At 35.7% G+C, this 288,358-nt stretch overlaps 2 long non-coding RNA genes and 1 other non-coding gene across 3 annotated transcripts; 1 reads left to right on the forward strand and 2 right to left on the reverse strand.

Annotated features, from left to right (window-relative positions):
• Window positions 1-28,810: 28,810 nt before the first annotated feature.
• LOC119518781 lies at window positions 28,811-189,969 on the reverse strand. Its single transcript, XR_005213846.1, has 4 exons — window positions 189,890-189,969; window positions 81,635-81,814; window positions 57,819-57,861; window positions 28,811-29,199 (listed from the first exon to the last, which is right to left on the reverse strand). It is a non-coding gene; the product is annotated as an uncharacterized LOC119518781 (long non-coding RNA).
• Window positions 72,291-72,399, reverse strand: LOC119528303. The gene has a single exon (XR_005215616.1). It is a non-coding gene; the product is annotated as a U6 spliceosomal RNA (small nuclear RNA).
• Window positions 152,421-207,037, forward strand: LOC119518778. The gene is made up of 5 exons (XR_005213844.1): window positions 152,421-152,669; window positions 159,690-159,776; window positions 182,292-182,491; window positions 197,293-197,411; window positions 206,952-207,037. It is a non-coding gene; the product is annotated as an uncharacterized LOC119518778 (long non-coding RNA).
• The last annotated feature ends 81,321 nt before the right edge of the window (window positions 207,038-288,358 follow it).

Genomic DNA, 288,358 nt, shown 5'->3' on the forward strand with positions numbered 1-288,358 from the left:
GACAAACTGTGGCAGGACTGAACTGAAGGATTAGACTATTGCAGCAGCTTTAAAACTCTAGGATCACCAGGGAGATTTGATTGTTAGAGCCACCCCCCCTCCCTGACTGCCCAGAAACACGCCCCATATACAGGGCAGGCAACACCAACTACACACGCAAGCTTGGTACACCAATTGGACCCCACAAGACTCACTCCCCCACTCACCAAAAAGGCTGAGCAGGGGAGAACTGGCTTGTGGAGAGCAGGTGGCTCGTGGACGCCACCTGCTGTTTAGTTAGAGAAAGTGTACTCCACGAAGCTGTAGATCTGATAAATTAGAGATAAGGACTTCAATTGGTCTACAAATCCTAAAAGAACCCTATCAAGTTCAACAAATGCCAAGAGGCCAAAAACAACAGAAAATTATAAAGCATATGAAAAAACCAGACGATATGGATAACCCAAGCACAAGCACCCAAATCAAAAGATCAGAAGAGACATAGCACCTAGAGTAGCTACTCAAAGAACTAAAGATGAACAATGAGACCATAGTATGGGATACAAAGGATATCAAGAAGACCCTAGAAGAGCATAAAGAAGACATTGAAAGACTAAATAAAAAAATGGATGATCTTATGGAAATTAAAGAAACTGTTGACCAAATTAAAAAGATTCTGGACACTCATAGTACAAGACTAGAGGAAGGTGAACAACGAATCAGTGACCTGGAAGATGACAGAATGGAAAATGAAAGCATAAAAGAAAGAATGGGGAAAAAAATTGAAAAAATCGAAATGGATCTCAGGGATATGATAGATAATATGAAACGTCCGAATATAAGACTCTTTGGTGTTCCAGAAGGGGAAGAAAAGGGTAAAGGTCTAGGAAGAGTATTCAAAGAAATTGTTGGGGAAAACTTCCCAAATTTTCTAAACAACGTAAATACACAAATCATAAATGCTCAGCGAACTCCAAATATAATAAATCCAAATAAACCCACTCCGAGACATATTCTGATCACACTGTCAAACACAGAAGAGAAGAAGCAAGTTCTGAAAGCAGCAAGAGAAAAGCAACTCACCACATACAAAGGAAACAGCAGAAGACTAAGTAGTGACTACTCAGCAGCCACCATGGAGGAAAGAAGGCAGTGGCACAATATATTTAAAATTCTGAGTGAGAAAAATTTCCAACCAAGAATACTTTATCCAGCAAAGCTCTCCTTCAAATTTGAGGGAGAGCTTAAATTTTTCACAAACAAACAATTGCTAAGAGAATTTGCTAACAAGAGACCTGCCCTACTGGAGATACTAAAGGGAGCCCTACAGACAGAGAAACAAAGGAAGGACAGAGAGACTTGGAGAAAGGTTCAGTACTAAAGAGATTCAGTATGGGTACAATAAAGGATATTAATAGAGAGTTGGAAAAATATGACAAACATAAAGCAAAGGATAAGATGGCTGATTCAAGAAATGCCTTCACGGTTATAACGTTGTATGTAAATGGATTAAACTTCCCAATTAAAAGATATAGATTCACAGAATGGATCAAAAAAAATGAACCATCAATATGTTGCATACAAGAGACTCATCTTAGACACAGGGACACAAAGAAACTGAAAGTGAAAGGATGGAAAAAAATATTTCATGCAAGCTACAGCCAAAAGAAAGCAGGTGTAACAATATTAATCTCAGATAAAATAGGCTTTAAATGCAGGGATGTTTTGAGAGACAAAGAAGGCCACTACATACTAATAAAAGGGGCAATTCAACAAGGAGAAATAACAATCGTAAATGTCTAAGCACCCAATCAAGGTGCCACAAAATACATGAGAGAAACACTGGCAAAACTAAAGGAAGCAATTGATGTTTCCACAATAATTGTGGGAGACTTCAACACATCACTCTCTCCTATAGATAGATCAACCAGACAGAAGACCAATAAGGAAATTGTAAACCTAAACAATCTGATAAATGAATTAGATTTAACAGACATATACAGGACATTACATCCCAAATCACCAGGATACACATACTTTTCTAGTGCTCATGGAACTTTCTCCAGAATAGATCATATGCTGGGACATAAAAGAAGCCTCAATACATTTAAAAAGATTGAAATTATTCAAAGCACGTTCTCTGACCACAATGGAATACAATTAGAAGTCAATAACCATCAGAGACTTAGAAAATTCACAAATACCTGGAGGTTCAACAACACACTCCTAAACAATCAGTGGGTTAAAGAAGAAATAGCAAGAGAAATTGCTAAATATATAGAGATGAATGAAAATGAGAACACAACATACCAAAACCTATGGGATGCAGCAAAAGCAGTGCTGAGGGGGAAATTTATAGCACTAAACGCATATATTAAAAAGGAAGAAAGAGCCAAAATCAAAGAACTAATGGATCTACTGAAGAAGCTAGAAAATGAACAGCAAACCAATCCTAAACCAAGTAGAAGAAAAGAAATAACAAGGATTAAAGCAGAGATAAATGACATAGAGAACAAAAAAACAACAGAGAGTATAAATATCACCAAAAGTTGGTTCTTTGAGAAGATCAACAAGATTGACAAGCCCCTAGCTAGACTGACAAAATCAAAAAGAGAGAAGACCCATATAAACAAAATAATGAATGAAAAAGGTGACATAACTGCAGATCCTGAAGAAATTAAAAAAATTATAAGAGGATATTATGAACAACTGTATGGCAACAAACTGGATAATGTAGAAGAAATGGACAATTTCCTGGAAACATATGAACAACCTAGACTGGCCAGAGAAGAAATAGAAGACCTCAACCAACCCATCACAAGCAAAGAGATCCAATCAGTCATCAAAAATCTTCCCACAAATAAATGCCCAGGGCCAGATGGCTTCACAGGGGAATTCTACCAAACTTTCCAGAAAGAACTGACACCAATCTTACTCAAACTCTTTCAAAACATTGAAGAAAATGGAACACTACCTAACTCATTTTATGAAGCTAACATCAATCTAATACCAAAACCAGGCAAAGATGCTACAAAAAAGGAAAACTACCAGCCAATCTCTCTAATGAATATAGATGCAAAAATCCTCAACAAAATACTTGCAAATCGAATCCAAAGACACATTAAAAAAATCATACACCATGGCCAAGTGGGGTTCATTCCAGGCATGCAAGGATGGTTCAACATAAGAAAATCAATCAATGTATTACAACACATTAACAAGTCAAAAGGGAAAAATCAATTGATCATCTCAATAGATGCTGAAAAAGCATTTGACAAAATCCAACATCCATTTTTGATAAAAACACTTCGAAAGGTAGGAATTGAAGGAAACTTCCTCAACATGATAAAAAGCATATATGAAAAACCCACAGCCAGCATAGTACTCAATGGTGAGAGACTGAAAGCCTGCCCTCTAAGATCAGGAACAAGACAAGGATGCCCGCTGTCACCACTGTTATTCAACATTGTGCTGGAAGTGCTAGCCAGGGCAATCCAGCAAGACAAAGAAATAAAAGGCATCCAAATTGGAAAGGAAGAAGTAAAACTGTCATTGTTTGCAGATGATATGATCTTATATCTAGAAAACCCTGAGAAATCGACGATACAGCTACTAGAGCTTATAAACAAATTTAGCAAAGTAGCGGGATACAAGGTTAATGCACATAAGTCAGTAATGTTTCTATATGCTAGAAATGAACAAACTGAAGAAACAAACTCAAGAAAAAGATACCATTTTCAATAGCAACTAAAAAAATCAAGTACCTAGGAATAAACTTAACCAAAGATGTAAAAGACCTATACAAAGAAAACTACATAACTCTACTAAAAGAAGTAGAAGAGGACCTTAAAAGATGGAAAAATATTCCATGTTCATGGATAGGAAGACTAAATGTCATTAAGATGTCAATTCTACACAACTCATTACAGATTCAATGCAATCCCAATCAAAATTCCAACAACCTACTTTGCAGACTTGGAAAAGCTAGTTATCAAATTTATTTGGAAAGGGAAGATGCCTCGAATTGCTAAAGACACTCTAAAAAAGAAAAACGAAGTGGGAGGACTTACACTCCCTGACTTTGAAGCTTATTATAAAGCCACAGTTGCCAAAACAGCATGGTACTGGCACAAAGATAGACATATAGATCAATGGAATCGAATTGAGAATTCAGAGATAGACCCTCAGATCTATGGCCAACTGATCTTTGATAAGGCCCCCAAAGTCACTGAACTGAGTCATAATGCTCTTTTCAACAAATGGGGCTGGGAGAGTTGGATATCCATATCCAAAAGAATGAAAGAGGACCCCTACCTCACCCCCTACACAAAAATTAACTCAAAATGGATGAAAGATCTCAATATAAAAGAAAGTACCATAAAACTCCTAGAAGATAATGTAGGAAAACATCTTCAAGACCTTGTATTAGGTGGACACTTCCTAGACTTTACACCCAAAGCACAAGCAACAAAAGAGAAAATAGATAAATGGGAACTCCTCAAGCTTAGAAGTTTCTGCACCTCAAAGGAATTTCTCAAAAAGGTAAAGAGGCAGCCAACTCAATGGGAAAAAATTTTTGGAAACCATGTATCTGACAAAAGACTGAAATCATGCATATATAAAGAAATCCTACAACTCAATGACAATAGTACAGACAGCCCAATTATAAAATGGGCAAAAGATATGAAAAGACAATTCTCTGAAGAGGAAATACAAATGGCCAAGAAACACATGAAAAAATGTTCAGCTTCACTAGCTATTAGAGAGATGCAAATTAAGACCACAATGAGATACCATCTAACACCGATTAGAATGGCTGTCATTAAACAAACAGGAAACTACAAATGCTGGAGGGGATGTGGAGAAATTGGAACTCTTATTCATTGTTGGTGGGACTGTATAATGGTTCAGCCACTCTGGAAGTCAGTCTGGCAGTTCCTTAGAAAACTAGATATAGAGTTACCATTCGATCCAGCGATTGCACTTCTCGGTATATACCCGGAAGGTCGGAAAGCAGTGACACGAATAGATATCTGCACGCCAATGTTCATAGCAGCATTATTCACAATTGCCAAGAGATGGAAACAACCCAAATGTCCTTCAACAGATGAGTGGATAAATAAAATGTGGTATATACACACGATGGAATACTATGTGGCAGTAAGAAGGAACGATCTCGTGAAACATATGACAACATGGATGATCCTTGAAGACATAATGCTGAGCGAAATAAGCCGGGCACAAAAAGAGAAATATTATATGCTACCACTAATGTGAACTTTGAAAAATGTAAAAGAAATGGTTTATAATGTAGAATGTAGGGGAACTAGCTATAGAGAGCAATTAAGGAAGGAGGAACAATAATCCAAGAAGATCAGATAAGCTATTTAACGTTCTGGGGATGCCCAGGAATGACTATGGTCTGTTAATTTCTGATGGATATAGTAGGAACAAGTTCACAGAAATGTTGCTATATTAGGTAACTTTCTTGGGGTAAAGTAGGAACATGTTGGAAGTAAAGCAGTTATCTTAGGTTAGTTGTCTTTTTCTTACTCCCTTGTTATGGTCTCTTTGAAATGTTCTTTTACTGTATGTTTGTTTTCTTTTTAACTTTTTTTTCATACAGTTGATTTAAAAAAGAAGGGAAAGTTAAAAAAAAAAAAAAAAAACAAGGAAAAAAAGATGTAGTGCCCCCTTTATGAGCCTGTGGAGAATGCAGGGGTATTCACCTACCCCACCTCGATGGTTGCTAACACAACCACAGACATAGGGGACTGGTGGTTTGATGGGTTGAGCCCTCTACCATAGGTTTTACCCTTGGGAAGACAGTTGCTGCAAAGGAGAGGCTAGGACTCCCTATGGTTGTGTCTAAGAGCCTCCTCCCGAATGCCTCTTTGTTGCTCAGATGTGGCTCTCGCTCTCTGGCTAAGCCAACCTGAAAGGTGAAATCACTGCCCTCCCCCCTACGTGGGATCAGACACCCAGGGGAGTGAATCTCCCTGGCAACGTGGAATATGACTCACGGGGAGGAATGTAGACCTGGCATCGTGGGACGGAGAACATCTTCTTGACAAAAAGGGGGATGTGAAAGGAAATGAAATAAGCTTCAGTAGCAGAGAGATTCCAAAAGGAGCCGAGAGGTCACTCTGGTGGGCACTCTTACGCATACTTTAGACAACCCTTTTTAGGTTCTAAAGAATTGGGGTAGCTGGTGGTGTATACCTGAAACTATCAAACTACAACCCAGAACCCATGAATCTCGAAGACAGTTGTATAAAAATGTAGCTTATGAGGGGTGACAATGGGATTGGGAAAGCCATAAGGACCATACTCCACTTTGTCTAGTTTATGGATGAATGAGCAGAAAAATAGGGGAAGGAAACAAACAGACAAAGGTACCCAGTGTTCTTTTTTACTTCAATTGCTCTTTTTCACTCTAATTATTATTCTTGTTATTTTTGTGTGTGTGCTAATGAAGGTGTCAGGGATTGATTTAGGTGATGAATGTACAACTATGTAATGGTACTGTGAACAATCGAAAGTACGATTTGTTTTGTATGACTGCGTGGTATGTGAATATATCTCAATAAAATGAAGATTAAAAAAAAATGGATGATGATGATAAAATGTCCATGGTGGACAATTTCAGGTCTGTGGCTACCATTGGGAACTAGACTATGATTCTCAGACCTGGTTTTGGGGCACTCAGCTTTTTTGTTTTGTCTTTTCTCTTCCTCCAGGAAGCTACTGTCCTGCATAGGGGTATTTCTGACCTACGAAGACCCAAAGGTAGAAGAAATGAACAAGACAATATGAAAATCCAAGGAGAAAATCAATTTTAAAAAGTTTAATGGCAAATTTAAAAAATTAAAGTTCAAAACTGTCTCATATAGAATTTAATGTAGACAAGTTTTCTATTTGATAGTAAACTAATTATCTATTCACTGGAGTAACACTGAAAACATGAGGCTCAGTTGATGATATAAGGGATAATTTGTGGGGCTCCATGCGAAGTGAAAATACAGGACCCTTTTTCATAAATTATAAATAAGTTTAAAATGAAGACACAGAGTATTAAGTCAAGTATGGGCACAGTGTTTTTTGCAAATGCAGAGGTAGCAAACCCATGAAGCTGGCCATATATACCTTATAAACTCATAATTTTCTACTTTGATTAATTAGAAAAAAAGTATGTAAAGGAGTATAACACAGTGCTTAAAATAATATTTCTGCCTTAACTCTAGTAGCTAATAACTTGAAAACAAAATAATACTGTTTGATTTTTCTCCTCCAAAACCTCCCAGAGAAACCCATTTTATTCTTAAACATTGGGTTTTTGCCCACAAATTTTCTCCATGGACTAAATCTATTTTTGCCTTTTCTTTTGTGGAACAGATACCTTTTCTTATCTATTTCTCTACACATGGAGGAACTCCTTTGGCTTCAATGAGGAGTATAAAAAGCCTAAAATAACTTTGGCTACTTCCAGGAAAAATGTGATGCCTTTTTAGTGCTTAATTTAGAAAGCTATGCTTTTATATCTCAACATCATGCATGAAAATTTGATTTTTTTTAGCCTCAAACATTAGAATTAAAAAGTTTATATAAACTTTCTTACTATTCTAAGTAATGAATGAATTATCTTTTAATTTAAACTAGGGAACATTTTTAAAATCTTCGTGCTCTGAAATAATTTAAGAAAAAAAAATCCAACTGAGATTTGTAATTAATTAAAGAAAAAAATATTTTAAATTCCTGCAAACTATAAGATTTTATATAGATTTGTTTTATGAATACATTTGTCTTAAAAACTATTTAGAGAATTTAAAGTGCTAGATCTTTCTGCCTGAATTTAAAGTTTTTCATTTATCGAAATGACATACTCTTGTTTACAAAATTTATTTTGGAAGACAGCCCCCAATAATCATTAAAGTGTATTCTTTACTGAGACTCAATAAATTTAAAATTTTTAGGATTAAGATAATAATTTTATTTTTATTATTTTAATCATTGTTGGTTTTTTTAAAGACAAGATCTATGTGATATAAGATATCACCAGTTTAAACACAAATCTTTTCTGTAACTTGAGAACAATGGTTTAAAGTTAGCAATCATTTATTTTCTTAGGAAAACAGAACTCTAAAATACCACTATTGAACACTTTTTATCATGATATCAAATATACAGAAAATTTACAAGAATAGTAAATAGAACTCCTGTAAATTTTACATTCTTTCACCATAATACAATGGTTCTAATCAGGAAACTTAACATTGATAAATTACTACTTTCTAATCTACCAGTCCATATTCCAGTTTCATCCAATATTCCAATATCATTTATATTTATTTTCGTTTCTAAGATCCAATCCAGGATCAGGAATTGCATTTCATTCTCATGTGCATTTAATTCTTTTGATCTGAAACAATTCCTCAGTGTTTCTTTATCTTTCTTGACTTTGACTTTTTTGAATTGTGCAGGACATACATTTTGTGGAATGGCCTCATTTTGAGTTTCCATGAAGCTTTTTCATGAATAGATTCAGATAAAATATTTTTGTGAGGAATGCTATAGAAGTGGTGATGTGTCTTTCTCAAATCATTATATTAGAAGTGACAGAATGTTGGTTTGTCCCAAAGTTGGTTATGACAATCTTGATCACTTGGTTAAGGTAACAATAGCTAGGTATCTCCACTATAGATTTACAGTTTCTTCCTGTGCAATCAATAAATAACTTGGAAGCTATGTTAATTGCATGTTCCTAATCAATCATTTACTTGCCAGTTTTAATTCCCATTGATGCTTTTCAAATTCCATCATTCATTCAGTATTTATTTGACATGTTATCATAAGAAGAGGTTTTCTTTCCCCTCCTTGTATGTATGTATGTATGTGTATAGGACTATGGACACATCAATTTATTTTTATTAAAGGGTAATAATCCATTGCTATCATTATATGCAGTGATGCACAAATTATCCCCTTTTTAGCCAGTGGGAACCCTTAAAGTAGCTTCTATATCCTTTAGGGCACTTCATTACTGCTGACCCAAGAAGATATTTTTGGCTTATCTTTAATCAGACCTGGAATCAGATATTTCTCCAGGTACTCTTAGTGGAAATGACGTTTAGAAACAAAGGTCTGAATGCTTGCTATGTTCATTGTTACTGGTGTATAGTTGCTTTAAAACTCGTCTCAGCAAACAGAACTATGGAGTTTATGTACATGTATATACATGTGTATGTGTGGGTGTGTGCACAGATGTATGTATATAGATAGATTTATCTCTATATCCATATTCATATCCATATCTATAAAGCCATGAATACATATAAATACCAGCAATTGTAATCCAATGTTTCAGAATATATTCTACTATTCCCTTTTTTCCATTTTTGCCACTACCTTTCCCAGCAGCGAGAAATGTGCCTCTGATAATACAAAATCTATTTACTCAGTTGCTCAAGCCTAGAAAAAGCAAAAGAAAGATTAAGAATTGCTAACCGTAACACATTGAAAAGCAGTCCTTCTAACTAGAGTTTATGTTTTTTGCTGTTATTTTTTAGATAAATTTTACACATAGTGAAAATTTACAAATTTACAAATTTTTCAGAGTCCACTGACTGTGAATGTATGCAACAGTGTAGCACACACTCATTTCAAAATACAGCAGATTCCATCATCAGAGAAATATCTCTCATTCACCTGGCAAGTCAACCGCAGCAACTCCTCTAATTCTTTTCAATATTGATTAGTCTTTTTTATGGAAATTCACAAAAATGGAATTAAACAGTATGTATTCTTTGGTGTCTGCTTCCTTTTGAGCTGCATAATATATTTAGGATTAATCCATGTTGTCATATATCAGGAGTTTATATTAATTACAAAGTAGTATTTCATTGTATAAATACAAAATAATTTGTTTACCCATTCTCATGTTGATGGACATTTGTGCTGGTTTTTCCAATTAATGAATAAGACTGCAATAAACATTCTTGTACTGGCTGTTTGTGAAACTATGTTATTTTTCTTTGCTAAATACCTACACATTGAATCTATGGTAATGAGGTAGGGTAGGTTTAACTTTACAAAAGCTGCCAAATATATCCCCAAAGTGCTGTAACATTGTATACTCCCACCAGAATTATGTGAACATTAGGCACCCCATACTTAATGTTGTCAGTGTTTTTATTTTAACCATTCTAAGGATGCATAGTGTTATCTCTTTCTAGTGTTTTGTATTTTCCTGAAGACTTACTATGGTAAACAGGTGTGCATGTACTTACTGGTCTTCATATATTTTCTTTGGTTAGGTTTCTGTTCAAGGCTTTTGTTCATTTGTATTGAATTCATTTTTTCCTTTATTATTAAGTTGTAAGACTTTGTGATATAGTCTTGATAGAAGGCATTGGCAGAGATAAATGTTTTGCAAACATTTTTACCAGTCTGTTACTTTTGAAGAGCTGGTATATTAACTATAATGAGATACAAGTTATTAATTTATTTTATGTTGTTGCTCTCCAAATCTTGTATAAGAAAATATTGCTTACCCTCAGCTTGTGAAAGTATTTCCTAAGTTGTGTTCCAGAAACTTTATAAGTTTAGCTTTTACGTTTAAGTTATCATGGATCTTGGATTAATTTTTGTGTGCTGTGTGAGGTAGGTGCTCAGGTTAACATTTTCTATGTGGGTACACTGTTATTGCAGCATCATTTGTTGAAAAGAATTTCCTGTCCTCATTGAGTTGAATTATGTTGGTGTCTTTCTCAAAATCAATTCACCTTGTAAGTGGTTCAATTTCCAATTTCTCTTCTCAGCATGGGCTGTATTATGCTGCTTCTTTGAATGTCAGGTAATTTTTACTGGCTGTCAGATGTTGTATATTTTATGTTTTTAGGTGCAGAGTATTTTTGTATTCCTATAAATATTTTTGAACTTTGCTTGGGGTATAGCTAATTTACTTGGAAATAATTTGGTTCTTGCTTTTAAGTTTGTTTTGTTTTGTTTTAAGTGCGGCCAGATCAGTGCTTAATCTATGCCTAAACTTGTTCCATATTGAGATAAGCTCCTTCTGAATACTCTACCTGATGCCCCTTGAATTTTAAGGTTTGCCACTTTGGCTGGTAAAAACGAGAGCTATTCCCAGCTATACCCATTCCAGTGTCACCTCTGGGGATTATGCACTCTAATTCTTCACATGGTTCTTTTCGTTGCTATGGGCAGTTTCCTTGAATGCATATGCAAATCAGTACAGCTGAAATCTTCAGGAGAACCCTCTGGAGATCTCACAAGTTATCTCTGAGAATAGGTACTCTGCCCTAAGAACCCAAGATGCCTTGGTCTCTCTCCAGATCCCAGTTCTGTCTCTTCAACTTAAAGAAACCACCTGAGTCTGCTTGGGTTTCCTCCCACTACATCACAGCCCAGAAATGATCCAGGGAGTAAGTCGGGGTCTTGCAGTTACTGCTGTCTCTCAAGGATTGCTGTTTCTCATTGTCTGAAGACCAATATCTTGCAAACTGTTGTTTCATATATTTTGTCCCAATTTTTAAGTTGATTCAGGTGGGAAGATACATTCAGTTCCTATTACTGCACCTTGACACAAAATAAAGCCAACCCATTTACATTTAATAAAATTATTTCTATATTTAAATTTAGGTCTTTCATTTTCCAATAGCTTTTATAGATTTTTATCTGCATTTTCTCCTTTTTTAGTGCATTCTTTTGGTCTTTTGGTGTCATTGAGTATTTTTTGTACTCTATTTTAATTCATCTGTTTCAACTTCTATTTTTCCATTATTACTCTAGTGTTTGCATTGTTTTACAGAATTACTTCTTAGCTTACCACATTTTACTTACATATGTAATTTTATCACTTTAGGTAAATTGTAAGAAACTTGCTATAATATAGTTATATTTACCTGTGTGTGGCATTTTTGTTTTGTTGTCATATACATTACATCAAAATGAGTTATGAATATAATAATATAGTTTCATTAATTTTGCTTTAATAGAGTTTTGTATTTTAAAGAAAGTAAAATAAGAAAAAAAAATATTGTCCTGTAAATTTTGCAAGATGTTACTGGGTAAAGAGTATGTGAGTCCTCACTGTATTATTTCTTACAGTGAGTCTATAATTATCTTAAAATAAAATGTTTAAAGAAAAGAAAAAAAAACAGTGCTATATATTTATTCAAATGTTTATTGTTTTCAATGTTATTCTGAATTTACAACTGATATTATTTCCTTCAGCCTGAGGACCTAACTTTAGGATTTCTTACAGTGAAAATCTGCAGTCTTGAAGTCTTTCAATGTTCTTTACCTCAAAATGCCATCATTTCAACTCATTGTAAGTCATCTTTTTGCTGACATTGACAGATTTTTTTTTCCCCTAGAACTTTTAAGTTATGTTTCCATAGGTCTCAGGATTCCATTGTTTCTGTTTGTTTTGTTGATCTCCTTCATGTAATATAGTGTTTGTTTCTGTTTTGCTGATCCCCTCCATGTAGTATATTGTTTTTCCTGACTTCTTTCAAGATTTTTTTTTTTTAATTTATTTTTGGTTTCCAGAAGTTTGACATACCTAGGTGCTTTTCACTTTAAAGTTTTCTGGATTTGGGTACACTGAGAATCTTGAGTTTTTCTCTTATTATCTTTCACCATATTTGGTAAATTTTCAGACAGTATTTATTGAATATTTTTTTCAGTCCAGTTATTCTCTCCTCCCCATCCAGGACCTCAATTATACATATGTTAGATCAATTGATATTGTTCCATAGAACACAGAAGTTTTATTCATTGTTTTTCCTACCTTTTTTTGTTTTTCCCACCTTTTTTTGTTTTTCCTACTTCTCACATGGGATGATTCTTACTGATCTATCCTTATGTTTGTTAATCCTTTTTTCTGACATCTGTCCTCTGTTGTTTAAGCCCATAAACTCAATTTTCAATTTCAGACATTGTAATTTTTTGTCCTAGAATTACTATTTGGTACTCTTTTAGTAGTTTTTATTTCTCTGCTGAAATTCACCATCTTTTCATTATTATCACCATATGTTTTAAGTCCCTGAATATATTCATAGTAGTTCCTTGAAAGTGCTTTTCTTTTACTTCTGTCTGGGATGTCTTCAGGTCCATTTCCATAGAGTGTTTTTTTTTTTTTTTTAACTACTTTTATATTTCATTTTCTTTATTTATATTTTTTTAACTATGTAGTACATGTAGTACAGCATGTAGATTCTACACTGTTGGGAGTCTAAATGCTATTTTCCTCTTTAAAGAGTGTTGAGGTTTGTTCTGATGGAAGTTAATTTACTCAGCAATCTGCTTGGTGCTCCCAAGGCTTGTTTTTCAGCTTTTTGAGAATGAATCTAGACTAAAATTTATTTGGAGATAGAAATAGTCCAACTTATAAAATGTGGAACTTTTGGGATCTCAATTGAATGCCCAGGATGTTCAGTGAGTAGCCAGTCAAAGCTGCCCACCTCCATGAGACCTCCAGAAGTTTTATTGAGCCCACATCTCTCCAGTAGCTCTTCTCTGCTGGGCCTTGCAAAGTCTTCATTTGTGTATGTGCAACTTAGTATTCTGCCAAAGACTTAAGGGGACCCTATGCATATTTCTGGCACTCCTGATTTTTGCAGTTCTTTCTCCCCAAAAACCAGACCCAAAATATCCATCCAATTCAGTAGCACTGAACTTTGATGTCTACATGGTGTTATAGAAATTTCCCTAATACACAAAGCTATGGCAGTCATGAAGTTCACCTCATATCTTACTCTTCTCTCAGAGAGCACAACCCTGTGCTCTCTATTTTTCAGCATCTGAAAATAGTTATCTCCTATATCGTCCTATTTAATAATTTTTTTTTTTTACATCGGAAGAAAAAGCTAACTGAGCTATTCCAGTGCCAGTTAGTCTCTCATGACACAAAGCACCAGTCCCCAAATTCAATTCTTTTAATTAGATTTTTTTTTCCACTAAGAGTATTTTGACTCTTTGAATTGTCTCTGGAAAATATTAATCACATTTTAGAACTAAAAACAATAGTCAGATATCTCCAAACTCCTGTAAATTTTCAAGCAAAGAACAACAAAAACAAACAAACAAAAATTCCTCTTAAAATATAGTTCTTTTTTATTTTTATTTTTTTTCCATTTTGGTAATAGTTTTTGTAACACCACTGTTATAAAGAAATTAAACTATATTTGACCAAATATATTCTTAAAAATCTAAAACACAGCTTATATTTTTCATACATAAAATTCATAAAGCTTGCTATTAATGTACTCTTGTATTTATGTATCTAATAATACAAAAAAGAGAACATTGATAAGACAATGAAATAATAATTAAAATTGGCTCCCTCGAAAAGAATTTATTTAATTTTTTACCCTAATTTAGCAAACAATGTTAACAACATTATATTCTTTTTAAAATTTAAAAACTTTAGTGCATCATAATCAGAAACCTACGGCCATGGGCAACACCAAAGAATGAGGTGGGAGAAGAAGTGAAGGAAGAATAAGATAGAGGGAGAAGGGGAGGAAAGGAGAGAGTGAGAGTAGAGCAGATGGAGAAGAAGACAAAGGGAGATCAAGGGAAGGGGTAGAAAAAAAGAGGTAAGAAAGGAAGAAAAAAGGTGGTGAGAGAGACAACCGTTTTTGATGATATCTTTCAATTATATCACTACAATATCTTATTGCTCTGTGGTAAATTTTAATATTTTAGATATACAAAATTCTTCCTTCTACTTTGGTACACTAATCTTTGAGAAGGCTGCCTCTATCCCTTGCCACAATTTGGATCAGACTATGTGTCTGGAGACAACAAAGGATGAAATATATTTAAAGGGTAGTTGATGAGAATTAATTCCTTTTTTTTTTTTTTTTTGTCAAGATAAAAGCTATCCTTCGTCAAATGTTTTTCACTGGGTGACAATTATTTTTAATGGTACAGAAATTGAGAACACACTGAGTAAAGCATCTAATTAAGAGTTAGTTAACATTTTAGCGTATGGTTGAAAGATGTGTGAAAATTACAAGTTAATTAAATAAGTTATGGGTCATTCTAATATTTGCACTCAATTGATATGACTTTTCAAAGTGGGATAAATCAAGTAGTATTTTCACACATTCCATACCACCTAAGGAGCATGAAAACAGGCCATCTGTTTAGCTGTCTATTTTCTTTTTCTTTAACATCATTTATAATTTTTAATATAGAAATACTTATAAAATGGAATTTGTATAATATTAAAATACGAAAGTAAGCTGTGTCCATGATTTTAATAAATTTGAAAGAGTACAGTAAAAAACAAACTGAAAATTATCCTTTTCAACTTTTGCCCCTCAAAAACCTCCAATCCACCTCCCCAGTGATAATTACATTTGAAAGTTCCTTGGGCATATAGCTATCACAAAGTTTTATTCACATACAAGCAATTAATATACATTTAGTTTTCCAGACACTTACATCATTATTGCATCTTATGCTAATTTATTTCTTTGTCTCATTAAAAAGTAATATCTATTCATTGTAAAGAAAATGAAGCACAAATCAAATGGAAATTATAAATAATCCAATCAGTATTTATATTAACCATATTCAGATTAATTTACCATATTAATTTTATTGTATAGGTTTCCTTTAGTTCCATCTTTTCATGCATATTTTCTTTCTTATTTTCAACATTCTTGTAAAATTTTCTCTTATTATTATCTATCTATATATTGATCATTCTATATATTTACTCTACTTTTTTAAAATTTCAATATTGAGACTATACTATATATAGTATATATTTATATATAATATATAATAAACACTTTATATTTTTCTCTTTAAATTGAATTTTTGCAATTAGTAATATACCATTGTTAATATTTCCCTAGATAATAAATTGTGTGATATTTTAGTGACTTCATCATATTTTTCTATGAAACTATCTTAGTTTATTTAAACATTTTGTTGTATATTTATATTGGGTATGTTGTCATTTTCAATAATGTAAGTGAGGATAGACTTAATTGTACAAAATTCCTCTGTATATATATATATATTTTAAATCCCTCAAAATTAATACTTACAAATTGTAAAAATTAATTGTAAAATATTTCTTTTACACTTTTTGCTTTCAAATTTCCTTTCAGACAAGGGAATTGACAATGATTGGTAGATATAGTTTGGAACATATGAAATTTTCAGTAGCCAAAAAATATTTGACTCACAAAAATGCTATTTTTATATGGCTCAACTTAATGTCATCATATGATTTTCTAACTTTACAAAACACAATACATATAACACATCACATTTCTTTGATGGCCAGTGAGGTTGAATATGTTCTCATTTATCTGCAGTTAATTTCTTTTATGTCTTTACACAGTTAGTATTTCTAGTTTCATTAATTTATTTCTTATTAATTAGCCCTCATGATAACTTGCTACTAATTTTCTTTACTAACAAATGTTCTACAGCTATTTTACCAAGCTAACCTTTCTTTTTAATTTTTCATTGACTTTATATATATATATATATATATATATATATATATATATATGTGTGTGTATAATATTTTTGGCAATCAAATCTGTCAGTCACTTACTTCATATTATTATTCTTTTGTATTGAGAACCTCTTTGGTTCCATGAGATCAAATGATAATCAGTCTATGTTTCCTTCTGTTTCTTTTATGATTTTACTTTCATAATACTTTTTTTAGTTTTTTTTTTTATTGTGAACTTTAATATATATACATAACAGTGATAACTTTTGAAGTGCAATTTCACAAGTAGTTAGCAAATTTCAAAGAATGTCATGGGTCCCAGTTCCACAACTTCAGTCATTTCCATTATTGTAAAATATAACATACATACAAAAAGGTGTAATCTCTTGATGTACAGCTCAACAAGCAGTCATATAGGTAATTTCAACAATTATTATGGATTACAGTCCCACAGTTTCAGTTCTTTACTTATCATGCAATACTTTTGAATATAAAAAAACTGAGATTCCTTTTTTTTAAAAAAATTGTCAGATTGTTGTATCACCACAATTTGGAATCCCTCTTTCATCAAAATAATTTATATATATATTTGGTTCCTTTAGCCTTCTATTCTATTTATTTATCTATTTTAGTTCAAGAAGTACATTATTTTGATTACTATTGTTACTAGAATAATATAATGGGCCAAAGTGAAAGCTATTGTTTTATTATTCTTTTTCATGAATTTAGTTACTATTCCCCAATTATCTATGTTTCACTATAAATGAATTAAATCTATAAATTCATATGAGAGTAACTTTCCACTCAGAAACTTTCCACTCAGAAAGTTTATAATTATCTCCATTTTTTCTGTTATTGTTATGATAACTTATGGACCATTTATAGGTACAAGATATGTGCTAAGTAGTTTACAAATATTGTCCATTGCTTCCAAAAATATTTATTTATTAATTTATTTAATTTATTTATAGCTTCTCATGTGCTAGGTATTGTTGTAGGGGAATGATGATACATTGTTAACAAAAGAGTTATGCTCTCTACTCTCACATGTTCATCTGAAGAGACTATGCTGCTGCTAGTCAACTGGGGAGAGACTGACCATAAACAATTGTATAAGTAAGATAATTCTAGAATGAGACAAACCTGGTAGAAGAATGGAGGGGGCAATCTCTAGCATTTTGGAGAATGACAGTGTGGGAGAGTGAATTCTTTCAACAGGGATGCCTCTTTAAGGAGATGTATGCCAGGTTCCCAGAAATGACAACTTGCTTTGGAAAACTTTACTAGAAAAAGAAATTTGTTTGGTTAGCTAACAGAATGGATAGAATTCTGGAGAACCAGTCTTGGTGAGTGTTAAAATGAAAAGAGACTATGAAGAAAGGAGCATTGCTTCAGTCACACCAAAGGACTGGTTGTGCTGGGAGGTCACTATGTGTAGCATTGCTGCTAGATACTTGATTCCACCTTTATTCCATCAATGGCATTGTAGCAAATGATCTCCAATTATTCTTGCAATTTTGCATAACTTCATATGCAAAGTCTTAGAGGGAAGCATCTTATTTCTGCAATCTAAATCTAGTGACACTACACTGGCTACCGTAGAGCAAGGAGGAATATTTTGTCTCTTTCATGCTCTCCACAACTGTATGTGTTTGAGCTATAACTTGGATGAAGAAATGCTTGGTCAGATAGAGATCAGAAAGAAGTGTTCCAAGTGGAAGAAACAACAACTATAAAGGCTTTGAGACAGGGATGAGCTTGAAGTATTAAATAAGTAAGACAGGAGGCCAGGGTTGCTTGAGCTCTGTATGATATACCCTCTTCTTGAATTGTTCTTATTCAGATTTCAGGGAATTCTTTATCTGACACTGATGTAGAATCAGTAAAACAGATAAAAAAATCCTAATATATCTGATATAATTAAAAGTTATTTTAAGGAAGAATTACTTGAAAGCTTGGATTAGCTTAAAGAATTGCATTTAAAGCTTTCAAATTTTTTATCAATCAAAATCACCAAAATTTTCACCATTTTTCAATAAATATATTGATATCCATTTTTAAGATCCCTAATATTAAATCAGTTCATTTTAATACAATCCTGGATTTGTTTCCCCATTAGTTTATTCATAGATTAAAAATCTATGCCAAAAAGAGACTGAACACTAATTATGCTAGTGCTTATCACTTGTTAAATAATCTGAATTAGTCTATATTCATAAAATCTTTTGAAAATATTTCCTTTATATTATCTAGAACAAATTATATAGTATAAGATTTAACTTTTTTTTTTTTTTTTTTTTTTTTGTAAATTTGAAATCACTAACTCGTAAAACTATTTGCACATAGCTTCCATATTGTTAATTCACATGTCTGAGGACTGTGAATAATTGACAGGTATGGGTTCAGCTGGCACATTCCTACATCCCCCCAGGCAGAGCTTAAGGGAGCTTCAGGTGCCTGTGGGAGTCACAGAGTAAGTTTGGGAACCTCCAGACTCTCTTCCTTCACTAGTGCAGTTGTTGCTTTTGTGTCAGCATTTGAGTTTTCAAAATTGACTGTTTAAATTACTTAACCTTGATCTGTTGATTTATTTAACTTAGGTCCTTGGGAGGATTACTGACAGCTAGCTAGATGAAAATGCTGGTGATGGATCCAAAATAATAGGACTTGTGATTCATTGCTTTCTTCATTGACTGATGCACTAATTCAACAATAATTTATGAAACTTTTTTCTGCTACATGAGTATAAGGCATGGAGTCTGACTGTCTCAGACTGATTCCTAACTCACACTTACTGCCTCTGTGACCTCGGGAAAATTGCTTAACATCACTGTGCCTCAGTTTCTTCATGATAAAATGAGGATAAAACTCATAGACTTTATTTTATTTGTAAACCAGTATGACTTTTTTGGTGTAAAGTTCTAGGACTTTTAACACATTTATAACCATCACCAAAACCAGGTATGATGGTTAACTTCATGGGTCAACTGGGCTAGATTATTCTACCTAGTTGTTTGGACAAGCACTGCCCTTGTTATTACTATGAGGTATTTTCTAGATGAAATTTACACCTTAATCAGTTGATTGCATCTCCAGTCAACAAGGAGATTCCCCTCAGCAATGTAGGGAGTTATCTCATCCAATCTGTTGAAAATCTTAAAAGCCATAACTGAGGATTTTAGAGGTCAGAAGAATTTCTGCCTCAACTTCAGCATTGGCTCTTGTTGGAATTTCTAGCCAGCCAGTTTCCCCTCCTGGGAAATTAGGGCTTGGGACATCAACATCACCTTTATCAGAGTTTCCAGCTTGAGGTCTACCCTGCAGAGTTTGGACTTCCCATCCCTCCATGGTAGCATGAGACCATTCCATATAATAAATGACCTATATACATATGGCATTTATATTTTAATGTAAATATACAATATATTATATAAAATATATTATGCATATATATATATTATATATAAATATATATTTATCTGGAGAACCCCAACTATTACATCAAAATATATAGCTTCCCCAAATTTCCTGTCATCTTTTTGTATTCATACTCTCCTTCTAAAACCAACTCTACAAAATGACTGATCTGTTTTCTAACCCTATAGTTTTACAAGTTTGATTATGTAATATAAATAGAATTGAACAGTATAAAAACATTTGAGATTGGCATTTTTCACTCATATTGCCATTGGCCTTTATACAAGTTTTTGTGTGTATCAATAGTTCATTCTTTTTTAGAGATGAGTAATAGGGCATTGTACAGATATACAGATTTTCCATTTGCTCCTTGAAGAACATTTCAGTTTTTTCTATTTTAGGCTTAGATTATGAATACAGGTGCTATATTTAAATGTCTTGCACAGGTTTCTCTGTGAGCATAAGTTTTCATTTTCCCAGGGTAAATACCTAAGAGTGGAATTGCTGAGTCATATGGTATGTGTATTTTTACAAGAAACTGCCAAGCTGTTTTCCAGAGTTGCTGTACCATTTTGCATTCCCATCAGCAATATATGAGAGAGTTGTTTTACATTCTAGTTGGCTTTTGGTATTGTCAGCATTTTTAATTTTAGTCATTCTAATAGGTGTATAGTGGTATCTAACCGTGGTTTTAATTTGCATTGACCTAATAGATAATGATATCAAACATCTTTTCATACCCCTATTCATCATCCATATATCCTCATTGGTTAAGTATCTGTTAAAGTGTTCTGTCCATTTTTTATTTGGATTGTTTACTTATTTACTGTTCAATTGTGAAAGTTTATCATGTATCTGAATACAAATCTAATATGATTATGTATTTGCAAATATTGTCTCCCAGTCTGTACTTTGTTTTGTTTTGTTTTTTTTTTCATTCTTTTAACAGTACATTTCTCAGAAGAAGTTTTTAGTTTTGATGAAATCAAGTATATCAATATTTTCTTTTATAGATCATGCTTTTAGTGTCATGTTGGTAATGTTTTGTCTAATCACAAGTCATGAAGATTTCTACTAAAATTTTAGAATTTAGATCTATGATCAATTTAGATTTAACCTTGATAGCATGCATGTATTAGGTTGTGGTTCATCATTTTTCACATCAATGTTCAGTTTCTCCCATTTTTGTTGCAAAGGCTATCCTTTCTCCATTGACTTGCATTGGAACTTTTGTTAAAATATCAGTTGAATATATTTGGTGGTTCTATTTCTGGACTCTATTCTGTTCCACTGATCTAAACATCTATCCTTTTGTCAACACCACACTGCCTTATTAAATACAGCTTTGTAATATATTATAAAATCATTGTTATGAATCCTCTCACTTCATTTTTGTTTCTCATTTTTTTAGCTATTCTAGTTTATATACTTTTCCATATACATTTTGGAATGAGCTTGCTTCTATAGACAACAAATCTGCTGGGATTTTTTTTAGAATTGTATTAAATATATAGATCAATTTGCAGATAAATTAATATTTTTACTATATTGAGTCTTCTAATTCATTAATAAAATATCTCTTCATTTATTTCAGTCTTTTTATTTCTTTCATCAGTATTTTTACTTTACAGAATAGAGATTCTGTACACACTTTGCTATATTTATACCTAAGCATTTCATTTTTACAGCTTTGTAAATAGTATTATTTATTGATTTCAGTTTCTAATTGTCCATTGCTAATGCATAAAAATATTATTCATTGCTGTGTGTTGGCTCTTGTATCATACAACCTTGCTAAACTCATTTATTAATTTGAGGAGGTTTAGCTTTATTTTGTTTTGTTGGTACATTAATTGATATTTTATATATGGTCAATCATGTCCTTTGTGAATAGGGCCACTAATTTGTATGACTTTTACTTGATTTTCTTGCTTTATTGCACTGGCTAGGGCTACTGGTACCACTACTTGTGCCACTCCTGAGTAGGAGTCGTACAAGTGAACATTCTTAGACCATTCTTGATTTCCTAGAGAAAGCAGTCAGTCTTTTCCCATTAAGTATTATGTTAGCTGCAGGGGTTTTTGTAGATATACGTTATTAGATTGAAAACATTCCCTTCTATTCCTAGCTTACTGAGAGTTTTCTTTTTATGGATAGATGTTGAATTTTCTGAAATGCTTTTTCTGCATCAGTTGAAATGATCATGTGATTATTCTTCCTTAGAATATTATTGTGATGGATTATATTGATTGATTTTCTGAATACTGAACCTAGCTTGCAGTCCTGGGCTAAACCCCTCTTGGTCTTGGTGTGTTATTCTTTTTATATATTTCTGGATTCGACTTTCTAAAATTTTATTAAAATTTTCATTTCTCTTTTCATGAGAGATATTGGTCTATGGGTGTCTTTTCTCTCACTGCCTTTGTTAGATTTTGGTATCAGGATTATAATAGCCTCATAAAATGAGTTTCAAGTATTGCTTCCTAGTCTATTTTCTGGAAGGGATTTATAATTATTTCAATGTTTAATAAAATTTACCAGTGAACAATTGGTCTGCAGATTTTTTTTAGAAGGTTTTAAACTATGAATCCATGCTCTTTAATAGTTAGAGGAGTATAGACTTCTCCTGCAGTCCCTTTTGTATACATCAGTAAGCACATCTGGGTTTGGAACTACATTGAATCCAAGCCACAGGATACCAGAGGAAAAAAAAATATGGCAAACTCCCCACAAGGTCAGTGGTACTTTATATTCTGGCCTTCTTCCCTACTCTGCCTGCTACTGTCACCTTTTCTGACTCCTCAGTTAGCTGTTTCATGTATTCTCTCCAGGTTTTATAGCTGCATTTATCAGGAAAAACAGAGTAGAATGTGCTTACTCCTTCTTTCCTGGGTCTAGAATCAAACTTACAGTGCTTTAAGGAAGAAAATTCTTAGACTAGTACCTGAAAAGTTACTCAATAAATGGTAGTTACTATTACATTATTACCATTATCAGCACTGAGTTAAGTATAAGGTTAGAGTTCTCTGACTACATGGAGCTTATAGGTTTTAGATGAAGAGATGGATATGTGAAAATACAAATCTTATTTGTGATTTTGAGAAATGTGATAAAGAAAATTATTCAGTGATAGGACAGCCACAATATTATTTTGAGTGAATTCATTTCATGAATATGCAAGCATTCATGTGCACTGTCAATTACTAGAGAACATAGAATATATTTTGGTTATAAAAGGAGCTATACACTAAGTATATTATCAGTGCATTATGGACTTACAAAACAAGTTACAGAGCAACTATATTTTATAAGATTTGTTCCTCTTTCATTTAATAAAAAAAACTAAAGATTTTATTTTAATGTTCACTCTTTGTCAGGCAATGTATTACTTTTTCACGCAGGTTATCTTACACTTTAATAGTATCACCTGATTCTCATCTTTTATCATTCTACTGATCAAATGGCAAGACAAGCTCCTGGAATGTAGCCAGTCCACCAATAATAAACAATGCTTCCTGATTTGCAGAGTGCTGGGCTGGGTATGTGTGGAGGAAAGATAACAGATGGACTCCAAAGCAGCTGCTCTGTGGTGACCTGAGAAGAAAGGGCCCCATGCAAGTTGAGCAGAAGGAATGCTGTTAGGACACACAGGAGAGAAACATCAGGTTAGATTCTGACTATTGGACAGAGACAACAGCAGGCAGCTGGCCTCTCAGATGTGAGTGAACCTACCCAATCTGCCTACATGTGCCCTTTGGAAGCCAAAATAGCTTTAAGAGCCCAAAAAGAAACTACTTATATATGCATTACAAAAGCTACTAAGGATTTTCAGTAGTACAAAATTCTAGAGTAGAGACTTTATACTGAATTAATCTATTGAAATGCTCATATGGTAGATGGATTTAAAAAATAATAATTTTAAATGTGCTAAAGACATAGCTTCTCAAAGAAACCATGTTTCTTTCCACTCAATGCCTTTGGACATACTCCAACACCTTTTACCTAATTAATTTTTACATAAAATCCATTTTTTCTGTTCAAACCTCACTTTCTCAGGAAAGACATACCTGGATGACTGCTAGAATCAGATGTTTTGCTTTCATGGATTTCTATACTCTTTAATTGCACTTAAGCCATGACTATTTTGCACACCATTGTATTTCCAGTGCCTTACTCAGCATCTGACACTTAGTAGGTTCTTACTAAATATTTGATGAATAAATAGTGTAATTAGCCACAGACATTTTTTTATCAAGTTTTATGTGCTAAACACTCTTTTGAAATAATTAATGAATAAGTTTATGCTCTAGAGATGTTTCCAGTCTAATATGCATTTTAGAATATAAAGAAGCTCATCTCAAGTTTCATATTTCTCATTATTCAAAAACGTTTATTGGAAGCCATATTATTATCAAGTAAACAGTGGGAAACTCTTCTGGGTGGGTGAATGAAAGAGGTTGACAGGAAAGGTGTTGGAGATTGAATCAATTCCTCCAAAAATGACAACCCCCAGTCCTGTGGGTGTGAACCCATCTGTAAATAAGACTTTGAAGATGTTATTAGTTAAGATGTTACTTAACCGAATGTGACCTAACCAAATAAGAGGGGCCTTAATCCAATATGACTAAAGTCCTTCTAAGCAAAGGAAATTGGTCATGGAAGAAGAAGGTAGAAGTGGAAGCCAGAGAAGGACACAGATACTACCATGTGACAGAGGCAGAGATCAAGTAAGCACCAGAGTGCTACAGACCCTGGGAGAAAGCATAGCTGTGTGGCCTCCAAAACTGTGAAACAATAAAATCCTGCTTGTTTGTTTTTTAAAGTTAAGTCCATCGTGTGGAATTTGTCATAGCAGCCCTGGCAAACTAAGACAGCTTTTGGTGCCACAAAGTGGGGTGGTGCTATTACAAATACATAAAAATGTGGAAGTGCCTTTGGAAGTAGTTAATGGGTAGAGGCTGGCAGAATTTTGAGGTACTCGATAGAAAAAGCATAGATGGCCTTGTGGAAATTGTTGGTAGAAATATGGACATTAAAGGTGATTTTGGTGAGAGCTTAGAATAAAGTGAGCAGAGATGTAGAGAAAGTTTCGTCATCTTAGAAAATACATATATCACCATGAACAGAATGTTTTTAGAAATTAAATGTGCTTCTGGTGAACCCTTAGAAGGAAATGATGAATGTGTTATTGGAAACTGGAAGAAAGGTGATCTTTGCCATAAAAACAACAACAACAACAACAAAACAAACTTTGTGAAATTGTCTTTTGATGTCTGTTGGAAGGCAGAACTTGTAATTGATGACCTTGGATCTTTAGCTGAGGAGACTTCCAAGCCAAGTATAGAAGGTGCAGCCCAATTTCTCATTGCTTCTTGTAATAAAATGCGATGGAAGGAGTTAAATTGAGGACTGAATGTTAAGCACAAAGCCACCAGTCATTGATGATTTGGAAAATTCTCAGCCTATCCAAACAGTATGTTCTGAGGCTTGGGCCAGAAATATCTCTAACAGGGCTCTTCCTGAGCTCAGGGAGGTGAGTCCCCAGGGAATGGGTATGGCTGAACTGTGTGGTTAGGATATGAGATTTGACTCATGGATCTAATCAACAATCTCAGGGAAATTCAGGATTGGATTGCAGTTATCCAGGAAATATCTGTGGATGATCCTTTTCTCTGATTGCTCCTTGAATTGCACAGAAAACTGACAAGGTTTTTTGAGTATTTTATATGAGGAGAAGCATTGCCAGCCAGGATGGGTGGCGATAGAGATGGGATGAAGACATGGAAAAAATGTCTTCAAAGCAGAACCACAGAAGCAGAAGTCTAGGCAGAACTCTTGGGCCAAGAGAGAAGGGCTGCCACCCCAGCATCTACAGGGCAGGACTGCTTCTTCAGCATTTGGAAGGGATAGGCCATATGTCACGGCAGTGACAGTGTGGCTGCCACCCATTGTTGGGAGAGAGTGGGGCCTATGGCTCAGCATTGGGGCAGAGCATAACCTCCACCCAGGTTCTTTGAAAGGACAGGACTGCCTCCCCAGTGGGCCCGGAGGACAAAGCATCAATCCACAGATGATTCTCAGACCATGGAATCTAATGGATTTTACCATGCTGGATTTCAGACTTTCTTGGAAAACATGACCCCTTTGTCCTTCCAGTTTCTCTTTTCTGGTATGGGAATGTCTATCTTATGCCTGCCCCAACACTGTATTTTGGAATCAGATAATTTGTTTCCTGGATTTCATAGGACCACAGATGGTGAGGAATTTTGCCTAAGGACAGACCACATCCATAACTAACTTTGACGGCACTTCAGACTTTGGTGGCACTTTTTACTGAAATGGCTTAAAGCTTTGGGAGAGTTAGGGTGGGTGAATGTATTTTGCATGTGGGAAGAACATGTCTTTTGGGAGACCAGAGGTTGGACTATTTGGACTATTGGGAATTAAATCATGTCCTTCACAAGAAATATATTCAAGTCCTAACCTCTGGTCCTGTAGATGTAAACCCATATGTAAGTAGGACCTTTGAAGATGTCGTTCATTAAGGTGTGACTTAACTGAATGTGAGGAACACTAATCCAATATGACTGAAGTGCTTATAACCAAAGGAAATTGGACATGAATTAGAAGTCTAACATGGAAGTCAGAGAAGGAGACAGGTATCTCCATGTGATGGAGACAAAGATCATGTCCACACCAGACACTACAGACTCAGAGAAAGCATGCCTGTTGATACCTTTGTTTCAGACAAAACTATGAGACAATAAAATTGTTTTTTTAAGTCAGCCCATTGTGTGGTATTTACCATAGCAACCCTGGCAAACTAAGACAAAAGGCATCCAGAAAAATTGCCCCTTTGAATCATGATGAAAGAATTCCCATATTTCCTGGAAGTAAGCATGTTTTTCTGCATATTAATTATATATAACACATTTATGTAAAAGTTCTTATATATGTTATACACATTTTTTATGACTATGTACATAATATATATATATAGTAAATTAGTGTTTATATGTATTTTAAAATACACTTATAAAATGTTAACCCCCTGGCCTAGCGAGGTATAATCTAACAACTGCCACCCACACATAATATTTTTGCAGGCCAATTATGACATCTTCAAAATGTGGTTTCAATATGATAGTTAGAGAAATACCTATGTATCATTTTTATTTGAAGTTTAATTTAAACATGATATAATAAGGATTCCAATTCATACAGGTAAAAATATGTTGTGAGTTCTACAACTGAGAAAGTTTCTGTAAAATAAAAAATTTTGGCATATCTTTAGTGTTTGTAGATTTCCTTTTTATCCTGAACAAAGAAAACAGAATATCACAGTATGTTATTCATAATGATTATTTAGAGAAATGGCCTTGGTATTAACAGAATGTATATTATCTTAGACTTAAATTGACTCTCAGTCTCTCATGACCTTTATCACCACTCTTAATGTCATAGTGTCTCAATAATAATCTCATAGTTCTTCACTGTAATTCCATTCTCTTGCATAATGATCAAATTTATTCACCCACTTTGTAGCTGAATAAATCTGCAAAGCACCCACTGAGAATAGTTTTGACTCAACTGGATATCACAGAATTGGGGTGACAGCACTGTGATTGAAAAATAATATATCTTCACTCAACTTGGCCATTTGTCCCCCCATCCATGAGCACTTGGTTATTGTTATGGTCAAGTAAGGGCACCCATGAGTCCAAACGTTTCACATTTTCTTGTATATTGACAACAGAAGAAGATAATTTTTGACATGAAAAAGAAAAAGTCCGCTTTTCAGGATCAGAAAGTCCCAGAGGCTTTTCTTTTTTACCTCATTAAGCCTGAATAAATTGCAACATCTTCAAGTAAAACTGTGGGGAAAGCATTTTTGTTATTGGCCTGATGGTGATCCACAGGTGCACGTAATTGCAGACACATTTAGATGGGCTCTAGCATCACACCTGTGCTGACAGAAAACGTGTTAACAGAATGGTGAAGAGGAAAATGAAAGCTTTGTCCACTCTATGAACTTTCTAAATTCATAAGTTAAATTTCTGCTTTTCCTTCTCTCTCCCCAACTCCAACTGATGGTTTACATAAAATCCTGGATGATTAAATACATATATTCCTTTATCTTTGATTTCATAAGAAGTATTTTAAAGATAAGGCTCTTTATCTTGAAGAAAAGCTTATAAAACTATGTTGTTAAAATTACCTTTTTTTAATATTGGAAAACAATGTTGGTGGATGACTTAAGAATTCTTTCATCTTTTCTTTCAGTCACAGATGGTGTCCCAATGGTTTCCTTATCAAGTGTGATAAATAAGACAATGAGACTTTATTATGATGTGTGGATACTTCAATATGTTTCCCTTTTAAGCTCTTAATATTTGAATAAATTATCACCACACTGACATTTCAAACAACTTTATAATAAGCCATCAATAGTTACATATTGGAGGAGGAATCAAGAGAGGAGAATATTTCTGTTTTCTCTAAAATGTCTATAAATTCACATAAGTGAATGCCCAGATGATTTTATTGAGTGATTACCTTAGTTTACAAATTCGTCTCTCTTTTCAGAGATTATCTCTTTAAATCCATTTGTTGGCTGTTAAACCACTTTTCATTGAACAAGATGTAAACAAATTGAATACAACACAAAAGAATAGTTTTGTATAAATGGAACATTTTCCCACTACTTATTCTATAAAAATCCCTTAACGTTTCTTTGTCACTGTCCAGTTTGCAATGTCTTCATCAGAAAGGAGTAAACTTTATGAAGGCAATATTTGCAAACAATTCTCTAATCTAGAAATAAACAGGTTAACCAGAATACAAAGTTCCCTTGGTCTAGATCTAATTTTTTTTAAACTCACAATTTTAAAAAGAAAACATGGATTATTCAGAAGACTTAATATATACAGTGAAATTCAAAACGTAAAATAATAACTAATATTTCATGTGCCATTGTAGATTACACACAGAATTTTGGGGTTCACTATCAAATCTTCCTTCTAAAAAAATTTTTATAACTTTTTTTCAACTAAAATATCACAGTTACAATCTTGACCCAAGTTATTTCTTAATAATCCTTTTGCTGCCTATCTTCTTTATCCTAATCTGTGTCCCACCCTTTTCTCACCTTACTACTTTTTTTATTACAGAGACATTTTGGAGTAACATAGAAGGTCTAGTTTACTTGACAACAGTTGCTCCAAGTTCAAGTATAAGCCCATTTCTTTTTCTTCTTATGGTCTTTCTGCTGCATCTTAATGTCTTTAGTCATTCCCCTGTAAAATACAGATACAATAAAGTTATATATACTCTATGGTGCAGACTTCTGTAAATATTTTAAATGCATGCAATTATATGGAAAATAACAGATTATAATGAAAAAACGACTTGTTTTTTTATCATAAAAGATATCTAAGATATGGACAACAAAAATAATAAGATCCATATCTGTTTTACATGCACAACCAGATATTAACCGGTAAATTCTTTTAAAGGTATACAGTTCGTTCTGTTTGGCAGAAATTTCCAATATCCAAAAACATTCAGGACATCCACCTACTGTTTCACATACATATGTTTTAATCCTAGACCAATTTTCCATTTTGAAGCCTTTGCTTTTTCCTTCTTGTTTGAAATTACACAATCTATTTAGTATCAATTTCCTTTTCTTTTCAACATAGAAACCAAAGACAGATTTTGCTGCATATAACTCCCCTGACAACAATTCTCCATGACAGAGACCTGTGTCACCTTTCTTATTTCAATACAGGAACTTTTCTGAATACAGACAGCAAATTAGGGCAGTTGTGATGAATGATCCAAATTTGAGATGACATAAGGGAAGAGTTACAAGAAGTTTCCCTTTTTCTTTCTTTCTTTCTGTTTTTCCCCCAACTAATAGCAGAGCTGCTATACTAATGAAATGTTAATATACAATGCTCTACCTTGTGTATAATATAGTTATAGAGTTTACAATTTACATAATCCTTAGGATAAACACTATACACACACACACACACACACACACGTGTGTATATGTATGGGCAGGTAGATAGATAGATAGATAGATAAATAGATAATCTCAGCAATTTTTTATTGCACCCTGTATTATATTTAGTAAACTTCTAAAGAAACCAGCTTGACTTTGGTCACCTGCCCAAACAAATTATATACCATTTTCAAGATTTCTATTCATACTCATTTAAGAATTCCCAAACATTCACTGCAACCCCTGAATGCACCTCATAAGTACTTATATTCTGATGATCTTTCTCACCCTTATCTCTTTTCTGAAGATGCTGAATGTTTGCCTCATAAGCATATTATATTATCTATCAGGACTCTGATTTTCAAAGTTAAAAATTCTTAAGAATCCCATGGGGCCTATTTAAATCCAATTCCCAGGATATATGTCCTTAGAAATTCAGCTTCATATGCCTGGGTTGTAGCACAAGATCTGATTCTGATGCACTAAGATTAGACTATAGGCTCTTTGAGGGAAGGAATAGATCTTATGATTTTCTGTACCTGGCATAGAGCAGACATAATTGATTGTTGACTGAATTAAGGGGATTAATTGGAAATATTTAACTCCTAGATTATTTGTTAATGTTCCCTTTTGGCACAATTTGTTATTCCAATTAGAAAGTGTTAAACCTTTGAGGCTGGGAACTGGTGAAAATGTGGAATCAGGGCATATTCTTTTCCCTAATCCTCGTGTATATGTTTATTACTTCAACTAACATTTATTGTACACCCTTTAAGTCCCAGGCTCTAGATGGTGGATTGTTTAAGGTTAATTCTTCTCCCTGGAGGAATCTGCAAGTTAACAGAGAAGTGTGTAGATAAATAACTCAAAATAATTTTATGGTTTATAACAGAGACATAAAGTATTTTGGGAGTATTGAGAAATGAAGGATGTGTGCAGTTAAAGGCTTTTTCAAAATTAAAATCTCAAGAATCAGCATACTTTCATACTGTCAATAATAATAATACCAATCATTCTCCTTGCCAATTCTTCAAACCATTTGATGGCATTAGAAATTGTCAGTGTAATAACACTGTTTCTCACTAACACTGTTTGTCATTAAAAATGTAAGCAATAAGAGCAACCATAATATGTTGCTGTCTCTTCCTCATTTACTTTCTCATCTACTTGTTATCAGAGAGCGAATGCACTCATATAAATCATGCCTTTGCTTTTAACTTCCTCTCACTCTTCTGTCAGAATTCATGTTTTCAACTTTTTTTAAAATATGTAGACAACCATCTATCCTTTACCCCAGGCTTCATTATATTAATTTCTCATCAGCACCTCCTCCCCCCATCCCGCCCCAGAATTTTCCTTTTAAAATCAAGCTATTGTCTCTTTTTGTTAGAGTGTACATTCACTTTCTTATTATTGCAGTTGCTACACCGTGGATACTTTCTCTCTCCTGTGCTACAGTTGTCTTTCATCACTTCAATAATATTCAAATATATCCTAAGGCCCTTACGACTGACATTTATAACCACATATTCTACTTTGACAAATCCTCACTGTGCCTAGTTTTGTGGAAGGCATCCTTCTGCCTCCCATGGGGGGACCTGAGAGGACAGATCCTTCTTTTTCCCATCCTCTGACATCAAAGGATAGCTTGTGACCTAATTCCAGTCAGTTGAATTATTTCACTTAAGGCCTTGAATCTTGAGCAAGTACTGTAAAGATGACTGTATTGTACACTGCCCAGCAACAAGACAGCATTCTGGTCAGATTGCCTGCTGAGCAGGAACTTCTAGTGGATCATCTTTTGTCCTTGCATTTTTTTTTTTGTTCCTGCTCAGCCCCCAAAATTAAATTTAGCTTAAAACAGCTGAGCTAGATTCTATTATTTACAACCAAGAATTCTGACTAAATTGGATTTCTTGTTAGTGAAAACAGAACTAAATCTGGATATTTTTTCTCAGTGTTGGGTATTCCTTAGTAAAACAGTAGTAATCTCATTGCAGCTTAGAAATGCTTTTATGGGACAGTTGAGGATACTACTGTATTGCACTATGCTAAAGTTTTAAAATAATTACATATATTATGTCAAGCATGCTATAAAAAGGTAAGGTAGATGAATGTTGATAAGGTAGGTCTAAAGACATGTGAATTCAACATTTGCCTATGGGAGATAATATGTATTTACATAACTTGTATTTTTGTCCATTTTAATAGTATTTCATTTTGACTGTCTTATAGCAGGTTGAACTATTTGCTGCAGTCAGTATTTAAGTTTCCCATTGCTTTAAGTCATGTTTTAATGTGTCGTTATACAAATCCTATCAATTTAAATGATAATATTACATCTGGACTATTTTCAGAGACCAGTTTTCCCTTAAAAAAAAAACAACAAACATTGCATTTGACAAGGCTGGTTCAGAGTCTAATAAAATAATTATCTACAATCTCTAGAAATTTCATTAGTTATTAAATACTAAAGACTTCATTCAGGAATATAATTTATTTTCTTAAAGTAGGCCATAGCAGCAATTTTCTTACTACTGGGTCTTCTCATATTGTTGTACCCTGAGAACCATGCATAGATTTTTGTGAAATATAGCTCAGTAGTGTGCAATGCAGTCTAAAGTCTATACCCAAATCCAAATCAGTCAACCTCTATAAATTTGGCATTTATAAAGCTTTTTATATTCTTATCTGAGATAACTGCACTGAAGATTGAGGAAGGAGAAAATGAAATATATTATATCCTGTCTCCTATCCATGTATTTATATGGGTTTACCACTTTTATCATTTTTAAATGTGTTTCATAATTTTCTCTCTATTCCTAACCTCCTGCTTTTGCTTTGTTATATCTATGGGATCTTTTGGGGTTGGTTGTAGGGAATAAAGTACAAAATGGGGACTAAAATATTGCTGTAGTGGTTTGAAACTGTATATGCCCAAGAAAAACATGTTCCTATATCAAATCCATTCCTGTGGGTTCATCCCCATTGTAAATAGGACTTTTTGATGAGATTACTTCAGTTAAGGTATGTCCCACCTCAATCAGGATATATCTTAATCCTATTATTGGAGTCCATTATAAGAGAATGAAATTCAAGAGAGAGAAAGCCAGTGCTGAAATCAACATAATTCAGAAGAGAAGGGAGAGACCAGCAGATGCCGCCATGTGCCTTGCCATGTGATAGAGGAGCCAGCAGCTGGTCTTTGGGGAGAAATTATCACTTTGATGATGCCTTAATTTGGACATTTTCCTGGCCTCAAAAATGTGAACAAATAAATTCTTATTGTTCAAACTGACCCATGTCATGGCATTTGCTTTGAGCTGCCTAGGAAACTAAAACAATTGCACAGGTTGAAGGCAAGAAATCATGTGTTATTCTCCTACCTAGAAATCTAATAAAGTGTCAGCTTTGAAAGGACAGCATTTATAGTTTTCCTAGCAGAGAAACTGGCATACTGTAAACACTCATGAAATGTTAATCCCTTTCCATCAGTTTATATTAAGGAAAATAAATAAATAAATAAATAAATACAACTTTAATACTCTTCAAAAGAAGTAGGAGTAAAAGTTTAGACATGTGGGTTGATAGTCAATATCTACATGTCTACTAAGAAGTTCTCTTATTTGTTGTGACAGTTAATGTACCTTCCTTGATTCTGTTTCTTTGCTACTAATCTTGAATTTTCTGTGATATTTGAAGAAAAAAATGTCTTTTATGAATAGATAGAACTAAGTTTTTAATGTGTGTCCATTTAAATCTGACAATTTAAAGAATATGATTTTACAAACATTTTCTTATACTATTTTATAAAATTTTCTGATGAAATTGGCAAAACTGTCCATAACTACAATGATGAAATACCATACTCAATTGATCAAAATAATTATATGAAAACAAGCCATTTATATTGGAAAATATTTCAAGCACTGTTTTCAAAAATATTATCTTATGGAAAAATCAGTATTCTTTCCAATATGTCTCGTTAAAATCTTAAAAACATGAGATGACTAAATATTTGAATAACCATAGATCATGCAATGTTCGGCAGAATTCAGTGCACAGAGGATAACATGTTCATTTGCACATAAAAACTTGTTGGTGATATGTTAGAAGGCTATGAAGTAGCATATCAGTTTCAAACTAACTCTAGTATTCCAAAAATAACATAAAGGGGGATAATCTCTTACTGATATCATTTTGATTTTTAAATTCACATACTTTGATCATCACTTTTAAACAAAACATTGTGCTAGGTCCTGTGGATATAAAGATAAGTAGGACAAGATCTCTGTTCTCAAGAACTTTAAAATGTACTTGGGAGACAAAAGTATAATAAGCTTTCCATAAGGCAAGTCAAATGGAATATGCAGGAGCTGCCTAAGTAACATGTGTGGGATGAAGAGAATGAAGAAATTTCTGACAGGAGGAATCAAAGAAGCTTTTTTTTTTTTTTTTTTTTTAAATTCCAGAACAAGAGTATCTGACAAGGACTTAAAAAAAAAATAGAGTAGGGAAGGAAAAGTAGTACACTTGGGGAAGCTTGAAAATCATGAGGAAAGGCACAGAACTGGAACATGTCTGCTAGAAATCTGAGGTGACAGGATGTGTGGAGGAAATGTCTTGAATGAACTCTAATTTAAAGGGAGAGTACGCAAATATTTGAGGGTCATTTCAGGAAAATATGCCATGGGGACCCTTTGCAGATTTTTGAGGATGGATGACATGATACAATCTGGGTTTTGGAAAGACAACTCTGCTCTGCATGTGGAAAAAAAAAAAGCCAGAAAATTTTAGAGATGCTTGGTACTGAGGATAAAAGAGATTCAAATGTGAAGAAACAGTGTGGTCACTGGAGCAAATGATTTTCACATACTGAATGGCCCTTCTGGAATAATTGATGTCTGCTCAGCAAGAAACACATGAGTGATCTTTTATGCTGATAAATGTGCTGGTAAACTATGAATGATACCATTACCAAGATGGCCCTAAATTTAAAGCCATTTTCTCTAACTTATCCCTGGATTTGTCAGGGGTCAACTCCTTAATCAGCACACATATAGATCATTCATAAAAGTCTTTGATTTGAAGTATAAATATGAGAAGATGATAGATTATATTTTTAGGAGAAAATGATGTCATGATGGGAATACAGGAAAATGGAATTCAGAGTAATCATTAGTGGGCAGCAAAAAGATAGAGAAGGTTTTCTCCTTGCCTTGTAGTACTTTGTGCCACCCTTTAAGCACATAGGCCTCTAAGCCACTTTCCAGACAGCAGAGCACATTAAATGCATTCATGATTTATAATTTAAAACTACAGTTGTGCGAAATTGCAGTTTAAGCTTGTATGGATTCATACTCATTGAGTTTGAATTAAGATTTACAAATATGTATTAAGTTTGATAAGATAGTCATTGAATAAAAAAATACAATTTATGGCACTGAAATGCAGCAAAAATATTAAAATTTAAAATATGTATGAAATGTTTCCAACAATATGCTGATTAGATCTTAGGCAATGCATATAGCACATTTCAGTAATCAATCAGTAGTATATATTCTGAATGTCATAATTCTATGTTTCTTAATTTAAAAATAAATTGGAGTAACTCATTATAGGAGCAATTATTCAGAAAAAAACATGATGTCCTACAAAACTCATTCATAATCAAGACATTAATAAAGCAAATCAATCTTTTAAATTCTTAGTTTTAAATGGATATGGATGAAAATCTAAGGTTACAGCAACACAATTGTGCCATAGTTCTACATCTCTTTAAGCAAAAGATAGTTCTTAAATTACTCTAGTGTCCATGCAAATAATGGAGGCATATTCTATTAGGGAAAGAAAATAGCCTGTTCCAAACCCACATCCAGTACAGGAATTAGTTCTGTGACATCATTTCTCAACCTTGGATACACATTACAATAGATACACATGGGTATTATCCCCAGATTATTGCATTTAATAGCTGTACTTTAAAAAAAACAAATCCCTTGATCATTTTAATGTGCAGTCAGGTTTCAAAACCATTGCATTCCCACAAACTAGTAACCAAGAAGAACACATTTTTCCCAATTTTTTATAGTTCTGATTCTGGTAAACATCTTTATATTAAAATGTGATCTGAGTTCTTACAAATTTCATCCATTGAAATTACACTGGTAATTTGTATTTCTTAGAATGTACTTCCTTGTTTTGATTTATTTTATTCCATAATAAAGATAGGCTTTATATCAGCAGGACCATTTAACATAGTTTTTTCTTTTTAATTGTTATGATATATTTGTCACAATTCATGAAAATACATTTCAATAATTGTACTATTAACTATGGTCCATGATTTAACTTAGGGTTCACTGTATTGTGCAGTTCCATGGATTTTTTTTTTTTTTATTTTTTATCCTAGTAACATATATACAACCTAAAATTTCTTCTTGTAACCACATTTAAATAGATAAACCAGTGCCATTAATTACATTCACAACGTTGTGGTACCATCACCACCATCCATTACCAAAAATTTTCCATCTCCCAAATAGAAACTGTATTTTAAGCCTTAACTCCCTATTCCCTACCCCACACCATCCCCTGTTAACCTATATTCTAGATTCTAGCTCTGTGAGTTTGCTTATTCTAATTATTTCATATTGGTGATAGTATTTATCACCATCAATGATGGCTAATATTTATTATGAGTTTGATATGAAGCTGGCACGCTCTTAGATTTTCTACCTGCATTAAATGTTTAACCCTTCCATCAGTTATAGACGGTAGACACTATTATTATCACCACTTAAAACACAATAAAGTTGACGTAGAACATATTTTAAAACGTACTTTAAGTTACATGGCTAGTGAGGTGAACCTAATCAGTTTGTTGGAGGCAAATGTGATACCTGCTGTTCAGGTTTGCTAATGCTCCTGTTATGCAAAATACCAGTAATGTATTGGCTTTTATAAAGGGGTTTATTTGGTTACAAAGTTACAGTCTGAAGGCCATGAAAATGTCCAAATTAAGTCATCAACACAAGTATACCTTCACTGAAGGATGGCCAATGGCATCTGGAAAACCTCTGTTAGCTGGGAAAGCCATGGCTGGCATCTGCTTAATCCTAGGTTGCATTTCAAAATGGCTTTCTCCCAGGACCTTTCTCTCTAGGCATCTGGGGTGTTCTCTTTGTTTCTCCCAGGCAAACTTTGGACTAGCAAAAGTCTACTTTCAATGGCCATCTCCAAAATGCCTCTCTTAGCTGCTGCTCTAGCATTTCCTTTTGTCTGTGCACACTTCTATTTGCCTCCAGTGATTCAATTAAGAACTACCCTGACTGGGTGGGGTAAGACCTCCATGGAAATTATCCAATCAAAAGTCTCACCCACAGCTGGTTGAGTCACATCTCCATGGAAACAATCAAAGGCAACCTAATCAACACTAATGTGTCTGCTTCCAGAAGATTGTATCAAAGAACATGACATTTTAGGGGACATAATACATCCAGACTGGCACACCTGCCAAAATATTTAAGTTCTGAATTACTACATTTCATTTATTAGAGTGCTCCATGCAGATACATTTAATTAACTGACTTGCACATACCAAATATATTAGTATTTATAGAAAACTGTTATCCTTTCCTATCATTTTTAACATCCTGAGAAAGTTGACTTATTTTTACATAGCTCTGTTATCTGCTAGGGTTTGTTTATCACTGGGAAATCTAGACAAATTACTTAAGCACCCATCCAGCCTTGCCAATTCCATTGCTTGTGAAATACAAAAGCATATCTCAAGATTTTTAAGAATTCTTTGGAACTTATGCCAATATGGATCTCATTGTCTCCAAAACCCAAATTGTCATCAGATGATTTATTATGCCCTGAAATTAAAACTCCTCTCCTTCATAGGTCTATATATACACATCAAGCCACTCATTCATTTATACCCTGCATTTTATGAATTCAGTTTGATTTGCAAAAGATTTTTAAGTCAAAGGAAGGATTAACTCAAGTAGAGCAAAGTCTTCTGACATCTTGTGGTCCTACTTTTCATCTCTGGATCTCATAGTTTCCCTCAAAACCCAAACTCCAAATCTGACAAAGTGCTCATCAGAAAACAACTGGCCTTTCATAAACCAGGATGTTCTTCCTAAAAAACAGTTGAAGTTATAAATAATATTTTTTTTAAATTTTAATTAGGCATCAAACCTCCTGTCTACTCATGAGTTTCTGAAAATCATTCAATTAATTTTTCAGCTTATTCTGTAATTTTCCAGCTAGTTTTTCATTACCATGTTTTCAATGAAAATATCATTGAATCTTTCTTCAACTTCTCTAGCTGTTTTAGTGATAGTTATAATATGAAAAAGTCCATTATTCTTACTGTTTGCTACAGAAAGGGATTATGGTTTCCTGTTTATCTCATTATTAAAGTCCCCACACCTGAAGTCCATTCCATATGCTCAGAAGTGTCCATCCAGCAAAGGTTTTTAGGAAAGTAGAAGCCCAAGTTTTATAATGTGTATCTTCCACTGGAAAAAAAAAATGTTCTTACATTTGACACCTTGGGGAAAACAATAATTTAAAAGCTTTACTGGATTTTGTTTGTTTTTGCTTTTTAATATTTTGCTACATGGGGTACTTAAGGAGACTTTTAAGTTCAACTGAAGAAATATTTTAGATATGCAAAAGAAAAGCAATGATCTTTATGGTGGGATACAGTGTTCAGCAACATGTAACAAATGAGCTAAGCTACTCTACACAGTGTTATACAAAGAAGGTGAAGAATATCTCAGCAGTTTATATATTCTTTAAGAAAATGTTTTTTAAGCACTTATTGTTTTTTCTTCCTGGTGCAAGGTGTGTGTGAATTTGTGTATATGTATATTTTTCCTAAAGCCATTACCCACAGGCATGCCAATATGTACCTGTGTGTCTTGGCGTATACAGTTATCCACAATTATACAGACAGTTGGAAATTCATGTTGGTCATGTCACTTATGGAATTTGCAGTCTAAGAGCAGAGTTGGACAAATAAAAGGCACTCTGGGAAATCTCAAAAAGGTATTGAATAAATTGGGGAAGGGGTGTCACCCAACAAGCTCTACCTTGGGATACATCCTCTTCTCTTGGCTCATTGCCTGGATTTTCACTTCTCTCTCCTTCTCTGTCTCTATTACAGCAATTTCCCCTCTGTTAAATTTCTTGGAATAATTCAAAGTCTTGTCCTATATTGCTATGCTCTTTCATCTACTTTTCTCCTTAGGAATTCTCATCCAATCCTGTGACATCAAATTTGCCTTTATGTTTTATACTACCAATGATTCTAAAATTTATATCTTCAGTGCTAACCTTTCCTCTGAACTCAAAGCATGTGTCCAAATGCCTATATCAGAATCCCTGTGTGCCAGTTTGAATGTATTATGTCCCCCCAAATGCCATCATCTTTGATGTAATCTTGTGTGGGCAGGCCTATCAGTGTTAATTAGATTGTAATTCTTTGAGTGTTTCCATGGAGATGTGCCCCACCCAACTGTGGGTGATGATTCTGATTGGATAATTTCTCTGGAGGTATTGGCCTGCATATTCAGGGTGGATCTAAATTAAATCACTGGAGCCATATAAATGAACTGACAAACAGAAGGAACTCAGTGCAGCTGTGAGTGACATTTTGAAAAGGAGCTACAGCCAAGAGGACACTTTGGAGAATGCACAGAAGATGAGAGAGTAACTGCAGATGAGAGACAGTTTGAAGACAACCATTGAAATCATACTCTTGCTCCAGAGAAGCTAAGAGAGGACAAACACCCCAACAGCAACTGAGAATGACATTTTTGAAACCAGGACTTTGGAGCAGACACCAGCCACATGCCTTCCCAGCTAACAGAGATTTTCCAGACACCATTGGCCATCCTCCAGTGAAGGCACCCTTTATTGATGAAACTTTATGGCCTTAAGACTGTAACTTTGTAACCAAATAAACCCCCTTTTATAAAAGCCAATCCATCTCTGGTGTTTTGCATTCTGGCAGCAATAGCAAACTAGAACAGATTTTGGTACCGGAAGTGGAGTGCTGGTGCTGCTGAGTTTGCAAATACCAAACATGTTGGAATGGTTGTTTAAACGGATAAGGGGAAGATTCTGGAAGAATTTTGTGAGGAGCTTGATAGAAAAGGCCAAACTGCTTTGAAGAGACTGTTTGTGGAAATATGGACTCTAAAGATACTTCTGACAAGGCCTTGAACAGAAGTGATGAATGAGTTGTTGCAAACTGGAAGAAAGGTGATCCTTGTTTTAAAGTGGCAAGAGAATTTGGCAAAATTGAGTCCTGGTGTCAGATGGAAGGAAGAATTTGAAAGTGACAACCTGGAATACTTAGCTGAGGGGTTCTACAGACTAAGTGTGGAGGATGTACCCTGGCTTATAGTAAAATGTGATTGGATAGAGATAAACTAAGAACTGAACTCTTGGGTTCAAAGAAACCAGAAGCTGATGGCTTGGAAAATTATGGGTTTCCAGGGGGTGGAATCCCAGAAGCTACAACCCAACGTGAGGATGTAACCAAACATGGAACCCAGCCGCCTTTTCAATACAAGCCAAGATTGGAAAAGGAGTTAAGCAGAAAGGATTTCTGGGAAGACCTATTGTCTGATGTCTTTGACCCCCGTGTGCTTCATGCAAAGCCAACAGAATTTTTGTGAGATCTTTATAGACAGAGCCGCTGCCGGTCAGGACTGGAGGAGAAAGGCAAGGAACAAATTGAAGGAAAAAATTCTTCAAAGACAGAGCCATGGAGGTTGAGGTCTGGAGTCAAGAGGTCTCAGGCTGGGAGAGCAGAGTGGCCCACACACATGGAAGGGGTAAGTTTGCGCTGGAGGTTGAGGGTGGGCCTTCCACTTTGATGTTCAGGCAAGGTGTTACCACCTCAGGCCCCAAAGAGGGTGGAGCTCATTCCCAGGGGACTGGGGAGAGCCTGGCCTCCACCCCACTGTTCTGAAGGGGTTGAGTGTGTACCCTGGAGATGGAAGAGAATCTGGGTGCTGCCCCAATGTTTGAGGAGGGAGGAGCTGAGAAGGTGGTCTCCCCAATATGTGGATATGTTGGAGCACTCACCCCAGTGTTTGGAGTGGAAAGGGCTGCCACAAAGGCCCTTAGGAAGGGTTAGACTCCTGCTCTCTCAAGCCCCAAGGATAAAATGTTATTCTGTAAATGACTCTCAGACTTTGAAATCTAATGGAGTTTGCCCTGTGGGTTTTAGAAACTGTTTTGTTCCCTTAAACCCTGTTTTCCTTTCAGTTTCTCCTTATGGCAATAGGAATGTTTACCTTATGACTGTCCCTCCTTTGTATGTTGGAAGCAAATAACTTAGAACGTTCTAAGTCTCACAGGTACAGAGCTAGAGGGAATTTTGCTTTTGGACACACCATGCTTGTAACCAATTTTGATGGGATCTTGTACTTAACTATTGTTATTGAAATGCTTTAAGTTTTTGTGATATTGTGATGGGATGAATGCATTTTGTATTTGAGAAGAATAGGTTTTTCTGGTGTCCATGGGGTGGAATGTGCTGGTTTGTATATTTATGTTCCCCAGAAAAAGCCATATTCTTTAATGCATTCTTTTGGGGACAGATTTATTAGTGTGGATTGGGTTGGAACCTATTGGTTCAGTGTCCATGGAGATCTGATCCACCCAACTGTAGGTGATAAATCTGATTGGATAATTTCCATGAGGCATGGCCCCACCCGTTCAGCATGGACCTTGTTTAGTTTACTGGAGCACTATATAAGCTCAGACAGAAGGAGCTCATAGTGAGCTGGAGCTGAGACAGACATTTTAAAGACAGCTGTTGGAAGCTGATACAGACATTTTGGAGAATGTCATTTTGAAACGCAACCTAGAAGCAAGCAGATGCCAGCCACATGCCTTCCCAGCTAACAGAGGTTTTCTGGATGCCAATGACTTTTCACCAGTGAAGGTACCCTTTGTTGGTGGACACTTTATGGCCTTAAGACTGTAACTGTGTAACCAAATAAACCCCCTTTTATAAGAGCCAATCCATTTCCAGTGTTTTGCATTCCGGCAGCATTAACAAACTAGAACAACCCCCTTCAACCTTTCACCAGTGCTCCCTATTAGCTGAAGTAAGAGAAGTTGTGAATGTAGCTCTTTGAATCAGCCTTCCTGGGGGCACAAAGCAGGATGGAGAAGGGCAAGCTTAAGAGTGAACAAATTCTATATATGTGGAATGATAGCATAGGGAAGGGCCGTGACAAGAAAGCCTTCAGACTAGCAAGTAGTTCAATATATTGGGAACAAAAAAGTCAGAGAGACAATTTATGAGGTTGAAGTGATAATGGACCAGATTGCAAAGGCTTTACAATCATATTAAAGTATTTGAATTAAAAAATTTAAAGCAGAGAAGGGACCAGGTAACATTTATGTTCTAGAAACAATATTTTGGCTGCTGATCAGAGATTGGATTAGACCGAGAGTTGAATTATAGCTGAAGGACCAGTTAAAAGTTGGAAATGGAATCCTGCAGACAGTAATTAGAGTATGACAAGGGTATATCTGTGCCAGGACAGAAAGAAGCAGATAGACTGAAGAGAGATGTAAAAGAACAGATAGGACTTCATTATTATTTAGATGCTAGAGGTGAGGAAAAAGAAGAAATCAAGGAAGATGTGTCAATTTCTGGAATGTATTACTTGGAGGATGGCAGTTCCATTCCCAGTGACAGAAAAGAGAGTAAGAAGAATTGGGAAGGAAAATGAAGAGTGTGGTTTTGCATTTTTTTACATAGATTATATTCATGTTGTCTGTACAACATTTTAGTTGAAAGATCCAATTAAGAGACGGATATGTAGATTAGAAACCCAGAGGAGAGAATATGAATAATAGATGTATTTTTGGAAATTATTGGCAACTTAATAATTATTAAAGATAGAAAGAAGATGAGTAATTAGGCATCATACTAAAGAATTAAACTTTCTTCTGACTGACCGAACACTTACACTGTTTTCAATACACCCAACTAAGAATAAGTTTAAGAATGTATTAGAAGAAAAGATATTCAATGTCCACAGCAAAAGAAAGTTGATTTCTAAAACTTATCCTTTCAATTCTAATTCTTTTCCATGGATAATCCTTTATTGTTGTTTGCTGATTTTTTTTTTTATGGAGTTAAATCTTGTTAGCTAAGTTGTAGAGTAAAAATTCTTAAAATACCATCATGAAAGAAAATTCCAGGTATCCAAGGGGTAGAGAAGACATTAGTTTTAGAATTTGAAGGCATCCTCATTCAAAGATATCAGAAGTTGCACATCTTAGGTAAGAAAGTAAATTGCCATATAATTATGCCAAAGGGTGAATGATTCAGAAGTAAATTTTAAAGAGAGTTAGTTATAATTTATAACTAAATTACAAATAATTAGTTAAGGAAAATAGTGGAGCATGCATGGGCTAATTAACCATAGCCATATCAAACAATTTTTATGTTATAAGGCCGGGGAGCAAGAAAGGAGAAACTAAACAATAGAAAGCAGAGTCTATATATTAGATTCTAATTAATATCACACTGATAATACGAGCCTCAAAAGATCAATTTCATGACTCCCAGGGAACACAATAAAATGCAAAATTATTTACATTTAAAGGCTGAAATATGGGAAGCTGCTAAAAACACAGACACTGAAATTGCTAACATTTCATAAAAGACAAAAAAGCTTACCTCAATGGAAACTAAACTGAACTCATAGCAAAACAGATGTTTCCCTTTAGCAAACTTTCAAAGCAGCAGGAACTCGTATTCAGTCAGGAAACTGGCAGAGCTGCTGGAGCCATTTCTAAGTGGCTATGAGAGTTGAGAGAACGTCCTTGAAGACCTGTGCTCTGGTTAAAATGGAAGTGAAGGTTTTGGCAGACTGTGCTTTCGGCTGCCTGCCAGCGACTTTGAAAAGTATGACAACTAATGTGGCAGCCCAGATAGCTCTTTGGCTGCACCTCTGGTTGGAAGACATGATTTTGAAAGAACTCCACACAGGAATTCCATTTGGCAATGGCTTGCTTTTTGGCAAGGACATGGAAAGTCTTCTCAAATAAGCATTGAAGAATAAATTATGTCTGCTACAGGATAAAACTTTTGGGGGATAGGGAAAGAATTAGGCAGCAGATTATACAGAGGCAGAAAGTTTTCAGACTGTCAAGAGAAACTAGAAATTTGCAATAAGTAAAAATGACCCAACTGCAGAAAAAAAAAAAAAGAAAAAATGGAAGGTTCTTCAAAGGATCCAGGCAAAAAGGGAACTGGCCTGCTTCATTGTTCTGGATGAGGGAACCAAATAATAAAAATTATGTGAGTTAGAAATGGGAAAATACATTTGGTTCAAGAAAGCTTTTATTTAAAATATTAAAAATGTTTTGAATTATGGAAAACATATTTCACAATGTAGAAACCTGGCACTATACTAATCATGAATTCATAAAACGCTGCCCAAATTTGCAGTTCTGAGTCCCTCTGTTATCCCCTGTCTGAAATCTCTTGGAGACCAGTTACATTTGGGTTGTTAGTATCAACTGTGACATGTAAGAATGGTGTGGAGATTTCAGTGCTAGTATACCAGGGTGTAACAGTGTCCACACACCTCTCTCACTGGTAAAATGTCATCAGGTCCCTTACTTCATCTGTTTATGCTCTGCTTCTGATGTGTGAAAGCAGCAAAGTGTTTTGCCACTGATTGATATTAAAAGGTCATATTGACTTTTTTTTATTTGCCTCTCTCTTAAAATATGTAGTCATGGCCACTTGAGTTTTGTGAGAGGAAGATGTTTTCCCTAGGGTTGCGAGGTAAAATACAGGATGCTCAGTTGAATTCAAATTTCAGACAAATGGTGACTAATTTGTTTTTGTATACTATTCAAATTTAACTAGGTGTCCTATATTTTTATTTGCTAAATCTGACAGCAAATTTTAGGGACAGCTTTATGAGTGAGGGAGATCTCGTCATGAGTTTCTATTGTATTAAATATATAAATTCACTTGGATAGAGTCCAATATTGGTGAACTAAATAACAAATTTTACTCCCTATAAAACATTGATAATGAAGTTCTTGTTCAATTCTTCACCTGACTAGTGAGCTTGTTTCTTTTTAAAGAAATGTCTTTCATGATTTCACTTGCAGTAGGGTTGCTGAAGAGATGGCCAAAAGACATGCTTAATGGAGATGAGGAGACAAAGAGAAGGGGCAGAAGGAGAAGAAGAGGGAGAAGAAGGAAAAGAAGGAGCTGAATGTATGTTTTTCGTGATTAAGAGCTTCGACTTTAGGAAAACTATGAGTTGAATACCAGTTCAGCCACTTTACTATTGAAACCTTGATTAATTATGTTTTGAAAAAAAAATGACACATGAAATTACTGAGTAATGTGTTTGGCACAAAAGAGGTGAGCTAATTTTTAAAATATTGTCTTCGTGTCCTGTCAAAGATTTTACAACTATTGATATGAAAACCTGAGACTTGAATCCAGATCTTCTTGCTCCAAGAGCAGTGCCAAAGAAAAATTTTAGTGGCAGCTTAAACTGGTAACAGGAAAAGGAGACAGTTAACAGTAATTCAATGAAGGAAACAAGGTACAAACTGCAATTATAATTTCAATATTAAATAAATTGGTGTTGTTCTGTCTTTTTAGCAAATGCTTAATCAAAAGGCAATTTCCCCCAGTTACCTGAGGATATTTGACTTCCATGGATAATTGCTAATGTAAACTTTGAGATATGTATTTACAGTCAGCAGTTTTGAGAAACAGTACCATAGAGTATTAAAGTCTTGTGTATTATATCCAACCACTTCAAGTTTAGAGTAGTAAGTATAGAAGGTCCTTTGGCTCACAAGAGTAAATCTCTGAGGTTATCAATCAGAAACACTTAAATGTCATAATATGAGAAAAGATTTCCTGATGTGATAAGTATGTTATTGAAAAAATCTATATTAAGCATCATGTTTTAGTAGAGCCTAAAAATATTTCCTGAGAAATGCCTTTATTTTTTGGTTGTCTCTACTAGATTATGAACATTTTAAAGTTAGGGTCTGTGGATGTGATATCTATAGATTCTCAGTACCATCTACAATGGATACTGGGCAAATAATGGAAAAATAGTTTTGGAGCTATGTACCTCAGACAAACATGTTCTTAAACTTAATCGGTTCCTGTGGGTGTCAAATTTTGTAAATAGAAACTTTCAATGAGATTACTTTCGGATAAGGTGTGGCTCACCTGACTCAGGCTAGGTCTTAATCCTGTTACCGAAGATCTTAATAGAGAAGTTCACAAATAGAGAAAACCAGAGGGAGCAGCAAGAAACTGAAAGTTAATGGAACCTGGAAGGGAAAGGATAAGCCAGGAGAGGCCACTGTGTACTTTGCCATGTGACAAAAAAGCCGGGATAAAGGACCACCGGCAGCCAGCTCCAGAGTGCCACAGAAAACATTGCCTTGATGAGGATTTTAGTTTGGACTTCTCCTAGCCTCAAAAACATGAGCAATAAATTTCCATCATTTACAACAACAGATTGCAAGGTATTCACTTTGACAATAAGGAAACTAAAACAGGAACAATAAAGGAAGGTCAGATTTCAGGAACTCAAGTGAAATTGTGTGCAATAGCTCAGCTGAAATCACTGAGGTGTCTCTTTCTTCTACTTGCCCTGAAAAATGTTAGACACAATTTTCCCCAAAATTCCAAAAGAGGTGATGATCATTTTGTCCAATCACTTCTCTGTCAAAAATTATTATATAAATATGAGACTAAATATATTGAATAAAGAAAAACTGGATTTTCAGTTAGTCATTAATTTATATTTGAACATCAGGTTTAATAAGCACCAACTTTTCTCAAATAAGGAGCAAATTTGTAATAGCAAAAAAATATATTTTTAGGAGTAAAGAGCTTCTAACATTTCTCACATTGATAAAATACTTGTCCTAAATTAAAAGGTTGTGGGTAAATGAGCATACTGTTTTCCACTCTGTATGGTGAACATAATAACAATATCTACTTTGTAGAATGAAAGGAATTAATATATAAAGCATTTATAATAGGTCTGCCACATAGTAAGCACAGTGTTACTGTTGGCTTTTATTATCATGTTAAACAAATCAGGTCTCTAACCAAATATATATGAAGAACGATGAGTGTTGTAATCAGGAAAAGAAAAACTTTTCAGTTACTGTAGAAGATAGGCATAAATGAAAATTGCTATTGAGTTCCATAATAATTCCTTAATAGGATTTTTTGTTTGTTTTGAATCAAACATTTGTTGGGAGAGTCAAGAAAAGGAAAATGGAAGCAACGTAAAACAAGATATTGTCTTTAAGCCATACCCAAAGGAAAAGGCTTTAGAATTTTCCAGGTAACAGTAGGTTTCCTTTTGCCAGGATATATTTGGAAGTCCTTAGGTATACTTGACTGATTGGAGTCTAAATTTTCCTACATTTAGCAATATTTAATGTGAGCTTAAAGTAAGAATCTAGTAGGAAAGTGGCAAGACAGTGCCCAATCCTTCCAGATCTCTCTCTTAGAAATAATTATAGTAAATGTACTCTTTTTCCTAAGCCCATTAGGCCAATATCTCTACCTCTTATTTCAGAATTGCCAAATACAGTAGCCACTAGCCATATATGGCCATTTAAATCTAAATAAATAAAAATTAAATGAAATTAAAAGTTCAGTTCTTTGGTTGCAATAGTCACATTTTAAGTGCTCATATGACTGAGAATATTTAAAAGGGCCTGAGATTAGTTTCCTTCATATTGGTTTTGTAATCAAGAATTGGGATTTAGGGGATGATTGTGATTACTGAATCATTATATAGAGACTCCTTTTTACTTTCTGGTATATTAAAATAGACAGAGGGAAATACCTGAAATCTCTGAACTGTAATCCATTGCTTGATCTCTAATAATGATTATATAACTATTTAGCCTTTATCTTGTGCCCTTGTGATTGTAAAAACCTTGTGACTGATTCTCACTTTTACCCTCTTTATCCAGTTTTTCCACTTTAGAGTCTTATGATCACTAAAGACAGTCCCAAATGTTTATTAATGAAGGACATTGAGTCAGCCCAGAAACAACCCACCCCAATTCCAAGGCTATCTTAATAGACAAAGCTGTTTCTAACCAAGCTTGGCCTGTCTGACATGTGCAGTAGCTTAAACTTTAACCTGTAAATGACCAATACCTTATTATAATACTAAAAATCATGCCCATTATCTTATTAAGTCTGCCATTTTCTTACATACATTCTATGACTAAGCCTGTAGTAAATCTGTGCATGCTCAATAATTAGATCAACTCTAACCTCATCATCTCCAACCTTGGACTCATTATCATAAAACCTGCCCTTGTTTTAATTCTATAAAACCATTAGAGTTACTGCAGTTCAGGGAGACAGATTTTTAGGCCGATAGGCATCTGACTCCTGCTTTGTGCCTAGCAATATGCAGTGTCTCTCTTTGAAACCCGTGTCTCCAGATTGGTCATTTGAGTGCATCAAGCAGAGAACCCACCACTTTTGTTCAGTATCAGTTTCTCCCTCTAATAAGTAAAAACAAAACAAAACAAAACAAAACAAAAATTGCTCCATGAGAAGGCGGGGCAAGATGGCAGACTGGTGAGCTGTATGTTTTAGTTACTCCTCCAGGAAAGTAGGTAAAAAGCCAGGAACTGCGTGGACTGGACACCACAGAGCAATCTGTCTTTGGGCGTACTTCATACAACACTCATGAAAACGTGGAACTGCTGAGATCAGCGAAATCTCTCAATACAGAAAGCTTCAAAGAATTGAAATTTGGGCACGTCAAGTCAAGAGCAGAACTAAGAGAGCTCTGAGACAAAAGGCAATAATCCAGTGGCTGAGAAAATTCACTAAACAACACAACTTCCCAAGAAAAGGGGGGTGTCCGCTCACAGCCACCATCCTGGTGGACAGGAAACACTCCTGCCCATCGCCAGCCCCATAGCCCAGAGCTGCCCCAGACAACCCAGTGTGACGGAAGTGCCTCAAATAACAGGCACACACCACAAAACTGGGCGTGGACATTAGCCTTCCCTGCAACCTCAGCTGAATGTCCCAGAGCTGGGAAGGGGGAGCAGTGTGAATTAACAGAGCCCCATTCAGCCATCATTTGAGCAGACTGGGAGCCTCCCAACACAGCCCAGAAGCCCAGAACTGCCCTGGGGGGACGGCACTCACCTGCGACATAGCACAGTCATCCCTCAACAGAGGACCCGGGGTGCACAGCCTGGAAGAGGGGCCCACTTGCAAGTCTCAGGAGCCATACGCCAATACCAAAGACTTGTGGGTCAGTGGCAGAGACAAACTGTGGCAGGACTGAACTGAAGGATTAGACTATTGCAGTAGCTTTAAAACTCTAGGATCATCAGGGAGATTTGATTGTTAGGGCCACCCCCCCTCCCCGACTGCCCAGAAACACGCCCCACATACAGGGCAGACAACACCAACTACACACGCAAGCTTGGGACACCAATTGGGCCCCACAAGACTCACTCCCCCACTCACCAAAAAGGCTAAGCAGGGGAGATCTGGCTTGTGGAGAACAGGTGTCTCGTGGACGCCACCTGCTGGTTAGTTAGAGAAAGTGTACTCCACGAAGCTGTAGATCTGATAAATTAGAGATAAGGACTTCAACTGGTCTACAAACCCTAAAAGAACCCTATCAAGGTCAGCAAATGCCACGAGGCCAAAAACAACAGAAAATTATAAAGCATATGAAAAAACCAGACGATATGGATAACCCAAGCCCAAGCACCCAAATCAAAAGACCAGAAGAGACACACCTAGAGCAGCTACTCAAAGAACTAAAGATGAACAATGAGACCATAGTACGGGATATGAAGGAAATCAAGAAGACCCTAGAAGATCATAAAGAAGACATTGCAAGACTAAATAAAAAAATGGATGATCTTATGGAAATTAAAGAAACTGTTGACCAAATTAAAAAGATTCTGGACACTCATAGTACAAGACTAGAGGAAGTTGAACAACGAATCAGTGACCTGGAAGATGACAGAATGGAAAATGAAAACATAAAAGAAAGAATGGGGAAAAAAATTGAAAAACTCGAAATGGACCTCAGGGATATGATAGATAATATGAAACGTCCGAATATAAGACTCATCGGTGTCCCAGAAGGGGAAGAAAAGGGTAAAGGTCTAGGAAGAGTATTCAAAGAAATTGTTGGGGAAAACTTCCCAAATCTTCTAAACAACATAAATACACAAATCATAAATGCTCAGCGAACTCCAAATAGAATAAATCCAAAAAAACCCACTCCGAGACATATACTGATCACACTGTCAAACATAGAAGAGAAGGAGCAAGTTCTGAAAGCAGCAAGAGAAAAGCAATTCACCACATACAAAGGAAACAGCATAAGACTAAGTAGTGACTACTCAGCAGCCACCATGGAGGCGAGAAGGCAGTGGCACGATATATTTAAAATTCTGAGTGAGAGGAATTTCCAGCCAAGAATACTTTATCCAGCAAAGCTCTCCTTCAAATTTGAGGGAGAGCTTAAATTTTTCACAGACAAAGAAATGCTGAGAGAATTTGCTAACAAGAGACCTGCCCTACTGGAGATACTAAAGGGAGCCCTACAGACAGAGAAACAAAGACAGGACAGAGAGACTTGGAGAAAGGTTCAGTACTAAAGAGATTCGGTATGGGTACAATAAAGGATATTAATAGAGAGAGGGAAAAATATGGCAAACATAATCCAAAGGATAAGATGGCCGATTCAAGAAATGCCTTCACGGTTTTAACGTTGAATGTAAATGGATTAAACTCCCCAATTAAAAGATATAGATTCGCAGAATGGATCAAAAAAAATGAACCATCAATATGTTGCATACAAGAGACTCATCTTAGACACAGGGACACAAAGAAACTGAAAGTGAAAGGATGGAAAAAAATATTTCATGCAAGCTACAGCCAAAAGAAAGCAGGTGTAGCAATATTAATCTCAGATAAAATAGACTTCAAATGCAGGGATGTTTTGAGAGACAAAGAAGGCCACTACATACTAATAAAAGGGGCAATTCAGCAAGAAGAAATAACAATCGTAAATGTCTATGCACCCAATCAAGGTGCCACAAAATACATGAGAGAAACATTGGCAAAACTAAAGGAAGCAATTGATGTTTCCACAATAATTGTGGGAGACTTCAACACATCACTCTCTCCTATAGATAGATCAACCAGACAGAAGACCAATAAGGATATTGAAAACCTAAACAATCTGATAAATGAATTAGATCTAACAGACATCTACAGGACATTACATCCCAAATCAACAGGATACACATACTTTTCTAGTGCTCACGGAACTTTCTCCAGAATAGATCATATGCTGGGACATAAAACAAGCCTCAATAAATTTAAAAAGATTGAAATTATTCAAAGCACATTCTCTGACCACAATGGAATACAATTAGAAGTCAATAACCATCAGAGACTTAGAAAATTCACAAATACCTGGAGGTTAAACAACACACTCCTAAACAATCAGTGGGTTAAAGAAGAAATAGCAAGAGAAATTGCTAAATATATAGAGACGAATGAAAATGAGAACACAACATACCAAAACCTATGGGATGCAGCAAAAGCAGTGCTAAGGGGGAAATTTATAGCACTAAACGCATATATTAAAAAGGAAGAAAGAGCCAAAATCAAAGAACTAATGGATCAACTGAAGAAGCTAGAAAATGAACAGCAAACCAATCCTAAACCAAGTACAAGAAAAGAAATAACAAGGATTAAAGCAGAAATAAATGACATAGAGAACAAAAAAACAATAGAAAGGATAAATATCACCAAAAGTTGGTTCTTTGAGAAGATCAACAAGATTGACAAGCCCCTAGCTAGACTGACAAAATCAAAAAGAGAGAAGACCCATATAAACAAAATAATGAATGAAAAAGGTGACATAACTGCAGATCCTGAAGAAATTAAAAAAATTATAAGAGGATATTATGAACAACTGTATGGCAACAAACTGGATAATGTAGAAGAAATGGACAATTTCCTGGAAACATATGAACAACCTAGACTGACCAGAGAAGAAATAGAAGACCTCAACCAACCCATCACAAGCAAAGAGATCCAATCAGTCATCAAAAATCTTCCCACAAATAAATGCCCAGGGCCAGATGGCTTCACAGGGGAATTCTACCAAACTTTCCAGAAAGAACTGACACCAATCTTACTCAAACTCTTTCAAAACATTGAAAAAAATGGAACACTACCTAATTCATTTTATGAAGCTAACATCAATCTAATACCAAAACCAGGCAAAGATGCTACAAAAAAGGAAAACTACCGGCCAATCTCCCTAATGAATATAGATGCAAAAATCCTCAACAAAATACTTGCAAATCGAATCCAAAGACACATTAAAAAAATCATACACCATGACCAAGTGGGGTTCATTCCAGGCATGCAAGGATGGTTCAACATAAGAAAAACAATCAATGTATTACAACACATTAAAAACTCGAAAGGGAAAAATCAATTGATCATCTCAATAGATGCTGAAAAAGCATTTGACAAAATCCAACATCCGTTTTTGATAAAAACACTTCAAAAGGTAGGAATTGAAGGAAACTTCCTCAACATGATAAAGAGCATATATGAAAAACCCACAGCCAGCATAGTACTCAATGGTGAGAGACTGAAAGCCTTCCCTCTAAGATCAGGAACAAGACAAGGATGCCCGCTGTCACCACTGTTATTCAACATTGTGCTGGAAGTGCTAGCCAGGGCAATCCGGCAAGACAAAGAAATAAAAGGCATCCAAATTGGAAAAGAAGAAGTAAAACTGTCATTGTTTGCAGATGATATGATCTTATATCTAGAAAACCCTGAGAAATCAACGATACACCTACTAGAGCTAATAAACAAATTTAGCAAAGTAGCGGGATACAAGATTAATGCACATAAGTCAGTAATGTTTCTATATGCTAGAAATGAACAAACTGAAGAGACACTCAAGAAAAAGATACCATTTTCAATAGCAACTAAAAAAATCAAGTACCTAGGAATAAACTTAACCAAAGATGTAAAGACCTATACAAAGAAAACTACATAACTCTACTAAAAGAAATAGAAGGGGACCTTAAAAGATGGAAAAATATTCCATGTTCATGGATAGGAAGGCTAAATGTCATTAAGATGTCAATTCTACCCAAACTCATCTACAGATTCAATGCAATCCCAATCAAAATTCCAACAACCTACTTTGCAGACTTGGAAAAGCTAGTTATCAAATTTATTTGGAAAGGGAAGATGCCTCGAATTGCTAAAGACACTTTAAAAAAGAAAAACGAAGTGGGAGGACTTACACTCCCTGACTTTGAAGCTTATTATAAAGCCACAGTTGCCAAAACAGCATGGTACTGGCACAAAGATAGACATATAGATCAATGGAATCGAATTGAGAATTCAGAGATAGACCCTCAGATCTATGGCCGACTGATCTTTGATAAGGCCCCCAAAGTCACCGAACTGAGCCATAATGGTCTTTTCAACAAATGGGGCTGGGAGAGTTGGATATCCATATCCAAAAGAATGAAAGAGGACCCCTACCTCACCCCCTACACAAAAATTAACTCAAAATGGACCAAAGATCTCAATATAAAAGAAAGTACCATTAAACTCCTAGAAGATAATGTAGGAAAACATCTTCAAGACCTTGTATTAGGAGGCCACTTCCTAGACTTTACACCCAAAGCACAAGCAACAAAAGAGAAAATAGATAAATGGGAACTCCTCAAGCTTAGAAGTTTCTGCACCTCAAAGGAATTTCTCAAAAAGGTAAAGAGGCAGCCAACTCAATGGGAAAAAATTTTTGGAAACCATGTATCTGACAAAAGACTGATATCTTGCATATACAAAGAAATCCTACAACTCAATGACAATAGTACAGACAGCCCAATTATAAAATGGGCAAAAGATATGAAAAGACAGTTCTCTGAAGAGGAAATACAAATGGCCAAGAAACACATGAAAAAATGTTCAGCTTCACTAGCTATTAGAGAGATGCAAATTAAGACCACAATGAGATACCATCTAACACCGGTTAGAATGGCTGCCATTAAACAAACAGGAAACTACAAATGCTGGAGGGGATGTGGAGAAATTGGAACTCTTATTCATTGTTGGTGGGACTGTATAATGGTTCAGCCACTCTGGAAGTCAGTCTGGCAGTTCCTTAGAAAACTAGAGATAGAGCTACCATTCGATCCAGCGATTGCACTTCTCGGGATATACCCGGAAGATCGGAAAGCAGTGACACGAACAGATATCTGCACGCCAATGTTCATAGCAGCATTATTCACAATTGCCAAGAGATGGAAACAACCCAAATGTCCATCAACAGATGAGTGGACAAATAAAATGTGGTATATACACACGATGGAATACTACGCGGCAGTAAGAAGGAACGATCTGGTGAAACATATGGCAACATGGATGAACCTTGAAGACATAATGCTGAGCGAAATAAGCCAGGCACAAAAAGAGAAATATTATATGCTACCACTAATGTGAACTTTGAAAAATGTAAAACAAATGGTTTATAATGTAGAATGTAGGGGAACTAGCAGTAGAGAGCAATTAAGGAAGGGGGAACAATAATCCAAGAAGAACAGATAAACTATTTAACGTTCTGGGGATGCCCAGAAATGACTATGGTCTGTTAATTTCTGATGGATGTAGTAGGAACAAGTTCACTGAAATGTTGCTATAGTATGTAACTTTCTTGGGGTAAACTAGGAACATGTTGGAAGTTAAGCAGTTATCTTAGGTTAGTTGTCTTTTTCTTACTCCCTTGCTATGGTCTCTTTGAAATGTTCTTTTATTGTATGTTTGTTTTCTTTTTAACTTTTTTTTTCATACAGTTGATTTGAAAAAAGAAGGGAAAGTTAAAAAAAAAAAAAAAAAGAAAAAAGACAAACAAGGAAAAAAAAAACAAAAAAAACGATGTAGTGCCCCCTTGAGGAGCCTGTGGAGAATGCAGGGGTATTCGCCTACCCCACCTCCATGGTTGCTAACATGACCACAGACATAGGGGACTGGTGGTTTGATGGGTTGAGCCCTCTACCATAAGTTTTACCCTTGGGAAGACGGTTGCTGCAAAGGAGAGGCTAGGCCTCCCTGTATTTGTGCCTAAGAGTCTCCTCCTGAATGCCTCTTTGTTGCTCAGATGTGGCCCTCTCTCTCTGGCTAAGCCAACTTGAAAGGTGAAATCACTGCCCTCCCCCCTACGTGGGATCAGACACCCAGGGAAGTGAATCTCCCTGGCAACGTGGAATATGACTCCCGGGGAAGAATGTAGACCCGGCATCGTGGGATGGAGAACATCTTCTTGACCAAAAGGGGGATGTGAAAGGAAATGAAATAAGCTTCAGTGGCAGAGAGATTCCAAAACGAGCCGAGAGATCACTCTGGTGGGCACTCTTACGCACACTTTAGACAACCTTTTTTAGGTTCTAAAGAATTGGGGTAGCTGGTGGTGGATACCTGAAACTATTAAACTACAACCCAGAACCCATGAATCTCGAAGACAGTTGTATAAAAATGTAGCTTATGAGGGGTGACAGTGGGATTGGGAATGCCATAAGGACCAAACTCCACTTTGTCTAGTTTATGGATCGATGTGTAGAAAAGTAGGGGAAGCAAACAAACAGACAAAGGTACCTAGTGTTCTTTTTTACTTCAATTGCTCTTTTTCACTCTAATTATTATTCTTGTTATTTTTGTGTGTGTGCTAATGAAGGTGTCAGGGATTGATTTAGGTGATGAATGTACAACTATGTAATGGTACTGTAAACAATCGAAAGTACAATTTGTTTTGTATGACTGCGTGGTATGTGAATGTATCTCAATAAAATGATGATTAAAAAAAAAAAAAAAAAAAAAAAAAAATTGCTCCATGAGCGTGGCCAGACAGATTCTCCTCCATGCTATCTCTCCTCTTGTCCCTTAAAGATTGTACTTTATGCCAAACTGGTGCAAACCTAAAGCTAAACTCATCACATTATCTGAAACCAAATTCGTATCAATGTGCAAATGACCTTGGAAAGGTAAAAATGAATGCACATGTTATGAGGGAGTTGGAGGTAGGGTTGATTTGTATATAAATCAACTTGGTGTATGACTTGGTATAAATCCATTTATTTAGATTGTTTTCTGCCTAATGCATCAGAAACTAAAATTAATATAATAAAGGAATGGGAGTTGATATTGGAGGTGGTCTAGAAGAGAAGTAGGCTTATTATGAAAAGAGAAGGAAGGTAAATTTTTTATGCTTTTTTATTTTTCATACAGTAGGTTTAAAAAAACAGTTTAAAAAAAAAAACAAGGAAAAAAATATGCAGATCCCCCTTGAGGAACTGGTGGAGAATGCAGGGGTATTGGCCTGCCCCACCGCGATGGTTGCTAACATGCCCACAGACATAGGGAACTGGTGGTTTGATGGATTGAGCCTTCTACCACAGGATTTGCCCTTGGGAGGACTGTTGCTGCAAAGGAGAGGCTAGGCCTCCCTATGGTTGTGCCTAAGAGCCTCCTCCCGAATGCCTCTTTGTGGCTCATATGTGGCCCTCTCTCTCTAGCTAAGCCAACTTGAAAGGTGAAATCACTGCCCTCCTCCCTACATGGAATCTGACACCCAGGGGAGTGAATCTCCCTGGCAGCGTGGAATATGACTCCCGGGGAGGAATATAGACCCAGCATCGTGGGATGGAGAACATCTTCTTGACCAAAAGGGGGATGTGAATGGAAATTAAATAAACTTCAGTGGCAGAGAGATTCCAAAAGGAGCCGAGAGTTCACTCTGGTGGGCACTCTTACACACAATATAGACAATCCTTTTTGGGTTCTAATGAATTGGGGTAGCTGGTGGTGGATACCTGAAACTATCAAACTACAACTCAGAACCCATGAATCTTGAAGACAATTGTATAAAAATGTAGCTTATGAGGGGTGACAATGGGATTGGAAAACCCATAAGGACCACACTCCCCTTTGTCTAGTTTATGGATGAATGAGTAGAAAAACAGGGGAAGGAAACAAACAAAGAGAAAAAGGCACCCAGTGTTCTTTTTTACTTTAATTTCTCTTTTTTCACTTTAATTTTTATTCTTGTTATTTTTGTGTATGTGGTAATGACGGTGTCAGGGATTGATTTTGGTGATGAATGTATAGCTATGTAATGGTACTGTGAACAATCGAATGTACGATTTGTTTTGTATGACTGCGTGGTATGTGAATATATCTCAATAAAATGAATATTTAAAAAAAAAAAAAAAGAAGGAAGGTGAAAGAAGCCAGGAAATATAATGGGAATTGAGAAAGGAAAGAGAAACAGCAAATGCTTTACAATTTTGACAAAAGTAGGTTGTTTGGTTGATAATAATAAGCAGGAGAAAAGCAAATTTTCAACAAAAGTGCTTTATGTGGACAAAATCTACTGAGCTAAGTGCACCTCAAATCCCCCTAGCATAGAAGCTCAAAGAGCATACATTTTAATACCAACTCCTCAAGGGTATACAATGCTCTCCTTCATGCAAAAGCCAAGCACAATTGTAATAATTTACCCCTTGTCAATCTGCTTCATTCTTTGCATCATTATGCCGAGAATAGCAAGGTGAGATCCAGGCAAATTGGGTTGGGAACAGGGAGCTGACTGTACAAATGTATACTGAAATACAGACACTTGAAGGGTATTTATCTCAGGGTCTAACTGTGCCAAAAAGTAAGTTTATGCAAGACAGACACTTTCCCTCTCTTGAAATTTGGAAATTGAGTGATTAGATGGTAATACTCACCAGGATGTGATTGCATTTATCGGTGCCATATGACGATCAGCACCTAAGGAAATGTGGAATGATTCAAAGTTAGTAAATGCAAAAATGATATGATGTTTTAGAAAGTGGCATTTGGTTTTGACATTGGGGAACAAAACATATTCTCAAGGAATAGGTGAGATCCACAACATAAAACAAATAAATACTTAATATATTTAAGGTAATGATATTATATGCTATGTTGAAAAGTTAAAGTGGAATGAGGACTAGAGAATGGTGGTGGCTACTATTTTAGATAGGATGGAGAGGGAAGGCCTTCATCAGGTGGACATTTGAGCAAGGATCTGAACAGAGCAAGAGAACCAGCCATGAGACTCCCTGGGAGTGTTACAGAGTGTTTCAGAAAGTAAAAGATCAAGTTTAAAGGGCTCATGCATCCAAGTCTATAAAAAGTTCAAGCAATAGCAAAGAGTCTGGTGTGAATGGATCAAACCAAGTAAGAGAAAGAGTATGACAGAAAATGAATTGAAGTGCACCAATAACATAAGGTATAAATTTCAAGTATGTAATAAGTTTCTGATCACTTCTCAGCACCATCACTGCTTCCACACTGATTCAAGAGACCACCATCCTTTGCCTGGATTACTTCAACAACCAACTAATTACTTCTAACTTGCTGCTTTCAAGCTTCTCACCACCTCTTCCCAAATCTATAGAGAGTGACCCTTTCTAAAAATAAGTCAAATCAAGACACAGCATCACTTATGACATCCAGTCAGAATAAAACATTAAGTTCTTATTTCATAAATTCCATTTCATTATTTCAATAAAGTTCACAGTCTGCAAGGTTGTGGCTATCTGTCTTTCCTCACCTCCTGTTCTTCTTCATTCACTCTGGTCCACACTCCCTGGCTTCCTTGCTATTTTGCAAAAATGCCAAATATGGTTCACCTCAAGGTGTTCGCACTTAGCAATGGCATAAGCTTTCTTTAGATATCCCAAAGAGCCTCTTTTGCCATTTCATTCATGTCTCTACCCTCATTTAATTTCATCAGATAAAGCGATTTCTACCAAACTACCACTCCCACCAGTCAATTTCCAGCTACCTACACTTTTTATTTTTCTTCACAAATTTTGTTACCATGTGGCATACTATTAACTGGTGTTTGGTTTGTTTTTTTGTTTGTTTTCTGTCTCCCTATATTAGAACTGAAGTTCTCTGGGAGAAAGGATTTTGTTTTATTCACTGCTTACTCATAAAACCTAGAACAGTACCTGGCACATAATAATAGTTGACCAGTAAATAATTTTTGAATCAATGAATAAGAAAATAAAGATGCCAGCAGTGCAACTTGCTAATATGTAAAACTCCAAGGTTTTTATCCTCACAAACAGAGTGAATGGCGGTTCTGTTGATTGAGATGCGGATCAGGGGAGAGGAGGAGGTTTGGAGGAAATGTGAGATGTTCTGTTTGGAAAATGTTAATTTTCATTGTTTTTATTTAGTGTGGACTAATAAGGGCAATTAAAGCAGAAGAGGGAATCATAAGTACTTTACCTTGGAAGTGACTTGAAATATGTTTTTTAGTATAGCATCAAAGTGTGCAATTATTTAGAACAAACATATTTGATCACCGAACATAATATTAAGAAAAAGTTTAGAACTTAGAGGTTCCTTAGAGCATCCTAAAGGGCACTAGAATAGCACACATATAAGAAGCAACTCCCCACCCCTTCCACATTCCACTTAACAAAAATAGTTCTGCTTTTAACAGGAAAAAGTAGTCTTTAAAGGCTGTAAATAAAAACAGTTTTCCATGGCTATGAACATTTGAGATTTCAACTTCCTTGTTGAGCAGACAGAAACTGAAGCCAAAGAGGTGACTTAATTTGCTCTTGGTCACAAAGTTGGCTGGTGGTGCAGCCAGGTTTAAGTCAGGTCTGCTAACCCCAGCGTTTTTTCTCTACATTATGCGCTAACATGATACATCTATACTGAAGCCACCTATCATGTCATAAAAAGAGTTGGGATCTGGAAAAAGACCTGGGCATAATGATCAGCTGGAGCCAGCTCATACCAGTTCATGGGAGCTGACTGATAAATTTTCAGGATTTTTTCTAGCCAGCTGTTAAGTGAATATATAATTAAAAATTAAATTGTATAAACTTCCATTTAAATTATATTAAAAACAAAGGTAACAAATACTCAAAACTCATCACTTTTTAAAAAATTACCTTTTACTATTTTCTAGGCTTTTAATGTTGTTTATGTCTATTTTATATTTATGGTTACAAATACCATATAACAGTGTGCTACTGTGCATCTCTTCCCAACTCCCCATTCAGCAATGTCACATTGGCAACTTGAAATCTGCCATAGTCAGAGTATTCACAAAATGCCACAAACTAGCACTCTTCCCCATTCCTCTGAATCCTTATGGCCAAAAACCTGGTTGATAAATATATATCAACACACCATTGTCTGAACACAAATATTACACCGTCCTTATAAATTTTCTGGGACCTTGGTAAATCATGTAAATTCACTCTGATCTTGGCCTGTAAATGGGTATAATGAAACCTCCTTCATATGACAATTGTAGTGATCACATAAATTAATATATATGAAATATCACAGAAGATTGTCTTACACCTAGGGCTACTACTAGCCCATATGGAATTCTTATGTACATTGGGGAAAAAGCTCAACTTTCTCAAGACATTTCTGTTTCTCATAATATTTTTAAAGTATACTAATTTTTACTACAGTAAAATATAACTTCCATCTTCCAGAAAATTTATCAGAATAGCTTTCACCTAGCACTCTCCTGGAAATACTAAGTAAATTCTTTGTACATTCAAACAACCTACAAGGCAAAAATTGTTTAATTTAATTTAATATATAAAGCATCTGCCTAAATGTAAATCATTCTTCAATAGCTTCCTTTTTGTTTAATAACAGTCCTCAAAGTCCATTTCATTTAATATCTTTGATGGCGGATAATAAGTGACATAGAAAATTTACCAAGGTGTCGTGTGTTTTTTTTATGTACAGCAGTATTGAAGGAAGTCCTCCAGAAAATTCCTTATCTGAACTGACACTTCCTAGTGACATGCAGTAATGCCTTTTTCTTCTCATGAAAAACAGATGGAATTAATAGAATATGTTTATTGTTCTTACATAGAATGTACTAATGCACTATTTTCTTTTACTTTATTAGAGAAGCATCTACAAAATAATCATGCATAAAATACAGGATTCCCATATACCACCCTATCATTAACACCTTATTTTGATATGGAACATTTGTTACTGTTCTGGTTTGTGAATGCTGCCAGAATGCAAAATACCAGAAATGGATTGGCTTTTATAAAAGGGGTTTATTTGGTTGCAAAGTTACAGTCTTAAGGACATAAAGTGTCCATCAACAAAGGGCACCTTCACCGGAGAAAGGCCATTGGTATCCAAAAAATCTGTTATCTGGGAAGACACGTGGCTGGCATCTGCTCGCTCCCAGGTTGCATTTCAAAATGACATTCTCAAAAATGTCTGTATCAGCTTCCAATGGCCATCTTCAAAATGTCTGTCTCAGCTCCAGCTAGCTATGCTCCTTCTGTCCGAGCTTATATAGTGCTCCAGTAAACTAAACAAGGCCCATGCTGAATGGGCAGTGCCATGCCTCCATGGAAATTATCCAGTCAGAGTTATCACCTAAGTTGGGTGGGTCATATCTCCATGGACACTGAACCAATAGGTTCCAAGCCAATCTACACTAATACATCTGCCCCTACAAGAATGCATTAAAGGGTATGGCTTTTTGTGGGGGACATAAATATACAAACCAGCACAGTTATTATTGATGATAGCATATCTTTATAATTGTACTATTAACTATAGTCCATTAACAGGTTAATGGACACTTGGGTTGCTTCCATCTTTTGGCAATTGTGAATAATACCACTAAGAACATCTGTGTACAAATATCTGTTCAAATCCATGTTTTCAATTTTTTGGAGTATATACTGAGTAGTGGGATTTCTGGGTCATATGGTAGTTCTATACTTAGCTTTCTGCAGAACTACCAAAGTGGCTTCCTCAGCAGCTGCATCATTTTACATTGCCAACAGCAAAGAATGTGTGTTCTATTTCTATGCATCTTCTCAAACACTTGTTATTTTCCACTTTTTTAGAGGCATCCATTCTAATGAGTTTGAAATGGTATCTCCCTGTGGTTTTGATTTGCACTTAACTGATGGCTTAAGATTTTGAACATCTTTTCATATGCTTTCTGGCCATTTGTACATCTTCTTTGGAGAGATGTCTATTGAAGTCTTTTACCCTTGTTTTAATTGGGTTGTTTTTTTTTTTTTTGTTGTTGTTGTTGTTGTTAGGTGGAAGGGTTTAATTACATAGTCTGGATATTAAACCTTTATGAGAGAGGCAGGGTGAGATGGCCAAGTAGGGATGTGTAGAATTTAGTTTGTCTACTAGGGCAGGTAGCAAATGGCCAGCAACTGTCTGGAACAACTGTTTGGAGGACTTCTGTGAGCAGACACATATCAAAAGCCAATCTGGATGGTTGGAAGAGCTGAGATCACAGTGCAGAACTGTAGGTAATGTCTCCCAAGCTGTGGAGACTGGCAACCCTCTCCCACTATCACAGCAGGCTGTTTTGGAGTCACTTCCCCATGGGCAAGAACCAGAAAAACAAGAGATGAAAAATTCTGATCAGAAGCTATGTTAGAGGTCTAAAATAAGTTGAACTGAATGTCAAAGAACAGATAAAGAACAAAGACAACTAACAAGAAAACCCTAGGGAAAATAGAGAAAACAACCTTCAGAATAAACTAATCAAGAAAATAAGATGCCTAGACATCAGAAAAATCATGAGTTATACTAAGAAGCATGAGGATATGGCTCAGCCAGAGCAATGAACTAATGCTCCAAATGAGATACAGGAGTTGTAACAATTAATTAAAGAAGTTCAATCAAATCTTCTAAATCGAATCAATGAGTTTAAGGAAAATATGGCAAAATAGATGAAGGATATAAAGAAGACACTAAGTGATATAGAGAAGAACTTGAAAGCTTGAAATAAACAAACAGAAGAACTTATGGGAATGAAAGGCACAATAGAAGAGATGAAAAACACAGTGGAGACATACAGCAGCAGATTTGAAGAGTCAGAAGAAGGCAGTAATGAACTAGAGGACAGGACATATGAAACACTACAAACATAAAAAAAAACAGCTAGGTTAAAAAAAATTGAAAAATATGAACAGGTCTCAGGGAATTGAATGAAGACATGAAACATCTGAATATATGGGTTATGGGTTTCCCAGAAGAGAAGGGAAAAGGGACAGAAAGAATAATAGAGGATATAATCACTGAAAATATCCCAACTCTTATGAAAGACATAAAATTAGAGGTCCAAGAATCGCAGTGTATATCAAACAAATAGATCCAAATAGACTTACTTTAAGACATAATAATCAGATTGTCAAATGTCAAAGACAAAAAGGGAATTCTGAAGGCAGCAAGAGAAAAGCAATCCATCACATGCAAGGGAAACTCAATAAGACTATATACTGTTATCTCAGCAGAAACTATGGAGGTAAGAAGGCAGTGGTATGATATATTTAAGATACTGAAAGAGAAAAACTGCCAACTAAAAATTCTATATCTGGTAAAACTGCCTTCAAAAAATATGGGAGTGTTTAAGATATTTTCAGATGAACAGGCATGGAGAGTTTGTGAACAAAAGACCTGCTTTACAGAAAATACCAATCAGAGTGCTGTAGGCAAATAGGAAAAGACAGGAGAGAGAGGTTTGAAAAATAGTGTAGAAATGAAGATTATCAGTAAGGGTAAAAAAAGAAAAAAAAGTAAGATATGACATATAGAATCCAACAGAAAAAAAATGGGAGAAGAAAGTATTCACAGTATTAACATTAAATGTTAGTGGATTAAAATCCCTAATCAAAAGAATAGACTGGCAGAATAGATTAAAAAAATATGATCCATCTATATGCTGTCTACAAGAGACCAGCTTTATACCCAAGGACAAAAATAGGTTGAAAGTGAAAGTCTGGAAAAATATAATTCATGCAGACAACAACAGAAAAGAGTGAGGGTAGCTATACTAATATCAGACAAATTGGAATTCAAATGTAAACCAATTAAAGGAGACAAATGAGGACATATGTATTAACAAAAGGAGCTATTCATCAAGAAGACATAAAACTTATAAATATTTATACACTGAGCCAGAGTACTCCAAAGTAAATGAGGCAAACAAAGACAACACTGAAGGGAGAAGTATACGCTTCTACAATAATAGATGGAGACTTCAATACACCAATCTCATCAATAGATAGAGCATCTAGACAGAGGATCAGTAAGGAAACAGAGATTTTGCGTAATAGGATAAATGAGCTATACCTAGATATTTACAGAACATTGCAACCCACAGCAGCAATATACACATTTTTTCCCAAGTGCTCATGCACCATTCTCCAGGATAGAGCACATGTTAGGTCACAAAGCAAGTCTCAATAAATTTTACAAGATCAAAATTATACAAAACACTTACTCACATCATAATGGAATGAAGTTGGAAATCATTAACAGGTGGAAGGCTGGCAAACTCACAAATATATGGGGCTAAACAACAAACTTTTAAAAACCAGGGGGTTAAGGAAGAAATTACAAGAGAAATCAGTAAATATCTCAAGGCAAATGAAAATGAGAACACAACATATCTAAATATGGGATGCAACAAAGGCAGTACTAAGAGGGAGTTTTATTGCCTAAATGCATGTATTAAAAAAAAATAAAAAAACCAAAAATCAAGGAATTATCACTCATCTGTAGGAACTAGATAAAGAACAGTAAACTAACCCAAAAGCAAACAGGAGGAAAGAAATAATGAAAGTTAGAGCAGGTATAAATGAAATTGTGAACATGAAATGATAGAGAGAATAAACAAAACCAAAAGCTGGTTCTTTGAGAAAATCAATAAAATTGATGGACCTTAGCCAGAATGACAAAGAAAAAAAGAGAGAGGATGCAAATAAATAAAATCAGAAGTATAACTATTGATTCCACAGAAATAAAGGAGATTATGAGGGATACTATGAACAACTGTGCTAACACTCTAGAAAACTTAGATGGAATGGACAACTTCTTAGAAAAGCATGAACAACCAACAGTGACTCAAGAAAAAATAGAAGACTGCAACAAACCAGTCATAAGTAAAGAGATTGAATCAGTTATTAAAAAGCTCTCAAAAAGAAAAGTCCAAGACCAGATGGGTTCACGTGTGATTTCTACCGAACATTCAAGAAAAAATTAATGCTAATCCTGCTAAAACTCTTCAAAAAAACTGAAGAACAGGGGAAGCTACCTAACTAATTCTATAAAGCCAACATCATCTTAGTACCAAGCCAGATGAATTATCTTTGGTATTAAGAAAATTAAAGACCAATCTCTTTAATGAATATAGATGTAAAAATCCTTAACAAAATAATTGCAATTGAACCCAGCAGCATGTTTAAAGAATTATACACCACCACCAAGTGGGTTTTATTCCAGGTATGCAAGGAGATGATGCAACACAAGAAAACCAATTAACATAATAAACTACATCAATAAATTAAAGAGAAAAACCACATGATCTCCTCAATTGATGCAGAAAAGGCATTTGACAAATTTCAACATTCTTTCAGGATGAAACCCTTCAAAGGATAGGAATAGAAGGAAACTCTCCAGCATGATAAAAAGAATACACAAAAATCCCACAGTTAACATCATACTCAATGGGGAAAGACTGAAATCCTTTCCTCTAAGATCAGGAAGAAGACAAGATCACCCACTGTTACCATTGTTATTCAACAACTTGCTGGAAGTTCTAGCTAGAAACAATAGGCAAGAAAAAGTAATAAAACACATTCAAATTGGAAAGGAAGAAGCAAAATTTTCCGTTTGCAGATGACATGATCCTATCTGTAGAAAATCCTGAAAAATCTACAGCAAACTACTAATAAATGAGTAGTTTATCTAATAAATAGGTACATCAAAGTGGCAAGATACAAGACCAATATGCAAAATCAGTACTGTTTCCATACACTAGTAAAGAAATGTCACAGGAGGAAATCAAGAAAAAATTTTATTTAAAATAATAACCAAAAGGGTCCAATAATTAGGAAGAAATTTAACCAAGGGCATAAAAGACATAAACAGAAAACTACAAAACATTGCTAAACAATATCAAGGAAGGCCTAAACAAACTCAATGACATGCTGTTTACATGGATTGGAAGACTAAATGTGGTTAAGATTTCAATTATACCCAATTGATTTATAGATCCAATGCAATACCAATTAAAATTCCAACTTCCTTTGCAGAAATAGAAAATCCAATAATAAACTTTATTTAGAAGGGCATGGTGCCCAAAAGAGTTAAAAATATCTTGAGAGAGAAAAATGAAATGGGTGGTCTTACACTACTTGAGTTTAAAGACTTTTACACAGCTACAGTGGTCAAAACAGCATGGTACTAGCAGAAAGATTTAGTGACCAATGGAATCAAATTGAGTATTCAGAATTAGACTCTCTCATCTATGGACAGTTAATCTTTAGTAAGGTGGTCTAGTCCACTCAACTGGGACAGAGCAGCCTCTTCAACAAATAGTGCTTGGGGAACAGGATATACATAACCAGAATAATGAAAGAGGACCTCTATGTCACATCTTATACAAAAATTAAAAGTGGATCAAAAACCCAAACATTAGAGCTAAGACAATAAAACTTTTAGAAGAAAATGTAGAGAAAGATATTAAAGATCTGGTGATAAGAGGTGGTTTCCTGGAACTTACACCCAAAGTGTAAGAAATGAAAGAAAAATAGATTAATGGGTTCTTCTCAAAACTGTGTACTTTTGCATATCAAAGACTGTCAAGAAAGTAAAAAGGCAGCTTATGCAATGGGAGACAATATTTGGAAACCACATTTAAGAAAAGGGTTTAATGTCAAGTATATATAAAGAATACCTATAACTCAACAACAAAAAGACAAAAAAACCATCTGAGATGCTGATCCCTTTCTGTATAACCTGATTGATCTCTGGAACATTGGGTATCTATGTGACACCTGAAACTCAGAGCTAGAGCTCGGCAGATATGAATGCCAGTATTAGTGCATACAGCAACTTAAAAAAAAAAAAAAAAAAAGGCTGAAAAAGAGCCCAGACTTCAAGTACAGATATGAATGAAGCGGATCTGGTTAAGACTAGGACATCGGGCCAAAGGATAAAGGTCAAGACTGACTGTATTTTAAAACTTCAGCTTCCATGTGAGAACAAGGGGAAAGATGTTTATTTGGTGCAGGATCTGTATTTTGTAAACAATATAACTTGTACAGTCAGTTTGTTCAAACAACATAATTACATGGAACTTTGAATAGGAAGTGAGACCTGGTAGGTTTGTATAGATTAGAGTGAAATAGCGACAAAGCCCAAAGTAATTTTGGCAGAGAATAAAAATAAATATGTGCCTCTCACCCCCCTCCCCCTTCAAGGTGGGGGAAAATGCTGAAGTGTTAGGCTTCCTCACCTGGATTGTTGCTGATGTTCTCACAAACATTGAGGACTGATGGCTTGGTATACTGAGCCCTCTATCTTGGGGGTTGCCCTTATGAAGTTCATTACTACAAAGGAGAGGCTAAACCTGCTTATAATTATGCCTAAGGGTCTCCCCCTGAGTACCTCTTTGTTGCTCAGATGTGGCCCTCTCTCTCTAGCTAAGCCAATCAGGCAGGTGAACTCACTGCCCTCCCCCCTATGTGGGACCTGAATCCCAGGGGTGTAAATCTCCCTGGCAATGCAGGATATGACTCCCGGAGATGAATCTGGACCTGACATCATGGGATTGAGAACATCTTCTTGAACAAAAAAGGGAAGTGAAATGAAATGAAATAAAGTTTCACTGGCTGAGAGATTTCAAATGGAGTCAAGAGATCACTCTGGTGGAAATTCTTACACACTATATAGATAACACTTTTTAGGTTTTAATATATTGGAATAGCTAGTAGTAAATATCTGAAACTATCAAACTCCAACCCAGTAGCCTTGACTCTTGAAGATGATTGTATAACAATGTAGCTTACAAGGGAGACAGTGTGATTATGAAAACCTTGTGGATCACACTCCCTTTATCCAGTGTATGGATGGGATGAGTAGAAAAAATGGGGACAAAAACTAAATGAAAAATAGGGTGGAATGAGGGGGATGATTTGGGTTTTCATTTTTACTTTTATTTTTTATTCTTATTCTTATTTTTTCTGGTGTAAGGAAAATATTCAAAAATAGATTTCAGTTTTGAATGCATAACTATATGAGGGTACTATGAACAGTTGATTGTACACCACTGATGATTGTATGGTATGTGAATATATCTCAATAAAACTGAATGTAATTAAAAAAAAACCCCAATGAGATATCATTTCACACCTACTAGAATTCCCATTATCAAAAAAAAAAAAAAAAAAAAGCAGAAAACTACAAGTGTTGGAAAGAATATGGAGAAATAAGTACACTCATTCACTGTTGGTGGGAATGTGGAATGGCAGTCTGGCAGTTCCTCAGGAAGCTAAGTATAGAATTGCCATATGATCCAGCAGTCCCATTACTAGGTATATACTCAGAGGAATGAAGGGAGGGACATGAATGGACATTTGTACAGTGATGCTTACTGTGGCATCATTCATGATTGTCAAGAGATAGAAATAGCTCAAATGCCCCTCAATGGATGAGTGGATAAACAAACTATGGTATACATATAAGATGGAATATTATGCAGCTGTAAAATGGAATAAATTCATGATGCATGCAACAATTTGGATGAACCTTGAGGACATTATGTTGAGCAAAATAAGTCAGAAACTAAAGGACAAATACTGTATGGCCTCACTAATAGGAGCTAACTGTAGTGAGGAGACTCTGAGAGTTAAACTTAAGAACACATGTTATCAGGAGGTAGAAAGAGGGTAGAGATTGGACATTTGATGCTGAAGGAGTACAGAATGTTCAATAGGATTGCATGTAATGATCCAGAAATGGGTAACAGAATACTATTGATGGCAGCACAATATTGTAAGTGTAATGAACAAAGCTGAGTGTGAGTATGGTTGAAAGAGGAAGGCTAAAGGCATGTATGAGACCAGAAGGTAAGATTGAGAATAAAAACTGGGACTGGATAACTTAGCAAAACCTAGAATGAGGACAATGATGGTGATTAAATGTACAAATACAAGAAAGTGTTTACATGAGGGAGAACAAATTAACGTCACCATTGCAAGGTGTTAAAAATGGGATGTTATATGGAAAAAATGGAATCAGTGCAAACTAGGGTCTACAGTTAACATTGTAATTTTCTTCCATTAATTGTAACACAGACAATATACCAAAGCTAAATGTCAATAAGTGTGATACAAGGAAGGAGTGTGGCATTCTTGTTGTTTTTATTTACTCTTTTAATTTTTTTATTCTTTATTTTCTTCTCATCTTCATTTGCAGAAGAAATGGATATGTTCTCATATAAATTGTGATATTGAGTGCACAACTATGTGATTATACCAGGAGCTATTGGTTGTTCACTTCAGGTGGGTTGTATGGTGTGTGAATAAAACTGTTTAAAAAATAAACAGAAAGATACAAGCACTGGAGAAGATGTAGAGAGAGAGATATACCTATTCATTTTGCTAGGGAAGTAGAATGGTGCAGCCCCTCTGGAAGGCAGAGTGCTGGTTCCACAGGAGGCTAAGTATAGTGGTGTCCTATGATCCTACAACCCTGTTACTGGTATATACTTGGGAGAACTGAAAGCTGGCACACGAATATGCATTTGCACACTGGTGTTTATGGTGGCTGTATTCACAATTTGTAATGGATGGAGATGGCCTAGAGTTACATCGATGAGTGAATGAAAGGGTGAACTGTGGAGTATACATACAACAGAATATTGAGCAGCTGCAAGAAGGAATGAAGTTGTGAGGCATGCAACCAAGTGAATGAAACTTGAGGATATTATGTTGAGTGAAACAAGCCAGAAATGAAAGGACAAATATTGTAAGGCTTCACTAATATAAACTGACTATTATGAACAAATGCTGAGAATTGAATTTGAGAGTCTAGTTTACCAGGGGGTAGAAAAAGGGCAGAGATTAAATAAATTGACAATGAAGGAGTAAAGAGTGTTCTAGAAGGCTTATTGTAAAGGTTCCTAGATTGCAAGCTCTTACAGCAGTCACATCTCTTCCTAAGTTTTTATTGATATTTAAGAGATGTTTATTTGGTACAAAATTTACATTTTCTGTAGCACACTATCTAACCTCTATGGTCAGCTTATTTAAATAACCTAATTACATGGGACCTAGAAGAGGGAAAGGGATCTTGTTATTCTCTACAGGTTAATGCAATACCCTGATACATCCCAGAGTATTTTGGGCAGAATATAAAAATGTATTTGCAAATTCCTCTTGAAGGTCAGAGAAAAAATGGAAATATTAAACTTCCCCACCTGGGGAATTCCTGATATTCTTGCAAGCATTAGGGACTCACAATTTATTAAGTCAAACCCTCGAACTTGGGGCCTGCCCTTATGAAACTTATTCTTGCAAAGCAGAAGTTAAGTCTACTTATAATTATGCCTGAGTCACCCCAAGAGAACCTCTTTTGTTCCCCAGATATGGCCGCTTTCTCTCAGCCAACACAGCAAATAAACCCACAAACCTTTCCCCTATTGTGAGAATGATTTCCAGAGGTATAAATCTCCCTGACAACATGGTACACAACTCCTAGGGATGAGCCTGGCCATGGCATTGTGAGATTAAGAATGCCTTCTTGACCAAAGTGGGGAAAAGAAATGAAGCAAAATAAAGTTTCAGTGGCTAAGAGATTTCAAATAGAGTCAATAGGTCATTCTGGAGGTTATGTGTATGCATTATATAGATATTCCTTTTTATTTTCTGGTATATTTGAATAGCTAGAAGGAAATACCTGAAACTGTTGAACTGTAACACAGTCGACTTAATTCTTGACAGTGATTGTACAACTACATAGCTTTTATCATGTGACCATGTGGTTATGCAAAACAAGTTTTATCCAGTGTATGGGTAGATGAGTAATAAAATAAAGAAAAAAAGTAATTAAAAGGGGGAGCAGAGGTGTGGGATAGTTTTGGTATTCTTTTTTCTTTTTCTTTTTTTCTTTTTTTGGGAGGTAATGAAAATGTTCTAAAATTTATTGCGACAACAAATGCACAATTATATGATGATGCTGTGAGTCATCAATTGTGTATTTTGGATAGATTAAAAAATTTAAAAAAAAAAGCAAGTAACTGAGTTGCAAAAAATTAATATGTACTTCTTTTCATGGGATAAAACAATTTCTTACAATTAAAAAAATAAAAAAATAAAAAACCTTTACTGGATATGTGGTTTCCAAATATTTCTCCTATTTTGCAGGTTGTCATTTTACTTTCATGACAAACACATCCAAGACACAAAAGTTTCTAATTTTTATAAGTTCCCATTTATCTATTTTTTCTTTGCTTTGGGTGTAAAATCTAAGAAACCATTGCCTAAGATAAGGTTCTGATGATGCCTTTCCATGCTTTCTTCCAGGAATTTGACACTTCTTTTCATATTTAGGTGTTTGATCCATTTGGAGTTGATTATGGAGAGGGAGGGGTTCTCCTTCTTTGTTTTGCAGATAGGGATCCAGTTTTCCCAGCACCATTTGTTGAAGAGACTGTTCTTTCCCAAATGAGTGATCTTTGGTCCCTCGTCAAATATCAGTTGGCCATAAATATGAGGGTTGATTTCTGAGCTCTCAACTCAATTCCATTGTTCTATATGTCTACCCTTGTGTCAGTACCATACTGTTTTGATCACCGTAGCTTTTTAATTAGGTTTTTTTTCCTTTTAAGGTTTTTATTTCAGTTATAATATTAAGTCAATAGAATAAATGTATATCACAATTCTTTAGTTTACTTACATAATTGTAATTTTTAAAGTTCCAGGTACATTCTGTTTTACTTTTCATTAAAATTTAAATTTTTAATTTTAAAATTTCATTTAATTTTAGGTAAGCCAAAAGGTAATTATAATTTCTCAGTACAACTCAATAAGGTTTCTCCAAAAGGTATTATCTTGTCCTTTGAGTGTTCCTATTTGCAAACTCAATAGTAGAGTCAATTAAAATCTGACAATTCACCATATCCTAAGGGTTTTCAAAATTGAAAAAATATATGCCATAAATACTTATTAAACTGATGTGAATTGACAAACACCATTAATTATACCATTCCTAACAACCCGATCCACTATTCCTCTTCAATCTTCTAGTGACACAACTGGATAGGATGTTACATTTAAGTTGTGAGATCCTTGGAAAGAACGGTAGTTTCCTTTGAAGTAGAACACTGCATCAATTTTTAAAATGTGGAAAACTTCATGAATTTGCATGTCATCCTGCACAGAGGCCATGCTAATCCTTTCTATATCATTCCAATTTTTTTAGTATATGTGCTGCCAAAGCAAACACTTTGTAATTAGTTTTAACACTGAGAAGTGTGAGTCCTCCAACTTCACTCTTCTTTTTCAAGATAGCTTTAGCTATTTGGGGCCCCTTACCCTTCCATATAAATTTGATGATTGGTTTTTCCATTTCTGCAAAGCAGGCTGTTGGAATTTTTATTGTGATTGTAATAAACCTGTAAAATGATTTGGGTAGAATTGACATCTTAATGATATTTAGCCTTCCAAACCATGATCACAGAATGCCCTTCCATTTATTTAGGTCTTCTTTTATTTCTGTTAGCATTGTTTTGTGGTTTTCTGTGTACATGCCTTTACATCTTTGGTTAGATTTATTCCTAGATATTTGATTCTTTTCATTGCTATTGTGAATGGAAGTTTTTTCTCAATTTCTTCTTCTCATTGTTCGTTGCTTGTGTACAAAAACACTACTGATTTTTGGATGTTGAACTTGTATCCTGCTACTTTTCTGAATTCATTTTTTAGACATAGGAGTTTTGTTGTGGATTTTTCACTGTTTTCTATATATAGAATCATATCGTCTGCAAATAGGGAAAGTTTTACTTCTTCCTTTTCAATTTGTTGGACTTTTATTTCTTTTTCTTGCCTAATTGCTCTGGCAGGAATGTCAGTACAATGTTGAATAGCACTGGGCATCCTTGTCCTCTTCCTGATCTTAGGTGAAAGCTTTTAATCTTTCACCATTAAGTAGGATGTTAGCTGTCTTTTATTGTATTGTGGAAGTTTCCTTCTATTCCTAATGTTTCAAGTGTTTTTATAAAGAAGGGTGGTAGGTTTTATTAATTGCCTTTTCTGTATCTACTGAGATGATCGTGTGATTTTTTTCCTGTATGGTATTAATGTGGTATTTTACCTTAATTGATTTTCTTATGTTGAACCAATCTTGCATAACAGGAATGAATCACACTTGATCATCCTGTATAATTCTTTCAATATGCTGTTTACTAGTATTTTGCTGAGGATTTTCACATCTATATTCATAAGATATATTGGTCTGTAGTTTTCTTGTGGTATCTTAATCTAGCTTTGGTACAAGGGTGATTTTGGCCTCACAGAATGAATTATGGAGCCTTCCTTCTTAAATTTTTGGGTAAATTTGAGCAGAATTGGAGTTAAGTCTTCTTGAAATGTTTGGGAAAATTCCTCTGTGAAGCCATCTGTGCTTGGGCATTATTTTAAAGACCCTTCCAAAAGATTGGTTTCATACTCTGTAAGGGAAGAAAATAATAATATGTCCCCCCAGTGGTCCCATGTTCAAAATCAATTTTGTTGGCGAATCATAGTTGCTTGCTCTGTTCTGATGTTTGAAGGAAATTCAGGGGGTAACTTGTCCATCAGTGTCCCAAATAAGGTGTAAGAAGATTGGGTTTTATCTCCCAATAACCCCAAATCACATTTTTGAGTCTTAGATGCATGAAGAAGGCTGATCAGATAGTTAACAAGGAAAAAAAAAATCCCTCTTTCAGTCAGAGGCTTGGATATAGTGTCAGTTATGTTGGACATTGAAATCAGTAGGACAAAAATAGGGATTGAATCATCTGACTGAACTAAGTTTCTTGTTTTATGATTTTCCATTCATTTTTCTCAAAAGCAATGAGGAATTGTAAACCTGAAATTCAGGATAGAGTTTGCTTCAGGTGTTGAGAAATGTATTTGCAAAGATTTAGTAATGTTCTAGTTCTTGACCTGGGCAGTGGCTTCACTGGAATTCATTATATTTTATTTTATAACATACATATATTTAATATAGTTTAGGAATATAGAATAATATATTGTAATAATAAAGGAGGTGAAAGAATCAAATTAGAATCCTATTTTTATAGAAACTAGGATAAGAACACTTCCATGGAGTCATGGCTAAATTGAAGTCTCATTGCACATATAAGCAGTCTCCTGCTCTGAGCTCTGAAAAGAATTTAACTCTTTGTTTGCTGTGAATGCATTTCTTGAATGGCAAGAATGCAAGATTGTTATAATAATTGTAAGTTAATAATCATAAAATTCATTTCTTTTCCGGAAAGTAAAATTAAAGCATTTAAAGCATGCTTTATATTAAATAAGAGTAGCTTATTTGAGACAAGTATATTCAACTTAGGTAATACACATTATTTCTTCCTTCTTTGAGAAGTGTCCTTGGGCATTGAGTAACCATAAATTGTTGCACATATGGGGTGAATTTTTAGAAAGAAAATCACTAGCACCTGGATTGCAGTAACACTCAAAATGTCTTTTGTGTATTTCCAGCTGGCAATATTTCTGCTCATACAGAATAAAGGCTTATAAGTTAAAGTCCTTTTTCTTTATCCAGACCATCCTATCTCCTTTATCACCTTTCTCATCCCTATCTCATGTTTCTTTAATCATAATAAAATTGATTTCACTCTAAGTTCTATACTAAGCCCCAATGACCTATTTTTTCCACTTTATTTACTAAGCCTTATAGTATATACCTGAAGGCTCTCATAACATGCCTTTTACGTGATAGTTGAATGATACTACATTTTTAGATGTAAAAATTAATGGACCAAATTTGAACTTCTTTTAAAATTTTATAATCTGAATGACAAATGCCTTCTAGAATATAGCAAGTTTTCAAATTGTAAAACACTTCCAGTAGACTAAAATATCCTGGTTCTCTTTAAAAATTCTATGAGCAAATAATTAATATGAGACTTTTTTTTTTTTTCCATCCAGAATTCATTCCCAGAATAATGAATTAAGTTGGTGGATTCTTATGACCTAGAACAGATAAGAGTTTAGCCTAAGATTCCAAAAATGTAAACATGCTTCTGTCCTTAAGTTTCCAATATTGATCACTTATACTTTAAATTTTCTTTGTTAGGCTCTTACACCTATAACTTCTTGTTTATTTGTTTGTTTCTCTCTTTTAAAAGATTTAAAAGAATGATTTTGTATTTAGGCAGGTTTTCCTCATCACTCCAATTTTATTTGTTTAAATATTTTGCCTTGTGGCTCACCACTATCGTTACTGCCAAATCCCTAAAATTGTGTTCCAATGTCTTATTTTCAATAAGTGCATTAAGGATCTGTGTCTGTATAATCATTAAAAATATTTTCATGTTAACATAGTCTATAGAATTTCCTCAGTAGCTTGTATAAATTAGCTGCAAAAATTCCTCCTTATTGTGCTGTAAGTTACCTGTAGTAACAAGGACCCTGAGAAGCCAGAAGGAAGAGGGAAGGGGAAGAGGAGAAGATGAGGAATCAGTTCATCTGTTCTTTCTCAACTCTTTGCATTAATAATGACTTCTGTGTAGTTCAAGGGCAAAAAGACAGAGCATAACCAGCAGGATTCAAACTGTCAGACCATGACAATTCCAACGTGTGATTGTAAAAAAAGGGCAGAAAGGAGAATTCATAGCACATCCTTGGGAGTGTGATTTTTAAAATCTGCAGTAGTCTTAGGGACACACATGACTTTTACACTACTAACTCATCCTACAAGCACCACCACCTATTGATACAAGTCAATGAGTAGTCAGGAATAATCTTTTTATTCTCAAGTGACAACACTTCACAACATTCCCTTGCTTCTATCTGTACAAACCTTTGAAGGGCTTTCCTACATTTGTTTGCCTTTGCCTGATCTTTTTAGTTGTTATTCAGAAGACAGTGTTTTAAATCTTGGGAGAAACTATAAAGTCCACAATGACTCAGGTTAGGCAATGTGCATTCAAAACGCATGCTATTAAATTTAAACCAATTATTTTAATAATTTAACATATTAAATTGTTCAGTCACTACAAATTGTAGGCAGATCTATTTCAACATGTCCTGAAATAATACATGGACCTTATTTCAAAGAATTATCTTTAGATTCCTTTACTAAGGAAAAAATTCTCTCTCTCCCATTTGTTGGAACTCAGAGAAAAGTAATAGCATTCTTTCCCTTCTCTCTATGAAAGATATATGTATGTATTTGCCCCAAAGTAATTTGGGTCCATTAGAGATACTTGCCAGATGGCATAAGATCTTCTATACTGGCAGATTCAGTGGCTATTTGGAAAGCTTCACCACCACCTGCAGCTGCACCTGCTGTGAGCATTTCCTTGCAGATTCCTTAGTGAGTTCAAAATCTATTGCTTAGATTAGTAAAATGACCCTAATCCTAGAAGCAATTTTCTAAAATAGTAAGGGAGTTACCCTGGTTAGAAATGACCTATAGAGGTATTTTTCCCCTTGCAAATTTATTTGGACTAATGGATGATTAAACAATAAATAAATTGTGTATTGAGATATAATTTTCTTCATTAACTAATATTATTTTACTAAAAATTGCCTAGGTTGGAGTTAACCATAGTATTAGTCCACAGATAACCAGTGTGCTAAAAAAAAAGAAAGAAAAAGGAGAAGGGTTCAAAGGAAAAGGAGGAGAAAGAGAGGCAGAAACAGAAGGAAGTAATTGTCTCTGGAATTCTCTTTTTTTTTCTTTTTAGCAATTTCATCTGCTAATCAGAGAAAATTTTAAAAGTATTTGTGTTTGGTGTTTTTATAATATTTTATTTTTCCCCAAATAGGTAGCCTTGACTTCTCAAACTGGAAATGAGAATCTAAACTTTATATCATGTCTCTGAAGTCAGTCGTTGATGTGGTCCCAAGCTATATCTCTGATTCAATTCCATCCACTCTTCCCAGTCCAACCACACCGATCTCTTGAGATTCTTCAAATACTAAGAATCTCCTTGATTCCAGGTTTTGCCTTGGCTCTTCTTTAAGTCTAAAATGCTCATTTCCCAAGTTCTCTACATAGCTGGACTCCTTCACTTCAATCAAGTGTCGGTTTTAATGTCATCTTAAAGCAAGGCCTACCCTAAACACCTCATCAAATACAGCAGTACCTCTCTCACACTGTCATCCTCTGTTCTCCTACCCTGCTTCATTATTCTAATTTTCACCACAGCCAGATATAGTATAGATACATTTGTATATTTGTTTACAATCTATCTCCTCCCAACAAGTATAAATTCCATGGGAACAAGGACTTTGGATAATTTAGATAATTATCTAAAGTAGTCAGCTAAGATTTTATTTAAGAATATTCTAGTAGTTTAAAATTAGGAAGAAAGTGAAGACATTTTGTTAAAGAATTCACAGAGTCACTCTTTTCCACGGTCTATACACAGCATAAGGCAGGATCTTGCCTTCAGTACTAGGAACTCTGCCCAAGTATAAAAAAGCCCCAAAGTAAGCAATTTTAGCAGTGACGTGGGGACAGTCTCAGAGTCACTTAAACTCTGAACTCAAAGTCCTTTTCCTGTTCCTTTTAAATGAGAATTGGATTAGATGATTTTCAAGATGTTTTCATATTAAGATGCCCATGGTTCTATGATTGCCATGCTTCTACTCAAGCACAGCTCCTACTCTGCTTCTACACAAGATGTCAGAAAACTTTGTTTATTGAATAGTAGATTGACTCTCTGCTAATTACACAAACATAGGCAAATATGTAGGGATTGTCTGAAGAATTAAATGGCACAATTCCCTTTATAGAAATGGCACTGATTTTAAAATTGGTTGTTATATTTGTGTTTTAGTTTCCCAATTGCTGAAACAAATGTCATGCAATGAGTTGGCTTACAAAATAGGAATTTATTGGCTCATAGTTTCGAGATCAGAAATCCAAAATTAAGACATCATCAAGGTGATGCTTTCTCCCAGAAGACTGTGCAAATCTGGGGCTGGCTGCTGGCAATTCTTGGTCCTTGATTTTTCTGTCACATGGCAATGCACATAGCAGCCTCTCCTGGATTCTCTTTTGTCTTCTGGGTTCTATTGACTTTCGGCATCTGGCTACTCCCTGTGTCTTTCTTTCTGTGACCTTCCCTATAAACCATTCAGTGATAGGCTTAAGACCAATCCAGATTCAGTTGGCCACACTAATTTCAGATACTGATGTACAAGCGCTCACATCCACATGAATAGATTAAATTTAAGAACACGCTTTTTTGGGATTCATAGCCCTATATCACCACAATTAGTTAAAAATTTTCTGGTAAATTTTTGAAATAAACTTTTAATTTTATTTTGCAGTCTCACATAAAGAGTTGGCAGATTTTTTCCATTGAAATATTCTACGCCAAAAGAAGAGTTGCTTGAATAAACTAATTTGGGGACCTATTTCATTTTCAATATCTATGCTATAGTTTTGAGGACAAAAAAAATTTCCATGTGAAAAACACTGATATTAGGTTCTTGGTATTTTTATTATATCCCCCTGTTCTAGTTTGCTAATGCTGCCAGAATGCAAAACACCAGAGAAGGATTGGCTTTCATAAAAGAGGGTTTATTTGGTTACACAGTTACAGTCTTAAGGCCATAAAGTGTCCAAGGTAACACATCAGCAATCAGGGACTTTCACTGGAGGATGGCCAATGGTGTCCGAGAAACCTCTGTTAGCTGGGAAGGCACATGGCTGGTGTCTGCTCCAAAGTTCTGGTTTCAAAATGGCTTTCTCCCAGTACGTTCCTCTCTAGGCCACAGCTCCTCTTCAATATGTCACTCTCAGTTGTTCTTGGGGCATTTGTCCTCTCTTAGCTTCTGTGGAGCAAGAGTCTGCTTCCAACGGACATCTTCAAAATGTCTCTCATTTGCAGCTCCTGTGCTTTCTTCAAAGTGTCCCTCTTGGCTGTAGCTCCTCTTCAAAATGTCATTCACAGCTGCACTGAGTTCCTTCTGTTTGTCAGCTCATTTATATGGCTTCAGTGATTTAATTCAGACCCACCCTGAATGGGTGGGCCAACACCACCATGGAAATTATCCAATCAGAGTCATCAACCACAGTTGGGTGGGGCACATCTCCATGGAAACACTCAAAGAATTACAATCTAATTATCACTGATAGGTCTGCCCCCACAAGATTACATCAAAGATAATGGCGTTTAGGGGGACACAACACATCCAAACTGGCACACCCCCCAAACATTTATTAAATAAAAAATGAAGCCAGATTTAACATTTTAGCTCTTAGTAACATAAATGAATAATTCCCATTAATTTAGATCATTTTAAAGTCAAAAATATGACATTTTTGGAATAATTGAAATAAACTAAAATGTCTTTGTACTACTTCATATACACACATGAACATACATGATTTTTAAAATATTTGTGTATATATTTGATCAATTGTTACCATTTACAAATTTAATAAGAGCTATATCCAATGCTATTTTAACATGTATTTTTGGCACCATTATTATGTTTTGGTGACCTATAGCACACGCTATCTATTTCCTTTTAATGGTGTTACATACTGCATGCTCTTTTTTTTTTCAGTTTAAAATAGTTTTAAATAATTTTATACTTATTCTAGGCTATGCTAAATCTTTCAGATCTTAGGTAGTATTAGTATAAACTTTACTTCTATGTGTCATAATGTGAATTATTCCTAGGATTTGATTCTCTTGTACAAAAACATACTTTATAAAAATCAATAGGAAATTAAGAACGTAAATAGAAATGATCAAAAGAATATTTTTTCAGTGAATTTCAAAAATAAGTAAATATAATCTAATTTTAAAGTAGAATCAAGTTACATTTTATTCAAAATTGACTTACTGTAATCATCAAAGGAAAAAAAATGTTTTCAGGATTCTAGAGGATGAAATAATGGAATTTTAATTATCCAAACTAGCCCTGAAAATTCTATAGGCTTGGTATAAAAGCTCCACATTCATTCACTTATTCATTCATTTAACAAGCATTATCAAGAGTTCACTCAGTGCTACTCACAGAGATGTTGCCTCTTAAGAAGATGCAGCCCAGAAGGAAATAGCAGCAAGAGATACATGATTAGGATATTGCACTGAATGAAAAGGAGCAATGAATGTTTTAGCTGTAAGCAACAGAAAATTAGGCTCACAATGCTAATAGCAACCTATTTTTCTCACATAATAAGAACTCGGGCTGTGCATGAATGTTGATGTGGATTTAGTCACTCAAAAATGTCAACATCAGAAGGAATATCTGTCATTATTTCTGGCCTTTCCCTCATGGTAAGAAGAGTTACAGGAGCTCTGGGCATCTTTTCCCCATTCAAGGCAGGACAGAAAAAGAAAGACTGGAAATCAATAGGAAAGCAAAACTTTCCCAGACACCCATGAAATCATAATTTTTATAACTCATTGGTGTTACATAGAAACCCTTGCTTTAGGGAGGCTGAAAAAAAGTGACTATTTAGCTTTTTCAGCCTTTGCAGTAGTGGGACTAAAGGAAAAAGTGCTTGAGAACAATTAGTGTGTGTCTCAGGGTGGAATATGTAACTCAGAATGGGAGAGAGACGAATGGCTTTCCAGGAGTGATTTGAGTTTAATTCTGAAGGACAAACAGGGGTTTGCCATTAGTATTAGGAGTGAAGAATATTCCAGACAAAAGCATTCCCCTGAGCAAAGACACAGCGGCATCAATCGCAAAGAACTTGTTTATCAAAGGAAACACAAATAGGTCAGTGGAGCTCCAAATATTTCATGTAGGGAGTGGCAGAAGATGAGCAAGCAGAAGAGTCTTAAGAGCTAAAATAAAGACTTTGAACTCTATTTTAATAGCAGCAAGGATCTGTTGAAGATTTTAATAGAAGGTACATGATCAGATTTTATTTTAGCACAATATTCATGGCATGTTTTTGAAAATGCATTGTGTATTCAAAAGTCAAACCAGAGAAAGGAAAACCAATTAGGGACCAAATTCAAAAATCCAAGCAGGAAATAATTTACGTGGAGAAAATACAGGGGAAATCAGAGGGAAAATGAGAGATACAAAATAAGATTTGTAAATGAATGGTGGAATGGAATTCAGTTCTTAGTATATTAAATTACAAATACAGACCTACCACCACAATCACCCAGCCTTCAATATCCCTAATGAATTACTCCTTCTAAACCTGTTTTTCAACCTTATTGAATCTCTCATCTGTTTACTCCTCTACATTTTACTTCTTATCCAAAGGTAACTTTACATCTTCATAAGCTTTCTATGTGTCTTAAATTCTGTAACACATAACCTGACAGTATCCTCATATAACTTTTTTTTTATTTGTTTCCAATGTAAATGACTGGTAAAACCTATGGATGAAGCCAACGACTTGCCTCCTCAATGTTCAAACCTAAATTGCTGTAAACTGATTTAGAAAATTACAGAATTGATCAGAATTGTACAAATACATCTCCATGAACCCTAATTTTCAATTGGTCCTCCAACATTACCTGAATTCTTAAGACAATTCCTTCGATTTTTTATCCAGAATGTTTTCCAGTCTTCATGGAAGCTATTGCAAACCTTCTCCATGCTCTTCGAAGCATCCCATCCTCTCACTTATCCAATCATTCTTACTGGAATCCTCAAGTAGCTCCAAAGGAGAACATGGCCTTTTTCCCTCAATTCAACTAGATGATAAAGGAAAACTCAGATTACAATTAATGGGATAAAATGGACATCCTTAATTGACGTGGGGATTACACATTTCCAGCACCTCTTCCTCAGAGATACCAAACTGTTAGCATAGTAGGAATTTCAAACAACCCACAGACTTGACCATTTTCTCAATCATTGTATGTAATTATAGAACACTTACAAGATACCCATACATTTCTTCTCTATGAAAGCACATCAATTAACTCTTAGATAGAGATTTATTAAACAAACTACATTGCAAAATAGAATGCAAGCATGAGGAACTATTCCTTGAAATTCCAGAAGACTCTGATTCACCATCAGTTAATAGCTGACTTTGATTACTCTGGTTCGGTTCTGCAGTTCCCAATACAGCCCTCAGGATGCTGCAGTTAGTCTCAGAGGCATTATAGGTCAAAGATTCAACTGATATGGATTAAATACTTGGAGTTTATAAAGTTCATAGATTCTTAATCAGGAGCTATGAGAGTTAAACTTCCTACAGGGCTCTACTTTAATCCAATATGTGGATGACCTACTAATTTGTTCCTAAACTAAGCAGGCTTGTGAAGAAGATTCCTTTTATTTAATAGAGGCATTGGCCAAAAGGGGACAGAAGACATCCAAGGATTAACTGCAATTTTGTCAAAGGACTGTACATTATTTAAGTCGTGATCCATCTCAGGACAGGAAAGATTAGCTCTCAGTAGTTTCAGCACCATTCTGAACCTCCCTAGGTCAATCACCAAGAGGCAATTTAAGGGATTCTTAGGATTATCTTACTGTTTTTGGCAATGGATAGCTAACTTTTCAGCTATAGCAGTCCCATTCTATGACCTTACTAAAACTATATTCCAGAACTCCTCCCCTTGACTGATGATGCAGAAAAAGCATTTATCCAATTAAAGACAGGTTTATTACAGCCACCTTCCATGGGACTTTCAAATTATAACAAAAATTTCTTCCTATTTGTTCTTGAAATAGATAGGCACACTCTGAGAGCCCTAAATCAGAAACATGAAGACAAGAAGAGACCTGTTAGTTTTTATGGTCTATATCTTGACCTAGTTGCCAACACCTATCCACTTTGCAGGGGTCACTGCAGCTGCTAAATTGGTTGAGACCTCAGACAACATTGTTCTGGGCTCTCTCCTACATCTGATGGTCCCCTCTCAGTACAAACTCCTCTTGTAAATGAAAACACCCAACATCTTTTTATTCTGGCAGATTGACCTCATATAAATGCCTTTTACTGACCCCTTCACATATAACCATGCATCAATGTAATTATCTCAATTCAGCCACACTTCTTCCTCTCCTAGAGGAAGGTAAGCCCCATGACTGTTTTTCCCTTGTTCATGAACTTTGCATAGAATGGACATTAGAGGCATCCTTCTCCAAAATCTTGAGTTAATTCTTTTTGTACATGGAATCTACTTTATGACTGAAAATGATATCAGCACAGTTATATGATAACTACTTCACAGGAACCTCTTGAATAGAAACCTTTACCTGAGGTTAAGTCAGCCCAAATGGTTGAATTACCAGCTTTGATTAGAGCTTGTAAATTGGCAGACTCTCAGAGAATAAACATTTATACAGATAGTAGATAAGGCTTTGCTGTAGCCCATAAGTGTGGGATGTTTTGACCTTCTAGTAAATGACCTCCCTGAGGCTCTAAAATACCCAAGGGAAGTAGCCATTATAAAAATAGGAGCTCACTCAAGGAGAGATACTGAGAAACATAAATGAAATGCTTTTGCTGGTCTCTATGCTAAAAGGACAGCAAAACAATAATGTCAAGTTAACAGCTTATGATTTTAAAATGTATAGATAAGACTAAGGAGGATTTTCAAGGGTCCCTGCATATAATTAAACAACTGGCTTTCAATTTTGGCTTCCAAAATTGAAAAAGAAAATTGGCTCAGAGCTGGATATGCCCTCCACCCTGACAGACTCTTCTTGTCCCAGGATGGACATCTGGCAACACCTGAGTCCTTAAAATGGCTCATAGACAAGACTTTGCATGCATTCCGCCCCCCTCCCCGCCCCCATAGCCCAGAAAACCTCATTTTGGCTTGAAAAAATCCTTGGTTGGGGGAAATTAAATGAAAAGCAACGCAAATATATGAATCATGTTCCACCTGTCAATCCAATGTGGCTGCAGTCCTCCTAAACAAAGGAAATTAGACATGGAAGAGAAAAACACAGGGAGCAGCCAGAAGCTGGAGGTCAATGGAAACCAGAAGAGAAAAGAGAAGATACTGCCATGTGCATTGCCATGTGACAGAAAAGCCAAGGAGGAAGGATTGCCAGCAACCTGACCCAGAATATCACAGTCTTTGGGGGAGAAACATTGCTTTGTTGAGTCTTCAATTTTGGCCCTTTCCCATCCTCAAAATTGTGAGCCAATTAAATTCCTGTTGTTTAAACCAATCAATTGTACAGTATTTATTTTAGAGCTGGGCAAGGAAGACAATGTTTAAGCAGAACTTTAGTGTAGACTATGGTGAATTCTTTGCCTTTTATTCCCCTATTAACCCAAAGACTCTAGAAATGGTAAGAATCCAGATTGCTGCATTCATTTGCAAAATGTTGGATTTTTTTAAGGCTGCTGGCTTTTAAACCTGTCCTTTCAACAGAACCTCTCCCTCAAATCTTTTTCTTTCTCTGCCCTACTAGTCATACTTTTGCCTCTGTTTTCCTTTGCATCTAAGATCCATTTCTTGCCATTTTCCAAGTACTTACTGAACTGGTTCACTGTCTCTATATAGACAGCCACAATGTATTTACTTCACTGTGTATTGTATTAACTTACTGATCTATGTAATGATAGATGGGGTAAGCATTGACTACAAGGGGGAGGAAATGACATACATAAATGTAGGAGAGACCAATGCAATGCAAATTGATGATCAGAACAACAATGCTGTGAATAATGCACCCACAAAGTGAAAAATATGTATACTCTGCAATTGCTGTACTCCCTATGCCTGATCTTGCATGCTGTTTTAGCTACCTTGAACATTTTGAGGGACAAAACTAAGAATAAAAGATTTAGAACACTCCAACAAGCAAATCCCTGCCTGGCTTGTCAAATTGTACATACTTACTTTCCAATTTATCACAGCTGGTGTTCTTGACCTGACTCTAGGCGAAGAGATTCAAGACCAGCACGTTCCTATACCTTAGCATACTTGCCTATAGAGATATTTTGATAGCTTCTTTGGAAAAGTGTAACCTGCTGAAAGATGAAATATCTGGGAGGCTTTAACCTCATAAATGCTGAAATACAATTTACTTTTCTCTCTCCCTCTCCTTTCTTTTTTTTTTTTTATTTTGATCATGTTTCCTTCTACCTCTAGTCTTGTTTTGCTCAGCTACATTGCTCAGAGCTCTGGTAGGGTATGGATTTAACTTACATTACCAGCAGAGTACAAGCCTCTAAGTGCAAGTAGACACAATCATGGAAAGTTGAAGGTGTGGAAACTTAGACCTCATTCATTTTTGGATACATTTGGTAATCATGTATTATCCATTATATGCTAGACACTATGCTATATTCTTGAGATGTAAATACTATAATAAGAACTTTCACCCTTGGGAATTTCTCCGAAGATATTAATACATTCAAGGAACTGGAGGTTGAGTGAAGAATGAGACAGATATTTTTCCTATACTTGTGAAGCATGTATTTTTTTAATGTGAAGACAGTAAAACAATCTATAGGTTGTAAATTTTAATTATAATTTTGACAGTGCTATAAACAGAAATATAGGATGCAATGAGTGTGTATCAGGGGAATAAGAGAGTCTGGAGAGTTGTGTCACGGAAAGTCTTTTTGAAGAAATAACATTTGAGTTGGACGTTAAAATTCGAAAAGATCAGAATTGTATAGGAAGAAGAACATTCTGAACAGGGGTAGTAAATGCAAAGACACTGAAGAGGAAAGAAGATGGTGAACTTCTTTCAGGACCTGAAAAAAAAAAATCTCATGAGTATGAGAGAGAGAACCTTGAGAAGCAGGTAGTTGTAATATCATCACCATTAACAACTATTGATGGTGGTTTAAAAAGAAATAAATTACATGATTTAAGTCACGTAAGTTATAATTTTATTTTTATCATGCTGCCAACATGATTATGAGCCAGTGCTCTTATATAATCCTGTGTACTAGCTATTAGCATTCCTCCTTTCTATGGTCATAGAAGAATAGACAACATGCAAAATGGGTAAGGATTCTTAAGATCTTCTCTAAATTCTCATATATTGGAATAGGTCTATCTCACACAAATGCATATGTGTCACACCCCAATGTGACTTTGCATGCTGTGTCTGTTCCAGGCCCACTGAAATATGTATCATTGCTGACTCCTTGGCTTCTTTTGTTGTCTGTGACCTGACTTCTCAAAACCTGTCTGATAACTTTTTTAACTATTGATCCTCTGGCCCCTCTTTCTCTTCCATTTTGCTCAATATAAGTTCTCAAGTTCTGCCTTGTAATTCTTGACTTTTCTTTCTACTCCCTTCTTTAACAATGTTTTCGAAACTTGGAGCTCTTAGCAGTTGACAGCAATTATAATAAAAGTAAAGTTTCATTGAATTTATTACCAGATATTATGGTAAACAGTTTTTTTTTTATGTTTTCTTTTCTTTTTTTAAATAAAATGCCTCATTGAAATTAACCCTGAAAACAACTCAGTTTTTTGTTTTGTTTTGTTTTTTTCTCTGCTGCCTCTTCCTTTCCTAGTCTGCAGTGTACACACAGATGACTCAATAGGGGAGTATCCTTATCATTTTTGGATGAAAATGTGATTTAGGACAGTTAAATAACTTGTCCAACATCACAAATTAAGTATCAGAAGATTCGGGATTCAAACCCATGCAAGCTGACTCAGTATCATGAGCCTCGATCATAATACTGTCTCATCCAGGATTGATCCTGTTAAGTGAAACCAACTCAGCAACAGATGTTTTGTGATAATTGTATAGATGTGAGGACTAGAAATGAATATTTTGAATCCTCATTTCATTAGTCATTAGCTTTATGAATCTGGGTAAATTTTTCAACTTCTTTGAGTTTTATTTTTCAACAATGAAATTGATATTTGACAAATAACTACAGTGTTATTATAAGGATACAATTAATGCACATAGTATTTACATCTATTATTTTCCTTCTTTAGTAGTCTCCAAGGTGAACATGCCTCTTCAGTTTTCAACTGTTTTACTGTTGTATATCTATCCTTATATTGAGTTACTAATTATAGGTCTGGTTAAACTTCTTTTTAAGATACAGTTTTGTTTTTTCATAGTTCTTTCTTATTCTGAATGCAGAAAGCATTAATACCCATCTAGTATACTGCTAAAGACCCAGTGTCCACAAATGAGCATATCTACTGTCCTATTAAATTAGCATTTTTGATCCATTTTAGATCATTATTCTAAAATTGATTGAGCCATTGCTACAGTTGTTTGGATTTAATCATGAAGAAAAAATAAAGTAAAGATATCCTCTCCTATTTAATTTAGTATATTTAGTTGTATTCATTTTGTTCCAATTACATATATCATCTACTTATATCTTATACCTATCTGCTCACAATTAAAATAACTTCAACTTCCTTAAACTTTTTTATTTAAATAATTAAACAAATAAATTGTCCTTTGATACTTTTTTCTATGCCATCTATAGATTTTTCCAAATTTCTTTTAGAACACATGCATTTCCTAATATTCAAAACAATAGTTTAGTCTGCTTTTCTTTATTAGTGATTCTGTGAGAAAATCACTGTGCTATGACTTCTATCAAATTCATTAATGAATATTGCTTGACACTTTGCCTCAAGGAGCTTGCAGTTCAACGATCGGAAACATTTTTCCCAGACCTAGTTCCCTTAATATTATACAGCAGTATTGGCTAGCTTAAAATGTATATACTTTCTTAAACATCCACTTTTCTCCAACCAAAATAACACTGTTCCTTTACTTTATATGGTGCTTTATGTTTTTCAAACTCCTTTTCCATGCATCATCTCATTACATTTTCCCAAGAATCATTTGAAAAGAATTCTCCCATTTAGATAGGGAAATCTAATTTGTCTGGGTCTCAGTTACTTAATTATCCAGTTAGTGTTGGCATCCAATGGAGGGAAGATCTTAAGACTTTATAGTCATCTCTTCCTGCAAAACAGGAAGGATTATAATCTGACAGCTATGATCAAGTATAGCGATTCAAGAGGACACACATATTAATGCCATTTCCTATTTCTCTCCCTTCTGAACAGTCAAATGGACAAAGAGCATTACATATTCTTCCAAGGAAAGATATACTTTTTCTCTCACTTTCACGCTTCCTCATCCTTCTACTTCTCTGCCTCTCTCCCCTCACTTCATATAGCATAAATATTAAGCTGACCCACAGCCAAGTGTCTTGGAGTAAAAATGCAGCTTTGCATTCTGCCTTGTTCTTTCCTGGGTCCTTAGTATAGTTCAACTCAAGATCACAGTGCAGAGGAGATCTTTAGGGAAAGATGTTTCCCAGATTCTAGAATTTTTGATATTTTAATAAGGCAATACAAAGAATATAGTGGGGCAGTTGGGCCATTACCTCTTTACAAGGTAATACAGTACAAATAATGTGGGCTGTTGGGTTATTATTACTTCAACAAGATCTATGAATATTCAGACTAAGATATTTTTGCACAATAGTTTGTTAGGTACTGACAGCTAATGAATTTGCCTCAAACTTTGGAAAACATTTGTTGTACTAAGAGCTTTTGGTTTGGATTTTGAGGGCTTGTGGTCTTGGATTATATTAGCCTTTGGTTAAGGTATGGAGGTGGGGAATGGATTGAAATAGTTAGAGGCCTTCTTTGATCTGAAGCTTACTGGTAGTCTAACTCAATACACTAGTAACAGCAATCCACATTCAGTAATTCATTGTTATTTTAATTCTCTTTGCCTTAAATCTTTCATATGGAGATGGACTGCAATGATTTGGGAGGAGTTTATGCTTTTCCAATTTCCCTGAACAAAGTAACATCAGTAAATTCCCTGAAAAATTTATTTTTTTTTCATGTACCTAATAAAGAACTAGGAAGAGAAAGTTTCCTGACTTCTAGTATAAACTTTCTTCTATTCTTATTTAACTACAATTACAGCTTGTATACTTTTTATCATTACCTACATTTAATGAATAGTTTCCATTCATGCCTGGATGAATTGAAGTGTGATAATAATAACTTATAATTACACCCCATGAATGATTTCATTATTTTTAACTTTATTCAGCACAACATGACCCTATTGGCTACCTCATCCATATTAATTTTGCATTTGGTTTACCCTGGTGCTATACTCTCTGAGTCCTTTTTTTTTTTTTTTTTTTACAAAAATCATTTAGCAAACATTTATTTTTAGCTAGCATGTATTGAATGAGTTCATACTATAAACTCATATCATCCTGGTTTGTTTTTTTCTTTTTCTTTTCCTTCCTTCTTCCCTTCCTCCATCCTTTCCTTCCTTCCTTCCTTCCTTTCTTCCTTCTTTCCTCCCTCCCTTCCTTCCTTCCTTCCAGCACTCAGGTCTTCTGTAAATTCTTCTTCCGTAAAGAGTGATCCTCTTCATCTATGAAGCATAAGCCATGACCCTCTTTTTCATGTTGGTGTCTTCAGCACATACAGCAGCTCCTGGACCATAACAGACATTCAAAAACTCTCTCATTAGTTCTTTACATATGATACTTTACAGAAACACCTACTAGTGTCTGGGGATTCAAGGAAGGTTTCTTTGAAAGAGAAATATTTGTACTGAAAGCTGATGCATGAGTAGGCACTAAATATTGTCAGGATGGGTTTTCAGAGCCTTCAGAGCAGGGGACTTTAGATGTGGGAATGCGTGAAAAGTATGAGCATCAAAAAGGTCGGTATTACTATGGGGAAAATTGTGAAGATCTAAATCTTTGCAGGTCAGCTGGGGCCTGGACATGCAAAGTCTCATGTGAAATATTTGATTCTAAGAGCAAAGTGTCACCACGAAAAGCATTTAAGCAGAGAGTTGTCTATCAAGAACTGAGAATGGTCTGAGATTTTGCTCTACTTGCAAGGTAACGAGTTGATCTGACACAGGTTCACGGATGCTGTCAGAGACACAAGACTCCTGGGTCAGAGACAAAGGACTTTATTACAGCTTTGGCAATAGCATTGTTTTGGCATTTGCACTGGTTTCCTGAAATCCATTTCCCACAGCATGATGCAAAGAGAGCCAGGAGCTTCCACGGTAGTGTTTCCTGAGCTTAAGGAACCCAATTCTTTAAAATGGGCATTAATACTGTCTGAACTTTGTTCCAGAGGGAAACACTACCTTTGTTTTATCAGTCAATATATCGATCTGCAGACATCTTCAGTAAGGTGTTTTTCACCACCTTGTTATCACATATAATTAAAGTTAACTGTTTCAATTCTAGTTGCCAAAGTCATAAACAACTTTCAGTTATTTATACAGCTTCACAGTTACATATGTTTATGTAATCACACTAAGTAGTTCTCATGAAAATCGAATAAAATAAAACAAATTCAGGAGTCAACTGTCATTCTTAAATTAAGTGAAGTGTATTGTATCACTCATTGTGAGTATATTGTAAATGGCATGTCCCAAATTAAGGATTTGTTTTAATTTTAAATACTCTATATAAAAATATCACAATATTTTTTAGGCTGGAAATTCTCTAATAATAGGAGATAAGAATGGAATTTTTATTGCCTAGTTATTTGAAAAGTGTTAAGAACCATTAAGTCTTCCATACTTTTACCTGAAGGCAGTTACAGGAAATGATTTGTTATGTGAAGCCAGATTCAGCAAGCTGGATCTTTTAAATATATTTGCTTTAAAAAACCATTTGTGTATGTAGCAGCCATTTTTTAGATATAATCAGTAATCCAATAACTACTTTTGGCCTTTAGACACTTTGAAGCCAAATCTCCCGGAGGATTTTTATTTCATTTACAAGTGTGATTTGTTTGAAAATATAATGGATTTCCTTTCTTGAAATGGTTTGTGTTAGAAAAGGAAATGAATGCTAATAGGAACACAGATGGAGATTAGAGTACTGAGAAAATCAACTCTGAATACATTCATTGACAAGAATATATTATGTGTGAATTTTAGACCATATACTCACACAATTTAAGAAAAACAATGGTTGAAAGGGGTAGAGGCAATGCAGCAAAGCAAAAGCTTTATTTAAAAATATGTAATGTTTTCATATTTGTATATCTGTGTGAATGAATGTATTTATTCCATAGAAGATTTGATGTTTCTAAACCAAACATATTTTGAAAATAGGCTGCTGAAACCATTCAAATAATCATTAAACAGTGATCAATAAATTATGTTTAATTCAACTGGACAAGATAAGCCTTTGAAAACAAAGTGAACAAGCATTGTGTGTCAGTCACTTTGAATCCTAATGAAAATATGAAGCATGAGAAATAAATGATTGTCAAGAAACAATGGAAACATTAGGTTCTCTGTAAAACAGGGAATTCAATGGAGGTGATATTGACCCCGAGGTGAAGCAGGGAGATAAAAGTTCTTGGGGGGTCTAAAAATCTTAGATTGCCATTACAATGGCTGTTTTTTAATTCAGTTTTCTTGAGATGTATTCACATACCATACAGTTATCCATGGTGTACAATCAACCGTTCACAGTACCATCATATAGTTGTACATTCATCACTCCAATCTATTTCTGAACATTTTCTTTACACCAGAAAGAATAAAAATAGAAATAGAAAATAAAAGTAAAAAAGAACACCGATATCATCCCCCATCCCATCCTGTTTTTCATTTAGTTTTTGTCCTGATTTTTCTACTCATCCATCCATAAACTGGATAAAGGAGTGTGATCCATAAGGTTTTCACCATCACACTGTCACTCCATGTAAGCTACACAGTTATACAATTGCTGTAGTTTGATAGTTTCAGGTACTCACTTCTAGCTATTTCAGTTCACTAAAACCTAAAAAGAGATATCTACATAGTGCATAAGACTGCCCACCAAAGTGACCTTTCAATTTCATTTGAAATCTCTCAGCCACTGAAACTTTATTTTGTTTCATTTCACTCATCATTTGGTCAAGAAAATGTTCTCAATACCACAATGCCAGGTCCAGGCTCACCCCTGGGAATCATATCCTGCATTGCCAGGGAGATTTACACCCCTGGGAGTTGGGTCTCACGTAGAGGGGAGGGCAGTGAGTTCACCTGCCAAGTTGGCTTAGCTATAGAGAGAGGGCCACATCTGAGCAACAAAGAGGCACTCAGGGGGAGACCCTTAGGTACAATTATAAGCAGGCTTAGCCTCTCCTCTGCAGTAATAAGCTTCATAAGGGCAAGCACCAAGATAGAGGGCTCAGCATACAAAATCATCAGTCCTCCATGTTTGTGAGAACATCAGCAATAACCCAGGTGGGGAAGTCCAAAATTTCTGCATTTTCTCTCAGCTCCTCGGGGGTCCCTGCATATATGTCTTTATTCTCTGCCCAAATTACTTTGGAATGTATCATTGTTTCACACTAACCTGTACAAACCTACCAGATCTCACTTCCTATCCAAAGTTCCATGTAATTATGGTGTTTGAATAAACTGACCATACAAGTTAAATTATTTAGTATACTACAGAATATATAGATCCTGAACCAAAATAACATCTCTTCCCTTGGTCTCACATGGAAGTTGAAGCTTTAAAGCACAGTCAGTATTATCCTTTACACTTTGGCCTAATTTACCTTAGTCCTACCAGATCTGCTTCATTCATATCTCTAATTGAAGTCTGGACTCTTTTTCAGCCTTTTTAACAGTTACTGTATATGCTAATACTGACATTCATATCTGCCAAGTTCTACCTCTGAGTTACAGGTGTCATATAGATACCCAAAGTTCCAGAGACCAACCAGGTCATGCACAAAGGGATCATCATCTCAGAATCTGGAGATAGTCATTATTATTCAGGAATAGATGTGACTGCTGTAAGAGCTTACAATCTAGGGACCATTACAATAAGTGTTCCCCTGGTAAGCTGTGCTCCAAGATTCAATTCTGAGCTTACACATTGTAGCTAGTCTATATTGCTGAGGCATTATAATGCTTATCTTTTCGTTTCTGGTGTACTTTACTCAAAATGCTGTCTACAGGATCCCTTCACCTTGTGGCATGTCTCACAGGTTCACTCCTTCTCACAGTTGCTCAATATTCCATTGTATGCATACTCCACAGTTCACCATTCTGTTCATCAGTCAATGTACCCCCAGGCCACCTCCACCCATTGCAAATCATGAATGCTGCCTCCATAAACACCAGTGTGCAAATGTCCATTCATGTCTCCCCTCCCATATCCCCCAAGCCTATACCTTATAATTGGGTTGCAGGACCTCATGGCACCCACATACCTATCTTCCTGTGGAACCACCACACTGACCTCCAGATGAGCTACACCATTCTACCTCCCCACCAACATGAACATTCCTCTCTCCATGTCCTCTCCAGCATGTTCATCTCTATTTATATTTTTCCTACATTTTTATAAAGATATATTCACATACCATGCAATCATCCACAGTGTACAATCAATTGTTCACAGTGTCATCATATAGTTGTGCATTTATCATCACAGTCAGCACTTGAACATATTGATTGCTATGAAAAAAAATGTTTTAAAGAATAATAAAAAAGATAATAAAAAGAAAAACAAACTATCATACAATACAATATAATAGCAAGGTCAGACAGCACCACCACTACCAAGAATCCCATGTCCTTCCCTTATATCCCTCTCTCATAGACATCTAGCTTTGGTATATTGCCTTTGTAACATTTAATGGAAACATATTACAATGTTACTGTTGACCATAGACTCCAGTTTGTTTTGATAATATTTTTTCCCAATACTATACCTTTTTCAACACTTTGCATACTTGACATTCATTTGTTCTCCCACATGTAAAAACATCATTATATTTGTACATTTAGTTACAATCATACAATGACTTTTGTCCCTCCAGAACTCAAACTTACAGATAAAATCTTATTTCTTATTATTTAATATTTCTCACTAATGACTCCATATATTTTTTAGGAGCAATGAAAAAAGTTTGAGAAACACAATTCCAGAATATGTCAAAAATTTTTAACTAGCCAATATTTTGAATATTACTATCCAAAAGTAATATTTGAAAACAAGACATGTATATGTAAACATTTGCTCGTGAGTAGTTGCCATGCCACATCCTAGATGTTCTCTTTAAATTACCTGATTTCAAATTTGTTACTGCAACCAAAAAATAAATAAATGATAAAACAAGAGAAAACCATGAGATGGATAGAGCAATAGATAGATAGTATTTATAAAGCATTATTTCTCTTCTCACCTATCGTCAATAATTTCTAATGTGAATATAAAAAGAAATATTTTCAAATCTTATTAATACATTTAACATAGAATGGATTAAGCTAAAGTAATTTTATTAATGAAAAAAGAAAAAATGAAATAAGCAGGCTGGATAAAAGTTCTTTGAATAAACATTTATTTTATCCTCTCTATAATTGGAAGATTCTAACACATACATTTTTGTAAAGAATTTTGGACTCATCAATATTTTTTCAGATTTTTTTAATAATAAAGCAACACTGACATCCAGCAGTTAAGTGAATCTCAGCAGCATTTTTGGTATTGATAGAAATACCCCATCCAGAACACAGACAAACACAGAGACACACGCAAACATTACACCTCCATTTCACTGAACAGTGTTCCCAGAATATTGGTTTGCATTTTTCCTCTTTGGCATTTTTCTTCTACTGCACTGAATAATTTTGGATATAGTTTAAGGCCAAAGTTAATGCTCTCATTTGTAATATTATTCTAACCCTTCCATATGAAATTCTATATTCCAGTGAATATTCATCATTAGCTCACTGCCAATCTACCCCCTAAAGTTTTGCTTCCAAAGTTCAACATTATAGTGCAAACAAATCACTCTTAATTTTGCAGTCTTACTCCCAGGAGAGGGCAGTGAGGCAATAGATCAGAAAATGAAATTATGAAATAAAGACTTATGCTGTAAAGTGAATGTAACATCATGCTTCTCTTTATATCTTCTCTTAGTCTTGGTAATAACATTCGTCGATCAAACATGTCCCTGAGTTATATTTATTGAAAATATACATCTTATTTTAAGTATTTAGTAGCTTTAAAAGACTACTTTTAAAGATCATGTGTGATTTTAAAACTAACAGTCTAAAACTATGTGCTAATATTCAGATGTAAATGGTAACAGAACTCATGACCTAGAAAAAGAATGAGCACCCCTGTGATTAAATCATCTGAAAAATAAATATGAAATGAAAGTAAATAAATTAGCCTTATTATAAGTAGTAACATTTTAGAAAACACTGTGCCCTTTATATAGTCCAGTTACTTGCTGGTAGCCAAATAAATATTTCTATAAGCTAAAGGCTCGAGGACAAATAAAGTTTGGTCCTGAAGTAATTCTAATTTTCCAGTATTTTTGAATAACCCTGTACAATGAAATAAATCATTGTTTCTATAACTCTTTCTTTTTAAGGTTTCCTTCCAACCAGCGCATATGTGAGAGATGGCCACTTAGGACCAGGGAAAGGGGAAACAAAAAGAGAGAACTTAATGATCCAGTAAATGCTTTGTAAGAAAAATGCAGAAAAGTTCTGTATAAATGATACATGCTTTTTTTTCAAATGAATTTTGTCCTTAGCTATAATTCAGAAACAAAGTTCTGATTATAGCTCTGACTTAAGCTAATGCTCTGTGCCCAACTAGGAAGACATTTTAATACTACCTGAATATTATGTCTTTACATATAGCCATCTCCTTGAAAGAATGACTATTATAAAACCATATATTGTACAGCAGGCCATATTGTACTTTTCAAGAGTATAATGAGAGGCTTAATTTGTTGCTTTGGGATCACTTTAAAGGTATAGAGTTTTTAAAGAATATCTGCTTGCTTTGGAAATCCTTTTTCCTCCCTACATACATTCGAATGCCTTAGAAAAAGCTCTTCCCCACCAGGCTGCATCCAGGAACGTGCTGTGCTTCTAATAATTACTCACCTTGCTGCTCTTCAACTTCAGAAGAGAAAACTACTGTGGAGAAATAATTCTGATAGCCTGGCATAGAGAATAAAACACATTTTCAGAAAGTGATCTCCACCTTATTGTAAATTTTCACTTGGATCCTATGGAGTTTACCATAAAAAAGAAAAGGAAAACTTAATTTGCATAATGCATTTTTTTTCTTTTTAAAAAATGTTAATACAGAGACCAATAAACTATTTCAGTTTGGTACATGAGTTGCCCTAAATATGACTGGTCCGAACTGACCTAAAAAGACTTAAATTGATACCATCACTGGACAGGACAGCTGTTCTCACTTCTTCCCCTGAAGGGGTCCCAAGCCTTTGCTGGCAAAGAAAGAGAACTTGGCTGGCAAAAAAAAGGCTTCTCCTTACACAGTGCCAAAATCACCAGATAATCATATGAAAAACAAAACCAATTAAACAAAAAACAACAACAACAAAAAAAATAGCACCACAAAATAAAATAATATACTTTATTATGGCATTGATAGTTTTAATATAAATCTGCAAATATGACATGCTATGATTCTTGACATGTTTCACACTTCATCATACTAGTCTGTCAAATGTGAATTGTGGAGATGTTTGAAAATTTGTGTGTATTTGTCATCCTACTGCATTCTTTAGAGCCTGATGTGAAATTAATCAACTTATTTATTCACTAAGTATTGATCAAGTGCTTACTATATGCCAGACTTTTGGTAAGGGTGAAGAGTTTATGGATGAAAAAGATTGACTCCTGCCCTAAGAGTCTAATAATTGACTATCATAGGATGTTTTATAGAAGTATCATGTCTGTATATACAATCTGTCTATAGGAATAATGAAGTTATCTATTTATAAATCTGGTTGATGTGCAGTGGCAGACAAAATTAGTCAAACTCTTTTGGAGTATATAGACTGACACTTGCTCTTTTTTTAAAATCAATATTTATATGACAAATAATTCCTTTTGAGTAAAACCTCATATTATCTGAGGCAGGACAGAAAAGGGTAATGAAGTTAACCCAACAGAAAACGTTTCCTAGCTGATAATGGCCTAATATGGTTCCATCAGCAAGAGTAGAAATTAAGTATCTGTAAAGTTTTGAATTAAAAATATTATGCAGTCCAATTAAAAAGAGTAAAAATGAGTATATAGAAAATGTGTGTGTGTGTGTTTATGTGTGTGTGTGTATTTACAACAGTGACATTGTAATGTAAAAGGTTTAGGTAAATATATATATGATATTCTCAATGCATATGTATGGAGAACCTAATGCATATATGGTATTATATTAAATATCCAGAGTCACATATTTTGACTAAATTAAAATTAACTACAAAAATCACATAATTATTATTTGAGAATATAAGTAGAAAATGAAATGCTGATTTTATTTACCTGAATATTACAAATATGCTTGTGTATCTATTATAGTCAAAGCACTCTCAGAGTTAAAATATATTATTCTGAAAGATAAGTTTCATTTTCACATGAAGAATTTGAGATGCTCTAAACATTTGTCCATTAACTATCTCAGACAATAATAATTTTCCTGGAGATCAGAATATTTGGATGGCTAACATCATTTTTAAAAAGCAGTAGTTCAGAACTGCACAAGGGAATTGAGATATTTACACAGAGTTTTATCTATAGGAAGAATAGTTTTGTTACTCTTGCTTTTGATTTTTACCTTCATGTTTGTTTTCTAGTGTCATTCTTATGTTACCTAATATGCCAATGATATTTTTCATTACAAGAAGATAGTTACCTATGTTTTCTAATTTCATTGTCTTTCCTAAGTGACAAATATAAATTTCCAAGTCTACCTATTTTATAAGTATAGTTTTAAGTATTCCCTAAAACATTTCAATCCATTTATTTATTTAAAAAATATTTGCACAGAACTAACTGTATGCCAGAATTATGAATAAAATAGACAGTTTCTGTTTTCACAGAGCATATATTTTTCTACTTATGGAGATGCACTTTTAGTAAACTTCTGTAGGAATGTCTTACCTTTTCTAAACTGACATTCATCTTTCCTATTTCTATTAATACTTTGCAGCAATTTCTTGCATCTGTTTCTTATAATTTCACTTGATTTGGTACTTCATTTGTAATAAAGTTTAGTATTATCTATTATATTAATCAACCATTGGTTTACTCTGACCCTCTTCCCAACCCATGCCCGCTGTGCGCTGCTTTTTACATGTTGGGCACTATTATTTCCTAGGCTCCCTTGTACTCTGGTTTATGGGAAACTTTGGTAATGAGAGGTTTAGCAGAAGGTTAGAGTTTGGAGGAAAGGATGAAGACAGGGTAGTTTCTTTTCCTTCTCTGCTTTTGGTGGCAACACCAGCTGGACTCTTTTCTACATGTCTCCTGCTTCCACTGGGCTTTTCTGGGCCCTGGTAAAACCAGATTTTTCAAACAGCACTAAGGATGGTAGTGAATTCCTGTTATGCTCCCTTACCATCTTCTGTTTGGCTTTTTAACTTTTCCATCACTGATGTAACAAATGCTATAAATTAAATTCTATCCATGTGAAAATAAATACAGTGATTTTGGTTTTCATGGTTTGACCCTGTCAGATACACTTATGCCTTGAGAGAATTTATTTTGGAACCACTTGATTCCACATTCTCCAAGATGTAAAACTGTCCTTCCATCTCCTTGTTACAGTATACAATACAGGACATGCAGTATATTTAAACCATATCCTTCAGAGGAATGTCAATGTGCTTTCTATGTCCACAGTTTTTTTCGAGAGTATATATAATATGCAAGTCTACAAGCTTTTGTTGATTAATCTGATCATAGCTGACAGGACCAGGGAGTGGAGTCTATTACCTTTCACCTATTCTAGACTTCATTAGCTTGAAGACTTCCTCTTCAGCACCATCATTTTTTTCTCTCCTAGACTATTGATATCAATACACACACACACACACATACACTCATACACACACATTTTAGTAACTCTCACTTTAAAAAAAATTAAACTTCTTGCTAGCTCCCCAAGTATGGGATTTACTTCAGATTGCATGGATGATTCCAAATATTTCTTTTAGTATTTGATGTCCTCTTTCTCAGCTCTTTTTATTTCTTCAACCCATTACTCTTAAATTTATACCTTCCCATGTTTCATTATTTCTCCAACTCATTCCAACTGGGATTAAAACTGTAACCTTTTCTTGCTTTAATGAGATTATGTGTGTATTTATTCATTCATTCATGTATGCATTCGTTTATTTTCCTCCCATCATCAGTCTCAGCCTAGATTGCTTATTTCCTTCCTTTACTCAATTTTCAAATGTTGGAATTCATCAGATTTTATTTTGGCTTATTTTCTTTAATGTTAGCACTCTTCTGATAGGTGACCTGGTCCAATTCCATGCTTTCATGTATCATCTATAAAATTATGCTGCCAATAATCATCTCTCCCCTAAATTGCAGACTTTTATATCCTACTTAACATTGCCATTTTGAAACCCAATTGTGTTAAAATTTAATAATACATTTAAAATACATTTATTCTCTTTCTCCACCTTATCTTCCTGGACTTGTTCATTACCGGTATTTCCCATTTCAGTAAATGACATTGCCATCCACCTGCTGTTTGGCCCCAAACCTCACAATTCATATTAATTCAACTTTCAGGAAAACTGCCTATAATCCATCATCAAGTCCCACACTTTCTTTACCTACAAATTATAATCCTTATTCACTGACTTCCAAAGCACCATCATTTGCATCATCATTTCTCACTACAATAGCCTCCTCAGCTAGTTTCCTTTTTTTCCTTATTCTCATACAATTCAATCTTCACACAGCATTTTTTTTTTCTTTTCTATTTTACAGATGAGGGGACATCTGATTATTTTCAACATGATGGCAAACTGGCATGGGCTGATAGTTCTCACGCTTAAATTCAACCCTGAAGAAATTATATAGAAACAAAGGAAAGAAGAGATTTGCAGGGAGAGGCACACTGAGAAACTCTTGGAGAGTGTTAAGGCTGTGTTTAACAGGCATATATATGAGTGAGTGGGGAAGTGGCTGCAGCTTAGAGTGAGTAGTGGTCAAATTTGTCAGTGAAAGTCTACCCTGGGAAAATTTTCTAAATTCTGCTCACTTGTCTTCATCCCCTCTCTCTTCACCATCTATATTAACTACAATATTCTAAGTTGCCTATGACTGCCAAAGAGGGGAAAGGGTCATCTCTGGCCAGTACATGCAGTCTGATTGGGTGATATCTGAGCATCCAAAACTGGACATTCAGTCTTCTACCCTCCATTATCCAGAACTGATGGGTTATAAACTAAGATGACTTCTGCCTCCCATGGTGGCCTCTTCCCAAGAGTCTTAAAGGGAAACAATGACAAGATGAGTGCCCTTGTGGAGCAGCAACAAATCGGAGTGATCCACAGGAGTTTTTGTGGCATCAGCACTCACTTATTTCATCTGAAACTCATCTCCTCTCCTCTAGCTAATTGTCATTAGGAGAATTATAAACTAGTATCTGACAATCAGTCCTTTCTCAATGCCCTTTATAATCAACTAGCTTATATATATATATATATATATATATATATATATATATATATATACACACACACATACACATATATTGTGTGTGTCATTCAAAAATAATTTTGAAGCAAAATTATTATAAAAATGGGATTTTGGAAGATTGAGCTATGTATCCCAGCAAAGTCAAGCTCTTAATATTCATCTGCCTTCTTGTGGGTATGTACTCACTGTAAATACGATCTTTTGAAGATGTTATTTTTACTTAAGGTATGGCCCAACTGAATGGGGGTGGGACTTAATCCAGATTACTGGAGGCCTTATAAAGAGAAACAGGAAGTCAGTGGAAACCCAGAAGTAAAAAGGAGAGGACATCACCATGTATGGGACTAGAAATACAAGCTAAGAAACCTAAGGATTGCACCAGCCAGCACCAGAATGTACATACAGACTCTGGGAGAAGGCAAGCCTTGCTGATATGTTGATTAAGGACTTCCATCTCAGTTGAAATGCCCAGAAAGGCCAGAGCTGAGAAGAAAGGGTACCTCCTAGTGAAAGAACAATGTCTTAAAACTAAGACGAGAGAGAGAGAGAGAGAGAGAGAGAGAGAGAGAGAGAGAGAGAGAGAGAGAGAGAGAGAAAGGAAGAAAGCAGCAAGCCCTGCTCTTAAAAAAATAAAATCAAGCCTGAAAGAATCAAGATCTTCCAGCAATTTAATTGTCTGCTATAACATGATTCAATATGCTTCAAGATAACACAACATAATCAAAACTCACTACAATGAGTCATCCACAATATTCTCCAAATAATTAAGCTTTCTAGACATACAAATAAACAGAAAAATGTGACCTATAATCAAGAAAATGAACCAGTCAATCCAAGACTGTTGAAATTAACAGTCAAGAACTGTTAACACAGCAAATATAAATATGACCAAAAACTTAAAAGAATAGTTGTATATGATATGCTAAAAATATCCAAGTAATTAAAATGAGGATAGGAGGTGACATAAGCAGGAATAGCAGAATAAGGAAGCTCCAAAAATCTATTCCTCCACAAAAGCAAACAAGAAACCTGCTAAAAATGGACAAAATTAATTTTCTCAAATTCCAGTCATTAAGCAAAGGTTTTCAAAAATCTAAGAAGCATTTATTCAAGAAAACATCTGAATCTCGGTAAGGGCAGTGGAATTTTCGGTATTCTAATTTGCCCTATTTTCATCTCTCACCCCAGTTCTGTGGTAGCCTTCAAATACAACAGCCTTGCAACCACAGTGAAAGCCAATGCCTTGCAGTCATTAGAGGGGAAAGAATGGGTTTGGACTACCTCAAAAGCACCATTTTATAGAGAACTTTCATTATTTGAACTGCCTGGCATTTCCCTGGAAAATCCCACTCACAGGGCTTGTCTTTATTTGACCTGACTGAGAATTTGATCAGTGCAAGCAGCCTTGTCCCTGAAAGCTTTTGTCAAGAAACAATCAGTTGTAATTTTTTAACGTACATTTATCTGAGGCAGTAACCAATTGAAGCAAACAAAAATTTGACCAAAAAATTTACAAAGGAAAGCTATGGAATGAGATGTTTACAGAGGTCTTTGGAAAGTTCCAACATATTCTTGAGAAACCCTGCACATGCCCAGGGTTATGTATGCTTAGAAAAGGCCTGAAAAGAACCTAAACTTTCACCTCTGGCTGACCTTGAGGCTCTCCACAAGCAGGAAGTGATGGCTAAGAATGCGTTGTAAAATACCTACCTGATAATTGAAGGAGTCCACCAACACACACACACACACACACACACACACACACACACACACACGCACGCACACACATAAAGCCTCTCAGCAAAGCCTGGGAGACTTATTAGTTCTAAGCATTTTAGGAGATCTCTGTCCAGTCATTAGTTGACCACTAAGTTATCCAAGCAAAGACTTCAATTGCCATGCATTCCTAAGATTACAGACTTTACACAATAGTTCAGGAAAGTCAATAAGCAAATAGCAAAAGCAACAATAAAAACAAACAGCAAAGTAACAAACCCTGTTTGTTGTTGGATCTGAGTTCCAAAGTTGCCAAATTTATATTATTTAAAATGTCAAGTTTACAACAAAAAATTTACAAAACATGCAATAGACAAGTTTGTGCCCAATAACTATTTGTCAAATAACTGAATAAGCCTGTAATTCAGCTCCCAGTCATTTTATGGAAGGGTTTTCATATAACAATAGATAATACTGAAACTAGCTATAGGGGAACTATGAAGGAATGATTCCAAGATCTATGTTTCATACACAGCTGATGAAGCACGTTTAAAGAGCTCTGATAAATACACCTGTATTTGGAAAATGACCTTAACATTTACATTTACATTTATAGAGCCAAAGCCCATAAATTATTTTTTATCAAAAATGTCATTTATACATGCGTTTGTATTATTATGGCCAAGGCATGCTATTTATGGCTATTTATGCATATATATATGTATATATATATATATGCATATATATATATGTATATATATATATATACATATATATATACACACACACACACACATATATGTGTATACAGTGTCCCAAAAGGTGGAAAATTTATCAATTTTCTGCCATTTTTCAGGAGATTTTGAATATGAAGCTTTTCATTAAATTTAATAATGTATGACTTGTTTAGCTTTATATTTCAGGCAAATTTATCATGTTAATTACAACTAGAGGTGGCCAAGCTTTTACATTTTTATAAAAACATGTAGATTATTGCTAATATAATGTAACTTTGACTTTTAATGAGTCTGGCAAATTTTACAAACAAGTATGCCAGGCACATCCTTTCAAAACTGCCTAAGACTCATTAATATGATTATTTTGTCAAACATCTTGACTGACAAGTTAAATATTACTGCCATACACATCTGAGTTGTAAGAAAACACCAGTGAAGGATAGAGGAGTTCTTTCTTTGATTCTAATTAAACAAGATATTATATTACTATGATTGTTTTTAAGGTAATACACACTTTACAGGTTCTATAAATGCGTAAAGAAAATAGGATGCTTCACTTCCTGTTTAAGCTCTATGTGCGAATATGGTTATTTCCTTAGGGTATGCAATATCTATTCATCCATAATCACAATTTAGTCAATCATATGGTCCAAGGATTTAAAGCTAAATTCTTATAAATAAACAATCACCAGTCTGCTACAGAGCAGATGGCAGATAGCAATATAATTCCCTTGAAAGAGAAATCAAGATTCAGCTTTGGCTATGAATTAAAATGTCCCACTGTAGACCACTATATCTTACAGTGTATACAAAAAGACCAAGTCAGAGGAATAATCAGTTCTTTCATAACCAGCATAATAATACATATTTTAGTGTTTTCTTTCTCATTCAGAAATCATAAGAAAATATATTTTAGTTTTTTGTTAAATATTAAATTGAGCACTTATTAATAAAAATAATGAATAGCACATAGTGTAAAAACATGCACATTTATTGAATTTCAGCTCAAATGGTAGAATAAATGGGCCTTAGAGATTTGTCCATACATTCCTATCATTTTACAGTGGGGAAATTGGAGAGAGTGCGATTAAATGATTTATCAAGGTCACCTAAAAGTCATTGCTACATTGGGATGAAAGTCACTTTTTTCATTAATAGAGAAGTCATGGGTTTTCAGAACAATCATGCATAAAATATAGAATTCTCATACATCACGTTATTATTAACATCTCGCATTGGTGTGGAACATTTGTTACAATTGATGATAGCACATTTTTATAATTGTACTATTAACTATAAACTATGATATAAATTAGGTTCACTGTGTAGTGTAGTTTCATGTATTTTTTTAAAATTTTTATTCTCTTACCATATAGATAATCTAACATTTCCCTTTTAGTCACATTCAGATATGTATTCCAGTGCTGTTAATTGCTTTCACAATATTGTGCTACCATCACAACCATCCATTACCAAAACATTTCCATCATTCCAAATAGGAACCCTGCACATTTTAAGCCTTAACTTCCCATTCCCTATCCCCACTCCATCCCCTGGTAATCTCTGTTCTAAATACTGACTGCATGAGTTTGCTTTTTTAATTGTTTCAAATCAGTAAGATCATACAATATTTATTCTTTTGGCTCTGGGTTGTTTCACTCAACATGATGTCTTCAAACTTCATCTGTGCTGTCAAACGTATCAGGACTTCATTCTTTTTAAGTATGAATAGTATTCCATTGTATGTATATATGGGATTTTATTTAACCATTTATTGGTTGATGGACACTTGGGTTACTTCCATCTTTTGGCAATTATGAATAATGCCACTATGAACATCAGTGTGAAAATATCTGTCCAAGTCCCTGCTTTTGATTCTTCTGTATATTCTGAGCAGTGGGATTGCAGGTCATTTGGTAGTTCTATCCTTAGCTTTTTAAGGAACCACTCAAGTATCTTCAGCAGCAGCTGCACCATTTTACATTGACCCAGCGAGGAGTGAATGTTCCTATTTCTCCACATTCTCTCCATTCTAACATGTGTGAAATGGTATCTCACCGTGGTTTAGATTTGCATTACCCTGAAGGCTAATGAAGTTGAGTATTTTCATGTGCTTTCTGGCCATTTGCATATCTTCTTTGGAGAAAAGTCTGTTGAAATTTTTGCTCGTTTTCTAATCGGGTTGTTTATCTTCTTATTGTTAAGTTGAAGGATTTCTTTAAATATTCTATATATCACGCCTTTAGCAGATATTTGGTTTCCAAATATGTTTTCTCATTGCATAGGTTATAGTTTTACTTTCATGATGGAGTGTTTTGAGGGTTGAAAGTAATTAATTTTTCTGAAGTCTCACTTATTTATTTTTTTCTTTTGCTGTTTATGCTTTACATGTAAAGTCTAGGAAACCATTGCCCAATATAAGGCCCTGAAGATGCTTTGCTACATTTACTTCTAAGAGTTTGATAGTTCTAGCTCTTATGTTAAGGTCTTTGATCCATTTTGAGTTTATTTTGTATATTGTGAGAGGTAGGGGTCCTCCTTTTCTATGTAAATGGAGATACAGTTTTCCCAGCACCATTTGTTGAAGAGACTGTTCTTTCCCAGTTGAGTATTCTTTGCTTCCTTGTCCAAAATATGTTTGCCAGAAATGTGAGACCTGATTTCTGAGCTTTTGATTCAATTCCATTGGTCTGTATGTCTGTCCTTGTGCCAGTACCATGCTGTTTTGATTGCTGTGCTTTTGTAATAAGTTTTAAGATCCAGAAGTGTTAGTCTTCAAAATTCCTTTTTCTTTTTTTGAGACGGCTTTAGGTATTTGGGAACAATTTACTATTCCATATAAATTGATGATTGGATTTTTTATTTCTGTAAAGAGCATTGTTGGAATTTTGATTGGGATTGCATTAAATCTATAAATTGCTTTGGGTAGTGTTGACATCTTAATATTCAGTATTCCAATCCATGAGCACAGAATGCCCTCCCAGATACTTAGGTATTTTTTTATTTCTTTTACCAATGTTTTGTAGTTTTCTGTGTATAAGTCCTTTATATTCTTCGTTAAATTTATTCCTAGGTATTTGATTCTTTAACTGTGAATGGAATATTTACCTTGATTTTTTTCTTCTAAGTGTTCATTGTTTGTGTATGTATATATTACTCATTTAGGGGTGTTCGTCTTGTATCCTGTCACTTTGTTGTATTCATTTATTAGCTCTAAAAGCTTTGATGTGTATTTTTCAAGATTTTCTGTATATAGGATAAAATTACCTGCAACTAGGGAAAGTTTTACTTCTTCCTTTCCAATTTGGATGCCTTTTATATCTTTTTCTTACCTAATTGTTCTGGCTAGATCTTCCTGTACAATGTTAAATAACAGCAGTCACAGTGGGCATATTTTTCTTATTCCTGGTCTTATAGGGAATGCTCTCAGTCTTTCAAAATTAAGTAGGATGTTAGCTGTGGGCTTTCGTATAGGCCCTTTTCATATTAACGAAGTTTTCTTCTAGTCCTAGTTTTCTAAGTGTTTTTTCAAAACTGGGTCCTGGGTTTTGTCAACTGCCTTTTTTGCCTCAATTGAAATAATCATATGTTTGTTGTTGTTGTTTTTTCCTTTATTGTGTTAATGTGGTATATTGCATTAATTGAGTTTCTTCTGTTAGTCCAACCTGCATACCTGGAATAAATCCCACTTGATCATGACATATAATTCTTTTAAAATGCTGTTGGATTCCATTTACTAGTATTTTGTTGAGGATTTTTGCATCTGTATTAATAAGAGGTATTGGTCTGTAGTTTTGTTTTCTTGTGGTACCTCTGTCTGATTTTGGTATGAGGGTGTTGGCCTCACAGAAGGAATTATGCATAGTTTCCTCCTCTTCACTTCTTTTGGAAGAGTTTGAGCAAAAGGGTTGTCAATTCTTCTTGGAATGTTTGGTAAAATTCCCATGTGAAGCTCTCTGGTCCTGGACTTTCCTTTCTTGGAAGGTTTGGATTATTGATCTCTTTACTGGTAATTGGTTGTTGAGATAGATTCTATTTTTTCTTGAGTCAGTGTAAGTAGTTGGTGTATTTCTAAGAATTTGTCCATTTCATCTAGTTATCTCATTTATCAGTGTACGGTTGTTTACAGTATTCTCTTATAAACCTTTTTTATTTTGATGGTGTCTGTAATAATGTCCTCCTTTCATTTCCAATTTTTGTTATTTGTATCCTCTCTCTTTTTTTATTTGTATGGCTAATGATTTGTCAATTTTATAGATCCTTTAAGAGAACCAACTTTTAATAGTGTTGATTCTCTATCTCATTTTTTGTCCTCTATGTCATTTTATCTCTGCTCTAATCTTTGTTATTTCCTTCAGCCTGCTACTTTTCGATTTAGTTTGCTCTTCTTTTTCTAGTTTTCCAGTTTTGAGGTAAAGTCTCTGATTTGAAATCTTTCCTCTTTTATAATGCAAGAATTTAGACCCATAAATTTTCCTCTCAGTGCTGCTTTCACTATATCCCATAAATTTTGGTATGTTGTATTTTCATTTTCATTTGCCTCAAGATATTTCCTAATCTTGCTTGTGATTTCCTTTTTAACCCATTGGTTGTTTAAGAGCATATTGTTTAATTTCCACAAATTTGTGAATTTTCTATTTCTCCCTCTGTTATTGATTTCTAGCTTCATTCTGTTGTGGTTGGAGAATATACATTGTATGATTTCAATATTTTTAAAAATTTATTGAGACTTACTTTGTAATCTAACATATGTGCTATCCTGAAGTGTGATCTATGTGCACTCAAGAAGAATGTGTATTCTGTTTTTGTTGGGTGAAATGTTCTATATATGTCAATTAAATCTATTTGGTTTAGAGTATTGTGCAAGTCTTGTTTTCCCTTATTGATTTTCTGTCTAGATGTTCTATCCATTATTGGAAGTGTTATATTAAAGTCTCCTCCTATTATTATTAAACTATCAATTTCTCCCTTCAAATCTGTCAGTAATTGCTTCATATATTTTGGGACTCTGCTGTTAGATGCATACATATTTATAATGGGTACATGTTCTTGTGACTTGTCCCCTTTTTCAGTATATAATGACTATTTTTCTCCCTTGCAACATTTTTTTTTATTTTTTTGGCTTAAAGTCTATTTTATCTGACATCAGTATAGCTATTCCAGCTCTCTTACGGTTATTACTTGCATAGCACTTTTTTTTCCTAGTCTTTCACTTGCAATCTACTTGTATCACTTTCAAGCTACTTTGTATCTCTAGCAGAGAGCATATATTTGGGTCTGGATTTTTTAAATCTATTCTGCCATTCTCTGCCTTCCAACTGGAAAGTTTAATCCATTTGCACTTAAATTCACTACTGATAATGCAGGACTTTCTTCTGCCATTTTGCTATTTAGCCTTTGTATGTCTTATACATTTTTTGCCCCTCAATTCTTCCATTAATGCCTACTTTTATATTTATTTGATTTTTTTGTGTGTACCATATTATTGCCTTCTCTTTTCTATCTGGATATATTGTTCACCTATTTTCCCTGTGGTTATCCTAGGGTTAAAATTTAGCATTCCAAATATATGTCATATTTGGTATGATACCAAATTAACTTCAGTAGCATGCATATATATTTTTCCTATACCCCTCTGTCCCCTACCATTTTTTGTACTTGTTACCAAATATCTTTATGCAATGTATATCCAAAAACCATAGCTCTAGCATTAATTTTTATGCATTTGCATTTTAGCATGTGTAGGAAGTTAAGAAGTGGAGTTACATGCCGTTTTAGTTTGCTAAAGTTGCCAAATGCAGTATATTTTGAATGGGCTGGTTTTTAAAAATGGGGATTTATTAATTTGCAAGCTTACAGTTCTGAGGGTGTGAAAATGTCCAAATCAAGGCATCAATAGGTGATCCAGCAATTCTGGACTCCTCTGTTACAGGGCAAGGCACATGGCAACATCTGCTCATCTCTCCCTTCTCTTCTGAGTTTTGTGTTTTCAGCTTCTTGCCGCTCCATCTGTGACTTTCTTTCTGAGATTCTGTGTGAATCCTTCTAACTCAGCTTCTGTTTTTCAGTCTGTTTTTTTGATCTTATAGAGGACTCCAGTAAAAGGATTAAAACCCACCTGGGGCATACTTCCACTGAATAATTGAAAGATCCCACCCAAAATAGGGTTACACCCACAGGAATGGATTAGCTTTAAGTACATAATCACCCGGGGGTCCATTCAGCGTTAAACTACCATACAAATCAAACAATACACTACAATAATACTAGCATTTATAATTACTAAGGTGGTTACTTTTACCAGAGGCCTTTATTTCTTAATGTTGCTTTGAACCGCTGTCTAGTGTCCTTTCCTTACAGTCTGAAGACCTCCCTTTAGCATTGCTTGTAGAACATGTCTAGTGGTAGTAAACTCCCTCAGCTTTGGTTTATCTGGGAATATCTTAATCTCTCCCTCATTTTTCAAATAAAGTCTCATCAGATATAAAATTTGTGGTTGGCATTGTTTTCTCTCAGCACTTAAATATTTTAACCCATTGCCTTCTTGCTTTTGTGGTTTCTGATGAGAAATGAGCACTCACTCTAATTGAGACTCCACGTACATAGCATGTTTATTTCTTGCATCCTTCAGAACTCTCTCATTTTCCTTTGCATTTGATATATGATGGGGTGTGTTTTTCTTCATATTTATCCTGTTTGGTGTTCCCTGGGCTTCTTGGATGTATATTTTCATGTCTTTTGCTAAGTTTGGGAAGTCATTATTGCTTTGAATCTTCCTTCTCCCCGTTTCTGTCTTTCTTCTTCTTCTGGGACTCCCATAATGCAATATAGGTATGCTTGATGGTGTCATGGAGGTGTCTTAGGCTATTTTTGCTTTTTATTATTATTATTATTATTATTATTATTATTATTATTATTATTTTAATTTCTGGTCCTCAGCCTGACTCATTTCCAGTGTCTTGTCTTTGAGTTCACTGATTCTTCTGCCACCTCCAGTCTGCTCTTGGAAACAACGAGGAAATTTTTCATTCACTTATTATGGTCTATAACTCCAGTAGCTCTGTTTGCTTCCTTTTTAAAATTTCTGTCTCTTTAGTAAGATTCTCATATTGCTCATTCCTTGTTTACCTGATACCTTTTAGTTTTTTCTATTTTCCTTCATCTCCTTGAGCATTTTTGAGACCATTTTTTAAAAGCTTTGTTCTGGTCTTTATCCGTGGTGTTTTCTGGATTTTTATCCACTTCCTTTGGACAGCCCATCATTCCCTATTTCTTTGTTTGTCTTTTTTTTTTTTGGACACTGTACATTTTAATATTTTAGAAGGTTAACTCTGAGATTTACTCCATGAGATATCTGTTTACTGATTTTGTAACCAGTTGGTAATGAGACAGAGATTTTCTTGAACTTCAGTCTTCCTAACAGGAAGGCCTGCCCAAGGAAAATGACATGTGCAGTATTTTTTCTGTCTTTCTGGGTCAGTGTCTTTCTTGGGCTTTTGCTTTTTAGAGGTTGTGGAGTTACCTTGCTTATAGGAGTTTGGCTGCTCTTTCTGTTTCCCAGGAGACAGACCTTCCCTCTCCTGGGTGTTTGAAGCTGACAAGCCTTTGCTCCAGACTGTTGTCTCTACAGATTCTTATACTCCTTTTGTTGTCGTAAGCTGTATTTGCCTGGAAAAAAATTGTGGGAGGTGAGGCATACAGGAGAGGACTTTCCCAAGTCAGTCTTTCCCAGCCAAAACAGGGCCAGAGACCCAAGAAAAGGCTACATACTGGCTCCAAAGTGCCCTGGGAAGGAGATCAAGAAGAGTTGCCAAGAGCTTTTACCATGGCTTCCCAAAACTAATCTTTCTTGGCCCGACCAGCAAATATGGCTCTCCAACTAACTTTCCCCTTTAGCACTGAGGAAGCAGAACATCTTTAAGTCTCTTCTTTTAGTTTAATGCAATTTTAATGAGCTATATTCACACACCATACAATCCATCCAAAATAAACAATGAATCATAGCTGTGTATTAATAACCATGATAACTCCCAGAATATTTGCATTACTTCAGAAAAAGAAATATAAAAAAAACAAGAAAACCCCAAACAGCTCATATGCCTTACCCTACCTCTTCTCTTGCTGACCACTAGTTTTGCAGTCTACCCAATTTTAAGACTTGCAATACAGGTAGCTTAATTAAGATGTATAGTATTGGAACAGATTGTGGAACAGAACAATTGTGGAGCAGAACAAAACATCCTGAAGTAGATCCCTACAAACATGGGCAACTGACTTATTATTTATTTATTTATTTTGCTATATAGTTATATAATCATTATCAAAGATCAGGGTTACTGAATTACAGTTCAACAACTTCAGGTATTTCCTTCTGGCTATTCTAAAACACTAGACGCTAAAAGCAAATATCCACATTCTGAGTCAGTAATCAGTCAAGTTTTTAAATCCTAATTTCTCAGTTACAACTCCTCCTCTAATTTGATCATTCTCTCAGTAGTACGGATACCTGGGCAATGACCATTTTAACTTCATGCTGGAAAAAGGTGTTGACCTTATAGAGCAGAGGAATGAAACTGGTTGATCCTCTTGACAGGACTGGTACCTGGGTTACAGGGCTTATTTGGCATGGAATCAACCTCAAGACCTTAAGTTTCTGAAAAAGTAAACTTACAAAGAAAAACTTTTATAGAGACTTAGAGCCAAGGGCACTCCCTAGGGTTTTCAGGTTGGTTGGAACTTGGCATACTGTGGTAATTTGCAATGTCTAGCTAAAGATTACTTAACAGTAACCTTCAGAATGACCTCTTGACCCTATTTGAAATCTCTTAGCCACTGAAGCTTTATTTTCTTCCATTACTTTTCCCCTTTTTTGTCCAGAAGGCATCCTCAATCTCACGATGCTAGAGCCAGGCTCATTCCAACATGTCCCATGTTGCCAGGGAGACTTATACCCCTAGGTGTCATGCCCTACATAGGGGGTAGGTAATCAGTTTATTTGCAAAGTTGGCTTAAAGAGAGAGGCCACATCTGAACAACAAAAGAAGCTCTCCTGGGGTGACTCTTAGGCATAATTACACATAGGCCTAGCTTTGCCATTGCAGAAATAAGTTTCATAAAGGCCAGTGTCAAGATCAAGGGCTTGGCTTATTAACTTGGAAGTTCCTAATGTTTGAGAGAATATCAGGAATTCTCCAGGTGGGGAAGTTTAATATTTCCACATTTTTCCCCAGTCCCTCAAGGGGACTTTGCAAATACTGTTTTATTTTCTGCCCAAAATACTCTGGAATATATCCAGGTATTACATTAACCTGTACAGAATAATAAAATTTCATTCCCTATTCAAGAGTCCATGTAATTAGGTTGTTTAAATAAACTTACCAGACAGGTTAAATTGCATAGTGTGCTACACAAATCTTAAATTTTGAAACAAATAAACATCTCTTCCTTTGGTCTCATACAGAAGATGAAATTTTAAAATACTGACAATATCATCTTTTACCCTGTATTCTTATTTATGTTAGTCCTAATCAGTTGCATTTCATTCATATCTCTACGAATGAAATTCTTAGAGATACTTGAAGTCTGCTCTCTTTTTCAGCTTCTTCAACACTTGCTGTATGGAGTTATGCTGACTTTCAGAGCTGCAGAACCTTAATTCAGACTCTGGTGTCACACAGATACCCAATGTTCCAGGGAACTACCAGGTTATACACAAAGCACACAGCATCTCAGAATTTAGAGGTAACAGTTAAAACTCAGGGATAGATGTGACTGCCATAAGAGCTTACCCACATTTGAACATTCTGCACTCCTTAATCATTGGTTGCCCATTCTCTGCTTAATTTCTGTCCTCTGATAACCCATGCTCTCGAATTCAATTCTCAGAGTTTGCTCATTATAGTTTGTCCACACCAGTGAGACCATAAATAATTTTTTCCCCTGCTTCTGGCCCACTTCCCTCAACATAACTTCCTCAAGGTTCACCCACCCAATAACATGCTACACGATTTCATTCCTTCCTGCAGCCACTCAATATTCTATCATATGTATACACCACAGTTAGTCACTCTGTTCATCAGTCGTGTACCCTTATGCTACCTCCATCCATTGCAAATTGTGAATACTTGTAGAGGGCGATTAAGGTAGCATGCATGAAGTCCACCTTCAGCTATGCCGGAGATGTGCAACATGGCCGCCAGGGCTGATACAACAATAGCTTAAGTTACCCTCAGCCTTCTTTAGGGAAGTAGTTCGCGCCAAAAGTGCTAGTTCGCGCCAAAAATGCTAACCCTACATCTGCCATCCGCCCTAGCAACAGCAGCCACCAATCCTAGACCGCCACGAGCCCTTGCTAGCCACTTCCCCTTCTCCTAGAGTATATATGCTCTGCCTCTTCAATAAAGTTTTGCAGCTTGATCAGAAACCTGTCTTGCTGTCATTCCTCGTGTCTCTTGTCCCATACCATTCCTCCCTCACAGGATTTGGAGCCTCCGTTGATCGTCCCGCGGGCCGGGACAAATACTGCTCCATAAACACCAGTGTGCAAATGTTTATTCGTGTCCCTGCTTTCAGTCCTTCCAAATCTTTGTCTAATACAGGGTTGCAGGATCATGTGGTAACCCTATACTTACCCTCCTGTGGAGTCACCACACTGCTCTCCAGAGGGTTTGTACCATTCTATATCCCCAAAAAGAGTGAATAGGTATATCTGTCTCTTTACGTCTTTGTCAGCACTTGAATCTTTCTATTATTTAAACAGTTTTACTGATGCATCATATAATCCATCCTAGGTGTAAAATCAATGGTTCCTGGTATAATCACATTGTTATGCATCTACCACAATCTATATGAGAATGTTTCCATTTCTTCTGCAAAGAAAGGAAAAAACAACAAAACCAACAAGAATCCCATACTTCTTCCATATATGCTCCTCTTATTGATATTTAGCTTTTATATATTGCCTTTGTTACAATTAATGAAAGAACACGACAATGTTTCTGTTAACCATAGACCCTAGTTTGCATTAACTGTATATTTTCCATGTGCCATCCCATTTTTAATGCCTTGCAATGGAGACATTCAGTTATTCTCCTTCAAGTAAAAATTTTCTTATTAATTGTACACCATCATTGTCACTCAAGGTTTTGCTACATTATAGAGGCCTAGTTTTTGTCCTGTATCCTGCCGTCTGGTGTCATACATGCCCCTAGCCTTCCTCTTTCAACCATACTCACACTCAGCTTTGTTCATTATACTTACAATACTGTGCTACTATCACCTAGTATTGTGCTATCTATTTCTGGATCTTAACAATCAGTCCTGTTGAGTGTTCTGTAATCCTTCAGCTTCAAGCACCCAAACTCTACCCTCTTTCAATCTCCTGATAACCTGTGTTTTTAACTTTAACTCTCCGAGTTTGCTCAACATACTTAATTCATATTAGTGAGACCACACAGTATTCGTCTTTTTGTTTCTAGCTTATTTAGCTCAACATGATGTCCTCAAGTTTTATCCATGTTGTTGCATGTGACATGACTGTATTCTGTCCTACAGCTGCATAATATTCTATTGTATGTATATACCACAGTTTGTTTATCCACTTGCCCATTGAAGGACATTTGGGCTGTTTCCATCTCTTGGCAACAGTGAATAATGCTTCTATAAACATCAGTGTGCAAATGACTATTCATGTTGCTGTTTTCAGTTCCTCCAAGTATATACCTAGTAATGGGATTGCTGGATCATATGGCAATTCTATACTTAGTTTCCCAAGGAACTGCCAAGCTGTCTTCCAAAGCAGTTGCACCATTCTACATTCCCACCAACAATGAATGAGTGTACTATTTCTCCACATACCCTCCAGCACTTGTAGTTTTCTGTTTTGTTTGTTTGTTTATTTATTTTTGTTTTTTTTTTTTGTTTTGGAAAAGGCTTTCTAGTAGATGTGAGATGATATTTCATTGTGGGTTTAATTTGCATTACCTTATTAGCTGGTGAAGTTGAGCATCTTTCAATGTTTTTAAGCCATCTGTATTTCCTCTTTGGAAAAGTGTCTGTCCATGTCTTTCACCCATTTATTTCTTAATTTTTTTTAATTGAGATTGTTCAGATACCATACAACTATCCAAAGATCCAAAGTGTATAATCAATTGCCCACAGCACCACCATACAGCTGTGCATCCATCAACACAATTATTTTTTTTTTCAATTTTTAGAACATTTTCACTACTCCAGAAAAGAAACAAAGACAAAAAAAAAAGGAAACTCATATCCTCCCATACCCCTAACCACATCCCCCCACCTCCATTATTGATTCATAGTTTTGGTATAGTTTATTTGTTACTGTTGATGAAAGAATGTTAAAATGCTACTAACTGTAGTATAAAGTTTGCAATAGGTATATATTTTTTCTCTATATGCCTCTCTATTATTAACCTCTAGTTATAGTGACATACATTTGTTCTAGTTCATGAGAGAGATTTCTAATATTTGTATAGTTAATTATGGACATTGTCCACCACAGGATTCACTGTTTTATACATTCCCATCTTTTAACTTCCAACTTTCCTTCTGATGACATGCGTGACTCTGAGCTTACCCTTTCCACCACTTTCACACACCTTTTAGCACTGTTAGTTATTCTCATTACATGCTACCATCACCCCTGTCCATTTCCAAATATTTAAGTTCACACTAGTTGAACATTCTGTTCATAATAAGCACCTGCTCCCCATTCTTTAGCCTCATTCTATATCCTGATAACTTATATTTCATGTCTATGAGTTTACATATTATAATTAGTTCATATCAGTGAGACCCTGCAATATTTGCCTTTATGTGTCTGTCTTATTTCACTCAATATAGTGCCCTCAAGTTTTCTTCATCAACTCATTTCTTTTAAGACGGTTTTGTTCAAACACTGTACATTCCGTCCTGAGTAAACAACCATTGGTTCCCTGTATAGTCACATATTTATATATTGAGCACCATTGCCACTCTCTATATAAGGACATTTCTTCCACAAAGATGGAGGAAGAGTCAAAGAAGGCAGAGAGGCAAAAGAAAAAGGCAAGAGAAAGAGAGAAAAACAAACAAACAAAAAACTTGATAGCTAGAAGGTGACAAAAGGAAAGATAGCATTAACCTAAAGTAGAATAAAGAGTCAGACAACATCACCAATGCCTGGAGTCCCATACCCTTCCCCTATTCCCCACCCCCCCCCCCCCCATATGCATTTAGCTTTGGTATATTGCTTTTGTTACATTAAAGGAAGAATAATACAATGTTTCTGTTAATTCTAGCCTCTAGTTTGCACTGATTTTCTTTTCCCCCCAATCCCACCCTATTTTTAACACCTTGCAATGTTGACATTCATTTGTTCTATCTCATGTAAAAACATATTTGTACCTTTTATTACAATCATTGAGCATCCTAAGTTTCCCTGAGTTACACAGTCCCAGTCTTTAAACTTCGTCTTTTGTTCTGGTGTCCTACATGATCCCAGCCTTCTTCTTTCAACCATATTCACAGTCATCTTTGTTCAGTGTACTTACATTGCTGTGCTCCTGTCTCCCAAAATTGTTTTCCAAACCTCTCACTCCTGTCTTTTCCTTTCTGTCTGCAGTGCTTCCTTTAGTGTTTCCTGTAGAGCAGGTTTCTTGTTCACAAACTCAGTCATTGTCTGTTTGTCAGAGAATATTTTAAGCTTTCCCTGATATCTGAAGTATAGTTTTGCTGGATATAGGATTCTTGGTTGGTGGTTTTTCTCTTTCAGTATCTTAAATATATCACCCCACTTCCTTCTTGCCTCCATGGTTTCTATTGAGAAATCCACACATAGTCTTATCAAGCTTCCTTTGTATGTGATAGATCATTTCTCTCTTGGTGCTTTCAGGATTCTCTCTTTACCTTTGAAGTTTGATAATCTGATGTTTAAGTGTCTTGGCATAGGCCTATTCAGATCTATTCTGTTTGGGGTATGCTGCACTTCTTGGATCTGTAATTTTATGTCTTTCATAAGAGATGAGAAATTTTCATTGATTATTTCCTCTATTATTCCTTCTGCCCCTTCTCCCTTCTCTTCTCCTTCTGGGGCACCAATGACACATAATTCTTGCTTTTCGTTTTGTCTTTAAGTTCCTGGAGATGTTGCTCATATTTTTCCATTCTTTATCTGTTCTTTTGTGTGTAGGCTTTCAAGGGCCTTGTTCTCCAGTTCCTGAGTGTTTTCTTCTGCCTCTTGAGCTCTGCTGTTGTATGTTTCCAGTGTGTCTTTCATCTCTTGTGTTGTGCCTTTCATTTCCATAGATTCCGCCAGTTGGTTTTTTGAACTTTCAATTTCTGCCTTATGTACGTCCTATGTTTTCATTATACAGTTAATCTCTTTTGCCATATCTTCCCTAAACTTTTTGAATTCAGTTATTATTAGTTGTTTCAATTCCTGCATCACAGTTGAAGTGCAAGTTTGTTCCCCTGACCAGGCCATAACCTCATTTTTCTTGGTGTAGGTTGTAATTTTCTGTTGTCTTGGCATGGTTTCCTTGGTTACCCCAATCAGACCTCCCCAGACCAGAATGGGCTAAGGTCCCAGAAGGAAGAAATATTCAGTATCTGGTTTCCCTGAGGGTGTGTCTTAGAAAATTGGTACACCCTCTGATGCCTCCCGTCACTGTGCATTTCTGCCCAGCAGGTGGTGCCTGTTAGCCTATAATTCTTGACTGGTGTAAGTTCTGAATGAAAGGCAGGTAGTAGAGCTGGGCCCCACCCCTTTCCTCTTAGAGAAGATAGATGCCCTGGGGGGAGGTCATTAGCATTTCAATGGTCTCTCTGCCCTTGCTATACCCTTGTCTAGGTCACAGAACTGGGAACTGAAAATGGCTGAGGCTTTCTCCACTGAGTTGAAAAAGGAACAGAGCTAGTCCAAGGTGACCCTCCGGCTCTCCAAGGTCATCATCACCCAAAGCCTCTGTCTACTTTTTGGGAATTCATACCTCATAGTGAGTAGTTCACACTTGCTAATTAAAACCCCAGTTGGAGCTCAGCTGAGTTATATTTGCTTGCTGGGAGAAAGCTTCTCTCTGGCACCATGAAGCTTTGTAGCTCAGGCTGTGGGGGAGGGACCTCCTGATTTGGATCCTTGGTTTTTACTTACAGATTTTATGCTGTGATCTCGGGCATTCCTCCCAATTCAGGTTGGTGTGTGATGAGTGGATGGTCATGTTTGTCTCCCTGCAGTTATTCCGGATTGGTTACTAGTTGTTTCTGGTTTTTTGTAGTTGTTCCAGGGGAACTACTTAGCTCCCACTCCTCTCTATGCTGCCATCTTACATCCTCCTTTCACCCATTTTTTAATTGGGTTATTTGTCTTTTTGTTGTTGAGTTATAGGATCTCTTTATATATTCTGGATATTAAACCCTTATCTGGTATGTGGTTTCCATCTATTGTCACCCATTGTGTACGCTGCCTTTTACTTTTTTGACAAAATCCTTTGAAGCACAAAAGTATTCAGTTTTGAGGAGATCCCATTTATACATTTCTTATTTCATTGCTTGCACTTTGAGTGATCTTATCACCAGATCTTAAGATATTTCCCCTACCTCTTCTTCTAAAGGTTTTATATTCTGAGCTTTAATGATTAGGTCTTCTATCCATTTTGAGTTAATTTTTGTATAAGGTGTGAGATAGAGGTCCTGTTTCATTATTTTTTATACGGTTATCTAGTTCTCCAAGAACTATTTGTTGAAGAGGCTGCTCTGTCTCAGTTGAGTTGACTTGACTGCCTTATAAAAAACCAGTTGTCTATAGATGGAGTCCACCTCTGAGCATGCAATTCAATTCCACTGCTCAGTACATCTATCTTTATTCCATACCATGCTGTTTGGACCACTATAGCTTTGTGTGCCAGTTTGAATGTATTGTGTCCACCAAAATGCCATTTTCTTTGATGTAATCTTGTGTGGGCAGATGTATCAGTGTTGATTAGATTGTAATTCTTTGAGTGTTCTCATGGAGATGTGCTCCAACCAACTGTGTGTGATGACTCTGATTGGATAATTTCCATGGAGGTGTTACCCCACCCATTCAGGGTGGGTCTAAATTAAATCACTGGAGCCATATAAGTGAGCTGACAAACAGAAGGAACTCAGGTACAGCTACGAGTGACATTTTGAAGAGGAGCTATAGCCAAGAGGGACACTTTGAAGAAAGCACAGGAGCTGCAGGTGAGAGACAGTTTGAAGACAGTCATTGAAAGCAGATTCTTGCTCCAGAGAAGCTAAGAGAGTACAAACACCCCAAGAGCAACTAAGAGTGACATTTTTGAAGAACTGCAGCCTAGAGAGGAAAGTCCTGGAAGAAAGCCATTTTGAAACCAGAACTTTGGAGCAGATGCCAGCCACGTGCCTTCCCAGCTAACAGAGGTTTTCCAGGTGTCATTGGCCATCCTCCAGTGAAGGTACCCTTTGTTGATGGACACTTTATGGCCTGAAGACTGTAACTTTGTAACCAAATAACCCCCCCTTATAAAAGCCAATACATTTCTGGTGTTTTGCATTCTGGCAGAATTAGCAAACTAGAACAGATTTTGGTACTGAGAGTGGGGTGTTGGTGCTGCTGCATTTGCAAATACCAAACATGTTGGAATGGCTTTTTAAATGGATAAGGAGAAGGACATTATCCTTGGGGAGAAACTAAGATGGCGGCTAGATGAGACAGGATGAAAAAACACCTCTGTGAAAAACATTAGATAAAAACCAGAGGATGACCCAGAATACAGGTTACAGCAATGTGCCAGCTGGACGAGGTCTGCTAGTTCCAAAGGGGCCATTTACTTAGTGAAACTGGGAGTCTGCATTCTGAAATGAGTGAGTGAGCAGGCTGGAAGACCCCCAGCCACGCGGTGGTCTGGGGAAGCCGGGGTTTGGTTTTTGGAGACCATCGGGCTCTTTTGGAAAAAAAAAAAAAGGAAAAACCCAGGAGTGGCTGCAGAAGTGATAGTGGGAACCACGCAGTAAAACACAGCTAGAGGGGTTTGGGCCGGCCTGTTGGTGTCTGGCCTGGAAGACAGCCCACTGCACATACCCTTGGGGCTGGGGGAATGGAGGGGAGAGCCAGAAGCTGAAAGAAACTCCACGGCTAGCAGCTAGCTCACCGGAGGGCTGGATAAACTCTTGCCCGGGGCCATGCCCACAGCCCAGAGCCCCGCCAGTTGTCTCAGAGCTGGGAAGGAGGAACTGTGCGAGGAGGGGGGTGTGGAGACACCCCATTCTGCCATCTTTGCATCAGGCTGAAAGTGAGCTGGCACAGCCCGGCAGCCTGGGGCTTCCCTTGAGGGACGGCATGCACTGGTGATGTAGCATGGCATTCCCTTGGCAGAGGTCCTGGGGGATCACGGCTGGGCAGGGGGACCTGCTCAGATTACCCAGGGACATTACACCAAGTCCAGTGGTTTGTGGGACAGTGAGAGAGAGGGTCTGGGGCTGAAATGAATGAAGGCTTAGACTCTTGCAGCAGCCTTGAATCTCTGGGAACCTGGGGGATTTGAATATTAAAGCTGTCCTTCCTCCCTGGCCACCCATACACACACCCCACATTCAGGGCGGACGGCTCCAGCAACACACCCAAACTGAGTTCTCCAAGGAGCAAGTTCTGAAAGCAGCAAGAGAAAAGCAATTCACCACATACAAAGGAAACAACAGAAGACTAAGTTGTGACTACTCAGCAGCCACCATGGAAGCGAGAAGGCAGTGGCATGACATATTTAAAATTCTGAGAGAGAAAAATTTCCAACCAAGAATACTTTATCCAGCAAAACTCTCCTTCAAATTTGAGGGAGAGCTTAAATTTTTCACAGACAAACAAATGCTGAGAGAGTTTGCCAATAAAAGACCTGCCCTACTTCAGATACTAGAGGGAGCCCTACCAACAGAAAAACAAAGAAAGGAAAAAGAGAAATAGAGAATTTTAACTGACATATATAGTACCTTACATCCCAAATCACCAGGACACTCATTTTTCTCCAGTGATCACGGATCTTTCTCCAGAAGGGAACATAAGCTGGGACATAAAACAAGCCCCAAGAAATTAAAAAAAAAAAAAAAATGAATATACTCAAAGCACATTCTCCAACCACAATGGAATACAAATAGAACTCAATAATTTTTGAACTGTAACTCCACTATTTACTTCCTACGTGATATAAAATACAAAAACTCTAATGACAAATCAGTGGTTTTGAACTCAACATAAAATATGTAATTTTAGACAACTATATAAAGGTGGGGAAATGGAGGAGTATAGGAACATAGTTTATGTGTCCTATTGAAGTGAAGGTGGTATCAAAGAAAAACAAGATTGATAGGGATTTAAGAGGTTAATTTTAAGCCCCACAGTAAACACAAAGAAATTATCAGAGAATATAACCATAGAGATGAAAATTAGAGTTTGGGTTAAGAGAAATGGGGGAAGGGGCAATGGGGAGTTAAGAAATGAGTGTAGGGTTGCTGTTTGAGGTAAAGGGAAATTTCTAGTAATGGATGGTGGGAAAGAGCATTACAACATTCTAAATGTGATTAATCCCACTAATGGAAGGCTAGGGATGGGGTGGAATGGGAAGATTTAGGCTATATATATGTTTCCACAATTGGGAAAAAAAAAAAAAGACGGTCTAAATAGATGACAATTGAATGCCAAGGATGAACTTGGATGGGATTGGAGGATAGAGGACAGGTGGCTCAAAGAGACGCAGTTGAGACATAAGGAAAAGGAAATATAGAATGCAAGCTTCATATCATTGTTGAATCTCTTGTACTTCTTAGCTGCATTTAATGGGATTGCATAAAAGAATGTTCTTGTTCATGGGAAGTGTATACGTGAATTATAGTGTATGTTCAAGGATGTGTGCAGCTAGCTCTCATACGTTCAGAAGACAGAGCAACAGATGATGGATGATAGATAGGCAGGGAGGGAGGGTGGGAAAGAAATAGCGATGTGACAGCAAGTTAAAGTTGGTGGATTGAGCTATCAGGGGAGGGGGATCAGGGTATTATGGATTCTGTGTATGGGGTTAGCATTGGTTTTGCAACTGTTCCTATAACTTTGAATTTATTTCAAAATAAAAAATAAAAAAAAAAAGATAAATGGATAATGGGAAGATTCTGGAAGAATTGTGAGGAGCTTGTTAGAAAATGCCTAAACTGCTTTGAAGAGACTGTTTGTGGAAATATGGACTCTAAAGATACTTCTGATGAGGCCTTGAAGAGAAATGATGAATGTGTTTTTGTGAACTGGAAGAAAGGTGATCCCTGTTTTAAAGTGGCAGAGAACTTGGCAAGGTTGAGTCCTGGTGTTGGATGGAAGGCAGAATTTCAAAGTGACAACCTGGAATATTGAGCTGATATTTCCAAACAAAATATAGAAGAAGTAGTCTGGCTTCTACTTGCAGCTTATAGTAAAATGCTACAGGACAGAGGTAAACTTAGAACTGAACTCTTGGATTCAAAGAAAACAGAAACTGATGGTTTGGAAAATTCCAGGCTTCCAGGGGGTGGATCTCCAGCAGCTACAGCCCAACATGATTTAACCAAACATGGAACATAGCTGCCATTTCAGTACAAGCCAAGATTGGAGATGGAGTTATCTAGAAAGGATTTGTGGAAAGTCCTATTGTCTGATGACTTTGACCCCTGTGTGCTTCATGCGAAGCCAACAGAATTTTTGTGAGATCTTTATAGATGGAGCTGCTGGCAGTCTGAACTGGAGGAGACAGACAAGGAACAAATTGAAGGAAAAATTTTTTCAAAGACAGAAGTATGGAGGTTGAGGTCTGGAGTCAAGAGGTCTCAGGCTGGAAGACTGGAGTGGCCCACAGACATGGGAATGGTGAGTTTGTCCTGGAGGTTGAGGATGGACCTTCCACCTTGTTGTTCAGTAACTGTGTTGCCACCTCAGGCCTCAAAGAGGGTGGAGCACATTCCAAGGGGACTGAGGAGAGCCTGGCCACCACCCCACTATTCTTAAGGTGTTGAACCCATACCCTGGAGATGGAAGAGATTCCGGGTGCTGCCCCAATGTTTGAGGAGGGTGGGGCTGAGAAGGTGGTCTCCCCAGTGTGTGGATATGTTGGAACACTCACCCCAGAATTTGGAGAGGAAAGGGCTGCTGCAAAGGCCCTTAGGAAGGGTTAGACTCCCACGTTCTCAAGCCCCAAGGATGCAACATCACTCTGTTAATGACTCTCAGACTTTGAAATCTAATGGAGTTTGTCCTGCAGGTTATAGGGACTGTTTTGGTCCTGTTAACCCTTTTTTCCTTTCAGTTTCTCCTTATGGCAATGGGAATGTTTATCCTATGAATGTCCCTCCTTTGTATATTGGAAGCACATAACTTGTTCTAAAATTACTGGTTCACAGTCAGAGGGGAATTTTGCTTTTGGACAGACCACACCTGTAACTGATTTAATGGGATCTTGTACTTAACTATTGCTACTGAAATGATTTAAGTTTTTGTGATATTGTGATGGGATGAATGTATTTTTTATATGGAAAGATTATGTCATTTTGGGGTCCAGGGGTGGAATGTGCCAGTTTGAACATATTATGTCCCCCAAAATGCCATTTTCTTTGATGTAATCTTGTGTGGGCAGGTGTATCAGTGTTGATCAGATTGTAATTCTTCGAGTGTTTCCATGGAAATGTGCTCCACCCAACTGTGTGTGATGACTCTGATTGGATAATTTCCGTGGAGTTGTTACCCCACCCATTCAGGGTGGGTCTAAATTAAATCACTGGAGCCATATAAATGAGCTGACAAACAGAAGGAACTCAGTGCAGCTGAGAGTGACATTTTGAAGAGGCGCTATAGCCAAGAGGGACACTTTAAAGAAAGCACAGGAGCTGCAGGTGAGAGACAGTTTGAAGACAGCCACTGAAAGCAGACTCTAGCTCCAGAGAATCTAAGAGAGGTCAATCACCGCAAGAGCAACTAAGAGTGACATTTTTGAGCCTAGAGAGGAATGTTCCGAGCAAAAGCTATTTTGAAACCAGAACTTTGGAGCAGATGCCAGCCACATGCCTTTCCAGCTAAGAGAGATTTTCCAGATTCCATTGGCCATCCTCCAGTGAAGGTACCCTTTGTTGATGGACACTTTATGGCTTTAAGACTGTAACTTTGTAACCAAATAAACACCCTTTTTAAAAGCAGATCCATTTCTGGTATTTTGCTTTCTGGCAGTATTAGCAAACTAGAACACTTGTAATATGCTTTAAAGTCAGTTAGTGCAAGACTTCCCACTTCATTTTTGTTCCTCAAGATATTTTTAGCTATCTGGGCACCCTGCCCTTCAAATAAATTTGATTATTTGTTTTTCTATTTCTGCAACATAGGTTGTTGAGATTTAAGTTGGTATTGTATTGACTTTCTAAATCAATTTTGGTAGAATTGACATCTAACTATAGCTTGTCTTCCAATCCATGAACATGGTATGCCCTTGCATTTAGTTCTTCCTTGGTTTCTTTTAGCAATATTTTATAGTTTTCTGTGTATAAGTCTTTTATGTCCTTTGTTAAATTTCTTCCTAAATCTTTGATATTTTTTGGTTGCTATTGTAAATGGTATTTTTTTCTTGATATCCTCCTCAGATTGCTCACTACTGGTGTATAGAAACACTGCTGATTTTTGGTAGTTTTTCTGGTGAATGGACTGAGTCCTGGAGCTCCCTACTCCACCATCTTCCCACAGTCCCCTGAAAGTTACTTCTTTACACACTCCTTATCACTTCTCTTTTCATTTTGCCAATCTATTGATTCTTATAGATTATTATAAAATAAATGGGCACTTTTGTTATTATTTAGAGGCATAAACATATACAACATAATGTTTATACAAAGATTTATTTAGTTTTATATTTTCAGTTGCCAAGGAATGGTTTTGAGAGACCTTAGCCTCTTAATCTACATGAAATTTAGCATGTGTTTTCTGTGCAAACATAGTTCAAGACAAGGCCCCTAGGGCTTCCTTACCCTCCAACACACACATTCCACCTGTGTCTCCTCCATGATAATTTTGTAACTGCAGCTGTTGTCTGTTAAAAAAAAAAAAAAAAAAGGGCTGACCAAATTTGACTCAGTAGGAAATAGACAGGTGAAGTTGGGTAGATATTAAAAATAATGCCATGCAACATTTCCTATTTGCTGATGAAGAAACCTGTCACTTTCAATTTCATCTATCTCTTCACATGATAGACATAGATTATGCTGCTCTTTGGATGCAAATTAGAATTGCTTTTGACTAATTCTTTTTACCAAAACTAATTTTATCAGTTTTGTCACCAAAAAATTGTTTTTCCCTTTGTAGGGGAGATTGGACAGAATGATGCAAAGCTTTGAAAAAACATCTGAAACAAATATCACAATAGATTTGGTTTGTGTACTTGAGAGATAGGGTTTGGTTGATCCCATAGCATTTGTTGCAGTCAATTACTACAGTAATAGCTGATGTTTATAGTTAGACATTTGTCTATGCACTTTTTGTACATAATATCATCATCTAATCTTCACAAAAACCCTATGAAATAGTATCACAGTTATATCATGGATCTTTGGAAGGCTATTTTTAGTTATAACAACAATTAACTCTTAAAGGACCTAATAAGTAAAACCTCATAATATATTAATTGCATTTCTACTACTAATTTAATTGATCAATAAACTGTTAGCAAAATATTATTCTTATTTTAGAATTAAGAAATCTGAGGCACAGAATGTTTGTCATTTGTATAAGATCATTGAACAAGAAAGTGACAGAGCCAAAATATGATCCCAAGATTTAAATGTCAGTGTTACAGTTGCTCAGGAACATTGCATCATTAAAGTACACTATATGGGAACAAAAACTAAATGAAAAATAGGGTGGGATGGGGGGATGATTTGGATGTTCTTTTTTACTTTTATTTTTTATTCTTATTCTGATCATTTCTGGTGTAAGGAAAATGCTCGAAAATAGATTGGGGTGATGAATGCACAATTATATGATGGCACTGTGAATGCTGATTGTACACTATGGATGACTGTATGGTATGTGAATATATCTCAATAACACCAAATTTTAAAAAAAGTACACTAGAATCTCATGGCCAGCCTGAATCCAAAGCCCAGCTACAATACAATGAAGAAAGCACAAAATTTCAAAATTTGCAATACTCAGGGCTAGTAAACCTCTAGTTTTATTACATTATAATATAATTATCTTGGATTAGTTAATTTCCTTATATAATGTGGAAATAATTTTGATGAGTGGATGTGATTTTTTTAATGTGAGATGCCCAGCCCACTGCCTAGCATATAGTAGTTGTTGCATAATGGCTATTTATGTTAGTCAATAATATGCACTTTTGTACCAAATGATATTAAACTACTTGGATGGACCTACTTTAATTTTCATTCCACCGTTTAGAGAAGAAGATGTTGAATTGAGAGACGTCATGCACAAAAGGAATATAAGCAATTAGGAATGCTATATTATATAAAAGATTGGGTATTGATGCTATACCTTGTCCCTTTATATTCCCATCTGGAACTATCTAGCATATCTGGAAGTGTTTTTTAAATGGTTGTTGAACTAAAATGAAATCTCAATATCATGGATATATATTTTGTGTATGTGTAACACCTAGTTTATTGAAACAAAGAAAAAATAACCACTAAAGTATTTGGCACAAATTATACCAAGTTGCTATTCGAACAGACTTAAATATACCAAAATTGGATTATTTTTACTCTGCTCACAGCGGTCAGAAAATATTCCTTGGTCCTCACAGAAATCTGCATTCTGGACTTATGCAGAACCTGAACAGGGGGGCCCCTGGAGCAAAGAGAAAGCAGAACTGGTCTTGGGTTCTCTTCTGTTCTCCATTGCATGCTGCTATAATTGTCACTGCATTGTCAGGATCAACTAGCTACTAAGAAATACTTAAAATTCCTGAGAAATTACTTTTTCCAAATTCCATGCAGAAGCCAAATTTTCTCAGTAAACAGACTACTAACAAGGGAAGAGTGGAGGAAGGACTTTTCTCCCTTTTTCAGAAATTTTTTTTGCTCTATCTATATATCATTTTGCTTCATAGGACTAGAAAAGGATAAATAAGCAAATGAATTTTAAATTACCAGTTAACCTTTCCCTTATACTTAATCTTTTACTAAGTGCCATAAAACCAGTTACTAAAATCAATTCGTGATTATAATGGTCATGCAGAATTTTCAAGTAAGTGCTTTTAATACAGGTTTCTTTTACTGAAGGATCAATCTGTTGTTCTTGTCCTACAGTTTAGAAATTAAGCTAGATATAAATAGAGTTGAATTTACATTTTAAAGTACCTTCAGTTTTTCTTTAGTGTTTTTGCTCCTTCATCTAAATTCCCTTGGTTATATGTTTGCAAAAAAGTGAAATCATCATTTTCTTATGTTCAAAAATATTTACAATTCATTACATTTTGCTTGTTAGTATTTTTTTCTCAGTGGTTGTCCTGATGATTTTTTCATTATTATGATTACCCAAAAGATCAGCTAGTCCTATCTAGTTTCCCACTTTACACAGCCATAGAATTTAAGTGATACTCCTATGCTCACAAAGATAGTTGACTAGTTAGATATTTAGGTAGATAATGGCAGAGCTGTGATCAAATTTCATATATCCTAATTCAAATTTATTTTTCTTGGCTGAAATTTATGATGAAAATTTCAGTTAATGATTACTGTATTATAATATAGTTAAATCATGGCTTATATTCATTTAAATATGAACGCACCATTTCTCTCCTTATACAATTTACTAAGTGGTCACCATAGGATACCTCAAGGTTTTAAGGTTTTCAGTCCTCTCAAAATTAACAGTAATGGTCAAGAGATATAAGAATAAAATGTGTTCTCAACAGTTAACCAAACATTATATATAATTATACTGAACACATCTAAGAAGATATCGCTCACGTTGACTTGATAGAAATTATGTTAAACTTCATATATACTGTATGTGAATCCATATAAATAAATGGATAATATTACATTAACAACTTTACATGAGAATGTGTGTATGCATTACACATGCATACATATATACATATATACATATACTTCAAAATTAAATGAACACAAAATTGACAAAATTATTTTTGAGTTGTTCTTTTAAAACGAATCTAATCCTCTGTTTAATCTTGATCAGATTTAATAAACTTTTCAGAAAATTATTTAGGATTTCAAAAATAGTCTTATTCAGCCTCTCAGATGAAACCAATACTTTTTAGGGCATTCTTGAAAGAAAAGAAATTAAGATGGGAAGAGAGAACAAGAAATTGTCATTCATACATTTTTACACAAAGCTATTTAAGCAAGTATTCCCTTATCTGAAAAAGTTCTTGCATGTCCAGTGTGATTAACACCCACAGGCATTTGCTAAAACAAGTGGTAATATAAATCTAGTATCCTCCAGTAGAGTGCATGTTATCTTTTGAAAGGGGATAACAGGTAGAATGGTTGATCAGATCTATAGTCAGAAAACTGTAAGGAAAAGTACACAAACAAGCACACTGTTGGATGTAATTTTGCTACTTACATAGAATATATCTGTCATTTGAATTGAAGGCTGTGAAGGAATCAGAAAACCTAAGGGATGTTTAAAATAACTTTAAATAAACTGGGAATGGCTATTGGGTGCTCATTTGGAAAAAGAATGGTACAGAATTCCAGTAATCAGTGCATAGGTTTAGCCTCAGGTGTACAACTGAGAATCATCCAAAAGGAAAAAAATTGCAACAAGATTTTTTAGGTTTGGGACTTCAGAAACCATATTAATTTTTGTCACTTTATATTCTATTTTAACTGAATAGAAAATGGTCACGATTATAATATCATAGCATGAAATACACCAGGTGTCTGTTGCATTTGTTATGACAACACAAAACTGTTTTCCTTGGGGTACTTTACCTGACACTGTAGTTATCTAGAGTAAAAGAGTATTATGCGATTTGGCAAAGAAATAGCTAAAGCCCCTAAAAACCATGTGTATTTACCTAATAGCGTAGCTTCAAAATTTATAGAGCAAAAGTTAATGGAGCTAAAAAAAGAGAGATAGACAAATGCATAAATATTTGAAATTTTAATATACCTCCCTCAATAACTGATAGAACAAACAGACAAAACAAATTAGTAGGTATATAGATGGCTTGGACAACACAATTTGCCAACTTTACCTAATTTACTTACATAGGACTCTATAACCAATTACTGCAGAATGTGTGTTCTTTTCAAGTACTCATGGGACATTTATGAAAAGAGACCACAAAACTAGGCAAAAAAAAGTAAAATGAATTTATAGTAATAGAGGTCAGAATAGTGTTTTCCCTTAGGTGAGAGGCTGACAGGGAAGGAGAACAGAGGAGCCTTCTGGGGTGCTGAAGATATTCTATATTTTCATATGGTAGTGGTGACAGAGTTGAATCTAAATGTGGAAATTCACTAATTTGTGCAACCAAGTTTCATACAGTGTCTATATAAACATATTTCAAAAAGAATAAGCAAACTGGTAAAAAAAATAAATAATAGGAGGTTTAATAAGAATCTAGGTCTCTTCACACATTAAAAGAAGCTTTGTGCATTGGGCACTGGAGTTTTCCCATCTCCTCTTTGAATCTTATATATTTACTGGAGAAATAAAGAAATGGTAAGTGATATAAGCCATTTCACTAATTGTATCATCAAAACATGATAAAATTTACCTATAATTTTTTAAAACACCACCTGTTGACCATACCTCTCAGTATTTCCTTGGAGTTGAGCTGAGCCTGTGTTTTGCTTCAACCAAAAGAATGTGATGGACGTGACATTAGCTTAAGTGGAAGTTTCTGGCTTAAGCCTTACAAAGGCCTGACAGCTTCTACTTCTGCATGTTTGGGAGCTCTGATATACCAAAGGAGAAGGGCAGTTTTCCTGGAGAGAAAACCACATACAGAGTCCATGTGAAGAGGGAGAAAGCCCAGAACTATGGAAAGAGAGAAACCTGGCTGTCCCAGGATCCTAGCTAAGTCCAGTTCCTGCTAAACCACTCACAGAATGGACTGGAAGGACCACCAGCCAGCAGGCCAGCAAAACAACCACCCCATCCAGCCCAGAATGCAGAATTGTAAGTAAATAAAATGGTTGGCCTTTTATACCACTAAGTTTTAGGGTGGCTTGTTATCCAGGAATGCCTAACTGAAACACCGTATCATTAACTTAGCTTGGGGTTTGATGTTAAGTATGGTAATTAGGAAGAACCAAAATGGAATGGGCATTGAGGCTGCCATGAGAGTGACTTTTATGTTCACCTCAAGTTAAGAGTGATGAAGCATATAATGGATTTAAGTATTTTAAAATCTAGCCTGGATTTCTATCAAAAGAATTCTCTTTATCTTAATTGAAGTTGAGTTAGTATTATGTTTGCAAAATAGCCACAGGGAGGCCTACTGACCTAGCTTTTGTACAGAAAATCAAAGTGTGAATCTTAATTTCACAGACATTGAAGAGTTCCCTGCTTGCACGCTTGAATGTAGAGGTTAGCATATTTAAAGACCTTTAATATTATCTCACTACAATAATTTTAAAAGGAAGTAAAACACCATGCATTCTGCAGAGGGGAATATTTCTTTTAATTACTTAGATAATTGTGGAAAAAATACTCAAATTACATAAATAAGAAGTAGTATAGTATAGTATAGCATAGTATTGAAAGATAAAATACAAGGCACCTGTGCAATATTTGAAACATATTTATACTAAGAATGCTCCTTGTTTTATCTGAAATTCAAATTTAACTGGGTGCCCTGTATTTTTATTTGCTAAATCTGGTAACCCTAACGTGTTTGTGGTAAGATCAACAAACATTTGTTAAACCAGGCAGCAGGAAAATAAAATGGGGATGGGGTTTGGGTAAGGAAAGTGGTACAGGAAGAATTGGAGAAACAGTCAGGGAAAGAATGAGGTAAAATAAATTTGAGAAGAGAAGTAGACAGTTTAAATTAGTTGTTTTGAAAGTGGGGGTATAACCACATTAGAGAGGCCTAATAAAACTACAGGTAAGTGTAAAATATGTGGTCACGAATGCACAAAAATTTTGTTTCTTTATTTTCCATAACTGATCTAAACTTCCTCTTGTGTTCACCCCAAAATGAGGAAGAGAGATTTGACAATTAATGGTATCTTGTCTTTACACTGGATAAAGAAGGAGTCTTTTGGGATGCCTTAGTTTATTTTGAGAATATGCTTACTCTTTTATATTCTAACCCTTCCCACTTTTCCTTGGTGAGATGATGTTTAGGAATAAATCTATGAGGGTTTTGTGTGACCCAGAAAGCGGTTGGGTGTAGGGACAACCATATGCTGGCTTTGGATCGAAACACCTGCTTCCGTTGCCTCTGCATCTGCACATTGACCTCTATTCTCAGGAAATGTGCCGGTGATAGAAGGAGCCCCACCTGGGGGACGTATACAGCACCCAGTGCTGCTCACAGCTGCCTCTGCTACTATCCATGCTTCTGCAGTCTAGCAGGTCTCCTCCTATTTGCCCTGGTCCCCCTGCTATGCATAGTTCATGAGAAAGAAAAGCATTATTTCAGGTAATCTGTGTAATCATGTCCTTCCAGGAAAGGTTGAGCTATTGCTCTCTGCTGTGTTGGATGTGACTCTCAGTCACACGGGGGCTTCGCTTAGCCACCTGAAATTTCCTCGACCAATTATTACACAGGAAGAAAGAGGCTGGACCCCAAAATGTTAGGCTTTCACATTTCAAAGAAAAAGAATTTGCAAGAAGCTTTCGAAAAGTAATTTACAGTTAAGTTCAATTTAAAATAGTCTAAACTCTGAAGGGAATTATTTTGTTTTTCATTTGAAGAATGCAATGCTTCTATGAACTAGGCAAAGAGCAAATGTTTATAAAAATGCAGGTTTTTTTAAATATCTACTGACAGATAGCCTCTATAGATTCTGTATTTATGCTCTATGTGTTGCTCTCACAATCTACTTCGTTCCATATACACTTAGTGATTACCTGGGGATATATCAGTAGTTCATGAGTTTGATTTTAAGTAATAATCTCTGTGTTTGGGGATAGAGAGACATATTTCTGCTTTCTAAAAATGTAATCAGTGCCCAAATCAGTATCACTATTCTTTTTAAAGGTTTAGATTTTATATTCATAGAAATCTGCAACTTTATCAATCCAATAATAAATAATCCAATCCAGCTTTATTAATCCAAAAAACACCTTGTTTATAAAAAAAGATTTCCTTTTGAAATTTAAAAAACAATCAACTTCATATGCATTAGAAACCATTAGTGTTCAAGGAAGCCCTGACCACTACAAATGTTCTATTGTAGCAACTCTGAAGCTTTTGTTTAAGTTATTTCTCTCTTTAAGATAAAACATTTTTTTCTTTTCTTTGTCAGAGAACTTGCAAGTTTACAGAAAAATCGTAAATAAATTACAGGATCTCCATATGTCACCCTACTATTAATACATTCCATTGGTGCTGAACATTTGTTACAACTGATGAAAGTACATTTTTTTATCATTATACTATTAACTATAGTCCATGGTTTAACTTAGGGTTCACTGTTTTTTATTATTTTATATATATATATATATATATATATATATATATATACACACACACACACACACACACACACACACATATATATATGTATACATATATATATACACACACACACACACAATATAAAATGTTCCCTTTTTAACCACATTCAAATACATAATTCAGTGTTGTGAATTATATTCACAATGTGCTATCATCACCACTATCCATTACCAAAATACTCTCATTGTTCCAAACAGAACCTGCATATTTTAAGCCTTAAATCCCTATTCCCTATCTCCACCCTATCCCCTGGTAACCTGTAAACTATATTCTGACTTGATGAGTTTGCATATTCTAATTACATCATATCAGGGAGATCATACAATATTTATCTCTTTTGTATCTGGCTTATTTCACTCAACATATTGTCTTCAAAGTTCATCCAAATTGTTGCATGAGTCAGAACTTCACTCCTTTTTAAAATTGAGTACATACCACATTTTACTTATCCATATATTGGTTGATGGGCACATGGGTTGCTTCTATCTTTTGGCAGCTGTGAATAATGCCACTATGAACATTGGTGTGCAAATGTCTGTTTGAGTCCCTGCTTTCAATTCTTTGGGGTATATACCATGTATTGGGATTGCCAGGTCATATGGTAATTATATACTTAATTTTGTGAGGAAATGCCAAAATGTTTCCCACTGTGGTTGCACCATTTTACATTGCTACCAGCAATGAATGAGTGTTCCTATTTCCCCACGTCCTCTCCAACACTTGTATTTTACATTTTTAATAGTAGCCATTCTAGTGGGTATGAAATGGTATCTCATTGTGGTTTTGATTTGCATTTCCTTAATAAATAATGATGATAATCTCTTTTCATGTGCTTTTGGGCCCTTTGTATATCATCTTTGGAATTGTTTTTTTTTATTTTTTTTTTGTCTTTTTGTTGCAAGCTATAGGATTTATGTATATATTCTGTATTTTAAACCCTTAATAGATATATAGTTTCCAAATATTTTCTCCTATGTTTCAGGTTGTCATTTTACTTTCAAGATAAAGTCATTTAAGGCATAAAGATTATTAAATTTTAAGAGACACTGTTCTAGTTTGCTAATGCTGCCAGGATGCAAAACACCAGAAATGGATTGGCTTTTATAAAAGGGGCTTATTTAGTTACACAGTTACAGTCTTAAGGCCATAAAATGTCCAAGGTAATGCATCAACAATTGGGTACCTTCACTGGAGAATGGCCAATGGTGTCCTGAAAACTCTGTTAGCTGGGAAGGCATGTGGCTGGCATCTGCTCCAAAGTTCTGGTTTCAAAATGGCTTTCTCCCAGGACGTTCCTCTCTAGGCTGCAGTTCCTTGAAAAATGTCACTCTTAGTTGCTCTTGGGGTGTTTGTCTTTTCTTAGCTTCTCCAGAGCAAGAGTCTGCTTTCAACAGCCATTTTCAAACTGTCTCTCATCTACAGCTACTCTCTCAGCTTCTGAGCATTCTACAAAGTGTCCCTCTTGGCTATAGCAAGCTTGATCCTTCTATCTGGGCTTATATAATGCTCCAGAAAGCTAAATAAGGCCCATGCTGAATGGGTGGGGCCACACCTCCATGGAAAGTATCCAGTCAGAGCTACACCTACAGTTGTGTGGGTCACATCTCCCTGGAAACACCCAAAGAATTACAATCTAGTCAACACTGATATGCCTGCCTGCACAAGATTATATCAAAGATAATGGTGTTTTGGGGGACATAATACATTCAAACTGGCACATTCCACTCTCTGGACCCCAAAATGACATGATCTTTCCGTATACAAATACATTGATCCCATTGTAATGTCACAAAAACTTGAATCATTTCAGTAACAATAGGTAATTACAAGATCCCATCAAAATCAAGTGTGCTCAGCCCTATAGCATAATTCTCCTTTAGCTGTGGACCTGTGAAACTTAGAACAAGTTATGTGCTTCCAATATACAAAGGAGGGACAGTCATAGGATAAACATTCCCATTGCCATAAGGAGAAACTGAAAGAAAAACAGGGTTTAAGAGAACAAAATAATTCCTAAAACCCACAGGGCAAACTCCATTAGATTTCAAAGTCTGAGAGTCATTTGCAGAATGGCATTGCACCCTTGAGGCTTGAGACAGCCGGAGTCTAACTCTTCCTAAGGGCCTTTGTGGCAGCCCTTTCCTCTCCAAACTCTAGGGTGAGTGCTCCAACATATCCACACATGAGGGAGACCACCTTCTCAGCCCCACCCTCCTCAAACATTGGTGCAGCACCCAGATTGTCTTCCATCTCTGGGGCACATGCTCAACCCCTTCAGAACAGTGGAGTGGCACCCAGGCTCTCTCCAATTCCCTGGCAATGTACTCCACTCTCTTTAGGGCCTGGGGTGGCAGCAACTTTCCTGAATATCGAGGTGGAAGGCCTACCCTCAATCTCTGGGGCAAACTCACCCTTTCCATGCATGTGGGCCATTCCACTCTTCTAGCCTGAGACCTCTTGACTCCAGACCTCAACCTCCATGGATCTGTCTTTGAAGAAATTTTTCCTTCAATTTGTTCCTTGTCTGTCTCCTCCAGTCCAGACTGGCAGCAGGTCCATATATAAAGATCTCTCAAAAGTTCTGTTGGCTTTGCATGAAGCACACAGAGGTCAAAGCCATCAGACAATAGGACTGTCCACAAATCCTTTCTGGATAACTCCATCTCCAATTTTGGCTTGTACTGGAATGGTGGTCAGGTTCCATGCTTGGTTAAACCCTCACGTTGGGCTGTAGCTTCTGAAATTCCACCCCCTGGAAGCCCAGAATTTTCTAAACCATCAGTTTCTGGTTACTTTGAACCCAAGAGTTCAGTTCTGAATTTATCTCTCTCCACTTGCATTTTGTTATAAGCTGCAAGGAGAACCATCTACAATTTCTAGTTTCAAAATCTCATCAGTCAAGTATCCCAGCTTGTTACTTTCAAATTCTGTGTTCCATCTGACACCAGGATTCAATTTTGCCAAATTATCTGCCACTTTAAAACAAGGATCTCCTTTCTTCAAGTTGGCAATGACACATTCATCATTTTTGCTCAAGGCCTCCTCAAAAGTATCTTTTGAGTCCATATTTCCACAGTCTCTTCAAAGTAGTTTAGGCCTTTTCTATCAAGCTCCTCATAATTCTTCCAGAATCTTCCCCTTATCCATTTAAAAAGCAGTTCCAACATGTTTGGTATTTGCAAACACAGCAGCACCCCGCTTCTCTGGTACCAAAATCTGTTCTAGTTTGCTAATGCTGCCAGGATGCAAAATACCAGAAATGGATTGGCTTTTATAAAGGAGGCTTATTTGGTTACACAGTTGCAGTCTTAAGGCCATAAAGTGTCCAAGGTAATGCATCAACAATTGGGTACCTTCACTGGAGGATGGTCAATGGTGTCCGGAAAACCTGTGTTAGCTGGGAAGGCATGTGGCTGGCGTCTGGTTTCAAAATGGCTTTCTCCCAGGACATTCCTCTCCAGGCTGCAGCTCCTTGAAAAATGTCACTCTTAGTTGCTCTTGGGGTGTTTGACCTCTCTTAGCTTCTCTGGAGTGAGACTGCTTTCAACAGCTGTCTTCAAACTGTCTCTCATCTGCAGCTACTCTCTCAGCTTCTGTGCATTCTTCAAAGTGTCCCTCTTGTCTGTAGCAAGCTCCCTCCTTCTGTTTGAGTTTATATAGTGCTCCAGTAAACTAAACAAGACCCATGAGTCACACCCACAGTTGGGTGGGTCACATCTCCATGGAAACACACAAAGAATTACAATCTAATCAACACTGATATATCTGCCCACACAGAATTACATCAAAGATAATAGCGCTTTGGGGGACATAATACATTCAAACTGGCACAGGCCCATTATACTTATTTTTTTTTCCTTTGGTTGCTTGCGTTTTAGGAAAACCACTGCCTAACAAACAATCTTGAGGATCCTTCCCTACATTTTCCTCTTTGGCTTCCATAGTTCTGGCCCTTTCATTTAGGTCTTTGATCCATTTTGAGTTGATTTTTTTATGCGGTATGTGATGGGGTATACCTTCATTCTTTTGCAAATGGACATCCAGTTTTCCCTGAACCATTTGTTGAAGAGACTATTCTTCCCCACCTGAGTGATCTTTGCCCACTTGTCAAAATTTAGTAGTTAATAAATTTGAGAGTTGATTTCTGAGCTCTCAATTCAATTCCATTTGTCTACATGCCTGTCCTTATGCCAATACCATGCTGTTTTGATAACAGTAACTTTATAATAACTTTTAAGATTAAAAAGGTGTGAGCACTCCAACTTTGTTTTTCATTTTCAGTATGGCTTTGGCTATTCAGGGCTCCTTACCCTTCCATATAAATTTGATGATTGACATTTCCCTTCCTGGAAAGAAGGTTGTTGGAAATTTTGTTGGGATTGCAATGAATCTATAAATTTCTTTGGGTAGCGTTGACATGTAAAAAAAAGTTAGTCTTCCAGACCATGAACATGGAATGTCCTTCCATTTCTTTAGGTCTTCTTTGATATCTTTTAGCAATGTTTTATAGTTTTCTGCTTACAAGTCCTCTATATCCTTGTTTTTTTTTTTTGTTTTTTTTTTTTGTTTTTTTTTTTAATCCTGTATATTTGATTCTTTTGGTTGCTATTTTGAATGGAATATATTGCTTGATTTAGTTTTCTAATTGTTCATTGCTTGTGTAAAGAAGCACTGCTGATTTTGGAGTATTGATCTTGTATCTGCCACATTGCTGAATTGATTTATGAGCTTTTCTGTGGATTTTTAAAGATTTTATGTATATAGGATTTTGTCATCTGCAGATAGGGAAAGTTTTTCTTCTTCTTTTCCAATTTGGATGCCTTTCATTTATTTTTCTTGCCTATTGTCTCTCTGGCTAGATCTTCCAGTACAATGCTGAATAACTGTGGTGACCGTGTGCATTATTTTCTTGTTCTTGATCTTAGAGGGAAAGCTTTGCCTTTCAACATTAAATATCATGTTAGCTGTAGGCTTTTCATATATGCCCGTTATCATGTTGAGAAAATTTCCTTCTATTCCTAGTTTTCTAAGTGTTTTTATCAAGAAGGATTGCTGGATTTGTCAAATGCCTTTTGTCCATCAACTGAGATGATCATGTGGTTCATTCTGTTAATTGGTTTTCTTATGTTGAACCACCCTTGCATACCTGGGATAAATCCCACTTGATTATGGCTTATAATTCTTTTAATATTCTGTTGTATTTGTTTTTCTAGTATTTTGATGAGGATTTTTTAAAATTCAGTTTTATTGTGATATATTCACATACCAAACAGTCATCCATAGTGTACTATCAACTGTTCACAGTACCATACTATAGTTGTGCATTCATCACCCCAATCTATTTTTGAATATTTTTCTTACACCAGAAAGAATCAGAATCAGAATAAAAAATAAAAATAAAAAAGAACACCCAGATCACCCCCCCATCCCACCCTATTTTTCATTTCGGTTTTATCCCCATTTTTGTACTCATCCGTCCATACACTGGATAAAGGAAGTGCAATCCACAGGATTTTCATGAGCACTCTCTCACCCCTTGTAAGCTACATTGTTATACAGTCATCTTCAAGAGTCAAAGCTACTGGGTTGGAGTTTGGTAGTTTCAGGCATTTGCTTCTAGGTATTCCAATATATTAAAACCTAAAAAGTGTTATCTATATAGTGCATAAGAATGTCCACCAGAGTGACCTCTCGACTCCATTTGAAATCTCTCAGCCACTGAAGCTTTATTTTGTTTCATTTTGCATCCCTCTTTGGTCAAGAAGATGTTCTCAATCCCACAATGCTGGGTCCAGATTCATTCCTGGGCATCATATCCTGCATTGCTAGGGAGATTTACACCCCTGGGAGTCAGGTCCCACATAGCAGAGAGGGCAATGAGATTACCTGCCAAGGTGGCTTAGTTAGAGAGAAAGGGACACATCTGAGCAACAAAGAGGCACTGAGTGGGAGATTCTTAGGCACAATTATAAGCAGGTTAAGCTTCTCCTTGCAGCAACAAGCTTCATAGAGGCCAGCCCCAAGACAGAGGGCTCAGCACATCAAGCTATCAGTCCCCAATGTTTGTGAGAACATCAGCAACAATCCAGGTGAGGAAGTCCAACACCTCTGCCTTCTCCCCAGCTCTTCAGGGGGGGCCCAAATATATTTTTATTCTCCACCCAAATTACTTTAGGATGTGTTGCTATTTCATTCTAATCTATACAGACCTACCATAGCTCACTTCCCATTTAAAGTTCCATGTAATTGAAGTGTTTGAACAAACTGACTGTAGAAGTTATATTGTTTAGAAAATATACATCCTACACCAAATAAACATCTCTTCCCTTGGTCTCACATGGAAGTTGAAGTTTGAACACAGTTTCAACCTTTACCCTTTGGCTTAATTTGCTCTAGTCTTAATCAGATCCGCTTTATTCATATCTCTAATTGAAGTCTGGGCTCTATTTCAGCTTTTTTATTTATTTTTTAACAGTTGCTGTATGCCTTAATGCTGATATTCATATCTGCCAAGCTCTAGCTCTGAGTTTTAGGGGTAACACAGATACCCAATGTTCCAGAGACCAATCAGGTTATACATTAAGGGATCAACTTCTCAGAGTTTGGGGATAGCCATTACAATTCAGGAATAGATTTAACTGCTGTAAGAGCTTACAATCTAGGGACCATTACAATAATCATTCCCCTGTTAGGTTGTGCTCTAAGATTCAATTCTGAGTCTTCACATTGTAGTTAGTCCATATTGGTGAGGCATTATAGTGTTTGCCTTGATTTCTGGTGTACTTCACTCAACATGTGGTCTACAGGATCCATTCATCTCATTGCATGTCTCACAGCTTCACTCCTTCTCGGAGTTGTTCAGTATTCCACTGCATGCATATATCAGAGTTCACCGTTCTGTTCCTCAATCAGTGTACTCCTAGGCCACCTCCAACCATTGCAAATCATGAATACTGCCTCCATAAACATCAGTGTGCAAGTGTCCATTCGTGTCTCTGCTCTCGGATCTTCCAAATACATACCCCATAATGAGGTTGTAGGACTTTATGGCCCCACATACTTAGCTTCTTGTGGAGCCACCACAGTGACCTCCATAAATGTTACACCATTCTGCCTACTTTGATGAGGATTTTTACATCTATGTTTATAAGAGATATTGGTCTGTAATATTCTTTTCTTGTGGTATCTTTATCTGGCTTTGGGTGATGTTGGCCTTGTCGAATCAATTAGGTATTGTTCTCTCCTCTTCAATTTTTTGGAAAAGTTTGAGCAGAATTGTTGTAATTCTTCTTGGAATGTTTGGTAAAGTTCCCCTGTGAAGCCACCTGACTCTGGGATTTTCCTGGCTGGGAGATTTTTGATGACTGATTCAATCTCTTTACTAGTTATTGATTTGTTGAGATCTTCTATTATCCTTGAGTTACTGTAGATTATTTGTGTGTTTCTAGGAATATGTCCATTTCACCCTGGTTATCTAATTTCTTGGCATACAGTGTTTAAAATATCCTCTGACAGTTTTTATTTCCAGTGGGGTCAGTTGTAATGTCCCCCTTTTCATTCAAGATATTCATCATTTGTGGCCTTTTTTATTCTTCATTGGTATAGCTAAGGATTTGTCAATTGTACTGATCATTACAAAGAACCAGTTTTTACTTTTCTTGATTCTCTCTATTTTTTAATTCTCTCTTTAATTTCTCCCTATTGTACTCTTTGCAATTTACTTCTTTTTTATTTGCTTTTGGTTTAGTTTGATCTTTTCCCAGTTGTTCTGGTTTTGAGCTTAGGTCTCTGATTTGACATCTTTCTTCTTTTTAAAAGTAAGCATTTAGCTCCCAGGCCATGCAAGGCCTGGACATGGGTGCTGGGGCTGACTGCAAAGGAGACAGGAAACAGTAAGGGTCTAAATGGGATTGGGTTTGGAGATGATGCCAAAATTAAGGACAAAAGTGAGGGAGTGATTCACCAGCTGAGAGGGAGTCCTGCCTCTGAGGCTTACCAGGACTCATAGTGTCATCTCAAAGAGCCAGGACAGAAGGGAGGAGCTAAGATGGCAGCACAGAGAGGAGTGGAAGACTTAGTCCCCTCTGGAACAATTCATAAATGACCAAAACCTAGTAAATAACCTGGAATAACTGTGGGGAGACAAATGTGACTGTCCACTCATCATCCACCAACCTGAATTGGGAGGAATGCCCGACATCGCAGCATAAAATCTGTAAGTAAAACTGTGGACCCGTGCCGAGAGCTGAGAGCCCCTCCCTCACAGAAGCCTCACGGTGCTAGAGAGCATCACTCTCTCAGCCCAGCTCCAACTGGGGTTTTAATGTGAACTGCTCAATACAGACAGCAAATCCTCAACAAGCAGACAGAGGCTTTTGGTGACAACTGACCTTGGGAGAGTCGGAGGACATATCTGTCTCAGGATGGGGAGTTCAGAGGATCCGGTGCTATCTCTGGCTGACAGGTGAACCTGGGAGCTTTTCTGTCCCTTTGTCTCTCTGTGGAGAAAACTGAAGCCATTTTCAGCCCACAGCACTCTGCAGTAAAGACAGCCTCAGCCATTTTAAAATCAGAACACTTTGATCAGCAGAGTAAGAGAAACAAAGAACTTATTGATATGCAGATGACCTCTCTGGAAGTGACATAGCTTCCCAAGAGGAAAGGGAGGGGCTCAGCTCTACTGCCTGCCTTTCTGGAACCAGACTCCAAAGCTTGGGGGAGGAGAGCCACAGGCCACACCCTTTTACACAGGCAGTGACAGGCTGACAGGTGCACCTGCCGGGCAGAAAAGCACAGGTGTATCAATCCTCTAAGAAAAACCATCAGGGAAACCAGATACTGAATATTTCCTCCTTCTGTGACCTGAGCCTGTTCTCATCTGGGAAAACCTGATTGGGGTGGCCTACGAGGTCAGATGCCTAGACAACAGAAAACCACAACCTGCACTAAGAAAAATGAACCTGTGGTCCAGTCAAAGGAACAAACTTACACTTCAACTCAGATACAGGAATTTAAACAACTAATGTTAAATCAATTCAAAAAGTTAAGAGAATATTTCACAAAAGAGATAGAGGCTGTAAGGAAAACACTGGGCATACATAAGGCAGAAATCAAAAGTTCAAAAAAACAACTAGTAGAATCTATGGAAATGAAAGGCACAACACAAGAGATGAAAGACACCAATGGAAACATACAACAGCAGATCTCAAGAGGCAGAAGAAAACACTCAAGAACTAGAGAACAAAACGCTGAAAGCCTACATGCAAAGGAGCAGATGGAGAAAAGAATGAAAAAATATGAGCAACGTCTCCGTAAATGTAAGGATGAAACAAAGTACAATAATGTACGTATCACTGGTGTCCCAGAAGGAGAAGAGAAGCAAAAAGGGGCAGAGGCAATAATAGAGGAAATAACCAATGAAAATTTCCCATCTCTTATGAAAGACATAAAATTACAGATCCAAGAAGCGCAACATACTCCAAACAGAAGAGATCTGAATAGGCCTACGCCAAGACACTTAATAATCAGATTATCAAATGTCGAAGACAAAGAGAGAATCCTGAAAGCAGCAAGAGAAAAGCAATCCATCACATACAAAGGAAGATTAATAAGACTATGTGCAGATCTCTCAGCAGAAACCATGGAGGCAAGAAGGAAGTGGTGTGGTATATTTAAGATACTGAAAGAGAAAAACTGCCAACCAAGAATCCTACATCCAGCAAAGCTGTCCTTCAAATATGAGGGAGAGCTCAAAATATTTTCTGACAAACAGACAATGAGAGACTTTGTGAACAAGACACCGCCCTACAGGAAATACTAAAGGGAGCACTACAGAGTGATAGGAGAAGATAGGAGTGCGTGGTTTGGAACACAATTTTGGGAGATGGTAGCACAGCAATGTGAGTATACTGAACAAAGATAACTGTGAGTACGGTTGAGAGAGGAAGGTTGGGAGCATGTGAAACACCAGAAGAAAGGAGGAAAGATAAAGACTGGGACTGTGTAACTTGGTGAAATCTAGAGTGTTCAACAATTGTGATAAATGTACAAATATGTTCTTTTACAAGGGAGAACAAGCAAATATCAACCTTGCAAGGTGTTAAAAATGGGGAGGCATTGGGGGAGGGATGCAATCAACGTAAACTAGAGACTGTAACTAACATAATCATTGTGTTATGCTTCCTTTAATGTAACAAAGGTGATATACCAAAGTAAATGCAGATAAGAAGGGGGATAGGGAAGGCATGTTAGACACTTGACATTGGTAGTGTCGTCTGACTCTTTGTTCTACTTTGATTTAAGATTACTTTTCCTTTTGCTACTTCCTAGCTGTCATTTTTTTTCCTCTTTCTTTTGCCTCTCTAACTTCTTTGACTCTCCCTCCTGCCTTGTGGAAGAAATGTAGATGCCCTTATATAAACAGTGGTGAAGGTGGTCAACACATAGATATGTGACCATACAGAGAACCATTGATTATTTACTTAGGATGGAATGTATGGTGTGTGAACAAAACTATCTTAAAAAAAACATGGATTGATGTCAAAACCTCAGGGGCAATATACTGAGTGAAATAAGCCAGACACTTAAGGACAAATATTGCAGGGTCTCACTGATAGGAAGTAATTATAATGTGCAAACTCATAGTCATGAAATATAAGGTACCAAAATATAGGATGAGGCTTAAGAATGGGGAGCGGTTGCTTAGTATGAGCAGAATGTTCAATTAGGATGAACTTAAATGTTTGTAAATGAACAGAGGTGTTGGTAGCAAAATGTGAGAATAACTAACAGTGCTGAATGGTGCATGAATGAAGTGGAAAGGGGAAGCTCAGAGTCATATATGTCACCAGAAGGAAAGTTGGAGGTCAAAAGATGGGAATGTATAAAACTGAATCCTATGGTGGGCAATTCCATGATTAACTGTACAAATATTAGAAAACTCTTCCATGAACCAGAACAAATGTATGACAATACAACTAGAAGTTAATAATAGAGAGGCATATAGGGAAGAAATATATACCTATTGCAAACTATATACTACAGTTAGTAGTATTTCAACATTCTTTCAAAAACAGTAACAAATGCACTATACCAATACTATGAGTAAATAATTGAGGGGGGGTGGTTAGGGATATGGGAGGATTCGAGTTTCCTTTTCTTTATTTTTTTTTTTTCTTTTTCTTTTTTCATCTCTCACTTTATTTCTTGTCTGGAGTAATGAAAAGTTTCTAAAAATTGAACAAAAGTAAGTGTGGTGATGGATGCACAGCTGTATGAGGGTACCAGGGGCAACTGATTGTATACTTTGGATCTTTGGATAATTGTATGGTATCTGAACAATCCCAATAAATTTTTTTTTAAAAAAGTAAGCATTTAGATCTATAAATTTTTCTCTCAGAACTGCCTTTGCTGCATCCCATAAGTTTTAGTATGTTGAATTTTCTTTTTCATTTGCCTCAAGGAATTTCCAAATCTCCCCCTGTGATTTCCTCTTTAACCCTTTTGTTGTTTAACAGTATGTTGTTTTGTTGTTTAATTTCCACATATTTGAAAATTCCCCATTACTCCCTCTGTTATTGATTTCTAGATTCATTCCCTTGTGGTCAAAGAAGATACATTGCATGATTTCAATATATATATTTTTTTAATTTACTAAGATTTATTTTGTGACCTATGAAATGGTTTATCCTAAAGAATGATCCATGTGCCTTTGAGAAGAATTTATGTTCAATTGCTGTTGGATGAAGTGTTCTATATATGTCTCTTAGATTTGGTTGGTTTAGAGCCTCATTCGAGTCTTGTAAATCTATTGTTCTCCTGTCTATTTGATCTATCTGTTATTGAAAGGCATACTGAATAAAGTCTCCCAGTACTTATATAAAACCATCAGTTTAACTCTTCAATTCTGTCAGTATTTGTTTCATATATTTTGGGGCTTTGCTATAAGGTTCATACATATTTATGATTGCTACATCTTCTTGTTGCACTGTCCCCTTTATCAGTATATAATTACTGTCTTTTTCACTCATAACTGCTTTGACTTAAATCTATTTTATCATCTAATATTAGCATAGCTACTCCAGCTCTCTTTTGGTTACTATTTGCATGGTATTTTTTTTTCCATCCTTTCACTTTCAACCTACTTATTCTTTAAATTTAAGATGAGTTTCTTGTTTACAGCATATAGTAGGGTCATGCTTTTTTATCCATTCTGCCAATCTCTGCCTTTTGACTGAAGAATTTCATTCATTTTCATTTAAAGTAACTACTGATAATGGAGGACTTTCATATTTAGTGTTTGTATGTTTTATAACTTTCTTGTCTCTTAATTCTTCCATTAATGCCTACTTCCATATTTATTTGATTTTTTTGTTGTACCATATTGAGTCCTTTTCATTTCTACCTAGGTATATTTTCCTTGTGGTTACCATGGGATTAAAATGTAGCATCCTAAATTTATAACAATCATTATGATTTGATACCATCTTTACTTCAGTAGCATACACATACACTTTTCCTATACCCTACATCCTCCCCACCTTTTTTTCTACTTGTTACAGATTATGTTTTTGTACATTGTATTATCATTACTTTTTATGCATTTACATTTTAGTACCTGTAGGAAGTGAGAAGTGGAGTTATATATTGAAAAATATAGTACCATAGGACTGGCATTTATAATTACCCAATTGATTACCCTTACCACAAGTCTTTATTTAAATATTTCTTCATGCCACTTTGACCCACTGTCTAGTGTACCTTCTTTTCAGTCTGAAGAATGTCATTTAGCATTGCTCTTAAGGCAGATCTTGTGGAAATAAACTCCCTCAGATTTTGTTTATCTGGGAATGTCTTAATCTCTTCCTCATTTTTGAAATGAAGTCTTACCAGATATAAAATTCTTGGTTGGCAATTGTGTTCTTTCGGCACATTATTTCACCTCACTGCCTTCTTCCCTTTGTGGTTTTTGATAAGAAATTGACATTTAATCTAATTAGGACTCCCTTGTGCAGAGCATATTGCTTTTTTCTTGCAGCTTTCAGAACTCTCTCCTAGTCCTTTGCATTCAACAATTTGATCAGTATGTGATGGGGCATATTATTCAAGGTTTTCCTGTTTGATGTTCTCTGGCCTTCTTGGATGTGCAGATTTATGTCTTTTGATTTGGAAAGTTTTCTGCTATTATTTCTTTGGCTATTCCTTCTGCTACTTTCTCTTTTTCTCCTCCTTCTGGGTCTCCTGCAATGCATATATTCATATGCTTGATGGTGTCTCAGAGGTCTCTTAGACCATTTTCACTTTTTTACAAGTCTTTTTTTTTCCTTCTACTCCTCAGCCTAATTCATTTCAATTGTCTCATTTTCAAGTTCACTGATTCTTTCTTTTGTCAGCTTCAATCTCCTGTTTAAAACCTCCTGGAAATTTTTCATTTCAGTTACTGTAGTCTTCAACACCAATGGTTCCATTTGGTTCCTTTTGAAATTTCTGTCTCTTAAATGAGAGTCTCATACTTTTCATTCATTGTTTTCTTTATATCCTTTAGTTCTTATTTCTTTCTCTGTATTTTCCTTCATCTCTTTGAGCATATTGAAGACCATTTTTTAAAGTCTTTGTGTATTTTATTTTTTCACACTGTAGATTTTAATATTGTAAAATGTTAACTTTGGGATTTATTCCCTTAGATTTATGTTTCTTGAATTTGTTAGCACTTGGTGATATGACAGATATTTTCTTGAGTGTCAATCATCTAATCAGGAAGGTCAACCCAAGGTGAAAGTGCCAGGTCTTCCCTGTCTTTTCTGGGCCTATGTCATATCCTGGGCTTGTGCTTGCTAATGGTCTTCAGAGTTACTCTTTTACAGGAGTTTGAATGCCCTCTTTATTTCCCACAGGACAGACTCTCTCTCTCTCCTGTGTGTTCCACTGCCAGACTTAAATCAGGAAAGCATTTCTCCAGGCTGTCTGCCTCAACAGTTTCTTACAGTGCTTTAATTGTGTCAGGCTTCTTTACCTATAGAGGGCATATCAGAGAGGAGTTTCCCAAGTTAGCTAGAAGAAGGCCCAGGACTTGCAAAGGGAGTGCCAAACTGCCCTGCAGAGAGGATGAGGGAGGGGCTAGGAGTTTATTGCATGGTTACTCAAAGCTACTTTCTTGACCGGCTCAGGAAATGCTACCCTTCAACTGTCTTTCACATCTCTAAGGAAGTGTACTGTCTTTACATGTTCTCTACTGCCTTTTTCCAGGGTGGGTTGGAACAATGGTCACTCTCAGAGCCAAGCCCCCAATTGTCCACAGCAGCTAACCAAAAGCTCTGATCAGCAGTTGGCCCATGCCCACTCTGGATCTTGGGAAAGTGGATTTTAATGTCTCTTTCTGGCACTAGTAAGCTGTGCCAGGGGCCAGCCTCCAATGCTGCCTGCTGTGAGATAGGGTGTTGCACAATGGTAGCCACTGCTTGGAGAGAGCAATTTAGAGGTAATTGTCATGATTTATCAGCCTCTTCCTCCCATTCTTCCCTGCATACTGTACAATGTTCTCATGAACTGTGGAGTTTTGGAATAGTTGATTCAGACAGTTCCTGCCTGTATTATAGTTGTTCTGGTGGAGTGACTTATTTTTGGAGCTTCTTATTCAGCTATCTTGCCAGTCTTCTCCTATTTTTTGAATGACAAGAATTTAAAAAAGAATATTCTTAAGCATATTTAATTTTAATTTAGTAATATTTTGAGAGATTGTACAAAATATTGCAGAACTTTATCTTTGAAAGCTGATTTTATTTTTCATATTTTAAGTCATAAACCAAGTTTTCTTATTTGGTAGTAAATGTGTATTCCAGCTAAACAGCTGCATCTATGAGCTACGAGAATTACTCTTCTCATACTTTCAGGTTAGTTGTTTCAATGACTATATACATAAAATTCTTTTCTACAGAGTCATTAAAAAAAAAGACATGGTGATAGTAACTGCATTATTCTTAGAAGAGAAAAAAATTTTATGTTGAAATTATACTATGCTACTTTCTATTTTTTACAATGTTTGACTCAATGAGCAAAATGAAACCAATCATAGCAAAACAAAAGATCATTTAGGAACTTCCTTATTACTTTTAAATTTTTTAAAGGAACTTTTATATGTATTATATCATTCAATTCCCACAGCAGCCCTTTCCGGTAAAGGAAAGGCAAATATTTTCCCTCTTCCACCCAGATTTTAAAACCTAAAGAGATCAACTTTATAAGCAAATAACAATACATAGTTAATAAACTTAAGTGGTAGAACTGGCCCCAGTTTTACCCTGTGCTCTGCCCAGTATTCTGTAAGGAACTTTCATGTATCTAATTGTTTTTGGTTTAGAATGACTGAATTTATATCCTTTATTTTCTAATAGCTGCAGCTATATTGTGAGTTAGTTGATAACAAGGACTGTATGTAATTCATTACTCCTTGTTTCCACCAATATACAATTGGTGCATCGGAGTTTCAACTTTAAGACCAAGTTTAAACTGAACTTATAGAGATTGAAAATGACAGTTGGAAACCCTTTCCTGTTTCATCTTCATTTGGTGGAAATAGAAAAAAAGAACTTCACAAGCTTAGTAGAGAATATTCTTTTGTTCAAATATAATAGTAATCACGCTGAGTATTACTAATAAGATATTAGCAGGGGCAGAACTAACAGCCAGAAGTCACATCTGCTGACCTTGGTGAAACAACAAATTTGTCTTGCAAATCAAGACTAAACTCTGTAGGGGAGAACTTATTTTGTGATAAACAGAATCCTAATGTATTATTCAATTGGCCAAATTTACTATGCATTTATGGTATTAAGAGTTTACTGTATTTGGGTTTGTTCAAATAATTTCACATATTGAATAGAAATTGTATCTTATGTGATGATTTAATCTAACCACAGCTGCAGCAATATAAATTACACTTAAGACTATGCTGATTGATTATAATCAGTTGTAATCATGTCTTATAATTACATTGCATTCTGGAAGCAGAGGATGTTTAAGCCTACTCAGCACTGAGCTATATAAAGAAGATTATTTGTTACTTCTGACAGTCTCAGTCAACATTCAAAATTGCCTGCAAACAATAAGTTTTATTAAATTTATTGTCCAGGCATCAGATCAGTTTCTTGATTTATCCACAAAAGTTGAAATGGAATTGCAAGCCAATCTAAAGCATATTAACTACTATTTATACCAAAAGTATTTTCTTAAAAACATTCATAATTCAGGGTATGAGTTACATTGATGTATGAATTTTTCAAAATTTTTACAGTTGAGATTTATGCATTTAGATCTATGTGCATTTTACCTAAAACATAATCAAGTGAGAGGATGGGAAATATGAGAAGGTATAGATGAAACAGGGTTGGCAGAATGCTGATGGTTTATTTAAATGGAGATATTGATGCATAGGGAGGTTGTTATATTATTCTACTTACTGTGTATATGTTTGAGATTCTCCATAATAAAAATTTCATATATAAATGAAATAAAACATTTCCTGTAATAAATAAAAGTGAGCCAAAATTGTACATATCAGCAAGTTAATTCTATATACAGCAATGACAAAATTGTTCTCTCACATTTAGGTACCCAGCTTGCTTTATTTCTTAGAGAAATGTTTTGCTTTACATTCCAAGCCCTCAGGTCTTTTCAACTAAAGCAATGCCCCCATTCCTTCCATGTATTCTAACCACCCCCATTTCCTCTTGTAATGATGTCCACTTTTCATCTGCATTATTGTTAAGCCATAGTAACCAGCCATGCAGCAAACACTGTACTACTTTATCATCAAGGCCTTATTATTAAAGATGATTATGTATCATACAATTAAATAAAGTCCCCAAAGTTAGTAAAGAAAAAATGAATTAATTTGCACACAAGTGTCAAGTAGAGCTCATTCTGATTAGAATTATACCTGTTTCAGAACTGAAGTAAAAATTACATGTCCATTTTTAGATTTTTTGCAAAATAAATTTTATTAGATATGGACAACTTGCTTAATTCTGAGACAATGTTTTAGTCTTTATGTGGATAGATACAGTGAATATAAACCTACTTGGCAAGTTTGGTTTATAGAATTAAGATGGAAGAGGTATTTGTTGTCTCTGATTTTTCTTCCATGCTTACTTTCTAGGCATTTATGCACTTGAATAAGGATTGGACTATGGGTTTCCAGTTCATATTTGGAACTAAAAAATAACTTCTGGTCTAGAGTACTCTATTTAGTATTGACATTTTTACATTCTTTGGGCTCCCTTTAATCACTTGTGCAATAAAAGGTCAATCAGATCCTTTTCTTGATTTGACATTTTAGCTTAGAGTCTTAAAACTGAGGAAAATGGATGTTAAATATCCACACATGCAAAGAGAACAATTAGACTTTCTATGCTGTCTGTCTTAGGACATAGCGCAAAACTAATTTGTCACCATAATTTCTCATTCCCTGCACCATAGGTAAAAGAGAAGCCAAGATTTATCAGAAGAGAGAAAACTGGGGAGGAGAAATTCTTCGAAGAGCCTCAAAGAGCTGTGTGATTTTCCTACACTCTTCATGGGACAGAGAAGAGAGGGGCTCCTCTTCCCACTTGCAGTCATATAGGAGAACTTCAGAGTTTGCAGATCACAGAGACTGGTGGCCAACCCATGACTGGCAAACCTAAAATAGAGAAGTTTGTGGTATTGCTTGTAAGCCAGAGGGAAGTAAGACGGCTTCATTGAAAGCCAGCCATACCTGCAAGCGAGAGTACATGTTTCTTCTAGGATAGCACAGAATCATGGAATTTAGACTCATATGAGAAATCTTGAAAAGACCCTAACCAAGAAGCCTGCCTTCCAGAGTGAGGATGAGTTTGTGTTGGATACATAGACAGAGAAGGGGTTGATGGAGAAGTGCTATACAGCAAGGGATTATATCACTTGCTCAGAAGACACTGGGAAGCCCCTGGAAGGAGAAATGGGTGCTAGTCCTTGAAGAAGCCATAAAAGTTCCCTTAATGTCTTCATTAGCCAGGGTGCTATGACAGATAGCATACAATGGATTGGCTAAAACAAGCATTTATTAGTTCATAGTTTTGAGGCTAGAAGAAGTCTAAGATATCTGCAAGGTTTGCTTTCTCCTGGAGTCTGCTGCATTCTGGTGATGGCTGCCAGCAATCTTTGGAGTTTCTTGGCTTGCATTTCTACCTTGCATCACATGGCAATGTCTTCTTTCTGTGCCTGCCTTCCAGTTTCTGCTGACTTCAAGTTTATTATTGTGTGGCTTTTGGCATCTAGCTTCTTCTGCTTGTAAAGACCCCACTAAAATGGATTAAGACCCATGCTCATTCAGTTGGGCCATATATTATATAAAATTTAACATCTCCAAAAGTTCCTATTTACAATGGGTTCATACCCATGGGAATGTGGATTAAGATTAAGAACATGTCTATGTTGGGGTACGTACTTCAATCTACCACACCTAGGGAAAAATGCCAACACTTGTGTATCTGCCAACCCTGAGAGTTCACTAGCAGATTACAATAAAAGCCCATGCCATAAAAGGTTGCCCCTGTATCCACTCAGGGAATATGAGAATAGAAGACTAGACAGAAAAGGAGGAGAGAAGAAAACATTCACATTCCCTTCCCCACTGTTGTTTTTTAGAGCCTGGATGAAGCCTAAGCTGGAAGGCAAGGGGGGCTGGTTAAAGAGGTTGGAAGCTTTAAATCTTAAGTGAGCTTGGTGATTCATGATGATTCTGTAATAATGGACTACTCATTGCAAAATTTTAGTCAACAGCCATGACTATGAGCATAGTCATCCCACTACCTTTTATAAAAGTGGAGAAAAACATCAGAGTTTTGCTCTACTTTCTCCTCCAAAGAGAATTTTTTTCTCCCTGAGAGATTCATGTTAAGAAGAGAGAGATTTGGAAAAACAATATACAGGAATAGAAGGGAGACCTGAGTCAAAGTTTTAATATGACCATGATGGGTATGTTTCCTCATTTGCTTTAATGATTTCTTCAAAGGCCAGAGGTAAGACCAAAAAATAAAAAGGAAGAAAAAGAAAATCTCAAGCTTACAAAACAAATTCAAACACTTCTTCTCCACATCTCTCTGCTCCACATTACTAGGGTTCTCAGAAATTCTTTAAAGAGAAAATTAGGGCAAAAGTAATAATTTTGAGATAAATCTCTGTGCTCTTGAGGTATGGAAATGTGGAAGGTAGATGCAAAATTGCTAAAGCTATTTAAAGAGCCTCCATAAGTATAATATGTTTTTGAATGAATTAAACCAAGAAGAGCTAGGAAAAATGAGATTACATTGTAGTAGCATATTGAAAATACAATATGAAATCTTGGATTTTATTAAACATGTTTCAGTATTTTAACTGAATGCAACAGTCACTAATCTGCCACATGTCAATCATGAAGTGATTATCGATCTCCTTTTGTAACAGTTTTCTTCACTAATTCTACCCTTAAGAATAGAAATCACCATGAAGTCACTGAAAAGGAGTGGATGAGATTGAAATTTTGACATTAAACTAGGTTGGACTATCTAAAGTCTGAAAATGAGTCTCTTTGGTAATAAATGAAATTGATCTCCAAAGGTTTTTTATCTGTTGCAGATATCAGGGGTGGGGAAGGTCAGGGTCAGAGAACTTTGATACTGTGTTATTCAACAAACCGGCTGTGCACAAATGTATTTATTTAGATCTCAGCAGGACTCTCTATAAATAATGAAGCACTTTAAAACGGACCAACAAAAATGTTAATGATTACAGAATCAGTTATTCAATTATTTTTATTCGGTAACCATTAATTGCAAATAATATTATGTAAAGGAGCAAAATTATGAAGCTCACGGGCTCTGCCTTCAAGAAACTTGCGATTAACTGAGTAAACAAAAAATTCTAATATAGGCAGAAATTTGTAAGTGTTATCATCATCATCAACTGTATCATCATTCTACCTAGAGGTAAGTGTATGATTGAGTTCCCACCAGAAATCTAGAATTACAGGTTTTCAGAAAGTGAAACAGTAAGAGAGTTTCAGCTTCAAGACTTTACTCACTTGCTGGTGCTGTTATAGCCCAGGCCATTTCCTTGTCCATAAGTTAATGATTGCCTTCAAAAGTTTTCATTTTGTTTTGCTTTTGCTTTTGTTTTTGTTTGCATTTCATTGTTTGGGATTTTTTATTTTGTTGTTGCTGTTGTTTAGTTTAATGCAGAGATGGAAAGTAGATTTCACCCACATGCCGATTTGAATTGGTTAGTAATATAGCTGACTGCAGAGCTGGCTTGATTTGTGCCTAGACCCATCAGGAGGAAATGTGGGATCCATCAGAAATGTCTGGAATTGAGGAGCAGTAACACATACCACCTGGTTCTGATCCTTGGCTTAATTGCAGGACAAAACAGAATTTACCAAGTGTTTTGAAACAGAGATCACATTTGGATGTGGAAATAAGTAATTACAACCTTTCCAAATTAATATCTTAGGCAGTTAAAGTTGATGTACCCCACATTTGAGGGGGCATTTTTTAACTGGTATAAATTATTGATATCTGAAATTTTAAAAAATCATTATATAACATCCTAGAAAAAATTTTTAAACTTGTCCAAGATTTACTAAGTGCTTGATTAAAACTGTCTCATTACTACCAAACAAATATATTCTTGAAATTTTTGGAGCCAGAATTATATGAGGTATACCATGAATGGCTAAGACAGTATAAAACTAAAATTTTCCATTTGTTCTCATTATTTTGTGAACTGAAGTTGATATGCTACATTAAAAATTCTTTAAACATACTGAAATTTATAATTAGGGTCAAATAGTTAAAGGTCATTTTACTAAATGATATAACCTGCCTTTCTTCATATTTTCCAGAAGTTAAAAAAAGTCACTTAGTAAAATTAGGAAAAATTACTTTTTGTGTTTACACTGTCTTAAAATTTATTTAGGAATAAAAATTCCATAAGAAGGAGAAAATGCAGATCCAGTTCAAAGGATAAATTTCAGCTACTCTACCTACTCAAGCAGTAGATGTTGGAGCCAGATTGCCTGGGTTCCAAATCTAGCTCTGTCATTTCCAAGTTGTGGGTCCTTGGGAACAACATTTAATTTCTCTGAATTTCCTTAGCTGTAAAATGTAGACATTAATAGACCATAGATCGGTTAGACACAGTAGTGCCTGGTGACATAACAGGGGGCTTATTAAAGTTAGCTATTGTGATCAGGAGTAAACCTGTACTAGAAGGGAAAAAATAAACCAACAACATACATCTGCTATGGGGTGAAAATCTATTATTCAGCATGCGTAAATAAACATGATATATATTAATTTCTCAAAATGTGAAGTCTTCTTAGTTTTGTATGCAAAGCTTGAAGAAAGGGAAAAAAACAGAATACTGTATCACTTAAATACTCATAGTGCTATTATGCCCTTTCAGTGCCAAAACTGCCTCATTCTCAAAACATCCATTTGTGGGTGTTGGCAAGTAGGAATAGTGGTGAGACGGCAAGAGTAAATATGGCTGTGGGGTAGACAGTCCACACAGAATACAAATGGAAGGTAATGCAGTTATGTTTTAAAGACATTTTCATATTATTGATTTTGCCTTATAATTAAATTATGTGTACTATTTATTGGAAGGGTTTGCATCTTGCTCTAGACACTGTTCCCTGTGTGGCACTTCACTATCCTGCTATGACACTTTGCACTAATCATTAGTAACTGATTATGACACTTTTAGGTCAATTCTGATCCTGGGGATGGTGGTGAAGGCACTTTCCCATGCTGTGTGCTTAGACAACACTGTCTGAAAAGAGTACTTTTGCTGAGGTGTTGGACTCAAAGAAATAAACCATCCTTGATCCAAAGCTATTTCACCTTTCACAGTGCTGGCCCTTTAGTGCTCATCCTAATGACAGTGTTGGGTAGTCATAGGAATGAGGGTCTAGGATTAGGAGACCCTAGATTTGGATTCTAGTCTTGCAGAAGTATCATGCCCCCTATCGTAATAGAAAGAAGTACACCGCACATATGTAACAGTCCTTTTCCTTACCTGACTGAATTCAGTCAAGGGAGATTCAATACAAGATGAGCTAAGAACTAAGAAAAGGCTCCCATTCCTTTCACACAAGCTCTAGGAAAAGATTCTCGCTAAAATAGATAATTTGGTGTGTTCAAATGGTCTCAGACTGCTTTACTTAAGCAGAAGTGGAAAACTGAAGAATGTCTTGTAATTCAAGCTGAGAAAACACTTAGTTTCAGCAATTTAAATATTTCAGGCAAAAGAATTCCTTGGGCCTGAATTATGAGTAGTTGCCCTGTGCTCCATTCTGCCTCATATGGGTAAACACAACCCAAGTGCAGCCGTGATTTTAATGGGCTCAACCAGGCTAAAACCCTAATGAAATGGTTACAAGAAGAAAAGCCAAAGCATTTTAACTGCAAGCCAGTGCACTGAGGGAACTGAAAAATGACCTGAAAAAGATCAGTAGAACAATTAGATGGACAGAGGAATGCTACTAATTGCTAATTATCTCCTCAAATACATGGGGATGCCCAGGATGTTACTGTACAGGCATGGGATACTATTTGACATTTATCTTAGATTTAATGTCTGGCATTTGTGTAACTTCCAGTTAAAACAGTATCATGATAATTAGATAAGAAAGAATCTGTTGGTTAAGCTTTGAAATTTTACTATATTCCTTCCATACAATAAACTTCACTACTTTGATGTTTATCCAGTTTAGTTTTCTTCTGGTGCTATGAAACATGTTCCAGTGGAAATTAACAAACATTATCATATTCATGCACATTTTTGAGAATGATGGTCTAGGAAAAATATATGTACATGTATTAATAGCCCTGTGTTTTAAATCCATAAGCAGGGTTTATGTGCAGCCAGAATGCACTAACGCAGTTGTATTTGGATTTTCCATATTAGCACCCATTCTGATTGATCAATTGGTCTGACTGGTTGGTGCCCACACAGGACTGTTGGCAAAATTTCAAATATTACCCTGGTTCATGTTTTTACCCTAAATTTCTCTTATTTATACCCTAAATTATGGGTTTAGGAATGGCTTAACTTATAATGATACCAAAAATCTTATATTTTAAATTTAATTTACATGGAATCATATGATAAACTATTATTAAAATGAGAATTTCTAGATATTAGTGATTAATCACAGTTTTGACTTTTTCCTTATAGATACCAAAATTGGAGATTTTAATTACATCTAAACATCTTATATTTAAAAAAAAAGTTCATTTAAAATCTCCACATTCTGTGGTTTAATGGTGAGTTATTTTAATTTGTTGGCTTAATTATTCAATTTAAGGTGTATATAAATACAAATAATTGCAATGCAAATGTAAATATTCCAGTTTCTCTGGGTCACTTTTTATAACTATTATCTTTTCTTGTTCATAAATTTCCTCCTTTCTGATTTTTATTTATTATGTAAATAATTAGTTCCAGTCATGATTTCTCACTGACTTCAATCGGGAAAAAATTAGGAAGGTAATAATTTGATCTATTATCCCTGAAACAAATTTGGGAAGAGAATACCCCTTATTTCAAAAACCACATTTGAAGAAATATAATTTTCTCTCATTGCCCAGTGAAAATATGTTGTTTACCGTCTGCTGATACTTTATTCTCAGTCTGGGTTTATACACAATCACCAGCTAAAATGCTTCTAAAATGCATCAGAGAATTTTACAGATTCATTTCAGATAAGTGGCTGAGGAAGAAAAAGCTATAATTCAGCAATGTTTTGAAGTAAGGATCCATGTCACTTGAACAGGTTGGGAGCTATTTTCAGTGCTTAGATTTAGAACTGAGAAAAGGAAGCAGTCAAGAACCAAGTGGATATTGAAGGGGTATAAGTACACTACAAACATAGTGTCCATTGCTAACTACCATGTTTGGTTATGGCTGTATTTATTCAATAAGAGTAAATACATGTATGAGGCCATCTATCTCTTCAGTATTTATGTTCCAAACACTAAGTAATGTATTTTATAGTCTTTAACTTATGTGGTCCTAGATATTGTTAGTCCCGTTGTATAGATAAGAAACCTGAAACTCAGGGAGGTTAATTCACTTCCCCAAAGCCAAACATCTGATAAGTGGCAATATTTGTTTGAAGTCTGTCTGGCTCCAAAACCCATGCTCTTGACCACTGTTCTAATACATTGAAAGTTGAGAATATCTCTAGAGTCATTCTTCTACAAAAAATACTTATTTAGAAACATCTTCTTGGTAGTTTTAAAACACAAAATAATGTATTTAAGAAAGAAATTCAATAAAAGGAAAGATTAAGATAAAGACATATATGTAAAGTAAAGAATGTGAAGAAACCCCAAAATAACATGATAATTAAAATCTCCATTGGAGAAAATAAGGAGCAGGATATGTACTACTGAAGTTGAAATCATTGATATGTTAAAGTCTATGTACTATCCAAGAATGGCCCCAGATCTAACTTCAAGCCTGTTTTTCGCCATTTTTCCAGGTGCAACTTAATTCGCCCCCCTCTCCCTCTCCAGTTTAAATTAATTTTGACTAGTGCAGTATGTCTCAACCTCAACACAATTAATATTTGGGGCTTATACTTCTGGCCTCTATCCATTAGATGCCAGTAGCACCACTACCACCACTGACCATACAGACCCCCACCCACTATTGACAATTGGAAATGTCTCCAGAATTGCCAATTGTCATTTGGGGGACAGAATCACCCCTGTTAAGAACCACTCATTTTGATTCACTCTGATTGAATGGAAAAACTTTTATGGAATCAAACTTTGTAACCCATAATGAACATTCACTGTAAGATGCCTGGAGGAAACAAAAGAAACTTAATTTTAACACAATCAGAAATTTCTCTACACATTCAGAGGTTTGCATGGCTTTCTTTTTGCATCCAACTGTTTCCTGTTCATCTCTAAAAATTAAAGTACTTGAAAAATAGAGAAATTGGCAAAATTTGAGTAAGTTAATGGAATGGGTTATAACAAGTAAACTGATATACAAGTCTTATGAAAATCAAAGTTACTAAAATGTCACTATAATATATTCTTCTTATTCAAAGATGTTTATGTCTTTGGGGTCTGGCAAGTGTAGAAGACTTCATTCAGAGACATTTCAAAAATATAAACAGAATTACTAATTATATGACAAAGTCCCCCCTTTTTCTGGAAGTATAATGGTAGTATCCACATTCTTTGTGGCTTAAAAAATAAATATACTTAGAAGATTGTGATGCAGTTAGTGATAATCCTCAATGCCTAGGTTACTTTTAATACTTCTCAAATATTAGTTCCACTTTTGCTTCTAAAATGAGCTGCTCCTGGACACAGGGTACCTCAGGTAATAAAAACCTAACAAATCCCTCACCTCTTCCCCTTCCCTCTGTGCTCTGTTACACATTTTGTTCATCTCCTTGCTCTGTTTTTCTCTCTGGGAGCAGTGTCGGGTTTAGCTAAAGCCTTGAAAATGGCTTGGAGAGCTGGAGTTCCAAATATTTGTAGACTCATCTATGCTTTTTTCCTTTATTCTCCCTGGCATTTTTTTTTTAATCTGGGGAGGGTGAGGTTTTATTTGTAACTCCTAATTAGAGGAAATGAGCCTAGAGATTAAAAACACTTATGGAGAAACACTGTCTTCCTAAAGCAAACAGAAGGAGGAAAAATATTAATTGAATTTAATTTTTTGTATTTTTTTTCTGAATATTCAAAGCAGTAGTTGTAAGTGAATATGTACTGTATAATATGCTATATGCATGAATAGTCTACTTATTATGCCTCTTGGGTCTATTACTTAGTGTTTCAGTTTGCTAAACCTGCCAGAAAGCAATATACCAGAAATGGGTTGGCTTTTAACAATGGGGATTTATTAAGTTACAAGTTAAAATTCTAAGGCCATGAAAATGTCCACGCATCAAGAGGAAGATATTTTCTTGGAGAACAGGCAGCTGGCATCTGTGGTTCGTCTGTCACATGGGAAGGCACATGGTGACATCTGCTGTTCCTTCTCTCCTGGCCTCTGGTTTCAGTGGCTGTCTCCAAAATGTCTCTGCAAAATGTGTCTCTAAGTTCTCTTAGCCTCTCTGAGTTCTCTGAGTTTCATCTGTCTTTTATCCTCTCATAGAAGACTCCAGCAAGGGGAGTAAGACCCATCCTGAATGGGCTGGGTCACATCTCCATGGAAACAACCTAATCAAAAAGTTGCAATCAACAATAGGTCTGCTCCCACAAGAATGGATTAAAAGAACAGAGTCTTGTTTGTAGTACATAACAGTTCCAAACCAGTACACTTAGTAAATGAAACAAAAAAGCCCTTTAAGAATTAAATTATAGACTAACTTGGAAGCACACATTTATTGGAGTTAATATCATTCTTAATATGATTGAAAACAAAATATTACCTTTATTCCTAATGTTTGCAAAATAATACCATTTATTATTAAAAGTTCAAAGCTTTATATAATTTTTCATGCATTCACACTTACACATCATGGTCAGAAAGGACAAAATACTTTCTTAGACAAAGGAGCTATCTCTAAGTAGTATTGGTAATCCCTGTCTCTATTCCAATAGAGGTCATTCTTAGCAGATCACTAGTATATCAGTATCTTTGAATGAATTTCCACTTTATATTTTAATGTAACGTATTTTGCAGGTTGGTATCCAAAGAATTCCATATTCCTGTAAAGTCATAACTATAATGGCACAGCCGAGTTAAGGGTGTGTGTGCACACATGCAGATATGAGACATCAAGAGGGACAGAGATACTGAAAGAGACTGTTATGAGTTGAATTGTGCCTCCCAATAAGTTATGTTAAAGTCCAACTCGTGGTACCACAGAATGTGAACTTACTTGGAAATAGAGTTGTTATGGATGAGATGAGCTAAGATGAGGTTACAACAGACTAAGGTGGGTCCTCAATTTAATATTCTGCCCTACTTAGAAGAGAAGAGATGCAGACATATGCAGACAGAAAGCCAAATGACAACAGCGATTGGAGTGAGGCAGCTGCAACCCAAGGAACACCAAGGTAAGGAAGGAGCCTCCCCTACGGGTTTCAGAGGACACTGCCCTGCGTACAATTTGATTTCAGACTTCTAGCATCCATAACTGAGACAATAAATTTCTGTAGTTTTACGTCAACAAGTGTGATGGTTAGGTTCATGTGTCAACTTAGCCAGGTGATGGTACCCAGCTGTCTGATCAAGCACGCACTGGCATAACTGTTGCTGCCAGGATGTTTGTGGCTGGTTAATAAACCAACAGGCTGGTTTATTAAATCATCAGTCAATTGGCTGCAGCTGTGATTGATGACGTCAACGAAGGGCATGTCTTCCACAATGAGAGAATGCAGTCAGCTGGATTTAATCCAATCAGTTGAGGACTTCTAAGCGAGACAGATAGAGGAACTTCACTTCTTCAGTTGGCCAGCTAAGTGTTTCCTGAGGTGTTCGTGGAAGTAGCCAGTTTGCTGCCTGAGGAGTTCATCAAACATCTTCATTGGAGTTGCCAGTTTGCTTCCTGTTCTATGGAATTTGGAATCATGCATACCCACAGCTGCATGACACACTTTTATAAATCTTATATTTATAGATATCTCTCACCTGATTCTGTTTCCCTAGAGAACCCTAACTCATACACCAAATTTGACGTAATTTGTTATGACAGCCCTAGGAGACTCAGACCAAGGGAAGTTCATTACTTTACTTTTAGGTAAATTTAAAAAGATGCTACATTGAAGCAAGTTGACTTTTCCAGTTGTCACTTCATGCTGACATCCAGTATCTGTGATGACCAGAAGGGATTGTGATGAGCCCTGGGGCATATCAGGGAAGCCACTACTACCCTTGAATGAGAAAAGTGATCCTTTCAAAACTGAACTTCCTTCCTGAGCCTGTTTATTGTAGTCCCAAGGACTTGTGTATTTGACTATACCTTTCAAGACTTTAACAGATAGACTATTTAAGGTGTAGCTCAAATTTATCTAACCAAAATGTATCTTGCAGACATTTTGAGTTACCTTCCCCTCACCATCACATACAAATATTTGTTTGCTAATAATAGCTACCATATATAAATGAGGATTAAATGAAAGCTAACATGTTCTCTGTGCTACAGGCATTTTTTATAGCAACTCTGTGAAGTTAGAATGAGTATGTTCATTTTATATACAAAGGACCTCAAGATTAGAGAGGATAATAATCTACCCAAAATCACTCATCTAATAAGCAACAGATGTGGGACACTAACCCAGGTTTTCCTGATTCCTAAATTTGTGCTATTAAAAGAAAAAAAAAAAATGCCACGCAAAAATATTTGGAGAAAATCTCAGGCAATATACAGGATAATTCTTAAATATCATATATGTGCATATACATATAAAATTTACACTTTGGAACTTGGTATGGGAAAATAATAATAATAGCAATAATATCATTTAAAATTGACTATGTGCCAGACTTTTTAAGTACTTTACTTAAACCAACTTATTTAATACACTTTGAAGTAGGTCCTATTATGTTCCCCATCTTAAAGATGAGACAACTGGGGAAGAAAAAAAGGTCGATATCCAAATATTAGTGATTTTTAACCTTCAAAATAGAAGCTGAGATTCTCATTGATATAATCAGGGTACTTTGTTTGAGTATGATTTGACTAAAATACTCCATGATACAAAAGACAATTACTTACACACTGCCAATAAAATAACTTTATTAAATCTGTCTTGTTTAGTAAAATAATGGAGCACTTAGAGCCAATAGTGAGATCCCCTTTTCTCTACCTAAGTCTTGGGTGTAAATAAGCCTTTGAAAAATAGAAGACAGTCTCCGGCTCCAATTGTGATATAACAGGTTTGGAGGGGGGAGTAGCAGTGGCTTTGCTATAGTAGATAGAGGATGCAGGTGGGAGGAAAGGAGAAAAATAAAAATAATCTGGGCTCTGGTTGTATGGTTTTCGTTCCACTTGTCTTGTTAGAATGATGTCCAGAGATTAAGAACTACAAGTCTGTCTCTCACTGAGAGGAAAGGTGGGGATCTGAGCAGCCCCAGGGCTCGATGTCTCCAGGTCCACACTGCCTTCAAGGGGAATAATGCCATAACCATGAGGATCTTGGTTTCCATTATACACAGAATCTTGGCCAGGACTGGGTAATTAAAGTCATTTCTATCTTTCATTTCTCCCAAGTAACCAAGGAATGTACTGCTCCCATTTTAAATGTGGCAGGTGTTTAAAAAATTCTGAATTACTTGGACAATGGGAAAGGATTAGGCAGACATAGAATATAAATCACAGAAGTCATCCTAGAAAATTTTCTGTGATAGAATATAATTGTCAGAACTGAAACTAGAGAAAATAGCAGTAACTGTTCAGTCCAATGATTTTGAAAGAGTAGGCAAATATTTTTTGGGGGAGGGGAGGGAGCAGAGGCTAGTCATCAAGGCAGAGCTAGAATTATTATTTTTCTTTTTAATAAGAATCAAGCTGGAGTAATCGCCAGTCAGCAAAACAGCTAAAATAACTAGGTAAGTTCTAATTTACAAGTCAATTCTTGGCACATGCAAAGAGAGTAAGGACAAAAAATAGACCAGAAGCAAAAGACAGACAAGAACCATAAGGACATGAATTTCAGAGTATATAGAGCAAGGTAGATGATTCCAAGTGCAAAAGAAAAAAAAACCTGTCATGTATGTGCATTATTTTCTGCGTATTTGGTCCTAGAATCTCTTCCAGGAAGGAATTACCCAAAGGCCTTAGGGCCCCTTCTGGCCACAATTAACCCTGTGGCCACCCACAGGCAGTAACTATTATAAAATAGGGCAGAGATCAAACATCCTTGCAAGAGACTCAGAGCTCACCCATTGCATGCTTTGAAGAATGCCCTTTATCCCCTTTGACTTCCCAAACTATGGGTCTTGCTTCTTTGCACCATAACTGCTTTAACAGATTAAATATGCCTAGGGCATTGTCATATGCTGTTCTTGGAGTCCTACATTTCCCTCCAGAACTTAATGCTGACTGTTTTCCCACCTTCCTCCCTTCCTTTCTATGCAATAAGACATAATTCCCGCGAGGGCAGGACTACATCAAGGGACTCAATAAATATTCATGTTGGCTGAATCTATTTGAATATTCATATATTCATGAAATATTTTTAACACAAACTCTCTGTGCTTCACATTTCATCTGTATAAAAATGGGCGTTAACAAAGTCTACCTAGTATTGATGTAAGAATTAAGTGAGATAAAATAAACAAAGCACTCAGCACAGAACAAATAACACTATGGAAGGTTTGCCTTCATGATTATTACTACCATAATTAGCCAATCAAATAGGTACCACAACCCTTAACTCAAGCCGATCATCTTGCGACAGTCCCATTTCTCACCTAGATGATCTTCCCTGCAAGCCAGAAAGTAGGAGAGCTGCAGGGACCCAGGGAAGGCTGAGGAGTGAGGCAGGTAGGAGGGCAGCTATCTGGTTCCTGCAATGAGAAAACATTTTTTTATAACTAAGACAGGATTTTGTTTGTTTGTTTGATTTTCCTTTTTGGCAGCAAGCTCAGAGGTTTAACATAGTGTCTGTGAAGACAGGATGTGATCCCTGCATTCCCTGCCTGACTGAACTGGTAATTAAGAACACCTGGCTCAGGTGGAGGGCGGATGTGTGTTCAAAGGAAAGCAGCTGATTCCAGCAGGCAGCTCCTGACATCGATAACATGAAGTTGGGTCTAGGTGAACTATTCCTGAAGCTATTCCTACGATATGCCCCATCATCCTTCCCACTCCATGTTGCCCTCCACGCCTACTGTTATTTTCCTCTGAATTTTTGGTTTTGACTGTGTAAGACTAGTGCAGTAGGAGAATTTTCACTTGGCAAAATTCATTGCTACAGGGCTGACAACTGACACACAAGACATCATGTTTCTTTCCACTCTGGTCCAGGGATCCCTCCAGGATTTTGGCATAAAAGCCCATGCCTGAGGAGTGCAGCTATGAGTGACGTTTTTAAGAGGAGCAAGCTTGCTAGAGAGGAACATCCCAGGAGAAAGCCATTTTGAAACCAGAACTTTGCAGCAGACGCCAGCCATGTGCCTTCCCAGCTAAGAGAGGTTTTCCGGATGCCATTGGCCATCTCCAGTGAAGGTACCTGATTACTGATGTGTTACCTTGGACATTTTGTGGCCTTAAGACTGTAACTGTGTAGTGAAATAAACCCCCATTTTATAAAAGCCTATCCATCTCTGGTGTTTTGCATTCTGCAGCATTAGCAAACTAAAACAGATTTTGGTACCAGAGAAGTGGGGTGCTTTTGCTGCTGAGTTTGCAAATACCAAACATGTTGGAACAGCTTTTTAAATGGATAAGGGGAATATTCTGGAAGAATTGTGAGGAGCTTGATAGAAAAGGACAAAACTGCTTTAAAGAGACTGTTTGTGGAAATATGGACTCTAAAGATACTTCTGATGAGGCCTTGAACAGAGATGATCAATGTGTTGCTGTGAACTGGAAGAAAGGCAATCCTTGTTTTAAAGTGGCAGAGAATTTGGCAAAATTGAGTCTTGGTGTCATATGGAAGGAAGAATCTGGAAGCAACAACCTGGAATATTTAGCTGAGGAGATCTCCAGACTACATGTGGAGGATGTATCCTGGCTTCTCCTTGCAGCTTATAGTAAAATGCGAGCAAAGAGAGATAAACTTAGAACTGAACTCATGGGTTCAAAGAAACCAGAAGCTGATGGCTTGCAAAATTATGAGCTTCCGGGGGGTGGAATCCCAGAAGCTACAGCCCAATGTGAGGATGTAACCAAACATGGAACCCAGCTGCCATTTCAGTACAAGCCAAGATTGGAGATGGAATTATCCAGAAAGGATTTGTGGAAACTCCTATTGTCTGATGGCTTTGACCCCTGCGTGCTTCATGCAAAGCCAACAGAACTTTTGTGAGAACTTTATAGACAGAGCCGCTGCCAGTCTGGACTGGAGGAGACAGACAAGGAACAAATTGCAGGAAAAATTTCTTCAAAGACAGAGCCATGGAGGTTGAGGTCTGGAGTCAAGAGGCCTTGGGCTGGGAGAGTGGAGCAGCCCACATGCATGGAAAGGGTGAGTTTGCCCCGGAGGTCGAGGGTGGGCATTCCACCTCGATGCTCTGGAAGAGTTTTGCCACCCGAGGTCCCAAAGAGGGTGGAGCACATTTCCAGGAAATTGGGGAGAGCCTGGCTGCCACCCCACTGTTCTGAAGGGGTTGAGTGTGTGCCCCGGAGATGGAAGGGAATCCGGGAGCTGCCCCGATGTTTGAGGAGGGTGGGGCCGAGAAGGTGGTCTTCCCAATGTGTGGGTATGTTGGAGAACTCACCTAAGTGTTTGGAGAGGAAAGGGCTGCCACAAAGGCCCTTAGGAAGGGTTAGACTCCCACTCTCTCAAGCCCCAAGGATGCAACGTTATTCTGTTAATGACTCTCAGACTTTGAAATCTAATGGAGTTTGTCCTGCAGGTTTTAGGAACTGTTTTGGTCCTGTTAACCCTGTTTTCCTTACTCTTTCTCCTTATGGGAATGGAAATGTTTATCCTATGAATGTCCCTCCTTTGTATATTGGAAGCATATAACTTGTTCTAAGTCCACAGATCCAAAGCTAAAGGAAAAGTATGCCTTAGGACTGACCACGCCTATATTTGATTTTGATGGGATCTTGTACTTAACTATTGTTACTGAAATGATTTAAGTTTCTGTGGTATTGTGGGATGAATGTACTTTGTATTTGGAAAGAATATGTTTTTCTGGGGCCCAGGGGGTGGAATGTGCCGGTTTGAATGTATTATGTCCCCCAGAAAAAGCCATATTCTTTGATGCAATCTTGTGGGGCAGATATAATAGTAGGGATTAAGTTGGAATGTTTGGATTCGGAGATACGCCCCACTCAACTGTAGATGATAACTGATGGGATATTTCCATGGAGGTGTGGCCCCGCCCATTCGGGGTGGGCCCTGATCAGTGGAGCCATATAAATGTGCTGACTCGAAGAGACTGAACGGAGTGCAGCTATGAGTGACGTTTTTAAGAGGAGCAAGCTTGCTAGAGAGGAACATCCTGGGAGAAAGCCATTTTGAAACCAGAACTTTGCAGCAGACGTCAGCCATGTGCCTTCCCAGCTAAGAGAGGTTTTCCGGATGCCATTGGCCATCTCCAGTGAAGGTACCCGATTACTGATGTGTTACCTTGGACGTTTTGTGGCCTTAAGACTGTAACTGTGTAGTGAAATAACTCCCCATTTTATAAAAAAAAAAAAAAAAAAAAGCCCATGCCTGAAACTGCTAGCACTTCTTTTGCTTGTCCTGTTCACAGTTAACCCATTTCTGCTTCACTTCCTTGTTAGACTCCTGTTTCTGCACTTGTTTACTCCTGCAATGCTGAACTGGAGCAACTTGCTTGCTCCATCACAAGCTCCTCAGACAAAAATTAAAATGTTACCTTATGGCAGTATCTGCAATGTTATACAACACTAATTAAGTCTGAAAATTTAATTCAGGTACAAACCAATAAAAAGTGTTAATCACACAACACACTTAGAAAAATAAAGTAGACGTAACCAATATAAGTGATTTAACCATTTAGAGATAAAGAAAATTTTCTATTGTGATTACTATGGAATTTATAATTACATAACACCATAATTGAATATGATTTTGATCTTTGCTTTGTGGAGCTATTTGTACGTAGCAGTGCCACCAAAAAAACACACAAAGAACTATTAAAATGAGAAAACATAAGAGGAAGGAAATGAATTTCTCTCTATACAAATTATATGAAACTCAAAGAACAGTGAAGCAAAAAGAGTGACCTTCATCTCTTTGGCTGACTGAGGTGTTCTTAAGGATGAAAATAATTTCTGCAGCCCCTTTTAAATGCTTTCATATTGAGAATGAGGTGTCTCTGAATAGGGAGAGTTTAAAGTCTCAGGTCTCTGAAGAGAAAGCTTTCCCCCATCTTGAGAGCTTAACCCTGAGAACAAGATGCTACAGCCCTGTACCTCATAAAACATAAGCACTAAATGTAGTGCTAGCTGGATTTAGAGGGACTCAGAGTCCTACCCATCCAAGGATTTAGTTTAAAATGGAGTCCAAATTATATCTTTAGCAATTGTGGGAAATGGAGGGGAGAAAGGGTATTTGACCTGATCCTTTGAGTGAGATAGAATAAATCTCTTCTTCGTTGAAACTGCAATAAGTTGTGTCAAGTACCCAGAATCCATTTAATAAACTGCTTCTTCTAGCGACCAGAAAGAGTTAATATGTCTCTAAATGACAAGCAGTTCTCGACCTTCTAGGCAACAGTAAGTGAGATGAGTTATTAAGAAATATGAAGTATAGCAGTGAGAAGAGAAAAAGGGGAGATTAACAGATTTCAAACATTGATAACACCTCATGAAATGTGCTTAGTAAAACAATTAGTGGGCACACCAATAAAAGGCATTAACCACACAAAGGGACTTGGTAATATAAATCAAGTGTAAGAATAATTATTGGAAATAAATTGTGATAGTTAAAAGAGCTATAACAAAATCTACAAGTGCATAACTATTAAAGTACCATCAGAATTTACCCCTACTAATTTCTTTCATCTCTTCTGGGGATACCCTTGCCTGTCTTTGACATGTTTCAGAGATCAGAGGAGACTTGGGGACAACAATTATCTTAGGAAAGGTAGAGAAAAAGAAGTCATTGATGGTCAACCCCTGTGGATGCAAATTGGGCATTGCTTCTCACCTTTGGATGGTCTGTCTTCCTGCTTAAATACCTGAAACATTTAACTGTGATGACATCAAATTACATTTTGGTTACAACACATCTTTTCTCAAAACCTATCTTTCAAATTTAAAATAAAATAAAAAGTAAATTAAGCCCTTGTCAAAAGGGCTTAAAAATCTATAGTATTGATATATAAACTAATTTATAATGCATATGCTAATATAAATATATGTATTTGAATTCATTTTTATCCCACTCACCTAAGTAAATTTTATATAATATGTAAACCTAATTGAGGAGAGTAACATTACAGTATTTAGATAAGTTCAGCTTTTATGTTAATATCAGTATGTCAGTTCATGGAAAAAAATGAGTATATTGAATCCAAATTAATAAAATGGATTATTCTCTGGTATTACTAAGCATTCAAATAAGTTGAAGAGAAAGGATGAATATTTCAAAGTAAATTTTTAAACATGAAATCAATTCTAGATGATAGGATCAGAAATGAAGTGTGTTAATTAATTAGATAAATGGCAGACATAAAAAAATCATAAAACATCAATTAATAAATTGATGCAGCAATAATAAAATACTTCAGTGCTCACTTATATATTCTACACATTTATTGATCACCTACTATATGTCAAGTAATGAATAAAGGGCATTCAATAATAACAGATAACCATTACAGTCTACAGCATGCATTATGGAGACTAATACCTTTTGATCAGAACTTCTCCAAATTCCTAGAAGATGACACAGGAACAATTTGTATTAAAGCCAGACTCACACACAGATTGCTAATAAGTGCACTAAGGCAACTAAGGAAATGCCAGCTTTCAAAAAGTTTGGTTCAGGCTAACAGAAACCAAGTTATCTAGTTCAGCTCTATATAAAGTGCAGTCCACACCTGGCTGCTGGGAAACATGTTACTTATTACTGGTTTGTAATGAGGTAAGAAGCTTGCACAAATACATAAATCAACCAGATCACTGAGAACACTGTTTATTTCGAATAATAAGTTATATTTTGAGTAGCAAGATGTCTTTCTCAATGAAGGAAGCAGGGGTGATTTATATTCTGGCCCAATCTTCTTGTCTAGGTATTTAATGAGTGTCAGAATGTTTCCACTAGAAGACACTAGCCATTCTCCATCAGAATTTTATTATTTTTGTCCTCAGAAAGACTTGATCTATCTCTTTCATGTACATATTATTGCTCTGCCTGGACAGAGAACTTACATCATGATCAAATACATATTTTATAAACAATACTCAACATTTACTATTGTATTGTCATTCACTGTCACACATTTATGCATTAATAAGTATATTTATTGAGATATATTATATTCCAAGAATTTCACAAGGTGTTGAAGGTATTATTGTATCTTCACTGTATTATAAATGTCCCATTTTCAGCAGTAGAGGCTAATGGGATGATATTGAATAAATAGTGCCTAGTATCTGGTATATAGCAGATTTCTAATAATTATATCTTTCATAGGATATTTATTGGTAAGAATTAATTTTTCTTTCTTATGTTACCTCATACTATATATTATAGTTTGTCCTATACTAACTAGCCAATTTTATACCGGCCTTCACTATTCTAAATGTTCAGATAATCCTTGAGAGCAAGTGCCATGTTTTAAAAAATTGTATTATTCAAAAGTATCTTTCAAAGCTTTAGGAAGATAGTAATGCAGAGATTAGACTTTTACTAAATGATACTGGAATTCAGTAAAGACCTTGCCAAATTTCAAATGATTGGAGTTTCAGCATCTCTAGCAATCATATGCTAGAAAGATGTCTGTTGACCAAATAATAACTAATTAAATAACTAGAGAACAATTTAAGAGCCCCTAAGTGGTAATGGGGTCTATGATATGCACAATTCTTAACCACGATCCAAAAATGTAGTACCACTTCTCACTAAAATTTACAAGCAAAAATCTAACAAATTTTTCTTTGGAGTTATATTTCTCAGAAATATTATCTGATATCTTTTAAAATTTAGCTTCAATTAACTTTTCCTATATTTAATTATTCATATTTCTGTAAATATTTAACTTTAAGCTTCTGAATTGAAGAACTCAGAGAATTATGATTATTATTCTTCTTACTACTAGTAGTTTTCCGAGCATGAACAAGGTAATAAAATGTCTGTCCTCCAGAGTAGAAATTAATAGGTTCATTCTAAAATTGGAGACTGTGAGGTAATACTGGAGGACTATAATTAAGTCTTTAGTTTTTATATTATTTTAATATGATCTAAAGGTGTTTCTGCTATGTTTGTTATTAACCTATAGATCCATTAATTCCCTCTAACATGACTTTAAAGAGTTTTTGGGCCATTTTATTTTCTTAACTGAGCCTCAGAATATTTGATTTGTTCAGCCTGGCTCTGTAAACTGTCACCATGTTGGATGGGAACATTAGTGAAGTATTCTACTGTGGGGCTGCTCTGAGCTCTCCAGTAAATACTGTGGATTATTTACAAGTTTTTATATATTATACAGATTTATACATTTTATGTGGCTATACATATTTATAAGTTTTTAGAAGAATCACTTCGTTTACTTGTACAGTTCAAGTTTATTGGGAAATATATATTTATGGATGTTTTAAAGCATGCTGTAGATTATATGATTACTCATTTAGTTACTTAGCCTCAAACCCTTGGAAATTTCTTTGACACAAATGATCATACATTTTATTCATGATAAACACTTTACAAAGTTCAACTTTGTAGATTATTTTCTCTTTTCAGATAAAAATAAGACTTGCTAGATGATAATTTATATTTTGTGTTTAGAAATCATTTGCGTACTTTCTACAGAAAAGCACATAGGATATTGATAAAGTACTTTCTAATTGGAAATAATTCAAAGCTACTGGAAGGTGGGCACTTTTAAGATGTTTTATCTACTGTTTAAAACATCAGTAGAATGCTGAGCTTCACTCATTCACATGAATATTTACTGAGTGCTTTCTTTGTTGCAGGTAACTGTGTTGCAAAAACATGGGATTGCAAAGTTGAATAAGAGTATTCACCATTCTTCAACCATTCAACCAAAAATAACCAAAATTATAAAAATTGCCTAGTAATTTAGTTCATATTATTACATTATAACACACATTGAGGTATAGCATCTATAATAGTATATTATATGAAGATATTTCATTATGACTTGGCATGGGCTATGGAATGTGCTACTCTAGTTACCATTCTATTTCTTTTTTCTCTTCTTCCTAGACAAAATTTTAAATGAGTTCTCTTTATCATCATTTTTGTTGCCTCATCTCCACCTCCCACTTACACGTCAATGTGCTCTTATTTGGATTCCACTTAGCACTTCTTCTAAACAACTTTAAAGTTTCCAGGACAATCTAGGATACTAAGCAATGGACACGCCGTCTACACCTTCCTTGGCCTATCAGGTGTCTTTGATACAACTCATTCTTTGATGTATTACTTTCCCTTGGCTTCCATAGTACTAATGTATCCTGGTTTTCCTTCTGTCTCTTTGGATACTAATACTGTCTCTTCTGCATGTTTTGTTCTGTTCTACCTAACAGCTAAAATTTCTGAGTTCCTCAATGATTAGTCCTAGATATTTTTTTGTTTTCTATCTGTGGTAGGTTGAGTTTTGCCTCTCAGAATAAAGCATAATCTTAATCCCATTCCTATAGGTATGAACCCATTATAAGTAGGACCTGAAGATGCTTTTGGTTAACTTGTAGCCAATTGACAGTTTGGGTCTCAATCCTATTACTGAAGTCCTTTCTAAGCAGAAGAAATTCAGACATAGAGAGAAAGCCACATGGAGGAGCCAGAAACCAGAAGTCAGGAGGAGCTTGGAAGAGAAAGGAGAGGATATTACCATGTGATGGGAAGGTCAAGGAACCCAAGGATGCTGGCCAGGAAGAACGTTACCAAACCTGGGGAGGAAGCAAGCCTTCTGGGCTCTGAAGCTGTGAGCCAATAAATTCCTGTTGTTAACCCAACCCATTTTGTGGAATTTATCTTAGCAGCATGGAATCTAAGATAACATCTATCTTTTTACTTTTCCACTCACATAATTCAAAAACAAAACCAATTGAGTATATCAAGAAGTAATTGAGTGTTACCCCCATGGCAACTTCCCCTAAATGGGTTTTCTTGTGTTATCTACCTCAGAGAGAGACCATCTATCCAGTTGCTTCACTCATACATCTATGACACTTTCGCATCTTCTCACTCTTCCTCATGCACATTTCTAATTAATCTGCCGTCTCTCTAAAATTGGACATTTTTCCCCATCTTCACCATTACCATCGTAATAAACATTAACATCATTTCCCATCTCATCTTTCATTTGGACTACTCTAAGGCTCTACTAAGAGATCTCTCTATACCAAGTATGTCCTACCCACTCACACCTTATTCCCAGTAATTGTTTTAAATAGCATTCTCAAAGTATGTCAATTCTCTATCCTCATGCCCTCCCCCACTCTCCACAAGGAATTGAAATTCTCCAGTTACTCTCTGATTCTCTTTGGAAAGGCCAGAATACTTAATGCAACACACAAGGCCCTGCATGGCTTGGTCCCTACTTATATCTCAATGTCTTCTCAAAACATGTGCCCCCTCCCCCTCCCCCACTCACACACACTTCACTGTCCCCAGTGCATGCAACACATATCAGTTCCTTAAACAGGCCATGTTTCTTCACATTGCATGGCCTTTATGCCATGCTGCTCCCTCTGTTTAGAATGCTTTAATTATTTTCTTTCTCTGGTTAAATATCACCTATTTACTAGATGACAGTTCCTTAAGGCATGCTCTAGTGTAAGTCTCTCTGTTAAATATCCTCAAAGGTTGTATTCCTCTTCATAAAGCCCTTGCCTCAGTCTGCTTAACTGTGTTTAGTTCCTGGCTCTGAAACCAGTTCCCTGTGTGATGTGAGAAAGTTACTTAAACTTTCTCTTCCTGTCTTACTTTTTTAAACAGTTCTAAAATAGAGGTAATGATAATAACATCAAAGTGTAATGTACATGTAATTTTTTTACTATGTTTCAAGAACAATAGACATCCAATTGATGAAACAATTTAGGATAAATGATAGGGTTTTAAATATAAGTTTTGTGATTGTTTAGTACAGTAACTAATTATAAAACAAACCATATTCAATAACTTTCATCTACATAAAAAATAAGCAGTTAATAAATTTAGAAAAAAACCTCAAAAATCCAATTTTCAATTATTCAAATATGGAAAATAAATTAGAATGAATTAAGAATATGTATGACAAATATAGTGGAAATCATAGATTTTTACAACTAAAAATAAATTAATGAATGGAAATATACTTCACAAATAACAGAAAAGAACTCATACTTGCTTAAAGAAAAAGGAGAATTTATTTTCAAAAATTAGGTATATTTCATAGCACTTTCCAGTGGGGATTTAGGAAAGGAAGGGACAGGAACATCCTCTAAATGTTAGATCTCATGTATATTCTTACATATCAAATTATGGCTTGTATTTGTTTCTCAATATTGTCTCTGAGATTCTGAAATAAAGAATATGAACTTATTATTAGAATGAATAATGGGGAGAAATTCAATTGAGTTTGATTCTTAAAGGGTCATCTGATGTGTTTTTGTGTGCATGTATGCATTAGGGTGGTGTGTGTGTTTTAATGCAAATTCCTAGACTACAGCATATTATGTTTCTTAACATGTCTTAAGATATTTTAATTATATTATCTTAAGGTCTGGTAAGCTAGTTGCCTGTAAGCTAACAAAAAGTGGCAGGAAATTAGCCTATAAAGCCATTGTTCCAGTTTGCTAATGCTGCTGTTTTGCAAAACACCAGAAATGGAGCAGCTTTTATAAAGGGGGTTTATTTGACTACAAAGTTACTGTCTGAAGGCCATAAAGTGTCCAAGGTAAGGCATCAACAATTGGGTTCCTTCACTGAAGGATGGCCATTGGGCCTGGAAAACCTCTCTTAGCTCAGAAGGCACATGGCTGGCATCTACTTGCTCCCAGGTGGTGTTTCAAAATGGCGTTCTCCAAAATGTTGCTCTTGGGGCATTTTGACTCTCTTAGCCGCAGCTACTCTTCAAAATGTCACTCTCAGTTGCTCTGAGGTCCCTCTGTAAGCTCTTTTTGTAGGACTCCAGTGAATTAATCAAGACCCACCCTGAATGGGCAAGGTCATATATCCATGGAAACATTCAATCAAGAGGTCACACCCTAATCAAAGGTGTCACTCACAGTTGGGTGGGTCATATCTCCATAGAAACACTCAATCAAAAGGTTCCAACCTAATCAACACTAATATGTCTGCCCATTGCACTAAGGAATATGGCTTTTTCTGGGGGACATAATATATACAAACCAGCACAGCCATATAGATTTTTCTCCTCATTTTAAAATGAATTCAATGCACCATATGAGCCTATAGGACCTAACAAACTCTATTCTATGTTTAAATAAAATGCACTAATTAAGGATCATTTGATACTTACCAGACTTATTTGAAATTGGTGAACCTAAATGAAAAGGTTTTATATAATGTAAAATCTCACAACTCAGCTAGATGATAAAATCTTCAATATTAGAATATACATTATTTCACAGAAGAATGAAGGCAGGGTATTTCAAGATAGTATTGGATATAGTTCTCACTGCTTTACTGTTTAAAGTCAGCAGAGTACAGTTAGTTAATCATAGGGATTAACATGATGCTTAGGAAATATATTATTTATTTGGGATTTCTTGGGGTTTATTTGGGATTTCTTGGTAAGTGATAATTTCATCTTTTCCATTTTACTTGTTAATATGCATTACTACTTTTTCATGTGATTTGGAAATATTTTCTCCCAACATGTAGCTTTTCATTCTTTTTTTTAATTTCAAAATTGCTAAAATTTAGAAACATTGCATACCTACCAACCTACTTTTTTTAAAAATGTCCTATTGTAAAATAACACATGGACACAGAAACACACAAAATTAAATACATGGCTTACTGAATTATTATAAGATGAATACATTTCATCTACTACCTAGATCAAGTAATAGAACTTTGTCCATACTCATGGATTAGAAGACTAAATATCATTAAGATATCAATTATACCCAAAGCAATTTACAGATTTAACACACTCTCAATCAAAATTACAACAACTTTTGCTTTACAGGAATGGAAAAGCCAATCATCAAATTTGTATGGAAGAGTAAGGGACCCTGAATAGCCAAAGCCATTTTGAAAAAGAAAAGAAACATGGAAGAGTCACACTTCCCAATCTTATAAACTTATCTCAAAAACATAGTAATCAAAATAGCATGACTCTGGCACAAGCATAAGACATATAGACAAATGGAATCTATTTGAGAGCACAGAAATCAACCCTAAAATTTATGGCCAACTGATTTTTGACAAGGGAGCTAAAACCAATCAATTGAGAAAGAAGAGTCTCTTCAAAAAATGGTGTTGGGAAAACTGGATCTCCATTTGCCAAAGAATGCAGGTGGATCTCTACCTAATACCACATACAAAAAGCAATTCAATATGGATCAAAGGCCTAAATATAAGAGCCATAACTATCAAACTTCAGAAGAAAATGTAGGGAAGCATCTTCAAGACTTTTTCTTTGGCAATGGTTTCTTAGACTTTACAACCAAAGCACAATCAAAAAAGGAAAAAGAGATAAATCAAAAATCATCAAAATTAAAAATGTTTGCATCTCAAAGGGTTTATCATGAAAGTAAAATGAAAACCTAAAATGGGAGAAAATATTTGGAAATCACATATCCTTCAAGAGCTTAATATCCAGAATAAATAAAGACATCCTATAAGTCAGCAACAAAAAGAGAAACAAACCATTTTAGTATGGACGAAAGAATAGACATGTCACCAAAGAAGATACACAATTGGCCAAAAAGCACATGGAAAGAAGTTCAACATCATTAGCCATTATGGAAATGCAAATCAAAGACACAATGAGATATCATTTCATACCCACTAAAATGATTACTATTAAAATAGAGCAGAAAATTACAAGTGTTGGAGAGGATGTGGAGAAACATGAATGCATTCATTGATGCTGGCAATGTAAAATGGTGCAGCCACTGTAGAATACAATTTGGTATTTCCTCAGAAAGTTAAGTATATAATTACCATAGGAACTGGCAACTCCACTTCTAGGTATATACCCAAAAGAATTGAAATCGGAGACTCACACCAATGCTCACAGCAGCATTATCCACAATTGCCAAAAGATGGGAGCAACTCAAGTGCCCATCAATTGAAGAATGGATAAACAAAATGTGTTATAAACACACAACGGAATATTACTCAGCCATAAACAGGAAAGAAGTTCTGATTCATGTGACAGCATGGATGAACCTTGAAGACACCATGTTGAGTGAAATAAGCCAGACCCAATAGAACAAATATTGTATGATCTCACGGATATGAAATAATGACAATATGCAAACTCACAGAGTCAGAATCTAGAAAATAAGTTACACAGGAGATAGGATGGGGGTAGGGGAAAAAATAAAGAAATACAACTTTGTTAGCCAGCCTAGAAGCACCTTTCAAGTGACCAGTTCCAATTACAATCCCTCCATCCACCTCCACATCCCCAATAAGTAACCACCATTCTTAACTTTGCACAAAGATTTTTTTTTGCATTGTTTTACAGTTTTATTACCCAAATATTCTTGCTTAGATACTGTAGCTTAGTCTTGCTCAAAATGAGCAAGAAAAATAATTTCATGGGTTGCTAAGCAAGAAAAATAATTTCATGGATTTTAGGTACATTTCAATGTACAAGTATTCCAAGATTTACATATTCTTGGTACAATCAACATTTTTCTCTACCCTCTCCATTCCGTGCACATTGGCAGCTGGATTTGGAGGTTTGATCAGACTTGAGTTCTAAACTTCTAACAAAACATACATAATGACTGTTTGTCTCTCCTTTTATGATCTTCAGAGTTGTTGATGGTCAATGCCTAGTACCATTATTTTATTGGGGGTTTGTGAAATGATGCTATTTTAATTCTATCGTCCTTTTTATTTATTAGCTGGAAAATTTTATAAACAGACCCTTCCCACATCTGCTACTAGGTTTACTAGGATGCAGTACATATAAGAAAGGTGGAGGGTAAAGTTTGATTTTTTTGCTGTATTTACCAGTTTTCAGGATAATGAGTTGGTTCCCTATCATTCTCTTATTTTGACCAACTATTGTGAAATAATGAATTTAAATATATTTGATGGATTTTAGATCATTGCAATTATCACTGCTAAAGTTAAAATTGTACCATTATTGGCCAGTATAGTCTTTCCAAGCTGTCTTCTGAATCCTTTTGACATGACCTTATTAGTACTCATAAATTTCCTTATTGTCTAGAATAGTAAGATTTCCAAGGTTCATTTTGAAATTGTTTTGCCTCAGATGAATAATCAACAATTTCTGCAAGAAGCTAAAGTTACTTTTGGTGGAAAATTTTATTATAAGAGCACAAATCTGAGCTCCAGGGTTGGTCATTGTGTCTACACCTTTTTAGTGAACAGAGCTGGAAATGATATATGCACATCAAAGAGGAAATAACTCATGAGCTCATACTAATACTTCCAATTCAAATAGAGGTTTTATTTCTTCTGTAACTATCTGCAATTCCTTTCTTCCACACCAGAGTCCTGATTTACAAGGACAAAAGTTATAATAGAATATAAATGTCTCAAAATTGCTCCTTTGTTTTATTCTATATTCTACACATAACATTGCAGAATAACACTACAAATACTACCACCAATATAATCACCAGAAATATTTTTTAAAGCATTTTATGTTGGCTCTCCTTAATCTCTCCCCCTTTTTGATAGTTGTGCTCTGTCTGTATTGTCCAGGTATATAGTATTATACTCTGTACTATATACAGTGATTATATATGTCACTCATCTCTTAGCTCTCTCTCAGCTATATTCTACAGATTACTATATATGTAAAACTCAGCACCAGTCCTTTTATGTTTCTGGTCATTTTCATTGTCTGAATCTTATTCTCTAGCATATACTTCAGGACAGCAACAATATATTCTGAGTTCTTATATGTTAATAACAGTGGCACCCTTTAAACTTGAAAGTCATTTTGGCTCACAGTCTTTTTGAGAATTTTAAATGCTACCCATTTATTCTTGGCATATAGTGATACTGTCTAAAAGTTTAAGGTCATACAATTTTCTTTGCTTTATAGTCATGCTATTTTTGTCCTGGATGCCCACATGATTTTTTTTTTCTTTTTCTTTAAAGCATTCTAACTTTATAAGAATATATCATGATTTTGTTCATTCTGGGTCCACATTACAACATTATCATCTTTGTGGTGTGCTTTTTCAGTTTTTTCTTTCTTTCTTTTTTTTTTTTTTTTTTTTTCCATTTCAGGAAAGTTTCTTTTAGTTACACTTTTTAGTATTTCTTTTATTCCCTTGATTCTGTTCTCTATTTCAGGGGCTTCTTTTATCTGTATTTTGTATCTTCTTAGCATATGTTCATCATTTGCCACTGAATTTCAAACTTTTAAAAAATTTTCCCTTCATTTCTTTTGATTTTTAATTTTTTTTGACATGATATTTCTCTTAAAGCATAATCTGTGGTGTTTATTCCATCTTTTGTTTTTTTAATATCTCTTCACTTCTGAAATGATTTATTTTATTTTATTTCTAAGTCTTTCTTGAATTATGTCTCCTTATTTATGAGTTATCATTATTATATACACTCATTGTATTGAATAGTGTCCCCCAAATCCATGTCCACATGAAAGCTCACTTGGAAATAAGAGTTTTGAAATGTAATTATTTAAGGATCTCAAGATGAAATCACCCTGGATTTAAGGAGGCTCTAAATCTAACTAATGACTGGTATAAGAAGAGGAAAGGATGCACAGAGAACAGAGAAAAGAAGGCCATGTGAAAATGGAGGCAGAGATTAGAGCGATACAGGTGCTAGCCAAGGAATGTCAAACAACCTGAAGCTAGGGAAGAGGCAAGAAAGATTCTTCCCTAAAACCTTCACAAGGGTCATGGCTCTGTCAACACCTCCTTTTCAGACTTCTGGCCTCCGGAACTTTGAGAGAATACATTCCTGTTGTTTTAAGCCACGTAGTTTGTGGTACTTTGTTATTACAGCCCTGGGAAAATAATACAATACCTGTCTTAATTTCTTTTAGATGACTGAGGAAGAGTAATACAGTTTGGTCTGTTTTGTGGTCATACCTTTCTGGGGTATTTCATTGTGTATAGTGATATTATTCTTCTCCTTATCATTTTTAAGGAACTTTTCTGGAAATTTTAAAGTGAAGTGGGATTCAGGAACGAGGCTTGCTTATTTATTTATATATTTATGCATTTATTTATTTAATTTTAACTTCACAGAGACCACCTTCTGTTGTTTGTGAATACTGTTCAAAAATCTGATAGACTTGTCTTCTGAGTTCGCCTCTCCCATTTTGATCTGGATCTCTCCTTTGCTTCATCTTTGTTGTCCCTATACTCCCAAACTTTGATCCCACTCCAGAAATTTCTTATTAGTATGGGCCCGGACTTTGAAGGGATCCCTGGCAGGTCATTTTTGAGAGTTCATGGGATAAGACTGCTCCAGCCTTTCAGATTTTCTTACTAAGTCCCCTTGTGCTCATTCACTATTGGCTTGAGCAAAACTCCTATTAATTTTGACCTCTCTTCTCAAATTGTCCTGCTGTAATTTCCTTTTAGCTATATTGGGTGCTCCTAACCACAGGTTAGTCAGATGCCAACTGGTGCTTTTTTCTTCTTCCTCCCGAGTAAATTCTAGTAATATCTAGATCACATGGCTTTTGGTGATTTTCCCCTCTTTCTTATATTTTAAGATCCATGGGGATGCTTTGTCACCTAGTTTTATTGTAAATATTGTCTAGGGGATTGACTCCCATATTAAGCTGTTCTTTGTGGGGATTCATGGAAATTGAGAAGCCATTTTGCCACCACTATCTTCCCAGAATCTAATGTAATATCTTTATTAATAGGCAATAACTAAAATTCATTGAGCACTTACTATATTGCAGTCACTAGGCTAAGCACTTCACTTACATTTTTGCCGTTCAGTACACATAGCAGCTCTATGAAGCCAGTATTGTCATTACTCATCTTTTAATGACATTTATACAAATATATCAAAAAATAAATAAATAAAGTAACTGACCAAATGTAAAAAGCTACTAGTAGCAAAGACTGAATTCTAACATTCAGAATCTGATTTTGGAGCTTATATGTTTGTCAAATGTCATACATTCTTCAAGAAAGGACAAAGGGATAAACTCCTCAATCCAAATTAATGAAAAAGTCAAAAAGTCAATACAATTGGTAAAAATAACCTACTATTGGAAAGTATAATACTGTCAAAAGTCTTCGATGGGAGTAGATTTTTTGGTATGAAAGGACATTGAGGTATTAAGCACAAAGAGAAGGGAAAGAGTGCAAATGAGGAAGAGATGGTGAATGCCAAGGAAATTCATTTACTTTATACTTTTGCCCAGAGACAGGCCTTGTCCCAGCTCTTAAGAAACTTGGGGATAAGGAAACAAAACTTGAACAAAACAATGAAGTACACTTCTGATGATGAATTCCAAAAGCCAATCTGCCAGAAATAGTTGCTATATGAGAGTCACTGTGTCCCATGCTATACAAAGGAAGGATAATTTATTGGGCATATTTCCTTCCCTCAGAGATGTTTCCATTTAGTAAGTAAGATAAGATGTGCTCATGAATAATTTAAGACAGCAAATAATAAGACCCATTTATTTCTGCAAATAATAAAAGCTTTAGGAGCTTAGAAAATTGAGAGAGCACATGTGATTGGGGTAGCAATAGGCTTCTAAATTGGAGCTCAAAGTTTAAGTGAAACTTATAAGAAAATGGGAACCAGAAGGAAAAACATAAAAAGTACAGGGTAGCAGCCATGACATGATAGCAGTGAATAGATGTCTTTGCATGTATTTTAGGAAAATTGATTTCTTACATACTGAAAACAGTTTATAACTATTTCACACATCAGGTAACAGAAGATATGAAAGGTAGAGGAAAAAAGTATTTTATATGACATTACTTTCAGTTGGATGGGGAAGAGTCTGAAGGGAAAAGGAGAAAAAAAGGACAAAGAAGTTAGTAGGAGACCTTGGACAGTGCACTGTCTTTAAAAGCATCTTCTAAGAGGCTGGAATGGTGGATGGTCAGAGTGATAGAAGCTCCAGATGATATACTCAAGAGCTGAAGAGATCGCATCATTTACGTATTCATAGAAATTGTGAAATAGAGATGAGCTAGAGTTCCCAGACACTCATGGTAACTAGTATCTGTCTTTAAGCTGTTCCCTTAGCACAATGTTTTCTGAGTATATTTTAGCAATCTGTTCATTGCTGATCAGTTGCCACCAATTTAATTTGAAGCCATGCTGCCCCCAGAGTTACACTTGGAGGCATATTAATGGGGAATAATATCAGAGAAGATGGATTGACAGTTCAGAATTTCAGGTGCTGCCTTGAGATATAAAACTCTGTTTTAATTCTAATAAACACAGTACTGCTGTCACAAACCTCAGAAAAGTAATAAAAGGGAGGATTCAGGTTACTGAAATGGTGACCAGAATCAGATCCTGGTAGGTAACTTTAGCACTATTTTAATATCATTTTGCACAGTAAATAATTCTACAAGGTAGAAAAGCCATAACTTTGCATTCATGTAAAACAGAAAAAGGGAAATAAAGGCCATTGTTCTGTTATTCCAATGGAAGCTAAAGATATTTGACTTTAGAAGTCAGCCACAGAAAATATCTCCGTGCTTTAATCTAAGGAATTGAGTCTCTGAAATGTTGAAATGCATTATTTTTCAAAAAATATTTTGAAGTTTATTTCCTCAAAGGATGCAGTTATGGTGTTTTAAGACTGTGCATTTACATAGATTTTGCACATTCATCTTTGTGTTATTGCTGGAATACACAAATTCTTACATATTTTATATTGTCTTTAAATACAATTAAAGCAAATATAGAAAAATACACCAAGGCTTAAAATTAGATTTATATTCAATAACTGACCAAAAAAGTAAAATGTCAATCATGATTTCTAGCTATATACTATAATTCCAATCAAAAGAAATTGCTGTTTCACAATTTGATTTTAGGAGAATGCTAGATCAATGTTATTGACTTAAGCATTCATTCATTATTTATTTTAAACTTTTTTTATTACCCAACTTTCATATAGAGACTATTTAAATGGGAAACTGAAACTGTCTAAATTAATATTAGGAAAATTGAGCATTTACCCTGAGGCAGCAAAATTGGACTTTGTCAGGAAGCTGGTCTTAGGGGGTTGTAAGCTACAAAATGCCTAAAATTGGCCATTAAAGGAAAATAATCTACAGCCATTATTTCCTACTAGAGGATAATTTAATATAAACAATAAAGGATGCATTGTCTCTGAAATTCTGTAGTTTCCATTTTCAGAAAATGGATTCATAAATGGCAGCTGTCAGGGGGCTTTACTTACTGACACCATGAAGTTGAAGGCTTCTAATTGTATAGTCCCTGAAGAAACAGCACTTACTACACTGAGATCACCTTTGACTAAAGCAGAGAATTCTATGACCACAGCCAATGACAACTCAACAAAGATGCAGCTTTGAAACACAGTCAGATAAATAAGGTCTCCAGACAAAAGTCACATTAAGAACAAGACCTTTTTTCTTTCAGGAAAACAGCTCTCAGCACTGTGAAAGCAAAATCAACAGAGGGGTAGTACACATCTCTTTGAAAATCAGCTTGGAGGTCTGGTGGATTATATAAGGATAATCACTCAGAAAGATGTGACAGCAACTCTCATTAGTAAAATCTTTTCTCATCATTGTACCAACAGTTATGAATTCAAATAAATGACTCCAAGAAGTTTCCAGGTAATTATTTTAACTTGCTATTCATAGCATGGGAAGAGTTGTGAGCCACAAAACTGGAGTAACAATGTAATAAGTATTCAATGAAGCTGGTCAATAAATTTAATGTTTATGTCCATTCCTACATTCAAATTTAAAAAAATATATTATAAATGTATTCTATATACATAATGTATTCTAAATATATATATTTTCTATATATAGAATGTATTCTGATAAAATCTATATATATTATATTAGGTATTGGGCATCCTATATATTATATATCTAATTCAGATTTTGTCCTGTATCTATGGTCTTCACAAGATTTAAATGGATGCATATTTCTTAGCAAATTGGTGACTATTTATTTGTGAAACTTATAGATGGCAGATATTTAGGTCTCTTTATAATCCTACATAAAGTCATGTAATTGAGGGAAAAAAAAAAACAAAAGAGAGGATAAAGAATTATTAATTACAAAATCTCAGGAGTGAACACTGAATTCCAAATACCCAAGTAATTATTAATAAAAGAATGGTAACAGAGAGTATAAATATTGCTTAATATTTATTAAGAATACAGCAGTTTAGAGTAAAGTTTAAAAAATAAGCTGGAACATTCTAATGAGAGGATTTCTGCTTTATTCTTTTTCTTTCCTCCCTTCCTCTTTCTGTTTTTTTCTATTGCTTTTTTTTGGTAAGATTGCTTTCGCCAACTTGCATAAGACTTGATTCTATTCACATCCCATTTATTACTTATTATTTGCTTCTTTTGACTTGTAGAAATAATTTTAAAATTATAGAACTTTTAAGACATGTAATGTAAGTATGCCAAAATATGCTGGAAAAAAGGTATGATGCAATTTACATACATTTATAAAGCTGTCCTTATTTATGTCATAAAACTATTTTATATAAGTCAATTTGAGGACAAAGCTAGCATTGAATCTCTTTTTATCCATTGGGATATATGTAATTTTCATGTCACATATATGAATATACATGGCCAATTCCATAACTAGATTGGAGACAGATGAGCTACATATTTTCTGCATGCATACATTTCCTACAAACTGTTTTCTCCCTCTCAGGAGGTTTGCAGTCCTTGCCAAATGATTGCATCAAAGAGTTGCCATAACATAATGTACATTCCAGCTGTTTCTCACACTTCAGTTTCCTTTCCCATCCATTCCCTAGTTGCTTTTATTGCCCCAGTTGACCTGAAACCCTCTTTCTGTTCACATAAAAATTATTACTATGGGAAAAATCAAATGTATATTTCATGAAACAATGAAAAGTGTTTCTCAAGTCAGGATTTTTAAAACTATGTGAAGCATATCATTTATATATTCCATTCTTCCTGGAAGATACATGAACCCACTTAGAATATGGTTTGTTCCTTTTATTTTTGTTCAAAGTTTTCTTGAATGTGTTTCTTACAAGGAGGCACATTCTATTTTTGACAGATTCCTTCTTACTTTTCCTAATGTGCGTGCCATACCCCTAGGGATGGACTGTAAATTCAACAAGGGCATAAAAAATTTTGGTTCCTATTTCGCAAAATATTCTGGTTCCATAGGTGCCAGGTATAGAGGATCACCAATTTCCATACATTATGCTCACTGAGGCTGATCCAGACCTAGATAAAAAAAGTCTCTTGTTGGACATTCCTGCATAGTCTAGTAGCAGCTGAGGGGCTCTGAGAAACAGAAACAATGTTTAAACTTGATATGACTGTGGTAGAGGAAGATCTGATAGAATACAATAGAATTTTGCAAGGCCTTAATTTGCTTTAATAAAATATATGAAACCTAAAAAACATTCTGAAAGAATTAATATTTACTATAACAGTTAGGAAAGGCAAGGGGATGTTCTTCATTTAAATTAAGATATATCTTGAAGATAGACTATATACAAGGAGTGGTTTTGAGTAGTGAAACAAATGCACAATAATCCGCTCTTAACTTTCATTCCACAGATGTATATACAGACCCAGAAATTTAACTGAAAATTCAAGTTATGAATTTATATGAATATATGAAGGTTTTCATGTGAACCGTGAGGTGTCTTAGATTTCCAAGGCTGGTGTAACAAAGCCCCACAGTTTAGTTGGCTTGAGCAACATAAATGTGTTGTCTCATGGTTCTGATACTGGGAGTCTGAAGCCAAGATGTTGTCAGGGCCATGTTTCCTCTAAAGTGGGAGAATCCTTATTCCATGCCTCTTCCCTGGCTTCTGGTGGGTGGCCAGCAATCTCTGGCGTTCCTTAGTTTGTGTAACTCAATCTCTGATTCCATCAGGTGACCATCTTACTGTCTCTGTCCTTCTGTCTGTTTCCAAATTTCCTCTCCTTATAAGGATACCAGTCATATTTATTATAAGGCCCATCCTAATCCGGCTTGGCCTCAACTTAACTAATGACATCTTCAAAGATCCTATTTACAAATAAGTTCCCATTCACAGGACCAGAGATTAGGACCTGTCTTTCTGGAGGATGCAATTCAGTACCTAACATGAAATAATTAGTGTTATAGGCTGAGGCCGTCAGGGAAGGTGCAAGTCGGGGCACTGGTTTTCTATTCCAAATGACCCTTGGAGAATAAAAAGTTGGATTCTTAATGGAATTATACATTGGTCTGTACCTTAATAATTGTTGTCATCAGATATACTTTTAATAAATGTTTTAACAAATTGATAAGTGGCCAACAACAAAAATACAAAAAAGCTTCATGATAGCTAAAGGATCACTAACAATTTTTAGCATGTCAGATTTTTTAAATGGATTTCCAAGGACTTACAACAGATTTTCAGCTGTCTATATTAGGTTTTTAATAAATTGGGCAAACTGAACAAAATATAACAAAGTTATTTCCAGTAGTTATGTTGATGGAATGTAGAACTAAGTGGGCTCTGTTCCTTCAATAGAATATGATACATTGTTTGAGGGTTGAATGTTAGAAAATACCATATATAATCACTCTTGCCCTTCTTTGGAATTTTAATGAAGATTTTTAATAAATGATTATAAGTCAAAAGGAATTTGGAAGTGAACTGATCAATGTGATTGACCAATGTATTTGGCATTCATTCTCTATGAATATCCTGCAGAGGCAATTAAATTGGCAACAGTTACAAAAATAAAACTATAATTTTTAAAACACTCTAAAAGCGTGCATTTTTTTTTTCTAGTAGCAGTAATGACTTCAGTATAAGACACTTCCTGGGGATTACAGGCTCATAGGCCTTTATTGGGCTCAGCTTTTGCAAAATCCTCAGCTTTTCCCAAGAAATCATTATTCCCCTGAAATTGTCCTCCATGTTCATTATTTTTGCTTAATTAAAGTTTCTACATTGGGAGAAAAATCACAAAAAGTAAGGATGTAATTATATTACAATAAATTGCACTTTTTAGCGTTAAATATAGAGTTAATTTTGTACTTCATGTTATTTTTTCCTTGATGTTGATGAATGATTTGCAATGGAAATTCCTTTCCTAATAATTTCAAAACATAGGAAAGGAAACTAATATCTCTTTGAAAATGATATCATGGTATTTAAAGGGGAAAAAAGATTATGCCTACTGCCTCTTAAAAGTAACAGGAAAATTCTGCTTGGCATTTTACAGTAGTCAGATATCTTATTTAAGGCATCTAAACTCTATTTATCCTGAAAAAATTATGATGTCCCCATCCCATATAGAAAAATTACTAACATATAAAATACATGTGCAAATATCCAACAAAATTCTGATTTTTACCAAGATGACTACTTGATCCTTTTACATGTATACAATATAAATACTAATTTAAAAAATATATAATATATTTTATACTATATAATATATTATTTATTATATAAACATATATAATAAAATTCCTTTAAGAATTCATTTTTTGATGTTTTGGTGCCTGTTTTTGGCATATGCTCTTAACAAGTATTTAGCCAGCCTACAAAGTAGGCTTCCTACACAAAGAAGTTCAGCATAATCATGAGCAACCCAGAGAGAAAAGTCTAAGTAATATTTTTTTCCCATTAAGGAACAATTTCTCAGCTATGAATCTAGTAGGTGTGATTTTCTTGCCATCAGCCAGTTTATAAGTATTAAGAGATACTGGAGCATAGTGGGTATGACCTCAGGCTCTGGAGCCAAATGACATGCATTTAAAGCTTTGTTTCTTAATTTACTAGCTGCATGACCTTGAATAAATTGACTTAATGTCTCTGTTCCTCATTCGGTTTCCTCATTTGAAAAATAGAGATAGTACCATACCTACCTTACAGAGTTGTTACATGGTTAAATGAGTAAGTCCTTGAAAGGGCTTAGAAAAGGGACTGGCACATAGAAAGCACTAAAAGATGCTAGTTATTTTTATTACAACATTCAAACATATATTCTGCAAACTCAAAAGTTTTCTCTGCATCACAACTGCTACTAACTCTTTAGTGAGTTCAAATGGTGTAATACTGGACAGCTGGAGCAATCACCCAAACTTTGGAGAAACTTTCTCCACGACCCAGAGATAAAGTCTTAATTAGCAGTTGATCTTATTTCTGTAATGATGGGTATAGCAGACAGAGGTTGTTACAGCCACTGAATCACTGGTAAAAATGCATACTTGAGACATGATGCAGGTTTGGTCACTGTGGTTGCTGCTGCCACCTTATCTTCTACTGTCGCTGCTCCTTATCTCCCTTGGTTATAAAATACAGAGAAAGCAACTTTTGAGCCCAAGGCCAGACAGAGGCAAGCTTCTCCCAAGGTTTTTGTTGTTAGGTCCATAGCCACAAGTGTTGCAGCTGCAAATATTGCAGCTAACCCCTGGCTTTCCAACCTAAGGAAAAAGCTGCAGGTGGGCCTGCTCCTGTTCCGTGGTGTGGAGTGATTTGCTACATGGGGACACGGGCTCAGGCACAACAGAAACTTTCATCGAATGGCCATTTTATGACTTAAACAGCACAAAATGTCCAAAAGAGCAGGCCTTGCTGGGAGGCCAAATTGTTCAGGTCAAGGTCAGTGGATGGCAGCTGCTAGCAACACTTTGTGTAGGAGGGGAGGGGCAAAACTGTGCTGCCAAGGATGGGGTCCTTATATAACCCAGAGGGAGGGGGCCCTGCCACTGGGATTTTGTTCCAGCCCCAATAAGGTGCTTGTTTCTGGTTTCGGGGTTCAAGGCATGTTCAGGACCTTTCATTAGACCAGGCAGGAATGGAAACAGACTGAAACTATAAAAAAGAAACAATAGAAAACAAGGTGAAGATGGTGGTGGAGGTCAGGGAGTGTGGGTGCAGGGTGAAGGTGAGAGCTGGGAGTTGGTCTGTGAGCTGAGCTTGTGTCTGGGATTTCCCCAGCACAGGGCTTCACCAGACTCCTGGCCTTTAGGCCTAGTGATTACTGCTCTTTCCTTGAAAGCACCTGGGAGGAAGTAAAATGACTCTTCTCCTATAGAAGTTTTATTTTATCTTAAAAGAGTTGTGCTTATATTCTCACTTTTATCATTCTGAATGTGATATGAGGGGAAATAACTGGAAAACCTTTTGTTAACTTCCATTTTTTCACTGAAATTTGGTTCCCCAAAATTAACTTTATAAAATGCATAAAGCCTTTGATTACACTCAGAAAGATGATTTTCATTCAATGTTTTGCATAAAATAATGTTTCAGATTGACAAAATATTACTCTTATTAATTTCTTTAGATAATAATTATTGGCTTATTTGAAAAAAAGGTAGGTGTTTGATGTTTCACCCCTGCTGTTTCTTGTTATGTTGTAAAAAATAAAATGCATCATTCACATTCTAACTTAATTTATTATTATATTCTTCCTTTATGTACACTCCGTTGATTCTTCTTACAAGCTACTACCACTCTCAGAGACTGGAGCATGACACTGATAACCAGTTGTATGCATTTATATAAAGCTTCTGCTTTACAAAGTCCTTCCACGTACACTTTCTTAGAGTTTCATAACACTCATGAAGTGGGTATAATACAGAGTATTATCTAATTTTAAGGCTGAGGAAACTGAGGTACAAGAGATTAAGTGACTTGCCAAAGATCAATGAGCTGTGAAATGAATGATAGGATTTGGAATCCAAATCATTTACCATTCCACTATGGACCCCAGGGTAGAGTGACCTAATTGAACAGGTATGGTCTTTAAAATTAAAAATACTTGAGTTTGAAATCTGATTGTCTCAGTTACTAGTTATGTTTCTTAGATTGGCCAATTGCCTTGGGTTGCCCTGGTCTTGGAGGTAGACTGTCCAGATAGTTAAATAGAGATGCAGTTTAATAAAACAGGAAAGAAAACAATGGAGGGTTACAAGTAATTGGTGAGAAAAAAATTAGCAATTTGGGGCTTGAATATATTCTCTCCACTTGCATATCTCCAAATGTGCCTGCTGTTCAAATAAAAGTAACTTTTGGGATGAACAGTATGATATTACAATTCTGTAAAGAGAAAAATGGACAAGTTTTGGCAATTCCAAATAGTTTAACCTTAATACAGCTTCTTGAACATGTTGTGCTCTCTCAAGCCTTCAGGATGTTTTGATTTTCTTTTGTTTAGGCTTCTATAGCTTTTAAAAAATTAACTGATTTTTTTCTGAGTAGGATATAAACACATATTTTAGAAGAATTTCAAAGATTCAGATTACTTTACAAGAAAAAAACATTAAGCCCCTCTCTCATCCCTGTTCCCTAGTCATCCACTTCTCTTCTCTTGAAGTAATTATTGACAGAAGATGCAATTCTTTCCAAAGAAGTTCTATTCATTTGTAAGCATATATATATACATATAATGTATTTTTTTCTATATTTTTTCTCAAATGTTTGCCTAAGGTATGCATTTTGCCCCTTGATCAAAAAATGCAAAAGATCAGATATTCAGTTCCCACAGACTGCATGCAGTGGGTGAAGGGAATCCCTCCTCCCCCCCAAAAAAAGAGAGTGAGAAAGAAAAGAAAAAATCACATTGTTCTCTAAAGAAAAGAGAAGAGATACTGGGCAGGAAAAAACAACATATATTGACTCACTAGCTAAAGGTTCCAGTCTGATATAGTAATCCCAAATCTGTGCCTCAGACCCTCTTTAAAATCAACTATTCTTAAAATGCTGCGTATGTAGCAAACTGCCAATGTAAGATCTCTGAGTATAGGAACTCAAAATATTGTCATCCCTGAATCCACAGCATTAAGCATATTTAATGTTTGACAAACAGAAGTCATCAATACATTTTGAGGGCATAAATGAATATTCCCTCATGAATACTTTGAGGACATAAATGAATATATGAAAATATTCATTTAGCCACTTACTGAAATTTTTCTCTAGCATTTCAGTAAGACCCACTTAACATTGCCATAATATTACCATCCAGTGTTTATCGTTTCTAAGCAGATGTTTCTCATTTGTAACATACCTGTTTTGAAGCTCTTCTTGCTTCTCAAAATCTTGATAAACAATCTAAGTTAAATGTAATTGAGATAAAAGACTACAGTGTTTTTTTTTTTTTTTTAAATATATGCTACTGGTGGTAAATTTTGCATCCTTAAGCACGTCCTATTTTCAGAGATTTCTTGTTAGCATAGTGGAAATAGAGAGTGAAGCATGAAGGCTGCATGGCCACTTGGTTAAGTCTCTGTCCAATAAATGCTGTTTATCCAATTGAAAGAGAGTCCAAAGTGCAGTCCACAGCATACATGGAGTCCTTTCGTAGTAAACATGGGTACGTGGCTGTTGCAGAGGCTGCCAACCAATTCTTACTGTATAATCAATCACTAGTGCAGACCTAAGGATCACTGAAGTGTGAAAGGGCAGAGAAGAACTGAAAAATTTAGGAGGGGAAGAAAGGGCATGTCTAGGCTCTTTCGTGGTTTTGTTTCTTTTCACAGGACAGGAATATGCAATTATCCCAGGACTGCACACTCAAAAGGATCATAACATTTGCATTCAATTAAAAACAGTACACAGAGCAACGAGTCAAATGGGCATGAAGATTTCAGCTAACTGATGGGCAGCCTAGTCACCACCTTAATACCAAGCTCGCTCTTCTTCATTCCAAAAAGGCCGAATCCTGGGCTTCAATATTGGGAACTGGCTGTTAGAAAAAGGAAACTGAAAGTGAGGACTAAAAGAGGACTTGATTGGGGGGCTAGCTATAAAAAAATAAAAATACAGGAAACGAAATAAAAGAAAATCAGTGTTAGGTTCGGAGCCGTTCAAGAATTCATACAATGCAGCAAGTCAAAGTTTAAGTATAAAGTTTAAGATTTATTAGAAGAAGAAAGCAGGTGGGAGCCAGCAGAAAAGAAGAAAAAGATAATGGCTCCCGCTCTCTGAGAGCAGCATTCTTTAACGAAAAAAGGAACCCACGTAGGGTAGGGTGTCTGCTGTGATGTTCTGTGCCTCGATTGGGTGAGTGCCTATCTAGTTTTGGGCTGACTGGTTGGTAGAATTCTGAGACAATATTCTTTTTAGGAAAGCAGCTGCATTATCTAACTGGGGAGAGCAGGCCTTTTTGGTTGGTTGTTTTTACAGGTATATCTGACCTTGCCTTACCCACCTTGGAGATGCTGCTGCGACTGAGGCAGCCATGACTAGCTTTGAACAGCTTCATTCTTCAGTTTATGGGGCACCTGTTTTCTGTGAGATAAGCTGCGGGGCCCCCGGGTTCAAAACTCTTTCTACATGTTAGTTTCTTCTTCTGGGATCTAAGACAAAGTTCACCAAGTACCTCTACACCTGAAAATTATAAATATAGTTCAAATTGTTATGAAGCTCAAAATTCATATTTATAAACTTCAGATTGTTACTAGGATTAAAAGAGGCTTGGTCAACTGAAAAAAATTATTACATATATTGTGCATTTAAATGGTTTGGGTTGAATTATATACAATTTAGACTCAAGTTATCTTAGAATAGAAAAGTCTTCCTGCTCAAACTTTATTACCTACAGCTTGTGTTTAAATGAACATGGAATATCTAAATGATACAAAATTAATCAGTTCAAAGCTTTTTTTCCCCTTCTAAACAGCTCCCTAAGAATTGCAATCATGTCTGTTCCATTTAAGACTAAATCTCATTGCATAGTGTGGTCCCTTTCACTTGGTAAGGTTAAGAGAAATATTTGTTGAATGATAGCGGGTTATAGTTATAAGTAAGAAAATCTCAATCTGTTGGTCAAAACCTAAACAATCAAACTGAGCCTAAAAGGACTCTTGGAATAACTTCTGAGTCAACGTTTCTAGCTGTTTCAAACCTAACCACTGTGAATCAGTAGTAGCAGAAACCAAAATGACCTATTTCATGAAGTGAAAAGAAAAATTCTAACTACAAATCAGACTGTGTGCCAAATGGCAGCCCAATGTTTATGTGTGTATCTCTGTTATTTACAGAGTTTCTTTTTCCATTCCTATTTAATTTGCCCTGCACAGAACTGGGCACCCTAAAAATACAGACTACTATTTGTTGAATGAAAATGACAACTGCATAAGGCCTAACGGTAACTATTTCTGCAAACTGCAATTTGCCTACTCTATATTGTCAATGAGGCATCTGGTTCCTACTCTGTCACTTTCCCCCTAGGGCTTTAAAATGAAAGCCATAGAGGAAAAAGTTGGACATTAAATATGCTGCTAGAACAAGAAGTACACTGTGTAGGTTCAGAAACATATTTCTGCAATTTCATAAATGGCCTGTAATTCAATAATAACCATCAAAACTTTGTTAGTTTCATTTCAGTTAGACTATAAATGAGTTTGTTCCCTACTAAATCACGCATATCCATATTTTCCACCATTCTAGTTGGTAGTTATGAGCATAATGATGATGGCTTTCTCTACAACAATTATATTAGACAAGTTCAAACCATCCCTGTAACTAATTAATATTTTTTAATACAAGACAAATTATTTCCTTTCAAATAGATTTCTATTCTTAAAATATTGCTTTGTGTTATTTTGTTTTTTTACCCCTAAGATTAGTAAATCTATTATTTATAGGTTCATTATTGCAAGAGAATTGTCAGTACCTAGTTCCTACGTGATTCTCCCTGCCTCACACACGTACACACGATTATGATAATTTGATATAGTCATTGATAATATTTTGAGAGGCAAGTCTGGGGGAAATGTTTACAGTTATAAAATGCTTTATTGACTTAAAAGCTAAAAAATATAAATAAACCTTAATGTTGAGTTTAATGTAACATTTAATGTTTGTGTCCATTCTTTGTTTGACTTTAAACTTGTTTGCCTAAATAATAATTCACCTTCAGGGCTGTGCAGTTTGATTACTAGTACATAGAAAATTATTTCCAATGGTAAAATTGTTCTCTTTTTTAAAAGCAAGACTAACAGATGTTTCTTTGGCATCATTGTCTAATTATAAATTATATTTTTAAACAACAAGATAATTTAGATATAAATGCTCTTATGTGTTTGGTTTTTTGGTCAGCGTATCCAATGACTATACACACACACACACACACACACACACAAAATGAAAATGTATTTTAAATAAACCCCCAAACCCTTAAACAATAAATAGGAACTTACTTTGACATGTAATTTATCAAGCTGTGAAACTTATGCTACTATAAACTAAACAAAACAAAAATAAAGGAAAGATAAAAATAAATTAATAGCATGACTGCAATCTTGGAGAAATTCCTTTGAACACAGTATGAATTTGGGTGTTTTTGTTGTTTTTAAGAATTATAAAGCTGATCTATACATATTAGACTTTTTTATTTAAATATTTTTTAGTCAGTAATTGGAAATAGTACATTTCCACTAAATGTAGAGAAAATCAGATTTTGACCATGTATTCATTTTGATAGGTGTTTTACAAATACTAGTATTGCCCATAAACCTTTAAAATAAATCCTTAATACTTCAGAGTTCTGAGGCTGGATTGGCATTGGATTTGAAACGGAAGGAAATTTAGCTAACAATTTTGAGAGGATTATTTTTCTACAGCATATATTAATGTTTGCCACACTAACTTTTTTCCTTGATGGCGTTTATCCCTCTCTGCTGCATAGTCTGCCTTTTGGTTAGATATAACCACAGATAGAAAAACATATCTCCATTTAAATGAGTTTTTTATGCAAACCAACAATGATAGAATATTCAAAGTTGGATCTTGTCACTGCAGTGTGAGATAAAGGTGGAGTTTCAGCCTTTGGTGTGTATAGTTTTTGTTGTTTTTTTTTAAATTCTAGCTCTAGCTTTAATATAAAATTGTGGCCATTTCTTCATGAATTTCCTCATTTCTCCAAATAATAGTGAAAATGGAAAGCTATTATTCATGATAAATTGTCAATTGGATATCATCAGCTCTAGGGAATTGGCTCTTTACTTCTCTACAATTCAATCCTTTCCTCCTTCAAGTAAGGCTCAAATATTTTGTATGCCGGATGCCTTTTGCTAAATATATTAGTAAATATCATTCTAATTATTGAAGCTCGTGAGATGTCTAAAAGTCCCCTCATACTCATTTACATGTTTCAGAGAGTCTCCTAAATTCGAGAGTGTAATAGCCTATAATATTACTTAGAACCATTATGATCTACTGCACAAGTGTTTTGGAAAGGCTACATTTCTGATCTTCCATACGTCAGGATCAGTCCAGCTAATACCTATATTACAAAAATAAGATCACTACAATCCAAAGCCACTTTTAATTTGATAAAATAACACTCCTGGTTGTACAGATTTCATATTCGGGTTTGATTTGTATTACATACTGAAGCTCTTCAGTACTGTCTTCTGTTACGGCCTCTTTGTATGCAATTCTCTATATGATGCACAGCTGCTTGGAGAAGCTTAAAGATGACCCACTGGTACAGTGCCCCAAGCAAATGTTAGGAACCCTCCTCTCTCCCAAGAATTGTGAAACTCATTCTTCCTCAAATGCCTTAAATGGTTAAAAAAAACAGACTACCAAAAACAAAACAAAAACAATTCCCATACTTTGTAATTGTATATGGATGTGCATGCCATGTGAATGAGTTGATATTTGTTAAATGTTTCCTCTGTTTAAGTATATCTGTACCTTGTATGTATACATCCCTGTGTATGGATACATACTTGTTATTTACTGAGAATAAACAAAAGTCAATCACCTACATTTCTTGGTCCTATAGTTCTGAGAATTCCTGTTTTTACAAATTAATCTAACTAAGCATCAGGCATTGTGTCATGGTGTCTGGCACTACGTAATTCCTTATTTAATAAAAGACGAGAGCATTTACAGTAAAATATTCACAAATTGTCAGCACATCTGTTATTCCAGCCCTTCAGGCCATATTCATTTAAACCTCCTGTTTTCCAGACATTTTTCTATTTTCAAATATATACTGTACTTTGGTATGGCACATACCCAATCATGCTGCCTTTTATAACCTGGCTACACCTGCTTCTGCAGGTGTAGAAACTCAAACAGGGAACTTTCTGGATGGAGGAAAAGGGCTACCTTGAATTCATTTCTAGCCAGTCATTTATTCAAAGTAACCCAAAAGGCAGCTTTTGGGAATTTCTCAGGATATCAGAAGGATTTTTCTCTTTCATATCAGCATGGCTTTACATGGGATGAGAATCTCTCAAGTAAAATATTTTTCAAATGAGATAGCTATATCTAGAAGATCAGACATTTTAAAACAATTCTTTTATAATTTCAAATACAGTATTATGCATACACGCTAAAAGAATGCTGAAAAATTGTATTTTTTGGATAGCCAAATTTGAGGTTGATGTGAACATTTTTTGTTACTCGTTTGGTTTACAACATTTTTTCTCAGAAAAACAGTGTGATTTTGCCTCTCAGAAGTGTTTGGGCATTATTGTTAGCTTCAGTTTTACTACAGTAAAAACCTGATGCTTTGTTTGAGTCAATGCAGGACTAAAGAACCAATATGTTGGCTAATAATTCTTCACCTCTCCGTTTACATGATTAGATGTTTAGATGATTATAACTTGGTTTGCTGCATTTAGTTTGGGGTTTAACAATATGAAAAATATTTCATAGGAGGGCAATTCGCGAAATGCTTGTAAGAAGCAGAAAGTCATCACTGATCTGTGAGTATTTGATGCAGTTATGAAAGAAGTCTACAAACTTAGCCCTTAAAATGTGTTTCTCTCATGTACCAAATATAAAAATTGGTAACTTTCACTTGTAAAAATAAATTATTTTAAACTTATTTTTTTAGTAATTTTTCATTTTATTTTATACTTTTTAAACTTTGTCCTATGTGAATTTACATGTGTTTTTTGCATGTAAATGGCTTTTACAATGCCATGTTATTTTATTTTGTATTTCATCTATTTATCTATTTTTGCTGAGGGTTTACAGTCAGCAGTAACATGCCTATTGCTGTAGGACTGTTTTTAACTGACCTCCACTTAATCAGCTGGCCTAATTATCAGATGTATTTCTCTCCTCATGAAAAGTATACCCTGTGGCCACTAGGGTGCTTGTAGGAAGCCTTTGCACTTCTACTTCCACCAGTTAGTTCCATGCTTTCCAGGTGTCAGAGCACTGTTTTACATAATTTTTAATTTTCTATTGTAATTAGGTGAAAGTATTAATTATTGCCTGAACTTAAAGGTGTAAAAATGGTTGTGTTTTTCTTTATTCTGGCTCATGAAAACTTTGATTGCTTTGAAATGACACCAAAAATCACTTAACTTTCCCAAGGTTTTGGGAAATTGAATTTAGAGGGGCACAATAAAACGGTAAAATATATAGTGGTGAGAAGGGTCAATGGGGAATACACAGAGAGAGAGTTGTGCTGTCCCCTAGGAAAGCCACTAGACAAATGTGCCTTTTCACTTTCAAACTCAAATTAATTAGAATAAAATAAAATTAAGAATTCAATTCCTCAGTTGCACTAGTCACATTCAAGGGTTCAATAGTCACATATGCCTAGTGGCTATCAAATTGGACAGTACAGATATAGAACATTTCCATCATTGCAGAAGATTCTGTTGGCCAGTCACAGATTCTGCATTCAGATAATATAGTAATTGTCTTTTTCCTTGCTCCACATTAAATACACCAAAATGGAAGACTGTAGATGAATAAAATCTGTGTCTTACATAGGATAATGATTCAAAACTCTAATTAAAAGATTGGCAAGATGTACATGTGTATGTTTTGAAGTTTAAGGAATGTTAAATGTATTTTTATGATTCCCTATTTTAACACTATTTTCACATTAATTTACTGATTACAATCCTGCTTCTATTAGATAAAGCAGTTTTACTCTTATGTATAGGATAATGATACATGGGATATTTACTCCAGAGAGGATTGTGATTGTACCATAGCTTTGTCACCAATGCCCTGTGGAAATTTAGAAAAGTCATTTGACCTCTCTAAACTTTTCTTTCTTCATCTATAAAAGGCAGGTGTCACTAGAAATTAGTGTAACATGCTTGTATCTTGGATTTAATAAGGATTAAATGAGTTAATGGTGGTAAAATGCTTATATCTGTGCCTGGCACAAAGGAAGAAATTAATAATTGTTAAAATAGCAAATTACAGCATTACATTTTTATGAGACAATTTACAATTTGAAAAATGTCTTCATGTGTATAATCTTATTTTATTCTCAATTATTTTCTTATTGTAAATAGAAAAGGGGCCTCAGAGAGTTCTAGTGAATAGTGAAGTTTAGATGTTTGATAGTTCATTTCTATTGACTCCAAAATGTTCATCCTTCCTATGAAACACTTTCTTCATGAACTACTCAGAACAGCATTCTTGCTACTAAATTATTTTCATCTGAAGGAATTCTTGTTGTCTGTTGCTCATTTGCAGATTTTACCAATAATAGAAACTGGCAAAATATCCTCATCTGAGACACTGAAGCCTAGTAGAGCTGTTTCACTTGGTGTGTCTAGTCAAAAGAGTAACTCATGTGTTTTGAAGAAAAAAAGGTAACAAAATCATTTATCCTCCAAGTATTCATCAATGAGTTCATGCTAACCTATTTCATATCAGTAGAAAACAAAGAGAGATTCTATCCATACTTTTTGATCTTCACTTAAAATTACATGGTAAATCTAATATAAGGTTTTCCATACAAATTACCCCCCAGGTTCTTGCTTTATTTTTTTTTTTTTAAGGGCAATCACTTCTTGAAATTCAGTAAATTAAATCATTCTTGGGTATTACAATGCAAGATAAAGGCAAACTTTAAGAGGTTAAAATATGAATGCTGATTTCCTATCAAATACTGAAAGAAAATAAATTATTTAAACCCTAATGCACAGTTTACACTAGTTCTCTGCCTTGAAGAAAGCTATAGAAAAGTGATCAAAGGGCTAAGATATGATAAAAACTACAATACTAACAAAAATATATTAAATAAAGTAAGAGATGTGTGTGGCATTTTAGGGAGTTTAAAGAGCATAGAGTTTGCATAACATTCCACATTAGACTCAGCTTCATGGAAGAAGTAGCCTTTAATATGGATATAAAGAAGAAATAAAATAGCAACCAGCATGAATAAGAAAAAAAAAGATACCTTTTGGGTGAGCTATATTGTCTTTTAATGTCTCTACAACATTTCAGACATTTTCTACACTTTCCCTGTATCTCTGAGGCTAGAAGGTGATAAACTGCTTTTCTTAGATTCCCTTACCCACATAGCTCTGGTGAAGGTTCTGCCAATAGGAAACACTCACATCAAATTAAACTAGAAGTCATAAGGTATATATGTTTTTGTCCTCCGATGCCAGTGACTGCAGGTAGACAAGCTCAGTTGTCTGAGTCTCATGGGTAGGCAGACTCATGAAGTCACAACTGCAAACAACATGGGTTCCTCTAGTGGCACTGATATTTTCCTACACATCCGTATCTGAGTAATGCCACTTTACCTTTTTTGTTCCTTCCACCAATTTTGTATCCTAATTTTCGTTCAGCTTGAATTACCTAAGCAAGTTTCTGTTTTGCTGACTGAACCCTTAATTATAGAGTTAGGGAAAAGCAAATGAAAAGTTAAGTATGTAGGAAAGTTAGGATAAGGTTTTAGAAAAGAATCTATTCTAGTTTTATTGGCAATTGGAATAGAAATGAACTTTAGAACTTCTTAGTAGAGGCTTTGATGTCCAACTGACAAATCTGCAATTCAGTATGCTTCTGTTCTGTATCTTTGGCCATTCCTTTTAGAGGAATTTCTTTACCTACTCACTTAAGCCTCATCTTTTTTTTTATGTTTGAAAAAATGACAACTCATCAAATCCACAGTTAACTTACAAAAATTCAAAGAAAAATGTTCAGGAAAAAGTAGAAGACATCATTTAATTAATACTTTTGATTAGGCTCAGTGAATATATGATGAAGTAATGTACAAAATGGACTTGTCAAGGTATCCTAAAAAAGACATTGAGTCCCAGAGAAGTAAAGTGAATAAGTGTTTATTGTAAACAAAAATACTAACAATATAAAATCAAATTACCTGACGATATACAATATGGTGTGTGGATTAGCAGGGGAAAGAACCAATATAAATGGAAGACTTCTGTAAATCTTGTCTTTGTGGGAGAAAGTTGTGGGCACTCATAGCATTTGATGTTTGAAAAATAAATGTTTAAGTAAGTGTCTTATGTATTTAAGAACATACAACATAAAAATTTGAAATAGAAGTTACAGCTTTCAAACTACTAGAAAGAAAATTCTGTACAAAGAACATTCAACAAATCCAACAAAAATTAGTAAAGAAAAAAACAGCAATGGCAAGTGGAAAACACCAAACAGGTTTTGGTTGGATAAAACTAAATGAGTATTAATTTAAAATGTTAATGGTTTAAAGACAAAACTGCTAAGATTAGATTAAAGAAAAAAAAAAAAAAAGAATAAAACAGAAAACTCCAAAACCAAATTTAAGCAAAATGTCCTAAGTACTATCATATTAGTTAGGGTTCTCTAGGGAAACAGAATCAGCAAGAGATATTTAAAATGTAAGATTTATAAAAGTGTCTCACACAACTGTGGGTATGCATGAGTCCAAATTCTGTAGAACAGGCAGCAAACTGGCAACTCCAATGAAGATGTTCAATGAACTCCTCAGGCAATGAACTGGCAACTTTGATGAACTCCTCAGGAAATGCTTGGCTGCTCAGCCAAAGAAGTAGTGAAGGTCCTCTATATGTCTCGATTAAAAGTCTTCAACTGGTCAGAATAAATTCAGCTGACTGCATTCTCTCATTCTGGAAGACAAGCACTTTGTTGATGTAATCAGCCACAGCTGCAGCCAATTGACTGATGATTCAATAAACCAGCCTTCTGGTTTATTAACCAGCCACAAATGTCCTTGCAGTAATGGTTAGGCCAGTACTTGCTTGACCAGACACCTGGGTACCATCACCTGGCCAAGTGGACACATGAGCCTAACCATCACAGTCCACCCCTTGTCAACTTGGCAGTTATACACATCACCTTAAACCATACTTTGTCTCTAGTAGAGAACAATAGCAGACATATATTTTGCCTAACAATATTCCACTGTCCTGCATACAACCAGAAACACACTAAATCTCTCCAGAATAGGGTGCAAGTCCTTGGGTGACATTAACTCTTAAATTGATTTCCTTTAACTTAAATACTGCAAAATGAACAATGAAGCTTATGTCATATGATAAGGGAATAAGACAGAGAAGAAAGCAAAGGTAGTTGCTTTATAGAGAAATACAAATATACTCATAACAAAACAAGTAAGAAATATTCATATCATCATAGTCCTCATTTCTATTACTGGTCATGTGGCCATAGTTCATATTTATCACGACCTTCTTCCACTACCCATTCCATGTTCCCTTTACCCTTATCAAGCACTTCAGCTAGCCATGGTTATTTGCCTGGTGGGGTGACCCAAACCTTCATTCCTGAAGTTTCTTGGCTATTGGTAGTCCTGCCAGGATTGGGTTGTTGCAGTTTTCCATTGACCTTAATCACAGGGCATGGTAGTACTAAGAGACACCCTAGGGGATCTCCTGTATTGCAGGAAAACTCTTCTTTACCTCCATTGTGTAGTTGCAGTGCTGTTTCCCCCTGATAGTCAGGATCAATCACCCTAGCCAGTACAGTAATCCCCTTCCTTTCCTATTGATTCAGAGGCATAAGAAGACCAAAATGGCCAGGTGGCAGTCTTAACTTCCAGTTCCATGGGATTATTGTTGTGTTTCCTGGTGAAAGCACTCCTCCTTTTGGAACAAAGACTTATAGACCAGCAGAGCTTAAGCTTGCAGGGACAGGAAGCAAACATTTACCTAGTGGGTCACTGGGAGTGATAGTGAGTGGTGCCACTCCTGTTTCCACCCCTTGATTCCTGGACCCATGAATCCTGGCTATGGGAGAAACAGCACCATCGAGTGGACACTGACTCAGAGCATACACAGCCTCCTGGAGGACACTGCTCCAGCCCTGAAAGGTATGGCCACCTAGTTGGCAATGTAGTTGAGACTTCAACAGGCCATTCCACTGTTCTATCAACAAAACTGCCTCTGGATGATGGGGAACATGGTAAGACCACAGAATTCCATGAGCATGTGCCCATTCCCTCACTTCATTTGCTGTGAAGTGGGTTTCTTGGTCAGAAGCAATGTTGTGTGGAATACCATGACAGCGGATAAGGTATTCTGTAGGTCCACGGATGGCAGTTTTGGCAGAAGCATTTTGTGCAGAGAAGGCAAACCCATATCCAGAGTATGTGTCTATTTCAGTAAGAACAAATAGCTGCTTCTTCCATGATGGAAGTGCTCCAATGTAATCAATCTGTCACCAGGTAGCAGGCTGATCACCTCGGGGAATGGTGCCATATTGGGGACTGTCAGCTCTGCTGCTGGCAGATTGGGCATTCAGCAGTGGCTGAGGCCAGATCAGCCTTGGTGAGTGAAAGTCCATATTGCTGAGCCCATGCATAACCTCCATCCCTACCACCATGACCACTTTGTTCATAAGCCCATTGGGCAATGACAGGAGAGTCTGGGGAAAGAAGCTGATTAGTATCCACCAAATGGGTCATTTTATCCACTTGGTTATTAAAATCTTCTTCTGCTGAAGTCACCCTCTGGTGAGCATTCACATGGCATACAAATATCTTCATGTTTTTTTGCCCACTCAGAAAGGTCTATCCACATACCTCTTCCCCAGAATTCTTTGTCACCAATCTTCCAATGATGTTCCTTCCAAGTCCCTGGCCATCCAGCCAAACAATTAGTAACAGCCCATGGATCAGTATACAAACACAGCTCTGGCCAGTTCTCCTTCCAAGCAAAGTGAGCAACCAGGTGCAGTGCTTGAAGTTCTGCCCACTGGAAGGATTTCCCCTCAGCACTGTCCTTCAGGGACATCCCAGAAAGGGGCTGCAGTGCTGCAGCTGTCCACCTTCCAGTGGTGCCTGCATATCATGCAGAACCATCTGTAAACCAGGCCCTAGTTTTCCCTTCCTCAGTCAACTGATTGTAAGGAACTCCCCAAGATGCCATAGCTGTGGGCTGGGAAAGAGAAGGTAAGGTGGTGGGAGTGGGGGCCATGGGCATTTGGGCCACTTCCTCATGTAACTTACTTGTGCCTTCAGGACCCACTCAAGCTCTATCTTGTATATACCATTTCCATTTTATGATGGAGTGCTGCTGTGCACGCCCAAATTTATGGCTTGGTGGGTCAGACAACACCCAGCTCATGATAGGTAACTCAGGTTCCATGGTAACTTCGTGGCCCATAGCTAAACGTTCTGTGCCTACTAAGGCCTGGTAGCAAGCCAACAGCTGTTTTTCAAATGGAGAGTAGTTATCTGCAGAGGATGGTAAAGCTTTATTCCAAAATCCTCAAGGCCTGCATTGTGATTATCCTATAGGAACCTGCCAAAGTCTCCAAACAGCATCTCTATTTCCTAGGGGACCCCACTTTTGATACCAAGTTGTATTAGTTAGGGTTCTTTAAGGAAACAGAATCAGCAAGAGATATCTATAAATATAAGATTTAGAAAAGTGTCTCATGCAACTGTGGGGATGCATGAGTCCAAATTCCACACAACAGGCAGCAAACTGGCAACTCCAATGAAGATGTTCAATGAACACCTCAGGCAGCAAACTGGCAACTCCGATGAACGTGTTTGACGAACTCCTCAGGCAACAAACTGGCAACTTAGATGAACTAGTCAGAAAACACTTCAGCTGAAGAAGAAGTGACAGTCCTTTATCTCTCTCAGTTAAGTATCTTCAACTGATTGGATTAAGTCCAGCTGATTGAATTCTCTCATTGTAGAAGACATGCCTTTCATTGATGTAATCAGTCACAGCTGCAGTCAATAGACTGATGATTCAATAAGCCAGCCTTCTGGTTTATTAACCAGCCACAAAAGTCCTTGTAGTAATGGTTAGGCCAGTGCTTCCTTGACCAGACACCTGGGTACCATCACCTGGCCAAGTTGACACTTGAACCTAACCATCAGGACAATAAAGAGAGAAAATTCTTATAAACAGAACTGACAAAATACCAAAATGATACAATGGTTTAAAAAAAGATCATATACCTAAAAAGATATTCTAAAAATTCCTTTGAATTTCCAAAAGAAATAAGCTTATAAAATTTTTAACACAAGTTCCACATTTAAATTACTAGGTAGATACGCAGAAGTTCAAAACAAATGAGATTTCACCCTTTTTAAAAGCATCGATAGAACAGTGATAGACTGACTAACCATTTATTGGTACATGCAACTAACAAAGACCCATTCATTTGAGAAATATTCACTAAGTATGTTCTATGTGCCACACACTGTTCATAAAATGAATAAAAAAATAAAGAAATGGGTAAAAAAACTTTCCACAGTGTTCTATATCTTTAGAGATAACTTTTTTTTTCGGTACACTATTTTCTTCTTGATGACTTTAGAATCTGAACCATGAAAAATATGTTACTTCATTGAACTATTCCATTAAAGATTTTGGCAAAAATGTTAACGTTTTTCTCAGTGTTTGCTGGTGAGGGTAACTGCTTATGGGAATGGACAAAAAACTCTTTTGGAGACTATTTGAAAATATATTGTCTTAGTTAAAATTTACACATACAATTCCTATTCTTGATATTTACCCTAGAAATATATTCAGAAATATGCAAATATAATTATTTATAAGAATGATCATTCTCCCACCGTTCACAATAATGAAACATTGGAAGCAGTATTAATGCCTCTGAATAGAGGAACGTTTAACCAAATTAATGGTATATTCATATCATGTCATATTGTGCAGCATTTAAGAATGAAGGACTAAAATGGAAAGGTCTTCAAAACATAGAGAGGTAGTTCACTTCATATGGCTTGCCAAAGCATAGAAAAGTAGTTTATTTCACATGGTTTATTTCTATTTAAGTAATGTACACATATGTTTCTATAGACACATATGAATATATGTTAATGCATGGAAAGTGTCATAGTAAATAAACACCAAACTAGTAGTTACATCAGGAAGGGATCTGGTTCATAGCATAAGGAAAGTGTGGAGAAGAGGGAAAGGAGGATTTAAGCTTATTTAAATATTTGAATTTTTAAAAAGGAGAATTAGTCCTATCTTAATGAGGCATTCAAAAATTAGTAATTTGGGACAGTTTAGAAGGAAATAGAACACTGAGCTGTCAAAGTATGGTTTCAAAAGTTTAAAACATGATTCTCATAAAAATACAGAATGAATACATGTCAAATATTTGATTGAATTCGTTAAGTAATGAAACAACCTGTAAGATGATAAAACTGGTTTCAATAGACTCTGAGAACTGAAGTTTATATAACCATCAGAAAAGGTATACATTTTAAATATGGATGTTAAAATATGGTTGTTAAGCTGATATAAAATTAATATTCTTAAGGGTATTAAAGCCATAACTTTGTGATTATATTTTCTACTGGATAGAAGTCTACAATTAACAAGCAATTTCACAGTATCTGGATTCTAATCAACTAGACAAATATCAAAACCAAGCAGACGTACATTCTCCTGGAAAATTAAATAATCTTGGATATGCTTATGAAACAATGCTTATAAAGTATGGCACTAAAAGTAAATGCAACCCCCTCTTTTTTACCTTTTTCCAAGGTTGGTATATATTTTTTTCTAAACAGGTAAATAAAAACAGTAAAAGAATAGAAGACTTCTTGTTGTTAAGAATAGTGGTTGACACAGACATTTTTTAATCATACATTAGGGAAATGTGATTCTCTTTCATTTTAAAAAAATCCTAATAGAACTATCTAAATATAAATGATGGAGATGTAAAAATATGAGAAATATGAATTGCAGAAATAATTAAATTATTTGCAGTTGGGATGCTCTGACACTAAGGAATATTCATTCAAAGTTTAAAAGGGTAAGATATAGAAAAAGATAAAAGTTTGCAGATGAGACCAGGAGAGAGATTCTCATTTGCTACACATAGCTGTGTATTCCTAGTGAATAGGGATTGTTGTTATTATTGAATCTAAACTGTATATTATTTTGTGTTTGTATACTTTCATAATGAAACTAATAATATAAGAAATTCCTGTGGGCCATTCCATACTCTGCATGTATGTGTATGAATTTTTAACAAAATTTCCTGCTCTATTCATAATGTTAAACACTTCTCTAGTTATAGATAAGATTAAATGAACTCTAATTTGTCATCATAATCAAGATTCAGGTGATCTTTATGTCTAATAAGAAGAATGATGAATCAACAAAACTTCTTCTATTCTCAGTCTATCAGATATCATTCAAATATAGGAAAAAAACCTGTTCAAAACAAAGTTTTTCCATAGTGTATATGAACATATATTTTCAAATATTATTTAGGTTTAAGTCAGGATTTGTCCACTAAGGTACTTACTTGTACCTTTCTAATAAAGTCATTTTCACTTAATTACTTGAAGAGATTTTGTGTAATAGAATATAATACAACTATTGTTGATTGATCCTATAGACAGATAAAAAAAATTCTGGAGGTCCCTCATAATAAAAAAATATGTGTTTTACATTTTGTGATCTTAGTTGAACTTTCTGGTGTCTTTATCTTGCCTATTGGAAAAACAGCAAGGAAAGCTACAGAAATGAATTAAATGAAAATGAAGTGTCAAATGCTAGCTTAAAACTAATGAATCACAGAATAAAAGATGCCTCCTATGAAAGTTACTTGGGGAGCTTAGAACTTAATGTTATAAGGATTACTTAAAAATATTAAAAGTGATTCTTTTTGACTATTATTGGAAGACAAAGGTAAAAGGTCTTCTGAAATAAGGAAAATTGAAACTGTATTCCTTCCAAGGAATCTAGGGCACACATTTATATTACTTTACATAAAAAGCGGATTTTGATTTACATATATTTGCATATGCTCTTCAAGTATGTACAACTAATTAGTGCAACTAAAAACAATGTATTCAAGGTTCACACTTAATGTCATTCAAAGAACTGAGGTTAATTATGGTTTGCAAATTAGGAAATCTGATTCCATCAGGGTATTTCTCCAAAGCAGGCATCAGTTTCAAAGTGCCTTCCCTAAAAACAAAGGCTTCTAAACTGATGACTCTGTACAACAAATGTCTATTTTCCCAGTGTTAAAGTAAGAGCCCCCTATTTTTAGTATGCCTGTGCCTGATATTCTCATTGATTCCTTGTCTTCACAGAGTACATTATATCCTTCTGTCTGGTAGCTGAGGAGTATATCCACTGACCTGCCTTGGACTGATCAGGTCCGTGATAGGAAGCATTCAGTGCTTTAAAAATGGCATACAACCTTAAAAAGAGTCTTTAAAACTTGTCAGCTCTGCTTTTAAACCTTAGTGGCTTAAGCTGTTTATAAAGGAGGCTAAAATAAGAAATTTTTCTGTTTTAAGTAAGATAACCTATGAAGTTTTAAAAGGTGCAACATTTTGGGCATTATATTTTCCTTTCCTGAGTTATGAGGGAACTTTAATAAAAAAGTATCAATAATCTCAAATCCATTTAAACTTGCTTCCTGGGATGTATTGACTTATAGAGCCATGATCTACCTGTGATGGATCTTAGCTGATCAGGTCATTTGCTGATAAACATATTTCAGAGGATTTTCCTTTCCATTTTCTGTTGAAATATATAACCTATAAAGGTATGTCCTTGCAGAATATACTCTGACTCTGTACTTTTATAAAGAAAAGTCTATTTTCTGGAAATACAGCTCATCTTGCAGAATTATTTTTTTTCAATTTCAAAACCTGGGTGCTGTCAACTAAATAAAGTGTTAAATACTGAGATTAAAAAGTAGAACATTTAATCATGCAGTCGACATTTTGAGCTACTGGATGCCAGACTGTTGGGCATTGGAGGCCATCAACATGCTGTGTGGTTGGAGGGAAATGACTAAGTCCCATTCACCCAAAATCAAAGAGCCCATAAAGTGCTTGGGGACCAAACAAACAAACAAAATCTTTTAAGTATTGATTACACTTCTTTATTTCACAGGGACAAAGCCATATATATTATGGCTTCGGACAATGGGTGGCTTCCTACCTGTGATTTGATCCCATCAGGAAATCCAGTTAAGATGAGAAACAAGAAATAAAGGTTTAATGTCCTATGTCATGACTTTGTATCTAAACTACTGTTCTTCATTTACTAGAATTTCCAATATTATATTATAAAGATATGGGGGAGTGTGCCATTTTGGATATACTGTGTTCCCCCCAAAAGCCACATTCTTTGATGCAATCTTGTGGGGGCAGAATTATTAATCTTCCTGATTAGGGTGTGAGCTCTTGATTGAGTGTTTCCATGGAACTGTGACTCACCGAACTGTGGGTAATACCTTTGATTAGGTTATTTCCATGGAGTTGTTACCTCACCCATTCATTATGGGACTTAAGTCACTGGAGCTCTGTAAGAGCTCAGATGGAAAGAGCCCAGTGCTTTAGCTGAGAGAGATATTTTGGAGACTGCTGTTGAAAGCAGACTTTTGCTAGCCCAGAGTTTGCCTGGGAGAAACTAAGAGAACACTCCAGATGCTTAGCAAGAAATGTCCTGGGAGAAAGTCGTTTTGAAACTAGTACCCTGGACCAGACGCCAGCCATTTGCCTTCCCAGCTGATGGAGATTTTCTGGATGCCATCAGCCAATCTTTGTTGAAGGTACCTTCTTGTTGATGCCTTAGTTTGGACACTTTTATGGCCTTAGGACGGCAACTTGTAATCAAATAAACCCCCTTTGTAAAAGCCAATCCATTTCTGGTATTTTGCACAACACAGCATTAGCAAATCGGAATAGGGAGATTTTCATAAAAAGTAAAGCAATAAAAGTAAATGGAGAAGGAAAAAGGGGTAAGTACATCTCACTGTGTGGACTGGGACATATTTTAGGATTGCATGTCATTCCATACTCCAATTTCTTGAGATAAAATAGGCTTTGACCTCTCTGCCTTATTTGGAAAAAAAAAAGGTAATTAAATCTTTCTTTGGATTGCATTTCATCAAATCAACACACATGCTCATCAAATAGTCATTTAAATTGAACATTAAAAACCAAAACAAACAAAAACAGATACGTGATAGGAACTTTACTTTGCTAGAGGGTAGCTTTTTGTTTGTTTTGTTCTGTTTTGTTTTGTTTGACCTAGGATTAAAGCATATCATTTTATGATTTTTTTTATTATTTCCTTTCTTAGTCTATTGTTGACACCACAGCTAAAACATTGCATTTATCTCATTACCACCCCCTTCAAAAATTTTTAAAGGAGACTTTTTTTTACCCAATGCATCCAAAGTCCACAGTCCAGCATTAAAGGTCCACAATTCTTTGGAACTAGCTTAACTTTTGTTTTTGTTTTCTCTGCTCATTAATAGGACTCTAATCCATTGACTATTGCTAGTCTTTGTTTGTGACTTCACTTTAGTGTTTCCATAGTCTAAAAAGCCTTCAGTTCTTATCCTAGTTATCTAATTCTTAGTACTTTTAAGGAAAGCTCCCTTCCCATTTTTCTATAAAAGACTTCAATGACAACTTTATTTCATTTTCATCTTAACTCTCTCTCTCAAGACCCAGCTCCTATTCTACATCTTTAATAAATTCAAATAAGTAAATCTCTGACTATTCCTCTTAATGCACATTAACTACCTTTTAACTACTAGATATAATTATAAAATTTTCCATTTATTGAACATATGTTACTATACCACATACAGATAAGAAATGGAGACAGAAAGAGTTTAAGAAGCTCACTCATAGTCATGTGTCTGGGATTCATATCTGTTTCTTCTCACTACCAAATCCTTGTTCACAATTACAACAAATCTACTGACTTTCTAAATTGCATTCACCCATTTCACCTTCACTAATACTCTCTTTTATCATTTAATAAAATCCCTTTTGTTTTGTAACTCTTGTGTATTTATCAAATACTTAATATATTTTATGATTCTTCTCATAGCCTGAGTCTTAGGCAACGAGTAAGTGATCCATAAAATTTTAATGCATATCTTAACTCAGCATTAAAGTGATGTCAAACTACTGGTAAGCATGATATAAAAAATGAAATAAATTGGAGAACGTTTGGATCATCTTGTAAATCACCAAAAAGGTACTGAATTTTCTTGATTCTAAAACACCACTAACTACAAAATTAACCATGGATTCCATAATATTTTCAAAGAAAATCCCTGCCATTAATTAAAACACTTTATTTTAAAATACATTTTTTAATATTTTATTTTCAGAGAGTTTACCAATGAAAAAGAGTTACTGTACCAATGGAAACAGTAACTATAGGGCTGGATGTTCTTTTGACATATGTAGAGGTAGCATTTATAACTTTATAAATAAAATTAAACAAAACATTTTCCCCCAAATGCTGTGTTTGTTCACAAATTAATGTATCAAAGTCAGAGTTCCCTGATTATTCCTAAGTATTTTAACACATCTTTAACTGTCAGTAAGTGTTGTAACAGAACATTAGAGAAGAGCCAGATGAAGGAATGCTTCTAACTTACCCGATTCTCCTTTAAATGTCATGTAGATCAAAGAATAATATCTACTTGATTGAATGCTTATAAGAATGTGTACTTCTGGACTCTAGAGTCAAATTTCTAGATGACTCTAAGCTGCAAAAGAAAAATTTGTCTTTCTGCTTCACTGCATATTCTGTTTATATTTTCATCACATCTTTCTCTTCTTTCTCTTCATTTCTCTCTCTATTCTCTCTTATTTTCTGTAAACAACAGAATTTTATTTTTAATTTAAAATTTAATAGTTTTGCCTTTTAATTATAATTTTAGAGAACTGGATACATCTTTTATATTTCTCTTCTTAAAAATAATAAATTAGGAGAAAATGTTTGCAAAGTGTACTTCTGACAAAGGCATAATGTCTAAAATATATAAAGAACTCTCAAAAATTCAACAGAAAAAAAAAATCCAAGTAGAAAATGGATGAATAAGCATGAACAGACACTTCACCAAGAGGATATTTAGAGAACAAATAAGTCCATGAAATGATGTTCAATATCACTAGTTATCAGGGAAATGCAAATTAAAAATACCATGTGATATCACTAGACACCCACAAGAATGGTTAAAATATACTGTGGTGAGTTGAATTATGTACTCCAGAAAATAACATGTACTTAATCTTAGTCCCATCTCTGTAGGTGTAAACACATTGTAAACAGGATCTCTTGATGATGTTATTTTTCATTAAGGTGTGGCCCAACTTACTGAGATTGGGTCTTAATCCAGTTAGCAGGAAAAAAGTCAGAAAAGGTAACAGAAAGACAAAGGGAGGAACCAGAAGCTGGAAGTCAATGAACCAGGAGAGCAAGAAGAGGACATCACTAAACTAAGGTACCCAAGCATTGCAAACTACCAACTCCAGGAAGAAGCAAATCTTCTAGTCTCTGAAACTTTGGGCCAATAAATTCCTTTGGTTAAATCAATGCATTCTGTGGTGTTTGTCACAGCAGCCAGGAAAATAAGATAAACACCAACTTCTGGCAAAGAGGAGGAGAATCCAGATCACTCATTCATTGCTGGTGGAATTGTGAGATGGTATAGCCACTCTGGAAAACAGTTTGGCAGTTTCTTAAATGAATCAAACAATCAATTATCATATGATCCAGCAATTGTACTCTTGTGCATTTACCTTAGGGAAATGAAAACTTATGTACATACCAACACCTGATGAAAATATTCATAGCAGTTTTATTCGTAATAGCCTAAAGTTAGAAACAGCCCAGAATGTCCTTCAACAGGTGTACAGATAAACAAATTGTGGTATATAAATACCATGGGATACTAATCAGCAATAAAAAGGACTGAAATATTGATATATACAAGTGAAAATTACACCTAGTGAAAGAAACCAATCCCAAGGGGTAATTTGTTGTATGAATTTATTTACATAACATTTTGGAAATGACAACATTTTGGAAGTTAGGAACAGATTAGTGGTTGTTGGGTGTTGGAGAGGAGGAGCGTGTGGGAGGGAGATAGTTGGAGTGATAAAACATGAAGCGTCTTTCTGATAATGAGAGTGATTGTTATCTTGACTAGTGGCAGATCACAGACGTGTATGTGATAAAATGGTATAGAATTAAATATACACATGTACACAAATATATAAATGAACATATATAAAAGTGGGAAAATATGTATAAGATTGGTAGATTGTATCAATATCAATATCATGGTTGTGTTACTGTACCATAGTTTTTCAAAATGTTACCATCAGAGAAAACTGAGTAAATGGTACATGGTACTTTTCTGTAGGATTCTTTCAACTGCATGTAAATCCACAATTATTCCAATAATATTTTCAATTAAAAAGAGTAAATTAAAGGTCTTTTACTTTATCTAATATTGAATAAATGAAAGTATAAAGAAAGAATGAATAAATAAAGCCATCAAATGATTATAATTCTGAGTCACTATATTTAGGAAAATATTGCTACATAATAAAAGAAGGACATATTCAGATCTCCATTTTTTGAGGCTAGTGACGACACCAACAAGGAGGATGGATTTGGAATTATTTATATGCAATATATATGTGGAGTGGAATAGTAGGAAGAGACAGTGTTTGGGGTAAAGAGGAAAAATTTGTCAAGTGAATTATCAAGTAATATTTAGGGTAATGGGACAAAAATTTACTGTACCTGAGAATTACTTGGGTAACTTACTGAATATGCTGATGCCAGGACACAGCCTCCAGAGATTCTGATTCAGGATCATCCCGGGTGATCTTAATGTCATCAGTTCACAAACCACAATTAGAAAAGGTTGCTTTGGAGATACTTCATTGCAGGAAAATACAACACAAATTCTTGAAGTATGTAGAAATATAAAGAAGATGATAACCTTGAGTGAATTCTATTGATTTGATATTGAAAATATTATTCCAAATAATCAAAAACATATCTACATTGCATCAGTGAATGAATAGAATATCATATCTACTTACTTTATCATTACTGAAATGAAAGACTATATGTTTACATTAGAAACTTGTTAATTTTAATGAATTTAAAATAGTCTGCCCTGTCCAGGACTGTTTTAATTTTTCTGGCTTCTGAAGCAATACCATGCAATGGGTTGGCTTAAATAATGGGAATTTATTGGCTCATGGTTTTGAGGCTAGGAGAAGTCCAAAATCAAGGCGTCAGCAAGGTGAAGCTTTCTCCCAGAAGACTGTGACTTCCTGCGCATGATCCTTGGTCCTTGGCTCCGCTGTCATTTGGCAATACTTGTGGTGGCCTCTCCTGGCTTCTCCCTTATCTTCCAGATTCTATTGACTTCTCCCTTCTATTGGCTCTCTCTTGGCTCTGTCTGTGGCCTTCCCTATAAGGCCTTCAGTAATAGGATTAAAATCCATCCTGGTTGAGCTGTGACACACCTTGACTGAAGTAACCTCATCAAAAGGTCCTACTTAGGATGGGGTAACATCCACATGAAATGGATTAAGTTTGAAAACATGCTTTGCAGGGGTGCATATCTCTAAACCACAACAGGGAGTGTATGTGATTTTGAAGACGTCATAAAAAAATATAATTATTTTGAGGAATACTCAGTTGCCATTGATCTTCAAAAATACAATGAACATGATGGTTTAAAGACTAATTTATTTCTGATGGTTATTTCTGGATCAGATTCCTCAGTAATGGAGATTTGTTATGTAATATAAAGGAAAACCAGTGAGCAACAATGCCATGAAGTATTTAGATTTTTTCTCTATTATTCAGAATCATATAGTTTATTTTGTTTTACCATCTAAGTATGTCTTTGTAACATAGTTAGGTCTCTTTGACTTTGTATCCATTAGCTCGTACTAGTATAATGCTGAATAATAGCTCCCAAATACAGTGGCTTACATTTATTTTTAGGTTTATGCATTGCTATTGATCTAGGATGGACTCAGATCCTGCAGATGTGCTTCAGGATGCTAGTATGTAGGTAGATTAGGACAACACTTCTCCTAATGTCACATTTAGGGACTCAGTATGGAAACCCAGAGTATATTCTTCTCATGGTGATAGAAGAAGCACAAGAAGGAAAGCCTAACTACACAAGCACATTTGAAACTTCTGTTCACTTTACTTATGCTAAAATCTCACATTGGCCAAAGTGAGTAACATGGCCAAGCCCAAAGTTACAAGTTAGGGAAATATACTTTACCTACAATGATGTTATGGCGAGGATGTAAACTACTAGTCTGGGGAATGTAAAATTAGATGGTTTAAATAACTCAAACTACCACATTCTTGATAAGAAATATTGTCCTTTCAAAGTGTTTTTTTTTTTTTTTTTTCAAATTGTTTTAATTAGAGAAGTTTTAGGTTTACAGAAATATCATGGGAAAAAATCCACCACCCCATATACCCTGCCCCCATTATAAAAATTTTGCATTAGTGTGGTAACTTTCTTACAATTGATGAAAGAATATTATAACTGTACCATTAACTATAGCCCATAGTTTGCAACAGTGTATTTTTTTCAATATACCACATTATCATTAACACATTAGTGTGATACATTTGTCATAATTCATGAAAGAACATTTTTATAGTTGTACTATTAGCTATAGTCCATCATTTATAACAGGGTTCACTGTACTGTACAGTCCTATGGTTTATCTTCTAATTTTTACCTTAGTAACATATATATGACCTAAAATTTTTCCTTTTCTCCTTTTAACCACATTCACATATATGATTCATATATAATTATAGTCACAATGTTGTGCTACCATTACCACCATCTATTTCCAAAATTTTACAATCAACCCAAATAGAAATTCTGTACAGATTAAACATTAACTCCACATTCTCTACTCCCAACCCAGATCCTGGTAACCTATATTCTAGTTTCCAACTCTGAGTTTGCTCATTTTAATTATTTCATACAGTGAGATCATACAATGTTTGTCCTTTTGTGTCTGGCTTATTCCATTCAATGTAATATCTTCAAGGTGCATCCATGTTGTTGCATGAACCAGAACTTCATTATTTTTAATGTTGAATAATATTCCATTGCACATATATACCACATTTTGTTTATCCATTCATTGCCTGATGGGCACTTGGGTTGCTTCCATCTTTTGGCAATTGTGAATAATGCTGCTATGAACATAGCGCATATCTCTTCCAGTCCCTGCTTTCAGTTCTTTTGGTCATATACCTAGAAGAGGGATTGCCAGGTCATATGGTCATACTTAGCTTCCCTCCCCCTCTTGTATTTATTTATATATTTTTTTGCAATTTTATCGAGATATATTCACATACCATACAGTCATCCAAAGTATACAATCAGTTGTTCACAGTATCATCATATTGTTATGCATTTATCTCCACAATTTTGAGCATTTTCATTGCTCCAAAAAATAAAAATAAGAATAAGAATAAAAATTAAAATAAAAGTGTAAAAGAACACCCAAAACATCCCATACTCCTCCCCGCCATTATTCACTAACGTTTTTGTCCCCATTTTTCTACTCATCTGTCCATACGCTGGATAAAGGAATAAAAGGAGGATGAGCCTCAAGGTTTTCACAGTCACATGGTATCGTATAAGCTATATAGTTATATGATCATCTTCAAGAATCAAGGATACTGGATTACAGTTCAACAGCTTCAGGTATTTCCTTCTGGCTATTCTAATACACTAAAAACTAAAAGGGATATCTATACAATGCATAGTTTGTTAAGGAATTGTAAGAGATACACCACATTTATTTCAATTCTTTATTAACATAGCATGTGATTTTTGTAACCAGTTCTTTTAAAATCTTAATTTTTGCCAAAATTAACATTGAGCTTCTAACTCTATCTTTTATATTTTTAATACTTATAATACTTGCCTTCTGTAATAACATTTATATCAGTTATTTTTTCATCATAACAAATCAATGCAAAATTAATGGCTAAATCATTTATTTGCTTACTATTCGTGGGCCAACAGTTTGGGCTGGGCTCGGCTCAGCTTGGACAGCTCACTCATATTGGCCATAGACAGGATGGCTGGGGTGTCCAGGAAGATGGGATCATTCTCCTCATTTTCTCTTGTCCTCTTGGAGGTTAAAACAAATTTGTTCCCCTGGTAGCAGTCCAAAAGGGCAAGCACAGAATTTCAAGGAACCGTGAGGCCTAGGCCTGGAACTCACACAATGATGATTCCATTGAATTTTAATGATCAAAGCAAATTTCAAGGCCATTCCAGATGCAAAAGGTGGAAAAATATACTCCTCAACTTGATAGCAGAAACTAAAAAAATTGTGACTATTTCTAATTTCTGACACCGTTTAAAAATGGACCGTGATGTTCCCTCATAGAAACCTACTGATATGAACTAGCACATCATGATAATAAAATCTGTTAAACATCCCTGAGTTTTGTACATTTTCATACTTCTGGAGATTTTAGAATGTTGTTGAAAGGCTACATTCTTCAAATTGTCATACATGACGTTTTCTAAACTTTGCACCTTTAGCTGGATCTTAGATTAGATGTATTAAAAATGTTTAATTATGCCCCACAACCTAAAAAATTTTTGATTTCATGTGAGAAAAATGTTCATTTATTTAAGAATTATATACTAACAGAAAGGCAAAATTAAAAAGTCAGTGAAGTTTTCTTCATTTCAAATTAAAAACAAAATAGAAATAAACATTTTTTTTTTCACATCCCTTCAATAGATTTCTCTTCTCATCCTTTGGGAGACCACTGTGCAAGATTATTAAGTGTCAGTCCTAATAAGTTAATTCTCACTGTACATGGGTGCATTATGCTGGGTAGATTAATTACTATAATGGTGAAATTGAAAATATCAGCTACTTACAATAAAATTTTTTCCTCATTTACATAATGGTTTGTACTGTTATTTGGTGGGTGATCTGCACTGTAATTCAGAGATCCAGGTTTCTTTTATTTCATTGATTGCTCTGCCCTTTTTCAGGTCCTCTGAATTCTCTCTATTCATTCACAGGATAAATTAAGAGAAAAAAATAAATGGTCACAAGGGAGATGGCCCAGGACTGTGAGTACATTAATTCCATAGTCCAATGGCAAGTGTTAATTTACATAGCCATATCTAAGTACAGGGAGGCTGAGAAATATATTCTAGCTCTATAACAGGAGGAAAAGGAAATGAACTTTGATGAACACATGGCCCTCTCTGCCTCAGTGGAAAATAAGTGGCAAATTGTCCTCTACTCTTTAACTAATAATCAGTGGTGTGTAAAAGCTATTTCTATGTCCTTGATTTTTGTCTGTCTGAATGTGCAGCCAAAAGAGGAAAACTTCTAGAAACAAGACTGGATATGTCTAGCCACAAAGAATTCCCCTCTACGTATGTTTCTCGGGACTTGTTAAAACAGACCCCAGCTGCTATTCTTTAGACTATAAAGTAAGTTTCTCATTAATTCTACCCCTTTAGCAGCTGACAGGCAATTTGACTGCTTGGAAAACACACTGGGTTTTTATGACCCACACGTAAGTAATCATAACCAGCCATATGTAAAACCACAAAGCATAAACTGATGGAACTAATACAATTTTAACCAACATCATTAGAGGTTATATTTTAAAACTGCAAAATCCCTTTTAACACTTCAGAATTGTCCTGTAGAGGTGTGCTGGGTTTTACCTTCCTATTGTGAAGATACAGTGTTTAATTAAAATTGTCCATTATTCTCTGTTTAACTTTTATCTTCTCCTCACAAATATCTTTTGATGTTCAGAACACTTCATCTTATATCTGGGAAGTCTAAGTTAATAATATAGTTAGTTTGCCTGTAAACATTTTAGGAGCAATTTCAGAGTGGAATGTATTAACACAAATTCATTTTCCTGTGTTCTGCAAAAGGATGATTTTTTTTTTTTTTTTTTTTTTTACCTTGTGTTGTACTGTTGTTAGGACAAATAGGTCAAATGTTTTATAGATGTTCATCTTGGTTTAAAATAAGTGGTTTTGAATACAGGGAGTCATGAAAAATTGCAAGATATATCTATGTGTATATATATAGAGAGAGAGAATTATTAAGAAGTGTTAGATATTTGGTAGCTGAAGGCCAATTCATTTTGCAATAACTTTTGAATATTAAATATTTTCAGGTTACATTAAAGATTATTAGTTAATAACTAAATTTAGTAAAGAGTTAAATTTAGTTACATCCCAAAGTAGAAATTAGGAAATTTAATGAGAAGTCTGAAGTTATCATAGACATTAAAACTAGGGCACTGCTGATTTTCTGAATTTTCAGAATTGTTACTGGCCAGTTCAAAATAACAGAAAATAAAAAAAAAAAAATCCATATGTTACAAGGTTTATATTGCTAATCTAAGACTTGAATAATACTTGGACTAACATCTTCATATACATGGGAGGAATTAATCCTATAAAAGCAAGCAAAAACTTTGTCACTTTGTTGAGAAAGGAGAAGCCATTTGAACAGTAATTCCCATTCCCAGCACCAGAGAAGCCTTACCTTCTCATTCCATCCCATCAAATTCCATCTTTTTTCACTGTGTTCTCTCCTGTTTTTTTTTTTTTTTTTTAATTTCATGTAACTTACTTGAAAATATGTTACATATCAATTTATTTGTTTATTATTTGTCTCCTACACTAAGAAAGGATGAACATTGCAGTTTGGTTTACTTCCATAATCCTTCCCTTAAAAAAGTGTCTTCCACATGGTAAGTACTCAGTATAAATTTACTGAAAGAATGGATTAATGATCAAATCAGTGAGTATTTATTTATTTCTGCTTATGCTTATTTAATTCAGTACATTGATAACAGTCAAAGAGTTTCTTATTAAGCCTCATCTAAACCATGATGATCACAATCCAGTTGGGAAGATGAGAAAATAAACAAAACATAGGAAATTCAATATTTACACTGCATGATATGCAAAAATAAATCTAAATAGTTCTGAAAAGAACTAGAATGTCCTCAGGCATTTCCAATAAATTGCTTAACATTAAAGTGTTATGCAAAATAATGTATTAACTTATTATTTTCACCTTCCAAATTCTACCTAACTCCAATTTTATCTCTTTTATACACCTCCTGAATACTCACAACTGGAAGTACTCTCTCCCTCCCTTAAATTCAAGAATAGTACTATGGGCTTCTCTCTCAGTGGGCACTCAAAGAGTTTTTACTAAATTAACTTGTGGCTTGCCTTCTCTTTGATATTGCAAGCTCCTTGGGACTTGATGCACACTTCATAACCCAATTTTGTATTCCTGTGGTGCTAACATGATGATTTCCATGTAAGCACTTAATAAATATGTTGTGAATTTTATTGAGAGAGCAAGAACAGAGCAAAGGGGAAAGGAGTCATATGGGAATTTCAGAAAGTTGTGGTAGTTAAGAGTGAAATTTAAAACTGAGATGATTTCAATCCTATATATTTTCCACCTCTCTTAAGTTATTTAAGTGTTTGATTGTGAAGATTGTCAACTTGATTACTCAAAATTTTCTAACACATGGCATCACTAGTCCTACTCTTACATGATTCACATGCAAACTGCCAACATTCCATAGTTGTTTTTTGTTTTGTTTCATTTTGTTTGTTTTTACCAACCACAATTCACTCTGATCCTCTTTTCACTGCTGTTCACCTATCTTCATGACATGGTCATTCATCTTGCCTTTCTAATCAATCTTTCTTGAAGCTGCTACAAATTCCTTAACACTGCATATGTGTGGTTTTATTACTCTATGTATCCTAGAAAAACATATTCTTAACCTTAATCCATTGCTATGGGTATGAACTCACACTAAGTAGGAACTTTTGGTGAGTTTACTTCAGTTAAGGTGTGGCCCAACCCAGTCAAGATGGTTCCTAATCCTATTACTGGAGTCCTTTATAAGCAGAATGAAACTCCAATGGAGAGATAAAGCCAGGGGAAGCAATAAGCTGAAACCTGGAAGAGGTTGTATTTCCTGTTACCTGCCTTTTCTATCAGCCTGTAATGGGTATCTTACCCTTCCCTGCTTGGATACAAGTAATAACAGGTGTGGGTTAGCCAAAGAATGGAATGGATAAATCTCTAGCTTTATCATGCTTATACACAATTGCTGCTTATTTCCAGAACCAGTTAAATCTTCCAGTTACACAAATATTTTGACCTAAACTAGTGCATATGAAAATGGTTTAAGTAATCAAATACGTCTGAACTGGTTTTGTTTGCTTTACTGACTTGTATTTCCAGGCAGAATCCATGATTATTTTAGGTGAGAAATTGACTGATATAGCTAGTTCATTTTGATAACCAGGCCAAGTCAGACCCTCAAGCTCTAATAGGCATACCGTTCATACCAGGGTGAACTCCGCTGACATACAGCATTAAATGACTGAGGGTGTGTTATCAGAGAACTATGCCAGTCTTCTAGTTTGGTAAAGCTGATGAAATGCAATATACCAGAAATTGGTTGGCTTTTAAAATGGGGATTTATTAACTTACAAGCTTACAGTCCTTAGGCTGTTAAACATCCAAATCAAGGCATCAACAGGCAATGCTTTATCCACAAAGACCTGTTACCAGCAATCCTCAGCTCCTCTGTCACATGGCCAGCCACATAGCGATGTCTTCTGGTCTCTCCCCTCTCTCCTGCATTTCGTTGCTTCCAGATTCTCTGAGGCTTTTGTCTGTGCCTTCTCTCTATCTTTTATCCTCTTATAAAGGACTCTGGTAAGAGGATTAAGACACACCTGGGGCATGCCTCAAAAGAAATAAACTAATTAAAAGTTCCATCCACAATAGGTTGATACCCAAAGGCATGGATTAAAAGAACATGGTCTTTTCTGGGATACATACAGCTTCAACCCATAGTACTCCACTGTCTGAATCCCCAAACACATGTTCTTTCTATATGCAAAATGCGTTCATTCCATCACAATATCACAAAGGGCTTAAATCATTTCAGTAATAGTATTAAGTATAAAATGTCATCAAAATCAGTTAACAGGTGTATTGAGGTCTACCAATTTAGTAGACCAATCCCTCAATCTTGGGGCTTGACCTTGTGAAGCTTGTTCCTACAAGGGAAAGGCTGAGCCTACTTATAAATGTGCCTAAGACTCTCCCCAAGAGAAACTCTATGTTGCTCAGATGTGGCCTCTCTTTCTAAGCTAACACTGCAGGTAAACTCACTGCCTTCCCCCTATGTGGGGTATGACTTCCAGGGGTAGAAATCCCCCTGGCAACACAGGACATGAACTCCTGGGGATGAGCCTGGACCTGGCATTGTGGGATTGAGAAAATCTTCTTGACCAGAAGGGGGAAGAGAAATAAAACAACATAAAGTTTCAGTGGCTGAGAGATTTCAAATTGGAGTTGAGAGGTCACTCTGGAGTGTATTCTTATGTGCTATATACCTATTCCTTTTTAGTTTTTAGTATGTTGGAATGGCTAGAGGGAAATACCTAAGCTGTCAAACTGCAACCCAGTAGCCTTGATTCTTGAAGATAATTGTATAACTATGTTGCTTGCACAGTGTGACTGTGTGATTGTGAACACCTTGTGGCTCACACTCCCTTTATCCAGTGTGTGGACAGATGAGTAGGAAGATGGGGACAAAAATTAAATGAAAAATAGGGTGGGATGGAGGGGTTGGAATGTTTTAGGTATTCTTTTTTACTTTTTTTTTTTTTTTTAGGAGTAAGGAAAATGTTCAAAAAGGATTGTGGTGATGAATGCAAACTATATAATGGAACCATGAACAATTGATTGTATACTGTGGATGATTGCAGGGTATGTGAATATATCTCAATACAACTGTATTTAAAAAAATCAGTTACAAGGGTGGTCTGTTCTGGGGCAAAATTCCCCTATGACTGTGAACCTGTAAAACTTAGAGCAAGTTATCTGCTTCCAATATACAAGAGAGGGACAGTCAAAGATCATTACCATTGCCATAGGGAGACAGCGGAAGAAAAACTGGGGTCAAGGATCACAAACTGTTTGGAAACCCTCATTAGATTTCAATGTCTGAGAGTCATCTATAGAATTATGTTTTGTCCTCAGAGCTTGATAGATTGGCATCCCCACCCTTTCCAAGTGTTTTTGCAGCAGGTCTGCTTTCTCCAAACACTGAGATGGGAGCTCCAAGATTCCAAACATTGCGGTGACGGCCGAACTATAGGCCCCATCCTCCACAAGCATTGGAGTGGTGGCTGGATTCTCTGCAATCTCTGAGGCACAGGCTCAATCCCCTCAGAACAGTGAGGTGATGGTCAGACTCTCCCAAACGTCTGGGGAATGTGCTCCACTGTATCTGAAGGCTGGAATAGCAGCACTCTTCTTGAACAACATGGCAGCCAAGCTCTCTGCAATCCCCCAGGCAACTGAGAACCCTGGGATGGTAACAGTTTTCCGGAACAACAAGGTGGAAGGTCCATTCTCTGCAATCTCTGGGGCATACTCACCCTTTCCACATACAAGGGTGGGTCTGCTTTCTTCATCCCTCAAGAGGGTGTCTTTACTCCATACCTTAGCTTCCAAGGTTTTGCCTTTGAAGTCATTCTTCCTTCAGTTTGTCCCTTCCCTGTCCCTTTTAGTCCAGGCTGACAGTGGTTCCATTCATGCACATCTCACAAAAAAATTTTCAGTTTCTCATGTAGTACACAGGTGTCCCAGATAATAGGACTTTCCACAAATCCTTTCTGGATAACTGCATTTCCAATCCCGACTTGCACTAAAATGGCTGACTGGTTCCATGTTCAGTTAAACCCTCACATGGGGCACTATTTTCTGGGGACTGGCTTTCTGGGGGCTCAGAATTTTCAAAACCATCAATTTCTGGTTTCTTTGTGCCTAGAGTTCAGTTCTCAGCTTATCATTTTCTCTGGCATTTTACTGTATGCTGTAAGGAGAAGCCAGGATGCATTTTCCACATTTAGTTTGAAAATCTCCTCAACTAAATATCCAAGCTTGTCACTTTCAAATTCTGCCTTCCATCTGACATCAGTACTCAATTTTGCCAGATTCTCTACCACTTTATAAAAAGGATTGCCTTTCTTCCAGTTTGCAAAGACACAGTCATCATTTCTGTCTCAGCCTTCATCGGAAGTAACTTTATTGTCCATATTTCCACCACCAATCTCTTCAAAGCTGTTTAGCCCTTTTCTATCAAGAACATCATAATTCTTCCAGAATCTTCCCCTTACCCATTTATAAAGTCATTCTGACATTTTTGGTATTTTCAATCTCAGCATCCCACTTTTCCTTTACCAAAATCTGTTTTGGTTTCCTAAAGCTGATGAAATGTAATATACCAGAAATGGGTTGGCTTTTACAATGGGGATTTATTAATTTACAAGCTTACAGTTCTTAGGCCATGAAACATCCAATCAAGACATCAACAGACAATGCTTTATCCCTGAAGACCTGTTACCAGCAATCCTCAGCTCCTCTGTCACATAGTCAGGCACATGGCGACATCTTCTGGTCTCTCCCTTCTCTCCAGGTTTCATTGCTTCCAGCTTTTGGCTTCAGTGGCTTCTTCTCTCAGCTTCTCTCTTTGTGTGTGTGTGTGTGTGTGTGTGTGTGTGTGTGTGTGTGTGTGTGTGTGTGTGTGTCTTCTCTCTGTCTTTTATCTTCTTACAAAGGACTCCAGTAAGAGGATTAAGACCCACCTGGGGCATGCCTCAAATGAAATAAACTAATTAAAAGTCCCAGCCACAATAGGTCTATACCCACTGGAATGGATTAAAAGAACATGATCTTTTCTGGAATACATACAATTTCACACCATCACTGCCAGGCATTATGATTTAAAAGGAAAAGACAAGGTTAGGGATTAGTACCAAGGAACAGAAGATGGGCCTTAATTCTGACCCATGAAGACAGGAGCATCTATTTAGGAAGATCCAGAGTTGAATATAAGACATTAAGGGAATAATGTGGTATCATTCAGGAATTACTCAGAAAAAAAAAAAAATCCTATTTCAAGTGTAAAATATTTTAATGCAGGAAATAGATGCTTATCAAACATTGGGAAGGACTGGAGAACTGAAAATTTGGAGGGGCTCTGGGCAGAGTAAAGTTATGGTCCAGGGAGTTGGAAAGTTGCTTTTGTCACATAAATGTTAGGAACTTACAGAAAATTGCTACTGAAATCACAGCAGCTCAATCTTGTATGCCCTTTAGGGGAAAGAAGTTCAGTTAGAGAAAAAAAAAACACCAAAAAACCTCACATCTGCCCAAATATTTACCACCACTTCTGCCTCTCTCTTGTGCTTTCTAAATACACATGAAAGCATTTCATGTTTATCAGAATCAAAAAATGATCAGGAATCCTGAAGAAAACAGGCATTGGAGAGGGAAGTGTGCAGTCAAGCAAATAAAGGCCAATGATGGGTGCATTAGTTACAGTTCTCTAGGGAAACAGAATCAATGAGCGGTGTCTCTGACTATCAAATTGTAAAAGTGACTCACGCAACTGTGGGTATGCACAAGTCCAAATTCTGTAGAGCAGTCAACAAACTGTCAACTCCAAGGAAGATGTCTGATGAACTCCTCAGGAAATGAACCAGCAACTTCGACAAACTCCTCAGGAAATGAACTGGGATCTTCGACGAACGTGTTTGATGAACTCCTCAGGAAATACTTCACTGGGCAGCCGAAGAAGAAGTGAAGGTCCTCTATCTGTCTTGCTTATAAGTCTTCAACTGATTAGTTGGATTAAATCCAGCCAATTGCATTCTCTCATTGTGGAAGGCATGCCCTTTGGTGCATCATCAGTGACAGCTGCAGTCAATTGACTGATGATTTAATAAACCAGCCTGTTGGTTTATTAACCAGCCTCAAACATCCTCCCAGCGATTGTTAGGCCACTGTTTGCTTGACCAGACAGCTGGGTCATCTGGCCAAGTTGACACATGAACCCCACCATCACAGTCCACTCCTTGTCAACTTGGCAGTTATACACATCACCTAAAACCATACCTTCAAAATGAACATTACAGCTTATGCCATATGATAAGGGTATAAGACAGAGAAGAAAGCAAAGATATTTGCTTTACAGACAAATACAAACATAATCATAACAAAACGAGGAGGAAATATTCATGTCATCATAGTCCTCATTTCTGTAACTGGTCACATGGCAGTAGTTCATATTTATCACTACCTTCTTCCACTACCCATTCCATGTTCCCTTTACCCTCAGCAAGCACTTCAGCTAGCCATGGTTATTTGCCTGGTGGGGTGACCCAAACCTTCATTCCTGAAGTTTCTTGGCCATTGGTAGCCCTGCCTGGATTGGGTTGTTGCAGTTTTCCATTGACTGAATCACAGGGCATGGTAGTACTAAGAGACGCCCTAGGGGATCTCCTGTATTCCAGGAAAACTCTTCTTTACTTCCATTGTGTAGTTGCAGTGCTATTTCCCCTTGAAAGTCAGGATCAATCACCCCAGCCAGTACAGTAATCCCCTTCCCTGCCTGTTGATTCAGAGGCATAAGAAGCCCAAAATGGCCAGGTGGCAGTCTTAACTTCCAGTTCAGTGGAATTATTGTTGTGTTTCCTGGTGGAAGCACTCCTCCTTTTGGAACCAAGACATGTAGACCAGCAGAGCTTAAGCTTGCAGGGACAGGAAGCAAAAATTTACCTAGTGGGTCACTGGGAGTGATAGTGAGTGGTGCCACTCCTGTTTCCACCCCTTGATTCCTGGACCCATGAATCCTGGGTATGGAAGAAACACCACCATAGAGTGGATGCTGATTCAGAGCATACACAACCTCCTGGAGAACACTGCCCCAATCCTGCAGGTATTGACACCTAGTTGGCACTGTAATTGAGTCTTCAACAGGCCATTCCACCATTCTATCAACCCAGCTGCCTCTGGATGATGGGGAACATGGTAAGACCACAGAATTCCATGAGCATGTGCCCATTCCCTCACTTCATTTGCTGTGAAGTGGGTTCCTTGGTCTGAAGCAATGCTGTGTGAAATATCATGATGGTGGATAAGGCATTCTGTAAGTCCATGGATGGTAGTTTTGGCAGAAGCATGTCATGCAGAGAAGGCAAACCCATATCCGGAGTATGTGTCTATTCCAGTAATAACAAATAGCTGCTCCTTCCATGATGGAAGTGTTCCAATGTAATCAATCTGCCACCAGGCAGCAGGCTGATCACCTCAGGGAATGGTGCCATATCAGGGACTGAGTGTGGGTCTCTGCTGCTGGCAGATTGGACACTCAGCAGTGGCTGTGGCCAGGTCAGCCTTGGTGAGTGGAAGTCCATGCTGCTGAGCCCATGCATAACCTCCATCCCTACCACCATGACCACTTTGTTCATGAGCCTATTGGGCAATGACAGGAGTTGCTGGGGAAAGAGGCTGATTGGTATCCACCAAATGGGTCATTTTATCCACTTGGTTATTAAAATCTTCTTCTGCTGAAGTCACCCTCTGGTGAGCATTCACATGGGACACAAATATCTTCATGTTGTTTGCACACTCAGAAAGGTCTATCCACATACCCCTTCCCCAGAGTTCTTTGTCACCAATCTTCCAATCATGTTCCTTCCAAGTCCCTGACCATCCAGCCAAACCATTAGCAACAGCCCAGGAATCAGTATACAAATGCACCTCTGGCCAGTTCTCCTTCCAAGCAAAATGAACAACCAGGTGCACTGCTTGAAGTTCTGCCCACTGGAAGGATTTCCCCTCACCACTGTCCTTCAGGGACATCCCAGAAAGGGGCTGCAGTGCTGCAGCTGTCCACTTTCAGGTGGTGCCTGCATATCGTGCAGAACCATCTGTAAACCAGGCCTGAGTCTTCTCTTCCTCAGTCAACTGACTGTAATGAACTCCCCAAGATGCCATAGCTATGGGCTGGGAAAGAGAAGGTAAGATGGAAGGAGTGGCGGCAATGGGCATTTGGGCCACTTCCTCATGTAACTTACTTGTACCTTCAGGACCTGCTCTAGCTCTATCTTGTATATACCATTTCCAATTTATGATGGAGTGCTGCTGTGCACGCCCAACTTTATGACTTGTTGGGTCAGACAACACCCAGCTCATGATAGGAACTCAGGTCTCATGGTAACTTGGTGGCTCATGGTTAAGCGTTCTGTCTCTACTAAGGCCCAGTAGCAGGCCAACAGCTGTTTCTCAAATGGAGAGTAGTTATCTGCAGAGGATGGTAAAGCTTTACTCCAAAATCCTCAGGGCCTGCATTGTGATTCTCCTATAGAAACCTGCCAAAGGCGCCAAACAGCATCTCTATTTGCCACTGACACTTCCAGCACCATTCGGTCAGCTGGATCATATGGTCCAAGTGGCAGAGCAGCTTGCACAGCAGCCTGGACCTGTCACAGAGCCTCATCTTGTTCCGGTCCCCACTCAAAACTAGAAGCTTTTTCTGGTCACTCGGTAAATGGGCCGGAGTAGCACACCTAAATGAGGAATATGTTGTCTCCAAAACCCAAAGAAGCCAACTAAGTGTTGTGCCTCTTTTTTGGTTGTAGGAGGGGCCAGATGCAACAGCTTATCCTTCACCTTAGAAGGACTATCTTGACAGGCCCCACACCACTGGACACCTAGAAATTTTACTGAGGTGGAAGGCCCCTGTATTTTTGTTGGATTTATCTCCCATCCTCTGCCACACAAATACCTTACCAACAAACCTAGAGTAGTTGCTACTTCTTGCTCACTAGGTCCAATCAACATGATATCATCAATATAATGAACCAGTGTGATGTCTTGTGGGAGGGAGAAACAATCAAGATCCCTGCAGACAATATTATGACATAGGGCTGGAGAGTTGATATGATCCTGAGGTAGCACAGTGAATGTAAACTGCTGGCCTTGCCAGCTGAATGCAAACTGTTTCTGGGGGTACTTACTGACAGCAATTGAGAAAAAACCATTTGCCAGATCAATAGCTGCATACCAGGTACCAGGGGATGTGTTGATTTGCTCAAGCAATGATACCACATCTGGAACAGCAGCTGCAATTGGAGTCACCACCTGGTTAAGCTTACAATAATCCACAGTCATCCTCCAAGACCCGTCTGTTTTCTGCACAGGCCAAATAGGAGAGTTGAATGGGGATGTGGTGGGAATTACCACCCCTGCATCCTTCAAGTCCTTAAGAGCGGCATTAATCTCTGCAATCCCTCCAGGAATCCAGTATTGCTCCTTGTTCACTATTTTGCTGGGCAGGGGCAGTTCTAGTGGCTTCCACTTGGCCTTTCCCACCATAATAGCCCTCACTCCAGGAGTCAGGGAACAAATGTGAGGATTCTGCTAGTTGCTGAGTATGTCTATTCCAATTATGCATTCCGGCACTGGGGAAATAACCACAGAATGGGTCCAGGGAACCACTGGACCCACTGTGAGATGGACCTGAGCTAAAGCACCAACAATCGCCTGACCTCCATAAGCCCCAGCTCTGACTGGTGGACCAGAGTGACATTTTGGGTCTCCAGGAATTAATGTCACTTCTGACCCAGTGTCTAATAATCCACGAAATATCTGATCATTTCCTTTTCCCCAGAGCACAGTCACCTTGGTTAAAGGCCATAGGTCCCCCTGGGGAAGGCTGAGAGGAAGATTAACAGTACAAATTTTTGGCAGTGTAACAGGGTCCTTCCCCAAGGGTACCTGGCCTTCTCTTCATTCAAGGGGCTCTGGATCTGTAAACTGTCTCAAGTCTGGGAATTGATTAAGGGGCCGTGACTCTCTGTTTTTGTAATTCAAGGGAGGCTTTTGTTCATGTGACCTAGAATTCTTCTGCCTATATAGTTCAAATAAGAATTTAGTCGATTGCGCATCTATTTTACTACTTGGTATTCCATGATCCACTAGCCAATGCCATTAAGTCTCTGTGAGTCATATTATTTTGATTGCTGCTTTGAGCCTGTTTTCCATTATAGTAGTCACGCTCACTTTGCGGTGATTAACTGCAGCCACTTGGCTTCTACCAACTCGGGACCCGATTATCCCCATTGTGTTTAAGGATTCCAGCTCAGTGACAGCAGTTCCTACAGTAATATCTGACCTACAGAGAAGGGCGACTACAGAGCTCTTCAGGGATGATGGAGCTAGTCTCACAAATTTATTCCTTACAGTCCTGGTAAAATGTGTGTCCTCTGGACATTCCAGGGCTGTGTGAGCAGGTCTTCCATGATGAATCCACTGTAACATTCCAATCTCTCTAAGCCTTTGAATCCCCTCCTCCACATTGTACCAGGGCAGTTCTGGCATTTCAACCTCTGGTAATGCTGGCCACCTTTTGATCCATGTTTCAGACAGCCACCCAAACAGACTGTTAACGCCCTTTCTAACCCCTCGAGCTACAACATTGAATGCAGAATCTCTCCTTAGTGGACCCATATCAGTAAATGCAGCCTGATCCAACCTTATATTCCTTCCACTATTATCCCACACTCTTAATATCCATTCCCACACATATTCCCCTGGTTTCTGTCTGTGTAAGTTGGAAAACTCGTACGGTTCCTTTGGAGTATGGCGTACCTCTTCATGGGTCACACTTTGTATCTCACCCTTTTGGGCTTGTTGGGACTTGAGCCTAGTTATAGGTCTTGAAGCAAAAACTGGTGGTGGGGGTGGGTCATGAAAAGAGTTAGAATTATCCCTCAAGCCATTCACCTCAGGACATTCTGTTGCATTTTCATCCCTTAAAACAGGATTAATCTCCCCAGACAAAGGAGTGAGGGCTGCTTCCTCAGGGGAGGTGATTACAGGATTAGCAGGCACTGAAGGGTTAATCTCCTTAGGTGGGGGTTGGGTGGCAGGCTCCTTAGGGCAGACTGGAGGTAGGGAAGCTGTTTCCCCAGGACAGCCCTCTAGAGGTAAATTTAACAATGTCCCAGCAGAATCCAGGGTTCTGATGTCCTCACTGCCATTATTATCAATCCATATGTCCCCATCCCAAGTTTCCAGATCCCATTCTTTTCCAATCAATGCCTTTACTTTAACAGCAGACACCCTGAGAGGTTAAGATTTTAGTTTACATTGTAAATCTGCTACTCACACAATGAGAGACTGCATCTGGTTTTCAGAAACTTCCAGTCTGAGGGCACAGGAAATAAGATTTTCTTTCAGGGCACACACACAGAAACCTTTACATCTGTCATAAAACATTTAAGTTTTGAATTTGAAGTCTTTAGCTCATCCCCTTCTCTTACAACTTTATCCAAAGTATCTAAGAGCAGCCAGCCAACATCATTATACCTCTTAATACTGCAAAACTCCACGAAGGTGTCAAAAACACTGTCACCCAGAGCCTTGCGTCGTACTAGAGTATGATTAGGAGAATCAAATGGTGCTATTTTGTGTATTTCCTTTGCTAACTCATGCCATAGACTGTCAATGCCCTCTTGATTATTGGAAATAGAGTCATTAGTGCCTCTGAATCTAATCAGAGTAGAAAACAAATTGTAAAAGCCCATTTTAAGATTCTATTTCTCAAGAACCACCCCACTCTTGGTACCAAGTTATATTAGTTAGCGTTCTCTAGGGAAACAGAATCAATGACAGGTGTCTCTGACTATCAAATTGTAAAAGTGACTCATGCAACTGTGGGTATGCATGAGTCCAAATTCTGTAGAACAGTCAACAAACTGTCAACTCCAAGGAAGATGTCCAATGAACTCCTCAGGAAATGTACTGGCAACTTCAACGAACTCCTCAGGAAATGAACTGGGATCTTTGACGAACATGTTCGATGAACTCCTCAGGAAACGAACCAGCAACTTCGACAAATTCCTCAGGAAATACTTCACTGTGCAGCAGAAGAAGAAGTGAAGGTCTTTTATCTGTCTTGCTTATAAGTCTTCAACTGATTAATTGGATTAAATCCAACCAATTGTATTCTCTCATTGTGGAAGGCACGCCCTTTGGTGAGTCATCAGTCACAGCTGCAGTCAATTGACTGATGATTTAATAAACCAGCCTGTTGGTTTATCAACCAGCCTCAAACGTCCTCACAGCAATTGTTAGGCTAGTGTTTGCTTGACCAGACAGCTGGGTCATCTGGCCAAGTTGACACATGAACCCAACCATCACAGTGGGGAGTACACCAAAGAGGCTACTTGAAGAAAACTCACAAATTCAGAAGCAGTAGCAGTTATATGTAGTCTCTGTTGCCACGTCATTCTAGGGGTAGGACAGATCAACAGGGGCAGAATCAGATTCTAAGGAAAAGATTGGAAACTTGGTCTTTGGGGATTTTTTATTAGAGGCTTCTGATTAGGGAAACAGTGACAACTGAGGACATTGTTACAAGAACAATATGCTATAGCAGAGCCTTGGCTGCACTCACATCCTTTTAGCTCAGCTATAAGCTCCCCCAGTTAGATGCTGCCCATACCACCCCCGCCCCATCCTGGCATATTAAAGAGGCAGTATCAAAACTCTGTGATTGCATGCATAAGACTTGGTTAATTAATGGCATGACTCATCATCTCATCACAATTGGTGGAGTTCCAGCCCCCTTTGTGATGTAACTAAAGGGGCTGGAGCCCAAATATTGTTTTTGAACAAGATTTAGTGCTTTTATTATTTTAGAATAGCTAGTTTCCATGAAGCTGGCTCTTTTCTGGATCTTGGACAAGTTAACTCTTCCAGCTAACTCTATTCCAGCTAACAGAGTTAGCTGGAGTTGATTACTCTGTGCAGGGACAGACAGAAATCTTTATTACTTAAGTTAGTGTTATTACTTAAGCAGTATTATTTCCAAATCATCACTCTTTATTCTTGTAAATTATGCAATCAGCCTTTGCCATGTAACTCTACTTCCTGCTAGGGTACTCAGAAAATATTTCCTGCTCTATTGATATTGGGCTTGCACTGACCTGCAAAATGTAAGCAGATACAAGCCTACAATAGGATTTGCTCTTTTATGATACGCCATGAGAAGAACAAGCTCCAAGAAGCTGTTGCCCCTTAGGTCTGGCTTCAGAAACTCAGGGAGCAAACCTGAACCCATCCAGAAATGTGGAGCTGAGTTTAGCACAGTTCAGCCTAACTATAGCTGACTTACATACCAGTGAGTATGTGAGTTTGACAATGGGTGTTTTCATTAACCACGTGAATTTTGAGTTTTACTGTTGTTGTCATTACATAGCAGAAACTAACACAGTTTTCCTGCTTGTACTGGCTACTGTTTTCTTTAATTATTTGTTATCTTAGTTTTTTATCTGCTGATGGTAACATTAAGAAGCATCTCTACAGAATCTCTTGAGTATTTGGCTTAATTCTTCCTGCTGCCATCAAAGAGAAGCAAACTTTTTGCCCTTGATAATGAGAATTAATCATTCAAGCCAGTAATCTTTTGCTTTTTCAGGTTGGTTTGGTGGCATGAGGAGTACAAAAGATGATAGTCTTAATTTTTAATTTCATTGGGAGCGTTGCTGTGTCTTTAGAAGGAAGCAGTCTTCTCTTGGTGATTAAGACCATTGTGAAAAGTAAAATTAGGTCTAACTTCATATTAATGCCCCCCTCATATTCCTTGAAGTTGAGTTAGGGCCATGTAGCCAAGTTCTGGCTGATGGAAATAAGAATGGAAGAGACATAACACTACTGATCTGAGGCATTTTAGAGACGGTATTATTCCTCCATTCCTCATTTCCCCCACCAAGCAGACCTTGGAAGCCACATGTGAAGATGTACGTGCTACAGAATGGTCAGAGCCAGTCTCCCTGACTCATAAGGTGAATGAGAGACCCAGCCGATCTTCACATGAGCAAGAAATAAACCTTTGGGGAGTTAAGCCCTTGAGGTATTGGGAATTATTGGCAATATGGTTAAAGTTCATTACATGATTAATGCCCAGGAAAATGCAAAGTTTTAGGGACAGCAAACAAAATTTAATTGAGTATATGTTATAGCCATTTCTTGGCTCCTTCAGACAAATACAATCTAGCTGTAGGAGAAGGAGCATCTTATGTTAGTTACTCATTCAGACATATTCAGAACAGCACCTGATCTCCAAATGTTTTTCTTCCAACTGTGGCATGAACTGAGTCTTTAGTAAGTTACTTTGATGTTCTCTAAGGCCAGCTTCATCTGGGTAATGGAGTAAAGGTTAAGACCTTTAAATCGTATGGAGTGAGATGACTGCCTCATTTATTTTGCTCTAAAATTAGTTTCGTGATCAGAAGTAGACTTTTTTTTGCATGTAAAGTTTTTCACATGTAAAGAGTATAGATGTGGGTGCTAAGAGGAGCTTTGTAGGGAGAAAAGGCTAATAATCCACATCAGGAATACTTATTATTTTTTTTTACAGTAAGCAAAATAAATGCCTTTATGATGGAAGGGGCCCAGTGAAATTAACCTGACTAGCATGTGGCTACCTAAGTCCAATATTTAGTAAGTACAAGCTAATCCAGTACAAATAATTATTAGCCTGATATTATTACTCATTGACTCTTAATAGAGATGAACAGTTGACAAAATGGTCATGATAGTTCATGCCAAATTGATTATCCAGCATTTATATTACATAATCAGAATAGTAGAGTTTATGATCTTGGTGTATGTCCTTGGTGTATCTTATTAACTGAATGTGACAGAAACGGGCTAGCTGTTCACCAAATCTGTTTCACTGCTTTTTCATGAACTTAGATCACAGTGGCAGATTGTATTTTCTAAATATAGTGTCAACGATATCTCCATCCCCCACACTCATTCAATGTGACTTTGCCACTCTCCCATTTAAGAGGCGGTGTCTATTTCTCTATTCCCTTGAAACAGGGTGGGCTCTGTGACCATTTGATTAATTTGAAGGCCTTCACTTAGCTTTCCTATGATTACAGCCCCAGCCAATATCAGACTGTAAGCACAAGAGACCTTAAGTAGAAACCATTAAGCTGAGGGAGCCCTGTCAACTTTTAGAACAATGAGAGATACTAATTAATCTTTCCTTTAAGCCTTTGTTTGATATTATACAGTAACAAATGGTATGGTTATGTAGTAAATAACCCCAACAACTACATTCCCAACTGTGGTGGCTTAGAGTGATACACAACAGAAAATCATGGTCTTAATCTTTACTCATTCCAGTGGGTATCAATTCATTGTAAATAGGACCTTTTGAAGGTATTATATTTAATTAAGATGTGGCCAACTGAATAAGGATGGGTCTTAGTTCTATTCCTGGAGGCCTTATAGAGAAAACCAGAGAGAAAAAGGCACGGGAAGTAAGAATATGCAAGTCAACAGAACCCAGAGGAGAACAGAAAAGACACCACCATATGCATTGCCATGTGACAGAAAAGCCAAAGACCCAAGGATCGCAAGCAGCCAAATCCAGAACACCACCATCTTTTGAGAGGAAGCGTCATCTCTCTGATGCCTCGATTTTGGACTTGCCTCAAAACTGTGAGCCTATAAATTCCTGTTGTTAAACTAATCCATTGTATGGTATTTGTTTTAGAAGCCAGGAAACCAAAACACAAACCTCCCTTGCAGTGCAGTCACAACTTTGACTATATCATTATGTTCTGGTCAAAGGAATGTGCATTGAAGATAAACACAGTTTCCATACTTGGTCTATAAAAATATTTCCATATACTCTTATAACCTTTCTCTTTTCTTTTCTGGTGAAGATGTCAGAATCTATGCATCCTGGATCTTGAAATGACTTTGTGAAGCAGAGCTGTCCCTACCAGCCCTGCTGAGGCTTGGTCTTGGTTGAACAAGCAATACATTTTTCCTGAGTTAAATAATTAGGATTTGGGGGTTGCATTATGTTAAATTATATAATATGATATTATAAGCATGCCCCTTAAACCCTTAACTCTTTGACTTTCTTGCCTTTAAAATAGGGTTTACCAGGTCTTTACCCTCAGGTCTCACCACATTCCTATAAAGAACAGATTTCTTACTTGTTCTTAAGATGTTTGTTAAACTGAAAAGTAAAATCACATTGATAATTGTAGTTCTAGTTTTTGAAAAAAAGTACTTTAGTAGGGCCACAAAGTGTGGATTTTGGAATCAGATGTATTTGATCATTATTGTGTGACTTGGGGAAATTATTTGGGTTTTTTGTGAGGTTATGCTAAGATTATATATGTCTAATTGGCTATAATTAGAATGTATTAGTAACTCAATAAGCATTTATTTGCTTATTCTTGAAAAATAAATGTCAATTCCTAGAAAGGAAAGATACTAGCACCCAACATCCTAATAGAAGAAACCCTACTTAACTTTCAGTTTGAGAACTCACAACTCATCTGAAAAAACAAAAAAATTTAAAAAAAAAACAAAAAACCTCCTTTTATCACCATTGTTTTTGTTTTTTTGTTTTAGCTTCATTATATTCTATTTTCACTGTTAGTTATTAGAGAATCAATGAGAAGAGAGTCTGCTTCCTGTTTGACACTTTTCTATGTGTTGAGAGTGAGAAAAAGATCTAATATTTTACACTTACGTTAGCAAAAATAGTATTGCAGTACTCTTAACCAACTGAACAAGTAATTAGTTAAGCACATATAAACAGAAGTGTCAGGTAATTTAGGGAGGGGGATGGTCGTGATAGTTCCATGGTTGGAAAGATGAACCCTACTCTCAAACACAGTACATAAGGAATAAAAGGAGGGAGTTTTAATTTGTAAATATATACTGTACACAAAGTGGACAGTAAAGTTATGGAGAATAAAGGATTTATTTCAGTATATGTATGCAGTTAAAGGAGGGATTTTGAGATGAACAAAGAAGTATAACACTTGGGATTTCCAGGAGAATGAATTATGACTTACTGGCACTACTAGCATGGCCATTGGTTCTCATCTATATGGTCTTAATCAGGAATATGACAAATTTCCAAACTCATAAATATTTTGCAACAATTTAAGTGATCATTATAAAATCTGTAGCCAACTAAAGATACTATAGACTCTGTATAATACAGAATGTGCATACCTTTTTTTTTCTTTTTGAAGTGTTGTTGGTACATTGCCAACAGTTTGTGACTCTACCTGAATAAAACATTTTAGCAATTTGTGTCATTTTACATGTAATTAGGGAAAGGAATACTTGCTCTTGATGTGTGGAGTCGTGTAGAAACCATTTTATATGTGTGGTCTCCTAAAATATTTTTAATTGGAAAGATACTTCACAAATTTAATATCTCTTCATCTGTGTTTCATAATTAACTTGAAAATGTGAGTCCATATGGCAGATGAGCAACATTTAATAAAAATAGCTGACTAGCTTGCCAGAAATGGCGATGTTATAGTGGAGAGATCTGCACATTACATAATTCATGATTTTTATGGGAGACATAGGGTTAGTCATAAGAACTGCTTTGAGTTTAGAGTCTGACCAAAATATACCACTATTTTGATAATGAATAATGCAGATAGCATCTACCCTCCATGAACTACAGAGAAGAAAAAGCGGCTATCTAAATCATCTCATTAAGAAAAAAAAAATTAAATGTGAGCAACATCCAGCACCTTGTTGGAGAATCCTAGAAGACGGATTGTCTTTTTCCATTCTCCATTAATTTGTAAACCCAAGCCTGCACATTTTCTAGTTCCTAAAGTCTTTGGCAGGCTGAAAGCTAATTAAACAAAACGATCCTTTTATTTTGTTTTTCTCTTTTCAGATGAACTGGCAAAATATTTTATCATGTAGATTTACATGATGCAAATGTTGCAGGCCATCAACACAATAAAACTTTTAAAAATAAATAAATAAACAGCCCATGCCTGGGAAAGACACAATGAGCCCAACTCATTACTGCACTGTTCTCTGCACACTGAGTTAGCTTGGTGTCAGCACTTTCACAGCTCCTGCTTCTCTTCTTTACAAGAATAGAATTACAAAGATTCATTTCAGATTCCAACTTAGACTTAAACAAGTAAAGTATACTTTTATGGTCAGCTTTTGGGGAAAATTGACAATGTGAAGTATCCTATTCTTAAAATAAATTTTTAAAAACCTGATCCCTCAGACCAATAAGAGGAAACACCCCTCCCCAATATGGCCTCAAGAAGACAAAATTCATTTTTTTCTCTGTAATTTTATTTTATTTCTTTTGCAAAATTCATTAGTGTTTAAATAATTACATATATATATGAAAGAAATGTTTAAAATACCTGGAGGAGGCAAATTTCATGGAGATAGATTATAGTTACCAGGGACTGGGGGGAGGAAGGGAAGAAGAGGTTATTGCTTAATGGGTACAGAGTTTCTGTTTGAGGTGATAAACACGTTAGGATAACATATTGGTGAAGGTAGAACAATTTTGTGAATGTAATAATTACTAAAGAATTGTACACTTGAAAGTGGTTAAAATGGGAATTTTGAGTTGTACATGTGTTACTATAATAATAAGTTTTAAAAAATTAGATGTAAATAAGGTCCCTAACACTCGCATACATACACACACACACATAAATTGGCTCATAGAGTTACTGCTCAAATAATTTCTGTTGACATTGTTTGGATATGGTTTAAAAAATCAAACAGATGTAAAATGAATGTAAAATAATCCTCCTTACCCTATCTGTTTCTAAAAGGTAATACTGTTAACAACATTCCTATGCACATCTTTCCAGAATAATCTTTTTATGTATATAAAAAGACTCATTTGTACAAGATACATTATTATGCAACTTGCTCTTTTCATTTAGGAGCATATTATTTCCAGCTTTCTATACCTAAATATATATTTCCAGATTCTTTGTAATGATTGCATAGTATTTTGTTAGGCAGGTATGTTAAAATATAATAAATAAGTACTCTATGGATGAATAATTTATGTGGGTATTGTTATTATAAATAATGATTCTATGACCATTCTTATACATATATCACACCAGCTTCTAAATAGGATGTGAACTCTTCAATTAGTTAAACTTATTGAATTCAGGGACCTTATCTTCCTCATTTACCTTTCTCATCACCTCCAAGAATGTTCCTAGACCATAGGTGGAGGTCAACAAATATTATATGTTGATTTTAAGTATAGAGAAATAAAATTTGTATGAAGACTGGTAGAGTAAATTTATAGCAGTGAGATCTCTGTTACTGGGTTTATGCATTTTTAATTTTGATGGATATTGCCAAATTTTCCTGCAAAGAATTGGCACCAGTAATATTTGAAGCTGTATATTTCTCTACTCCCTCACCAGCATGGCATACTATTAAACATTTACATATTTTTGTATTTAATAGGTAAAAAATAAAATTAAAATTAAATTTTAAAAATATTACTTCATCTACAATTCTTAAATTATAAGTGAGGTGAAAATATTTTCTGATGTTTATTGAACATTTATAATTCTTTTGTAGTCTATTTTCTTTCTCTGAAAGGCTTCTACTTTTCTTATTACTTTTTAATGAATCCATTGTATATTAATCACTTTGTCAATATTTTTTATGAGATCTGCTTTTTTTCTATACTGCTCATTCCAATAGCTTATTTAAATTTTATCTTCCACATATCTGTATATTATACAAATCCTATCTTTCTGCTTTTATATCTTTTAAGATTTCATTTTTGTTAAATATATACTGATTGAGTGCCTGCTATGTGCCTGGAACCTTCCAGGCACTTGGGAAATATTACTGAACAAAGTAGAGATGCCCATCTTTGTGGAAAAAAAGAGAAAATCCAGTCCCCTGACTGTGTTTTGAAATAGGGCAGATCATAGGAAATCCAAGTTTATTTTTCCTCCCCCAAACCTACTAAATTATTCCCATTGATTAGAAATGCCCCTTTTATCATAAATGAAATTTCTTTTGATCTATTTATAACTCTATGCAGAGACTCTATTTTTCTTCAGTAATATGAAATATAGTAGACTCCAAATACATTTTAACATGTGGACATGTTAGTCTTCCTGAATTATGGATATAGTTTTCCAGATTTTCTTGGCTACATTTACATTTATTTTTCTAGAAAATCCCTGGTATTCCCCCACACCCCAAATCCACAAAAATGAAATTGCTATGTTGATTATTATTGTGGTAAATTTATAGATTAATTTAGGAAAAATTACCTCCTACTTCTAACTGAGACCTCCTGTTCAAAAACAATTTATAACTTTCTGATTATTCAAGGGTTTTTCCTCAGTAGTCTTTTAAAGTTTTATTCAAATATATCTTGGACATATCTAAGTAAGTTTAATTTTTAATTTTATTAATTAAATTATTAAATATTAATTTTTATGTTTTATTATGAATGGTAACCCCCTTATATTTTCTATGTCATATATTATATTTGTCTAGATATAGTGTGTACATAAGCATGTTGTTTATATTATGTATATATAGTGCAAGTATATATGTATATATAGTACATATATATTATATATACAATGATTATATATTAAATAGGTATATGGCATATTATATATGTTTAAACACAGTGAATAGTGATATTGTCAAATGTATATATGCAGATATAGTATATATTATATGATTTTATCTATATTTATCTGTATTTTCTATATATGTGTATATATGTTTATACACAGTGAATAGTGATATTGTCAAATGTATATATGCAGATATAGTATATATTCATATGATTTTATCTTTATTTTTCTCCCCAGATCCAAATTAGTAATATCAGTTGAGAATTCTCAAGAACATAAAGTGGTAATAGACTATGTGACATACAGGGTATACTTTTTGTTAGACATCAATATCTGTAACAATGTAGAGGGAAGTTTAAAATTTGCTGCATGGTATTTGTAAATCTTTAGAGCCAAAACAAAAACTCTCCATACCAAATAGAGAACAGGAATCTGCAAGTCACTGGTTTGTATATATTATAACCCCCTGAAAAAGCCATATTCTTTCATGCAATCTTGTAGGGGCAGATTGATCATTTTGATTAGGGTGTGATCTCTTGATTGCATGTTTCCATGGAGATTTGACGCTGCCCATTCAGGGTAGGTTGTGTTTAGTTTACTGGAGTCCTTTCAAAAGAACTGACACAGGCCCAGACGCTTGCTGATGCTTTGAGATGCTAGCCCAGACTTTGCTCTGGAGAAGCTAAGAGAGCCTTTTGGAGATGCTAGGGAGCTGACACTTAGAGATGCTTGGAGATGTTTGGAGATCCTAGCCCAGACTTTGCTCCGGAGAAGCTGAGAGAGACAAGCTCAGAGACATTTTGGAAAATGCCATTTTGAAACTCAACCTAGGAGCAAAGGAAAAGCAGACGCCAGCCACATGCCTTGCCAGCTGACAGAGGTGTTCTGGACACCATTGGCCATTCTTCAGTGAAGGTATCCTCTTGATGCCTTAGTCTGGACACTTTTATGGCCTTAGGATTGTACTTCTGTAACCAAATAAACCCCTTTTTATAAAAGTCAATCCATTTCTGGTATTTTGCACAATGGCAGCATTAGCAAACTGAAACACCACTAAAGTTCTAAAGTTGGTCAAGAATGTGTAACTCTTGACAAAAATATAAAAGAAACACATCTAGGAGGGGTTCCTAGTTCAACACAAAGAAGTCAACCAGAGGGAAGAGATGGTTCTGACCTAATTTTACTCTTTCCAACCACTCCTTCTTGAAGATGCAACAGTATTTTTAATATGGCCTACGTGATGGTTTGGAGCTGTATGTGCTCTAGAAAAACATGTTCTTAAACTTAATCCATTCTTGTGGGTTTGGACTCATTTTAAGTAAGACATTTTGATAAGGTTACTTCAGTTAAGGTGTAGCCCAGAATGAGTCTTAATCCTATTACTGGAGTCCTTTATAAGCAGACTGAAGTAGACAGAGAGAAAGCACAGGGAAGCAAGAAGTTGAAATTCAGTGGAACTTGGAAAATAACCGAGAGACCAGAGAGTCCACAACGTCCATCACCATGTGACAGCGGATCCAAGGATCAAGGATTGCCAAAAGCCAGCCCCAGAATGCCAGTCTTTGGAAGAAAGCATCACCTTGATGTTGCCTTGATTTGGACTTTCTCTTAGCTTCAAAACTGAGCAGATAAATTTCCATTGTTTAAGCCAACCCATTGCATGGTTTTTCCTTGAGGCAATACTTGCTTCCTTCTCCAGTCTTATTTCACCTCACTCTCCCCATCAGTCTTTGAATTACAACTGTACTTTTCTTTCATTTCCTCAAAAGTTTTCTATTACCTATTGCGGGAAAGCCTTGGCATACACTGTGTTCTTCTCCTATGCAGCTTCTTCTCTCTGCCTCTGATATGCTCTATACTTTTAATGAGCTAATTCACCAAATTTAATTTCCATTAGTATTTCTTCATAGGAAAGTCACACTACACCTTCAAAACTAAAATATATCCCCATGCTGGTCTCTTTCATTCTACTCTACCCATTTTTAAACAGACTTTATTGAGGTATAGTTTATATTCAATAAAATTTAACCATTTTATGTTTATGGTTCTATGAGTTTTGACAGAGTTATATACTTTTATAACCCTCACCGAATCTAGATATAGAACTTTTCCATTGCCTCAGATTGTGTCCCTTTGTAATAAGGGTTTACTATGCTCAGGAAACTATAAGTCTGTTATCTGGCACTATAAATTAGTCTTTTTCTCTTTTAGAATTTCATATGTCCTATTGTGCATGTCTAACAACTTTCACATTTTTTTCAGCCTATCCATGTTGTTACCTATTCAGTAGTCTATTACTTATCATTACTGAGAAGTACCCCATTTTATTGACATGCCATAATTAGTTTATTCACAAATATGTTCAGGAATACTTAGGTTGTTTCAAACTTTTGGATGTTATTGGTATAGTTTCTACAAATATTAATGTGTGTGTGTATATACATGTATATATATGTGTGTGTGGACTAGGTTTTCATATTTCTTGGGTAAATTAGGACTGATGGATTATAAATTAGGTGCATGTTTAATGTTATAAGAATCTATCAAAATGTTTTCCAAAGTTGTTGCACCATTTTACATTCTTACCAGAAATTTATGACAGTTCCAGTTGACACTATGTACTTGTTCATCATAGAAGTTAGCACAATTTACAATTATACATCCTCCTAAAAATAAGCTTTGTAGAAGAAGAGTTTTCTACCTTTAAATTTAGTCTTGTACAGTGCCAGACAAATAGTAGACACACAGCATTTGTTAATTTGAAATGAATTACATTGAAATATTGACTTTGCAGTTGATGTAAAAATATTTTTCCAGATTAAAAAATATATAATAATATAATTTTTAGGTTTTTTGTCCTACACCATTGTTAATTGAAAAGGCCAGGTCTTGCCTAGACCATATTTCCAAGTCAAACATGTGGCTTTAAAAGCTAATCTAAGAATACTTGTTTGTGTATTCAGCATACAGAGTACTGATTTTGCAGCAACCCCTTCATTTTCTTTTGGTCATTTATTCTAAAAAAGATAACCATCATCAACAAAGGCTTTGATTTTAAAACTGTAAAATGCTTATGACTATTTAGAGATGTTAAATTCAATCCATGAGAGTTACAGCTAAAATACATTGTAGTGCTTGTGATGATGTCACCTTAAAGTGAAATTTCACCAGGAGCAATAATAAATTCACTCAGATCTACTTTACACCAGAATATGAGAGGTATATGTAAAACAGCTCAATAGTGATTTTGGAACCAACTCTCATCCTAGAGCCTTTTATTCTTAACTGTTTTTTTCTACAAATCAGTTTTTCTTAGGGGAAAAAAAGAGCAAATGTTTATTGAATAGAACTGTGTTTTACATGATGTTTTTTATACCCAAGGCAACACTGAACAACTCAAGAAGTGACTGACTGAATAAAAATGGCCATGATTATGTGCTTAGTCACAGCGTAGAAACAGCATTAGACATGATAAAAAATGTGTTTGAAGAGATGAAGCACTCTAAGAATGCTTGCATCATTAATAATGCTATCAGGAGCTACTTTATTAAGTACATGCCATGACACTGGTATTATTCACATTATTTCTTTAAGTAACATCTGCCCAGAGAATCATAGTAAAGTATCATCAGTTAATTGATACAAATTAAGGCCAGTTCTTAAAACAATGCAGAACTTTTCCCCTGTTTGACCCTAAAATCTCTAATAGACATGAGTTCATGGTTTAATATGAGACCCAAACAAGGAAAATAGAACTCCGAGAGAATGCAGACATTCTTTATAATTTGTTTAGTGTGTGTGTGTATATGTGTGTATGAATGTGACATATTTGCTACTTTTTAAAGTGATTTTGAAGAGAACTGTTATCAATAATTCTATACTATTAGTAAAAAAGATCAGTAAGCTAAAGATTGTTAGCAAATGTTAAAGAGGCTGATTGATAAAAAATATCATTTTATAGAGTATATGAATTTCAGATATATTTAACTTGGTAACTTGTGGGTCTTATATGTAATGCAAAAAGAAAAAGTACTCCCATTGTTATATTGAAGGGTATATATCTGTGACGTTGGAAAGGAAGGCCTTTATGTACTCATTTTAAAAATTGCTTTTCCTCATTTCTCGATGTTGATTGTATAAGTATATAGTATTTATGGGATGACTATTTGATTATGAAAACCTTGTGACTAATACTTCTTTTATCCAGTGTATGGGCAGAAGAGTAATAAAATAATATTTATATATAATGGGGGAATAAGGGGTTTGGGATGTTTTGGGTGTTTTTTTTAATTTTTATTATTTATTTTTGGGGGAGTAATAAAAATGTCCTAAAATTAATTGTGGGGATGAATGTACAACTATATGATGATACTGTGAGTCAATGATTGTATTCTTTGGGCAGATTATATGGTGTGTAAAATTATCTCAGTAAAATTTCATTAAAATTTTGCTTTATTCCCCATGAAATTCCTTTTGCATCTTTAGGAATAGGAAGCCAGATGAAAATCATCCATGGGGTAAAATTTGAACTCATGACCTTCTGAGTATTTCAGCTCATATACAAACTGTGAGGGTTATTGAAAGTCCAGGTGCACCAAAATTATGTTTTCATTTGAAGATGGATTTTTCTTTTTATGCCTTGCTAATCAATTGCCTTAAGCACCTGAAAAAGAAAAATGCTCTGTAGTCACTTGATAGTTATGGAAATAGTGAAGTGTAAATAGATAAAGGCATATACTAGATACAGAAGGAAAGAGGCATGTATCAGTCTGGAGAAAAGGCGGCTACAAGGGGAATGGCCAATATCAAAGTACAAGCATGGGAGTCTGCCAATGAAATTTCAATGACCTACAAATTTAGCATGAGTCTTCTACCTATAAAGTACCACTGAAGATTTGTTGCAATTCACTGTATAGTTTTAGAGGCAATGGATTCACTTTTTCAGATGTGTTCTTTTCTAAAAGTTTGTTAAAAAGTATTTTGTCTTATTTTGTTTTCAGATAATATTATTGATGTTAGAATAACCCAGTTATTGACATGCAAAAGACCTATAGTGAATTTAATCACTAACATACATTCTCCTTTAAACAGGTCATAAATTTGGGTTTGAGACTTTTAGCACTATAACTTCTATTTAAATAGCAATTCGTTTTCTGGGTAAGATGATCTTTCTGCGCATGTTTTTGGAAGGACATTCTAGTAAACTGTAGAACATGGTCAAGACACACTCTCTCTCTTTCCCTTTATACATATAATTTAATGAATTATTAACAAAAAGTCAGTAGTATTTGGATCAGGATGGGAGAACAGTTAAAGTCATATCAAGTGGGCTTTTTGACCAGAAATGTGAGTGAATAAAAAGGCCTGGTAGTGAAGACACCTAATAAATGCTTTGAATGAATGGTGATTAGACAAATAACATAAAAAAAATACTCACCTAACTTTGAAGAATTAAAATCTCTTATATATTTTCTGATTGTCTGCAATGTTTTTTTCTTTTATAACTGCAGCATATTTCATTTCTTCATTTACTTAGCTGACCTCCGCAATTGCACTATAAATTATTCCCATTTGCAGTTCAGTGAATATGTCCTTTGTATTGTTTATCCTTAAGCCATGGTAAATTCTTAAGAATGTGAATATTTCTATTTCTTGTGTTGCTTTTCCCAGATGCATGAACTGTATGCTTAAATAAGCACACATTTAAGAAATATTTCTTGATGAAAAATACCGGCATCTGGTTTATGGAGAGGATAGGGAAAAGTTCCTCAATGGCTCAAGCCCTGCTGGTAAACAGAGGAAGTTAATCAATTTTGGATTTGGCATCCTTGTTTTTTTGTTTGTTTGTTTTAACCTTTCTTTTTGAGTTCTAAAATTCTTACAATTCAATAATAAGAATTTAACGATACTACAATCTAACAGCATACTGTGGGGTTGTGGTAATCAAGGAGACATGATTTCTACTCTCATGTTTATTATGAATATAGCTACAGAAAAGGACTATCTTTTGAGATTGTCTGAGAGCAAAAATGATTTATTTCTATGTCATATAGAAGAAGTTTGGAGGTAGGGTTTCCAGGATTGGTAGAGTAACTACATGACATTGTGAAGGATTTAGGACACTTCTATTAGGCTACTCCAAATTTTTTATCTTCCAAATCATGATCCAATATGGCTGCCAGAAGTCCAACAATTATGTCCACATTATAACCAATATCAAGGAGGAAGAGTTGAAGCAGAGTATATACTCTTCTTTGAAGAAAATGTCATGGAAACATATTGGGAAATTTCTGATTATATTCCATTGGCCAGAATAAGTTGTATGTTCACTCCTAACTAAAGGGAGGTTGGGATATGTCTTCATTCTAGGTTGTGCTGTATCCAACTAAACTTCAGGATTTCTCTTTCCAGGAAGAAAAGAGCAACATAACAGCATATATTGATGAATATCTTGCCACGTTAGAAAATGCCATTGGGCTTTATAAGAAGACAGCTTTAGAGATCTTTTAGAATGCATTTTTAGCAGAATCATGACTATAAAATTGTGGAGATCTTAGAGAAGGAATAGATGTGATAACAAGACATCACATACTACAGGTTTCTCAATTAAGGAAGACATTCTTCTATGAATGAAAAGTAAGAAATAGAAAGGATTCTAGGGAAGGTCTCAAGGTTAAGAGAAAGGAGGACACCTTTCCTTTTCTGAAGGAAAATGGATTGAGCTATGAGATATAGCTGGGAAGTTGAAATGTGAGAAGTCTGGGAAATAATTCCTAAAGGTATGTTTGAAAGCACATATGTATAGAGTGAAACACATTGAAATGAGTTAGTTTGGAAGATTCTATCAGATACTGTGTCTCCTCATTTCCACAGCAGCACAAGTCATGTACTCTAAGTGAGGGGAAAGGAAGATAAAATAGTCCAGGTGGTGATTGAATAATGTTTGAAATACAGATTCAGGGATTGGTTTACGTAACTCTGTAAATAAAGTCAGATTACAGTAAACTCAACTTGAAATAACTCATAGCTTTTAAACAATATCTCAAAAAAAAAAAAAATCAAATGACAGAGGATGCTTCTGGGTATCCCCAACTCTGCTGGATAAAAGTGTCTGGCTTCATCCAATTATAAAAACAAAACAAAACAAAATGCAAATCCAATACCAAAGTACTTTATTGAATATTTTACCTGGCTTGGATATTGCATAACCATATATATATATATACACACACACACACATACATATATATACACACATATATACACATACATACATACATATACATAGCTCTCTCAGTAGTCAGAGTAAAGATGTATATTTTACTGCAATTGGTTTCATACCAGCACTGCTATTGTTTAATTATGGATTTCTCAAAAAGATTTTTCTCCCCTTCCAAATTTTGCTGTCAGAGATAAATTCTTAGCTGAGTTTGGAATATAATGTTGGCCTCCCAAGCAGAAAGCTAGTTACATGAAGTGCTGGAAATTCATCACTAGCTTTTTCAGTAAAACTGTAAATAACAGCTATATTGTCCCTTGGGAAAACAAGCACGGGCTCATAACTTTGCTAAAAGTTATTTTTTCCTTTGTACTGCTGTGTATGTCACTTATAGGCTAAACCTCATAGCTTTTGTTTTATCCTTAGCAGACAAGGAGGAAGGTAATTGGTTGATATGACTGTGTATCCATTCCAAACAATATCAGTACAAAATATGTTTGGAGATAGGGAAAGACATCTTCCAAAAGGCTAGGTGACAATATACCTATATGATTAATTTTAAATGATGAGTTTAAATGCCCAGATTATAAATAACACTTTCCCAATTCTTAAGTATTCTGATCATTCCCTAATTGTTTAAAAAAAGGAATCTGATTTATTGCACTGTATCTTGTATTCCTGCAGGTATTAATAGAGGAATGCCCTTTATGTACTCTATCCCAAACAGTTTGAATATATTATTCAAATAAAAAGAAATATTTCATTTTATAATTGGTCAAAAAAAACCTAAGAAACAGTTGTTCAGTTGTGAAAGGTACATCAGCAAATAAATCTTTTGTTCCACGTAAAAATCCAGTTACCTTCAGAATGCCTTGTTTCTTCAGTTCAAGGCTGTCATTAAAAAGCAAAATAATTCAATTCAGTAACAGAGTATTTATTAAGGATGGGAGAGAAAAAGAAAAAAACAAGAGGGATTACAATTACAGTTGCAATTCCCCAAGAACTATGGTTTATTTGGATGGGTTATCTTTTTATCCTATCCATTCCCACCTACATCCAGTGAACCTACTGGAAAACTAAAAAAAAAAAAAAATCCCTTGATTCCCTTAATTTTTTTTTTTTCTTTTGAATTTAACAACATTAAATTCACTTTCTATATTTCTGCCCTAAATCCCAGCAAATCTAATAAAAATAACTCATTCACTAAAGCAAATATCTGGCTTTCTTAGGGCCCATATAAAAAGATGTTGTCAGCACAGTACATCATATATTCACTGATGGTTTATTTAGAATGAATTTTAAGGAACTGACTAGAAGAAGAAGCAGCTGTGTATGGAAGCAACTGGAATCTTGGCTCTTTTGAAAGGGCAGGAGGAGGTGAAAGGAAATAACCTAGAGACTTTTGTTTGGAGTGTGCTCTATGGTCTTTGAAGTGCCATTACCTTGTTATAGAACTAGCAATATCATTTTCTAATTTCTTTTGTTGTGTAGAGATTTATGTCAGAAAGTGGAAGAGGGACTCATTGCCAGTTTATAGATAGGCAGCAAACGTTCGGCAAGGCAATTACAAAGAACAAGAGAAAGAACCAAGAGAATGATCTTTTTACATCAGTTTGTAACACCAAAGGGTACTGGTTTGGGGCACACTAATGAGGTAAAAGTTAAGTAACAAATTCAGAATACATTATTGTTCTTTTATAGAAAATAGCACAGTGGATTGTAATTACTGGCTTACAATTCTGTCTTTCTTATTAGACCCTGAGTTCTTGTAGAGAAGATGATGTACCTTATTCAGTTTTTTATCCTCAGTCTGATATAAAAATGCTTGAAAAAATGTTTGTTATAAACTAGCTTAGCTGTGTTTACTATGTTGTTGTTTTCTCTTCATTTTGTCCTTTTTTAAAAAACATATGGTTTCCTTCCCCTAATATAACTATTCCTAATCATATTTTTACTTCTGATACATTTAAATATAGACATGACTGTCTAAGAGAGTATTTAACAAATATAGAAGGTTTATAGAGGGGAAAAAAGAACTAGGATGGATGTAAAAACTGCTCTTCTGAGGAAGCAGTATACAAATGGGTCCACAAGAATGCAATGGTAGAACATGAGAGTGGTCTTCAAAACTTTGAAGTTCTGAATTATAGGGGAGCACAGAGTATATACCTATGGGCAAAAGATACAAGAACAGCAAGCTTAGATCAATGTAACAATTACTTTTTCAAATATGGAATAGTTGTCTTTTAAGAAGTGAGAGTCCTGTCTCTGGAGGGGTAAAATGGAGACTGGATTGTCCTCTAAAAGAGATGTTTCCTTCCAGAAATGAGAAATGAGTTTGTTGATCCCCAGACCCATTTCTTAGGAATAATAGTTGTTGCCTTTCACTTACCCAACTGCTAGTCACCAGTTAATATTTATGCATGTATCTTTGCCATAGACTTATAACAAACTATATGCATTGTTACTTGTAACAACATGTACTTTAAAAAATTTTAATTTTGAAATAATTTAAAACAAGGCAGTTGCAAAAATAGTGCAATACCTATAGAGAGAATTCTAACATATCCACCTACCTCACCCTGCAATACCCAGATTCACCAATTTTAACATTTTGTCACATTTGCCATATCACTATCAAATCATCTATCTATGTTTATCTATCTAGTATATCACCTATCATTTATCTATCTATCATCACTATTATCTATCTCTCTGTGTTCTAAACTTGTGAGAGCAGGTTGCATATTTCATGCTCCTTGAACACATAGTACTTTCATGCACATTTTCTAAGAACAAGGATTTCACGTATGTAACCACCTTAAGAGCAGTTATCAAGTTCAAGAAATTTAATATTGATATGAAGCTTACAGTCCATATTTCAATGATTTCCTATGTCTCAATAATGTCCTTTTGACTCTTTTCTCCTCCATTATTAGATACCATCCAGGAACATGTACTGCATTTTATTGCCTTTGTCTCTTTAACTGCTCTTCTTCGTCTTCTTCTTCTTCTTTTTTTTTTTTTCTTTAATTGTGCAAGGCATTAAATTTCCCATCTCAACTGCTCTCAAGCATACCATTCAGTGGGATTAACCACATTGATAATGTTGTACTAACCCAACACCATCCATTACCAGAACTTTCCCATCAGCCTAAACAGAAGCCACACATATGTGATGCATTAACTCCCCATTTCCCCTCCTTTTACTGACCCCACGAATTGTTACTCTACTTTCTGTCTCTGAGTTTTCATACTTTGGTGGTTTCATATAAGGGGAATAATACAATATTTTTTCCTTTGTGTGTGACTTATTTTACTCCAGACATCTTCAAGGTTCATTCATATAGGAACATGTGTCAGAACTTCATTCTTGAGTAATATTCCATTATACATATATACCACATTTTGTTTATCCATTCATCTAGTGATGGATAGTTGATATTCACCTTTGCCAATTGCGAAAAATAATGTTGCTATGAACATTGATGAATAAATATCGGTTCAAATCCCTGCTTTCAGTTCTTTTGTGTGTATACCTGGAAGTGAGTTGTTCTGGTTTGCTAAAGCTGCTGTTATTAAAAATATCAGAAATGGATTGGCCTTTATAAAGGGGATTTATTAGGTCAGTTCTGAGGCCATAAAAGGGTCCAAACTAAGGCATCAACAAAAGGATACCTTCACTGAAGAAAGGCCAATGTTGTCCAAAACACCTCTGTCAGCCGGGATGGCACGTGGCTGGCATCTGCTGGTCCTTTGCTCCTGGGCTCTGGTTTCTAAATGGCTTTCTCTAAAATGTCTCTGGGTTTCTGTCTCTCTAAACTTCTCCCTCAGCTCCTGTGCATTTTTGCTTATATTCCCAGGGCATTTCTCTAAGTATCTGCGGGTCCTCTCTCAGATTCTCTGGAGCAAATGCTGGGCTTCATCTCTTAACTTAGCATCTCCAAATGCCTTTCTGTCTTCATCTCCGAGCATCAGGGTCTCTGTCAACTCTTAGCTTCTCCCAGAGGCAAACTTTGGATTACATATCTTAGCTTCTATCCAAAATGTCTCTCTCAGCTTCTCTGAGCTCCTTCTTTCCATGAATTCTCTTAAAGGACTCTAGTAAACTAATCAAGATCCACCCTGAATGGGTAGGGTCATGCCTCCATGGAAATAATCTAATCGAAAGGTCTCACCCTGAGTTGGGGGGTCACATTTCCATTGAGACAACCTAATTAAGAGATCCCACCCATAATAAGTCTTCCCCAAAAGCTTGCATTAAAGAACATAGTCTTTCCTGGGGTACAGAACAGTTTCAAACTGGCATATGGGGCATATGAAATATCTATGTTTAACTTTTTGAGGAACTGTCAAATTGTTTTCCATTGTGGAAACACCTTTTTCATTCCCACTAGCAAAAATTGTGTGTCCCTACTTCTCACCCGTGCCAGCACTTGCTATTTTCCACTTTTAGTATAATAATTCTAGTGGGTGTGAGGTGGCTAATTTCATTTCCTTTTAATTCATCTTAATTTAAATGGGCATTCTCTAGCCCCAGTTGAGAAGAAACATCTCCTACTGCTGCTGTCCAAGAGCCTAAGAGCCTCCTCGGCTCCTGAGGCCCTGTCACACTCCCATCTGGTTCTTAGATTGCTCCAAGATGCTTTTTCTCTCCCTACTGAAATTTCTTCACCAAGCCCACCTCAGTATGTGACCTGATTTGGGTTGGTGACCAACAGCAGATAGAAACAGAATGTGGGTCACACAACTTTAATAAATTCCTCCCCAGCCCTTCCTTTGGAACCCCAGTTCCATGTTCTCTTCTACCTCAACTTTTGACAACTACTATGCTAGGTCCTGGGAAATGCAAAGATTAAATAAAAGATGTTTTCTTCCCCTGGATTCTCATGCTGTATAGGGTGAAAAAAGGAAAATCACACACATTTATAATGTAATGAGCATGAAATAAATAATCTAGTCCTCATTTTTTCTCTTCTAAATACTGTATCTGTCCCCTAGAAATTGTTTTATGAATAAAAGGGGGGAAAATGAAAACACAGAATAGGTTCTTTGCAGACCACCTGGGTTTTTCTATGTTCTATTCTCAGGAAAGGAAACTCTGTTAGAATCTTACTACAAAGAGGGACTTCTGAGTAATCAAACAATATTGTCATGCTTATATAATTGGCAGGATCCCTTTCCATATAGATACACTAGCTTTTCTAGTATCTGCCTCTGATGTGTAGCAATAGAAGTTAACCAAAGTGAGGCTGGGAATGTGGCAAAATTAAGGTAACAAAATCAACACAAATGTACTTAATGCCTTGTTTGTTAAGAAATGCCAAATTTTATGTAAATATATATGTATATGTATATATATTTACATGTGTGTGCATTTTCCTATCATCTTAACAATTACTCCATGTTCCAGATTTGAACATTTCTCAAGATATTTCAGTACATTAAAGAGTTTTCTCCCAGCTTCCAGACTTTGCATCTGCAGTTCTCTATTTAGAAGCTCTACTTCTTGCATACCTCCCCAATTCTTTGTGCATACAAGTAATTTAGATCTCAACCCTTACTGTCCTTCATAAATTAAGTCAACCCTTACCAGTTATACAGTTTCATAGCTGCAGATATTGTTTCTTAATATAATTTGCAAATATATACACATTAATAAAGTAATTAAATAATTGTTAAATTATTAATTAGTGTTGTTCTACATTGTAGTCTCTTTGAATTCAGAGTCCCTAACCATTTTGTTCACTTTTGTGGTCCCAAAGCTCAGGAAAATATCTGACACATAGATTTTGAGTGTGTGTGAAAAGAAGTTTTAATGCTTACAAAGGACTAGTTTCATGTGCACAGACTGAAACTTAAGGACTGGCCAGTTTCCCATCTAACAATAGCCAGCTATTTTATTTCTTGATTGTTTCCTAAAAGTAGAATTATTTTCCCAGCCTTATCTAATTGAATGAGTTTACCCTGTGTGCCAGTTTAAATGCATTATGTCCCCCAAATGCCATTATCTCTGATGCACTCTCTTGTGGGCAGACTTATTAGTGTTGATTAGATTGCAATTCTTTGATTGAGTGTTTCCATGGAGATGTGCCCCACCCAACTGTAGGTGATAACTCTGATTGGATAATTTCCATGGAGGTGTGGTCCTGCTCATTTGGCATGGGCTTTGATTAGTTTACTAGCGCACTATATAAGCTCAGACGGAAGGAGCAAGCTTGCTACAGCCCAGAGGGACACTGAAGAATGCACAGGAGCTGAGGCAGGAGCTGCAGCTTATAGAGACATTTTGGAGACGGCCTTTGAAAGCAGACTTTTGCTCTGGAGAAGCTTAAGAGAGGAACGTCCTGGGAGAAAGCCATTTTGAAACCAGAACTCCAGAGCAGGCGCCAGCCACGTGCCTTCCCAGCTAACAGAGGTTTTCCAGACGTCATTGGCCATCCTCCAGTGAAGGTACCCAAGTGTTGACACCTTATTCTGGACACCTTATGGCCTTAAGACTGTAACTTTGTAACCAAATAAACCCCCTTTATAAAAGCCAATCTATTTCTGGTATTTTGTAAAAGGGCAGCATTAGCAAATCAGAACACCCTGCTTCCGATGCACTCAGAAAACAGGTAAAGGAGCAGATTGTTTCTAATATTTTCTGCAGTTGGTCAGGTTTGTTCAATTTGCAAATGTGACAAAGTATCTCAATGTCATTTGTTTAGATGTTTACATATTATGGTACTTAGGGGTATTATCAACCATGATAAAACTGATTTACTTATCTAATATATGCAAAGAGGAGTGTCTGACAATCACACTAATTTCTATTTTTCTACTTTGAATGAAAAATTGCCCAATTCAATGTTCAGTATGTTAATAATATAATGAGAAATGATGAGGCTTTCTATGTCTTGGCCTATTTTAATTTTTATTTTCAAAACTTCATTCTGTAATATCAAATAATATCAAATAATTTATATTCCAGTTGATAGCTAAATAAAAACAAATTCATTGGTTTTATACAACTTGAGATCAAATAAAAAGTACATTATCAAGTAGATTTGTCTTATTTTAAAAGCATATGAAGGGGAATTTAAAATGCACTACCCTCTTTTACCAACATTGAGCTTAAAACAAATTAAAAGAGTGGAAAATTGAAAGGACAAAATATAACTTTCTTTCAGAGATGGACTCAGGATAGGCAGATAGCTTTCACTGATGTTGTGGAATAAATTATTTAAGGAAAAAAAAATTCCCAAACACGATACGGAAAAGTATACAACTATATTTCAAAATACGAGGCTCTTCACTCACTGCCAAAGATAGTTATTTTTGGAATCTTGTTTCTGTAATTAAAGCCTAATTAGCCATCAAAAAAGGTTAGTGCATATATAACCTTGAAACAAAAGCCACAAAAATTTAGCCACAAGGCTTAAAAAAAACCAACTTTCTCTCATAAGCAGTTAGCAACATTTATTTCAGTTACAGAGATGGTATTTTCTCATCTGTGAAAAGAGGTGCTTCAGCTAAAGAACTCTATTTTCTTGCTTGATTGACCATTCTAAGATGCTATATTTTAGTAAACTAATTTTATAATTTATCTACATGTTGAGCAGATTGTATCAAAACAGTAGCACCCTAGATTATGGTATCCTTAGGCTATTTAAGGTTATCAAGTTGAAGAGAGTGAAGATAAATCATAAAGAAATAACTCTTGCATATGTTCTATGAGTTAGTAATTAAAGAAATAAAAATTAATTCTCAATAAAATGATAAATCATTGACATCTAACTAGGCAAAACTGTGACCCTTTTCAAAAGTTGTCTTCTGGTCACAAGAAAATTCTAGAAGAGGTCTGGATTATAGCTGAGTATATAAAGCCAATAATGTCTTTGTATTAATCAGGAATACGGGGATCACCCAGCATCTAGTTTGTGAACACTCTCTTCCTTGCCTCTTGAACTGCAGATGTTAACAAACAAAAAATGCTAGTTATACAACCCTAAATTTATTTTCCATCACACCACCCAAATACCTTATATTTTACTTGCAAATATAAAGATAAATTTATTAGGCCAGGTAATAATTTTCATTCAATGAAGGGATAACTCATTGGTATCAAAGAAGGTAGGAATATCAAGTCATATTGCAAAATATTATGTCATAATTTATGGCTTCAAATTCTTGTGGTATGGCATACCAAAGGGGCAATGCAATGATTCTCATGTATGTTATGGAATCATGAATGGTCTTCTTCAGTATGTAGGCAAGATATATTCTCTAACTTTTTCAGGTTTCAGATACTATATTCTTCCTAAATAAATAGGTGTTCTCAAAATTTCAACTTATTAAAAGAAGGTAATTTACATGTTTAGAAGGGGAACAATTTTGATTCCCTTGACATTTTAGTTGTAAATCTTTAGAAAAAATATGTGATATGCTAGAATACACCAATTTCTAATAATTTGGAAGACTTACTAAGAAAGAATGCCAGACAATATATGCTGGCTTTATTTTCCAAAACTCTGCCTTGGTTTGTGTTTTTAAAGGGATTTGCTTTTTGAAAAATAGCAAAAAAAAAAAAAAAAAAAAAAAAAAAAACAAAATTAAAATTTTCCAATCAGATGTGGATCATTTTTTTTAGACTTAACACCTGGAAGTTGTGCTTCTTGACTTAAAGAGGTTGCTAATGTTAAAAGTAGAAAATATTGAATTTCCTGTTTAATTTCATTCATTCACATTGGCTCAGCATCCTCTAATGATATTTCTCCTAAATCATTTCTTGTGCCAACATTCATTTCAGTCTATTTTTCACATAAAGGCAATATTAGGATTATATTTTCATTATTTTAGAGCATGATTAATAAGAGAACATATTTATATACAAATGACATATTCTTCAAAACTGAAACTTACATCAGTTTGAATGCATTTTGTAATATTTTATATAGTATTTATAGTAGAATCACCTAATAGAAAACACCAAATCTCATGTATTTATGTGGGCTTATTCATAGCATGATGAGGGTTGTAAAGGGTAAAAGACATTTGTTTATAATTGTGCTATGCTTTTAACCCAGGTTATTGATTAAAGTAAAATAAAAAAATGACAGTAATCTCTTACATAATATACTTCCCAGAATAAGAAAGATGAGCAAATTAGTCTTCCTAAGCCCCAGTAAAATTTAGACAAGATTGATTTCATCTAAAATTTTCAGAGGCAAGATTTTTCCTATAAGTTCAATTATAATATTGTAATTTTTTATACTGCATTGTATTTACAAAATGAATATTATGAATATTTTAAATAAAACATAAGCAGAAATATAATTTATATGCAGCATTCTACTTTACTTGCAAAACTGTCAGACTTTTTCAATATGATTAGCAAATGCATCTATCCTTTGCATTATTTAAAGTTTATGGCAAAAATGAATGATGTTTATTTGATTATATTTTAGGTCTTAGTTGAATGAATATTAAAATAAGATTTTTATGCACAAGAAACTCTGCTCTAGAAAAAAATCTAGTTCATATAGTACATTGTCTATAAAAGTTCAAAACATTGAGTTTCAGATCCAAACATGGGTTATGAAGTACATTTTTTTTCTTTTATTCACTTATTTTAACCTGAATATTTCTAAAAGTAGGAAGAGCCAGATTTAACATACTTTTCTTAATTGAGTTCTTCTTGTTTTATAGTGGGTATGAAACTGACAATCCAAACCAAACACAAACAAACAAATAAACAAACAAAAAGAACCTGGAGATTCCAGGAGTATTCTTAGAATATCAAAGGCAATATTATTTGCTGGTTACCTCTAATCCTTCCAGAGCCAACATAGAAAACAGAAACAGAGTCAAATGTCCTGCCTCACAGTTTCCATAAGAAAATAAAAATGCAAGTAAAAATATTTGTTCAGGAAAAGCAAAGCTCTGATTGATACTGAAATTAGAGTTAATTTTATTCAATGCTTTCTCTTGGGAGAGAGGCAGAATGATATGGAAAAGTTTAATGAACATTCCTATTTGCCCCCATAGACTATTAAAAATTACACCACACAATAGTCTGATGGCATACGATTAAACAAGTATTGTATTTAATATCACAAGCTCTGAAATCTGACAATGTGGTTTCTGAGCTGTGTACCTTTGGAAAAACTGATTGTTTCCCTATCTATAAAATAGCTAAAAGATTTGAATCTTCCATCTAGTTTTACTGGGAAAAATAAATGAGAGAGCATAATAAAGTGCTTAGTGCAGGACCTGTTAATAATGTTCAGTACATGTTAGCAAACATGAATATAACTTAATACAAGCACCCAGATATTTGATAATCTGACTTAATCCAGAAATAGATTATTAAATACTTGAAAGAGCATTCAAACCTCCTAGAAAAGATTTCTTTATTTTGTTTGTAAAATTATCAGTGCCTTTAGTGCACTAATATGTTTACAGATATTTCAGAGAAGCCAAGATATACACACAGATTTCCTACATATATCTGTTCAAGAGCTCATTTTATACCAAGTATCTCTAAGACCAGAGTTCCTTAGAATGCATTTGGACTTTCTCACCTAGAAGAATGGATGGATACCATATTCTTCATAAAGTCCCCCATATATTGTTTCTTTCAGACAATTTTTAAAATACTTGACTTGTGGTGAACTCAGGATCACACTTCATTTAAACAATTGAAGTTTACATTGCCCATCTGGCATTTTACCATAGAATGAAGTGCCTTATTATCACTAGAATTTCAGAAGGGATTAACTTTCTCTTGTGAAAAATGAGGGGTATAATAATTGTTCTAGTTTGCTAATGCTGCAGAATGCAAAACACCAGAGATGGATTGGCTTTTATAAAAAGGGGGTTTATTTGGCTATACAGTTACAGTCTTAAGGCCATAAAGTGTCCAAGGTAACACATCAGTAATCAAGTACCTTCACTGGAGGATGGCAAATGGTGTCCAGAAAACATCTGTTAGCTGGGAAGGCACGTGGTTGGCGTCTGCTCCAAAGTTCTGGTTTCAAAATCGCTTTCTCCCAGGACATTCCTCTCTAGCAAGCTTGCTCTTCTTCAAAACATCACTCACAGCTGCACTCCATTCAGTCTCTTTGAGTCAGCATGTTTTATATGGCTCCACTGATCAAGGCCCACCCTGAATGGGTGGGGTCACACCTCCATGGGAGTATCCCACCAAAGTCACCACCCACAGCTGGGTGGGGCACATTCCAAGCAAATCTAACCAGCACCAAAACGTTTGTCCCACAAGACCACAAAGATAATGGCATTTGCGGGACACAATACATTCAAACTGGCACAATAATCCACCTTACCTCTGTTAAAAGGAGAACCAACAGAGCAGCCATAATCAGGACCAGCATTTGCCTCAAAATATAATTTAGACTTTATGTCAACAACAAGAGCAAATATATATGTATTGCAAGATGTACATATCAAGGAGAAGAAGAAAATTAAAGAGATGCTGAAGTTAAGATATTAGGTACAATTAGATCTGGAGAATGAAGAGTGGGTAAGAAAATGACCCGTAGTAGGTTCTATGGATTCCGGGCCTGGAATAGATTATAACTGGCCACATTTGTCTCAATACTTTTCTGCTTCTCTAGTTTATATGAATTTCCCCATGCTTGGGATCCTTTATAAGCAGATTTCTATACTCTGCTGCTGCCTTGCTGATGGCATCCCTACTCAGTTTTAACTCACAATATCACCTGACTTTATCCCAATTCTTACTTATAGGTTAATCTGCAAAGTAATTTAAATTAAAAATAGATAATGGCTTAAAACTGTGGTTCTCAACCTCCTGTGCTTTATTACTCAAAGTGAGGTCCATAATCCCGGAACACTGTCTTCACCTGGGAGCCAGCTAGAATGCAGAGTCTCAGGCCACACCCCAGATCCACTGAGTCATTATCTGCATTTTAACACAACAACCAAGAGATCTGCATGCACATTAATGTTTGAGAAACACCGCTTATTAAAAATTCCAATTTTTGAGCTATACACCAAGATATTCTAATACAGTAAGTCAAGAGTAGTGTCCAGGAATCCACCCTAGTGGATTAGAAAGCCCGTGGTGCTGGGAACACACTTTGAGAAACATAACCCTATTGGGAGGGTCATCCCAGGTTTATTAAGATAACTATGAAGGATATTCAGGGACACAGGCTCTTAGGCTAAAATAATGTGTGTCTGAAGGTGGCATGTTCCATGCTACTAGTTAGGGGGATATTTTTACCTGAGACTGTTTTACTGAAGTGTCCTGCATTGATATAGGAAACCAACTTAAGGGCAATGGATGCTATAGGACCAACCCCAATCTTAGCAAATAGACGATCTACTTTGATGGAATAGTTCCTATGCATTTTGTTCAGTGAAAAAGAAATCTCATGAGCAACATAGGACAGAAGCTTGAAATAACATTCAGTAAAATGACAATCCCATCTTTAGGTTCACCTCTGTATCTACTCATATTTTGCCTTTCATTCGACCTCCTCTACTTCACCCAGTCTATGAGAGAACCAGAAAAATTCTTTGCTGTGTTGAATTAGTAGCACCTGATACAGTATCATAAAACAAAGCAAAGCAAAACAAAAACAAAACAAAAGCATGTAGTCATGAGAGTAAAGCCTAAGAGAGGGAATAAAATTTCCCCAAAAGTGCTGTAAAAATGTGATACTATTAATTCCCACTCCCAACCTCATCCCAAAGCAAACTGAAACAGTTATTTTCATTCACTACTGGCAGGAACATAAACTGGCACCACCTGTTTGGAAAACAATTTTGTAATATGTTTCAAAAACCTTTAAAATTTCCATACTCTTTAACCAGCAGTTCCCTCTCGGGGAATTTTTCCTGAGATGGTGTGGACCAAGATTTATGTACAAAGACTTTCAATGTTACAATATTTGTAGGAGAAAAATTGGGGTATTAGCTTCTATTCAATAAGAGAAGAGTGGTTACATAACATAGAATATGTATGATGGAGGCATGAACAATTATGTTAATTGATTTAATATAGTCTGTGACAGACATGTTAATCAGCAAGCAAAAAGCAAGACCAGCACCTACTCTAACCAAAGAGTAAAAATCTTGGATGACTATGAACTTGCTTTCTAACAAGCTGAAAAATATAAGGCAGAATGTTGTAGTGGGAAGAACACAGATTTGGGGACAAGAAGAACAATGTTCTTGTCTAGGATACAGGTTCTAAAAATTGTGGGACTTTAGCTAGCTATTATTTTCTGTGGGACTTGATTTTCTCACCTGTATAATGAGAATATAGCCTATGTCAAAAGTGTTATGGGTGTTTGTGTGTCTGTGAACAGTAGAGTTTTTATATTTGAATGTTCATTTTAACTACAGTGACTTATAAATATGTTATTGTGTGATAATGATGATGAAGATGAAAGGCCCAGAGGGAACAATCTAGGTTGGGGAATTTGTAGGAACCAAAAATTCTGTGTTACTGGAAGAACAAGGAGAAGTAGGAGATTTCATTGTATTACAATATTCCTATCCTTGTCAAGAAGATATATTTTGGGAGTAGTGTTGTCAGGAAATAATAGCACAGTAGCAGATAAATAATTGTAGATAAGAGGGAAAAAATGGAGTGATGGTGAGAGGAGTAACTCAATCTACATAGGATTCAATATATGGTTTCAAGGAATTTTCCTAGATTTCTTTACCCTCAAAGCATTTTATTGATAAGAACAGCTGAGAGCTAAGTGGTGATAGTAGGTGCCCCATAATCAGACCTAATACAAATTTCTTTGTTAGATCAGCTTTATTTGTTGACTAATAAAGCAGACTTTCTCTACATATTTGATAGTACAAACCATCAACTGAAGACCTGTCAAAAACCTCCAAATGCACATTCATATGTAAAGGCTGGATTGTTTACCTAGAAGAGAGATAATTTAGCTTGTGTGTGTAAAAGAGAGCGACAGAAAGAAGAGATGGTAATCAACCCAACTCAAATTAAGAAGGCGCATCTGTTAGTCTTCAAGAAAGAGAGAAATTTAAAGCAGCCAGCAGCTTTTTGTTTGTTTGTTTGTTTTACTGGCTGCATATGAGGACATTAAAAACATTGTAAACAGAAATAAATTTAAGTTGTTATCATCATTTTAAAGAAATAGGATCCTAAACTTTCTTCCATGAGAGAGACAATTATTACACTGCATAAATGTTGAATTTCTAAGCTAGTCTTGAAAAGAAAGAAAAAGAAGAAAAAAAGGGAAGAAAGAAAGAAGGAGAGAAGGCAAGAAAGAAGGAATGAAAGAAGGAATGAAGGAAGGGAAAGAGAGAAGGAAGAAAATAGGGAGGAAAGAAAAGAAGAAGAGAGAAAGGAAGGAGAAGAAAAGAGAAACTGCATAATATTGAATCTAATAGAGAGGAAATGCAAAGAAGTGAAAAAGTCTCAGTCAATTCAGAAGTATGGACAGAGGACAGAAGAAAAGGAGAAAGAGTTCACGATCTTTATTCCTCCCACTCTCAACCAGCTTTAGCTATTCTGGTCACAATTGTTTTATTCTAGGTCTATGGCTTCTGTTGCTGCCCATTTCTCAGAGGTTTAGCCCTCAACTGGGTTCTGAAAATCCCATTTCTTATCTTCTGGCCAATAACTACTAATGGCTTTTCTCTGTTTCCAGTACCTTAGTGTCTCAACATTCCATGCTGGTTCCCTTAACTCTGCGCACACCTGCATACCTTCATTAAGAAACCTTTCCAAAATACCAGTTGAGTGTGCAGCCTCCTTCTAGGACTTGGCTGCCATAGCCACCAGGATGTGCTTTTCCAAAAAGTGTCTTTCAAATCATAATCTTTGTGAATAGCAGCACCACTTAAGTAGTGCAACCCTCATGGTTTTACACAGCCACTCAGAATATAACAAACAAAAATAACCCTGAGCAGGCTAAATAAATAAAATTCTATAACTTAATATCTAAATTGCTATAAGTCAATTAAATGAATAAAAGTTACTGTATGAATTTCAATGAATATTAAGAAAAAATAAAGTTGGAGAAAGGACTAACTCACATAAAAAATAAGTACAGTGTGATTCTGCTTATTTAATGTTAACAGAAAGATAAGCTAGGAAATGGCTTATACGAAATTGAAATTATAGCTTTCCATGGAGTTGGAGATCAGAGTTGTCATTAAGGAGGATCACCGAAGAGTCTTTAAGGAATTGATCATATTCTACTTTTAAGCTGCTGGGGGTATATTGGTTGTATTTATTTTATTTTTATTTAACTACATAGTATAGATGTTCTTCTGGTTTGCTTCATTTAAATACATAATATTTTTTCACAATTAAGAAGTTCTTAAACAATGTATTTTCACAATTAAGAAGCAGAAAAGATAGACATTTGTCAATCTCTTCTCCAAGCTATCTTTTATCATGTTAATTTTTTTAGACTGTTTAAGCATTTTTCTTTATCTTGTTAGATAAAGTATACTTCACCATAATATTTTCCCTCTTTATTCATTTGTTTGTCATATTCACCTTTAAAATTATAAATTATTTCTTAAATTAAGTGTATAAGAAGCAAAACAAATCTCAGGATGGAAAGTGTGAGTAATTTAAATCCATCACTTCGTTATCTAAATATTGGGATATCTAAACTGACCTTAAAATTTTTAATGCTTTTTCATGATTGTTAAATTTGCTTTGTTGCAACTGTTACATAACTCCACTAACACCTGGTATAACTGCTATGGGAGACAGAATTTGAATGATAAGATTTAGTTTGTCTGTACGAAGTACTTCCTGTAATTCAGGACAGCCATAATTTTGTTGTCGCAACGACATCAAGAATGATAAGGGAAAAAAATGCAATTCAAACTAAGAAATAGCCTATTAAAATTAATATTGACTTGCTTTTATATGTTTATCCATGGTGCATATTTTCATATATGCATTTTGTAGGCACACATTTATTTTTAATTTACTCAACACATATTCAGTAATACTACTCTCTGTGTATTATACTAGACATGGAAGATAATGTTGCCACTGATGTAGAGAGAACCTGTCCCCAAATATAGTATATATTTGTTCAGAGCAAACTTATACTCACTTGTTTGGCTTATTTCAAGTGCTAAAAATGCAGGTGTGATTCAGGCCTGGCTCGATTATGCATTCCTTGGTTATAGAAAATGTGAGAGCTGGGTACATACTCAACCAGAAAAAAAAAGGTTACAATGACTCTTTTTATAAAACTGTTGAAAGAAGACACATTCAGTTTTCTACAACAGGACTTAAACTTGGAAGCACAGACCTGGCTTTCCCTGCAGCCATTTTGCTAGCACGTGGCATCTGAACATTAAGCCAACAGGGAAGAGAGATAAGTCAAAAGATGGAAGGAAATTGGCTCTAATGAGTTAATCTGAGCTCTGGATTAAACCTTCCTTTTATATTTGAGTAGGCCAATAAAAAGGCCTCTATCTTTAGCCATTTTGAGTTTGGTTTTCTGTCACTTCAAACCAAAAGAGTCCTAATTAATAGTAAAATATATATATGTTAGTTATCTTTAATACATTGTTTGCATTCCACACAAGTTTAAAAGGACCCTCATATCAGCATTATTCACAGAAGTCAAAAGTGGAAACAACACAAGTTTCCATCAACAGATGAATGGATAAACCAAATGTAGTCTATATATTCAATGAAATATTATTTGACTGTAAAAAGAAACAAAATTCTGATACAAGCTACAACATTGGTGGACCTTGAAGACATCATGTTGAACGAAACAGGCCAGACACAAAAGGGCAGCTATTACATGATTTCTCTTATATGAAATTCTTAGAATGAGCAAATTCATGGAGACAGCAGAATAGTGGCTACCAGGGACTAGGGGGAGGGGGGAAATGGGAAATCATTGCTTAACGGATATGAGTTTCTGTTTGGGATGATGCAAATATTCTAGGAATAGACAATAGTGAAGGTACCACCTCATTGTCAATGCACTTAATGTCACAAATTGTACACTTAAAAATGGTTAAAATTATTTTTGTTATGCATATTTTACCACAACAAAAATATATAATTATAAAAAAGGAGACATCTCAAAATAGGATATCAGTTAATATAATGAATAAAGTTAACAATCTATTGAACATAGAGAACATAAATTCAGCAACCAACACTTTCCAGAAATAAATATCCAGAAAAATCCAGCATAATATCATATGTAAAATCATAAAATGAAGAAACATATTAACTTTTATACATTTAATCTATATTTCTCAGACAGATTTTAAAGCATAAGAGAAGAAAAGGACAAAATTAGTGGCTATATTATAACTACTCTGGAGCCTGGGCAACCTTGGGAGAAGGATTGTCCCTCCATCTCTGTCAACTGGAGAGAATAGACTTCTCTTAACTTCAGTTTCTCCATCTGTAGTCATGTGATAATAAACTTATTCTGTGTGTTTGAATCAGTACGGATGCAGTGCACAGAGCAATGCCAAGCATATCTGGTAGCAATCAGTACAGGGATTGATGTCTTCATTTCCTCCTTCCTTCCTCCTCACTACATGATCACAGACTATTCTTACATATTTATATTTTGAAGAAATCTTAGAACTCATTCACTCTTTATTAATTCTGTATCTTTTCCCAATATCCTGTTACAGCATTGCAAACATGGTAAACATCTCAATACATGCTTGTGGAGAAAATGTATTTTTTTAATTAGCAATCCCCAAAAATTACATCAACAGTTCATATATAAGTGGTAGAATTAGAAAAGCATATTTTCTAATGGAATAATTATACACTAAGATGTTTGAAGTGAAGAGTGGATATTTCTCCAGAGGAAGCAGGGTGCTCGAGATGCTGATTGTAGGTGGAGGACCATTAAACAATATTAGTGATATACAGGGTATAGTAGGTAGTAAAGTGTTAAATTTCTGCTGATCACCAAAAAATTTTAAGTTATTGAAAAAAAGCATGCAGGATTACAAGGAAATCCAGAAGGATCTAATTAAACTGGGTGATTGGGCAATATGATGACAGATTAAATTTAGTGCAGATAAGTGCAAGGTAATGCATATTGAGAAACATAATTTAAACTTTCCATGCACACTGATGGGTTCTGAATTAGCCTGAATCTCTTAGGGAAAGCATTTAGAAGTCATTATGGATAGCTCAATGGGAAAGCTGCTCAATGTGCAAGAGCATTTAAAGTAGCCAGCGGAACACTTGTAGGTATTAATTTGAGCATGTAGAATAATATGCAAACTATTAACATGAAATACACAAATCAGTGATGGTGTCTTACTTGGCTATATTTATTTTACATACTTTATCAGAAAACACTAAGGACTAATTGACGGTGTATTCAATTATTAAATTAGTAGTGGACAAACAGATCACATATTTGTTTAGGAATACAATGTCAGTAAGATATTTAAAAGGCACCAAAAATAATGGGTAGTCAATAAAAATCTTTGGACATTCCTTTTCAATAAATACTAAACTATGAGACTACAAGGACATTGGGGAAACTAAAATCTACATTTTAACAGAAGCACCTTTAATATGACTAAAAACCAATATGTTATTCACTACTAAAATAAATCATTGAGGCAAATAGTTCAGCAGGATTCACACAGATTAGTTATTTATATGACTACGAATAACATTTACAGCAATACTAGCTATACCAGGTTCAGATGTCATAGAATATATCAACCCTTTTGCTCCAGGGTTTAGGTTAATTATCCAGGAGGCTCAGGGAAAACCTGTTTTCCTTAGTTTGATAATGCAATTCATAAATGACTAGAAACACAATATTACAACTTGGTCATCCTATTATTTATTTTAAACATAACTACTTTCGATGTCATTCTATATGAATTTACATTTTAGAAATGGCTATGTGCAGTGAAATGTATTATAAGGAATAAAATTGCTAAAGCAGATGCTGCCCAACTTAGTTATAGAGATCCAGGTAAAATTGTTAATAAAAGAGAAAACTAAAAAAACATAAATGTTAAATTTTATTAGATTTGGTATCATAACTTTTTATTCAGTAAATATATATTGAACATTTACTTTGTTCCAGGAAGTATAGAGGGCTCTAAAGACACCAAATAGATAAGACATCAGTCCCTTCTCTATAATTAGCATATAATCAGGCATATAATAAAGTAGTATATGAGCAGGATATGTAAAATAGGTGCATATTTATATTATAAGTACTGTGTTAAAACATTCACACAGAATGTTGGGGCACCATGAATAGACTAGACTAATCAAGCCTACTTAGAAGAGGATATTGGAAAGACTTCAGATAGAAATATTCCTAAGAGCTGAAAAATAGAAGAGTTTTGTTGAGAGGGAAAAGGGCATGAAGTCAGGGAAAGCAGTTTGAGACAAGGGACAGAAATCAGGAGTGGCAGGTACTAGGGAACTGTGTGTATCAATGCACTCACTCATACAGTGCAAGGCTTTAATACTGTGGTTATTTTCTTACAAAGCTTAGTTTGGAAAGATTAGATTTATAACAAACTGCTGAAAATCAAACAAGTTTATTGAAACAATGCTAATGCCCATGTTTTGGAAGTCCCCATCTTTCCACCCTCCTCAAAATTTCTTTGTGGACATTGTCTTGCTGATAAAAGTTGGTTGGGAATGTATATTTCTTAGACCCTTTGTCTGTTGGTAGCCTAGAGTGCAGTTTGGAAAGAATTACTAAAGTGTTTTCCAAACTTTCTTAAAAATAATATTCATCTGGAGAATCCTGCCCTCAAAGTTGACTTTAAGAATCAGAATCTCCAGATAGGAGATCAATGTTTACAGGAGGGACCACAAGTAATTTCCATCAGTAGGCAATTTTGGAAATCACTTCGTCAGTATTTATTACAGCACTGTGTCTGCATGGCTACTTATTCTCTTCTAGAAGACCAGTGAATGTTGGCATCATACTCAACATATATCCCACTACTTTGGTAATCCATTACTGAAATTAAATGATATGTGTAAAAGTGCTAACCACAAGCTAGCCCCAATCCCTCTTTTTAAAAAACATTTCCTATTATTATAATGTTTATGCTGCTCACAAACCCTCAAATTCCTAAATATGAAAGCTATATGCTATAAAACACTTATGTATGTAAACAAACTACCATATTAGTAAGTAAAATGCTTAAAGCACTCACTTACTGATAAGTAATATGGATGTTAAACTACTGATTATGTTCCAGAACTTTTTCTCCATTGTAATGAGTTTAGTATTTGTTTGCTTCATTTACTATTTCCTCAAATCATTTTCCAAGAGTTTTGGAGCTCTGTGTAGAAAACCAAGAGATAAACATTGAAGTTACTATGGAAATTTGTTCTAGAAAAGTGCATACTGATTGAGAATAGCTCACACAAATCATGCCACTGTGGAGTCTTACCACTTTTCATAATGCATCCAAGTGATTGTGACATTCCACCAATTGCATTTGAGATGCAACATGAGACTTTTCCTCCACATCCTTTTGTTTAAAATGTAAGAGTTTTAGGATACGAATTTCCCTATATTTCATTTGCCTAAAAATCTGTATTGAAAGATATGTATCTTCTACAAAGTTTATGTATTAAAAGGGACAATAAATGGGAAGGAATAGACAAATCTGACATGCAGAAGAATTCCAAATAAATTATGTAAGCACTCCACCCTCAAGGAGGTAGAATGTAAGTATAGGCTGTGCATAGTGACTTCTTTCCAAAGAGTACAGCATGGAAAGTGGGGGGAAATGAATAACTTTACAGGGCAGAAACCTGACATGTACAACCTCTGCCAGGTGATTATAGTCAGAATCAACAGTGATGAGTTATATTGATAGCATGCACCCTTGATGTGATGTAATGAGAATGGCACCTTCTCTCTGTGGTCTTCCTCCCCCAAACTCATTACCTAGTCTAAACAGGAGAAAAGCATCAGACAAATCCCAATAGAGGAACATTCTACAAAAATACCTGACCAGTATTCTTCAAAACTTTCAAGATCATCGAAAACAAGGAAAATAGGAGAAATTGTCACAACCAAGAGGACCCTAAGGAGATATGGTGACTAAATGTAATGTGATATCCTGGATGTATCCTGGAACAGAAAAAGACTAAGGAAATCTGATTAAAGTGTGAACTTCAGTTAGTAATAGTGTACTGCTACTTGTTTGTTAGTTATGCTGACTGTGTCATATAATGCAAGATGTTAATAATCTGGGAAGCTGTACTAATAAGAAGTCTCTGTACTATCGTTACAAATTTTCAGTAAATCTAAAACTATTCTAAAATTAAAAGTCTATTTTAAAAAAAATCAAGAGGCCATTTATAGCGATGCCTGTATTTGGTTTGGAATTCTTGTACCTTGCAGTCATCTTTGTCCTGTAGCCAGGCCAGAGCATGTACAAAGAGAAAGTGAACAGGGCTGGAGAGGAGAGGGGTTGGGGGACATGTTGTGAGGGGAGCAATGCTGTCAGGATAAGTCCTATTCCAAGAAATCAACCCATTTCACCTTCTGTTTACTTAATTTTTTGTATGGTAAGCTAGAAGTTGCAATCTGGAAGTCAGAAACAACACCAACGTTGAAATTCTCAAAGATTGGTAAAAACATTGTGACATTTTATCTCCTTGAATTGGTCTTTTATTTTTAAAAAGCAAGCCTAGACTTCAAAATCTATGAACTGAATTCATATTGACTTCATTCACTTGTAAGCTTTTTGACTTGGGCAAATTACTTACAACCTTCTCTTAGGCATTGCTTTATGCTTCAAAAAAGTATATAGTATTACCTTTAATAAATTTTCTTGTCTGTCTTTAGATATCCTTCTACAGAAAGGTGACTTTAATCTATACTACCAAATTTCTAATGTTTACTTGATAAACTTTAAGGGATAAAATCATAAAGGATTGTTTCCTTCATTCTTGATTTTATACATAAATTTGTAAAACTGTAAGGAGTATTTCTGCTCTACATAAAATAGACTTAAATATAGACATAGATATAGATAGAGTGGCATCTTTAAACATATCCCAGAGGGAGACAACAACTTCCTTCATTGCTCTATTTGTAATGGTTAAACAACACTTGCATTTACTTAAATGTCTTAAAATACAACTTTGAGTCTCAAAGAAGTTGCTGATTTGATAGAAATATGTAATAACAGACCCTTATAGTGCAAAGAGTCCATAAAATCAATCAATTCAACCCACTGATAACAGCAACATCTACTATCTTTTCAGAGCTAACAATGTGGTAGCCACCGTGATAACTGTTTTACATATAGTGATCTCTCATTGAATTTTACTTAATCCTCAAAACATCCCTGCAATATTACTATACTCATTTTACAGTTGAGGAATTTGAGGTTAGAAATATAAAGTATCTTGCCCAAGGTCACACAGCTATTAAACGTTTTAATTTTGATTCAAATAAAGTTCCCTCTGTCCCTCTCTCCCTTTCTTTTTCTTTCTTTCTTTCTTTCTTTCTTTCTTTCTTTCTTTCTTTCTTTCTTTCTCTCTTTCTTTCTTTCTCAAACCTCAGATCTTAATAATAATTAATCTTAACTATCATCTGATAGTTAATATTCCTACAAAATATATGTAGCAAGCAGTCGTCCTGCTGATATTTAACCTGTGCTTCAGGATTGGAAAACACATTACTTTTACAGACAGTTCATTCTCTCTTTGGGCAATATTGTCCTTATTTTGAGCTGAATTTCACTTTTTTCCTGTCATTTCTATCTATACATTCTAGATCTACCCTTGGAAAATATTTTTTCATTACCCCATTCATATTAAATAACTGCTTTAATGTCTGGTCAAGAGACACAATTTTAAGAAGAAAATTTTTAAAATGCATAAAAACAATAATACAAGGTATCACTGTTATAAAGTTCTCTTAGCAAAGATGCTCAAGCTAGAAGCAAATGCCTGAGGTACAGAAATTTGAAAATATATTTCACTCTTAATTGGAACAGAGGGGCAAGTTTGAGCTGATAAAAAATATGGAATAAATATTAATTGCTGTAGTACTGAAATAAATATGATCACAATTACAAGATAATTCACAGGGAAAATAAGATTATCAAGGAGGCTAAGTTGTACATGTTCACAGGAAACTATAAGAAAAACAAAAACTAGGCTCTAACTCAGAGGTTAAGGGAAAAACTTAAGGGAAGTTGAGAAAAGAGTTAGTAGTTTTATTAAGAATGCTAGGGGAAATATCTAATACGTGTGGAACAATCATGCTGAATTTTGCCAGTGTTATTACCAACAAAGAGTGATAGCCTACTGAAAATTGCAATTATGAAAGAAAAATAGTCTTAAAATTCAGTAAGAGAAAAAGAAAAGTAATCTTACAAGTTCTGATTTGATAAACCATATACATAAATTGTAATAAAATAGTTCTTTTGAACACTTGCACTTAAAATAATCTTGAATTAATTATTATCTGTAGTATGTATAGATGAAGCAGCTGTCTCTTTTATCATGCCATACCAAACAAGAAACAGAATTCTTAAGTTTATGAGATATGTTCTTAGTATAACTCAAGCTCCAAGTTAAAACACAAACTATTCCAGATACTTAGAAGTGTTTTCATTTGTCTGGGTTGCTGTAGAAAAGTACCCCAGGTGAGTTGGCTTAAAAAACAGAAATTTATAATCTCATCATTCTGGAGATTGAAATCAAGGTGTCAGCAGGGCCATGCTTCCTTTTAAACAGAGAATCTATTCCATGTCTCTCTCCTGGCTTCTGTGGGAGTGGCAGGCAATTCATGATGTTCCTTGTTATGTGCCCTAATTTAATTTCTGCCTCTGTCACATGGCCATCTCTCTCCCTTTCTGCCCTTACTGTGTCCAGATTTCCTTTCCTTATAAGGACAACAGTCATCTTGGATTAGGTCCCACCCTAATCCAGTTTGGCCTCATCTTAACTAGTAACATATTCAAACATACTATTTACAAATTAGTTCACATTCACAGAACTGGGGGTTAGGACTTGACTATGTCTTTTTGTCAATTCACAGCAAGAAAGAATTAACCCAGTGAGTCTATTACATAATTGATGAAAAAGCTGAGAAACCGAAGAGGAGAGCTAGTGCCAACCTCAGGCTAGAAGGACAAAGTGATGAGACTGTGTTAACGGATCCCAGGGCCCAAGTTAGAACCACAGGTGGAGGGGGCTACAGGAGGACGGTGAGATTGTGACTCTTGGATCCTCATTCTTTCCTCCTTCCAATTTCAGTGAATGTTGCCCCTGGAGTAAAGAAAGCCAACAGATGCCAATTAAAATAGGAGTTTGAAAAGTAGGCTGCAGGAGTCATCTCTGATACCAGACAGAGAAAAAGAAGGGTAAAAATTAGATCTCAAAGCAAATAATCCCAATGTCTGGCCTCCCTCCAAATGAAAATTCGCCCTCCATTGTGTTAATGAGTAAAGACAATTTTACCAATAGTAGCATGGAAGAGACAAAGGAGGATTTTATGTCATATATTCCATAGTTTCTAAATTCATTAACTCCCTTTGACATGCTTCTTATCCCAGTCAGGGGTTTCCCTTTTTCTTCCTTATCCTTTACCCCAGTATTTAATAACTACAACAGTAAAAAAGGACTCACCAATTTCCAGCATCTGTCCTTGTTAGAATGCAGTAATTAAAACAAATTACAATTTGTATTCCCCTCTTAAAAATCATTCTTTTAATTATTGTTTTAGTAATGATAATTTTATTTCACAATATTTTAAAGTATATTTAATTTGTCCTTTTTATTACTTATCTGTATTTTTAGGAGGAAAAGTCCGTCAGAGTTCAGAAGCATAGTCTAATCTTTCAGTCTGTACTTTTTTATCTCCATTTTCACTTCATCCCATTCCAAAGAACTTTCATTCTTACCACTCCATTTATAAGACCCTTGTGAACTCATAAATGGATTTATCTTGAGAAATCCAGAATCATTTCTATTTCCGTATCTTAAGAATGTATTACCATGTGAGCTACTTGACCCCTTCCCTTACTATGATATTTTCTTTTCTTGAACTCCATAACAAATTCTGTCTCACTGGCCCCTTCTTCTCGGTCTCCTTTGTTAGCTCCTCTTTTGCCTGAACTTAAAATGTTGGAGGACTTTCAGGCCTGGTCCTTGGGCTCCTTCCCATATATGCTCATACTTTTTCTGTTTCTAATTTTATCTTGTCCCATGGCTTGGAATACTCAGCTCCTAAATTTCTATGTCAAGCCCATACTCCTCTTCAAAACTTATATATTCAACTGCTAACTCTGCACCTCCATTTGATTGCCCCAAATATAAACTGTTTTAAAATTAACTTGTAAAGAAAAATTTTTATTTCTCCATCCAGAAACCTGCTTCTTGGTCTCTTCCATCTTTTACTGGTTTTTCTTTCTTTCCATACCTCAGAAAACCTAGAATCCAGTCATATTTTTTTTTTCCCTCATCCTCTACAACTGATCTATCTATATGACATTTCAGCTTCCCTTCCAAACTGTATGTAGAATATGACCACTTCACCTTCTCCATTGCGACCAACCTCAGTCAAAGTCACCCTCATTTTTTGCCTAGTCTAGTGCAAAAGGCTACTAACTAATCCCCCATTTTCATTCATGTCTCTTTTACAGCCTACCTTCCACATGGTAGACAGAATAATCTTCCGAAAAATGTAAGATCATGTCACTCCCATGCTTATGCTTTTCTATTGCATTTGGCACAAAAGCAAAGACCCTTCATATACTCAATAAAAGTATAAGTGTTGTAGCAAAGATCATAGGAATCCTTACAGATAGTTTTATCCTAATCATATTTATCTGGACACAGTAGCTGCAACAATAGAGCACTAAATATGTATATACCCAGCTCATATAGGTCTATTAATCTAAAGACCTTTATTGTGTTCTTAAATTCAGTAATGTTAAAAGAGATTACTTTTTCTCAATCCAATGCACTTTTAAAGCAAGGGGTAGGACATACCTTAAATTACTTAAAACAGAGCCTAACTGTGAAACTAGAGTCAGATGTCCACAACAGAAGATGTGCCTTCCTGAAAAGCATGAAATTCAAGTTTGTTTTCTCTCTAGCTTTCTCTTTTAGCATTTGAATCAATGATGCAATTCCAAGGACTATAGGCCCCAGAGCAATTCCTATCTAAATCCTCTACATTAAATGCAAAAGAAATATAAAATGGAGATAGAGTTATATGAAAGATAACTTGTAGCTGTGGCCTGCTGCTTGGTAGGACAATCAATATGCATGGGGGCTTGAGCTATATAAACTCAGTTGAATTGAATCAGCTGTCTTAATGGGCCAGAAAATCAACCAGTCTGAGTGAAAAATTCACTTGAAATGGTTGAATGGCAGTAGTTGAAGAAGCAACTGAAATTTGTGGAATCCTTAAAATACCCCAAACTAGGAGGAAAGAAATAATTTTTCTCCCAATCTCCATCTGAGTTTTTGACATAGTCTAGACATAGCCCTAGGTCTTTAAGTCCAAAAACCCAATTGTACCCTCAATCGCTATAAAGATTCTTTAAATTCTCTGTGATACCTATCACCATGTAAGCCAAGTACACGTAGACCATTGCTCTGAACTCCATACTTACTTAATTACTTCAGTAATTTACCCTATTATATATTTCTAGCACCTTTCTTCATTTTATTAATGTATGTTAGTGTCAAACCTCTGTTCTTTATAGTGAGTGTTCACATACATTATCTCATTTTTTTTCCATTACCAATCCCTTTAAACTAAGCATTGTTATCCTTGTTATTCAGATAAGAAACCTAACACTCAGATGTGATGAATGATTTTTTCAAGATCATGTACATAGGGAATGGCAGAGCTGGGACTGAAATCTAGGCCTTCATCTTCTGTAAAATATGTGTATCCCCTCAGTCCTCTAAACATATTTCAGGTCACAGTTTTTCTCTAAAATTCCAACCCTGATGCCAGAAACTCTACAGTAGTTTCCCATCTTTTTACCTAGGGAAATTAAAGAAACCCAGGCTATAAAAGTATGCTTCATTATAAGAATTATAAGTATGCTTCATTATAAGAATCCAGTACTTTATTAAGTGACTTGTAGAATTGAATATTCTTTGATAGCCTAAGTAATTCTAAGTTAGCCTCATATTTACTGTGACTTACTAAAAAAAAATAATAAAGTCTTCATGCAGGTAGGGATTTCTTCCTAAATTAGGCATCTGTATATGGAGAAAAATTCTTACAGTTGCCATTGTGTTTCATTCTGAAAAACCCACAAAATGCTTTGCAATGAATCAAATTCTATCTTGAATGAGTAAGAATAAACCTCATTTTAGTAGAAAATATATTGTTACAACATCAGCAATTCTCATTTAAAAAGTGTACATTACTTAGTCAACTATTTGAAATTTAGTATTAGAGGAAAACTATTTTCTCAAATTCTTTTCCATCTACAAGCTTTCAATTTCAAATCTACATTATGTGTTTTAAAGATATTAATTACCACTTTAAAATATACCACTCTATCTTGAATTTCTCAATGAGTTTCTATGCCAAAGAAAACACTAATCCTTTCAATTCATTGAGAATCAATGTTTAATCCTCTTTTTTGTTCTCATACTTATTACAAATCATAAAGAGTTCTGAGTGTCAGTTTAAGAAGTGAGACCTGTATATAATATTCCTTTTACTTACTGATAATTTTAAATTAAAAATTTTAATGTTCACTATTTGAAAAGCAAACCAAAAATTTATGATCCCATAGAAATGCTTTTAGTACACAATAAGAAAAGCCTGTGTTTTGGTAGATGTGATATATTACCTTTTAATTTCCATAAAATTAAAATTTCCTTTATTAGTTAAATTTATGATACTTAGTTCAAGCTTTCATATGAGGGTAAAAAATACTTTAGTGTGATCTCTACAAGGTATGAAAGATCTAGAGTACATGCTGATAGATATTGAAAGCAAACCCTAAAATAGCAAAAATATTCTAAAGTATATTTTATATTCTCCATGGGCCTTTTCAAATTTTGAATAATAATAACTTCTTCATATGGATCAAAATCTCTCAAGAGTCTTCTGATTAATTCACTCTCTTTTATATCTAAACTATTTGCACATAATTTCCCCAGATCAATAGATTTTATTTTAATTAAATTCAAATCATAGATTTTATATAGAAATTCATTTTTATTTCATTTTAGCATGTCTTCATATATACATATTTATAGAGATGCATAATGAGATAATATTCCTTCATCTATTAATTAAATAAATACTTACTAAACACCAACCATGTATCAAATATTATTTAACTATAGAGGAGAAAACATTAAAAAAATGCCTTCCCTCATTAAACTTACATTCTAGTGTAGGAAACAGACAATAAAGAAAATAGAAAATAGAACACTAGGTGTTCTCATGGCTGTAAAGATGTCGTGGAAAAATTAATGCAGGGAAGGACGTCAGGGAGTAAATGTTGGGTTACATATTATAGTTTAATTTTAAGTAGGTTAGTCATTGGGAAAGGCTTCACTATGAAGGTGAAATTTGATAAAATACCTTAAAGAGGTAAGGGATTGAGCCATGTGAATATTGAGAGAAAGAAAAAAGGCCTTAGAGGCAGGGTGCATAGCAAGTGTGGAGGGAGAAGAGTTAAGAGACATAGGGGGCAGTGGATTGTAAACTATTGTAAGGACTTTGGCATTTGTACCTCTTGAGATGGGAAGCCATTGAAGGGATTTCACCAGAGAGTGACACACCTGAGATCCCCACTACTGTGCTTGTGAATAGAACTGAAGTATGGAGGAAGGGCAATCCAGATGATGCATTATATTGGCTTATGCATGTATAAACCTGGCGGCTTTGCAGATATGTAGTCACATTATGAATGTATACTGAAGGTGGTATCCACAGGATTTACTGATGGATTGAATGCCTGCTGTAAGAAAATAGAGGTGTCAAGGATGGCAAGATGGAATTTTCATCAACTGAGTTGGAAAAATTATTTAAAGCCATGAAACTACATGAAACGATGAAGAGAATGAGTGTAGGTAGAATAAATAAGAGGTGAAAAGATTCAGCCCAAGACTCTCCAGCATTCAAAACTCAGGGAAGCAGAGAAGAAGTAACAAGGAAATCAAAAGATATTCCATTTGGAGAAAAAATCAGAAGAGTTTAGAGCCCTGGAACCTAAGGAAGGAAGGTATTCAAAGAAGGGGCAAATGACCTAATAAATTAAATGCTATTAATTAAGCAAGTAAGAGAAGAATTGGTAATAGACCATAGAATTTATCTGCTTGAAAGTCATTAGTGACTTTGACAAGGGATATTAGGTGATGTGCTAGGGGATATGAGTAGGTCTGTGGAATATTGCTCCAAAGAGTGATAGAAAAATGGTATCTGGGGGTAGAAGTCATCTCAAAGGGAACAGGAAAAGAGAAAAAAGTGGTGATGATGACTAAAGAAAATGAATTGGTAGGGTGCTGCCTTTAAGTGTTTGAGAAGAATAAGATAATGTGGACAAACAGAGGAAATGGCTTTTGCTAAGGGGATAGACAAGACAAAAAGCAGAGAAGGGGAACACAAAACATGCGTTCTTGGAAAATTTTGGTGTGTATAAGTCTTTATTACATTTTAGTATACTTCGTTTTATTAATTTAATTTCTATTCTTGGCTGCTTACTACCAATTTTTTTTTTCATTTCTATTGACTTTAACAAATGAATAACCCTTCCTCTTCCAGTTTCTATGTTGAAAGATACTTTACCATCTGATTTGAAATGTACCCTTTATGATAAAATAAATTTTCACTTATATATGAGTCTCAATACTCTATTACATTTCATTAACCTAATGTGCAAATGTTAAATAATTAATATATGATGATATCTGGTAAGCCAAACAGATGAGAGAAAATGATATTGATTTTTGAAACAGAACACATATGCAGAAATGTTCACAAATCTCAAGCATGCAGTTTGATAAATCACTGAAAAGTAAACGCTTGTCCACCACAACCCAGGCAAGAAAGAGAACACAAACAAAATCTCAGAAGGCTCACTCAATGTCGCCTCCCACTCATTGTCTTTCAAAGGTAACACTATTCTTACTTCTATTATCATGGCTTACTTTTGACTGTTCTTAAGTTTTGTCAGAGTAGAATTATAGAGTAACTTCTCTTTTGTGTCTATCTTCTTTTCTTCAGCATTTTGTCTGTGAGATTCATCCGTGCCATTTCATGTAGCAGTAGCTTATTTATTTTAATTTCTTTATAGTATTCAGTTACATGTATATGCAAGAATTATTTATCCATTCAATTTGTTAATGATTATTTGGGTTGTTTACAGTTTCTTTGGGACTGCCAAGAATCATTTCACTGTGAACATCCATTTACATATTTTCTGGCACACAAAGGTAAACAACTCCATTGGATATTTCTGGTCCATAGAAATGCATATATTAATCTTTAGTGATTACTGCCAAATAGTTTTTCCAAAACTGTTGGATGCCTGCTCTTTTTAAACACTGAATGATGAAAATTGCATGTATAATAGTATGGAGGATCAGAATAATGATGTCTTCCTCTGGACAAAATTCAATTCTTCTAGCTCACAATTGGAGTAAAAACAGATGGACTTGATTTGGCCAAAAAGGCAGATGGTAGAATTTTCAGGTCTTGTTAGTGCTTATTTAGTTCTGGATCACCCTCACTACTAGGACATACCCTTCAAGGGTCTCAGCTGATAGCCTGTTGTTTTTACTAAAGTTCTCAGCAGAAGACTTGAAGTGATACAAACCATTTCATCATGACAAGAAATAGAAATCTTAAGTTACAGTATTTAACTATCATTAGCTAGTGAGATCAGAAGGAATCATAATACATAAAGAAAATATTTGAACATAGTGAAGGCCAAGTGTCTTCATGTATTTCAGAGAGCTACATGCATTAGGCTCTTAATAAATGCTATTTCATTTTCATTCAACTGATATTTCTTTAGTCTGACTAGTTTGTTAGGGACTACAGTCAGAGGGCTAATATTAAATATAAATTGTTTAAAGGCATGTTTCCCACAGATCAGCACCACAAATATAGATAGGTGCTTGCATGATATCCTTCTAAGGTATGACACTATCACAGAGAGTTGAAAGCAGAACGGTATATGGGAAAAATCTACCTATTGCACACTAGGGACTATAATTAATAGTAATACAAAACTAGTACCACACAAATACTAGGGACAAATAATTAAGGGCTGTTAAGAGCTATGAGGTGTTTTGGGTCATGAGAATTGTTTACAATGAGAGTGATGAGGATTGTACAACTAAGCGAGAATAATGAGATAGGGATGGATTATTGTGGACATAACACATGCTATGTGAACTTAGGAAGCCCCTACTTTATAAGGCAAGCCCTCCATCTTGAGGCTTGCTTTGGTGGAACTTATGGTTGTAAAGGAGAGGCTAAACCCACCTACAATTATGCCTAAGAGTCACCTCCAGAGAACCTCTTTTGTTGCACAAATGTGGATTCTCTCTCTAAGACTAACTCTGCAAATAAATCCATCACCCTCCCCCCAGTGTTGAACAGGATCACCCAGATGAATGAGTCTTCTTGGCAACATGGCACGTGGATTCCAGGAATGAGCCTGACCCTGGCATCAAGGGATTGAGAATGCCTTTTTGATCAAAAGGGGGGGAAAGAAAGGCAACAAAGTAAGGTTTCAGTGGCTAAGAGAATTCAAATAGAGTCAAGAGGCTGTCTTGGAGGTTACTCCTATGTAAGCGTCACCTAGATATGCCAAATTACCACAATACGAGAAGCCCAAGTCAACAGTAGCCCTGAAAACCTTAATGAATACCTGGATCCGTATCTGAGACTCTATAAAAGTTTCACTCACTAAGTTTATTCTTCAGAAACACAAATCCTTCAAAAACTTCTATGCAAGCTAAGTCCCCAAACCCAGAGGCAATAGCCTCTTCAAGAACATCAACCAGATGTGTCTCATTTTCTCATAAAATTGGCACCCCTTATCAGCATGACCAAGTTAGGATGGTCACTGTCTAGACATCCCTGAAGATCAGGAAATTGATTAAACTAGAGGAAGGGGTAGAAACAGACAAGATGGAATTTAACAAAGGATGATGAAAACTGAATCTCTATATAGCTTTCTTATTCTTGATTGCTAGGGTATTAGAATAATTAGAAGGAAAAGAATCAAAATGAAGGAAATGTAACCCATAGTATTGTTTGAAATTTGGTCTATAGCTAACTGTTAAACTGTCAATTGAAAGCTATCACCTTTTTGTATGTATTTTATATTTCACAATAAGGTAATAACTGAAACTGTGGTACTGTATTTCATAACAACTTTGGAAATGCCCTATATAATTCCTTGTCAAATCATATTTGAAAGATATTTTTTGTATATATATTTCAGAATAAGGAAATAACTGAAACTGTGGAACTGTAACCCATAATATTCTTTGAAATTTGTGCTCTGACTACTTGATAAAGTGCATTTGGAAAGTTAAAAAAAATTAAATAAAATAAAAAGAATTAAAAAAGAAAACTGGAATGTTATCACCTGAAACAAAGCCTTTGTAGGATTCCAGTTATGCATATAACCAGCTGACAGTATGCTGTTTTGATATGGACTGTTCCAACAGTCCCTTCTGCAAAGAGGGATTTTGTAGTGTCAGATTTCACATGGAAGGCTGGGGATGAGATTAAGACCAGGCATGTCTGTGATGTCTCATGCCTGAAACAGAAGGCTAATCCCCATGGCAGCTCTCTTCTATATAATCTTTAAAATTAGGAGATAGTAGAGAAAAAAAATAAATATAAAGGCAATTTTTATTTCTTATAGCACTGAGCAATAAGTATTGGAAATTTGTTGTGCAATTTTTATCTTAAATATACAATTCCAGAATCAAATGCATTGTTCTGAATTGTAATGCTAAATTTCAGTGGCTCTAATTATTACAGTGATACATTTATAAAACTAACATATCACTATAGATTATATAATACTGCCATACAATTGTCTGTGGGATTAAATTAAATTAAATTACATTTTAAAATTTATTCAACTCTCACATTTTTTTGAGTTGGGTTATGTGCCAGTTTGAAACTGTTCTGGACCCCAGAAGAACCATGATTGTTTAAGCCAATCTTTTTTTATCTGTGTCTTTTTTTTTTCTTAATTAATTTATTTATTTACTAATTTATTTATTGCAATTTTATTGAGATATAATCACATAACATGCAGTCACTCAAAGTGTACAATCAGTGTTTCACAGCATCGTCATATAGTTGTGCTTTCATCACCACAAACTTTGATCATTTTTATTACTCAAAAAATAAAATTAAAATTGAAATAAAAAAGGACATCCAAAACATCTCATTCCCCTCTTCCTCCCATTGTTCATTTACTTCTTTTTAAAATATAGTGTGAGATATATTCACATACCCTGCAGTCATCCACAGTGTACAATCAATTATTCACAGCACCATCAGACAGTTGTGCATTCATCACCAGAATCAATTTTTGAAACTTTTTCTTACTCCAAAATAAAAATAAAAGCAAAAAAGAGACTCCTAACTCTTTCTATCCTCTCTATCCCACCCTATTCTTCATCTAATTTTTGCCCCCATTTTTCCACTCATCTGTCCTTACGCTGGATAAAGGAAGTATGAGCCACAAGGTTTTCACAGTCACACAGTCACACTATGAAATCTATATAGTTATACAGTCATCTTCAAGAATCAAGGTCTACACACCAAAGACTAAAAGGTGGTATCTACATAGTGCATAAGAATACCCTCCAGAGTGACCTCTTGACTCCATTTGAAATCTCTCAGCCACTGGAACCTTATTTTGTTTCATCTCTCTTTGCCCTTTTGGTCAAGAAGATCCTCTCATTCCCACAGTGCTGGGTCCAGGCTCATCTCCAGGAGTCATTTCTCATGTTGCCAGAAGGATTCACACCCCTGGGAGTCATATCCCACGTAGCCGGGAAGGCACTGAGGTCACCTGCTTAGTGGACTTAGTGAGAGAAGAGGCCACATCTGAGCAACAAAGAGGCTCTCTGGGTGTATGTGTGTGGGGTACTTCTAGGCACAATTTGTAAGTGGGCTTAGCCTCTCCCTTGCAGCAACTAACTTCACTGAGGAAAGTCCCCTGATTGAGGGCTCAACCCATTAAATTGACAGTCCTCAATGTTTGCGGGAAAATCAGCAATAGCCCTGGTGAGGAAGTCCAACACTTCCGCATTTCTCCCCATCTCCTTGCAGGGCCCCACAAAGACACTTATACTCTCTGCCCATATCACTCTGGGATGTGTTGGGATTTCACCCCAGCCTGTGTAAACACACCAAATCCCACTTCCCACTCAAACCTCCATATACCTATAGTGTTCAGACAAACTGATCGTACAGGTTAAATTATCTAGTATGCTACAGAAAATATAGATCCTGCACCAGATAAACATCTCCTCCCTTGGTCTCACACATAAGTTGTAATTTTAAAACCTAGTCAGTATTGTCCTTTATCCTTGGGCCTGATTTGCCTTAGTCCTAATAAGATCCTCTTCGTTCATATCCCTAATTAAAGTCTGAATTCTTTTTCAGCTCTTTCAATAGCTGCCGTATGGGGTAATACTGAAATTCATAGCTGCCAAGTTCTACCTCTGAGTCTCAGGTGTCACACAGATACCCAAAGTTCCAAAGACTGACCAGTTTCTACACAAGGAGCTCAGCATCTCAGTATTTAGAGATAACCATTACAACTCGGAAATAGATGTGACTGCTGTAAGAGCTTACAATCTAGGGGACCATTACAATAAGCATTTCCCTGATAAGCTATGCTCTAAGATTCAGTTCTCAGAATTTACACATCATAGTTATAACCCAATATTTTTGGGTGGAATCTTTTGATTGAGTGTCTCTGTGGAGATGTAACTCAGTTGGCCTTTGAATAAATTATTTCCCATGGAGACATGAGCCTGCCTATTCTGGGTGGTTCTTGATTGGTTCACTGGAGTACTTAACAGAACTCAGGAGCCAACACAGCTGCTGATGCTTGGAGACACTTGGAGATGCAGACAGAAGGATGTTTGGAGATGCTAAGCTAAGAAATGAAACCCAGAGTTTGCCCCAAAGAAGCTGAGAGAGGACCCCCAGATTCTTAGAGAGAAACACCCTAGGACTAAGAATCAAGGACACACAGCAGCTGAGAGAAAGGAATTAAAGCAGAACCCCAGAGACATTTTAGAGAAAGCTACTTTGAAACCAGAACCTAAGAGCAAAGGACCAGCAGATGCCAGCCACATACCTTTCCAGCTAACAGGTGTTCCAGATGCCATCGGCCTTTCCTCAGTGAAGGTACCCTCTTTTTGATACCTTAATTTGGACATGTCTATGGCCTTTGAATAGTAAATTTGTAATCTAATGAACCCCTTTATTAAAGCCAATCCATTACTGGTATTTTGCATAAAGGCAGCATTAGCAAACCAGAGTAGGTTATATACTACTGTCTTCCTAATATTATGGAAGATTAATGGAGACTTCCAGAGACTGAGTGAAATGTCCATGAAGATAGTTTATTACTCAAAGAATGGAATTTAATCATGCTTCTCTCTCCAGAATCCCAAATTTGTTCTCTTCCCACTAAAATCCACTGGATAATATCTCTTGAAGTAAAATTTACCTCCACATAGATAACCCACACTTAGGTACCTCAAAATCAGCATGTGTAAAACTGATCATCTTCCCTCGATTCTATCACAGCTAATGTTAAGATAATCTTGAGAGTCACATTGTCTATAACCTCCCCTTTACTAATCCCTGATATGAAATCATATTTTTGTTCTCTAACTAGCTTCTTCTCTTTGGTTCCCTTTCTATCAGAATGAAGAACACAAAGAGAGACTAGTGACTGGAACCATTATTGCTCACTTGGGTAACTATATACTAAACAGATTTTTGAGTAAAATGAGCACTATTAATAATTGTGCTAGGAAAACTAATGACAACTGACTTAGTCTCAGGTAAAGCTGTATGTATATTCACTCATTGATCATGGATTGTGGCTTGGAATATGGACTTGATGTAGACATGTATTTGTCATTTCCAACTCTTAATTGTTTGCAGGGTTGGGAATAACAGAAGAACCATAATTCTCAAAGAGCTCATAAGTAAGCTCATAGGTGAGACCTAAGTTCAGAACCTGGTTCCACTACATACTATCTGAAAATTTGGGCAAACTACTAACCACTTTGTATTGGCTTTCTATTCCTGCCTGACAAACTTGCCCAAAACCCAGTGGCTCAAAACTACAATAATTAATTATTACTCATGCATTTTTAGGTCAGCTGATGTTTAGCTAAAATTCACTCTGTTTAGGCTGGCTTTGGCTGGGCATCTCTGTGTCAGTCTGCAGTATCTGAGTGGTTCCTCTTCTCACTGAAGGTCTATGTACCAGCTAGAGAAACTCCACTCCAATTTTTTCTTATTGTTTTTTGTAGTAGCTGGCTAGCTAGGGTGTGTACTTCACATTGCAATGGAAGTGGTGCAAGAAGTAAGTGAAAACACCCTAGAACTTGTTAAGGACTAGAATCAAAATTGGTGCTCATTCTAATTGCCATAAAAAGCCACCCAAAGTCAAAGAAGGGAGAAATGCCTTCTACCACTTCATTTGAAAAAACTGCAAAATCACAAGGCAAAATTCATGGCTACAGGAAGGATTGAAGAATTGGAGACATTAATGCAACCTATTTGGTCTGAGACTCAGTTTCTTTATCCATAAAATGAGGACAATACTAGCCCCATGAGATATTTGTTGGAAGTTTGAGATAAAGCCCATACAACGTCTAGTGCAATGTAGGTATCTGACACCTCGAAGCTATTTCTCTAGTTATTGTTATTAAGAGAGTAAGATGTAATATTACACTTATTAAGAGACAGTAATTAGTCTCAAACTGTTACCTTCGAGTATCTGTCTCCTCTTCTAATAGAAATCTTCTTCCTGGAGATCAGGGAAAATGGTACTAAGAAATCAGTACTATGTGACAGAGAAGTTGCAAAATCAAATGTTTTATATATAAACATTAGGAAAAAAGATACATCACTCCTGGTTTAGTTAGCGTTTCTATATGTGATTAAAATTGCATGGAGAATGAATGAAATACATATTTAGAGCATTTGTCTCTCCATCTATTTACCTTTGATGAAGTAGGTAAAAATGTATCTAAGCTGCAATTATAGAAAGACCAAAAATTCAGAGTGAATATTAAAGTATTCTTATAGAAAGGTGGCAACTGAGCTTCATTCAGAAAACTGAAGTTTAAGAAATTTAACTTTTTATTTCAACTTATTGAGCACTTTTATTTCTAGATTTTACTTTAAAAATTCTACTCTGAATTGCAAAATCATGATTCATACAATATGAATTTCATTAACGTAAATGATGCCAATATTTCCCACCCAAATATACTCTTTCATAGTGCTGATAAATAAAATAAGACTTATTTTCCTTTCTCGCTCATTACTTTGGTTTTGCATCATATGAACCAGACATATCCAAACTGCTTTTATCTTGTAAGTCTGCCCTTTAAATGGATTATTATCCTTTCAAATTAGCTTCTTTTGGTACTTGTTGGGGATTGAATCATCCCTCACAAAAGGCATATTCAGCTCCAACCCCTGGTCTTGTGGGTGTGGACCCATTTGTTAATAGGATCTTAAAATGTTTTTAATTAAGGTGTGCTTAAATTGAATGAGGGTGGGCCTTAATCCAATATGGATGAAGTCCTTATCAGCAAAGGAAATTGGAGAAAGAAAGCCACAGGGAATAGCCAGCAGCTGGAAGTCAACTTAACTGTGTGAGAAAGGGGAAGATGTCAACATGTGCATTGCCACATGACAGAAAAGTCAAGGAACCTCAATGATTGAGCACCTGCCAGATGATACCAGAGGAAATAAACCTTCTAGCCTCTGAAACTATGAGCCAATAAATTCCTGTTGTTAAGCCAACCCCTTGTATGATACTTGTTTTACCAGCTGAGAAACTATAGCAGTACTTAAAACCAATTGCATTTAATCTATGCTTAGAATAGTTGATACATCTACTTTCAATATAATCAGATTCACAGCTTACCAGAAGAAATAAAAATGAATGTTGATTTGTTTGGATGATATAGCACTCCGCAGTGTCAGAAAATAATTAATTAGAGAAAAATTTTTTATACTAATGTACTGGTTTTCTAGTAACTCACATAAATAACACTATAACCAAATCACCCTGATAGCCAAGTATAAAGTCAAGTATAGAGAATAGGAGTGCATTATTGATCCATTGATTGACAAACTTCCAAATGTCAATTTCCATTAGTTTCTATATAAAGTTCAGATTAAAAATATGCTTCCGGAGTAATAGTTTCTACATGCTCTTTATATTTTGAATAGGTCATCAATCTTTATTATTATTTTTTAAATCATAAGATGACCTTGTCTCAAGATTTCAAGGCATGGGTTAGAACATTTCATTCATTTCTCTAAGATATATTTACTGAGATGCTATCATATGTCAAGTTGTATTCTTGGTGCTAAGGATGCTACAATAAAACATCCACTGATACCACCTGTGCCAGTTTGCTAATGCTGACAGAATGCAAAACACCAGGCTTTTATAAAGGGGGTTTATTTGGTTACAAAGTTACAGTCTTAAGGACATCAAGTATCCAAGGTAACTCATCAACAGTTGGGGACCTTCACTGGAGAAAGGTCATTGGCATCCAGAAAAACTCTGTTAGCTGGGAAGGCATGTAGCTGGCATCTGCTTGCTCCTAGGTTGTGTTTCAAAATGGCATTCTCCAAAATGTCTGCATCAGCTTCCAATGGCATCTTCAAAATGTCTGTCTCAGCTCCAGCTAGCTATGAGCTCCTTCTGTCTGAGCATATATAGTGCTCCAGTAAACTAAACAAGGCCCACACTGAATGGGTGGGGCCATACCTCCATGGAAATTATCCAGAGTTATCACCTACAGTTGGGTGGGTCACATCTCCATGGACACTGAACCAATAGGTTCCAACTCAATCCACACGAATACATCTGCCCCCACAAGAATGCATTAAAGAATATAGCTTTCTCTGGGGGACAGAATATATGCAAACCAGTACACCACCTCACATAAAAGAGAGAGAACTGGCTGTTCTTGTGCTCACAATCTAATGGGAAGAAATATTATAAAAGCAAATATCATACTATATTGTTTGTGAAATGGTTATAGATGCAATGAGAAATTTAATGCAAAATAGGGAGATAGGAAGGGCCACCTTGTAGCAGTTTGTATTTTTAAATAAGGTGCTGAGAGAGCTCTTCATTGAGAAGTTTGGCTTTGGATGAAGACTTAAAGTGGCTGAGAAAGTACAACCGGGACAGGAGTGTTTCACGTAGAAAGAACCTCAGGTACAATGGCTCTGTAGCCAGAACTTGTCTGTTAGATGGCTCGCAGAGACAGTGAGTATGATGCCTACTATATTTCATCATTTTTGAAACATGCCTCATTTCACATTTTAAACCTCTAAAATTGGGATGTATATTAAAATTTCTAATGTTTTATGCTTTTTGCAAGCTGGGTAGCTATTGTGATGCAGTTGACATTGCTCATTCATGAACTTGGTCATAAGTATTTAAATTTTCTTCACTGCTATATAAAAATTAAACTAAGTATCTCTTTCCATATATATATACACACAATGAAAATTCCAAGTGATAAAGAAGGTTTGATCATAGTTTATTTAACATTTCTCTTGGCAGTATATAAAATAATTGTGACTATTATAATCAATGCCACTTATATACAATCAATATGTTTATTGAGTTCAGGTATAAGAGAACAGAAATGGGGAGATAGTTGGAGGGGATTATAATGTCAAGAGAGCATTCACTGATGGGAATGAAGAGAAAAGTAAACATCTGATGGAGTACCAGGTACTTGAAACTTCTTTCCTATAATCCCAAACATGAGAATATTGTTTGCAATAGTACTCATAACTCTATCCATGATATTTTGCTGAAATCATTTAAGATCTTCCTTTCGTATTCACAAGATAAAAGTTTCACTTAAACTTACTTTTGTAGATTACAGGTATTTATTAAAGAATAAAGTTCAATTGAAACTATATATCCAAGAGGTATCAGCCATTGATCTATAAACATTAACTCCTAATAATTCTCCTACAAATTCCTCACCTCCACATCCAATTTAACATCTTAAAAATTTGCTGAAAATTATAAAAATAATTTTAATTTTAAAAGTATTCTAGAGAACCAGAGAAGATGGCGCATAGAGAGGAGTGGAAGACTTAGTTCCCCCTGGAACAATTCATAAATGACCAAAAAACTAGTAAATAACCTGGAATAACAGCGGGGAGACAAACGTGACTGCACTTATCATCCACCAACCTGAATTGGGAGGAATGCCTGAGATCACAGCATAAAATCTGTAAGTAAAACTGTGGACCCGCGCTGAGAGCTGAGAGCCGACAGCACCTCCCTCACGGAAGCCGCTTGGTGTTAGAGAGCAGCACTCTCTCAGCCAGGCTCCAAGTGAGGTTTTAATATTAACTGCTCAATACAGTGAATCCTCAACAAGCAGACAGAGGCTTTTGGTGACAACTGACCTTGGGAGAGTCGGGGGACATATCTGTCTCAGGACGGGGAGCCCAAAGGATCAGGTGCTATCTGTGGCTGATGGGTGAACCTGGGAGTTTTTCTGTCACTTTCTCTCTCTGTGGAGAAAACCTCAGCTTGTTCTCAGCCCACAATGCTTTGCAGTAAAGACAGCCTCAGACATTTTAAAACCAAAACACTTGGATCAGCAGAGTCACAGAAACAAAGAACTTATTGATAAGCAAATGACATCTCTGGAGGGGGCATAACTTCCCAAGAGGAAAGGGAGGGGCCCAGCTCTACTGTCCATCTTTCAGTCTTTCTGGAACCAGACCCCAGAGCCTGAGGGAGGAGAGCCACAGGCCACACCCTCTTACATAGGCAGTGACAGGTGCATCTGCCCGGCAGAAAAGCACAGGTGTCTCAATCCTCTAAGAAAAGCCATCAGGGAAACCAGATACTGAAATATTACCTCTTTCTGTGACCTGAGCCTGTTCTCATCTGGAAAAACCTGATTGGGGTGGCCTAGGAGGTCAGATGACTAGACAACAGAAAACTACAACCTACACTAAGAAAAACGAAGCTATGACCCAGTCAAAGGAACAAACGTACACTTCAACTGAGATACAGGAATTTAAACAACTAATGTTAAATCAATTCAAAGAGTTTAGAGAATATTTCACAAAAGAGATACAGGCTGTAAAGAAAACACTGGATATATATAAGGCAGAAATTGAAAGTTCAAAAAAACAACCAGTAGAATATATGGAAATGAAAGGCACAACACAAGATATGAAAGACGCAATGGAAACATACAATAGCAGATCTCAAGAGGCAGAAGAAAACACTCAAGAACTGGAGAACAAAACACCTGAAAGCTTACACACAAAGGAGCAGATGGAGAAAAGAATGAAAAAATATGAGCAATGTCTCCGGGAACTTAAAGATGAAACAAAGTATAAGAATCTACGTATCATTGGTGTCCCAGCAGGAGAAGAGAAGGGAAAAGGGGCAGAGGCAATAATAGAGGAAATAATTGATGAAAATTTCCCATCTCTTATGAAAGACATAAAATTACAGATCTAAGAAGTGCAACGTACTCCAAACAGAATAGATCTGAATAGGCCTACGCCAAGACCCTTAATAATCAGATTATCAAATGTCAAAGACAAAGAGAGAATCCTGAAAGCAGCAAGAGAAAAGCAATCCATCACATACAAAGGAAGCTTAATAAGACTATGTGCAGATCTCTCAGCAGAAACCATGGAGGCAAGAAGGAAGTGGTGTGATATATTTAAGATACCACCAACCAAGAATCCTATATCCAGCAAAGCTGTCCTTCAAATATGAGGGAGAGCTCAAAATATTTTCTGACAAACAGACAATGAGAGACTTTGTGAACAAGACACCAGCCCTACAGGAAATACTAAAGGGAACACTGCAGAGTATAGAAGAAGACAGGAGTGTGTGGTTTGGAACACAATTCTGGGAGATGGTAGCACAGCAATGTAAATACACTGAACAAAGATAGCTATGTATATTGTTGAGAGAGGAAGATTGGGAGCATATGAGACACCCAAAGAAAGGAGGAAAGATAAAGAATGGGACTGTGTAACTTGGTGAAATCTAGAGTGTTCAACAAATGTGATAAAATGTACAAATATGTTCTTTTACAAGGGAGAACAAGCAAATGTCAACCTTGCAAGGTGTTAAAAATGAGGAGGCATTGGGGGAGGGATGCAATCAATGTAAACTAGACACTGTAACTAACAGAATCATTGTATTATGCTTCCTTTAATGTAACAAACGCAATATACAAAGGTAAATGCAGATAGGAGGGGGGGATAGGGAAGCTCTGTTGGACACTTGACATTGGTGGTGTTGTCTGACTCTTTACCCTACTTTGATTTGGGGTTGCTTTTCCTTTTGCTACTTCCTGGCTGTCATTTTATTCCTCTTTCTTTTCCCTCTCTAGCTTCTTTGATTCTCCCTCCTGCCTTGTGGAAGAAATGTAGATGCCCTCATATAGATAGTGGTGAAGGTGGTGAACACATAAATATGTGACCATACAGAGAACCATCGATTGTTTACTCAGGATGGAATGTATGGGGTGTGAACAAAACCGTCTTAAAAAAAAAAATGGGTTGATGTCAAAAACTCAAGGGTAATATACTGAGTGAA

The sequence above is a fragment of the Choloepus didactylus genome, chromosome 2 (genome assembly GCF_015220235.1).
Source record: "Choloepus didactylus isolate mChoDid1 chromosome 2, mChoDid1.pri, whole genome shotgun sequence".
Taxonomy (NCBI): Eukaryota; Metazoa; Chordata; class Mammalia; order Pilosa; family Megalonychidae; genus Choloepus; species Choloepus didactylus.